Here is a 288,358-nt window from a genome sequence, read left to right as displayed (position 1 = left end):
ATATCCGTGCATGTAATTAAATACATTCATTTTTAGATTTTTATGCCCCCGAAGGGTGGCATATTAAAATCGAACCGTCCGTCTGTCTGTCAGTCGTCCGTCAGTCCGTCCGTCAGTCCGTCCCGCTTTATACATATAGAAAGTGGTGGTCGTGTCCGCTCTGAAACTTCAGTATGCATGAAAGGATTTAAAATTTTCTTTCATATATGAAATAAACATAGATGTATGGTGTGTCGCGAACAAGACTCAGGTTTCTACCACTAAGGTCAAGGTCACTGTGGGGGTTCAAACTTTGTCATTTTTATGTTATATAAATATAGAAGGTGGTGGTTGTGTCCGCTCTGAAACTTCAGTATGCATGGAAGGATTTTAATTTTTCTTTCATATATGAAATAACCATAGATGTATGGTGTGTCGCGAACAAGACTCAGGTTTCTACCACTAAGGTCAAGGTCACTGTGGGGTTCAAACTTTGTCATTTTTAATGTTATATGAATATAGAAGGTGGTGGTCGTGTCCGCTCTGAAACTTCAGTATGCATGGAAGGATTTTAATTTTCTTTCATATATGATATAACCATAGATGTATGGTGTGCCGCGTTCAAGACTTGGGTTTCTACCACTAAGGTCAAGGTCACTGTGGGGCTTTAAACTGTGTAATTTTTAATGTTATATAAATATAGAAGGTGGTGGTCGTGTCCGCTCTGAAACTTCTGTATGCATGGAAGTATTGTAATTTTTCTATCACATATGAAATAACCATAGATGTATGGTGTGTCGCGAACAAGACTTGGGTTTCTACCACTAAAGTCAAGGTCACTGTGGAGGTTAAAACTTTGTCATTTTTTATGTTATATAAATATAGATGGTGGTGGTCGTGTCCGCTCTGAAACTTCAGTATGCATGGAAGGATTGTAATTTTTCTTTCATATATGATATAACCATAGATGTATGGTGTGTCGCGATCAAGACTCAGGTTTCTACCACTAAGGACAAGGTCACTGTGGGGGTTGAAACATTGTCATTTTTAATGTTATATAAATATAGAAGGTGGTGGTCGTGTCCGCTCTGAAACTTCAGTATGCATAGAATGATTGTATTTTTTCTTTTATATATTAAATAACCATAGATGTATGATATGTCGCTAAGAAGACCTGGGTTTCTTTGATCAAGGTTAAGGTTATGTTATATAAATATAAAAGGTGGTGGTAATGTCCACTCTGAAACTTCAATATGCATGAAAGGATTTTAATTATTCTTTCACATATGAATTAACCATAGATGTATAGTGTCGTTAACAACATTCTGGTTTCTACAACTAAGGTCAAGGTCACTGTTGGGGTTCAAATTTTGTCATTTCATATGTTTTATAAATATAGAAGTTGGTGGTCCGGTTCCCTCTGAAACTTCAGTATGCATGAAAGGATTTTAATTTTTCTTTCACATATTAAATAACCATATATGGTGTGCCAGGAACAAGACTTTGGTTCCTACAACTAAGGTCAAGGTCACTGTAGAGGTTCAAACATGTTATATAGATGGTGGTGGTCGTGTCCGCTCTGAAACTTCAGTATGCAAGAAAGGATTTTAATTTTTCTTTCATATATGAAATAACCATAGATGTATGGTGTGTCGCGAACAAGACTCTGGTTTCTATGACTTAGGTCAAGGTCACTGTGGGGTTTCAAACTTTGTCAATTTTGATGTTAATATACATATAGGCAGAGATGGTCTTGTCTGCTCTGAAACTAATATGCAGGAAAGGATTTTATTTTTTTATTTCACATATATGAAATTATCATAAATGTATGATGTGTTGCCCTTAAGACCCGTGTTCCTACGCTTTAATTCAAGGTCACTGCTGGGATTGAAACTTTTTCAATATTCATGTTATATACATATAAAGGGTGGTTGTTGTGTCTGCTTTGCAACTTCCATATACATGAAAGTTTCAATTTTTATTTAAATAAATATAAAGTCACCATAGATGGACAATGTGTTTTGAACAAGACCGAGGTTTCTTTGTCTTAAAGGTCACTGCTGGAGTTCGAACTTTGTCAATTTTTACCACCACACATAGCATGAAATAGGCTGTTTATAACTAGAATCCTTCGGGGGCATTTGTCACTTTCTGTGAGCTCTGCTTTATCCGGTTTTAAGGGACATGGATGGTTGTTTTATTAACCATAGCTATCCAAGATCATACTTCATCAAACCGTGTCTTTTATTGGAGGATTTTAAAAGTTTTCATGTCTCGGCTTCCATATCTATGCGCTTAATCTTCTACAGAGCAAGTTCCTAAAATATACATCATTCTTTTGTTTGTTTGTTTGTTTGTTTGTTTGTTTGTTTGATTGATTGGGATTTACGTCACACCGGCACAGTATAGGTCATTTGGCGACGTTCCAGCTTTACTGGTGGAGGAAGACCTCGGGTGCCCTTCCGTGCATTATTTCAGGCACGAACAGGCACATGAGTAGAACCATCGACGTCCCGTAAGCTAGGTGGATATCTTCCTCACATGAAAGAATCCAAAGTCCCTGTCGGGATTCGAACCCACAGCGGTGAGGGGCAAGTGGTTTGAAGTCAACGACCTTAACCACTCGGTCACGGACGCCCCATACATCATTCTTGTATGAAACAAATTCACAAATAGTTCCATGTAAGCATAATAATACTGAGTTTAATTATATAATTATAATTACAAAATTATCCTGTCTTTGTTCACCAATGCAATCTTGGAGTATACATATAATAACTGGAACTGGTGTGTTTACGCAAAACAATATTAATAAATTATAACAACTTTGTTAATGTCATGTCCCGTTACATCAAACTGCTTTTCATTCATTTTTACATTAAGTTGGTTTTCTCTCGAATGACAAAATCAAGTGTTTTTTTTTTCAAATAGAATTATATAGTATTATCTTTTAAATGACTTTTACAATTTTGATGAGACTTACTACTTTTCCTTTGCTTTTGTTCCTCACTCCTGTATATGAATATTTCTGTAGATAGTTCTTCCTTATAACAGTTAAAGGCTATTTGACAATTTGCTTGCTTCTTACTCTAAATGATGAACCAAAATATTTGAGAAAATGTACAATTTATTTCAGAAAAGTATAAAGATTCAAGATTTTAAGTGATTTTAAGTTGTAATTTACATGTTATGAGTGATTTATTTGAGACTTTACAGTATTTATCACCGTATTTCTACTGTGTGACTAACTTAAAAGGTGGATTTTACATATTTTGACCTTTTTTTTGGTAATAAAAGTAGATTCTAAGTTCTGTTTGCAATGTTTGTAAATTGTTTCCCTTGTTCACTTCAGAATATTTTACTTTATGATACTAATGAAAATTTACATAAATGTGAAGGCATGCTGCTGTAACTGGCGTTATATAAGACACATGACCCAATACTTATATAATTTCTAATATCTCTAAATATGAAGAACAAATCTTACATCGTAACAGAACTTTACAAATCAATATTTCATCTATATATGATGTAAGGCGTTAACCAGAGGAAAAAAGTATTTTATCTTTCATAGTTTAATGTCATGTGACATATTTATTATATGTATAAGAAATAACCTTTGTCATTGTCATTTAATTAATACGAAAAAAAAAACACATAAAGAATTAATTTTCTATTTTTTAAAAAAAAAAGTTTATTAACCTCAAGTGATTCGAGTGGCTAAACCGCTCTTTATTTATTATATTTATAAGAAATAATCCCGAAATATTGACCTTTGCCATTGTATCTACAAAAATTGTTTAGATACGAATAAAACATATATTGAGTTGATTTTCTATTTCACAAAGTTTATCAATCTCCAACGTTTCGTGGGGCTAATCCCTCTTTATCAAGAAGTTTGCTGTTCATTTTATAAATATATTGTTTTGATAAAGAGGGGTTCAACCCATCGAAACGTTGGAGTCTAATAAACTTTGTGGAATAGATAATTATTGATTAATTGTTTCTAGGGTGATTTCTGAATTAAACTTGTGTTTAATAGATAAGTTAAAAATGTTGAAACAAATACTGAAATTTACAAGTCATATTTCATTAATAGTATGTAGCCATGGTTATTTTACTTATATAAATTGTTGATAATTGATAATACTTAAATAGACAACCATTCTCAAACTAATAATAATCTTTCTTCATGAAAATATAAGTGTTGTGTTGTTAGATCTTTCATTGCTTAAAAAAAATTTTGCATAAAAAACAGGAATTGTCCCACAGTCAACCCAAAATTGTGTTGTCTTTGGAAACTTTATTGCAATATTTATGTCAAAAAATATCATCAAAAACGTAATCGCATTTTAATGCTTATGCAATAAAAGTGTCAAAACAAAATGAGGATAATTTCATAATTATTTATTAATGCTACAATAACAGTTTTGCGGTAAGTAACGCCTATTCAAATATACATTTTGACATAAAAAATATTATTCAGAACAATAAAATGAGACTACTGTAGCTATGAATAAGCCGAGTGTCTGGAAGCGATTCGTTTTTCAAAACAGTTCCACTGAGGTCCAAATGTAGCATAGTATTCAGACGTTGATTTTTTTAATTTTTTTTGCTTTTTCATATCATTATCATTACTATTGCATGCTGGTCGTTTAGTTTACTTCAGACTGGAACATCGGCTAGCCCATTCAACTTAGCACATAAAATGGGGAAAACGCAAACGATAATAGAATTATTAGCAAAATTAGCTTGAAAGTAGATTTATGTAAGTGTAATTCTTTGCCGGATTTCATTGAAAAGCGTTTTAAAAACATTGTTCATTATTTTGTTCAATTTCCTTCTCAAAAATGATTATTTTGGAATAACGGAGTCAGGGAATGGTCCGAAGTTTTGCACACAAGTTATTGGTCCAGACCTACACAAAATCTCAACAACATGTGCCATCTTGTAGCAGCCCATCTTATCTTGTTACTGCTTCAAGAAACAGTTTTGTGTGACATTATTAAATGAGTTGGATCAAGTTATGGTCACACGATCTGTTTTGTTACAGTCATCTGAAAAGAAATGGTGTGAAAGAATAATTTCATAATTATTATAGAATATTGTTTGCTTGAAAAAATAATAGCTGCTCGCAGATATTATATTTTTCTCGATAATAATGCGTACCACTGCATTGTCTATATGACTCTTTGATAATCACGAGCCTGTGCAATACAGACAGCTCTTGCAAAGTATTCCTGCAGGTATTCTCAATAAGAAATGATAGATTTTTTGTAGTTTTATCAAATATTGTAACAATAACCAATCAGTTGTTTCAATGAAAAACACGGAAAACGAGAATATATCATTTAACATTATGGTAAGCCTCTTGAATATCATTTAATATTACGGTAAGCCTTTTGAACAGTGCCATCGCCTTAGTATGTTTGAACTTTCTAGATCTTGTTACCACATATTACATTCTTGAAAAGGGCAAACAGATTTAACTGTTAATATATCTTAAGTAATGGTAATACACGGAAACATGTAACACGTAGAGAAATTTAGTTGCATATAAGATACTGCTTTAACTGAATTTGTTATTGTCACTAAACTTTCTTTAAAAAGAATTTTTTTATTATTTAAGTAAAAAATCAAAATCATATTTTATGATGAGAAATTCATCATTGCATTTAATAATAATTGCTAGTTTGAATGACTAATTAGCCCTAATGACTAATGGGGCAAAAGCTCTCATTCTTTTAATATGAAAAGTGAGCATCATCAAGAAATCTGGAAACAAAGTCATCCCTCAGAAGCATTAATCACAACAAAATTACATAAGAATTGCAGACTCGGTTTGATTGAGTCTGTACATGAGGGATAATATATAAGTGCCACATCCCTCACGCTCTCTAGCAACGGCTTTCAAGAGCGGTACTCAATTCTCCACACTTAATAGTGCTGGCATCATTGACGGAAAGAAATAAAAAAGGGAAGGCACGTTGAAATTCAACAAATACATTTTGAAAAGTTACATTACACTTATGTAAAAGCCCTTCCAATACAATACAGCAGCCTATTTTGTTGCACTTAAATACGAAGTGACAATGGCAATATTTATGTTAAATTATAAAATTATAAGAGTGGAAAGGAAAAATATTTAGCAGGACAGGGAAATAAATATGTTGCTGCAAGTTCAAGTTTTTCTTCAATGAATGGCTCAGTCTTACCAAGACATTTATGCCGGCTCGCCACGGCGAGCCGGTATTACGATAGGATTTTACTGAGAAACAACCTAAAACTCCGAATCAATCCAAAAATTTAATCGAAGCTTAGCTTCCAGCTTTCTACAAAATTTATCTATCAGGGCTAGGATCCAAAATTATTTAGCCAATCAAATTTGATCTTATATAGCGTCAAAAAACCTTCAATTTTCACGCCATTTTTAAAAAGCAGCAAGTATTGTTTTGAGCGCAAAGATATATTGATGATTAAAATGTTTGTTTTCATGGATTCTTTTCAGTAAATCATATTTACACTGACTTTTGATTTAGCGATTTCACCAGTCCTGTTTACTCTGTAGTAAGTTTTCGTTTGTTTAATTAACATAAACGCCATCTGGTTCTGTGCATTTTTTTCTTTTTCCTTTTTTCCGGTCATTTTATCCTTTCCGGTATTTAGTGTATGTATTTACTGGCCGGGATCCGGGACGCCCGGGATCCGGGATCGTATACGATAATAAGGGAAAAAACTAATAAACTATATTTGTGTTGATTATTGTCGTAATGAAAGGCCATTAAACGTTAAGTTTTTTTATTGTATGTAATGAAAGTTAAATTGATTTAACTTAGGATATAGATATATTTACAGCTATTTATTAACAAAATCACAATACTTATAATTATATGCCTAATTAATTGGAAAAATCAAAGACTATATTCTTGAATTTGTCAAATCCCGGGATCCCTATATACGATCCCAGCTTTTCTGAAAACAATATTCTTGAACTGTCCAATTCCTTGGATCTCTTAATTTTTTAATATGATCCCGGCTTTTCTGAAAACTATATTCTTGAACTGGTCAATTTCCGGGATCCTATTTTTTTAATAGGATCCCGGCTTTTCTGGCTGAATTGATAGACAACTTGTGTTTACTTCAGGACTTGTATCTGTCACTTATTCCAATACTAAATAACATATTACAACTTAACTTCGTATAAAGAGACATTTTTATGAATTCTACTTCTCTATTTTTTTTTTCTGGTCAAGGTCAACAGGCCATTTAGTAAATGTGCATAGACATAGGGACTTCATTCTATCTGTTTACATCTTAATTCATATATACTCATATTCCTCTTTGTTAAACTGAGAGACTGAGAGAACTGGCTTCCTTACTTTTATATGTCACTTTTATTTTGATGTTCGCTGAAGTCTTTTCAGCTAACAGAACTGTCATTTTTACATTTAAACACGCCCCTGGAAAGAAATTACGAAGCGAGTCGCTACTAGCTTTTTTAAAAGCTAACCTTGTAAATATTTATACCAGTTATTTATACCAATCCAAAATGAAAGTAAAATGGCGCAGCATATTGTTTTCAAATGGAGTATTTTCATTGGTCAGATGAAAACCTCGGACCAATGAAAATACTTAAAGGGAAACAACTCTGCTGTGCCAATTTACTTTCATTTTGGATTGAGAATTTGACATATAGGAAAAAAGGTGCGTTATAGTTTCATATGCTGCTTTGATTGAACAATTATCATAAATAATAATTTAATTGTATCATATTTAAACACACAATACAAAGAAATATTCATTCACTGTGAATTTATTATGTTTCACTCGTGAGAGTTTTACCGAAACAGTGCAATCAGATCACAGGGGGCCCACACAGTGTTTGGATGGTATATACTGCTTGATAGTAACCTTAAAATGAGATTTTAGTCATAACTTTATAATATCTATATTTATATACATATTATAAAGTTATGACTAAAATCTCATTTTAAGGTCACTATCAAGCAGTATATACCATCCAAACACTGTGTGGGCCCCCTGTGAATCAGATCTCTTCCGAGTTTCATTTGTTGACAGTTTGGGCTTGAATATTTCTTGCTACGTATAATCAGCGAAGGTGCCAGTGTTGTTTTCTTAAAGAGTATTTATTTATCTAAGATTTAAGATTGGTGAAAAATTACTGAATATATGCGCTGATAATTGAGATGCTAGTGATATTTCTATGCAAAATAAAAGTAGAGTAAAATACCTTATATATAATTTTTTAGTCATAATTTTTTTTTTCATAAAATTAATTTTTGTCAATACTTATGATGTTTGGATGATGTTTTAAGGGTTTTGGGTTGTAGAGGGGGGACGGGGGTATGGTGTAAGTCATGGCCACGCGACGTTCACCTGTGGCTTCACCGGCTCGGTTTAAATTGGTATGTTAATAGACGAAATTGTTTGGTGCTAGCTTTCTGTTCAGAACAATCCTAATCCGGTATTTTGCCTTGCTATAGAATAGAATATGTAATCATTGGGAACTTTGCAATGTCCACAAATTGGTTTTAACACCGATGATCATGGATGGAATCCTAAATGCAACACTGTCGACGGTCCCTAATGAAACCAGGAAAAGAATGACCAAAACAAAATGGATATTTAATTATAAGAGGAGTAATAGGCCTGCTGTAAGAAGTCTTCAGATTTACAGCAGGGCAACCAATCTTGAATAAAATTGCTTTTTATCATCACGAATGTGTATTACTGTATTTAAAAAGTAATATCGGTTTAAGAGGTATGTAGCGGCTATTTCACACCTGTCTGGAGTTATAATGCGCACGAATTGATCACGAAGGCCGTTGCTCTAGATCTGGCGTATAAAGACGACAAAACCGGTGTTAACTCCGATAAACATGCGATGAAACCGATTTATTTCGATTATAAGAAGACAAAATAAGGAGGGTCACTAACGCTATTTTTTTCAAGCGGAGATTCTTTCCGCTGCCAATTTTCCTCAAATATAAAATGCAGTGTAAACTATTAGTATTTCTCATGAAATTGACTTAATTATTTCATTAGAGAACATAATAGATGCGAAAAGTTTCACAACTCGAGCGCTAGCTTAGAAAGTTTCCTATCTTGAACACTTAAAGATATTGGAATCAATGAATGATACCTAAAATGAGCTCGCAATATAATTATAGTATCAAAAAAAATACGTACATCTAATACATTCCGTTACATTTTTGCACTTAATTGTCTCTAAATACATCATTGAGGAATAACTGCGTATTAAACTTTGTCTATAGAAAAGAGACATACATCTCTTCAATTCAGGAAACCAGAATTCAATTATTAATTATCTAGCGTATTGGTTTATAACGGTATGAGTATAATGACCTTAGCGTGTTTTCCTCGAAGCAATTTATTCTTCTGTTAGAGAAATCTGAGTAATGTAGGTCTGCAGGACATAATTACGCTGTACTTGTTCCATATTAATGTACATAGAATTTCACTTCCTTGTATACTATAACATAATAAAATTCTCATACAATCATAAATGTTTTCTAAAAGCTTTTAATTTGCTATAAAGTTTCCACGTTTTTTGTTTGCAAAATATCCTCAAAGATTTCCTGTTTGAGTACAAGATGGAAAATGTAGATAACTAAAAAAATAAAATGTATGAAAATAGATTTTCAAGAGCAAGATTTAAAATTTTCCATGAGAGGACACGTTACACCAACGAGATCAAGCGTGTTATACTAAAATTTGAGCATTTCATTCTAGAAGAGAACAGAATAGAATAGAATTATTTGTATTTTTTTAAAGATTTTAATCGCTTTTACAAATGCATGAAATAAATATACATTCATTAAAGTGGTATAATATGATGGAAATAATAATCATCAGCTGCATTGTCATTATACCTATTATTATTAGTATTATATTTATTATTATTAGTAGTAGTAGTGGTGGTGGTAGTAGTGGTGGTAATAGTAGTGTGTGGTGGTAGTAGTGGTAGTAGTAGTAGTGGTGGTGGTAGTGGTGGTTGTTGTCGTGGTGGTGGTGGTAGTGGTAGTGGTGGTGGTAGTGGTTGTAGTGGTAGTAGTAGTGGTGGTGGCAGTAGTAGTAGTAGTGGTGGTGGTAGTGGTAGTGGTAGTGGAAGTGGTAGTGGTAGTGGTGGCGGTAGTGGTGGTTGTTGTTGTGGTGGTGGTGGAAGTGGCGGTAGTGGTTGTTGTTGTTGTGGGGGTGGTGGTGGTAGTGGTGGTGGTTGCGGTGGTGGTTTTAGTAGTAGTAGTGGTAGTGGTGGTGGTGTGTAGTTATAGTATTATTATTATTATTATTATTATTATTATCATTACCAACACGATCATCATCATTATTATTTGGTGGTGGTGGTAGTGGTAGAAGTAGATTTTTTATGATTATTATTATTATTTCTTTATTATTATTATCATTATTATCATTATTATTATTATTATTATTATAATTATTATGTATTATTATTATTATTATTATTATTATTATTATTATTATTATTATTAATATATAACAATCGTGTGTGTGTATAAGGGCAATTACCTTATACAATGTCTTCTTCAAGAAAATATACAAAGTTTAATACTTTCATTCTAGATACGACCTAATGATGTGTGATATAAATCAAAACCTACTGATAGTGTCCTTTCAGCCAGAATAAGATTAAAAAATAAATAAAAATGAGTTAAATATCTTTCCATTATATTATTCTTATTCTACAATTTTAATATTAAAATGTTTCCAGGATATTGACTTCACTTGTTTGCGAATTTATGATTTCAATACTGAAACATTATAATTATTAAGATAGCAAATCTTAATAAAAGATTATAATGTTTATAGAAAGTCTTTGTCTTGAGAATGTCTCCGCTTAATTTTACGTGAAATTTATCTGTAAAATGTAATTAAGGACTTCTTTATTTCTATGCTATAAAAATGCCAAAGAGAACATAATTTCTAGAAGTTTTATTGTTATTTTGTGCATTTATATCCAAATCTGTGGTTTGTTCATCGACACTTGTTGGTAGATTTTCTGAGAGTTTTAAATTGTAAAATAAATGAGAGACATTAAATAAAATGAACATTTTTATGAGAAAGTTAAAAGAGACAACATTTTGGTTTCATTTCCTCTTCCTCAAACTAAGCAGTACTGTTGTCAGGAATCAAGTTCGTTGCTATAGAAGGGCTCATACTCAAAACCCATTGGTTGAGAGACAGGCACCTTAACAACAAAGCCTCCGTTCCACTCAACATATGTTTGTACCGATTCCTATTTAAACTAGTACAATATGAGCTGCGTCATGACAAAACCAACGTAATTGGTTTGCGAACAGCATGAATCCAGACCAGCCTGCGCATCCGCGCAGTCTGATCAGGATCCATGCTGTTCGCTTACAAACTCTATAACAAGTTGAGAAACTGATAGCGAACAGCCTGGATCCTGATCAGACTGCGCGGATGCGCAGGCTGGTCTGGATCCATGCTGGTCGCAAACCCATTATGTTGGTTTTGTCGTGACGCGGCTCATATGATCTCAAGCTAACATGGCTAACTCAGGCTGACATATTTAACATATATCTCATAGATTTTTTTATAGCAATGAATTACAAATAAAAGCTATGTACATAAGACGACACAACATTAGGTCAGTCAATTTCAGCAGTGACCGGGACGATTTTTCAGCTTCAATGGTTAGATAAAAAGTGAAAATTGTTAAATCGTAAGCATGAAAAATTGATTTCAAAGAATTTATTTTTATTAAAATGATTTAACAATACTTTTTAAAAATATGAAATAAAAAGCACACGCGCGTCTCTCCCGTTCTAGAAAAAATTATCTAACCCTTCAGAAAATATATAACAAATAACAATTACTTTAATGTTTTTGTCAATAACAGTTATAAGTCCACAATTCTATTTTGACTCGTTAGCAATTTAAAAGAAAAGTGATGTCTTTATGACAGTAAGGTAATTTATATATAAGTTAGACTAACAAGCTTTTGTTGAGACAGTTTAAAAAATTCACCATTGAACAAACGACCTCGTCAAAAATCATACTGCAAAGATTACATTCATCCATGACCGGACAACGTAACACACTTACTCGAAGAATCATATGAGCCGTGAGACGAGGATGATGAGACAGGATGCAGATACAAGGTTGAGTGCAAGTCTCCGCCGGAAACCATAAATTCTGCTTGCCATTATTTCTTACAAAAAATGCAATTATATTATGGTTCCTTACAAATTTAATAGCACAAAAGATTTGTTAAATGATAATTGACTGAAAGATAATGCCAAAGTTTTATTTCTAATGTTTTTAAGCATGTCCTTTTCTACTAGAACTTTATTTTTATCTAGTTTAAAAAGGATTCCAGTGCTATCAATTTATTCAATTGATGCGCCATTCAGCAATTTGCTATAATACAATTCTGCAATAAACGTGCACCGGGTCAATGACCATTTGGCAATTATAATTCAATTATAATTTGTATTATAACGTCAATTTTGATTGGATAACATGGCGTTTATACTGCCCATTGCGGCAAATTTTATGAACTCAAAGAAAGCAATTATACAGCATACCGGTGCCTCATATTTCCGTGTCACTTAAATAACAAAAGTTAGGAGAAAAATGTTATGGAAAACACCATGAATATTGTACCATTTAATACCCATTTAATGTTTACATCTGCCGCCAAGTGTGTTAAAGTTGTTTACCCATATTTCCAAGGCAATTTCCTTTTAACAGTTTCAAAAGCAAAAACAATAGTTACCTTTATCTTTTAATATGTCTATATCTAACCTCATCTGCAGGAGATGATTTCCGCTATGACATTTATCAAATATTTCAACTGTTTTGTAACAAAAACAATTGTCTTAAAATGTATGAAAACTAAAAGTAAAATGGAAAAATATTTTTTTCAACTCTTCATCTGAATAAAATACATTTAAAAAGTTTTGTAAGTCGTATATGTAATACAATGATAAAAATGCAATACGAAAATGAAAGTAAAACTCCTGACAGCTGTGTGAAGTCTAGAATGCACTTGAGACTGTTTATGCCGAATACCTTAAATTGGAATTATGTGTAGGCTGCCGTTATATGCATGGTCGTTTAAAGTACTGCACGTTTGTAACGTCGCTTTCCATTGGATAATCGTGACGTATACGTACACTGCTGCTGTCAATTTTTGAAGAAATCTCTCTTTTTCTTCTTTAAAAAGGGAAGTTTGCTGTATTATAAATTCGTTATAAAGATTCCTGACAGGTTACATTGCATTATATAAACGGTTGTTTACAGTATATTTATACATACAAGTACCCGTTTATATAGGTCATAAAACATGTTCAAAACTCTATATGTTATAAATAATGATATAAATACAATGTAGTTGTTTGCAATATAAAGCTTGTCCATCGGGTCATATTATTTAAGCTTATTTAACATGTCAAAGGTCTTTAAAACTTACAATATAACAATTCTGGTTAAAGTTATTTGTGATATTTGACTCGATTGATACTTGTCCTGTTGTTTTTATTTAACTAATGTAAATGTCATCCTTTCATAAATGAGAAAATTTAAGAACAGATTTTCTAAAAAGAAATCCAAATTTATGGGTGTCTGTTCACAATATGTTCACACAAAAAAACACATATAATATAATACTTGTGGCTTTAACGGTGCTTGCGTTTTACATAGCAGAAAGCAAGAACAGTTATTTCTCATTCCAGCAGCCGCGAAACAAATTAACATTTGGTTATTATTAATTGATGCGATAAGCACTTTTGTATATATAAAAAACGAAGAAAACGTTTTGTTATTTCTATGAATCAGGTGCTTGCTGAGTGCAAACATATTTAACTGAAATCCAACCTGAAATAAAGAGATATTCAGATGTTGAACCACTTTTGATTATTTATTTGGATATGATTTTCTAGCTGATGTGGTTTTCTCATTAACTTTGTTACACTTCTGCATCAAGAATGATATGAAAACAGAAGCAATTTTTAACGAACATATGAAATAATAAGTAAACCAAAACCTATTACCTTTAAAACTTATTTCCATTATTCAGAATTGATTATCATAATGTTAAAATATGCACAATATCAAATATATTTTAAATGTTGACATGAATTCTAACATTTAGTTCGCATTAGTGCTGGGCTATAAGTATTATTATTCTTGAAAAACGGAGTGAGTTGAAATTTTGCACACAAGTTGTTGTTGTTGTTGTTGTGGTGGTGGTGGTGGTGGTGATTAAGACATGAAGCAACACCGACACAATGTAGGGATCGTTACTCATATAGCGAATTTCCAGTTTTACAGATAGAGAAACAAAGTTGATAAACGTGGAAGTTTGCAATATTGACCATCAATATTATCGATACACATGGTATATTGTCGTGTCTTTTGCTTTGACAATCTTTGACAATCTTAAAGGACAAAATGAAATTTCTGTACATTTATTCACGGCTTTTATTTGTAATTTGAGCCGTGATCTATGAGACCCTATAGTACTTTTTTTCACAATACTACTCGTGCTTAAACAAACATACATGTTAACTATTGAATAATAAGTAAAAACTGGAACTGGCTATTGGTCAGTTGGAGATATATGCGGGCCGTCAAATTGAAATTTCATAGGGTATATTTAAGTTTTTTCTATAAATACAGGGTTTATCTTGCGGGGTATGAAAAAAGATATTTGATAGTGGCGGTAGCTACATGTGAAATATAGTAATTTCCATACCACTCAATGAAAATAAATCTTGTATTTATAGAAAGAACTTGAATTTTCTGTTTATAATATACAGTAAACTCCGCTTATAACGAACTCACTGGGACATTGAAAATATGTTCCTTATATCCGGAGTTCCTTGTAAGCATGTAGCGAATTAGTTCCTTGTATCAGGAGTTTCTATAGCGAACAGATTTACATATAACGAACTGATTGTTAAACATCGTCCGCCATTTTGAAGAGCATTTGATTAAAAATAATTTGTCATTTATTTCTTTTTTTGACACAATACCCGAGAATTGTGGAATTTAAAAATCCTTTGCTATTTTAGTTTTAATCCCTTTCTCAATTTCTCATAAAATATCATATTTCGTTTCTTAAGTCAGTTCTTCTCGTTTTCTTTCCATGAATAAAAAAACCCAAAAATTTATTTATTTTTTTCTTCCTTTTATATTGAATATCTTCTATTATATTTTAAGATTGACTTTTACGTATAAAATATATAGAATTCTTTTTATTTCAATCAAGCATACTTTGTAGTTTTCTATTGATTTTGTTTGCAAGCATGCGTGATTATGTTGAAATATGATTACAAATGATCATAATTATTTTACTCGAGCAAAACTATTAAAGAAAAGAAATAATAGAATAAAAGGAATAACAGTTTTATCTTTGTGACAAGAACTCATGCTGAAAATATCCTAAATAGAAAAGAATTACATACTTCTATACAAATTCATTTTCATAGATATATTAAATTATATACAACAATATTCCGCTAGTTTTAATCCGTGCCAATGAAAACGAATGTTGAAAATGCGGGATATATTTACGAATAGCTGATATTTGGAGTTCGTTATAAAGGTGTAATTTTCTGCACTTTTAACTTAATCGGGACTAAGAAATTAGTTCCTTATAAGCGATAATTTCTTATAACCATGTTCGCTATAACCGTATATTTTTATATTAAATAAAGAAGGGAAAAATTCGGGCCAAAATAAATTGTTCCTTATAACCGGAAGTTCGCTATAACCGTGTTTGCTATAAGTGAAGTTTACTGTAGATTTTTTTATTTTTGACATTAACATTTGAAATACTTCCCCTTGGCTGAATTTAGAAGAATGTATAGCCCGGCAAGACATCAGGAAAATACGGAAAATATATTTCACTGTTGTGAAAAAAATAATTGTTTACAGTGAAAATACGAAAAATGTAAATGCGCATTTTATTTCATCAATATTTCTCAATATTTCATTTATAAGTATATGGATTTGTAGTCAAACAGCAAACCAAAAATGTGGTACAACGAATTAAAGCAATATCATGCATCATTTTTAGTCGCTGCATTAAAGCCTTTTAACACAAAGGTGTTCAGTGCGTTGATTGGCCACTACACAAATTTACCAGAACTCCTTAAGTAACTGGGTAGAACTGTAAAAGTAGCACATCTGTCCAAATTAACAAAATCCATGCAAACTTTGTTAAACCTTCGATAAAAACTTTTTGTGTAGAAGTTTTATACAGATTCCGCTAGCATGTTACGTATGCAGCTTTAACGTATTAGAGGAATATGTATATATGGAATATATCACTTGCCCTTCACATATTTAGTTCGAGTCCCACAACCGACTTTGAAGGTCTTACTCCATCAGTAAAGCTTGAAACTTGCCATATGACCATTTCAGTTTTGTTTTTTTTTCCACTATTTCTTCCTGAATGACGGGCAATTGCTCAATTCTTTGAGTTATACACTCATCCTTAGTCCAATGACAAAGTCACAATATAATTTTGTGTCCAAGTATTCCAAATTTTTCACAGTACTGCCTTTTACTGAATATGGACCATGAATTTCAGTAAGTCCATCACCACAACATGAACATGAAACAATGCCACTCGGCTAGCTCCTAGGTGTGAGTGGGCAGGATTAATAAATAGATCAGAGTTATCTACCTTAAAGTCATCATGAAGCGGACTTACTTCTCTTCTATACCTCAAAAGTGCCTCGCGCTCATGGGCTATTCCCCATTCTGTGGCTTTGTTTGTAAACCGACTTCCCGTCCCACAAATTGCCTTTACATTTGATAAAGCCGGTTTGTCCTCAGAACCTTGACAAACAAGTTTTACATTTGATGCTGTTATACGTCCATATCTGAAGGCGTGCCACTCCCTACATTTGAACTGTTGCTTAGTAATAATTTCAACATTTTTGGCCTGTTCGCAAGTAACATTCAATGACAGTTCCAGTTGAGCACATTCACTAATATTAATAAGTTCTTTTCTTGCCATATTCATGAACTTTTCATCATTAAGTAACTTCCCCTTTCGAAGAATATAAGAGATTTAGTTTTACTGAAAAGATTGCTGGTTTAGACTTGCACAACGATAACGCATGAGAAAAACGTTGCTCATCTTCCAAAGTTGGTTCTTCTACTTTTGGGAGTTGAACTGTTCGTTGGGGTGTCTTCTCACCACTACTTAACAAATTATTAAAGTCCTTAACCTCCTTTTATAGACGTTGAAATATGAACTTTTTTCAAAACGGCTTATATTAAGTTATATATATATATGATCAGTACATGTGCTGGAATTGACAAACATGCATTTTATTTGGATTTTAAAGGCGTTTTGAACTCCAAACCCCAAGTGTCAGTGATCTACATAAGACGGCACAGGCCAGTATGCTTTCTTCTGTGTGACAGTCAAGTTGGCATTTGCTCTGTGTGTTTTTTCTACCCAGAATAGTAAGGCACCTGTGTGACTGCACATTTCACCCAATCTCGCCCGCCATGCAGTTACAGTGAGCAGATTCGACAAATCCATCTGTCTTAACAATTGCCCATTGTGTCAATGGTGTGTCATTCATCGTACCTGCAAATAATGAACACACTGATAATTTTTAGCTCAAAGATATTAATCATAAAATATCACCAGTGATTGACACCTTATTGAGTTTAAAATAATTTATAAATATTATTTTAACATTTTAATTTCTGTCATGTAAATTACATAAATGAATTACATAACAATCATGTCAAGACAATTATAATCGCAAAGATTGCATGTCCCTTTATACCATGTCCTAGCACGAAAAAAATTTTATAAAAGTTTACAAAACATTGGTATATTCCCAGCCCAGGGTTTCTATTTGGTAGGGTTAAATGTGTATTTGCTATCTTTCCATTTTGGTAATAAAAAATTAAATTTTATTGTAACATCTGTAAAGTCTTCATTATTTGATAGTTCCTTTTTAGGGAGTCATAATCTTCTCGAAGGGGTAAATGCCCATGATCCATACTTGGGTTAAGTAACAATGTGCATTCAGTACATATATCTATCTATATGTCTCTAATTTTAAGTCAATTAAATTTTGTCTGCATTTATAATGAATTAGAATAATTCATAATAACAAAACGACGAAATGATGTGATGTAAATTTAGTGTCGTAAAACCTACTTACATGTATTTATTACGTGTTAAGTAATCTTACCGACACCGGCAAACCCGGCGAACTAAAATAAAATAATTTTATTTTCTGTTTTCATTCTCGTTTAAGGAATAAAATCACATTCAAGATTGTTAAGAAATTTATATTTAGGTTTTTACAGGTAATATACTTAGCTTTTTATTATAACTAATGCGACCAAGATTATGTTTTTAAGATATGTTATATATATTTCGGATACTTCAATTTCGGATGGTGGTCAAAGAATTCGTCCCATTAGATTCGTATTAAAAAAATTAAGTTACTTCTGATTTCTAGTTCGAACGACTATCATTTTAGGCATTATAGTAAGCGTTTTAATTAATAATAGAGTGGACAATTGTAATAATGAAGGTCAGTGTTAACGTGTCATACAAATGTAATGATGTATTTTCAAATTAAACTGTTTAACTTTAAGCCAGTTCTGTCTTCCAAAACTTTATAAGCTGCTCTTTAACATTTTTGTTTTTCGTCTGATGTGGCATGAAAGTTTTGGATCAGACCCATTACGAAACCTCAACAGAAATGAATAACATATGTTGATTTAACCTTATTTTTCATTTGCAAATACCCTTGTCGCAATTAATTCTTGTGCATTTTGTGATGAAACAATTATTTTAATATCGTTCTAGACCATTTAATTATACCCCCGGTTTTTCCTTGTCCGCCCAATAACTTAAGATACCTTTGACCCACAGTCTTCATATTTGGCATGGAGGTTAGTCATGGTAAGTAGATGACCCCTATTGATTTTTAGGTCACTGGGCCAAAGGTCAAGGTCACAGGGGCCTTGACTAGAAAAAGCTTGTCCTTCCAATAACGTAAGATCCCTTTGACCCACAGTCTTGAACTCTTCATATTTGGCATGGAGGTTAGTCATGATGAGTAGATGAACCCTATTGATTTTGAGGTCACTGGGTCAAAGGTCAAGGTCACAGGGACCTTTACTGAAAAAAGCTTGTCCCCATAATAACTTAAGATTCCTTTGGCCCACAGTCTTAATATTTGACATGGAGGTTAGTCATGATCAGTAGATGAATCCTATTGATTTTAAAGTCACTGGGTTAAAGGTCAAGGTCACAGGGGCCTTTACTGAAAAAAGCTTGTCCCCCTAAGAACTTAAGATTCCTTTGACCCACAGTCTTCATATTTGGCATGGAGGTTAGTCACAATGAGTTGATGACCCTTATTGATTTTGAGGTCACTGGGTCAAAGGTCAAGGTCAGACAGGCCTTGACTCAAAAAGCTTGTCTGCCTAATAACTTAATATTCCTTTGAACCACTGTCTTCATATATGGCATAGAGGTTAGTCATGATTATTAGATGATCCCTATCGATTTTGAGGTCAAAGGTCAAGGTCACATGGGCCTTCACCAAAAAAAGCCCTTCACAAAAAAAGCTTGTCCGCCCATTAACTTAAGAATCCTCTGACCCAGTTTTCATAGTTGGTATTGAGGTTGTTTATGATTATTAGATTACCCCTATTGATTTTGAGGTCACTGGGTCAAAGGTGACAGGGACCTTGACCTAACAAAGCTTGATGGCTCATTGCTTAAGAAGGCTTTGGTCAACAGTCTTCATATTTGGTATTGAGGTTGTTTATGACTAGTAGATGACCCCTATTGATTTTTAGGTGACTGTGTCAAAGGTCAAGGTCACAGGGGTTTTTACTACAATAAACTTGTCTGCTCAAATGCTTAAGGTCCTCAGTGTATTGATTTTGACATTTTCACATTTGAAGCATGTAGAATACATAACTTAGCAATCCACTGGCTTACTAACCTCAGATTCGGCAGGGAGGTTGTCCTTGAGCTCTAAATGGCCACTGTTGATTCTGACAAAGTGGTATGCGGGGGTATTCACGCCAAGACAGTGGCAGTTCTAGTTTAAAGTATCAAAATATTAATGCCGTCATTAAAATTGCCTATTTAACTGTGAAACTGTCTATTACTATCACTACAGTTAGCCGTTTCATTTCGTTCAAAGCCTTGATAATGGCCATGTTGTCACTCCGGTATATACAGCTAAACTCTGGTATTTTCGATTACGGTTAAAACTCTCATGTAGGGTTACAATTAATATGAAATAGAATCTACACAAGAAAAATAATAATTAAATAATAATCATGACATTTAGAAGCTATGCGAGACCTCGTATGAAGTAATTCACGGGAACCGATAAGAGTAGAGACATGTACTGTATTTAGAAAATCTTTGTCGACATGATTTCAATACTTAAAATTTGTTGCAAAATGCAAGGGTGCATATTTATAAACTTTAGACTTATTCACTTTACCTGTTGATAAATGTAAATATGTTCCTATGATATCAAGGGTTCTATGATATCAAGGTATTTAAATTTTCTGTGACTGCTAGTAAAAGCAACACATGATGATGCTAATATTTGTAAAACTTGCATACTAGATTCATTTTCATCTGCCAATAAATTTAATTTGGTGAATAATGAATGTATTTGGGGCAAGAAAACTATTTTATAAAACCTTAATATTTGACTACCATTTTCCTTAGTGATTTTTACACAGTCAATTAAAATATGTTATAAACACATATACTTACATATAGTCTGTTCATATAGTTTTAATTTTATAGCAAGTTAACTGATGGAAGTTTTTCACAACTTAACTTGAAAGTTTTGACCCATCAATCCTTCCATAATTGCTTTTTTTGGGGATTACCTTGATACCGTAGTAACCTCCTCTGAAATGACCCAAAATGGCAGGCATTGAAAATATTCTAAATAATGTCATTTTTATTGGTTCTTTTGAAAAAAAATTTTTAGAAACAGTTCTGGAAAAGGTTCATTTATAAGATGGAAGAAAAATCTCATTCATTTATGATATTTATATTTAAATATTTTCCGAAAAACATTAAGTACCTTGATATCATAGAACCCCGGGCTAAATATGTTTAGTATTCTTAGAAGAAAAAAACCGGAAACATCATTTTACTCAGTATTGCCCAAATTATCCAATTTAGGGAGTATTGCCCAGGCCAGGAAAATCCTGGTTAACTGGGTTTTACAAGGGCGGTCAATCAATACTTTGCCAACCCTGCTTTGGATGGGCGCAGTTCATTAATAAATGAAAACTAATAATTGCTTTTTACATTTTTTTTACATATTTTGCATTGTAGTACTTGTATATGTAAAAAGTGCAGTTTCATAGAGCATTCATTTCCTTTAGAGATACTTACATTGTATTACCTTTATGAAATTTGATCTGCAGTAATCCCAACCAAAGTAATTATTATTCTATGCCTAAATTATCAATATTGTTTGCTGCATTGTCGTGTATAGATTGTTTAATTGTTTTCTCTGCCTATTTTTAATTTCAGGATAGAAGAATACTTAAGTATTCAACATGAAGCCCACAGTTACTATGGTGATATCTGGACTTTTCCTGTCTTACATAGCATACTCTATGTACACTATAGCCCTGATATTCTTTCCAACACATTGTGTAGAGAAAGGAAAACACCAAAAATGTATCCAACCGTATATAGCAAAGCATAAAAAATTACAGGTATATAATTATATCTATGAATGTAAATAAAATTGATGGTAAAGTGTTATAAATTGTTAAATATGTAGCTAGTCACAATTCAGACATTAACAGGGCTTTTTTCACAGGTTGGGGAAGCAGCCCTGCCCTTCATTTTGGGGAAAAATTGCACAGTACATGTATATTTGCAAAAGGGAAAGAAGAAACTTAATGTAAATTCAATTTTTGGAAAATAATTTTTTTGAAGAATTTTTCTTTGGGGAAGCAGCCCTATACTGGCCACTACTCTAGAAGGAAAAAAGCCCTGATTAAATGGAATTATTGTATTGAAAAATGTGTACATTTTGTTTGAAATTAAATAATGCTTTCCAATGTTTTCAGTAAAACATTTTTGTATTATCTACTTAATCTAAAGTGTACAATTAATAGGTAGGTTTCTTCCACAAAGCATAATAGTTTACATGTGTTTATTCAAATTTGATGCTCATGATGAGCCAGTTAGAACATTTATCGTCTTACATTTTATTTTATCAATATTTCTAACAGTTAAATGACTTCTGGTAAAAAAACTTGAGATTTAAAAAAAGCAAATCTTCAAACTTTAAAAAATAATAATAATATTGCTGGTGATGTTTTGATAAAACTGAGGAAGTGACAGGTCTGTCTATTTATATAATTATGACATATATATTTTACTTTCTTTTACAAGTTTATTTAATAAGGCATTCATAAGTACATGTATATTTATTTTAAGATGTCAATTTACACATCACTGAAGTCGTCAAGGATTTCTTCAAATGATCTCACATTGATTTGGCATTACAGTAATTTTACAATACATGATGTTGTTGAAAAGTAAGTATTACTAATATATTCTGGTCTTATTTCTACCCAATATTTAAATTTTGTTTTTTTTACCTTAATATATTTATTTGTTTACTATAGTAGATCTTCCCTGAAATAACAATATATTTGATTAACTATGGCCATTAAAACATAATATTTCATCATATTGTTTAGAGCTCTATTTCAGTTTGAAACTGTTTGATTTTTCGTATACATGTTATATTCAAGAGCAATATACTTTTAGCAGATTGAACAAATTTATATGTACATGTAATTTATCTAAAACTGCTATGTTACAGTCATATGATTTTTATGTCCAATAAAATTTCTGCTGACATAAACAGTAATTTTTTCTAAATTTTTTCCGCAACAACCCATACCCCTGAAATTGTGAATTTTTAGCGTGATAATCTGTCAAATTGTGAAAACAAGAATAAATCATCACCTGTAGTCACTTTATTCATACATTTTAATAGTTATATTCAAAGTTTCAACTTTCTTCTTTTTATTCCCTTAAATATATACATGTAAATCAAATTCTCAAGATTGTCATTTGTCAGTTCATTATTTTGTTGGTACTGAAAAGCAATCCTGGCAATTGTGAATTTTTTTATGTTTTTGGCATTGTGAAGAGGCCTTATTTCGGGGTCAAAATCAACCAAAAAAATCACTGATAAATATTATTCTTATATCATGCCTAGTCTCTTGTTATCTATACTGGGTTTTCAAACTCTATCACAAGTAGCGAAACTGATAGCGAACAGCATGGATCCTGATCAGACTGCGCGGATGCGCAGGCTGGTCTGGATCCATGCTGGTCGCAAACAAACTATGTTGGTTTTGTCATGGCGCGGCTCATTTATGTTATTCATGGCCTCTGTGGATAAGTGATTATGGTCCTTGACTTGACATCACTTGCTCCTAACTGCTGTGGATTAGATTCCAGTTCAGGCTAGATTAAGGAAAGTTGGTGTTCTACTCAGGTGCCCACTCATGTCTGAAATAATGAAAGAAGGAGCACCTGGAGTCTGCCTCCACCAGTAAAGCTGAAAAGTTACTGAATGTCCTCTACATTGCTTGTGTAACTTAAAATCCAACAAACATTTATGTTATACACGTTCATCTTTCATGTTATCATTGCTTATATCTCATGTTATTTATTCAGAGAATTCAATGTGAGTATTCCATCTAAAACAAGAAGAAATGGAACTCTTTATTTGCATGTGTTTGTGTATCCACGGAAACAGGACCCATTTACAAGCCAGTACACATCAAATGACCAGTCTGCCATAACCACATACATGGTACCACAGTCAGGTGTCTTCAACTTACTTGGTGATACTGCCAAAGAGGTATGCTGAACATATATCATTTAACAAAAATCTTTCTTGTAATATACTTCTCACATACCCGTGCTGCTTTTGTGACTCCTTAAAAATGGTATTGCACGGCCGTGCATATATTTTGATGTGACATAATTGGTGTGATATATATATGGTGTAAAGACATGCCAAATGCTAGCGTTACACTATAGGCAGGTCAATGAAAAACGATTCTTTTTCACTTTAAACTTTCTATATTTTGGGTAAATTTTTGATATTGGTATTTTGATAAACAGAATATTATATTCAGGTAGGTTCATTACCGAATTAATTGAACGCGTTGAATAAAATAATACGAGTATTATGCTACCCAAAGGCTTGCATATTATAATTGTATCCAACTTGTTCAGTAAATTCAGTATTGAACTTACACTCATTCAATATTCTCTATTTATGATTCTTGTCATAATACAAACAAATGTCCTACTTATTAATATCAATTACAGTCAGCCCAAAAAAGGTATTGCATGCTTGATACTTATTAGCTGCATGTTTTGCTTTAATTAAAGGATAGTAAACCAAAAACTGCTGGTAGAAAAGCAGTGACTCATTGGAGGTCAAAGGTCACTGTAACTGTAATGGAGGATGAGATTGCATTTGATAGACAAGGAATTCCTGGGGAGATCATGAAATATTTAAGGTTTGTTTGTTTTTCTGGATTTTTTTTTCTGCTGATATTAGCACATTTTAGGTCATATCTTGATGGTTTATCCACCTAAATGGCTTTTCTATTTATTTAGTAAGTAATTACCAATGACCAACTACTTATTCCGCCTGATTCTGAATCTGTCGTGACAACTGATCATTAGACTCAGTGTACAAGATTAATTAATTTTTGGAAATTTATAAAGTTATACTGATTTAGTATTTTGCATGGACATCAAAATACTAGTTTACATTTCGCTACTTTTATGACTGATTATTTCACATTCAACACTACCATTACTTGAGGCAATAAGCATCCAAAGTGCTCTAAAGCCATTATAATATAAAAAATACATAAACTCATGTTTTTCAATTATAAAAAAAAGAGAAAATTATTTGTTTATGTGACATAATGTGGCTTTAACATTCTACTGTATTAGAACTTACTTTTCTCTGCTAGATATTCTGCGAATTTAGTTAAATAATTTTTTTTAAATTGCTTCATACATGTATATTATTTTTGCAGTGACATCAGCCTAACATTGGCATGTTTCATTATTGCTTTTCTATGTTCATTGTTTAAGGAAATGATTTACACATCAATGAGTTTACTGACTTTTTATCTGACAGTTTGTTGACTTCTTGTTTCAAAGTAAACTGAAGACCAACATATGAACTGTTAACATAGCATTAATTGCTTTTTACTTATACAGTTTGTTGTACATTATTAATTAATGACCCTTACACCGAGAAATTAATTCTAAAATACTTATAGGGAGTTGACTTAAATGTGTGTATATAAGAATGTGGACTTTGAATTATTTTACAGGATTTCACCAGAAGGAGAATATCTTCCACTAGTTTATATTGATCAGCTAGGCTTTCGAACCAAAGATCTAGTGGTAAGTTTATATTTGTAAATGTAAATGGCATCAGACCAAATATTTTATTTGTATTATTTATATCTTATAAACATTTCCTATAGTTTCTTTATTTTTTGTACAGATAGAGAAAGAAAATTTAAACTAGAAAACAGAATTTTCTTAAACTATGCTTGGTTAAAGAGAATAATGATTGAAACAAATATCAGGCCCTATCCAACATTTCGAGTTATCTTCCCCTAAAAATGAAAAACCATCTCTACTTTTTAGCTCACCTGAGCATGCTCAGGGTGAGCTTTTAGGATCGATGATTGTCCGTCGTCCGTCGTCCGTCGTCCGTCCGTCCGTCGTCCGTTCACATTTAGTTGTTAACACTCTAGCGGTCACATTTTTGCCTCAATCATCATCAAACTTGGTCAGGATGCTTATCTAGTTGATAGCTCGGATGAGTTCGAACATGGGTCATCTCGGATTAGAAACTAGGTCACAAGAGCTAAAAATAGAAAAACCTTGTTAACACTCTAGAGGTCACATTTTTGCCTCAATCATCATCAAACTTGGTCAGGATGTTTGTCTAGGTGATAGCTCGGATGAGTTCGAACATGGGTCATCTCGGATGAAAAAGTAGGTCACCGGAGCTAAAAATAGAAAAACCTTGTTAACACTCTAGCGGTCACATTTTTGCATCAATCATCATCAAACTTGGTCAAGATGCTTGTCTAGGTGATAGCTCGGATGAGTTCGAACATGGTCATCTCGGATGAAAAAGTAGGTCACCGGAGCTAAAAATAGAAAAACCTTGTTAACACTCTAGCGGTCACATTTTTGCATCAATCATCATCAAAACTTGGTCAGGATGCTTATCTAGTTGATAGCTCGGATGAGTGTGAACATGGGTCATCTCGGATGAAAAAGTAGGTCACCGGAGCTAAAAATAGAAAAACCTTGTTAACACTCTAGTGGTCACATTTTTGCATCAATCATCATCAAACTTGATCAAGATGCTTGTCTAGGTGATAGCTCGGATGAGTTCGAACATGGGTCATCTCGGATGAAAAAACTAGGTCACAGGAGCTAAAAATAGAAAAACCTTGTTAACACTCTAGTGGTCACAATTTTGACTCAATTGTCATCAAACTTGGTCAGGAAACTTGTCTAGGTCATTGCTGGGAAGAAATTGAACATGGGTCATCTCGGATGAAAAAGTAGGTCACCGGAGCTAAAAATAGAAAAATCTTGTTAACACTCTAGTGGCTACTGTTGTGATCCAAATATTCTGTTAATTGGTCTGAAAGTTTGTTTTGATGATTTCTAAGTCAAGTTCGAACATTGGTCATCTTGGATGAAAAAAACTAGGTCACACCGCCCAAATATGGAAAAACCTTGTTAACATTCTAGTGGTCACATTTTCGACTCAATTATCATCAAACTTGGTCAGGATGCTTGTATAGGTAATTGCTTGGATGAGTTCGAAATCGCATGTGGAACTAGGTCACCGAAGCTAAAAATAGAAAAATCTTGTTAACACTCTAGTTGCTACTGTTTTGATCCAAGTATCCTTGAAATTGGTCTAAAAGTTTGTTTTGATGATTTCTAGGTCAAGTTTGAATATGTGTCACCTGGGTAAAAAACTAGGTCGCACTGCTCAAATATGGATAATCCTTGTTAACACTGTAGTGGTCACATTTTTGACTCACCTGTCATGAGACTTGGTCAGAATGCTTGTCTAGGTAATTGTTTGGATGAGTTTGATAAATCAGGTGAGCGATCTAGGGCCATCATGGCCCTCTTGTTTGAGTTATGGTCCTTTGTTAATTTTCATACTTTATTTTTGTCCAGGCCATTTCTCCTAATGTATAAAAGCCATGGACTTGAAACTTCATAGGATGATAGGTCTCATTAAGAAGAAGTGCAGTGAACAAGAACAGGTACTCTGCATTTCTTATTTTTTGAGTTATTGCCCTTTGTTTATTTTCATACTTTAATTTTGTCCGGGCCATTTCTCCTTAAGTATAACAGCTATGGACTTGAAACTTCCTAGGATGATAGATCTCATTAAGAAGAAGTGCAGTGCACAAGAACCGGTACTCTGCATTTCTTATTTTTTGAGTTATGGTCCTTTGTTAATTTTCATACTTAATTTTTGTCCAGGCCATTTCTCTTCAACTAAAAAAGCTATGGACTTGAAACTTCATAGGATGATAGATCTCATTAAGAAGAAGTGCAGTGCATAAGAACCAGTACTCTGCACTTCCTAATTTTTGAGTTATTGCCCTTTGTTAATTTTCATACTTTATTTTTGTCCAGGCCATTTCTCCTAATGTATAAAAGCCATGGACTTGAAACTTCATAGGATGATAGGTCTCATTAAGAAGAAGTGCAGTGAACAAGAACAGGTACTCTGCATTTCTTATTTTTTGAGTTATTGCCCTTTGTTTATTTTCATACTTTAATTTTGTCCGGGCCATTTCTCCTTAAGTATAACAGCTATGGACTTGAAACTTCCTAGGATGATAGATCTCATTAAAAAGAAGTGCAGTGCACAAGAATCGGTACTCTGCATTTCTTATTTTTTGAGTTATGGTCCTTTGTTAATTTTCATACTTAATTTTTGTCCAGGCCATTTCTCCGAAAGTATAAAAGTTATGGACTTGAAACTTCATAGGATGATAGATCTCATTAAGAAAAAGTGCAGTGCATAAGAATTGATACTCTGCATTTCTTATTTTTTGAGTTATTGCCCTTTGTTGATTTTCTTACTTTATTTTTGTCCTGGTCATTTCTCCTCAAGTATGAAAGCTATGGACTTGAAACATCATAGAATGATAGATCTTATTGATAAGAAGTGCAGTGCACAGAAACTGCTGCTCTGCACTTATTATTTTTTTCGTTATTGCCCTTTGTTATTTTTCATACTTCATTTTTGTCCGGGCCATTTCTCCTAAACTACATTGTTCACAAGGCGACACATCCGACTCGCGGAGTTCTAGTTTCCACAAAAATTAGTTGATTAAGATAAAAGTTTAATTTACCGTACGGATATTTTGTATCCTTCCGGTTTGCGGGAAAAATCATATAGCTACACCGCACCTACTGATGAACGAATTATGTCATATTATTTCATTCTGAGATACGATTCGAATCATTAAATAACGCATACCAGCTGTCAGTCTATAAAAAAATTGCCTCAGAAAACATCTGTATCAACCTGACCTCGAGTTGAGATTATAAATTATACTAAACCGGAAGTACATGAAGAAACGTCCGCCAATCAAGAAAATTGAAAAATTTTTTAACATAAACTCATATTTCATAACAAAGAAGTGAAGATGAATACAATTATCGGTGTGCTTCGTTGAAACAGGTATTTCGTTAACTATTTGTTAAGTAGTAAGGCATGACATTCTGTATTTATGTAAATATCACCTCCCGACGTCCCGTGTTATGATTTATAAAATTATACATGTACACATGTGTTATTGACCTCAATAAATGTAAGTGAAAATGGAAAAATAATTCTGGCAATTATCCATGGTGCTAGTAATACTTAATTATCTTTATCATTTTGTTAACTTAGCAAGAAAAATACGTAATTTTAAAATAACTAAACCTCACAATATTATCAATTTATACTTAAAAATCTTCTCAAACAGTAATTTTTTAATTCATTATTGAGACATGAAGATGGTTCATGTAGAGATTAAAAGAGAAGAAAAAACTGAAATGACTCATGAAAATTTTGGTCAAACAGTCTGCCACGTGAAATTCTTACCTTCCTGAGATCCCTGCTGTTTGTTGTTGTTCTTTTTTTTAGAAAGGGTTTTCTAAATTATGATAAACCACAGATGCTTGGGCCAACATGATACCCATGAGTAAACACTTTCAAAAAATATTTTGATATTAAAACACTAATGGGATATCTGTTATAACTATAATACTGGTTTTCGAAAAAAAAAAATCATATATGAAAAAAAAATACTGTTTACCTGTATTGAGGCTTGATTCCGGGCAGGCAGGCGAATTGGTTGGGCTATTTTTCGTAACAGTTTTCTCAACAACTACTTACCAGAGCCTCATGATATTTAGTATGCAGCATTAACACATTGTCCCATACCATGGGATTCGATTTTAGGTCTGTCTCTCATCCACTTCATGTTTACTGACTAAGTTAAATTCATAATAATGGTCAATGGTACGAATTTTTCGTAACAATTTTTTCATTAGTTTAATTCATAATAATGGTCAATGGTACGAATTTTTTGTAACAATTTTCTCAGCAACTACTTATTACAGCCTCTTGATGTTTGGTATACAACATTGATATGATTTCAGGTATGTTGCTCATTCACTTTCAGTTTTCTGACCTAGTGAAATTTTCGGCATTAATTGTAAATGGAAGGAAATTTCCGTAACAGTTTTCTTAGCAACTACATCTCACAGCCTCTTGAAATTTGGTATTGTGACTGCAAAGTTCAGGTCTATCGCTTATCCTCTTCCTGTTTACTGATTTAGTTAAAAGTTCGATATGAATGGTCAATGGTAGGAAATTTTTGTAACATCACAGCCTCATGAGTCATGTTATTTGGTATACAAATGCAACCCGGCCATTTTTGTCTTTGACCAATTTTTATTGAAGTATTATCCAAATTTGTACTTCGTCTTGTTAATTATGATGTCATTGTTAAAATTTTCATTATGTAAACACGCCACAGGGAGTGTATTTTTTAGCAACCTGTACTTTAAAGAAAAGAAAAAAGAGGTATTTCTATACACTTGTTTGCATTCCTGTTGCTGTCGGCCAAAAATACATTACATTTGACACTAACCTTTAAATGACATTAAAGAAATTTATAAACCTGTTGTTTTTTTTTTAAAAAAGAAAAATACTTTATAAGATCTATTCCTTAAGGTGAGCGATATAGAGCCATCATGGCCCTCTTGTTTACTATGACATTTTCAGTTTTAAAGGTATCTACCTCAAACTTCAAATACTTATTCCTTATCATCAATTACATTTTATGTGACAATGTTCATAACTCTTGAAGCAATATTTACAGATTTATCTCTCATTGAACTTAGGATTTTCTATACAAGATATTATAACTTCTTTACTTTTTAAGGTATCTACTTCAAACTTCAAATATTTATATCTTATCATTACACACATGTTGTGTGACAAGGTTCATAACTCTAGCGAGACTATTTCTAGAATTATTCCCTTTAATCTTGGAATTTATGTTAACAATGTTATTTTTTTACTATAAATTAAAACATAATTATACATAATTGATTTTTCTTTCATAGTTTTGTCTTCCTTACTGCGTCCAGTATTTTATTAGTCGAGCTTTGCTGTCTCCTGTGACAGCTCTTGTTCTTTTTTGAATACACTGTTTAACTTTCTCCTCCCTGGCCAAACATTTGCCTAATATCGCATTGAGACATTTTAAAATATTTTGTGAACAAATTTTTGTATAATCTAAAGATCGTTGTTTGTGGAACATACAGGAATCGACACACAAGCTTTTAGTATATTTAACAAAATAGAATCAGACAGAATTTAGCGTTGTATTCAACAAATCAACATCCGTTTTGCCCATCAAACACAAGGGAATTATTTCGTGCTCTGTTTTACTAGTGAAACTTGAAAAAGGGTTTCAAAAGAATTGAATTGAAATTTGATTATTTTCTGCTAGAAATTTCACAAGTCCTGCAGGACGAGCATTTCTGGGAGATTAACTCGTCCGGAGTCAATTTTTACTCGGATTTGTCGAGCCCTGTGTGCCTTCCCATCGATTTGTGACTTAAATAAATGTCTGATGTAAATACTTCTGCAATGACATACACCATCCAAATACTACACAAGTTTTATTAGACACTCAATTTGACAATTCTATCCAATCAAAATGCATAATTGAATAGGTGTAAATGTGCTTACCCTACAATCAGCTGATGACCTAATTACTTTAAAATATTCGATATTGATGTTATAATTTATCAAACACACTTACAATTAAGCCAAAAAAAAATTTTATTATGCTGTTAGAATTTACTTAAGACTTTGAAACATATATTGATCAGATTGGACTGGAAATAATCATGCGAACATTTAGTGGTGTGAGCACCTATATTTTGATGCCGTCACAGGGCGAATCAGATGGTTGACATGTTCAGATGCTCTAATCTTTGAGCGATTGTTTTTAGAAGTAATTTAAAGTTTTTGAACTTTTAGATAATGAATTTATTTAACAAATGCACTAATTGCACTGTATGTATATCTGATATTTGTTGTGCAAGTGCAATTTTTCAAAATAAGAGTCTCGAATCGATGAGAGAAAAGCATAGGTATTTCCTGATGTATGGCATTAGGAAACAGCAATATATTCAGTCAAAGTCAATTTTAATGGACCAAACGTAGACCATATGTCGGCCATTTTGAAAACAATATGTCATCATTTAAATTGCGGTAATGGTGTTAAATTTCAGTTTTTTCATGTTTTAGTTATAATTTCTACATGTTATTTTGCTTGATTTTAAATATTTAAATTATCCTTACTTTGTAACTCAAAATTTATTTCTTCAACAATCTAGAACATTTAGAAAATGATGATTGTTTCAGACATACGCACAAATTTAATGGACTATTATTGCCTTTTGCAGAAATTTGTAGAATGTTCTGTTTTACCTAAAAATCTAGAGATTTAAAATATTTTGCGCAAAACTTTGTTGCATAGGTGTATGAATATAATATGTCAATTCTGACCAATTTTGACACTGGTCACATGGAAATATGCCATTATCGTGAAATAAGTGATGACACGGAATTAGTGATGTTGAGTATATGACATGACGTGAGCGCTGAAGACAGACCTGAAGGGAAAGTCCACCAATAATCGTGCCAGGAATCTTGACACGCTCGTATTCATTCATCGAACAATCCATGAAGTACAGTGAAGCATACTGTCACCGAAGCTAAAAATAGAAAAACCTTGTTAACACTCTAGCGGTCATATTTTTGACTCAATCATCATCAAATTTAGTCAGGATGCTTGTCTAGGTGATAGCTTAGATGAGTTCGAACATGGGTCATCTCGGATGAAAAAGTAGGTCACAGAAGCTAAAAATAGAAAAACCTTGTTAACACTCTAGCGGTCACATTTTTGACTCAAGTGTCATCAAACTTGGTCAGGATGCTTGTCTAGGTAATTGCACGGATGAGTTCGAACGGTAGAAAAACTAGGTCACAGGAGTTAAAAATAGAAAAATCTTGTTAACACTCTAGTGGTCACATTTTTGCCTCAATCATCATCAAACTTGGTCAGGATGCTTATCTAGGTAATTGCTCAGATAAGTTTGAACATGGGTCATCTCGGATGAAAAACTAGGTCACAGGAGCTAAAAATAGAAAAATCTTGTTAACACTCTAGTGGCTACTGTTTTGATCCAAATATCCTGTAAATTGGTCTGAAAGTTTGTTTTGATGATTTCTAGGTCAAGTTCGAACATGGGTCACCTGGGGTCAAAAACTAGGCCACATTGCCCAAATATGGAAAAACCTTGTTAACACTCTAGTGGTCACATTTTTGACTTGATTATCATCAAACTTGAATGAGTTCGAAAATGGGTCATCTCGGATGAAAAACTAGGCCACCAGAGCTAAAAATAGAAAATTTTTGTTAACACTCTAGTGGCTACTGTTTTGATCCAAGTATTCTTGAAATTGGTCTGAAAGTTTGTTTTGATGATTTCTAGGTCAAGTTCGAATATGGGTCACCTGGGTAAAAAACTAGGTCACACTGCTCAAATATGGATAATCTTTGTTAACACTCTAGTGGTCACATTTTTGACTCACCTGTCATGAAACTTGGTCAGAATGCTTGTCTAGGTAATTGTTCGGATGAGTTTGATGGGTCAGGTGAGCGATCTAGGGCCATCATGGCCCTCTTGTTGAGTTATCTGACCCTAAAAATGGAAACTTTCCCTACCTTTTGAGTTATCTGCCCCTTAAAAAGGAAACCATCTCTACTTTTTGAGCTATTTGCCCGTGAAAAATGGCAATCCTCCCTACTTTTTTAGTTTTCTGCCCCTGAAAATGGAAACCATCCCTACTTTTTGAGTTATCTGTCCCTATAAATGGAAACCATCCCTACTTTTGAGTTATTTGCCTTTAAAAAATGGCAACCATCCCTATTTTTGAGTGATCTGCCCCTGAAAGGCAATTATGAAACATCTTTTAATACTGAAGCAGCTGTAGGTTGTATATATACAAAGTTTCAGGATATTTGTTTGGCCCCTTGACATTGTGGGTTCCAATATAGACATTTACTTTTGATTCTTTCATGTCAGGAAGCTATCCACTTAGCTTAAGGTACATCAGTGGTTCTACTCAGGTGCCCTTTCGTGCCTGGAATATTGCATACAGAAGGTCACCTTAAATCTTTCCCCACCACTAAATCTGAAAGTGGACATATGACCTATACCATGTTGTTATGAAGTAAAACAACAAACAAATATTACTGAGTTAAACAACAATACCAAATGGTTGTCCCTTTTTGTTTTCCAATGTTTTGACATAAGATAAAGTTTGTGACTAGAATTACTGTAAAATCATTATTTGTGGGGCACGAATTTTCGTGGTTTTCGTGGGAAGGTCAATCCACGAATTTAAGACCCAACAAAATTAATCCCAACAAATATTTCTTGCCATGTCTCTATTATTCTATATATTACAAACATGCATCGGCGCTTTTCTGCCAATTTTTGTGTAATGAATGTCCAGAGGCAAGGATTAAATCTATTGACAAGCGCTGTGTGATACTTAAAGATATGTACATCCGGTAAGTAAAATGTGAGGCGATTAAGTGTAAGATTACTTTGCATAAGGTTATTTATTTTATTTTTTTACAAGAAATTGAAAATCCATGTATTTAAGAACCCACGAAAATGCCTGCTTTGATAATACCACGAAATTTCATGCCCAAGAATATAAGTGAATTCGCAGTGCTCTAAAACTTTTTCCTTTCTGAGTTTGTGTAATAGAGCTGTTATAATTTTAATTGGAACTGTTTGTTTTTTTGATCTGGAAATGTCTGTTCTTTGAATTGGAACTGTTTGTTTTTTTTGATCTGGAAATGTCTGTTCTTTGAATTGGAACTGTTTGTTTTTTGATCTGGAAATGTCTGTTCTTTGAATTGGAACTGTTTGTTTTTTTGATCTGGAAATGTAAGTTCTTTGAATTGGAACTGTTTGTTTTTAGCTCACCTGTCACAAAGTGACAGCGTGAGCTTTTGTGATCGCTTTTCGTCCGGCGTCCGTCCGTCCATCGTCCGTCCGTCCGTAAACTTTTGCTTTAAATGACATCTCCTCATAAACCACTGAGCCAATTTCATCCAAACTTCACAGGAATGTTCCTTTGGTGGTCACCTTTAAAAATTGTTTAAAGAATTTAATTCCATGCAGAACTCTGGTTGCCATGGCAACCGAAAGAAAAAACTTTAAATATCTTCTTTTAAACAACCCTAAGAGCTAGAGCTTAGATATTTGGCATGAAACATCTTCTAGTGAGTGTCTACCAAGTTTGTTCAAATAAAATCCCTGGGGTCAAAATTGGCCCCGCCCCAGGGGGTCATTGATTTTCCCTATAAGCATATAGTAAAAACTTAAAAAATCTTCTTTTAAAGAACCCAAAGAGCTAGAGCTAAGATATTTAACATGAAACATCTTCTAGTGAGTGTCTACCAAGTTTGTTCAAATAAAAGCCCTGGGGTCAAAATTGGCCCCGCCCCGGGGGGTCATTGATTTTCCCTATATGCATATCTTAAAAAATCTTCTTTTAAAGAACCGTAAGAGCTAGAGCTTAGATATTTAGCATGAAACATCTTCTAGTGAATGTCTACCAAGTTTGTTCAAATAAAAGCCCTGGGGTCAAAATTGGCCCCGCCCCAGGGGGTCATTGATTTTCCCTATATGCATATACAGTAGAACTTCTATGAGTCGAACTTCGATTAGTCGATTTTCTCGATGTGTCGAATTAAAATGAAAGTCCCCACTTTCCCCCCTATATATTCCTTATAAAAACCTATTTATGAGTCGAAATTTTATGTGTCGAATTTTTCGATGTGTCGAGGTTTTTTCGTGGTCCGTATAAAGTAAATCTAGTGCAATTTACCACAAATAAGTCGAAGTCGTTGGATTGTTTTGACACCTTTGACCTTGAGACATTTTTCACACCTTATCTGGCTGCGAAGACGATTTCCAATCAACTTGTGTGATAGGTGTTAATAACACAGCCGTGTGTTCAAACAGCCTTTGTTTGCGATAAAATGTGTGATAAAATGCTTTAATCGTAACTTTTTTAATTGCCGTAGTGGTATTTGAAAGTAAACAGTAAGAACTACTTCACTACTTTCATTTGAAAAACATCCTTGACCCGGTGTCGCGTGAGAATAACACGCGAAATATTTACTATAAGCTGGTTTAGTTATCGCCCTTTCGTATTCATACGCCTTTTGTAACTCTTTGGGTAGTCGTGAAAAACGTAATTTGACATGCTATATTTATCATTGTAAAATTTAAAGATAAGATTAATGATGGAAAAACATGAAATATGTTTCGTTATAGAGCTTATAATTAGGACTAGTCACGGGTCGAAATTTTGTCATGGAATTGAGAGCGATTCATGAGTCGAAGTCCCGATGTGTCGAAGTTTTTATGCAAGTCCCTTCAACTTCGACTTACCGAAGTTCTACTGTAGTAAAAACTTAAAAAATCTTCTTTTAAAGAACCCAAAGAGCTAGAGCTAAGATACACTGTAGCCTCGATAACTCGCTCTTCACTATAACGCTAATTTCAGTAGAGCGCTCATAGACCTTGGCTCCCCAAAAAAAACTTCCAAAAAAAAAACTTCCAAAAAAAAAAAATTTTTTTTTTAAGTAGACTTAGATTTATAGCGCGCTATAACGCTTGCTCAATTTGACTGTCAAGTACAATAAACAATTGTTATTAGGACATTTATGAGCGCCAAAGGTGTGAAAAACATGCCTAGGTAAGTGTTTATTTGCTCTTTTCACGACTTTTTGTTGTTTTACATGTCGTCAAATTGTTTCCAAAATCTCAAATTCATATCATAACTGTGACATTGGCAACCGGGGATGAGTATAAATAAACTAAAATTCACACACATATCTTTGACATGTAAACCTCGCTGAATTAAATAACCCACAAGCCCAAAATCAATTTAAAATCCTGCACTGTAAATAGAGCGGCCATGACAGGAAGTAATTGGCGTCTGATTTACTAGGGGACACAACTAAAGCTGGACTGTATTACAGTGTTATTTACAGTCCAGCTTTAGTTGTGTCCCCTAGTTAATCCAACGTCATTACAGTATACTAATGGCTAACGGTTAGTGTTTACACTACATTCATGATTTATAATTTTCTTTCGAAAGTTTTTCGTTTCTTTTAAATATAATTAGTATTATTGTGAATATATTACATGTTTACATCATTGAATGGCTTTAGAAAAAGATAATGTCGATTTTCATTGAACAGTAAGTAAAAAAAATCAGCGTTATATATAATATGTGGTGGGTGGGGTAATGCGGTAATTTCGCAATGAGCGTTCTAATGAGAGCCTCGTTAGAACGCGGTGGTGAGACATTGGACCCCAACATGAGCGTTTTAATGAGGCTGAAGTGTATTAAGCATGAAACATCTTCTAGTGAGTGTCTACCAAGTTTGTTCAAATTAAAGCCCTGGGGTCAAAATTGGCCCCACCCCGGGGGGTCATTGACTTTCCCTATATGCATATAGTAAAAACTTAAAAAATCTTCTTTTAAAGAACCGTAAGAGCTAGAGCTTAGATATTTAGCATGAAACATCTTCTAGTGAATGTCTACCAAGTTTGTTCAAATTAAAGCCCTGGGGTCAAAATTGGCCCCGCCGCAGGGGGTCATTGATTTTCCCTATATGCATATAGTAAAAACTTAAAAAATCTTCTTTTAAAGAACACAAAGAGCTAGAGCAAAGATATTAAGCATGAAACATCTTCTAGTGAGTGTCTACCAAGTTTGTTCAAATTAAAGCCCTGGGGTCAAAATTGGCCCCGGTCCGGGGGGTCATTGACTTTCCCTATATGCATAAAGTAAAAACTTAAAAAATCTTCTTTTAAAGAACCATAAGAGCTAGAGCTTAGATATTTGGCATGAAACATCTTCTAGTGAATGTCTACCAAGTTTGTTCAAATAAAAGCCCTAGGGTCATAATTGACCCCGCCCCAGGGGGTCATAGATTTTCCCTATATGCATATAGTAAAAACTTAAAAAATCTTATTTTAAAGAACCCAAAGAGCTAGAGCTAAGATATTTAGCATGAAACATCTTCTAATGAGTGTTTACTAAGTTTGTTTAAATAAAAGCCCTGGGGTCAAAATTGGCCCCGCCCCAGGGGGTCATTGATTTTCCCTATATGCATATAGTAAAAACTTAAAAAATCTTCTTTTAAAGAACTCAAAGAGCTAGAGCTAAGATATTTAGCATGAAACATGTTCTAATGGGTGTCTACCAAGTATGTTCAAATAAAAGCCCTGGGGTCAAAACTGGCCCCGCCCGGGGGGGTCATTGATTTTCCTTATATGTGTATAGCAAAAACTTAAAAATCTTCTTTGAAAAAACCCAAATAGCTAGAGTTTAGATATTAAGCATGAAACATCTTTAAGTAAATATCTACAAAGTTTGTTCAAATAAAAGCCCGGGGTCAAAACTGGCCCTGCCCCAGGGGTGTCATTGTTTTTAACTATATGTGTATAGTAAAAACCTTAAAAAATCTTCTTTTAAAAAACCCAATGAGCTAGAACTTAAATGTTTAGCATGAAACATCTTCTTATGGGTGTCTACCAAGTCTGTTCAAATAAACAAATAAAAGCCCTTGGGTAAAAATTGGCCCGGGGTGGGGGGGGGGCCTATATACAGGTGAGCGACCTCAGGGCCATCATGGCCCTCTTGTTTGATCTGGAAATGTCTGTTCTTTGAATTGGAACTGTTTGTTTTTGATCTGGAAATGTCTGTTCTTTGAATTGGAATTGTTTGTTTTTTGATCTGGAAATGTCTGTTCTTTGAATTGTAACTGTTTGTTTTTTGATCTGGAAATGTCTGTTCTTTGAATTGGAACTGTTTGTTTTTTGATCTGGAAATGTCTATTCTTTGAATTGGAACTGTTTGTTTTTTGATCTGGAAATGTCTGTTCTTTGAATTGGAACTGTTGGTTTTTTGATCTGGAAATGTCTGTTCTTTGAATTGGAACTGTTTGTTTTTTTTTATCTGGAAATGTCTGTTCTTTGAATTGGAACTGTTTGTTTTATGATCAAGAAATGTCTGTTCTTTGAATTGGAACTGCTTGTTCTGAATTTCAAGAGTTTTGATATGAACATAACACAGTCGATTAGCTAACATTATAAAGTTCGATTGGACAACACAACGCATGGATTAAATTAAATTACAAATTATACACTTGTTGTAATAGTTAGTACTTACTTCTTCTGTTGATGGGTTTAATGAAAATGCTTATTTGTTAGTTGAAGTTAGCCTAATGTTTCTTTTGTTGTTTTTTCAGGAAGTAAACAAGAGTGTTGACACATTACCATTAGTTATAACATACAGCCCTATATCTGTGGGTAAACTACGGATGTGGAGTAATATGTTACAGTCCATACAAATGCTTCATGGTTTAGGTATAGTACAACGAAAAAATCAGCTTAAAGCAGTATGCCTTCAGATGAACATAAAATCAGACTTGAAAACTAAAATGTACTAAGATTTTAGGAAAAGTAAAAAGATTTAAGATTCAAGTAATAATTTACTTGTAATGTGCGTTATATGACTGATTTTTCGGTATTTATAACTATATTTCTATGTTACTGAAGTAGTTATGGCTATTATTGCATAATTTTCCCTCTTTTTGGTAATTAACGCGGGTTGTAAGTGCCATTGATAATTTGTAAATTGCTTCCTTTTGGTTATTTCACATTATTATACTTTTAAATACATTTTCAAAATTTTCATGGTAAATTAGCATGAATCTGGAAGTGTGCTGCTTTAATGTCACTTTTAATTTTACACTTAACTTATTGTATAGCATCAATTATTCTTGCATAAAAACTGTGCATTCATTAATGGAAAAGAAAACATGCATTAACATGAAAAGTCACATGATCACACGGTGTTATTGGAGGGTGTTATTTTTTTAATGTATGTTACCCAGGACACAATGTGAAATAGCTTAATGCAATGACAGCTGCTGTAGTTTCATTATCAAAACATAACTGTCAAACAACATGGTACCAGGTAACATTCCAATATTCATCTTTAAAACTACTGATGTTATTCACTTGAAACGTTATTCATGCCTTAAAGGGACTCTACTGCGATTTTTGACATGACAGGACTGGAAATAATTTTTCAAGAATAATTTTCCATTTGATGTTGAGACCAATAACTTTTGTACATAATTTCAGATCATTGGCTCACTCTTAATTATTATAATTGTGAAAAATAACCCTAAATTGAAAAGCATTGCTGCACTTTTCACTCAAATTGGACTTAGAAAAGCACAAAATAAGATTTTCAATTTATTTTTGATTATATTTCTTAATTATCTTTTGCATATGTTTCTGTTCCAAGTGCCAAATCTCATTTATAGTAGACATTCAAATTTTGTGTTTTATGCTTTTGTACCTTGGAGTTCCTTTAAGAAATATTATTGAAGTTTAATTTCCAAGACCCATAACTCATGCATAGATTTTGAATGACATATGACCTTTTGTGAACTTAGAAAATTCTTTGCTTAATATCCAGACTTATTACAATGTCATGTTATTGAAATGAAATCTTTCTCTCTGTTAATTCTTACATTGTGCAGGCACTTCGTATTTTGCTATGAAGCACTGGAAATAGTCGAGTGCACTGTTCTACCAACAGCTTTATTTTTTTGTAACAGTTGTTAAAGAGAAAAAAATGAAGATTTAAACTGCTGTACAATATTCCAGTGAAGGGTATACATTTTGATGATATGTAGATGATAACTGTGAGACAGACAGGAAAACCTGTTGTGCTGGCAGCAGAAAGCCAAACCCTGCTGGGAACCAAATACACTGTAGCCTCGATAACTCGCTCTTCACTATAACGCTAATCTCAGTAGAGCGCTCATAGACCTTGGCTCCCCAAAAAAAAAAAAAAAAATTTTTTTTAAGTAGACTTAGATTTATAGCACGCTATAACGCTTGCTCAATTTGATAGCCAAGTACAATAATACAAATTGTTATTGATCGCCAAAGGTGTGAAAAACATGCCCAGGTAAGCGTTTATCCGCTCTTTTGTTGTTTTACCTGTCTTCAAATTGTTTCCAAAATCTCAATGTATTATTAGCCTATGTTGCCAGCATAGAGCCAGGACAGTCTGCCTATCTGGATCAGGTCTTATACTGTTAGCAGACTAACTTGATACCATCTTGATATCTCCATAAATTCAATTCCAATAATAGAAACTGGATATGTTCATGTAAAAACAATCAACAGGGTTAAATGACAATTACAGAACATGCAAAATTAGTTTACAATGTTTTTTGTTTTATTTCTGTTTTGTTTTTCAGATACAATGTATTTTGTTTATTTTTGTTTTGTTTTTCAGGTTTTACAGAAAAAGATACAGATGAAATTAAAGGCATTTTCTCTGACACAAATTTTGTGTTTTTAATGCTTACTTTTGCTGTGGCTGCATTTCATGTAAGTTTGAAAAAGATATTTGTTTCTGCCATTGATTTGGTTGTATTTAATATCTCAAAGTCTTTTATTACTTGTACATGACTTTGGTCATTATTTAGTTGTTTTTAATATAACTTGTACATAAATTGATGTCTTTAGATATTGATGCCAGTCTGACTCAGTCATTTGTTCCATATTTGATTTTTTTCGTACATATTTGACATAACAAAGTAACAGTTTTCAAGAAAGGATTGCCCTACCTCATAAACAACCATTAACAACCAGGCTTTATATGAAAACCACTAATATATGTGGGCATTGAGACGTTCCTAAAGTTCATATTTAGTCAAAAGTACAAAAATTCAAACGTTTCAGTAATATTTGTTTAATCCAAGTGTGTTTGAAGGTTGCCAAGGTAATAAAAAAGTATACGAAAAATTTTAATCAGTCAACCAATTTTCGTAATGAGTAGTTTACAATGTTGTTGAAATACATATGTAGATAAATTGATTGAAGAAATGTTGTTCCAAATGTTTCATTGTTTCTGTGAATCATTTTGAAACTGATGTGTAAAGTGACATTGTCCAGGAACATAGACGTCCCATGTATGTAAATATATACTAGGGTTGTTCAAAAAGTAATAGGACTGAAGTTCTACTGTTCACATTTTTTAGCTCACCTGTCACAAAGTGACAGGGTGAGCTTTTGAGATTGCTTTTCGTCCGGTGTCCGGCCGTCCGGTGTCCGTAAACTTTTACTGTAAATGACATCTCCTTATAAACCACTAAGCCAATTTCATCGAAACTTCACAGGAATGTTCCTTTGGTGGTCACATTTAAAAATTCTTCAAAGAATTTAATTTCATGAAGAACTCTGCAGGAAAAACTTTAAATACCCTCTTTTAAAAAACCCAAAGAGCTAAAGCTTAGATATTTGGCATGAAATATCTTCTAGTGAGTGTCTACCAAGTTTTTTTCAAATAAAAGCCCTGGTGTCAAAATTGGCCCTGCCTCAGGGGGTCATTGATTTTCCCTATATCCATATAGCAAAAACTTAAAAAATCTTCTTTGAAAGAACCCAAATAGCTAGAGCTAAGATATCTAGCATGAACATGTTCTAATGGGTGTCTACCAAGTTTGTTCAAATAAAAGCCCTTGGGTTCAAAATTGGCCCTGCTGGGGGGGGGGGGGAGGTTGTGGAGACATTGATTTCCTTTCATATGTGTATAGTAAAAATCTTCTTTTAAAAAACCCAAGAGCTCGAGTTTAGATACTAATAATGAAACATCATCAAGTGAATGTCTACCAAGTTAGTTCAAATAAAATCCCTGGGGTAAGGGGTAAAAATTGGACCCACCCTGAAAGGGGGGGGGTTATTTTTTCTCCCTATATGTGTGTAGATCTAGTAAAAACTTTAAATCTTCTTTTAAAAAACTCAAAGAGCTAGAGCTTTGATATTTAGCATGAAACATCTTCTAATGGGTGTCTACCAAGTTTGTTCAAATAAAGTAAATAAAATAAGCCACATATTAAATTGGCCCAGCCCCAGGGGCCTATATACAGGTGAGGGACTTCAGGGCGATCATGGTCCTCATGTTAAATTACATTGTACAATTTTACAAGAGAAAACTATCAGAACATATTCTATGAATACAGTGAAAAAAATCAATAAAATAAGTTTTATGCTTTAATAACTTTGTTGATGTGCTGCGCCGGATGCGTGTTACCATGGTTATTAGATCACGGGGGACACACATTAAGCACAAGAATGTAATAAACTTATGCTTAAATTGAAGAAAACATTTTACGATCGCCATACATATAAAAATATTCTAAATTTAATGGAATATGATGATGCAAGACTCTTAGTCCGATTACTTTTTGAACAGCCCGCGTATTTGAAATGCATGTTTGGGAGCAAATTTGTAACATTTGTTCAAATTGTATATATATAAGTTGACCATCCATTCTTTTTATAAAGCCACGTAATTTTGAATGCTACATAAAGAAATAATCATTTTAATCCCTGATAATTATTAGAAATGTATTTTGTTCGTATTTCAGTTACTGTTTGATTTCCTAGCATTTAAGAATGATATAAGTTACTGGAAGAATAGAGACACTATGGTGGGTTTATCAACAAGGGCGGTGGTATGGAGATGTGTCTCTCAGGCCGTTATATTCTTTTACCTTATGGATGAAGAAACAAGTTTATTGGTGTTGATACCAGCTGGCATAAGTACAATCATTGAGGTTTGTTTTCAACCTTGTTTTCTTCTATACAAGTTATTATTACATGTATCTTTTTAGCTCGACTATTCAAAGAATAGGGATAATATTGTACTAGCCCTGGTGTCAGAGTCGCTGTTGCCATAACACTTTGGTTAAATTTTTGCTTACAAGTTGTTATCTCCAAAACTACTGAAGGGAATGGATTGAAATTTCACAAACTTATTCTCTGTGATTATCTAACATGATAGGCACAGGTCCCATGACTCTGAGTGACCTTTCTTTGAAAAGTTATGCCCCTTTTCTTACTGTCAAGCACTTAGAATGGTTGAGTGTGCTGCCTTACAGACAGATCTTCTAAATTATCATTATTGTAAGACTATACTGCTCTTTGTATTTTTAGTCACCTCATGAACCTATATGTTTATCTTCCTTTTAACTCTCCTGATTCTCTCTATTTAACTCACTCTTTTTGGCGGGGGATATAGAAATAGTCTCCGTTCGTCCTTTCGCACTCACAGGAGAGTAATTATGTGGCTAGAGGGACAATAGGTAACTGTTCTTTCTCTTTGATGTCATTCATTCCGTAATGCTTTTATGTGGCTATTTTCTTTTGTGTGGCTAAAAAGAACAATAGAGAGAACAATAGAGTAGCCACATAATTACTCTCCTGTTAGAACGTCCGTCCTTCCGTCCGTCCGTCCACATTTTTGTCCGGAGCATATCTCAAAAAGTATTTGAGATATCAACATGAAACTTCATAGGTGCATAGATCTCATTCAGGAGGTTTGCAATGCACAAGAATGATAACTCTACCTTTCATAATTTTTGAGTTATTGCCCTTTGTTATTTTTCATACTTAATTTTTCACCTGAGTGGAGCATAACTCATAAAGTGTTTGAGATGTCAGCATGAAATGTCATAGGTGGATAGATCTTATTGAAGAGGAATGCTGTGGGCAAGAATGATAACTCTTCCCTATATAATTTTTGAGTTATTGCCCTTTGTTCTTTTTCATACTATTTTGTCCGGAGCTTATCTCAAAAAGTATTTGAGATATCAACATGAAACTTCATAGGTGGATGGATCTCATTGAGGAGGAGTGCAGTGCTCAAGAATGATAACTCTACCTTTCATAATTTTTGAGTTATTGCCCTTTGTTATTTTCCAAACTTAATTTTTCACCCGAGTGGAGCATAACTCAAAAGTGTTTGAGATGTCAACATGAAATGTCATAGGTGGATAGATCTTATTGAGGAGGAATGCTGTGCACAAGAAAAATAACTGTTCCCTATACAATTTTTGAGTTATTGCCCTTTGTTCTTTTTCATACTATTTTGTCCGGCGCTTATCTCAAAAAGTATTTGAGGTATCAACATGAAACTTCGTAGGTGCATAGATCTCACTCAGGAGGTGTGCAGTGCACAAGAATGATAACTACCTTTCATAAGTTTTAAGTTAGTGCCCTTTGTTATTTTTCATACTTAATTTTTCACCTGAGTGGAGCATAACTCAAAAGTGTTTGAGATGTCAACATGAAATGTCATAGGTGGATAGATCTTGATATTTTTATGCCCCCCTTCGAAGAAGAGGGGGTATATTGTTTTGCTAATGTCGGTCTGTCTGTGGGTCTGTCTGTCGGTCCGTTGGTCTGTCCGTCGGTAGACCACATGGTTTCGGCTGATTATCTTGAAAAGTATTTGTCACAAAGTCTTCATATTTCACATAGTGATTGGTCATAACTAGTAGATGACCCCTATTGATTTTGAGGTCACTAGGTCAAAGGTCAAGGTCACAGGGACCTTAAATGTCAAAATGGTTTCCACTGATTATCTTGAAAAGTGTGGATCACAAAGTCTTCATATTTCGCACAGTGATTGGTCATAACTAGTAGATGACCCCTAGTGATTTTGGGGTCACTAGGTCAAAGGTCAAGGTCACAGGGGCCTTAAATGTCAAAATGGTTTCTGCTGATTATCTTGAAAAGTATGCATCACAAAGTCTTCATATTTCACATAATGATTGGTCATCACTATTAGATGACCCCTATTGATTTTGGGGTCACTAGGTCAAAGCTCAAGGTCACAGGGACCTTAAAATGTCAAAATGGTTTCTGCTGATTATCTTGAAATGTATTCATCACAAAGTCTTCATATTTCACATAGTGATTGGTCATAAGTAGTAGATGACCTCTATTGATTTTGGGGTCACTAGGTCAAAGGTCACATGAACCTTAAATGTCAAAATGGTTTCCGCTGATTATCTTGAAATTAATGTATCACAAAGTCTTCATATTTCACACAGTGACTGGTCATAACTAGTAGATGACCCCTATTGATTTTGGGGTCACTAGGTCATAGGTCAAAGTCAAAGGGGCCTTAAATGTTAAAATGGTTTCCGCTGATTATCTTGAGAAGTATGTATCACAAAGTCTTCATATTTCACATAGTGATTGGTCATAAGTAGTAGATGACCTCTATTGATTGAGGGGTCATTAGGTCAAAGGTCAAGGTCACAGGGACCTTAAAATGTCAAAATGGTTTCCGCTGATTATCTTGAAAAGTATTCATCACATAGTCTTCATATTTCACATAGTGATTGGTCATAAGTAGTAGATGACCTCTATTGATTGAGGGGTCATTAGGTCAAAGGTCAAGGTCACAGGGACCTTAAAATGTCAAAATGGTTTCCGCTGATTATCTTGAAAAGTATTCATCACAAAGTCTTCATATTTCACATAGTGATTGGTCATAACTAGTAGATGACCCCTCTTGATTTTGGGGTCACTAGGTCAAAGCTCAAGGTCAAAGGGGCCTTAAATGTCAAAATGGTTTCCGCTGATTATCTTGAAAAGTATTCATCACAAAGTCTTCATATTTCACATTGTGATTGGTCATTACTAGTAGATGACCTCTATTGATTTTGGGGTCATTAGGTCAAAGGTCAATGTCACATGGGCCTTAAATGTCAAAATGGTTTCCGTTGATTTTTCCATAATTGAACACTTCCATGTACCCATTTTTGGCAAGTTTCTGTAATAAAATTACCAATTATGTGAGTTAATGGCTAGAAAGGGGGGTATATGTGTCGTTCGACATTCTTGTTCAGTTATTGCGCTTTGTTATTTTCAGCCATCAGTACTCACATAGGTTTCAAATCTGTATTCACTTGAGCCATCAGTTTTCATTACCTAGAGGCCTCTTAAAATGGAATTATTCTGCTCTACTACATATACATTCTTCTAATGAGCAAAACATTCGGCGGGGGATGGCCATGTTGACATGACTCTTGTTAAGCTTTATATGCCAAAAAAAAAGACTGCTTCAAAACATTTACCAACAATATGAATTTTCATATCTTTTAGGGATATTGAATTCATTCATATGAGAAATAGTTAGCTTTCAGGAATTTATGGTTCTATTTAGATGCTCTCTTTTTACCTGTAAAAAAATCTATGGAGAGTTACTTGATGACCTCTGTCGGTAAAGCTACAAAGTTATCGCATGACCGTAACTGTAAAGCTATAATTCAAATACATGTACTTTCCTGAAAAAGTATGTTTTATGCATTGTATTCATACTAAGAAAAGCAAGGGCATGATTGAACTTAGAGCTTATAGATAAATTACAAAACAGGAGAAACACACAAGGCCATACAGTATTGTCAGAAAAAAACAAAACACTTCAATAGAAAAACACTGATCTCTTTTTTGTCAGTTTTACACCTATGATGAAAAAGACAGTATTTGTATTTGTTAAGGTATTTTGCTACATTATACAAGTTGATTTTTTTCAGGCGTGGAAAGTAAAAAAAGCTTTCAAGATTGCATTGTCATGGAAGGGAATTATACCAAAATTAAGTGTAAGTTATAATACTGGTATATTTAAATCTTACAAAATATTCAATAATTTGGTGTGTTAGATTCTGATATTACCTTAGTAAAGTTGGTAAGATTGGTTAGAGAAATTTCAGACAGAAATAAAATATTCTGAAGAAATTCTGTCGATGTATAAGCATTGCAAATCAATTGATATTGAAATCTTGACCATACTAAATGTGTAATTGAAAAGTGTTATATTCATAATTAATGTTATTTAACTTAAATGCTGACCATGCTAAATATTTTGAATGGACTGGTCCATTTTTCAGTTTGGACAAAACCATTTATCATTTTAAGGGGGAAAATTTCAATAGTAATTGCTGACAGAATAGCAAACAGTGCATAATTATGATCAAATGGCATAGCTGTGTTGGCTAATCTTGCACTGGTCATATGGGTAAAGTCAGTTTGCGTCAGCATGCTACAAAGTTAATCTGTAATTCCTGGTACATTTACAAAAGTCAGCAGTTTATAGTATATGCATGTATTTTTTTTATTTCAGTTTGGATCTAGTAGTGATAAAGAGCTTGAGACTGCAGAGTTTGACTCCCAGGTTGGCTTTCTTGACATTCATATCAACAGACTTCAAATAATTAAATGAGCCGTGCCATGACAAAACCAACATAATGCGTTTGCCACCAGCATGGATCCAGACCAGTCTGCTCATCCGCACAGTCTGATCAGTATCCATTCTGTTCGCTATCAGTTTCTCTACTTGTAATAGAGTTGGTAAGCGAACAGTATGGATCCTGATCAGACTGCACGGATGCGCAGGCTGGTCTGGATCCATGCTGGTCGCAAACCCACTATGTTGGTTTTGTCATGGCACGGCTCAAATGTACAATTTATATAAACACATGAGAATGTCTCTGTTAATGATCAGAGATCTAGCTAGGAGTTCCTATGTTATATTGTTAAGAATTTTAAAGGGGGATGCTGATATTCTAGACATTCCAATTTATGGCAAATCAAAAGTGAAAAGATGCTGCAAATCAAGAGAAAATAGAAGTTTTATCAAACAGTTACTTAGTTTCGAAGAACACACAGCAGAATCTTTGGTCCTCAACTGCTTTTTTACACCAAGAGGACAGGAAACCTGTGTCGTTAATCACACTTTTACAATGAGTTATTGGAAAACTTAGTTGTTAGAATTAATTTTACATAAAAATTGATATTATATGTTTAATAGATATGCCTAAAGGGATCAAATTTTTACTATGAATAATAAAAATTTGTTTTGTTTATTTTTCAGGCAATGAAGTACCTATCATATATATTATATCCATTGTGTCTAGGAGGGGCAGGTTACTCACTGATGTATGTTGAACATAAAAGCTGGTACTCCTGGTGTATTCAAAGTCTTGTAAATGGTAATGAATTTTCTAAAATTGAAATAAGCTTTAAAAGCAGATAAGCAGTTAGTGCATGAGCCTATTTGTCTAGTGATTTAGCCAACCTTGTAGATCACTTGTCCCTAACTATTGTAGATAAGAATAGTATAAGAACTTACTATTCTTTCTTGTGAGGAGGATATATTATTAGTTATAAAGATTGTTGACAGGTTATATGGCCCTATATAAACGGCTGTTTGTAAATACAACCCGAGCCGCTAGGCGAGGGTTATAAGGCAAACAGCCATTTATATACGGCCATATAACCTGTCAACAATCTTTATAACGAATTTATAATACAGCAAACATCATTTTTAAGAGAATACTAGTAAGATTTCTTCATGAATCGACAACAGCTGTGTATATAAAACTATATAAACGTCACGATTATCCAATGAAAAGCGACATTACAAACGTGCAGTATTATAATACTGGCTATGAGAGATTGGTGGTTCTATTTTTCAACCAAAACAAACAGTTGCTATGCTTACCTTTATTTGTGTATGTATATGTACTAACTACTTGTATATGTATGTAGTGGATGGGGGTGCTGCCATCCTCCCCAAAAATGTTGATCCCTACTGGTTTGTGTATATGTTAACTCCTTAACATGTTGGAAACAAAAATGATCAGCCTTTGCCATTCTCTAGTTTAGAGCCAGGCCAGTCTGCACATCCATGCAGTCTGGTCAGGTTCAAGGCCGTTGGTTGCTCAATCTGTGTATTCAATATTGGAGTCAGACTAAAAAAAAAAGTGTTGAGCACCACATTAAATACCATATTTCAGTATATACCAAACAAGGTGCTTGCATCATTAAATGCTAAAATCTCGTCTTTTCACCTGTCGAAATGCACTTAAAGACGTCTAATTCATCTCCTGACACTGATTTATATACGATCATGAATGAAAAATGTAAGAATCTGTGAAAAAAGCGATATTTTTCTAGTTTATGATCAATACTTCTGTATGTATCTAGAGGTGCTGCTCCAACACTAGTGAGTTAAATCTTTAATATTAGAAACCTGTTTTACTTTGAATGGACTGTTCTAGATTTTAAGTTTGACAAATCCATTACACAAATACAGCAGGATAAAAGTCATACATTTTTCTTTATTTCTTACATTGGTACAGCAATTTGAGTTTGGTCAGATTTGATTTTGTCAATGATTTGAAATTAAGCGTGTCTTATATTCAGGGAAACCCAGTCTGTGCCCATAACTCTTAAGGTTTTCTACCTAGCCACCAATGATTAGAATATATAATTATACATACAAGTTGGTTTTATGAGTGCATTAAGACTCTTAAAAAAATTGACTTTTGACTATTTTGATAATAACTACCTTACAAAATGTAATATTTACATCATTAAGGAATTTTTACAAGTTATTTTTTTTTTCAGTAATATGCATACAATTCCTGAACATTAAAAAATAACTTGTAAAATTCCTATGATAATATAAATGACATTTTGTAAGGTAATTATCATCAAAATATTGCCATTTTGAAATTATAGAATTGTTTCAAATTTAAATTTGGAACGTTTTAAAAGATCATAGTCAATTTTTGCTTTAAAATTTAAAAAAGAAAAAGAAAATGCCATTAAGATCATATTAATGGAAATTACTAATATTCGTCTTTTTAATACCTTTAATATTAACATGGGGGTTAAAAAACAGAAAACCCTATAAGATTTTTCTCAAATTTAAAAAACGGGAAAAAGGGAACCATTCGGATAAGCGATATTGCTTAATAAATTTTATGTTGTGTTTTGTTGTTTATTTCAGGTGTTTATGCTTTTGGATTCTTGTTTATGTTACCACAGCTATTTGTGAACTATAAGGTTTGTGATAAAGAATTATTGCATGAGTTTCCATAAATAAGATAATTAAAATATTAGATTTAGTATTTGATGTTGAAGCTCAGGGATTCAGCCTGTCTTTCCTTAACTATTACACAATTATTTGGTTTAGACATATTTATTCCCAATATTATATATAATGTACATACAAATAAACAACAAACAAAATATTTTAACAATATGGAAAAGGATGAGAATGATAGACAAGTCTTTTAGAATTCTTCTCTCCTTTATTTTAACACAACAAAAGTACCTTTATATTAAGGTGTAAGTTTTGCTATAAAAAAGCGTGGTTGTTATGGCTGTAAGGAAATTAAATTCTTCCCTAGTATATAACCAGGAACAAACATCTTTTCAAGATTGTCTTGTAAGGTGGATAGAAAATATTATGCAAACTTTGCATTTATATTATTTTTTATAGACATTAAAATTTTGAATTTCACAATGTTGTTGAGTATTTTGAACAACATATCCCCAGTTAGCTTAACAATGGTATACCTGCAGTAAGCTTAACTATGATATACCTCTAGTAAGCTCAACTATGGAATACCTCCATCCAGTTAGCTTAACTATGATATACCTCCAGTTAGCTTAACTATGATATACCTCAATAAGTATGATATACCTTAATTGGTATACCTCAAGTTAGCTCCACTATGGTATACCTCAAGTTAGCTATACTATGGTATACTTCAAGTAAGCTCAACTATGGTATACCTCCAGTTAGCTAAACTATGGTTTACCTCAAGTTAGCTCAACTATGGTTTACCTCAAGTTAGCTCACTATGGTATATTCAAACATTTACAAGTTGAGAGACAGAGAGCTTATCTTCTGGCCTAATTTGATGACCAATATTGGGTCATGTTTCCAATGCCATAAAGTATTTTCCCCAATTTTAAGGAAAAAATTCCAAATTTAAGGAACAAGAAAAAGGTAAAATTGTTGTCATTTTGTGACATTTATTTGCACTATGCCATAGAAAATTGTAATCTTGCATTCTAAACTGTAATATGTGCTTATGAGTGAAATATAAAAGGAATTTAATTAACCAAATATTTGATTTCATTGTCTTATTTGATGTATACAATATGTTCTCAGCATTCCTTATTTGTATAAAACATTGTAGAAATTCCCAATTATGGATGGTTGAGTCATGTTCCAAAATTGCTGAGAAAAAACCATGAAGTAAATGTATATAATAACAATACTAAACAAAATGCATGTGAACAATTTGAGAATTGATTAATAATAATTTGATATATTTGTAAATTTAAATGATTAAAATCTGCAATGGTTTTCTATTTCAGTTGAAGTCTGTAGCACATTTGCCATGGAGAGCTTTTATGTACAAGGTATGTACATGATAATTTGACAATAACCAAACATTGTTTAATTTTGCAATACATCACAGCAAAATGAAGAGAAAAAAAATTCTCTGTTGACAAATTTTAATAACATTCTTGTTTTTTTTTTTCTCTAAAAAGCAATTATTTCAGTTGATAAATTTTTTTATCACATACATTTGTACCTTGTATTTACTCGCAATGTTAATGAAAAACAAGTTGTTGATTGTGAAGTCTATCCCATCATAGCTTATACTGGATTCAGATATAAAATATTCATCAATAATTAACAGACGTTTTATGAGTGAATTCTTCATGCAAATTGGTACGATGTGTCTCTGAAACTTTTGAAAGAAATGGGTTTAAACTTCACACACTTATTTTAGGACATAATAGGAGGTCACTGTATGGGGTTCATAATTCTAACATGAATTTTAACTGATTTATGGCCCTTTTGAATTTAGAAATTTTACATTATTCAGGCTCATGTTTTACTTTCAGGCACTGAAAAAAGTTGAGCACACTAACCTTGCACAGTTCTCGTTTTATTGCTAATCTGACATGAATTTATCTATATTTTCAGGCATTTAATACATTTATAGATGACATTTTTGCATTTATTATCACCATGCCAACTGCACACAGACTGGCTTGTTTTAGAGACGATCTTGTTTTCCTTGTTTACCTCTACCAAAGATGGTAAGTCAAAACTTACGGGTTCTATTTTGCTAGTATTTCATTAAAATTGAACAGATTTTTTATAAAAAATAAATGCTTGAAGCATATTATGTTACTATTTCTTTTTCTATTGATAATATTCTAATGATTAAACAAACTAACATTGAAATGATCGATTAAAAAAAGCTTAAATTACAAAAGTTATTACAAAATCAGTACTTTTAGTGCTTTGATAAAAATCCATGGCCAATTGAGTTATTAGTCCCCTACCGGTTTACCGGAGGGGACTTTAGGTTTACCCTCCGTCCGTCTGTCTGTCCGTCCGTCAGTCCGTCCGTCCACAAAACTGGATCCCGCGATAACGCAAAAAGTACTGAAAATATTTTAATGAAACTTGGTATATGGATAGATGGCAGTATGGAGATTATGCACGTCTTTTTCTTTTCTTCCTATGTTGAAAATTCTGGTTGCTATGGCAACAAATAGACTGAAAATATGGCAAATTTTACACATAACCTGGATCCCGCGATAACGCGAAAAGTACTGAATTTTTTTTATAAAACTTGATATATGGATAGATGGCAGTATGGAGATTATGCACGTCTTTTTCTTTTTTTCCTATGCTGCAAATTCTGGTTGCTATGGCAACAAATAGACTGAAAATATGGCAGATTTTACACATAACCTGGATCCAGTGATAACGCAAAAAGTATTGAAAATATTTTTATGAAACTTGACATATGGGTAGATGGCAGTATGGAAATTATGCACATCCTTTTCTTATCTTCCTGTGTTGAAAATTCTGGTTGCTATGGCAACAAATAGACTGAATTTCAAGATTTCTGATTCTAGTTTTTAAGTTTTTTTCACTATAAATTCTTTATTTCTTAAGGTATTTTCCTTTAAACTTTAAAAATAAGTTGCTAGTCATCAACCACATCATATGTGACAAAGTTTACCACTCTAGCACAAAATTTATCAGAATTACCTCCCTTGAACTTAAAATTTTCATGAAAAAAAACATTGTTTTTTTAGCTCACCTGTCACAAAGTGACAGGGTGAGCTTTTGTGATCGCTTTTCGTCCGGCGTCCGTCGTCCTTCCGTCGTCCGTCGTCCGTAAACTTTTACTTTAAATGACATCTCCTCATAAACCACAAGGCCAATTTCATCCAAACTTCACAGGAATGTTCCTTTGGTGGTCACCTTTAAAAATTGTTCAAAGAATTTAATTCCATGCAGAACTCTGGTTGCCATGGCAACCGAAAGAAAAAACTTTAAATATCTTCTTTTAAAAAACCATAAGAGCTAGAGCTTAGATATTTGGCATGAAACATCTTCTAGTGAGTGTCTACCAAGTTTGTTCAAATAAAAGCCCTGGGGTCAAAATTGGCCCCGCCCCGGGGGGTCATTGATTTTCCCTATATGCATATAGTGAAAACTTAAAAAATCTTCTTTTAAAGAACTCAAAGAGCTATGGCTAAGATATTGAGCATCAAACATGTTCTAATAGGTGTCTATCAAGTTTGTTCAAAGAAAAGCCCTGGGGTCAAAATTGGCCCCGCCCCAGGGGGTCATTGATTTTCCCTATATGCATATAGTAAAAACTTAAAAAATCTTCATTAAAGAATCAAAAGAGTAAGAGCTAAGATATTTAGCATGAAACATGTTCTAATAAGTGTCTACCAAGTTTGTTCAAATAAAAGCCCTGGGGTCAAAATTGACCCCGCCCGGGGGGGTCATTGATTTTTCCCTATATATGCATATAGTAAAAACTTAAAAATCTTCTTTTAAAGAACTCAAAGAGCTATGGTTAAGATATTTAGCATCAAACATGTTCTAATAGGTGTCTACCAAGTTTGTTCAAATAAAAGCCCTGGGGTCAAAATTGGCCCTGCCCCGGGGTCATTGATTTTCCTTATATGTGTATAGCAAAAACTTAAAAAATCTTTTTTGAAAAAACCCAAATAGCTAGAGTTAAGATATTAAGCATGAAACATCTTTTAGTGAGTGTCTACAAAGTTTGTTCAAATAAAAGACCTGGGGTCAAAATTGGCCCTGCCCCGGGGTCATTGATTTTCCTTATATGTGTATAGCAAAAACTTAAAATCTTCTTTGAAAAAACCCAAATAGCTAGAGTTTAGATATTAAGCATGAAACATATTCTAGTAAGTGTCTACAAAGTTTGTTCAAATAAAAACCCTGGGGTCATAACTGGCCCGGCCCCAGGCGTGTCATTGTTTTTAACTATATGTGTATAGTAAAAACTTTAAAAAAATCTTCTTTTAAATAGCCCAATGAGCTAGAGCTTAGATGTTTAGCATGAAACATTTTCTTATGGGTGTCTACCAAGTTTGTGCAAATAAAAGCCCTTTGGTTAAATTGGCCCTGCAATGTTTGGGGGGGGGGGGGGGGGGCGGCCTATATACAGGTGAGCGACCTCAGGGCCATCATGGCCCTCTTGTTTAATAACTTCTTTTTTTCTGAACGTATCTACTTCAAACTTCATATAAATGTTTCTTATTATCACTCAACATTTGTGAGTGTTCAATACTCTAGCAAGACTATTTTCAGAATTATGCCCCTTTTGAACTTAGACTATTTTTTGAGAAATTGGTAATTTTTACTCCAACTTCATCAATCATGATAGAATTTTCTTCAAACTCCCACATCATTATAGTATGACAAGGTTTATAAATCTAGCATCCATATTTCCAGAATTATCTCCTCCTTAAACTTTTAATTTTTCCTATTTGTTCTTTTAACTTTCATTTACTTCAATTTCAAAATAAATATTCAATATTCATACCTTCATTACTAATTTTTTTTTGTTACACTCACATCATGTATGACATCGTTATTTCCTTTTTTATTAAATTTTGCTTTTAAAATGTTATATTTTGATAACAGGGATGTTTAAAAAATAAGTTTAGACTGTCCTTCAGTCCGTCTGTCTGTCTGTTCACTGTGATCACTTTTAAAGAACTTATTCAACAAATTTACTTAAAATAAAAACATAAGTGAATGGCCAATGGCCCTTCAGAATGTTGCTTGGGCTCTTACCGGTAGGGGACTTATGGATTGCTTGCAATACTATGATAATTGCTTTTTGTCATTGGCTTCATACCTTTCACAGCTTTAGGTTAAAATCCCGAGGACATTGGATTCGTTTATGTTAGGAAGCTTTCCATTTAGCTTAAGGAACATTGGTGGTCCTACTTGGGTGCATGTTCGTGCCCCGAAAAAAATGCATGGAGAGACACCTCATGCTTCCTCATCCAGTAAAGCTCAAAAGTTGCCACATGACCTTTACTGTGTTGGTGCAACGTAAAACCCTACAAAAAAGAAAAACAACAAATCACCATGAAAATAGATGGTTCTATGGGTTATGGCTGTATCATGCTGAACATAGATATTTGAATATTTGAGCTGCTTCATGTCAAAACCAACATAAACAGTTTGCCACCAGCATAGATCCAGACCAGCCTGCGCATCCGCCCAGTCTGATCAGGATCCATTCTGTTCGCAATCAGTTTCTCCACTTGTAATAGGGTTTGTAAGTGAACAGCATGGATCCTGATCAGACTGTACTGATGCGCAGGCTGGTCTGGATCCATGCAGGTCGCAAACCCATTATGTTGGTTTTGTCATGACGCCGCTCATTTGTATATAATTCCAGGTTATATCCAGTTGACAAGAAGAGAGTGAATGAATATGGCCAGTCATTTGATGATGCAGTGACTGAGAAACCAAAGAAAGAATAATCCGTAATTTATTATACACCTGCTTTAAGTTGATGATGTAGTACTCCTTTTGTCATGATGCTGTTTTTGACATAAAATCATTAATTGCTGTCAAGCTAGACTTTAAGCAGCACACCATTCCAGATTTTTCTTGTTGTTGTTTTTATTTTTAATTGTTCTTATTGTAAAATATTTAATCAGTAACAGAGTTAATTATTTACTTATAAAAATGAAATATTTATGAAATAAAATGCATATTTTTATTTTCTGTCTTTTCACTGTAAAACTATTTTTTACTTCAGTGAAACATATTTTCCATATTTTTACTTGTGCTTGCTACTTTCTTCTAAATTTAGCAAAGACACAAAACTGAAAAGGAAAACTTGACTATAAAAGAGAAAAAAATATAATGTAAAGAAAATTCAAGTTTTTACTATTATAAAAACACGATTTGTTTTCATCTTATGATATGGAAATTATCATATTTCACTCGTGGCTACTGCAACTTGTGAAGTATTTATTTTTTAAACCACTAGATGAAATTGAATCATGTATTTATAGAGAAAAACTTACAAATCCTCTTTAGATTTTTGTTGATAAAACTAGAAAAATCTGTCATAGCTTTCATAGTACATTCAAAGTATTACCTTAACTTTACATATTTCATGAAATATACATTAAATTTCTTAAAGCAGCATGCCTCCAGATTTGTAATAATTTTCATGAAAATTTTATAATGTATTTGAAAATATAATATTGTGCAGTGAAGAATGTAATTAACACATTGCAAACAGCACTCACAACCCAATAAATTGCAAAAATGAGGTCAAAATATGCAAAATAGCTCTTACTGTGTTAGTCACGCAGTAGAAATATGATGATGAATTCTGCAAAAGATGTCATTATTCACACATAATATCAAAATTATTACTTGAATCTTTTTCTAAAAAAATTTTTTTTACTAAAATCTACATTTTTCTCAAGTTGAGTTTCTTGAAATACTGTGGCTTATCTGGAGTCAAGCATCTTTAATTTGATTTTGTTTTATAAATTTCTTTATTAGTATTATTTTATGATAGCTTGGAAGAAATTTCATTGTATATTAAATAATCTTTTTGCTAATAGACCATATGGTATAATCTTGTTGGTCTGTGTGATTCCAAGCTTAGATTTCAAATCAACCAATGAAATAATTGCATTGTGATAAAGGTTCATATATTGAAAGAAAAAAAGTTTCGCATAATGATGTAATAAAGATTCACATTATCAGAAAAAAAGAACTTTGTCTATTCTTCAAATCTAAAGAAAATGTTTTAATATTTATATATTTATTGTTAATTGCCAGTATATTTCATCTTGGGGACCATATTAACTGATATTATGTATAGAAAACTAGAAATATGTTGGATGCCTTCACTTTATTTGTTAAGGCACCTTTGACCTCTTAGTGTGACCTTGACCTATGAGCTAGTGGTATTGGTCGTGTGCATGACACACCAACTCATCATGCTTCACTTGCATGCCATATTGTTGATGCATAAAAGACATATGGGACTGACAAGATTTTTGATCTACTGACCTTTGAGCTCTAAGTGTGACCTTGACCTGGGAGCTAGGCATCAAGGTCTTGCTCATGACACACTGTCTTATCAATCTTAACATTAATACTAAATTGTTTAAAACCCTTGATGCATGACAGAGTTACAGCAGGACAAGACTGCCTCCCTGGTCGAGGGGTTTCAGTCGATGACTTCTAATCCAGTTACCTCTCTGGCGTGGGTTCTATCCACGGGAGATGCTTTGGTAGTTTAGAGCGGAGGAAGGTAGTCTAGTACTCGTGTAACTCTCCAGGAACAATGGTTAGGAAACTACCTGCCTATATGACTGAAATACTGTTGGAAAAAGGTGTAAAATGAAACTAACAAACAATAACAAACAGCAGGACAAGATTTTCAAACTTCTGACCTTTGACTTCTTAGGGTGACCTTGACCTTGGAGCTAGTGACTATGTCTTTCACATTGCACAGTCTGTCATAATGCTTCAAATTTGTGCTAAATTATTTCAAAATTTCTTGATGCATGACAAAGAGTTGAGAGTCAGACAGCAGTTGACTCTGAACATCTAAGTGTGACCTTGACCTGGGTCTTAAGATCTAGTTCTTGTACTTGATGCGCCATCTCATTGTGCTTAACATTTGTACCAATTTTTTTTAAAATCCCCTAATGCTTGACAGAGTTACTGGCTTAACAAGATTTTCTAAAGGTTGACCTTTGACTTCTAAGTGTGACCTTGACCTTGGAGCTAGGGTTCGACTTCTTTTGCATGACACACTCACTCAGTATGCTTTACATTTATGCAAGGTTATTTCAAAATCCTTTGATTGCATGACAGAGTTATGGGCAAGACAAGCTTTTCAAATGCACACCTGGACTGAAAGGCCAGGGATAAAACTATGGCCTCTTGTCATTATCAAGGGATGAGATATCAGATGACAAATATTGATTTTACATACAACTACTGAGTATAACTTATCTATATTTTTACTTTCATTAGAATACATGCTCTTTGCATACAATTATGATTTGTATTGTTTATAAGTAACCACTGCATGTTGTTATTTTTTTTCTAATCATTTTTTGTCATCACTGTGATGGAGTATGCCCATTTACATAACAACAGCACAGTTTTAAACATCCTTTTGACTGGGCGTGTTCTATGATTATGCTTTTGGTAAATTTTCATTATTTCTAAATATTTTCATTAATTTGTTGTTGTTGTTTGTTTTAGATATTTTATTAATTTGTCATAATTATTGATTTTTTTTTTCAAATCTTTATAGGTTATTAAATGACTGAATAAAATTGTTGATAAATCAATATCATTTCTATTGGTATAAATATTCAACATGAATTGATACTTGCCTGAAGTTGTGAAATTTTAATCAGATTGAAAGTAGTCATTTTTATAGTGAAATAAAAAAAACTAGTCCGTGCTAATTTTACATCACAAAATTTAATTTATCAGATTTGTTGGCCTTTTAATTTTTATATGAGAGCATGTTACAGCCACTTGTTATTTTCACAAGGGAAGTAAATTGTAACAGCCCTATATTATTGCAGATCTTTGTATATATTGTTTTGTTCTATATGTTGATTTTGTCAAAATTCTTGCTGATGGTGTCTGGTTATTGATTATTTCAGGATGTTTCGATTTTTAATGAATTTGGTTATTTGTAGTTTTTTTTCTGGAACTTACATTATATTTAAGTCCCAGTTTGTTTGTTTTTTGTTGTTGTTGTTCTTTTTTGTCCGTTTTTTGTTGTTGTTTGTTTTTTATATAGTCAATGTCAAATCCATTTAAGAATTTTTAGCATGATAAGGGTTAAATCAAAATGATGATGGTTTTCATTTCCATATTTTCACTACAGTCAATACATTTCTTTTTTAAGGGCATTTGTATTTTCAACCTACCTGACTTAATATGAGATTAGTTTATTATCTCCTATCAAGTAGTATAGAAGAAATTGAAATGTTTTACATGTGCTGTGAAAATTTGACAATATACTTGTATATTTCTTGTTTCCTGTAAAATCTGTGTCTACATTTGCTATATTTTTATTGCAATTAATCATTTATATATTATGTGACTTTCCACAGTAAATCTTTGGAATTGTTATATATTTTTCAAAGTTATTTGTATATATATTTAATAACAGATATTAATATATAATGTATATTAAAATTATTTAAGATCATTTTCTAATTATAGATGCATACAAATTTTTTCCTATTTTGTTTGGATTTTAAGTAAGGCATAGTGTTTTCGTATTATATTTACAATTCTTGTTTTTATTTCACCTGTAATGGGTCTGTGAAATCCCCTTCAATTGTATTATTCACTAGATAGTTAATAAAGAAATATGGGGCTATCCTTCTAACCCCAGCATTGTTGAATACAGCTGTATACCAAAACTGCCATTTTGTTACTTCATATACATGTTCATATATATATGTAATTGTTTTACGGTGAATGTAATTCTTTATTTACCTTTCTTGAATTTTAATAGTATATTGACATACATGTATATATTGAGCTGTTTTAATGGATATATATTTGTTTTTATGTTGTTAAAAAATCATGTTAAAGTCAACTAACAGAATGAAATGTAGGTTACCCATGAAGCAGGTTGCACATTTGTGAAATCTTTGTAAAAACTTTTATATAACCTAGGCACATTTTGTTAGTTTGACTATTCAAAGAACAGGGAAAGCTCTTGTAGTCAGCAAGGGCTGTGAACATTGATTTTGACAGAATAATGACCCTTTTTGAACTTAAAAAAAAAATTCTACATTATCCAGGCTCTAGTTTTCATTTCAAGCCTTGAGAATAGTGGAGCACAGCTTTTGTTCAAATTCTTTTCAGATCATATTATTTAAAGTTATTGTACAATTTTTATAATTATCTTAATCGTACTGAAGATAAATTTGAAAGTATATTACACTAATTGATGCTTAACACTTCAACTTCCCTTTCTTTCTTTATTGAATAGAACATGCATGTATTAAGTGAGAAAAAAACATTGGGAGTTTGGGAGGAAAAGTATATGATAATGAACAAACTCTCCTTAATAACCTTTTGAATAAAAGGGACTCCACTTAAGTTTTTTTGGCATGACAAGACTAGAAATATTTTTGTTTACCATTTGATGTAGGTTAGGACTAATCACTTGTGTGCAAGTTTTCAGATCATTGTCTAGAATCATCATTTATATAGTGAAGAATGACCCAAAAATGAAAAACTTTTTTCACTGAAATTGTGCTAAGAATCACACAAAAAATTTGATTTTCCATTTAATTTTGAGCATATTTCTTCATTATCCTTGTAGAGTTTTCCATTTTAAGAGATTCACTTGACCTAGGCAAAATCTTACGTTTTAAGACTTTTCAACATCCTTTAATATATTCGAAATGACTTGGAGCATAGCCTGCATTTTCATTGGCTATAGTAACTTATTGCTTTAATAACACATAATTATGTAACTTGTTATATCTAATAAAGTTACAATAAACAAATAGCAGTATGGCCTTTTTCGATAATAAATTATTGGCATGTTTATTCCAATATATTAGTGGCTCATGAATTGAGAAGGTAAAATTAGGTTCTTAACATTAAGTTCTTCAGTTTGTATTTCAGAGGAGAAAGTTGTGAAAAACAGTGAAAAACATAGCAATCATTGAAACAAGTCTCTATCCAAGCCTTTGAACTAAATTAAACATTTGAAATTAGGATTTGCATGTCAGAAAATATGTACTGTAAATCCTTTTATTAAAACATTTTTTTAAAGGTTACCATAATTTGAAAATGAAAGAAAGAATGAAATAAATAAAGAGAGAAAGAAAGAAAGAAAGAAAGAAAGAAAGAAAGAAAGAAAGAAAGAAAGAAAGAAAGAAAGAAAGAAATATATTCTAGTCCTGGATTATAATATTAAGACTTATTACTTTTATGTATTTATATTGTATATTTGTTTTCAGCATGCTTTGTATCTGAGTATAGACTATTTATTAAGTGCCTTAAGTTATAAGATTCATTTTTCAATGTCATATGTTTCTAATGGGAAATTTTCAGTTTATAACTTGTGGTCAAAAAGTCTACTTCTGAAACCAAGGGTTGTGGTTTTTGTCCTACTTTTACAACCACAAAACTTTCAAAGTATAGTTGTCAGCATATGAACTAACCCAGAGTATGACTGCTACACACCAATAACTATATGTGATTATTATGACAGTAAAATATGGGGGCATCTTTGACCTTTAAACCACTTGCCCTTTACTGCTATGGGTTCAAATCCCAACAGGGATGTTGGGCTCTTTCATGTGAGGAAGCTATCCAGTTAGCTTATGGTACATCGGTGTTTCTACTCAGGTGCCAGTTAGTGCTTGAAATAATGCACCAAAGGGCACCTTAACTCTTCCTCCACCTGTAAAGCTTGAAAGTCGCATACACTGTATTAGTGCAACTTTAAAACCAATCCCCCCAAAAAAATCCATATAGGTCTGCCATGATAATTGTAATTTATTATTCTAAAGGCAGGAAATAATAAATTTATTCTTAACCTTCCCAATTACTTAATTGGACTTGTTGAACTTTTATTTTTGAACTGTCCATTATCAGTTTCGGGGATATCAAGATGAAAATTTAAGGTAGTTGGCAACAGTAGCCTGGCCAGTCTGCATGGTTGTGCAGGCTGGCCTTGCTCTGTACTGGGGACACAGTAACAAATTGTTTAAATGATTTGGAGTTAAATTTCTTGTCTGTTTTTATCTGACTCATATTACATGATATTCTCTTTTAATATATAAATACATTTATTTCATCTCCTTTCTATTTTTTTTTTTTTTTTGCACATGTACAGATTGGTATTTTGTTATACATGATTCTGTAACGAGTTTACAAAGCATGTGATTGTATTTAATTACATTTTTCGAAAGTTAAAGTTTATGGAAAAAATGGATAAAATTGCCTCTTTCAACAATATAATTACATCTTAAATGTGTACTGACAGCACTGTGATGTTTTAATTAATGTTTGCAATGTTACTGACTTGATCCATTTTACTGTTGTCAGTTAAAGTATATTGTGCAATTCACCATTCAACTTTCATGTCATGGTTTTGAATTCTAACACTTTTTGCATCTATTGGGACAAAATTGATCATAAGTACAGGACTTGAGTAAAGTAGAGTGTAGAAATTGCTCCTTGACAGTAGTTGAACTTAAAACAGAGACATTTTAGTAGTGAAAAAGTCCAATTGGCTGAAATCAAGTCACATTTGCCTCATCTACAGTATATGTATGGATGTCTGAGTTATTTATTGTTAGGAATCTGACAGAAGGTCAATGTTTTTTACCAGTAAACCACTTGCCTCTCACCATTGTTGGTTCAAATCCTGTCAGGTACTTTTGTTTTTGTTTTTTTTATGTGAGGAACTATACATCTAGCTGACATAACATTGCTTATTCTACTCAGGAACCTGTTCATGATGGAAAAATAAAAGGAATGGCACCTGAGCTCTTCCTCCACCAGTAAAGCTCGAATGTTGCAATATGATCTTTATTGTGTTGGTTCATTATAAAACTCAAGGAAAATAAAAAAAATCTTTACTGGCCATGTTGGAAAGTAAAAAAGAATAATTTGATATAAGAAAAGAGTTCTTCACAGGTCCCTGTTTGTGCATTTTATTATGTGCATGCTTCCTCCACCAATATGACTGCTTCCTCCACCAGTATGACTAGACCTTTTTTCATGTGATACCCTTTAATTCTTCTACAGAAGCGGGTTATGATTGATTTGACCTTTACCCTGAAAAAAAATCAGTGGGACCTTACTTACTTCCTGGCGTTCACAATTACACGACTAGGCCAGTATCAGTGGGACGTTGAACTTAATCATTTCCTTACTCCCAAGAAATTAAAAAATTTCAATCATTATATATATCTGAACTTTAAAGATATTTTTTATAACTTACACACATACTTATGTATGGAGACATTATTTTAAGAAATATAAAGGAAATTTCAAAGAAATTCTGAGTTATTTTACAATAGCATTTCAAAAAGCTGTATTTAGTAGGCCTATTATTATGTTGATTAAATAAACCTGTTATTTGTACCTATAAAACCAATCATTGTTTTATTAACAATTGTGTTACATTTTATTGTTGTTCTCGTGCAAATCCAGAGGGGTGGGGTGGGTTGGGATATAGGGGGTTATTACCCATCTGGGATAAGGTTTATAAGTGGAATCTCTCTGAGATTTGGATATATATATTGTTCATTAAGTACAATCATGCAAATCTAGTGAAAATCAGCAATATTTACTGCAGACAGCCTTTTAACTGAAAACAAGTAAATGTTGACCCTTTTGTGGAATATGCAGTAACCCATTGTCAAACCTGCAAGGCCCCCCTCGGGATCCGCATCAGATTCTGTTAGTATACAAGTGTATGTTATATATTGTAGCTGAAGATTTTTAAATGTATAACGTTGTAATTTATATGTGTGCAATGAAATAAAAACAGGAGATAAAATTCAGATGTTATTTATTTCTTATTGTTTTCTTTTTCTAGCATTCTTTGAGTTAAAAAGTAAGTCAATTTACCCATGACTTATTTGAACATGTTTAGGTGAAGGTCTGTATATGAGTTATTACAGTGTTGTAGACATCACATAACTATCAACAAACTATTTAACATTAAAAAAATTGTTTTATGAGATCATTAGGAAAAATTCGCACTACAGTATTAATAATTTAGATTATATTCCTTAGTTATAATGATAACTTGCAAATTGTTTCTATATAATATGAATAAATACAGAAGTTTAATGATCATATTTGATTTACAATATTGTTATGATTTTTGCTGAAAAACTGATCAGTAAAATCACCTGAGAACCTGTCATAAGATCATTATGATATATAGACATAGAATAGAGGAAGCTGTAACCTATCTTGTTTATACAGAATATATATGTTTTGGGGAGATGATATATGATATATTTATTTTTGTAGAAAAGATTTCCTGACTTTGCAGAAATATACTGTAGTTACTGGAATAAAGATAAATAGCAGTGTCTTAACATTTTACTACTGAATGTGCGTATTAAAATTACATTTGCCCTGTATTGAATTTGGAACAGTCCAAAGTTTTTGTGTAGCCTCTACAGAGTTATGGCCCTTTTATACCCGGGCACAACAAAGTTATAAGGTGGTACACTGGAATTAGCTTCTTCGTTTGGACGTCTCCCTGTCTGGCAGTTTTTCCTTTTCCACCCAATAACTTAAGATTCCTTTGACCCACAGTCTTCATATTTGGTATTTAGATTGGTCATGATTAGTAGATGACCCCTCTTGATTGAGGTCACTGGGTCAAAGGTCAAGGTCACGGGCCTTGCAAAAAAAAAAACTTGTCCGACCAATAACTGAAGATTCCTTTGACCCCACAGTCTTCATATTTGGCATGAAGGTTGGCCATGACTATAAGATGACTCCTATTGATTTTGAGGTCACTGAAGGTCCAGGTCACAGGAGCATTGACTAAAAAATGTTTGTCCGCCCAGTCACTTAAGATTCCTTTGACCCTCCGTCTTCATATTTGGCATGGAGGTTAGTCATGATTAGTAAATGACCACTACAGATTTTGAGGTCACTTGGACAAAGGTCAAGGTCACAGGGACTTTTTGACTAAAAAAAACTTCCGCTCAATTGCTTGTCAATGGTCTTCATATTTGGTATTGAGGTTGTTGATTACTAGTAGATTACCCCTATTGCTTTTTAGGTGACTGTGTCAAAGGTCAAGGTCTCAGGAATTTTTACTATAATAAGCTTGTCTTCTCAAATGCTTAAGAATGCCTGTCTGCAGCGTATTGATTTTCACATTTTCACATTTGAAGTATGTAGAATACATAACTTAGCAATGCTATGGCTTAGTGACCACAAATTTGGCAGGGAGGTTGTCCTTGAGCTCTAAATGGCCACTGTTGATTCTGACAAAGTGGTATGTGGGGGTATTCACGCCATGACTGAGTGGCAGTTCTAGTTAAAATTTACTTTGCTACTCTTCGTATACCACTAATGCAATTTCAATGAAACTTCAGAGGATTGGTTGGTAGCTCAAGTTCTTGTTCATGATACACAAGTTTTCTACTTGAATGATTTTTGGCCAAGTTTAGGCCCTTGAATAAAAAGGAGATGTTTTTGTGTAATAATGCCAGCCACACAGTAGCTTGTGTGTCAAGTCAAGTCAAGTCAAAAAACATTTTATTCTCTCATTCCATGTACAAACATGACATAATGGAGTAATAAACATGAATAAAGTATAATGAGGCTCAAATAGCAGTTAATTAACATACTAGCGAAAAAAACAATAGAATTGTGCTTCCAGTTTTTAAGTACGTGGAGAGCCAAAACTGTTGTGTATATATATTACTAAAACATATTAAATAAGAAAGAAAGCTAGTATTACATTCAAAGGTATTGTTTCATTTTTCTCGTCACACGCACACACACACACAGACACACACATATTATGTATGCTTTCTATTTCAACAATGTGTAGTATTAAATTGACGATTACTGCTCAAAAGACGTAACCACAATATTTTTAACGTATATGAATATACTACAAAAATTTAAGTAACCATACGAATCATTTTTAAGGTTACATAATAAATGGAAAAGTCTAAAAAGGTATGGTATAGAGATGCGAATAGTAGATGAGGGGAGATAACAAAAATAGCTTTGTACGTAGATGTTGTTGCATTTACTTCCCTTTAGTTAAAGTGTTAGGTAATATTCAAGTGTTTAGTGATGCAGAGTGAATTTGAATATGATCTAGAAAAAAATTCTGATCAGCGGGAACTGGGGTCCCCGTCTACTCTATCGTGGACCTGAACTCAATCAGAGCACTACCTGGGGCATGGAAGCTCCAATAAGGTCTTCCTGCGATGAAATGCGCCCCAGGCCGTGCCAGGTGCACTCCTGTCCCTCGACTTCCCAATTAGATATTGAGATACGAAAGTGGAGTTGATTAGTACTTTTAAACCTAGACAACTTCTTCTGACCTTTCCTTTAGAAAAAACAAAGATCTGTGGTCTAGTTGAAATGCGGGATAATATAAATGTGTGCCACTATATGTCTCCCAAAACGATCGAAACAGAGACTTTGCAGCACTTTTGATATTCGGAGAAAATAAATTTAGTTCTATTTTAATTATTGATATATAATAAGTGGTCAATGCCTTAAATTCTAATAAGTATACACTTAACAAATTTACCTAATTTGAAATATTCTTGTTTATTGTTAGTATTCATTAATTCAGATGTTTTGATTATATTTGGTCTTCTAAAATAATAAGGTTTTAAGAAGCGTTTACGCTCATTTTCAAAGATTACTACTCCTCAGAAACTACATTGTGAACGAATTTTTGCCAGGCAAGTGGGTTTCTTTGTTATTTTGAAGTTCATTAGTATGTTTATTCCATAATGCAATATATATGCCACACTCGGTTTAAGGTTTCAGCATCCTAGATTCTGTTTTGACGAAGTTATTGAAGATATAAACTGATCATGTAGATATTTTAAAATTTGACATGTGACTGTTCTGGTCGGTTTTTCTCCTAATTTATTCGAATTTGTAAGTTTTGAACTGCATTTAACAATAACAAAATATGTTTCTGTCAATGCAGTACAACTGGTTTAGTTCGCAAGTCCGAAGATAACATTCAATACACAAAAATATCTTGTTCAAGCACATTTTGGTTGCAGACTTATACTTCAAGCGTTTTTGGTTGCAAACTTATTCTTATTCTATTGAAATCCATAGTAAAACTTTGCAAAAGGATTGTAGTAGTTTATATTTATTAATCTATTTTCAATGGCAATTATTGACATTTATGTTCTTTTACTTGTTTTTGTTATAAATGTTATTTATACTTTCTTCTTTTACAACAAGTATGCACTTTATGTTTCAAATTACATGGTTCTCAGTTCAATACTATAATCATCAGTAAAAGCCTGCAAACAAAATAAAAGCACATAGAAGAAAAATATTTATTGTGGACATGTTCGTGTCCAACTTTCTGTCATCCTTTGTGATATTATGACACAATTTTCTAGTCTTATAGTGTCTAGTCATTTTGATTAACTTAGTTTATTTACCTTTTTATAAAATAAAGTCGTCTGGCACATTTGTGCCAGACATTTTCAATCCACTTTTTGTCAGACTTTTCTTTACACTTTCCCCTTCCTGTGATGACAGAAATAAAACTTCAAAGGCGTTCAGGCAAAGCAAATATAAAAATATTTATTGATACTTTAATTCTAAAATATGTCATCATATGTAAAATGCAAATGAAAACTACATACAAAACAAACGTATGTGAGAGTACTGCTGTATGTAAGTGAATTATATTCATCATAAACAAAAGGATATGTGCACACATACGATGTTACTCGGCAAAATTTCCAAAGTTTATCAAAACCACAATAAATGTTATTTTGTTTGTTTCGTATGTAAAGATCAGCAGTTGCTTTAGACATAAAGTATGTAAATGTACTTATAAACCAAAAGTTAAAATGACATGCTTGTTTACAATATATCGGATTTGATGTACATATCATATATGTCAATTGGTATTCTAAAAATTATTTTGACTATAAGATCATAATATAACTGATATACGATTGGTAATTTACATTGACTGATTCGTGACAAAACTACTTAAAGTCATTGTTCGAGTTAGGGAATTTGGAAGATGTTTCGATTGGTCAATAATAAGGAACAATTTAAAGAAACATGTGAATAATGCCCTTGTGTCAATGTTAATATAGTTTGTATCTACTATATAATCAAATTTATTTCAAATCTCAAAAAAAGAACAATAATGAAAGCTGTTTGTTGCTATTTTTCTCTTCTTTTCCTTTACTGTTAGTCATGCCAAGATAAAAAAAGTCCTAAGGCTATATAAAAAGAAAAGAAGTATATCGAGAAGAAAAAATGATGAAGATAAACACAACTGAACTTCAATTTAGCATATTGTGTTTTATATCTATTTGAAAGACCCTGTGTTAGGATATATCTGCACGCATGCACAATTTGTATATATATTTCTTATTAGATGAACGGGTATAATTGCATTAATATTGCTAATTATTTAAAAAAAAAAAAAAAAAAAGAGATAAGTTATTCCTCGCTAAAAATATGCATGCCACATTATTGACACAAAAGTTTGCAACCAAAAATGCTTGAAGTATAAGTCTGCAACCAAAATGTGCTTGAACAATCTATTTTTGTGTATTGAACGTTATCTTCGGACTTGCGAACTAAACCATTTGTACTGCATTGACAGAAACATATTTTGTTATTGTTAAATGCAGTTCAAAACTTACAAATTCGAATAAATTAGGAGAAAAACCGACCAGAACAGTCACATGTCAAATTTTAAAATATCTACATGATCAGTTTATATCTTCAATAACTTCGTCAAAACAGAATCTAGGATGCTGAAACCTTAAACCGAGTGTGGCATATATATTGCATTATGGAATAGACATACTAATGAACTTCAAAATAACGTGTTTTATATCTATTTGAAAGACCCTGTGCTAGGATATATCTGCACGCATGCACAATTTGTATATATATTTCTTATTAGATGAACGGGTATAATTGCATTAATATTGCTAATTATTTAAAAAAAAAAAAAAAAGAGATAAGTTATTCCTCGCTAAAAATATGCAAGCCACATTATTGACACAAAAGTTTGCAACCAAAAATGCTTGAAGTATAAGTCTGCAACCAAAATGTGCTTGAACAATATATTTTTGTGTATTGAACGTTATCTTCGGACTTGCGAACTAAACCATTTGTACTGCATTGACAGAAACATATTTTGTTATTGTTAAATGCAGTTCAAAACTTACAAATTCGAATAAATTAGGAGAAAAACCGACCAGAACAGTCACATGTCAAATTTTAAAATATCTACATGATCAGTTTATATCTTCAATAACTTCGTCAAAACAGAATCTAGGATGCTGAAACCTTAAACCGAGTGTGGCATATATATTGCATTATGGAATAGACATACTAATGAACTTCAAAATAACAAAGAAACCCACTTGCCTGGCAAAAATTCGTTCACCCGTTTCAAAAAATCACGCCGTGTTTGCCATTTTGTCAAGTTTGCAACCAATTCGCTCGCTTGAACCAAGTGTGCAACCACTTCACGTCCTGCCCCTTGTACAGTAGGTACACGAAACAACATGGTTTAAACTAAATTAAAAATAATAAGTATCTTTTTAAGTACTTAGTTGGAGAGTTTTGTTAGAATTTCTTTGAATTATAATATGTAAAAGTGATTTATTTCTTGCACTTGTAACTGATTATTTTATTTTTTTTTAATTTCAGAAAGAGTGATGAGATCTCAGGTTGGAGACGGTAATGATACGCTTAAAGTATGCCCCAGATCGACATAGTGGAGGAGGACGAAAGAAGAATACTAATTAAGATACATGAACATTGCTGTTTATAGTAATAACAAAATATTCAGAATATTGTTCCATTTAACATTCAGATCTAGATTCAGTTATAAAATACAAAGACAAATATACAATCAGTGAGTTGGATAGATGATTGAAAAATCCCAAACTCAGAGTGATCAGTTCAGTGGTGATATAAGAAAAAACACATGCATGGATGTTTGCTATATAAAATGTCAGTGTTAATATGCAAGAAGGATTTTGTTTATCTTATTTCTAAAACATGCTTAATTAATACATGAAGCATTATAAAAGTACATACCGTCAAGTTTAATAGTTTCAAAAAATATTATGTAAATATTTGTTATAGTACCACATTTCTTTTTTTGTACTTGTGATTCCGAGTATAAAATAAATTGCTAAAATCATAAGAATGCTTATTTATTAACCCTATTAAAGAGCTTTAAAATGAAAAAAAAAATCATATTCCAAAAGTTTTGAATGAGGTTAATTCATGGTCAGAAAATTTGGTCAGATAAGGTTGGCATATGGTCAGATAATGGTCAGAAAAGGTTGGATTATGGTCAGAAAAAGGTTGGATTATGTCCAAATAATGGTCAGAAAAGGTTGGATTATGGTCAGATAATGGTCAGAAAAGGTTGGATTATGGTCAGAAAAGGTTGGATAAAGGTCATTTTATGACGTTGTATAGACGTCGGTTTCTGACGTCTAATAAACTTTCAAATCCAACCTTCTCCCAACGTTTACCCAACGTCAGGGTCTAACGTCAGTACAACGTTGGTACAACGTCTTTTGTTTGCTGGGCATGGATTTGCAGGATGACATAGCTCTTAGATAAACCTAAGTTACAAAGGGTAATCACTGGGTTTAAATTCAGCATGTTACAGATTATAAAAATTGCATAAAAATGATAATGCACATGTTTAAGTCAGTGTTATTTTTTTAAAGTTTATTCTTAATCTGAAGTATATAGGGAACATGTATATCACGAACATACAACACAGTGTATAGCAGCCAAAATTTGACCGGTCATTACTGATAAGGGCAGATAAACTCCTTTCCTTTCATTTATTATTTCTCTTTTGTGAAAGTCTCACTATTAAAGCTTATAATGTTAAATTTATGCCCTGGGTATATCTAGAACACTTTTATAAGTACATCATTAAAATTAACTGAACCACTTAGAATTGTTAAAATTTCTCGGAATTATAATATAACAATACATGTACAATTAAGCGACTAAATGACAAAGAGATAGTCCAAGTCTTTTGTTCGGGTGTCAAATTGACAATTAATGCATTGATTGATTGTGTTTAATTCATATATTAATATTGTTATTATAAAAGAATTAAATGACTTTCCATTGCACCATAAGAAGATCATTTTAATAAATAATATAAAAGGTCTGTTCAAATCTTACACCAATTGGTTTATATTTACTATTCATAATTTACACAATTTATAATGGACAAAAATACATTTTTTTCACAACGATCAACGTGTGTAAATCGCAGCATGAAACTTGACACCATGTAATGCTAAGTTTTAACTGTAACTACACCACTTTAATAATTATGTCCCAGGCCTAATGATATACCAGACAGATATAATTATATTTTTTAGAAAGATGATATCTTTTTGCAGAGGGGAAAAATAGGCTGGGTCAATTTACCATTCAAATGAATTTAATAATGCCAAAAAGAATGTCAAAATACGAAAATTTGAAGCAGACAAGGTTTTTGAATCTTTAAATTTTACCTTTATTTTAATGAAGTAAGTATAGGAGGATTATAGACTTATATATTGCATAATAAATTAAGCTGACTGAGATAGTCTTTCAATAAGAAAGATCCAAGGAAAATCATTATTTTGTTTTATTGTCATAAGTTTTATTGGTTGACGTTTGAATGAAAACCTGGAGATTTATAAAGTTAACAAGATTTTCTATTGAAATTCATTATTTTATTGTGGCCCACAGGTCTAACTTTGGGTAAGTATTTAGTAGTCTTATACCCCCCACGAAATTGGTGGTGTGGTAGACATTTGTTCGCAAAACTCACAACTTTACTTTCTTACGGACATACACGGGAGCTAACTCGTTATTTTTTTACGAAATATTTGACAGTACAAAAACTGGAACACACATATTGTTGTTTTTGATAATTACCCCATTTCGTGATTCTCTTTGCCGCAGGTATTATTATCATTGTTATCTCATTAAACGATATATTGCTATGCGTCCGTTCAAAGTTCCGAATCATTTATCTTTTTCCTTGATTCTTCATTTTTTATTTCATAAACTTTTTTTTCAGTTACAGTACACAGTACAGCTCTAGTTTTAAATTATGTAATGAGTGAAATGTTGTTTTTTTTTTTTGCGAAATTATTATTGATGTTGCTCTGGCTTCTTTATTAAAATGTTCAGCTGTATTAAATGTACATTTATTTTTAGGTTATTACATCATACATGTAGCATGCCATTACCTGATTACTGGCATTAGTTAAATAGGGAACACGTCTTGTTTAGCCTGGTTTAGCAGACCCAAAAAAATAAATGTCACGTTTCAGAACTGTTCAATATTTAGGGGAGAAGATGTATAAGCATCCAGTAGAACCCTGGGAATGGTATTCCGAGGGTCCCTGGTTCCAGACGCGTTCTGGCTGCACATTTTTCTCACCCTGTGACATAACCCATGTCTAAGCACACTTGCTTATTGACCTTTTCGAAAACCTAGCTAAACACCGTTTTCCGGTACGTTACCGTTTTAGCTCTGGGGAATTACACCAAATGAAGTACATAGCATAACACAGTTACGTGATATTTCTATTTTTCTATCATTATTTAACCGTTTAAGGTGAAAAAAATTGATGTTTTGAAAATTATCAATATTCCTTTCATATCTATTGCAAAGTATTCAAAAAAATAAATTATTTATGATGAAAATCAATAAAATTCAAACAGACGTAGTGGAATCTTCCATAATAAATAAGGTTATTTTCTGCATAAACTTGTGTATTTACTTTATTTTTTGTATGGAATTATTCATACAATGATATTTAATTATTTTCTTATAAAGATATAACTGTTTTATTTCAATTTAAATTGAAAAAAGGCCGAAAACAACGAGTTCGCTATTACACTCCATTAGGTGAATTCCCCAGATCTATGTACAGAAAGTACCGGAAAACGGCGTTTAGCTAGGTTTTCGAATTCGTGAATTGTGGTCTGCTGTCTGCATACCCTAACTTATTGGTTATATCATGGAAAAGAGCCTGGGGTCTCAACCATGAGTATATATAAGGTTTATTCAGTTTTCTTTTGTTTATTACATACAAGTTTTACTCCTCATATTTACAGAGGGTTCTGACACAAAAACGCATGCACTAAAATGATCAAGTTGTGGCCACACAGAGGGGCTTGCTTAACTAGATCCTATCTGATTTTTTGATAATTGTATTCTTACTAAAAGTATTTACTTCATGTATACTGCCAGGTTTTTGAATTGTGACACCCATTGAGTATTGTTTTTTTTCTATATCCACTTGGATGCAAGAGTTGAAGAATTGTGTATCCAAATAAGCTTTTTGGGGGTTTATTGATGAAGGATCCTTTGTGTGTTATATCCCAGTATGGGTTTAGGCAATTATCTCCCTCTAGAAGTAAGATTCTAGAGGCATACCAAAAATATGCAAGTATCTACATTAGATCTTTAGAGCTTTTAGATGTCTTTCATATTATAATAGTAATGCACAAGTTTAAAATAGCAAAATGTGTTGGACTAGCATGTAACGTGCATACAAGTACACATTTAACTTAGTTGTTTCAATTTGAACAATCATGAATGTATATGCAAGTGGCCTGCTAATCATGTAAACAGGTAGTCAGCATCTGTGTATTACCTAGTGTAAAGCAATTTCCCAATTGATGCACCAGGAGAGATTTATGATGTAATACACCACGGTAGATATTTAAGGCACCCCACAGGGTATTTAAGTGCCATGGGAGGTCAGATTTTTTAATTAAAGCCCAGCAGCAGGGTGGTGCCTTTTGATGCCAGAGATGTTTTTGCTAATATTTCACTAAAAGCAATTTTTGTATGTGTTTTTGCGTTGTTGTTTGCAAGAACCCATACATCTCAAATTACTTCATCATCATCAGTCATTGAATTTAGTACTGGCCCAGTAGCCCATGGCCAGTGAAAATTAGTTTGGGCCAGTGTTAATTATAAGAAAATTTAATTAAATATATAGTAGAATTCAAAACTGGAATTCGGGCCAGTAAATTCAAAATCTTAAATTCAATGATTGCATCATAGTCATATATAAAAACAAATAGAAAAGGTTACTTTTTTTTGGAAAAAAATCTTGACTCCTTGATAGAGTGGCATCACAGTACATGCAGCAGTATTCATTTATTTCATGATCTTAATTACAGCACCACCTGCAGATTGTTAACATTTTCATCCGCTAGTAACATTTGTATAAAACCTCAAGGTGTAGAAACATGTTTTCTGAACTGAAGACATTTCTGATGAGAATTTTTCATCTCATCTGATCAATCCTTATTTTAATAGTATAAATTTGCTGTCCTTAATATCCATTATAGCATAATTACAAATGCAGGTAGTGATGAAACATTTGTTTAGATGATTTGTATTGAATTTTCAGTTTGTTCATATATAACAAAGATTGTTTTTAAGTTTTAAAATAGTCCAAAATGCATTTTTGTCAGTCATTTTCATCTACCACCAGCTGCGACTTCAACATGACATTGCTGTAATGGTGTTCTATATCATTTAACTCTGCATATTTCCAAGTATGAAATCTGAAAGTTTCTCACATCACACATCGGTTTTTATTGTTTTATAATAGGATTAAATGTTAATAAAGCTGTTTATTTCTTCTTTTTCATCAGTCTTCAGATAAATGATATTTATCTTTATAAGTTGTATACTGTAACCATGGAAACCCTGGCTAAATTTTAACATAGATTTGACATACAATGGATATAAATGTTTTTTGTTTTTTTTTCAATTAAAAGCCATATAAAATAATGCATAAACTTGAGCTTGTTTATAGACTTTGTGTTTGTCTTCTTAATTTTAGGGAAATTTAAAGGTTGATTAGGTATCTCTAAAAGTTTTGTTAAGTGATAAAAAGGCCTATATTCAATTAAATTTATAGTAATACCCAAAAAACACTTATAAAATAAGTTCTTTGTTGTTTTTTAAAAATGTGTATTGATCAGTCATGATTTCAGCCAATGAAAAGTGGTGACTTTGACTTGAAAATCATTACTTTTATCTCCGAGTCTGACTCCCTAATCATTATTGGATACATAGTTTCTAAATACCTCAGTTTGACTTTGTTTTTTACATTCCATTCACAAAGAAAAAAAATCATATTAAAACTATTTGGGATAATTATGGCATTTTTACACAAATAAACTTGACTTTTTAAGCTATTGACCTATATTTTTACAAACTAAAAATTTCCTAAATGGGATTTATGTGAACTTTTCAAATATGTACTCATTAAAGATGTACATTGCTAAAACCCATTTTTTAATTCCCAGTTTTATTATTATTTACACGACAATAAGATCTTATCATTCAAAGTTTGTAGGTAAAATAGAAGCATCATTACCCTTTATTACGATTTTTTTATTACCCTCGCTAAATGGACATATACTAGTACATCTTTCAACCAGGACAAAACCATTCATCATTTATAGGGATTTATTTTTTCAAAAATATACTGACAGAAAATGGAACAATCTAGATCTGTGCTGTTTGATCTTGGTCTGCAATGGAAAAGGTTGCATGATGCGAAGATTCAGTTGCTGCCGGCAGACTATAGGTTAAACTTCTTAACCTCAGTCCAGTTAATGCGTAATAACATGAAACCATAGTTCAAATTTGATATGCTCTCAATTGTGTTACCATAAACTGACCTTGTTTATTATATTTGCAATTAGCAACCGAATATATATGTTAAAATGTGTTTACCTTGTGGATGCTTATAATATGACAGTGTTTCAAAGGTCAATATTGCTGTCAGTAGAGAACGTCTTAAACAAGGCCAGTTTCAAAGGTAAAATATGCTGCTGGTACTCTGAGAACCAGGTCAGTTTATGAGGCCTGGAGTATGCTTTTGATAGGGAACCAGGTCAGTTTCACAGGCCGATATTCTGCTTGTAGAGAAGCAGGCAATTTACACAAATATTCATAGAATCTGACGAGACTATAGAATGTAAGCTGATATTTTAGACAACTTGACGTATAGTAACAATAGCTACACATAGATTGAAATTAAAGCAGGATAATCCCATCACATAGATTCAACAGGAAAAGAGATAAAAAAATATTTATACATGTATTTTGTTATTCTATGAACAAAAAAACCCCTAACATTGAACACAAAATGCTGGACCGTGATTCATGATTTACTAAGGTTTTTGAATTGCAAGAGATTATTTTAAGATATTCTGATATATTGTTTAAGAAGTTTCAAATTCTGATTTTAGGTGCTCTACCTGTTTATTGTTTTTTTCTACATTAAGCTTTGAATCACATGAAACTATAATAAAATTTGTCATTTGACTTTGAAATTTATATTAAGTTTTATTAGCTCAAAGGGAGCTTACTCATGAGATATCTAAGTGTTTTGTAATAATGACCCTTTGATTGTAAATTTACTGCTCAGCAGATGGTTATTATATTATTATTTGTTCACACTTATGCCCTCAAGGTCCATGAGTTTTGTTAATAAATAAATATTTTTTAAAGAATACCAGTATGTTCTTATACATTTAATTGCAGTTATTTGGCAGATATTATTATTTTACGTGAGTCTTTTCTTGATCAATGTCAAAAAATCTGTCTTATAAGTTTTTAGACAATAATTCCCAAATATGAATCACTAAAAAATAAAATTCATACTGAATATTTTTCTGATCTATGGGATGTAAAATATGAAAAATAAGATCAACAAGAAAGGGCATCATTCAGTGAACTCATCCCTCAAACCACTTACACGTTTCATTTTTAGGGGAAAATTTCTAAATATTGTTTGACTGAATAGCAAATAGTGCAGACATTTAATGACTGAATACCAAATAGTGCAGACATTTAATGACTGAATAGCAAATAGTGCAGACATTTAATGACTGAATAGCAAATAGTGCAGGAATTTAATGACTGAATAGCAAATAGTGCAGACATTTAATGACTGAATAGCAAATAAATTGCAGACCATGAGGATTTGGCAGCACTGATGTTCTGGATGATCTTGGTCTGCACTGGTTGTATTGGTAGAATATGCTGGTACCAGCAGGCTATAAAGGTTTATTGTATACTTTAAGAAATGGATTTAATTCTGAAAAGTTCAATATATTTTTGCTCTATGATACATATTTTGAAGCTTCGCTGGGAACTAAAATTACATCAGGAGGTGGGCCTATAGATTTGATGTTGTCAGTCTGTCACTGTCAGGAGACTGGTAAACAGTACAATGTTGGGGCATTCTGTGTTTATATGGACATATTTCTACTTAATAGGCTGTTAATTGCTGCTAATTGATGTAATTATCTAATGTGGTTGGTGTGCTACATACTTTTTACATTGTTATCAGATATGCAATATACTGTTTTACATTTAAAAAAACTAGCATGAATCAGTTAATAAGAAAGACAGTCCTAATTTTTCACCACTTGGTCAAGGTCACCTGTAACCAGGTAAAGTTACATTGCTTTGTATACCAATATAAAAGGTATCATACATATCTGGTGAAATGTAATTTGATAGACTGTTCTTTTTGCTCTATATAACAGAACAATTGAAAAAGGGTTTACATTTTGTAGAATCAGTTAATTGAATGTCAAACCTTGGATCAATTAAACTTGCAGTAAACTTGATATGTGATTGGAGTAATGATTAGGTAGGTTTAAGACACCTTGTAAACCTGTTTAGCTCTCTTACAACAAATATAAATATGGAGTTGTCAGTGTAAGAAATTAGGATTTGAATCAACTAGGCTGGTCGGACTACCAGATTGGAATATTCGCTAGCCCAAAAGACATTTCACTAGCACGACTCATTTGTTTATATTGCCTCTGAAAATACAGTAGCCTGGTTGGGCTTGTTACTGTGAAAAGTTGGCAGCCCCAAGGAGAAAATAAGTAGTCTGGGGCTATAGGACTACTGCTAATTTTGAACACTGAGTTGTTAAAGGAACTGACCACTTGAGTCCAAAAACCTTAAAGCATAAAATCTGAATTAATTACATAGATCAGCTGGGGCACTTAAAACATAGATATACATCATATGATTACCGGTAAGAAATATACTCTAAAATAAACTGAAAATCATATTTTTGTGCAATTCTCAGCCAGATTTCTGTTCAAAGCATTCCAAGGCTTTTAAATTTTGTGTCGTTTTTCACAGTAGAATATTTTTTCTGGAAAAATGGCGTGAATAAACGATTTGAAATTTTGCACACATATTATTTGTCTAGACCAACATCAAATGGAACATGAATCTCGATAAGTTATCTTCAGTCCCTTCATGTAAAAACATGTCAATGGTGTCCCTTTAATTTTCAATATAATGTTCTATGATAATGTCTAATATTGTGATGTGTAAAATTTACATTAAAATCTAAGTATGATTTAAGGTTTTTAGATTTATAATAAGGTCACCAGAACCATTGTATAGTTTATTGGCCTTCTGTCAAATATGAACTCGACCATTTTTGGCTCAAATTAGAATTTGGTGTGAACTTTGTGTATAATTAGCTAAGCACTACCTGTCCTATATATGATAAGTTAAGAATTGAACAATTAGTCATAGACACAGACACTTGAGGTTATTTGTGTCCATGTGCACTTGTTGTATACAATTGTACATGTAAATCACGGCTTAATTTAATTTGCAAATTTTTTTGCATATTATAAGGACCTGGTCACATGCCTTGAACATAAAACTTGTTATTTTTTGCTATTTGGCAACTCCATAATATATCACAATTTCAAAGGAAATTGAAGTGTGGGTAAAAAGATCACTTACATGTTAGACAGTAGAGCATGTCATAACAATATGTTAAGGCAGGTACTTGCAAAAAATAATGGTTTCAATTTTTGATATTCAGGGGCGAAGATGGGCTGGGGCTACAATTCAAGTATCTGTGGTCATACTTTTAGGTGCTTGACTATTGGTCGAATGTCCTTACATGTACAGGTACACATATAGCTTAGTTATTTGAAATAGATTAAAGTTAAATCTAACTTAAACTAGTAATCAAGTGTGAAGGAACTCAGTTTGATAAAACCGTTACCAAAATATCAGTCTGCATGTTAAGTGAATCACCTTTAATATCTTTGTGCACAGTTAATACACTCAGATCACAGATAATGTACGTATATGTGCAAAGTTTAGAGAGGAAAAGGTTAAGATGTCAAGTTAAAGAACATCTTATTTAAACAGAGACATTATATTTGGCCCACATTATCAAATTATAAATGTTAAATAAATATTACTTTGGGTTCAGGTATTCTAAGATTCTGATATGTAAGAAAAGTAGAAAAGGTCAGGAAAGGGAGCTGGATCTGTTTGGGGGTGGGGGGGTTCTTCAGAAAAAAGACAGTGATATTATATGAAAATTTCAGACTCTGAATTTGATTGAGTCTGTTTTCATGAGAAATAATTATATAAAAGTCCACACCCTCTGCCTCTTTTTTCCTGTATGTATATTCATAATTATGTAAGACATTGGAATGTTATGGGTAATGTAAAAGAAGTCAAGGTTGTTATGATACAGGACGTGAATTTATGATAAAATAAGGATGTTAAAGATAATAAACGGGTATTAATTGTTTAGACACATTAGTCCAACTATCTTATTATCAATATCACATATCTGATTTGAAATATTGATTATTTAAATTAATTACAAGTTAAGTTGTACATAATACTTTATATCAATGTCCCTTACAACTTGACACAGATTAATTTCTTGTTAATATTTTCATTGCAATTATTTTTGGTAATTTTTACATACATCTGTTCTATTTTATCTTTTGCTTTATATTTATTGCTGTACATGCTGTAAAATTGAATTCGGAAAAAAAGAGAGAGAAAAAACAACAACAGAAATTTAAAATTGATAGTTAAAAATATTATCCATAGATATAGAACAAGGTAACCTAAAATTTCACAGCCCATGAAACATGTGCAATTCTCCACTGACTTTATATAATGAACTTGTCCTGTTTTGATTTTGGAATTGTCCATTGTTAGACATAGGTATATCAGGATGAAAAAAACAAAACTAAGGTATTGCATTTGTTTTTGTCACATCGAGCTTGTATTCTATACTGGCCAAGTGGCAGTCAGTTAATACTGCGCGAATGACCGAATTTATTCTGGGCGAGTGACCGAGTGAGTGGCAGCTTTTTCTAGTTCAAGCGTTGTAAGCCATCAAGGCATTTACAGCACAAATATACATGTATAATAGCTTAAATGTTTATTTTTAGACATAAAAACAGAACACAATGTTGATATATAGAACACTGATATCTTTCCACTGGTGATACTATTTCTTTGTTAGTTTATGTGCAAATAAAACCTGCAGTACATGTACCTAAATCTTTGATATTAAAGTTGTAGCTGCCTTTATAACATTTTGAACAAATTGCGAATTTGAAAAAAAAAAGGAATGAGGATATTTAAATTTTCTTTTTGAGTTTGTTTAAAAAGTGGTTGTGTTATTTGGATTCATAGATACATGTGGAATAGTGTTGTTTAAGGAAAAGAAAAAAAAAATGCAATATATTGATTAAGTCAGTCAGTTGATTTTAAAAATGAATTGAATTGATTTTTTATACGTTTTTGCAATATATACATGTATGGTATTTTAAGACATATTGTATTTTATGGTATGACACTGTTGTCGGTCAAAAACATCAAATATAAATCTTTCAAACAAAAGAGTTATTAATATTCCACATTGCTCTAGATTTGTGATCTCATATGAAGGAAGATTAGTGTAGAGAAAAAACAAATTTACAAGTCATTATTTCGTTTCATTGTAACCATTATACTGGCAGATAATATTAAATAGAACATGGATACATTATAGAAAATGGAAAACAGTGGTAGGGGTTGTTTTATTTTTCTCGTTTCATAATTTATTTTTCTCGCTTCATAATCTATTCATCAGTGAAATCTCTCTCTTAACTTAATAAGTCTGTTGAAAACTGGATAAATGTTTTATAGAACTTTTCGTTATCCGTGGGCCATGTAAAACCTGAGCAATTTACCAGTTTGCAATAGATATGAAGTCTTGAATTGAAATACAATGTAGAAAAGTTTAAATATGTTGGGGGTGTAGAAAATTCTTTAGAAAGAAACATTAATATTTGTGTTATTTAATTTGTACACAGGCATGTATTTTGTAAATTATTAGTTATTTCTGACTATAATGATTACCTTTTATTTGTACATCTGAAAAATGTACATATGATGGGACGACTTTGTTACCAATTCGTATAGATGACTTACTTAAGACTCTTACTTTCTTTAATTTGAATATTATCTCATTCTGGGACTGCCTTTAACTGCCTTTAAATAAAACTTTGCAACCAACATATTTCTTTACATAATTGTAATATAATCGTAAACTTTTATGATAACAATAATTTATAACATCTATGAATAGTTTGTTATATTGAAGGAACATAACAGGAAAAGTTTTGTCATCATGATTTCAAATTTTTTTTTTATTTTGGGTTATTTATCAGGTATTTTTTTAAAATTTGCTGCTAGTCTCAGGACATGAAATATAAATACTAGCATTAATAATGCTTGCATTAATTATGTATTTATTGGCTTCAGTAAGTCATAAGTAGCATAAAGTAAGCAATTACACATATGCTGGCATATAATATATAAAGTATTACTTGCATTATGTAAGCTATTAAGTACATTTATACTGGTATTGAAAAATTAATGGTTTAAGTAAGTCATTACTGGCATTAAGGTAGTTTGTAAATTACCATTATATTGTTAACCTACACTAGTAACTTGATTGAAGAACATTATATGGTTTCAGTCCAAAGTATTTGATTGCTTACCAGTACAAATAAGTTAATAAATTCAGCATGAAATTTACAACTATCATTTTACATGTGTACAGAAAAGAAGTGAAATATTAGAAAAAATGTATTACTAAGAAAAAAACTTGTTAATGGCACAGTTTGGAAGGCACAACTTTAACATTTTCAGTTTAAACTATTAACATGAATTAGATAAACTATTTGCATATAAAAATTGGGGGGAAAAAAGTGTGAAGATTATTTTCTAGTTGGTCTGATTAAAACTCTAGAAAAATAAAAATGGTTGGTAATTTTACCATACACAGATACAGGTCAAAATATAGCAACAACCTGCTTTGCATGGTTTGTTTATATCACTTAACCAGAAGTCATTTACCGTTTAAAGTGGATTTGCCTACAATGGACACATTATTCATGCATGAATGGATAAAAAAATATAGAAAAAAATCATTTTGCTAATCATATAAAATATCTAATGTAAAATGTTCTAAGTGATTTAGTATGCAGCTATGCTTGGAATATTATTTTGTGATTCATGAATAATAATATTATGTTCTAGAATATTTTATTATTTGCTAAATAGGTATAATATAGATACATGGGTATGTCATATGTGATCACGTTTCTCACACTTACATGTACCAGCAACATCCATGTAAATTTTTTTGTGTGGTTTGTTGTTACGTAAATACTTAAAATCAACATAACTATTAACCTGTCGATCTGCCATTATGGTCTAATTCACTAACTATTTGAAAAGTAATTTAAAGTATACAACATTAAACAACAGTATTCTAGTAATTAGAATTATATGAGTTGATTTTATGATTATTTACAGATCATACCTGTTTTGAGCTGAATTGTGTATATAAACAACAATGGTTTCATGGGTTCGATTAATTCCTCACACCGACGGCGTAGAATGAGCAGTTCTCTTGACGTCAGCTCATCGCAGCGTGAAGATCTAGGTACACATCAAGAGGGGGCAGAGGGTGGCAATGGAGAAGAAGTTGCAGATAGACACGTAGAAGAGGATCAAGCTGACAGCGATCACCACGATTTATCTTCCATCCTGGCGTATCTCATTAGAAGGTAGTTGTATAATTATGATAGATATCGCCCACTGAATTTTAACGAGTTAATATATCTATTATAAAAACACACGTTATCATGATATCAAATTTAATATCAATTTATTTGATGTGTATAACTGGTACAAGCCAAAAGGTTATTTTTTTCTGAGTTCTTTTTCAAATCTGAGGGTTTCCATTGGTCAATAAATATTCAATGGTAGTTTTTAACCAAGAAATACCTAAGATCTGAGATCAATTTAGAGATTTATTTTTTTTAAAACCTTGACCCAGGAATACAAAATGACCAGATAACTGACATAATTATAGTATTATTTCGAGAGGGTAAGAGATTTAACGGTTATTTAAGAGTGTTTCTTATTAGACATTTCTATCTTAAACAGACTTCGTAAACAGACTTCTTAATACGGAATAAATTGGGGGATTTTCTCAAAACATAAATGTGTGGAAAATAAGATGAAAAGATACAAAAATCCAATTACAATGATGAATCCAAAGATACAAATTTTGATACAAAAATTACAAACATTAAAATCTGACATCAAGATTAGATCAATATTAAAGGAAAGTGTTTTATGTAATGTCGAAAGAAAGGTGTTAAAATGGACTCATTTGAAATAGCATGAAATAAAAAGAAAATTTGTTTTGATAATTGTAATTTCACTTTTTAGCACCAGTTCTTACATTTTCACTTAGGGCTATGCCAATCATGAAAACAGTACATGTACATCTCAGATCTGATTAAATCACAGCAATCTCAATTTTTATATTGGCAATATGATTGCAAAGTTACTAGATCTAAAGCATTATTAAAAAGTTTTCACCATCACACTTTTCATAATTTCATGAAAAATTATGTTAATTTTGAACAACACATATGGAGCGCTTAAAATAAATTAATTTGAAGAATATTCTATTCTTTGTAATTTCTAATTTAAATGTATATCCATGATTTTGTTTTTTATATGATTATAAATTTAACGAAAGGTTAAATTTTCACACCTCTTAAAGTCTGACTTTATTGACCTGTCAATTATGAATACATTATAGCACTTACTTAAATAAGTCTTTGATCTCACTTCTGTTCTATCTGTGTATAGTTTACGAGAATTTATGTGAAGAGTATAACAAATGTTTTGAAAAAAAACACACTAGTTTAATGTACAGGTCGTCGCTACATCTGCAATAGCATAGTTGGTTGAGTGATTGCCTAATAAACAAGAGGTCTGTGGTTCGATCCATAGTGTTGACATTGTTTTATGAGGAAATCTGTTTTGTGTCAATTTGTACTGTGTTTAACGGCATTGAAATGGCATTTATTGATTTTAATTCAGATGAATTTTAAATATATGAATTTTAAATATCAATTCTTAATTAAACCAAGTTATTCAAAAAGAGCATAGACTTTACCAAAATAAGTGCAAAACATATTAAAACAAAATGGACAACATACAAAACAATCATAGTTTCAATAATGTTGAAAATATAAATAAGAGAAAAAAAAGCATGGACCTACTCGGTTTCAATCTTACAACAATTATAGAAGATTAAGAAATTATAAACCCATAGTTTATCCTATTTAAGAAATAATATATCCCAAACTGTGATTTTATTGCTCAATAACATCACTCTTTGGAGTTTGGATGCGGGAATTACATCACGAGGGCGTAGCCCGAGTGATGTAATGATGCGCATCCGAACGACAAACAGTGATGTTATCAAGCAATAAAATCACCGATTTGGATATATTATTTCGATTCTAACATGACATCAACAAATAAATGCTGCCGTACATGATAATTAGCTAAATTGCGCCTGATTTGTTTCCGTACTTATTGTCAGCGCATCACATTATTATAATTTTAGTGGTTACGTCACGTGTATAATGATTACGTCTAGAGGTGCGCGGTTTAACCGGTATACCGGTAAACCCTGGTCCGAGACATCTGTGGTACGTACCGCGGTACAGACCTGGAAAACCGGTACTATTAGCTCTAATTTAAAGCAATGACAGATCCGTAAAATGTACTAAATTAAAAAACTTTTTCTGTTGTATATGTTAATGTTTCTTTGAGTTAACCTTTTTACAAACAACTTTCGCTGACTATTATCATTCTTCGATAGTTCTTAGTGAAAATTGAATGCTTTATCGATTACCGCATGTAAGCCAGAATTGTCGACTTGCATGATCTCAGTTGAAGAAGCAAGAATTGTCGACTTACATTTACTTGTCCAAATATCGTTTATTTGATACGAAAACTAATCGTAAAGATTGATAATTCATGAGGGCATTCCTTTCACCCATTCCTTGCATAAAATTAGGGTGTTACTATTTTAAGTATTTATATAAATAGCGACCAATCAGGCTTAGGGGTTTTCCTTACGTCACGCACTTACTGCATGCGCATGGCAATTAACTAATTATAGAACGGCGTAGAAACTGGATTAAAAGTAATGTTCGTTCAACTAATGAATATTAATAAAGCAGTAACATGGTCAGCTGTTTTCTATGTGATAATTTTAATTTGCTTTTGGGGTACATGTTTGTTTTGGTTTTTGACACAGATTAATTAAATACTTAGCCCTTGCAATAAAAAAATTACAATAGCAGCTGGGACTCTGTTATAAAATTAACCGACAAATAAATATTTGTCATCGGCTAACGTGCATTTGACCTATTATTTTATTAATCAATAAGCAATAAAAACATTTTATTTTTCCATTTTAACTATGCAATTTATATAACAGTTGTTAAATGTTGAAAGAGACCAATAGGCCTATGTAATAAAAAGAAACAACAAGAACTGATCCATGACCCAATTAATTTATGATTGTCAACATGCAAAAGTACCTGATTGAAAAAAGTTAAATGATGCTTTGATTAATCTGTATTTTATAGATCTGCTTAAATTTAATATTTGAAATTCTATACCAGCCTACCTTGATACTTATTTTAGGGATAAAAATTAACATAAAGCATACAATGAAAATCCGTGGTATACCGCGGTTTATACCGTGGTTTTTAGGAAAAAACCGTGGTATACCGTGGTATTTTCTTTCTGGCGGTACCCAACTCTAATTACGTCACATGTCTAAATATAGAACGTCAAACAGTGATTTCATAGCATAATAACTCACACTTTCGGTTCTTCTATGTTGAATAGGGAAAAATGCGGGTCGTGTTAGAATGTGGTATAATGCTCAGTATAATTATTTCATAGACACAAATTAAATTAAATCCTATCTTACTTTGTATATGTATATGTCACGGAACTTAATATATTGTGTGCATTGGCAGTATAATCAGTATGCAATTGACAGGTTAATAAAATCTAACAAAGCCTGTGATGATTTTGGTTTCATGTTATTTTTGTATTACATGTATATTAGTTATAACTGTGGTATATTTAATTTACATAAAGAAAAGCTAATGTTGTATGTCTGATCACTTACAATTAATTTACGATACTCATAATACTCATAATTTATAATTAGGTCGTAAGATTTCTTTTTATTGCCTTGAAACTTTACATTCTGTTACCATGATGTAAATGTAAAGTAAATTATATTCCTACATAGTTGATTTATCACCTGTAACAACCTAGAACATTGGCTTTTATCTAGTACAAACCACAATAGTGCTTATAAAATTCTATATATTGACCTTCCTACTTTAGTTTAAACCAATGAAAGTTTCATGTGACGTGCATGAGATAGTTCTGTGATTTAAATCACTATAGATTGTAACCAAGTGGATTTTAAATAAAAAATGGTTAATTTCAGCCACACCTATTAAAGATAAGAGATTGGCAAGCGTTTGCATAAAATGTTCCTAGTTACATCAAATATGCCAAAACACTTGTACATGTTTACCAGTATATATACAGTGTATGTGGTTGTATGAACTTTGTCTAATAAATCTATCATATATTTACAAAACATTAATGTAGTGTTTGCATTGCTTAAAATCTAAGATTGCTTTTGTAATTGTGATGTAATATGCAAATTGAAATATAATGCGTTTTAAAAGTACAAATATAGGAAGCAAGCTTACTGGTATTTAAAAATAAAAATTCAGTTTTGGCTCAACTATTTGGTAAATAGGAAGGTCTGTTGTGCTCACAAAGATGTTGGTGTCCACATTAATATAACAGGTCGCCTTTATTGATATTTGTTTGTGCCCCCCCCCCCCCTCAAATAAGTAGGGGTATATTGCTATATTGCTTTGCATTTTTTTGTACTAACTACTTTTTAATGAATTTTGAATTTTGAAACAGTCATGTGAAAATTATTTATGAGAATGTGAAAATTATTTATGAGAATTAATCATGCATGTAGTTATACAGACAAAGGTCATAACTCAAGTCAGATTTTGACACAATTATACCCCTAATTATATTCTGCGAAAGGCAGTGACTTGCTGATTTAGTATTGTTCCTCAGTGGATGTTCATCATTTTGTCTGTCCGTCTGACATCCGGTGGTCACAACTTGATTAGATCATAAAACTTAAAATATTTCTTGGTAGAAACCTTAAACTTAAATATGTTGTTATATTTTATTGACAAGCAATGCAATGCTTTCTTTCGCAAAATTTAAGAGTAATAAGCCCTTTGAAATTTTCATTCTTAATTTTAGTCTGGGGCATAACTCGAAAAGAATTGGAGATTTCAATTTGAAACTTCATAAATAGTTAGATCATATTAAGGAGAAGAGAAGTTGATGAGCTTTAACTCACAGAGGTATAATCTCGGAGTTATTGTCCCTTGCATGATTTTCATTCTTGATTTTAGTGCAGGGTATATATAACTTGAAAAGTATTGCAAACATTAACTTTTTTTAGTGAAATATCAAATTTTTCAGTTTCATAGATCAATTAACGCAAAGCACACTGTTTTTGAACCATTAATCTTTCATAATTTTAGAATTATTGACCTCAGTAAACTATTTTGGCATTAAATTCTAGAACAAAATTGAAGAAATATAAGAAATTAACTTAAAGGAATATGGATCTCATAAAGGAAATTTATATTTCCAATAACATAATTCTTTGTTTTTACATAATTTTGGTGTTATATATTAAATTATATCAAATTTAGTCAGAAATCTATCAAATAATTGGGTCGCAATGGGTAAACTTAACATGACCTTCAAAATAGGTACAAATATAGTAAAATCTAGAACAAACGATGTGAAAATAAGAAATAGAACACTGTTTTGTAATATTGTAAAACTTCAAATTGCATTGGGCAGATAAACTTGAGGAAGTTAGGTCATACTTATGATAACAGTATTTTAGTAAATTTTTGCACTTGTTATATCTTAATGTTTACTTTTCCTCCTATAAAGTATGTCCCACAGTCAATTATACCAGTCACATAATGTTGTTATGGAAAGTCAATGAATGCATTTATAGAGTAAACAAAATAAATAATTCTGCTTGCAATTAAACATGACTATATATCTGTTGAGTGGTCTTAATACCAAACCATTGATAATTGCATGTACATGTAACAGGTTCTTTCTTATATTATAATATAGAACATGTTTGATGCGAAAGTTTGGCTTTAAGATGTGAGATAAACATTCTGTTATTAATCTCATTCAAACCTCAAATCATGCTTACCTCACTTTATTCCAACCTCACTTCATACTAACCTCACCTTATTTTATCTTCATGTCATTCTAACCTCACTTCATGCTAACCTCAATTTATTCTAGCCTCCCTTCTTTCGAATATTCAATTTATTCTAGCCTCCCTTCTTTCGAATAAATTAGAGAAAATAAGAATCCCTAAAGAAAGTCCAACACAACATAATTGAAAATGTTGCAGGCTCGGTTTGATTCGAAACTTTACTTCATTCTAACTTCACTTCATTCTAACCTCGCTCTATTCTAACCTCAGTTTATTCTAACCTCTTTGATTTCTAACCTCACTTCATACTTATAAACCTCATTTCTTTCTAATCTCACTTCATTTTTTAATTGTTAACAGTTAACTATCACTGATATCATAACTATCCTTCCCATTACCAACTATTCCCGTAATTAACTTATCCTGTTACCAAATTCAACGCCAGTATTTCTACTTGAACTCATCACTTCCATCAATCAGCAAAACCTTATTTCATCCTTATTTCCTCCCTTTCTGCCTGCCTGCCTTTCCCATTGCCTGTCTGCCTTTCCCCTGCCTGTCTGCCTTTCCTGTGCCTGCCTGCCTTTCCCCTGCCTACCTGTCTTTCCCACTGCCTGCCTACCTTTCGCACTGCCTGCCTGCCTTTCCCCTGCCTGCCTTTCTCCGGCCTGCCTTCCTTTCCCAATGCCTGCCTTAATCCCTTGTCTGCTTGCCTGCCTTACCCTTCAATGCTCATGTTACTCTTACACAGATCCTTATTGATTGTCTTCTTTTACCAACATAAAGCTAACAGATCATATTGAACAAAAATAGATGTGCGCGTTGTGTTTGCAGTGGCCAGGTGCGGATCTTGAGGTCGGACGATAGAGGGGACAGTTACTCTGATGACGAGGAATTTTGTGAGGAACAGAGACTCCCTGCTGGTGAGTACATTATCTTCTCTACTGGTTTCCTAGCAGTTTCCTGCCACAAACCACACTTTTTAACAAATAAAATAAAAATCAGTCTAAGGTGGGGTACAAAACTTTGGCATAACAAAGTTAGGTACGGTACCTGTCCAGCATTGCCATGTGTTTAATGTTGCACTTTCATTTTACTTTTTAATTTGAATATAAGCCTGAACTGTGTGATATTCAGTCGATACATGTACATGTATTCAAAGTAAAAAAAGGTCCGAAAAACTGCTATGAATTTTTTAATAAAAGTGAAAAAAGGTGTTACATTTCAGGCTTATATTCAAATTAAAAAGTAAAATGAAAGTGCAACATTAAACACATGGCAATGCTGGACAGGTACCGTACCTAACTTTGTTATGTCAAAGTTTTGTATTGATTGATGAAGTAATGTTGATGCCTCACTGGTAAAAATAGACTGTACATTGGACGAAAATGATAAACCGCCGGAAAACTGCTAGGGGACAGAAACTGCTAGGAAACCAGTAATTTTCCTTATTTTACTTACAACAATTGATACTATCTCAATTGTTTTGAAATTTAATAGGTTTATTCCAAAAAAAAAAAAAAATGGAATTTCAATTTTTTTTTTATAGTGTACCATTTGGCATAGTTTATAATTTAGTGCATTAGTTTGTTAAATTGTTGCAGAATGAATTTATTTCCAATTGAAACAGAGTGAATTCAGTTACAGTTTTTGTTTAATTGCTACAAAGTGAACTGCAATGTAGTTTACATAGTTGAATTTTAACAAATTGAACTTGTTTACATTTTTTTTTTTTTGAATTGTAACAATGTGAACTTGTTTACACTGTTTTGTGTATTGTAACAAAGCAAACTTTTTTACACTGTTTGTTGAATTCTATGAAAAATAAATTAGTTTGCACTGTTGAATTGCAGCAAAGTGAACTGGTTTTTCACAGTTTGTTGAATTGTAACAAAATGAACTAGTTGATATTTGAATTGTAACAAAGTGAACTGGTTTACACTTTTGCTGATTTTTGTAATAAAGACAAAAAGTGAACTCATTTACACTTTTAAACTGCTACAAAGTGAACTTGTTTACATTCTCTCCTCAGTTGCAACAGATTTTTATCAAACATTTGACAAATTCTTTTTTTCGGACATTAAATTTTATAAAAAGCAATGAAAGCTATGCAGTGAAATGAATTGTCATGATTTTATTCAATTTCAGTGGACCCAAATCCAGACACTACAAGAATTATGGTAAGAATTTTATTAATATAAGTTACCTGATGTTATTTGGACTGGAAATGTTTTGTTTTAAAATTAAGTAAAGGTGCACACTTAAAAATTTATTCTGTAGTTGACTTCTATATTCATGTTTACATTAACAAATGAGCCAGGTCATGACAAAACCAACGTTATGCGTTTGTGACCAGCATGGATCCAGACCAGCCTACTGCGCGGATGCGCAGTCTGATCAGGATCCATGCTGTTCGCTTACAAACCGTATAACAAGTATAGAAACTAATAGCGAACAGCATGGATCCTGATCAGACTGCTCGGATGCGCAGGCTGGTCTGGATCCATGCTGGTCGCAAACGCATTATGTTGGTTTTATCATGACACGGCTCAAATGTTTCTAATACATACCAAGCAAAAGACATGTTTCAAGTTATAGAAAGTATAGCACAGTGGTAAAGATTTTGTTAGGATTGTTTCCTTAACATAACAAAAAGGTTATTGAACTTCTCTTAAATTTACTGTTTCTGCTGAAATGCATGTTTCAAGTTAGTTTTGTTACCTTAATTTCCTGTTTAAGAAACATAAAGAAAAGGTTCTTGAACTTCTTAAACTTTCTATAATAACATGATAGTTATATTAACATTTTTTTGCAAATTAATGGGATGATACTGAATTTAGCACACCTGAGTTCATCTTTCTCATAGGTGAGGTTTTGTGACAGTCATTCATTGGTTGTGACCTACATATCTTAAAACAATGTTTTCTAAACCACAAAGTGGATTTTGACCAAACTTCACAGGAATGTTCATTATAAAATATAATATTGATACAGTCGACTCCGGTTATAACGAACTCAATGGGACATTAAAATATCGTTCGTTATATCCGAAGTTCGCTAAAAGCGAAGTAGCAGCAACTTGCTGACTTGTTTGGATGGGGAAATTTGCCGTGAAAAAGCCATACTCTTCACTGGTTACCGATGTAACCGGTATTTTACTTCAGCGGTTATTTAATGCGGGGCATTTTATTGAGCAATATATCATGTACATGGTACAAGTATTTATTCATGTATTAATTGTCTATAAAGTTCTTACCATTTGTTTTCTTTGTTTATTATCGTTTGGTTAATATTGCAAACAAAAAAATTGATTATTTGGCAATTATCGGGTATTTACAGCAATCAACTGAGGGTGTGAAATACAAATTTTCCGTAACAAGTAGGAAATTATATAGTGTGAACATCTTATCAAAATCTTTATTCCCTGAAGCCATAACTAACTTGTGCAATCATTCGATTGTTTAATTATCGGATAGCGTTATTCATGTACTGATCCTAATCGAGCGCATCCCGATATTTCAAGCATAACAGTTTGTTATAACCGAGGAAATTTAAATGTTTTCTGTCAATTGGGGCTTGAAAAAATAGTTCGTTATAGCCGAAAATTCATTATAAGCGAGTTCGTATTAAGCGATGTGATTTAATATAAAATAAAGAAGGAATCGGCCGGGGCTGTCAGATTTAGTTCGCTATTAACGATAATTCGTTATAAGCGAGTTCGTTATAAGTGGAGTCGACTGTAGTTTTAGCTGTATGTCACAAGAGCAAAGACAGACTCAAAAAATGGAATATTTTTATAATATTCATTACGGAAATTATAATGCCCTGGTCATAGATATTTTGGAATTGTGGCATCACATTATTATAGTCTTCTGCAAAAGTTTTATAAATCATGCTCCGCGGATCAAAATTGGCCCAACCCCTGGGGTCACTTAACTTATATATAGACTTACATAGGAAATCACAAATAAGTCTTTTTTATGTAAAAATACAGTGCTTAGAGGATTGATATTTAAGTCTTATCATTGCCTTGTGAACCTTTACCAAAGTTGTGTAATTCATGCCCCTTGATTTGAAAAGGGTCCTCCCCAAAGGGTCACTTAGTTTAAACTAGTATATAGATTTTTTTTAATAAAAAACATACCCGTCATAAAATCCTTTTCATCTGAAACTACAATACACAGGCATAGATATATAGCATAAAAATCACTTAGTAGACAAACACAAAAATTATATAAAAGATTACTTAGTTTATGTAGAATTATATACATGTATAGGAAAACACATTAAGGTTGACTCTAGTGTGAAACTACAATGCCCAGAACTCAAATATTTGGCTTGTAGCTTTTTCTAATGGACCTCTTCAAATATTTTTTATTATAAATCACGCAGCTGGGGTAAAAAAAATGACAATGTGTGAAGTAGTTACTTACTTGCAATGTATTTCAGGTGAGAAATATAGGGCCATGATGGTCCTCTTGTTGAAGTTGAATAACCTGATCATGTCTTTCCTTTGACGTATGAACTAATAATTTAAAATAAAGGAATGACACTTTTTAATAAATCTACATTAATAACTTACATACCATCCTGCAAATGAAGTGAAGGTTGGTTAATTTATTTACATATTATTTCATAGAACAATGACATCTATGAGGAAATCATGCTCCGGTCAGGTAGAAGCAATGCCTTTGATAAATCCCATCCCACAGTGGCACATATGCTGTATAAGGTAAATATCATATCTTAAGATTTCCTAGTTAAATCATAATTCAGTCTTTAATTTGATTCAAGTTAAATTTCATATCTGCCATAGTTAACCTGTAACCTGCCAGCTACTGTAGATTTAAAGAGACTCCACCGATCCTTTTATATCATTGCCTCCCCCTTTTTTTTGAGAATAATCTGACATCTTTATTGTGCAAAATTACCCAATAATGAAGTGTTTGCAATGCTTAACACAAAAATGGTTAAAAAACATACAAAAATCGATATGCAATTTAATTATTGTCATATTTCTATATTATATTTTGAATATTTTTCTGTTTTAAGTCCTTCACTTGATCTATGTGAGAAAATTTTTAATTTAATGTTTTTAAGCTGTTTGACCTCAGCAGAGCTCATAACAGAGCGCGTTTAACAATGCAACCTGTATAATCAGAGATCATCTAGCACAGAACATGCCATTTGATCATTGTCTGCACTGTTTGTTATTCAATTGATAACATGTTTTAAAATTTTCTCTAAAAATTGATGAATGGTTTTGTCCCGACTGGAGATGGGCAAGTCCATTTTACATTTTTTAGATTGGTTAGGGTTAGTGGTTGCTAAAATTCTTAATGGTCTTTTGATGATTAAAGTTAAATCTTGTATCTTACATATTGCTACATTTAACAAGAGCTGTCTGTAGGACAGCACGCTCGACTATTCTAAGTGCATGATAGTAAAAGAGCCTTGATATTGTTTAATTTTTTAAGTTCACAAAAGGGCTAATTTTTTTTTATAAATTCATGTTATAGGCCTAAGAGAGAGTCTAATTATACAGTATTGGCTTGACTATTCGGAAGGTAATGTCACAAGGGTGTTTTATTGAGTATAATAATACTAATTACCTATGAATAAATAAATTTGACAGAAAAGGTACAAAGGCTTGTTATTAAGATGTTTTATCAAGTAAATCACTGCTTTATTATTATGAATGCATAAAATTGTCCCGAAAAAGGCACAAACCCTTCAGTAGTTATTGAGATAACAACTTACAAGAAAAACTTAACCATGAATTTCTAAGTTGAAAAAGGGGAGAAAAATCAGCCTAAATGCAAGATAGAATTATGGATCTTTGTCAGTGACCTACAATGATGGACAGTAGTGAATAACCTCCCCTGAGTACTCCCTATAAATAGATAGGTCCTAAGCTATTGGATTACTCGGACTTTATCGCCTATTTCTTTGTAGCAAACTGAATTAATTAGGGCTAATTATGATCATTTGTAATATTCAGATTAGATATTGCGATAAGATGTAGAATCTGTTGACATAAATTAATCATTTTTTCCTTAAGGTTTACATATTTGTTGATGCATGTGTAAATAATTGATTAAGACATACAGTACGCTCACCGCGGGTTTTGCTTTTTCCGCGATACCACCGCGGACGATTTTTTTTTATCGCGGACAAAACGGGGGTTCGTCCGCGATGAGAAGCCTAATTTCCCCGCGATCCCCGGTGTTCAGTTGTTTCCACCGCGGACAAAATTCTGACGACCGTTCTTCGTTTATCGATAAAATCAGTCACCCGTTTCCCGCGGGGGAACGCCATGGTCAGTTGGTCAGTATAAATTAACCTCCAAAAATAATAGACGTTTTATCATTTTTTTAACGTCATCTTTTTTACACAATGACTTGAAAATTGACCGAAATCGTCTCCTAAATGTTATTATACGTTAAATTATTTGAACGGAATTTGAAATAAAAATAATTACAGCTGTACCTGTTTTTGTTGTTGTTTTTAATACTTCCGTTATAAACGTCCACAAAACTATTGGTCCACATACCAATATTTTTACATTCAACTGAAATCGTCATTTATCACTGTCATCTTTACTTGTTCATTCCTTGTGGTTCTATAAGTATTATTGCCGTTAAACTATATGGGAGCCATATAAATATGATACTTAGTAAAAAAAAAGGACATTTGTGCTGATTTCTCAATGATGACTGACGCTACAGTACATGTCCTGTAAGAGGTCGATGAGTGTGAATACAAGACAGGACATAAATAAAATACATGTACATATATTAGAAATAAAAGAAAAAGATATTTAAACCATCTTTAAGAATTATTTGTATGCAATTATATTCTTTAAAAACGAGTAGACTTGTTTTTTGTGTTTTTTTTTACAGTAAAAATCCCGTCGAAAATGGACATGAGAAATATGCATGACACTTGCCAAAAAGTTTATGTATACTGTACATATATTTGACTCAAATTCAAAAAGATTCTCTTTGCCATCATGTCAGATATTGTCGGATATTGTATATTGTCAGATATTGTATATTGTCATATTTTTTATGATCAACATGCAAATAAACAGAAACAGTAAAACGCATCTGACAATTGAAAGAGACGTCCTGGAATATTGCCTGAATAAAATTGTTGAGGGTTACGTTTTCAAAGTTTTTAAATAAGAAACAAAAGCTGGCATATAAATTGTTGTAGTATCTTTTTCATAAATGTCATATGCCGAATTTTTCATTATTTGACTTCAAGTTTCTCAGTACCATGAAGTTGCGACGACAATGATTTATCTTGATGTCGAATACATATTATACATTACCCAACACAATAACAAGAAGAAGAACAAGAAAAACACTGCATTTGTACATGTACTTTTATTACAACAAAAAAGAAAGAAAACAAATTTTACATATAGTTACATGTATATGTACAGTACATGTTACAGTACATGTACGTACGTATACTGATGTTGAAATACAGTAATTAATTTTTAAAATTTAAGGTTTCCACCGCGTTGACCGGTGTTTGACCGCCGCGTTCCTCCGCAATTTACCACTGCGTTCCGCGGGGGAAACGGTTTCAGCCGCCGATATATGTCCGCAGTGGTGAAAATTTTCTGTCCGCGGGGTCAGGCGGACAATATCTGAGCAAATTTTCGTCCGCGGTAAACCTCATCCGCGGGGTCACGCGGTTTTTGAAAAAGTCGCGCTGAGCGTACTGTATCAACCTGTCTTATATAAAACTCAACGATAAAAGCAAAGGATTCCAAATATTTGGACCTACTTACATTTTGGTTAACCTCGGTTTTTATCAAGGGAAGATAATCCACTACTGTCCCCCATTATGACCCTAAATGCATATGTGAAGTTTTTAATAAATATCTTTAATAGTTATTGAGATATGTAAAACTTGCATGTAAACATTAACCAAGAGACTAAGTAGAAAAGGGGATATGAATCAGCCTTAATGCAAGATAGAGTTATTGAACTTGGTCAGTGACATACAATTATGACCCTCCAATTATGACCCTAAGTGCATGTGTAAAGTTTCAAGTAAATATCTTTGAAGACCTTTAATCTTTAACCAAAATTTCTAAGTTTCAAAGGGGCGAATAATTCTGCAAATGTTGCAGGCAGAGTTATGCAATTTTGCAAACTGATGTACATTGTTACTATAAAACAGTATTTTAAATTTCAATTGAATATCTCAAGCAATAATTGAGATATTTGACTTTACAAAAAAACTTTAACCAAAATTTCTAAGTTCCAAAGGGGCATTATTCTGTTAATATTGTAGGCAGAGTTATCCAACTTGTCAATCTGATGTACCGTGTTACTATAAATAAGTATTGTAAGTCTCAATTGAATATCTCAAGCATTGATTGAGATATTTGACTTTACAAAAAACTTTAACCAAAATTTCTAAGTTAAAAAGGGGCATAATTCTGTCAATATTGTAGGCAGAGTTATCCAACTTGTCAATCTGATGTGCATTGTTACTATAAATAAGTATTGTAAGTTTCAATTGAATATCTCAAGTAATAATTGAGATATTTGACTTTACAAAAAACTTTAACCAACGCAGACGCCGACGCGGACGCTGACGCCGACGCGGGGGCGACTACAATAGCTCTCATATTCTTCGAATAGTCGAGCTAAAAACAGAATATCTCATATACATTTTATGTCTATTATCTCGATTTTTAAAATCTGAAAAGTTATACCCATTGGTTACTGAAAGATTATTTTTTTAGATTTTTATATACCTATATTTTGGTATTCCCTTTATTACACATAGTGTATTATGTATATATTTGTATATTTATTAGCTCGACTATTCGAAGAATATGAGAGCTATTGTAGTCGCTTCAGCGTCCGCGTTGGTTAAAGTTTTTTGTAAAGTCAAATATCTCAATTATTACTTGAGATATTCAATTGAAACTTACAATACTTATTTATAGTTACAAGGTACATCAGATTGACAAGTTGGATAACTGTGCATACAATATTGACAGAATTATGCCCCTTTTTAACTTAGAAATTTTGGTTAAAGTTTTTTGTAAAGTCAAATATCTCAATTATTGCTTGAGATATTCAATTGAAACTTACAATACTTATTTATAGTATCAAGGTACATCAGATTGACAAGTTGGATAACTCTGCCTACAATATTGACAGAATAATGCCCCTTTTTAACTTAAAAATTTTGGTTTAAGTTTTTTGTAAAGTCAAATATCTCAATTATTGCTTGAGATATTCAATTGAAACTTACAATACTTATTTATAGTAACAAGGTACATCAGATTGACAAGTTGGATAACTCTGCCTACAATATTGACAGAATTATGCCCCTTTGGAACTTATAAATTTTGGTTAAAGTTTTTTTGTAAAGTCAAATATCTCAATTATTGCTTGAGATATTCAATTGAAATTTAAAATACTTTTTTATAGTAACAATGTACATCAGTTTGCAAAATTGCATAACTCTGCCTGCAATATTTGCAGAATTATTTGCCCCTTTGAAACTTAGAAATTTTGGTTAAAAGTTAAAGGTCTTCAAAGATATTTACTTGAAACTTTACACATGCACTTAGGGTCATAATTGGAGGGTCATAATTGTATGTCACTGACCAAGTTCCATAACTCTATCTTGCATAAAGGCTGATTCATATCCCCTTTTCCACTTAGTCTCTTGGTTAATGTTTACATGCAAGTTTTACATATCTGAATAACTATTAAAGATATTTATTTAAAACTTCAAATATGCATTTAGGGTCATAATTGTAGGTCACTGACAAAGATCCATAATTCTATCTTGCATTTAGGCTGATTTTTCTCCCCTTTTCAACTTAGAAATTCATGGTAGGGTTTTGCTTGTAAGCTGTTATCTCAATAACTACTGAAGGGTTTGTGCCTTTTTTGGGACACTTTTATGCATTCATGATAATATAATAAATCAGTGATTTACTTGATAAAACATCTTAATAACAAGCCTTTGTACCTTTTCTGTCAAATTTATGTATTCATAGGTAATTAGTATTATTATACTCAATAAAACACCCTTGTGACATTACCTTCCGAATAGTCAAGCCAATACTGTAGACTCTCTCTAAGGCCTATAACATGAATTTATAAAAAAAAATAGCCCTTTTGTGAACTTAAAAAATTTAACATTATCAAGGCTCCTTTACTATCAAGCACTAAGAATAGTCGAGCGTGCTGTCCTACCGACAGCTCTTGTTAAATTTGTTTTTACTATAGAGACAGATTGGGATGAGAAAACAGATTAAATTTGCAGCAAGTGATAGAAGAGTAATAAGCACACCGTAAGTGATGTCAAACTTTATTATCTCTGGGGGTTTATATAAGAAAAAGCTGGTTATCATGTTGATGAATAGCTGGGCATGAAAGCAGCACAACTCCTAATTCATGTGAATTTTCATGAAAAGGTTTTTAAAAAATGTATTGAAAAGCAAAATATTGTCAAGTGAACAAAGAAAATAATTTGCTAAAATTATTCGCAAAGGCGCTAAAAATCGACAAAAGTTGGTCAGAATATGTAAAAATGCACAAGTCACAAAGTAAAAATATGTTGGAAAATACTGCAAAATCAGTCATTAATTGCATTATTTCTTGTATTGTGAATAGTTTTACTTTTCATAAAGTTTTAGTACATTTTTCTCAAGGTTGATTTTCTTCAAACATTTTAGCTCAACTGGAGACATGCAGTTTTAATTAATTCTTCCAAGCACAGCTCCTATATTTTTCATGGGCTTCTAATTTTTGAAAAATCTGGTTTGCAATAATTTCCTAAAATTTGGCTATATAGTTTTATCAATGAGTTTCTGCTCTTCATGAAACTCCTAGACATATGTAACTTCCACATAATTTATATAAATCTGAAGTACTAGTAATAATGATTTACTGAAATATTTCTTAACAATTTAAACATTTTACATTTTCAGATACCTTCCTAACTACTGTGATTCTGTTGCTAACTACAGACAGAAGGCCTTCTGTGGTACTTATTCTGTAGATGGCAATATCTTCCTATCTGCTTCCCAGGGTCAGTATGTCTGTTTGGTTATTTATTTTTGAACGCCAATTTAAAAATACTTTTGGTCATATCTGGATGGTTGAGCCACCTAACCGGCTTTCTTTGATAACAACCCAGTTATTACCAATTTCTCCCCAAGTGACTGACTACTTGACACATGATTTCTGAATTATGGGTGAGAAGGAAATGACCATTAGAGTCAATGTTCATGATCCATTGTCACAGGGAATTTAACTTCGCATGAAGGTCAAACCAGTGACCCGTTGATAACAAATTTGATGCCTGCCCAATTCAGCTAAGTTGATGGACTTAATTTCATGTAATTCTCTGCTGTTGAATGCTAATTCAATTTGAATTATAAATTGATAGATTTGAAGGTTTGCAACCAGCAAGTTAAGTGAACAATAAGAGTCAGGTGATGTTTTAATATGTATAATTTTGTAAGTATCTTTGAGCTCTGTTATATGGATATATGGTTGCATTTTATAACATATGTTCTGTTTATATGGATTTTCATTTGTGATTTTAGATCAAAATATCCGAATATATGATACAACAGAGGATAGGTTTGAGCTTATGAAGTCTATAAGGGCCAAGGATGTCGGCTGGAGTGTCCTTGATACAGCTTTCAGGTATGTATTAAATGGTTGCCAATGGTAACAAAATTCTCACTTAATTTGCATACTTATTGATACATTTCAACTGATCTGAAGAAGGAAAGATTTGTTTTCAAGCTATTTTAAAGTCTTTATTTTGGTTTTCATTTATATCCATATTATGAATGCATGATTGCAAAGCATTTTGAATACAGCTTTTTGATTGTAAATTACGTACTGCTGTACTAATAGGTGTTAAGATAAACACTTTATGTTCTCTAAATCATGGGCAGTATATTGATGAGAAATTGTTACTTAAATAATTGAAACTATATTATTATCGTGTACTTATTGTTTAGTATTTTCTGAGTTAATTCATTCTTGTTGCATGAAAATAATGTGTTTAGATGGCTTGTTAAGATTTGTATCTGTATCAAAAATGACAACATCATTTGACAAACACATCATATTGTAGATGATATTACATTTGTATAATACCAGTTTTGATGTATTTATTGCAGTTGACTTTTCAACATGCTAGTACATTTTTGTTAGATAAAAATATACATTTGGATGATATTGTACATGTAAATAAATTCTTTTGATTTTATGCTAGAAAGAAACTTAATTGAAACATTTATGAGTTCAAACAATTTTAAAATACATGTACTAAAATTATGAAATGGGCAATATTGAATTCAAATAAATTAATCAACATGAAGGTCAAGTTGAACACACAGCCAACAGCTGTATTTGTATGTCTCCACATACAAAGTTGTCCTTTATCCCTCTATAGATTGACAACATAATGGAAATGTTAGGGCATCATCGTGTTATGCACACATTTCTAATTGTTACATAATTCTGTAAGTTACAACCATATGTTAGGGTATGGTCTTTATCAAGAATACAACTGTATTGAATGATGTTAGATAGCAGTGATGACAAGACTGGTTTAGCTCATGCACTAGTGGCTTATGCTTGTCATGATGTAGTAACAAGAGCAAGATACGGTAATTTATGTGATTTTATTAATGAACACTTTGTATATTACAGCCCTGATGGAAACTATATGATATATTCCAGTTGGTCAGATTGCAGTAAGTAAATGTGTTATATATTATTTAAGATGAGTTTATTTTGTTGTCTAGGAAGAATAAATATACTGTAGAAATATACTATAGAACCTCGATAAAGGGGCATATACATGTATGTTCATAGGGAAAGGTAGGGTTATAATTATTTTCGTAACCAATATATTGCATCAGAATATAAGCCAAATGGTTTATGTATCTTACAAGTAATCAATAGATCATTATCCTTGAGGGACAAGCTATTGTTTCCTTGAGCAAAAAACTTTACACTCATAGCTCTGTACTGGTTGATTCCAGGAACAAATAGAGATTGTGTTAATAAGATTATAGCTGTCTACGCAATCAAACTAAATAAATTCAATACAAACTAAATTGCTTTTTTATTATGTTATTTTGTATCGCAAACATTGAAGAGATTTTCAATATGTCACAATGCATGAAAGCTTCAGTAAATCATTTATAAGCATAAAGATTACCCTTATTTTCAAGGAAAAATTCTTGTCTATGCTATAAAAGAAACCATACAACTTACAGATTTATGTCTTAGTTTTGGTGTCAATAAAATTAAGGAGATTTGTTAGTGCATGTATTTGTAATTATCATAGAAAGTACAAAATTATTATTTAACATTGTTAAGAAACTCAATTTAATTAAGCATAAAAAGACATAGAAATTGAACTTATTTCATTACAAATAATGTTTATTTTAACAAGATTCGACTTGAGATAATGGTGAAATTGACATGTAGTGTTTATTTTTTTACAGTTCATCTATGTAATGTACACGGAGATCAAGATGTACATCAGGCGTTACATTTGTTTCCTACAGAAAACAGTTTCTGTATTTTCTCTCTGACGTTCTCGTCAGATAATAGAGAAATTCTTGGAGGGTGAGTAGTACAATGTACTAGTCAAAACAATAAATCTACAAATTTATTAAATTTATGACTGAATAAGATTTAAAGGACCTTCACTGAGGTCCAAAAGCCTTAAAAATATCCGTTGAATTTCTTACGTAGATCAACTGGGGCACAAAAAATGAAAAGATATGCAAAATGATTACATAATATACTAAAAAAATTAAGTGTTAAACATATTTTTGTGCTAATTTTAGTCCAAATTGAAAAGAGTTGCAACGCTTTTCAGTTTTGGGTAATTTTTCACAATTATGATAATTTTTCTGGAAAAAACAAAGTGAGCGAATGATCTGAAATTTTGCACACAAGTTAATTTTTTTTTTTGACTTACTAAAATAAAAGTGGTTAAAGTTACAGTACATCTCTTTGATCATTAATCTTCACCACTTCACTGCTTATATAAAGACTCCAATAAAAGCTAAAAAGGCCTCTTCCCAATTGAAACTTACTGTACAATCATGCAGTCTTCGCAAAAATCACAACTTAAACCTGCTTTATTTACTTCCCAAATTAGCAGTTTTAGCGATAATTTTCCCTAAAATCAAGAGGCCAAGGCCTCTTCCCAATTAATTGAGAAAAATCCTGAAGCCACTCTCTTACAATCTTAAGATATAGCCTAATTATATTGATCCCTAAAATTAAGCTTTAATATTGTTAATTGCACAAGTTAAAGCCATAGATGTTTTGTGTAATATATAAATATCTTAATAGATTAGTAAAAATGTGAGGGGAGAACAACACATTATAAACTGAAGTTTCGTAACTCATATGAAACAAAAACTATTTGACAATACAATATATTCTATATATATATATATATATATTTTCAGAGCCAATGATGGTCATTTGTATGTATTTGACAGGGATAGCAACCAACGATCACTAAAAGTAAGTCATGCTAGTCTGTGAAATCTGGTTTTTAAGTTATCAAAGGGAAGTAATCCAAATTTATTCTTTACAAATGAAGACATTTCAGTTGTGCTTAATGAAACTAGTTTTCAAGGGAGGTAATTTAACATTTATCCGGCTTGCAGCAACTGTATCTACTCCTGCTACTAGCATAGACATAGATCAGCTAGCACATCTGTGCTGTATTATCATGGTCTCCATTGTTTGCTATTCAGTCAATACATATTTTAAAATTTTCCTGAAAAAAGAAAGGATCAGTGGTTTTGTCCAGGGTTAAATATATATTTTAGATATTATATTATGGTAAAGAGTTAGAATATTATAATAGCATGGACGTTTTGTTTAAACAGATAGATGCTCATGATGATGATGTTAATGCTGTAGCATTTGCTGATACTACATCACAGATATTGTTTAGTGGAGGAGATGATGGCCTATGCAAGGTTAGTATGATTAGTACTTTAGTTCTTTCATTATAGAAAGATGTTCTTATAGAAAGAAGCCAATAAATGCTTTTTAAGTAGTAATAGAGTCTATATTGGCAGGCAGTTAAAAATTTTTTAGCACAAAGTGTTGAGAGGTGAGCTTTTAAGCTTGGTAAGCTATTGGTCGTCCGTCCTACTGACTGGACTGGTGCATTTAAGAATTTTGACATTTTCTAGTAAAGAAAATTGAGCAATCCAGGGCCATCATGGCACTCTTGTTATATTATAAGTATGTAAATCAATCAATTTATGCTTTATTCATAAAAAAATTGATGAATATGTTTTTTTATGCATAAGTAAAACAGATACCTATGTATAAATAATAAAGGTAACATTGTGTTGATTTGATCATGTTGATAGGTATGGGACAGACGGACACTAAAGGAAGATCACCCAGTACCTGTTGGTGTTTTAGCTGGCCACTATGATGGCATTACATATATTGATCCTAAAGTAAGTATGATGTTGTACATATATGTTTTTAGCTCACCTGTCACACAGTGACAGGGTGAGCTTTTGTGATCGCTTTTAGTCCGCCGTCCGTAAACTTTTACTTTAAATGACATCTCCTCATAAACCACTGAGCCAATTTCATCCAAACTTCACAGGAATGTTCCTTTGGTGGTCACCTTTAAATATTGTTCAAAGAATTTAATTCCATGCAGAACTCTGGTTGCCATGGCAAGCGAAAGAAAAAACTTTAAATATCTTCTTTTAAAAAACCATAAGAGCTAGAGCTTAGATATTTGGCATGAAACATCTTCTAGTGAGTGTCTACCAAGTTTGTTCAAATAAAAGCCCTGGGGTCAAAATTGGCCCCGCCCCGGGGGGGTCATTGATTTTCCCTATATGCATATAGTAAAAACTTAAAAAATCTTCTTTTAAAGAACTCAAAGAGCTATGGCTAAGATATTGAGCATGAAATATGTTCTTATGGGTGTCTACCAAGTTTGTTCAAATAAAAGCCCTGGGGTCAAAATTGGCCCCGCCCCAGGGGGTCATTGATTTTCCCTATATTCATATAGTAAAAACTTAAAAAATCTTCTTTTAAAGAACCAAAAGAGTTAGAGCTAAGATATTTAGCATGAAACATGTTCTAATAAGTGTCTGCCAAGTTTGTTCAAATAAAAGCCCTGGGGTCAAAATTGGCCCCGCCCCGGGGGGTCATTGATTTTCCCTATATGCATATAGTAAAAACTTAAAAAATCTTCTTTTAAATAACTCAAAGAGCTATGGCTAAGATATTTAGCATCAAACATGTTCTAATAGGTGTCTACCAAGTTTGTTCAAATAAAAGCCCTGGGGTCAACTGTATATACAGGTGAGCGACCTCAGGGCCATCATGGCCCTCTTGTTATATACATTCTCTTGCCTAGACATTGTAACTACAATCTTAAAGGAACTTCACTCCGATCCAAAAGCTTAAAAACACAAAATTTGAAATGTTTTCATAGATCAAGTGAAGCACAGTGAAGCACTTAAAATGTAAAAACCCGCAAAGTATAATATAGAAGTATACTCAAAATTAAATTGATAATCAATAGTTAGTGCAATTTCTTAGTCCGTTTTTGGGTGAAAAGATTTGCTATGCATTTCATTCTTGGGTCATTTTACTCAATGATAACATTATTCTGGGGAAAAAAACTGTTGAGGGAATGATCTGAAAATATGTACACAAGTTAAAAGTATCTACATATATATCAAATGTTACACTAATCTCAGACAAATATTCCTAGTCCCATCATGTCAAAAAGCCTGAGTTGAGTCCCTTTAACTGATTTAATGTGCATGCCGACTTATATGTGCATGCTGGCCTAGCTCTATAGTCATGGTTATAAAGTTAATGCAGCTTACTTGAGAGAATTAATTTTCTCAGAACTGTCAAATTATGGATTGTGAGGTACCTTCAGAATTTCTGTTTCCAAATAAATTGTTTAATTTCTCTAATTTCTCTTTGTTTTTCTCACTTAATGTTACATTTGTTGTACAGCTGCATTTCAAATAATCCCAGCAAAATGTGAATGATGTATGAAGTAAAAGAAACAAGTTTATCTTAAACTTTCCTTTTCCGTATTAATAAGTATTTCAAAGCCATTTTTAAATTTAATTTTTCATGGAAGATACCTTCTTACTTATCTAAATTAAAGTGAACTTATACCCATTTGCAAATGTTTAGCACACACCTGATCTTAGATGAACTTATGAAAAAAAAAAAGTTTGTTTATTTCTGTCTTTATTCATGATTTCCAAAACCTTGTTTATAACATAACTAAATTAGTTATAAAAGGTTTTCTTTAATTAACATGCTTATATATGATTCTATTTTCTTATTACAGTTATTTCCCTTTGTCCAGTAAAATTCTTTTATTTTATATGTGTAATACATAATTGTTATATTTTATAAACTGTTTTGATTAAATCATTACTTGAATTCAGATTCAAATGATTTTTCATTAAATTTTAGTTGAACTTTATTATATATGACCCATATTGTCATTACACACAAATTCAGCTGGTTAAGAGACAAAATACCAATTGTCATTTATTCTCCATCGTTGATTCAAGTGCTATATTATGTCTTAGTGCAAGAACAAGTTGAAACAGTTACATAGTCTAGGAACATATCTCAGCTCATCTCTATATAAATAAGAACGCTACTGGGGCATCTGTGGCAGGCTGGTTAATGCCGGTTAAGGCCGCTGACTTCAAACCACCCTCATCACTGTGGGATTGAATCCCGGGAGGGATTTTGGATCCTTTCATGTGAGGAGGCTATGCAGCTGTCTTACGGAACATCTTTGGTTCTACTCAGGTGCCCATTTGTGTCTGAAATAATGCAAGGAGGGACACCTGAGTTCTGCCACTCCCTGTAATGCTGAAAAGTCGCCATATGACCTATACAGTGTTGGTGCAATGTAAAACCCAGCCAAAAAAAATAACAACAACAAAAAACACCAAAAAAGCTAAGAATTCTTTTGTAAGCTTTTATATCCATCCATATGATTTATTCCAGTAAACTATAAGAAACTATTTGTCAAATGTGTTTGTAGGGAGATGCAAGATATTTGTTGTCAAATTCTAAGGATCAGACAATGAAGCTATGGGACATAAGAATGTTTTCATCTTCCACTGCTATAGAACAAACAAAGAAAGCTGTTTCCAAGCAACGTTGGGACTACAGGTGGCAGCAAGTGCCCAAGAAAAGTAAGAGAATTTTCAATATCATGTCTTTTTATTGTCATCACAACATTGGGTTTTATTTTGATTGATATTTGATGATGATGACTTGTTCAAATCTAATGCATTGCTTAATTTATTTTTAAGCCCGAAAAATTCTGGCATATATTTTTATGCACCTAGTAGTCTGTCCGTCTGTTGGAAATTTCTTGTTCTTTTGAACTGATGGTAGGATATTGAAACTATTTGGCGGAAATGTTGACCATAATGAGACAATGTACAGAGTACAGAGTGGAGGTTTGACCTTTCTCAGGTCAAGGTCACTCTAAGTCATATGAATTTCAACTCTCTTTCTACCTTTTGAACCGGTAGTAAGGAATAAAAATTATTTGACAGAAATGTTACTTATAATGAGAGGATGTGCAGAAAGTAGGCTAGGGATTCCTTGGATAAAAATTAGCCCTGCTCTTTGCCTTAACTTAAGGTAGCTCGCTACTTTCCGACCGAAATATGACAACATCTCAGATCTTGATGATTTTTGGTATGCAAACATATAAATATGTGAGCTTTACTTCTGCAGTATTATTTTATAAATAAACAGCGTTACTATGACGTCAAAGCGCCCTCTCTCGGTCGCGGTGAAATTGCGTCTTTTTTATCAATAAACCGGTCTGTTCTTATCAATTTTCATCCGATTTCCTTCATTTTAATATCATAATGTTCAGTAAATGTATGTCTTTGTAATGATGTCTTTCTTTAACATTTACTTAATAGTCTGCGATTTTACGTCATTTTTCTCTACTTTCTGACGTCCATATTTGATGCAAATATCGCGCGATATCGCATTAAAGATTGTGTAATAAAAAAAATTCAACACGGTGAATTTTGCTATTATTTTCCGAGCGTGTAGTGAGATAGTGACGGAAAATATTTATGCAATAAAAATATAGGGTCAACGCGTAAGATATTTTGCTATTACTGTTTTAAAATAAAATAAGGGTGAGTGAAACGTTATGATTTTGGTGACGTTAATAGTTGTTGGAGTTCAAAGAATAATACCAAATAACAATTTTCTTACGTCAAACATTACGATAGTAAGTATAAACAACACAGGGACTTGATGAAATGTATATTTTTTAAATTGTTGATTATTTTCTGATTGAAAGCATGCGCTAGATGAGCATATTTACAATGTTTAATCCGACAATCCCTTTTTAAATACTTTTTTAATTTGCAGGACACAGTCTCATACATCTTTTAATTCTAATTTTATAATGTGATGTTGTTAAAGTGTTATATTATTATATGAATTAACTAGTTTCAGCGCAAAAAATAAGATTCACATATTGCTGTATGAATGTAGTAAGAATATAAGGTCGCTTACCCGTAGAATATTTATTTTACGTTACATTCAGTCTTTAAACACTTTCCTAAAATCAGATAAAGGCAGACGAGCCTCGGTGTCAAAACATATCGTAAAAATACAATTCAAATAGATATGCATACAAATGTGCCGAAATAAGTGATAAATAAAATTCAGAAATAATATTCAAATATGTTAAAGGGACTGAGGTATTTTGACATGATGGAACTGAAAATATTTTTTCCAGATAAATGTACCATTTGATGTAGGTTTACACCACGAATCTTTGTGCAAAATTTCAGAGCATTCGCGCACTTCGTTTTTCCAGAATAATTAATTATTCAAAATGAAAAGTGTTTAAACGCTTTTCACCCAAATCGGGCTAACAAAAACATAAAAATACGATTTTCAATTTATTTCAAAGTATATTTCTTAACTATCTTCGCATATATTTCTGTTTAAAGTGCCCAGCTCATTTATGTAAGAAATTCAAATGTTATGTGTTTAGCTTTTCAACCTCATTGGAGTCCCTTTAAGAATATTTAAAAACAAACTGTACAAGAAACAAAAACCTTTATTTTGTTTTTATTTTTGCTAACCATTTCTAAGTCTGTGCAATACATAGATTATATAATTATAATCTAATTAAAATGTCATGATAATTAGAAAATGAGCACTTATTTGACAAACTATAAACTATTTTGGAAGCAAAATCATACTGAATAAAAAAATATATATGCATATTCGCAACTGCAGACTCGAATGTACACTCAATATAACCATTACTCAACTCGGATTCATTACCGTTTTTTCATAACTGTACAGTATAACATAGCGGCCATTAAAGTATTATTTATTTCTAAAGAGTTCCGCTACATTTTACCTCTGTAGAGCAACCACTCTAGGCAACAAAGGGCATTTCTCTGTAGAGGTTATACTGTATATTTTAGTTAAATACAAAATATAATTATTAACTAACTTGTGCAACTTTTGTTACCACTGAATACGAATAATGTATTATGTTGACGTTATCTTGTTCATTTTTTAATACAATACAGTTTGCTTAAAAACAAAAATAAAAAAAAAAACAAGAAAAAAAAAACAACCTCAAACACACACCAACAACACGTGTTTATGATGTTAGCAATAAAATGGACTTCTCCCTTATCAACGGAGATCATAATCAGGTTTTTTTTTACTTTGAATATTCTTCTGTTGCCACGTTGTAATCGGTAAAGTGGTCTTACGCTGAATTCGGAAGGCATGGATTCGAGACACGATTGCTTATTGTACTAATAGATTATATTTTAGAATTGTTTACTGTCTATGAAATGTTTCAAGGTCCACCTCGGACTCCTGTCATTCATTTCCAAAGAGAAGTTGATACTGTGAGAAACACTGGTACCGTTAAATTCCCTCCGCTTTAATTGAAATACTGTTGTAAGCGGCGTTAAACCCAATATTAAAAAATAAGAAAATATAAAACATAAAATGCATAGTTCATTATTTTCATAGGCTCTACATAGCACTGCATTATGTGCAGACAAAAAAACGAGCTTCTCCCACAACCATATTCTCAAAAATTGAGGATCCTACATGGTCTTCAATACAAGGGAATCTGTATTTAATATGCAAAATTCTCCGCTTCTGAACATACAAAATAAATCAACGGAACTTTCGCCTTTAATCGAGAAATGATCGCGGCTTCAGGTCGCCTCAAAGATGCGCTAGTAAACGCATACCGCGAGTCAGCTAGTTTAAAATAAATAATGTGATCTGTAATTATGTGAAATACGTGAGAAATTAAAGCCATAGCATGAGAGCGTGATTCCTGCTTTAAATGTGAGTCTCACGCTTAGTGCAGGGTATTTAGCTGCGAGAGAAAATAGAATATCTGATGGCTGTTAATAAATAAAATACGTGTAGAAAATTTTTGAATTAAATGTCTGCTAGATTTTATAATATAATTAAGACTACCAGTGAATCATGGCTTACGTACAAATCGTTGCTACTTCCAGTTGATCATATATTTTTGAAACGTAAATTTGATTTATTTCCTACCACAGACATAGATGTTATCTATGTCTCTGTTCCTACTAACTGATATATACAATTCAAAATTATTACATATGATAACATGGAAGTTTATGTTGTACCGAGATATACATAACATGATGACATTGCGACTGCATCAGCCTTTTCATTCTTTTTTTCTGACATTCTTTGCAAAATTTATGTTTTTATAATTTCCACTTAGGTGGCCCTTTAATTATATCTTTCAATATTCTGAATTGTCTTTCAGTCCTCGAGGTATTTATATCCATTCATTGCAGTTTTTCAGCGATTGATACCAACTTTTGCAGACAGTTATACCCTGATTTGTTGTACATGTATATAATTGAAGATATTCATCGAAATGCAGGCATCTGCCAGGACTTTTAAAAGAACATTTTTACGGAACATGTCTACAAACTATTGTTGTTGATGGTTTTCACACATTTTTATTCCTGTCAGTATGTTATTTATCGAAAAAGTCGTGAAAATTTCCTTGAGAAAAATATTTGACGTCACCAAAATCATTACGTTTTACTCACCCTTTATTTTATATTCAAATAGTAATAGCAAAATATCTTACGCGTTGACCCTATATTTTTATTGCATAAATATTTTCTTTTATGACTTCACTACATGCTAAAAAAATTAAAGCAAAATTCACCGTGTTGATTTTTTATTATTTCACAATCTTTATTGCGATATCGCGCGATATTTGCATCAAATATGGACGTCAGAACGAGAAGGAAAATAACTTAGAATCGAAGAGTATTAAGCAAATGTTCAAGAAAGACATCATTACAAAGACATACATTTACTGAACATTATAAAATTAAAATGAAGGAAATCGGATGAAAATTGATAATAACAGACATGTTTATTGATGAAAAAGACGCAATTTCGCCGCCACCGATAGAGGGCGCTTTGACGTCATAGTAACGCTGTTTATTTATAAAATAATGCAGCAGAAGTAAAGCTTACATATCTACATGTCTGTATACCAGAAATCATCAAGATCTGAAATATTGTCAAATTTCGGTCGGAAAGTAGCGAGCTACCTTAATATATAGACTTTATATAGGAAAACACATTTAAGTCTTATTGAATTTAATATGAATCAGTTGTTACACATACATGTAGTTTTGTAAACTTTAGAACATGTCTTAAAACATAATATTTAAGAAATATCTGACAAATGTTTTAGATAGATTCAGGTATTTCAACAACCAAAGTCTTTTGGTCAGTTCTGATTACATGGACATACATGTATATGCTGTCCTTGCTTCATCCTGGTAGTAATGACCTCTCTGTTACCTTTAAGTTTCTGAGGATTAGAATAATCATTTATTTAATTGCTAGTATTGTAATTTACAGTGGATAAACATCGACGTTTACCAGGGGACACATCTGTAATGACTTACAAAGGTCACTCTGTACTTCATACCTTAATACGGTGTCACTTTTCCCCGGAATTTACTACAGGGCAAAGATACGTGTATACAGGATGTGCTATGGGTAATTTGATAAGTAAGTACAGAAAACGGTCATCATTTCATAACAATTATTACACATCATTAAACAATTTTACACTGAAAAATTGGTATTGGAATTTTTATAGTAGTTGTCTCCCTTTAATTGCAATTTTATTTCAATACAGTGAAATTTGCTCTGTTGATATGTTTAAAATGGCCATTCTATAAAAAATGCAATGATTTTTATGCCATATAAATGTACAATGTATATTACATTTATTTTTTAATAATTTTACAATATACTTAACATATTTCCTTGAAATTTATGAAATATTAAGACTTATGTTGTGTTTATATTTCAGTTTACGATACTTTGACTGGTCAGATAGTGAGAAAATTGGAAGGTCACAGACAGTGTGTAAGAGATGTGTCCTGGCATCCATACGAAAACAACATAGTAACAACTTCAGTAAGTACATTATCTAAACAAAAACCTAGTAAAGTAGACTACGATATCTAAGTTTTGTGCCATTTCATTGAATTTGAAGTTGAGTTTGAAGGTGTTTTGTTTATCTTGGTCTCTATAGTAACCTATAATCTGTTAAATGTTATTCTACAGTCTGTCAGCAGTTAATATTTGTAAGCTGTGCTCATGTATCTTCAGACAGAAATACATAGTTGACATTTAGAATCACTGTTGATTTTAATATCTGTTGATTATAATACTTACTTACTTCTTACTATTACTTGGTATATATCAGAGTAGAGTGGTCACTTTTTTATCAACATTTCTCAAACAAAAACTGTGTTTGGGGTCTAAATAGGGCATTTTTTCACTGTTTGAGGCCTCAAAAAGGTGTGGGGGGTCGAAAACCCCTCAAAACACGTCTGTATGAGGTAAAGGGTTAAAACAGAAATATATGCAAAACATAAATAAGAAATATACTCAGGAATGAATTGAAAATCGTATTTTGTGCTATTCTTAGCCCAGTTTGAGTGAAAAAGCATTGCATGCTTTCAATTTTTGGTCATTTTTCACCATGAGAAGAATTATTCCGGAAAAACAGAGTGAACCAATGATGGGAAATTTAGCATACAAGTTATTGAGCTATATCTAATGGAACATTTATCTCGAATGATTATTTTCAGCCCTGTCATGTCAAATAACTTCGGTGGAGTTCCTTTAAGCTTATTTGTTAAACATGAAAATATAGTATCAGATCATGAAAGTGATGTAAGACATAGATGTAAAAACGAAACTAAAGTAGCACAATTTACTTAGATATCTATTCTATAATCATTCTTAAAACATGTATACCAATCTATTAATTTTTGTGGTATTTTGATTTTTTTCAGTGGGACGGATCATTACGTAAATGGGAGTATAAATCTGTGGACAGATTGGCGGAGGTAGAAGATGAAGAAAGTAGTTCGTCAGATGAAGAATATCACTTGTTTAGTCGAAGTAGACGCTTGCAACAAAGAGCAAAATGTAATAAAAGACAGAGACAAGAAAGTTGGTGTCAGAATGCTGATAAGAAATTTCGAGGTCTCTTTGACTGAAATTAAACTGTTCTGCTTAGCTTTGCTAGAATATTTATATACGGTATATAAAAAACCTTGAAAGAGGCAAAAAATAACTAAATAGTGAGAAAAAAAATCATATTTGAAGTAAAATCTAATTTTTAAGAAAGTGAAGTATTATGAATCCCTCTTTCCAGAACAACAAGTGATTGAAAGCTTGAATTAAGACAAGAATTTGATTTTTATTCTCAACTTTTGGTACTAAGAAGAATTTTGATGTGGGAAATTCATAATGGGAAACTTATTATTATCATGTTAATGACTTCGAAATGTGCAAAAAAAAGTGAAAATATTGAAATTCAGAGTATGTTAGCAAACTGAATATGTAAGAGAACTAAAAAAAAGGAAATTTTGTTTCTAGTGAATCAGGAAGACATATTTTCTGTCTGGAATTGAATCACACCCATGATGATTCCTTGATTCCTTGAAGAAAATTAGAAATGTGACATGTGACATCACTGTTAAAATAACACATTACACATGGTGTGAGATGTAACTATGATTGTATCAAATAATTCAAATTTACAAAAAAATAGAGAGAAAATGATACAGAATAATGTGTGACAAATTGAAGCAAAATTAATGTGTTTAAATAATCAGAAAATTTTAAAAACTTGTGAAAAAGAAAATTTTCAAAACCCTTGAAAATGAGACAAGGAGCGGAGAAAAAATGTGAATGTGATTTAAAAAAAGGACTAGACTTATGAATCATATTATTATTGATGTAAATATTGAATGTGTTTGAAAATAGGGGAAAAAATAGTAGAAAAAAATGCATGCCAACTGGTTTATATGCATAGGTGAATGAAAACTGTACATTTGAGCATCCAGATCCATGCTGGTCGCAAACCCATTATGTTGGTTTTGTCATGACGCGGCTCATTTGTTTTTATGTATGGTCAATATAGAAATAAAGATATATTTTTTAGCATGGATAAGTATTATAATTGGCAACAGTCATTCAGGAAAAAGACATGAGAAAAACTGTAAAAAAGGTATTGCGCCTTATATGATTTGACATGATAGAAAAATGGAATGACATTTTCATGTGAGCCCTTTACCTCATATATCAGTACAGAATGAAAAGATGTCACTTTAGTAACAACATTAATGTTGTTATATGCTATGCACCTGCAATAATAGACTGTGTGTTAATGTGTTAATACATGTATATGTTGACTTGATAACACAAACAAGCCCTCAACTGTGTTAACATGTTTAATATAAGAAAGGTTTATACACATATCGACACATATACAAACATGTTGTGTGGTCTTTATGATATTGAAGGAATATTAACAAGTTTTCCACAACACTTGTGTATAAACTGCAACAGATTGTGTTATATATGTAAATGTGGGAAAAAAAAGTTAGATAGCTACACAAGTAACCTGTATGTGTTCTGTGTAAATCTGAAGACAAAAAAGTAAGGGGTATACTTAAAACAATTAATGAATATATTTGTGTTTTAAGAAAAATATGTGTAAGAAACATGTTATGTTGTGTGACATACACAAAAAGAACATGTTTTATTTAAACATAAAGTACAATCATGTGTTGATACATACACATAAAATCACATGTGTTGATATGTTATGTAATGTACATATAAAGCATGTGTGTTTACAGCCTGTGTAATCTACACATTTTACACACAAAGCATTTTGTGTTGATTTATTGTATAATCTACACATTAAGCTGCTAGCATATGTGTTTTTATGTTGTGTAATGTACACATTGTTGTGTAATGTACACATACAGCATACTTGTTGATATGTCGTGTAATAGACACCAAAACCACATGTGTAATCAGGTAATTATCACAGTGCTTTGCTCAGTAGTTTAAAATATGTACATATATTGTTGTGTTATCATGATGGACATGTGTTCATTACACCTTTATCTTATATTATGTATAATGATATTTTTATGTGCAAATTACAACTAAGTTTAATTTTAGCAACCTGCAATGGGAAAGGTTTATGACTTTCGATTCCTGTAGATAAACAGTTAAATAGACATTAATTTACATAAGATTGTTCAAACAAATTTTTGTTAACCACTGTTATGTACAACAGGAATTAAAATCTATAAAAAAACCTTGGTCATTTTGTTAACTTAAGAATTAACACCCAACATAATTTATGCCGTATATGAAATGTTAAAATGTCAGTGGAGTTAAGATTTCTTTCTTGTAATATTTATCCTGGTGTTCAGTGAAATTCTGTCCTCTGTATTTATTATTTCAGGCACAATTTTGGAAAGTTATATATTTTTTGAAACTACATGCATATTTTATTTGAAAATGAAATTTAATACATTGTTGCATTTTGTAAAACAATAATTTCTGTGTATCTATATGTGATAAAGTACTAAGTAATGGGGGCATTAAGTTTCGAGCAGGAAATCAGGTGTCCCATGATGCTCTTATAATAGCTGTATTATATATTAATTAAACCTCCCTTCTCATCTTGTATTAAAGTTTGCTATAACTTGCCATAGGGTTTAGTTTTTTTGAAAATCGAAAGCCAAGTGTATGTACTTTAATGAAACAAGCCAGTACAAACACAACATATTGTATTCACATTAAAAAAGTATATGTAATAATATCTTAAACAGTACATATAGGGGCCCTTCTGAATGGCCAATAAGCAGTGATGTCATGAGTCGTCTAAAGGGCATGTACGGTAGACCCCTAAAAGACATGTAGACTCAATGGTTTTAGTATGATGTGATATTCTTTAAAACTTTATAGTTTCTTTTAGTATATTACTTTAAAATATTAATTAAAGTGGACCAAACAACCCACACAGGATAAAGTTTTAAGATACATGTATGTAAATTAAATTGGATAAAATACCAGATACAGTTGTTTTTTTTTGTATCACTTTATTTTGCATTTTGAAATCAAGTATAGAAATTGGAGATTTGTTCACAATAACAGTTGAATAACTTGCTATGAAGGAAAGAAGTTTTGTATTTTATGATAATATTTCTTAATGATAATTAATTGTTTGTATATACCTTGATGTGCAGTATATTCTTACAAAAAGTTTAATAAAAAAGTGTTTACAATCTTTGCTATTATTTTATGTTTGATCTTTATTGACACTATCATGAGGTCATGAAATTTGTTTTTTTGTTTTTGGACAATCAGCACATACATGTAGGGTTTAGAAAATTATAAATTTTTGCTGACCAGTTAAAAATGGACGAGTTATTTTCAATAAATCAGCCGCGTCACAACAAAACCAACATAATGGGTTTGCGACCAGCATGGATCCAGACCAGCCTGCACATCCGCGCAGTCTGATCAGGATCCATGCTGTTCGCTTACAAACCCTATAACAAGTAGTGAAACTGATAGCGAACAGCATGGATCCAGATCAGACTGCGCGGATGCGCAGGCTGGTCTGGACCCATGCTGGTCGCAAACCCACTGTGTTGGTTTTGTAATGACACAGCTCAAATTATGTTTTAGGAAGGTGATATATGAACATTTCAGATTTTGTTTTTTTTCCTTGATGTGTTTTATATTATTGTACATTATATATAATAGAATATGTTTTGGAATTAATAATAAATACAACATGTCATGTAGAAATTTCCTCTACCTGAAGATGGGTCATAATTTATCTTAATTTCAACACTTCTAACACTTTGACTTAAGACCACCAGTGATTGTAGACCACCTGTTTTGAAGGGCACGGAATTTAATATTTACATGCCACAGAGATGATGATTTTTTTATTTGTCTTGTGTCATGTTATGTTAAGTTTAATGTAAAATATCACAGTGTCATCAACCTATTGGTGTGATAATCCATTAAATGAGCCGCGTCATGACAAAACCAACATAATGTGTTTGTGACAAGCATGGATCCAGACCAGCCTGCACATCCGCGCAGTCTGATCAGGATCCATGCTGTTCGCTTACAAACCCTATAACAAGTAGAGAAACTGATAGCGAACAGCATGGATCCAGATCAGACTGCGCGAATGCACAGGCTGATCGGGATCCATGCTGGTCGCAAACGCATTACGTTGGTTTTGTCATGGCGCGGCTCAAATATCACAGTGTCATCAACCTTATGGTATGATAACCCTGATCCTGCTGGAACTGGAAGTGATTAACCTTTGCCATCCGGTATATATCCAGGCCCAACCTGCGGTATATATCCAGGCCCAACCTGCGGTATATATCCAGGCCCAACATGCGGTATATATCCAGGCCCAACCTGCGGTATATATCCAGGCCCAACCTGTGCACTCACACCAGGCTCTGTTCTGTTTGTACCTCTTCTTTTTTTTGTATTTTGATATTGTAGTCTCTTAAACTTAAAATGGACTGTTCCAAATTAAAACCAGGGCAAATCTATAACTCAGATTCCGTAGGTGAAGGGTTAAAAATCCAACCAAAATTCAACTTTATACTGATAAATCCGTTATTTTTCTTTATACTGACTAAAGAGACTAAGGTCAGGCTGATCATTCTTTGTTTCATAATTGGTATAAATGTAACTGTAGTCTGACCAGGTTTTACACTAACAAATGCTTCTTTTTCTTCTTTTTTTCCCCTCTTTTTTTTTTGATAATTGCAGAACCTGCAATTTAGAATAGACTGTACCAAAATCCAAGTAATTAAAAAATATCAGTTCAGTATAGGTTAAAAAATTCAGTTAAATATAGGTTAAGATATTCATTTTGATTAAACCAGAATCATATGAATGATATTTTTTTTATAATCATTTTAAAAGTGGCAGATGATATTTTATATTCATAATATACATGTATAGTAAAGAAAACTGATCAAATTCTTTTCACTAAAGCTTGGATTCCGTTGTATTGAATTTATGCCCTATATTCTGATATGATATTTGATTTATTTTGTTGTTGTGGTTTATTTATTTTTGTTTTTGCTTGTATGTGTTTTATTGTTAAGTTTGTTGATTTTCTCCACGTTTTAACAGTGATTTCATGGTTTGTTACTGATTCTGAATTTTGTATACAGTGTTAGGTCGAGAATTTTGTATACTGTGTTAGGTCAAGAATTTTGTATACTGTGTTAGGTCAAGAATTTTGTATACTGTGTTAGGACAAGAATTTTGTATACTGTGTTAGGTCAAGAATTTTGTATACTGTGTTAGGTCAAGAATTTTGTATACTGTGTTAGGACAAGAATTTTGTATACTGTGTTAGGTCAAGAATTCTATGTACTGTGTTAGGACAATTGTTAAATTTAATGACTTTAATACGAAGTATCTTTTAACAATTCGTTAATACTTACTGACCTATTGTATTGTACAAATATATAAAATTTGAATATTTAAAGAAAACAATAAAATTTTAAGCAACTGAATTATAGCAGATAAATTTTGTGTTTTATCCAAAATGAAATATGGAGTTCTATTTATGAAAGAAAAACCAAGTAAGTTAACAAGGGAGGAATATAGAACAGCATATCAAGAAATGTTCAGAATAGGTTTAAGCTATTCTGTTTATCAACGATGATACTAATAAAGAAAAAAAAATCAAAGAAAGAATAGAGAGAGAGGAAGAAATTAGATCTAAAAAAATTATGATAAATTCATAAAAAAGAACTTTTATTAGGGACGAACAGGCATTCATGTGTTCAACTAATTATGTGTACTTCATTTCAGTACCAAAACTGTACTATTATAGTATTGTGCTCTTTAATAACCAATGATGATCTAGGGAAATGGCAGATAAAAAATTAAGATGTCTTTAAAGGCACATTATACTTCAGAAAACCAATAAATGTTTATTTTTATTTCTTTAGAAAGGGCAAACATGAGTTTTATTACATATAAATATCGGTATTACAGCATGCTAAATCATCATAACATGCTTGTTACCTGAAGAAAGTTGTGAAAAAATGTGAAATTATCCATCATAAAAGTAGCAAAATGTAAACAAAGTAATATTTTTACTTACTTACAATATACTAAATCACTAAAACTGTACTATTTGCCAAAAGCAACAGAAGGAAAAGATGGTTTGCTGGTAATTGGCCAATAAATAACTATTGGAATCTATAATAGTATACCAAAAATTAAAGGCTTTTGAAAAATAAAATATAAGCATATCTGGGACATAATGGGCCTTTAAACCAGAGATTGCAGTTTTGAGTCTTACTGGGTCTGTTGCTCAGCAAATTTTTTTTAAAGAAATGTTGCTATCAGTTATGAAATGAGCTGCGTCATGACAAAACCAACATACTGGGTTTGAGACCAGCATGGATCCAGACCAGCCTGCGCATCCGCGCAGTCTGATCAGGATCCATGCTGTTCGCTATCAGTTTCTCTACTTGTAGTAGAGTTGGTAAGCGAACAGCATGGATCCTGATCAGACAGCGCGGATGCGCAGGCTGGTCTGTATCCATGCTGATCGCAAACCCATTATGTTGGTTTTGTTGTGACACGGCTCAAATCTGTTTACAACAATCAAATTTGACTTGTATTATAAATTCACAATATTAAAAAAAAAAAAAAATCTTATCTCCCTACAATTTAAGTGAACTACAAAGTATTCAGGTTTTATATACCTTATCATTGAGTTACATATACAAATTTTTGGACAGGACGGGAAGAACTGATTAAACTTTCCATATATCATCTTGGTCTATTTGAAAGACCCTGATATCATAAAGTATGGTTTAGAATCTGTAAACAAACCCTATATTATAAGATAATATATATTATTTTATAGAAACCATTTTAACAGCAATTCTACTAACAAATGTTAAAACAAAAATTCTGATACATGATTGATTACAAATTATAAATGAGATACACTTGGGTTTTACAATTGATGATAATGATAAAATATGAAACTTTTTTTATTTTTAATAAACTACAGTGGTACCTGTAATACTGACACTTTTTTTGTTTGTCAAAAGTGAAATATTTTTTGGATTTCAAAAATTTTAAAACTTACTTTTTTTTTTGTGGGCCTACTATGTTCCATGGGTTTTAAGCCAGCCCACCCCACAATGAACTACATGTATCTATACTGCTTTAAAGCTGTTTGGATTGATAACTTAAAATTACTTTAAAAAATGTAATTACATTGTAATTGTAATTGATTACCATTACATTTTTAATTACAAGAGATTATATTATATACAATGATTAATGGTCCCTATTATCTTGCCAGTAATTAAAATAGTCATGTGTTATAATGAATGCAAAAGAAAAAAAATCTATTGTAAAGAATTTACACTATTTTAAGATGTTTTATGCCCCTTACACTTTTGTGGGAGGTGGGGTTGGAGGTTGGCTATATAGTTTAGTCCTTGTAAGCCTATTTTAACCCCAAATGTTGGTCTATCTGTCCATGCATCCCCCTGTCCATGCATAGACTATAGTTGTCGATTTACTATAAAAAAAACCCAAAACAATTTAATATAGAAACTTTCTATGATATAATGTCAGCATGCGAACATATACACCTGGGTACTTTGATGAACTTTGTTTCAAGATTGGCAAAGTTATGCCCCAATATTATGAAATAAATAGTAAAGAACAAGTTTGGTTAGGCTGCCAGTACAGGCAAGCTAGCCAACACCTTGATGTAATCTGACCATAATATACTTCATAATGTTCCCTGGTCTATTTTGATACATTAATTTCCTCAAATTTCTCCCCCTCAAGCCTACTCAGGGGACAACAGTTTCTACCAATGTGAATACTGTTCAGAGTTGAAGATCAGACAACAGTTCCAATTTTCCCAAAGTGATGAATGGTTTTGTTTATATTGAAAGATTGAAAAATATTTCTTTTAATCTGGTCTCTAGGTTATAAAACTTTTTCTGAGTTCTGTCTGAAATCTCAGGATTTTCATTGGTCAGTGTTTATTCTGTGTCAGTTTCTGACCAATCAATTTCATGAGATTTGATTTTGAGCTAAGAAATTGTTTTTTTAACTTCGGATCGATCCTGATCTTGGTTAACTGATATCCTTCACAGGCTATTATGCTTCCCAAAAGACATCTGACATAATAAGGTGACATTGGAACTACTTTTATTCACATGGCGACCTCCATGTGCCACCTTTGTGGCAAAAGCAGTAGAGATAGTTTTCTTTAAAACAGTGGTAGAAAGAATAACTTTGAAATTGATAACAGTCAATTTTCAATCTAAATCAGACATACACAAATGTTGCAGAAGTTGTAGGAGTTGTGTTACTTTCTTGTGAACGAACACTGCCTTACAACCTGGGCAAATTTGTGTTGGTGTTATGATTTAAGATATGGGTTGAATTACCTTAGATCAAGATACATGACTCTTTAATAACTCCAACTGTAAATGTTTAACATTAATGTCATTTTATTTTTCAAATAATTTTTCTCTGTTGTGTATACATGAATGACTACTTGAGAAGTGGTGTGCAAAGTTTTTTCATGGCCAGTACATGTACATTATGGTGATAATGTTACACATTAAAGTTATAATGTAAAGTTAGTTTTGTATAAAAGTACATATTTTGTATCATTTCAATAGTATTTTACAGTTTACCCTATATTATTATAACATTTTATCTTACTTCAAAAATTGCAGGGTCAGAAGTAGGAGTGTTTTATGATTTTAGTGGGTGGTCTTAAGAAATAGAGGCGTAAACCTGACAGTATCCAATCAAAATGCTTGTTTCATAATTGCTTTGAAGCAAAGTGAGTGGCAGATAATATATCTCAATATGTTACTGACAGTTTGATTAAAGATTTCTTGAAATAATGATTAATGTTGAGTGTTTTATAAAAAGTAATTATTCTAGATCAATATTCTCAATTAACAGTGTAGCGATAGACAAGTTTTTTATGTTTGAGATTTGTCTGTACATGATGTTAAGCATAGCACACTATACATTGTTTCACTGCTGTTACAAAAGTTCAAATAATATATAAAATTTCATGTTACTATCATGTAAATATGGAACAAATAGATCTAGAGAGAAAAATAAAAATTATTTAAAAGAAAAGTGTTACTTGTATTTTCATGGAATCATATTTTCTCAGTATCATTTTTTTTTCAATATCCTAAGCTTTTATCAGGATATTATGTTACAATATTATATTTAGTTACCATTATATTGAGATACCAGCAGTATATTGAGATACCAGTATGTTGAGTTACCAGTATGTTGAGTTACCAGTATGTCGAGTTACTAGTATGTTGAGTTACTAGTATATTGTGTTACTAATATGTTGAGTTACTAGTATGTTGAGTTACCAGTATATTGAGTTACCAGTATGTTGAGTTACCAGTATGTTGAGTTACCAGTTTGTTGAGTTACCAGTATTTTGAGTTACCAGTATGTTGAGTTGCCAATATATTGTGTTACCAGTATGTTGAGTTGCCAATATATTGTGTTACCAGTTTGTTGAGTTACCAGTATTTTGAGTTACCAGTATGTTGAGTTGCCAATATATTGTGTTACCAGTATGTTGAGTTGCCAATATATTGTGTTACCAGTTTGTTGAGTTACCAGTATTTTGAGTTACCAGTATATTGATATACCAGTATGTTGAGTTACCAGTATGTTGAGTTACCAGTATATTGATATACCAGTATGTTGAGTTACCAGTATGTTGAGTTACCAGTATGTTGAGTTACCAGTATGTCGAGTTACCAGTATGTTGAGGTATCAGTATCTTACATTACCAATATCCTTAGTAAACACTATCTTAAGGTACCAAAATCATGTTATCAGTAACATAAGCTACCACTATCCTAAGGTATCAACATGCAAAGTTACTAGTATGTTAAGTTACTTATATCCTATGTTATGAGTATCCTAAGATACTAATATTCTAAGTTACCAGGGTACAAAGGTACCAATATTCTGAGAAATCTTTATGCTAAAGTACGCATATGCTAAGTGATCAATATTTAAAAGCAGCACACCTCCAGATTCATAATAATTTTCATGAAATTTATGAAAATGTATTTGTATGTGTAATATTTTGAAGTAACCAAAAGGAAGCAATTTACACATTATCAATGGCACTTACAAACCACATAAATTACCACAAAGTGGTTCAAAATGTGCATGAATAGCCTTTACTGCGATAGTAATGCAGTAGAAATATAGTTGGAAATACTTAAAAAATCAGTAATTAATCACACATAATATGTAAAATATTATTTGAATCTTGAAACTTTTTACTTTTCCTTACATCTTAGTACATTTTTCTCAAGTTCGATTTTTTAAAACATATTTTGACTCAATATCATGTATTACAGATATTAGATACCAACATACTAAAGTTCTTAAGATAACAATATACTTTATTCCTATGTTATCTCTAACTATGATAAAAAATACCTATGTCAACAGAATGGTTACTCTGAGTATGATTGTATCTTAAAGTACCAAGGTTTATATAAGTATTATCCTAAGTTACCAATAGGTGAAGTTTCTTATATCCTTAGAACTTCCAAGTATCCAAAGGAACCAATATTATAAGATACCATTATGATAAGTTTAAATATACTGAGTAGCCTATAGAATCAATGTTTATATTAGTAGTATTCTAACTTATCTAGTTACTTATATCCTTAAATTTCCCTATCTAAAATACAAATATCCTATGTTTACAATATCTAAAGTTATTTACATCCTCATGCAAGCAAGAGGGCTCCTCATGCAAGATGGGGAGGATCAGGCAAAGGTGAATCCCCCTGCAAGCAATATAAGATTCTCAAGCAAGCAAGGGAACATTCTCCTGCATGTAAAGGAACATCTTTGTGCAAGCAAGGGAACATCCTTGTATAAGCAAGGGAGGATTGTCATCGAAGCAAGGGAACATCCTTTTGCAAGTAAGGGAGAATCTTTTTGCAAACAAGGGAAGTTCTTTATGCAAACAAGACAGAATTGCCATGCATGCAAGGGCACATCTTCCTGTAAGCATGGGGAACATCCTTGATCAATAAAGGATCCTCATGAATGCAAGGGATTATCCTCATGTGGGGTTAAGAGCATCATAAGATAAGGACCATCCTGATACAAGCTAAGGGAGCTTAAAAGTACAATTAAGTCATTAAACACATTTTGTGTTTATTTAACTTGCTAGAGTTGTTCCCCTTGAAGTAGAGAGCTAGAGAGAAACAGTTTAGCCAGAACAGTCTAAATTGTATTTAAGTTCAAAATGGATCAGAGAATAAATGTGATTGTAATAAATGGTTTGTGAAATACAGCATTTGTTACCCAGTTTTAGGATAAATTATCAGACCTTATGAATATTGTTAAGCTGCATAAGAAACCGATTATGTATGAATAAACTTCAAACTTCATTAGATGAATTTTCTTAATTTAGAAGAATGCTAGATTACCATGAAAGTTGTGTGTAGGAACAGTTTTAAATGCAATCTGTCTGAAATATTTAAGAACCTTTCTCCTCCATTAATGATATGTATGTGCAACTTGACCATCAACCTTCATGTTACATTTTTTAGAGGAGATGTCTGTTTTCACTATAGTATCCACAATTACTTAAGCAAACATGTCCTAAACAAATAAGTAGATTTTGACCAAATCTCCAAACAATCACCTTGAAAAATGAAACAAATAACTTAGCTCAATAAAATATGAGCCGCGTCATTTCAAAACCAACATAATGGGTTTGCGACCAGCATGGATCTAGACCAGCCTGTGCATCCTTGCAGTCTGATCAGGATCCATGCTGTTCGCTACTTGTTATAGAGTTTGTAAGTGAAAAACATGGATCCTGATCAGACTGCGCGGATGCACAGGCTGGTCTGGATCCATGATGGTCGCAAACGCATTATGTTGCTTTTGTCATGGTGCTGCTCATATATACTTTAAAATGGGTTTCAAGTGACATTATCTCGTTGTCAGAAACAACAAGGCTAGGGTCTTTTAAATCTAAGAATTAATTGTTGCATTGTCTGGCGTTCCTCTATAAATATCATAAAAGTTAAATCTAGAATTCTAAATGATTCATTGATATTAATCCACATATCAAATCAATGGACCATTGGTCAATTTTAACATATATAATTTACAGTTATAGTTTCGAAAAAAGGGCAACATTCTGGTTGACAAATCTATTGTGAACAGTAGTGCTGTGTGAATATATAATATATATATAAATATAAATTATATTAATTCATAATTTAACAGCATTGACCCATCCTAATTTTAATGTAAAATTTCTACAAGGCTGACAGAGCTATTTGATATGCGATTAAATCATTAGACCTTTACTAAAGTTATATGAGCCTCGCCATGACAAAAACCAACGTTATGCGTTTGCAACCAGCATGGATCCAGACTAGCCTGTGCATCAGTGCAGTCTGATCAGGATCCATGCTGTTCGCTTACAAACATAGCAAATAGCGAACAGCATGGATCCTGATCAGACTGTGCGGATGCGCAGGCTGGTCTGGATCCATGCTGGTCGCAACCCATTATGTTGGTTTTGTCATGACGTGGCTCATATATCGTCAAACTGTTCATAAAATATATGTCACTATTGTTAGCTATAGACTAGAACTTGTCACTTGTTTTGAAATCTGCATTTTTAGGTCAGATCAAAATTTGAAGTTTTTGTGGCATTTCAAATACATGTATTAATTATTTTTACTCTTTCATTGACAAACAAAAAGATTGGCACATGTGAAACAAAAAATTTTGCAGTGCCTTTTTTCTTAGTTTTTGAATAGTAATGATCAAATAATATAGTCTTCTGAATGTAAACATAGTTTTCAAATAACAGCGTATTATCTAAAATAATTAAACCTGGAATTGACTTAAAAGAAAAAGCTACTGGGGGGGGGGGGGGTAGTTAAGCTAAGGGGGTTAGTTGATGCGCTGCTTTAAGCTTCATATTGTAAATATGGCTCCATGGCCTCGTAATTTCATATACAAATCTTTGTGTTCTGGTTATCATGAAATACAGGTCCCTATTCTCGGTACAGACAAATGTAAAAATATATTTTCACACTCAGTTCTTTCAACTTCTAGATTTTCTTTGCTAATTTGCACATTAAAGCTACATGCCTCCAGTAGATTTTCTTTGCTAATTTGCAGCTTAAAGCTTAATGCCTCCAGTAGATTTTCTTTGCTTATTTGCAGCTTAAAGCTACATGCCTCCAGTAGATTTTCTTTGCTAATTTGCACATTAAAGCTACATGCCTCCAGTAGATTTTCTTTGCTAATTTGCAGCTTAAAGCTAAATGCCTCCAGTAGATTTTCTTTGCTAATTTGCAGCTTAAAGCTGCATGCCTCCAGTAGATTTCCTTTGCTAATTTGCAGCTTAAAGCTACATGCCTCTAGATTGTTAAGCCAAAATATTATAAGAAGATCAAACTTAAGAAATATGTACTTAGATTTTCAGAAAAGTAAAAAGATATAAGTAATAATTTCAAAGTTATGTGCGATTTAAGACTGATTTTGCAGTATTTATTATCATATTTCTACTGTGTGACTAATGCAGTAAGGGCTATTTTTGCATATTTTGACCTATTTTTGGTAATCTAAGTTGATTCATTTTCAATGTGTGAATTACTTTCTTTGTTCACTTCTATACATACATGTACATGTATATGACTTTGAATTAATAGATGTTACACAGAACTCAGCAAATGTGGGTTTTTCTAAGTTTATCCCCCAGTACAATTATAGATTCACACAGCACTTATGATCACAATAAATTAGTCAACCTGTTGCCCTTATTTTCGAAACTATAACTGTTAACTGTAAAAATTTGTTTGTAACCCCGGGTTAGCTGGGGAAAAACCCAAAATATTTTTAATTCTAGAGTATATAGTCTGATGGCAAGAACATTGCACTGTGTCCGGTCAATACTTATCAACATCAAATAATGAAAAATTAGGAATCAGAAAAAACATAAAAATGATTTGATATGTTAATACAATTTACTTTTATTAAAATCAAATTCATTCATAAATATAAAGCATTTTATAAATATCAGGTAATGTTAAGAATTTACATTGTCTGATTTTATTTAAACATAACTGTATCCTGGATATTGGTCCTTGTATGCCTTTGGAATGTTGATAATGACACCACTTGGGCACTTAGGTTGTTGGCAGCAGAGTGGTGGGGCTGGGTCCTCCAAGTGACAGATGCTAGGTAAGTTATTCCAGTTCAAACATCTGAAATACCAAATCAATGCGTTAACTTTTGGTGCAAAACAAAACATCCTTTTAATCAAAGTGTCAATTTCCTTACTTTAAGTTAAGTCAAATCTGATTCTTGAGTTTAATAAATAGATCTAATTGCATTGCAGATATGCCATTATCATTTCTTGTTATTATTTTTATCCAAATAATAGTAATTATTAAGTTGTAATTCATATGAAAACAGTAGTTTAATCACAGTTTTATGTAAGTTTTCTTAATTTATAACAAGCATTTGAATTGCTTCTTAGATTAAGTATAGTACTTGTGTCATATCAGGAATGATTGTGGCCCAATAAAGGGGCTTGAAGTTATGATACAAAGGTTAAAAGGCAATGCATTTGCCACTAAAACATCTTGCAAACTTGAGGACATAAGATGACCACAAGATCATATTAATATCTCAACCAGATACTAGGTGGATACTGTATATAATATAATGTAAGAATATGAGGTGATAACTCAAGGTGATAACTCAAGGAGGTGATAACTCAAGAACATGATAAAGAAACACTTAAAGACTCACTCACAGCTGATGTCAGATGTGAGGGCAACAATTAACATTATTAAAGGAGATCCACTAAGGTCAAAAGTGGAGGTCAAATAACATTAAATTTGAAATTATAACATAGATCAAATGAAACACTTAAAACGGAAAATTCTACGAGGGATTATAAAGAAAAATTCTAAGAATGAAATTTAAAATCAACTTCTGACCTCTATTTGAGCGAAAAGATTTTCGAACGCTTTTAATTTTTTTGGGGATTTAGCACATTTAAATTTTGATTATTTTGAAAAAATGGGGCAAAGGAATGATCTGTAAATTTGCACACTTATTATTGGTCTAGACCTGCATCAAATTGTAGACACAAATCTCTGAAAAGTATTTATTCCAGTACAGTTATGTCAAAAAACCTTAATGGAGTCCATTAACATGACAAGTTTATATGTTTATATATGTAATATCACACTTGAGGATATGTTAAACCTCTATGTAATTGAGGGCAGCAGAAGACAACCTAAAACTAATATAGAGCACACTTACACAGCTCTGCAAGAGTACATTCCTCTATCAGCATCTGTACAGGTACATGACTGACTGCAACCATCATTCCATGTCTGAGCCTGAGTGTAATATTGTCCCTTGTATGTACAGAATGCTGTTAAATGAGAAAAAGTAAACATACCTTTTTAATATTTATACTTTTTAGAAAATACGCCAAATATGTTAACTAAGTAAACAACCTATCACCCGCATTTAATTAAAACATACACTTTACATGTACTAACCATAAAATCTGTATTAAAACAACTAAGTGTTTAATGTTTTCCTAGACATGAGTAGTGGTCTATTACAGCATTAACTACATTCATTCATGGTATTATGTGCAACAGAGTTACACATAGACTAGAATTCTAGTGTTTATAGTGATACTTTGTATTTATATATATATATAGTGTCCGTTTTTGAACCTCCCCATTTCTGCCCAGTAATTCTATGGTCAGGATTCACACAGTATCTATTTTATGTCTACTTAAAGAACAGAACACTGACATCAAATAAAGTAATTTCTGGTGATTCTCTTTCAAAAATTAGGAATTTTCAAGACAATATGTGACCATTCTACATGTATTACATTAAACGTAATAAAGAAATTGACCTTCAAATATATTAAATTGCAAAAAAAGCTACAAAAAATGACATTAATTGTCATAATGTTTGAGTCTAGAGATTATTACTTAAAATCTTCCCTAATGGTGGCTGATTTGTGCCATGTCGTATTTTCACTCCAAGGGGCGCGAGGCAAAAACACAAAGTGACCATGTTATACTTTCGTTCTGCCGGGTGCAAGACAAATACATGATAATAAGACAAAATCACCACTTTGTTGAATTTTTTGTTTTCCCCTGCCCTGGCGCCCTGTGGAGTGAAAATAGGACACAGCACAAATCAGCCACCATTATAAAATAAGTGCTCTAAGCGAAGATTTTAGGTAAGATAAACATACATTATAACAATTAAGATCTACATCTCTCAAAATGCATGTGACATCATGATAATCTATTTATAAAACCAAAGACAAGAAATCTGGTTAGGCAACAATGTTAATGACTCCAGTAGTGTAAAAAAATGAGTGCACAAAGGCTAATTTTTGTATCGGCCAGTCGATTATCATCATCTTTATCAAGATTTTATTCAACTCAAACTTTAAATCATGCTTAGAAGAATATTTTCTTATGCCATGCAGACCCTACAGTAGTAGCATAATCAGAAGACGGGTCTAAAATTACAACAATGCTGTTTGTTTTTCAGTCAAATGCACAAGCTACTCCAGAACATCCCTAGATCAATACTACACTGTACTTATGAACTTAACATTTTAAATAAAATAAATGTAAGCTGTGATCTGTAAATGAAGCTTTTAGGTGTTAGTTAGCAACATGCCTCCAGATTCATGATAATTTTCATAATTTTTTTGAAAATGTATTAAAAAGTAAAATATTGAAAAGTGAACAAGGAAAATAATTTTACATTGCAAACAGCACTTACAACCAATGTAAATTACCAAAAAATGAGATCAAAGTATGCAAAATTAGCCCTTACTGCATTAGTAACTAAGTAATCTTAAATCTTTTTACTTTTCTGTACTTTTTTCGCAAGTTTGATTTTCTTGAAATATTTAGATTCATCTGCAGACATTCAGCTTAAAGTTAGACTATATCTCCTTATTAATCAAACATTTTTTTATCTATCTCTAACATTGTGAAATGGGACTTCACAAAAAGTAAGAGACAAATCTGCAGGGGAGTATTTTGTTTAAAATAACGAAAAACAAACAGCATCTTAGTCAAAAGCCAGAATAGTGTGCATAAGAAGAGTGAAAGCTTTGTGCAATATCATTTTGAGCAATATGCTAACAGTGAAAGCTTTATGCAATATTTTTTGAGCATGGTACTAACAGTGAAAGCTTTTTGCAATAATATATTTTTTTGTGCAATATACTAACAATAAAAGATTTTTGCACTAATATATTTTCTTTGTGCAATATACTTACAAGGAAAGCTTTTTGCAATAATATTTTTTTTGGTGCAATATACTAACAACGAAAGCTTTTTGCAATCAAATTTTGTGCAATGTAAAAATTGTGCATTCAAATGTGCATTAAATTCAAGGGAGGTAAACTTCTTTAGAACTATAATGTGCGTAAGGAAATTGGTAAATGTGTCTTTGTGGGGTCAGCGTGCAGTGTTTAAGGAGATGTGAAATTATCACATAAGCCTTAAGGTCTATTATTATCACAGTACCCTTATAATTCCAAGTTATAGTTATAGGAGGTTGTTGTGTTGAAAATGGACAGTCAATAGTAGGACAGCAATGTCCTTGAACAAGTTTACAACCAGGAGGAATCTGTGAGTATACAGGACACCTGAAAAAAAAAATGTAATGTTGAAACAACGTCTATTAATGTTTTTTTTTGTCACAAATATATTAACAATGACTCACTTGTTCCGCCAACTACAATCTGGGGTTTCATTGTAGACAGGGTAAGTGTACCACAATCTGGTTTAGCACAACATTCACCGGGATTGGTCACAAGTTTACAACCTGGTGGAATGTTTAAGTACTGTGGACATCTAAATAAAATTCAGAAATAAATATACAGAATAATATAAAATGAATAATCACAAAATTGCAAAGATACTGACTTTTTTTTTAGAATAGAAACCAGATACGGTACATTAATAACTGAAAAAACATTCAATATGTATCTACAAACCCATCACTTATGTTAGTTCACTTTAATTAATATTAACCCAATATAAGACATAAGCAAGTCTTAAACTTTCTATTCAGTTAAATTAAGCAAATTCAAAAATGTACAGGCCCATGTGGCCTTAATCTGGTTGTATTTCCTTGCAGTGATCACTGCCGACAAATATCACCGGACTTACAGCAGTGATCACTGCCTACAAATATCACCCGACTTACAGCAGTGATCACTGCCGACAAATATCACCGGACTTACAGGTTTCTACATCTGTAGTAGCCTATGGCAGCATCCTCGCAGCTGCAGTTATACTGGCAACCATCAGTCCAGTGCTGGCCTTGAGTGTATTGTTTATTCTTATATTCACATACTGTAAAATAGTTTTTTTTATAAATCAATACAAAGGAATAATGCATACCAATTCCCATAATTCATGAAATCATTTATAAATCAATACAAAAGTCCATAATTCATTGAAGCGTTTTCAAATTAAGATTATACATTTCATATAGTCTGACAGACTGACAGACAGACAGACAGACAGACAGACAGACAACCTACCTGCTGCTTGCGTTGGGCCGGTTCCGGATGCGGGACCTTGGGTAATTACGCTTCCTGGTGGACCTAAAATAAAACACATATTTTAAAGGACATGCTTCTTAGACAGACTTCAATTTATAATTTTATAACTTATATAATTTTATATGTTATGATATACACATATTTGATAAATATTTCAGTGATTATGGTGATCTTGAGGGGATGGTAAGCACATGGAAAAATGTATATGTTAAATTCCAATGAACTGTAAAAGTCTATAAGATTTCCATTCACAAGATCTCAACAATTTTCTCCTCATAAAAATACATGTATGTTTATTTCAACTATAAAAAAGCCAGCATACATGTGGGCATATCAACAAGCATGCAAAAGTTGTCTCTTTTTTCAATCCATATACATATAAGCATTGTTCATATCAATGGCAGTTTGTAATTGTCAATTGTACCTTGTTTTTTTTTACAGACAATATATGAATGACACTCAATTTTTTAAAAAAAAAAACTGTGTATTTTATGATACAATGAAGTTGAAGAAATAGAATAACTTACATTGAGAATGGGCCTGGATAGCAAATACATCACCAGTACCAGGATTGGCTGGAAAAATAAAACAATATTTCATTATGTTTCATCAAGAATCAGTCCCAAAAAAACAGAACAATCAACCCTTAACCTGCTTTGAATCTGATTTCAATATCAAAATAAAAAATGAGCTACCAATGGGTAAGAGCCTAAGTCAGGCTTCATGGTTGAGCTAGTTTTAGTACAACATAATAATAATTACAGTCACTACACCTAAACTGCAACCTTGTACATTTATCTTTTATCTTAAATGAGCTAACCATACAGGCATTTCATAAACAAAACTAAACTTTCATATCCTGTAAAAAACTACCAGGTATACTTTTTCTAGAATAGCAACAAGAAATTGTGTTGCTAAGAAAATACTTACTGAATCCCCAATGAGCCTGGCTGGTTCCAGGAGCATAGTAGAAAGTTGGTTTCTTGTCACCGGCTTCATAGAAGCAAGAGGATTTGGTTGAGACCATGATCCAGCCGAAAGAGTCACAATTGTCTGTCTTTGATGACTGACCACTAACATAGAACTCTCTGCCAGTATTTGCATCACTAAAGAAAATAAAAGGTAAAATTTTTTAAATTTTGTATCTTCTTTCCATATTTTCATTCCAATTGTAGATCATCACAGACTTTGGTTTTCAGAAATCCTATATAAACAATTTAGTAACCCAAGAAGCTTATTAAGTTTTTTAATAGTTCTTTGTTTCACTTTTACAGTGTTGTTATTTTTATCTGAGGCAAAAACAACAAATTTGGCCCAGGGTCAAAGAGGGATATTTTAACCTTCAGGCTGAAAAAACAAAAAACAAACTGATTTACCAGCATATTAACAGATGTTACGGATCGCCAATCTGTTAGAGATGAAAATACTTAACTTAATACTGAATGGACTTAAAAAAGATAAGCTTTGGCAACCAGAAAACAGTCCATTCCTGGATCCAAACAGAACTATTAGCAATGAATGTAAAGTTTCTTGCTCAAGGAAACAACAGAAGATGTAAAAAAATATGGAATGAATTGCGAAATACCCTGCAAGACTGAAGATTTCTTTCTGGGCTGTCTTAATATCTGTCCATGTTGAGGAAATAATCCTGTCAGAAGTGAACCAGCTGTTCTTGTCAGCACCAACTGCATTGAAAATAATATTTGCCTTCTCGACACCATTATTGTAGATTGCTACCTTGACCTGCACGAGATACATAAAATAAATTTCTTTTCAATTCTGAGTATATATCGTAATACTGTTAAGTGGTTAAGTTAGCGATGCGGAATTATTGCAAAATTTTGCGAATTGAGGAAATATACATAATTATCAATTAATGATTTACATAATTATCCATTAATGATTTACATAATTATCCATTAATGATTTACATAATTATCCATTAATGATTTACATAATGATCCATTAATGATTTACAAAATTATCCATTAATGATTTACAAAATTATCCATTAATGATTTGTAGGATTAAATACAAATGTAATAACATTGATAATTCAACGGTATGATTCTTGAGAGAAAGGTTCACAAAATAAAATCTACAATAAAACAAATGTTACCTTGTCAATGCAGAGATCCTTCCAGTGGTTAGAATAGTCTGGTTTGTAATGGCCCTTGAATTCAGAGGTAAGGGTTTGGGCCTGTGGTACATTCGGGTTCATTGTCTGGCTTGAGTGCCACAACTGGTAAAGATCTGGACCAGTTGCCCCAGCAACACCCTTAAGGAAGAGCATCCATTCTGATAAAAAATAAATTTCAAATATCAAAGTTAGTTGAGCATGCATTTGCTTAAAAATTTTCTCAAAGTTAACTTCAAACTAACCTACAACCAACCTTCTCTTCTTTCATTTTCTTTGGAACAATAAATTCCGGAAAATCTAATTTCTACCAATTTGTATCTGTTAATAAAAATATAAAAAACTTACTAGATGCATCAGCAGTGACTGGTGCAGGAACAGTTGTTGTTGTCACTGAAAAAAACAAAACAAACAAAAATGTTTTTGCAAAGAGACAAAAGACAAAATCACTTACAGAACAAAATCAAATATTATCAAAAATTTTACTTTTCATCCATTTTCCCTCTCATGAAAAAAAAATGGTTTCAAAGTTTAGTTTAATAACAAAAGAAAAAAGTGAAACGTAAAAGAACCTGTCCCACACCCTGAAAGATAACAAATATCTTTCAAAAAATTGTAATTGTTAGAACAAACAAAAAATGGTTTGAATGATCAAGTGTAGCAGTGGGCTCAACTGAAGGGTTGATTGTTCCTGCCCTAACACTATGTGACGGTTAATAGTTCCTGCCCTACAACCATGTGACGGTTAATAGTTCCTGTCCTACAACCATGTGATGGTTAATAGTTCCTGTCCTACAACCATGTGATGGTTAATAGTTCCTGTCCTACAACCATGTGATGGTTAATAGTTCCTGTCCTACAACCATGTGACGGTTAATAGTTCCTGTCCTACAACCATGTGATGGTTAATAGTTCCTGTCCTACAACCATGTGACGGTTAATAGTTCCTGTCCTACAACCATGTGACGGTTAATAGTTCCTGTCCTACAACCATGTGATGGTTAATAGTTCCTGTCCTACAACCATAACAGTTGATGGTTTTTGTCCTACAAGTTACAACCATGTGACAACCTTGTTTTCACATATGACACTAGTACCAGCTAGTTCCAGGAAGTACGCTTTATAGAAATTGGTTCAAATAAACTTCAAGTTTTCATTACAAAAAAGGGTAAATTAAAATAAATAGATTTTAACTTAAGTGGTTAAGGTTGCTGAATTTCCAACACTTTGCCAACATTGCTTGAGATCATGCTCAACTAGAAAAATGGTGAAAAATGGCCCAATGATTTTGAAAGTAACAGGGTTTCATATATAAGTAAAAGAGATTAAATAAAAATATGGTAAATAAACAAAAAAATCTTACATGTTTCATTACACAGGTTACATGTCTTCCTACAATTCTGAAGAGCATAGCCATAATATTCCCCACTACAATAGAAGCTTGTGTCAAGTAGTTTACACGATGGTAGGTTATCCACACATGGACCAGATGGAGATGGCGTTGTTATAACTGGCTGTCCAGAGAATGCTTAAATATACACAAATATACACAAATATATGCATATATACACAAATATACACAAATATATGCATATATACACAAATATACACAAATATATGCAAATATACACAATGACCTTGTATTATATCAGAATTGTTTTCCCACACAACTATTGAAAAGAACTTATACCAGTGTTTCCAAATGAACTACATTTTTTTTTCGTTTTAGCATCTATTTAGATTTATATTGGAGAATTATAATTATTATACATATACAGTATAGAAATGAAGTTGGAAACAAAGGAAAGATATCATAAATATATTTTGACTTTTTCTCATACTTTGTCTTAAGAGACCGATGTATTAAGCAACCATTATTGGTGTTACCCCTACATGTTTGTTAATACAAGTTCAACTGTATATCATATTATTTTTAACTATTGTTTTATCAAAGTGGATTTTAAAATAAAGAAAAGAAAGCAACAATGTGATGTTTAAAAAATTGCTTCAATAAGGGGTATGATAAACAGGAAACAAATGTACCATTAATTATACATATGAACATGTTTAAAGTAAATGAAGTTCTATTCATATATTTTCCACAACAAGTACTTTAGTTCAGTTAAGTTTATTTAGCAAATCAGCATAATATCATGCCTTTGGCCAATTTAACATTTACAAAGAGAAGAATATGGCTAAGACAACATGAACATATAAAAGTAGTGCTTGCAAAAACTATATATACATGTACATATCACCTTCACAAATTGTCACAGACATACAGTATAATGAAGTACATTTATATTATGCAAATTAAGAAGTAGCTTTGACATCGATAAATCTTTTCCTTCTTTAAAATGCCTCATACAATTATTTTGCAGATTAACATAACTTATTCTTACTCTTACAATGCATAATGTTTGAAATTTTATGACTAACTAGGCCATGAACAATTACCTAAAATATTTTGTTCTAATTTCAGAATATAGTGTGCTTACGTGGTGCTGTGGTTGCACAGAGACCGCAGAACTTCCTGCAGTTATCTTGTGCCCATGGTTCGTAGATGCCAGAACATGCCTGTAAGCCATAGTCCTTACAGTCGGACAGTTTGTCAATACACTGTGGCTGTGGTGTTGTGAAACTTGGGTCTGTTAGAATTAGGATACAATTTTTCATATTATCAAAAGTTTAACAAGAATACTTTCGTGACCAGACTAATTTATTAAGAAGGTCATAAATAAATATTCTATTGAAATATAAATGGAACTATTTTTTGTATTAACTAAAATCTTTTTTGTGCTGAAAGACATTGTAAGAGTCTCTTGAATTTTGTGTAATGGATTTTTTTGTGTTAATTGTTTGACAAGGTTACATTTTGGAAGAGTTTCTTGTATTTTGTTAAGGATTTTAAGGTGTTAAGTATTTGACAATGTTGAGGATTTTTAAGATACAGTTTTTTTTATACAAAATAATAATTATACATTTATACAAAATAATAATTATACAATTACAGCAAATTTGGCATGTCATTGGACAGTTTCTTGTCGCCCAGTCCTTGTAAATGGAGCCACAAGCGTCCTTTCCATAATCCTTACAGTTGTTTATATTGTCATGGCAAAGTGGGTCGACTATAGGCTGTGCTGTGGTTGGTGGGTTTGGTGTTAGTCCAGGTGGTCTGGTAACGCCAGGGTTTGTGTTACATACCACTCTCTTACAGCAGCTTCCAGTCTGAGCCTCTAGTCTACATACTGGTGGAATGTTGGTATACACTGGACATCTATTAATAGTAACAATATCTATAAATAGACTATGTTGTCTATATATAGACTAGGACATCTTAAAATAACCTAGGATATCTATAAATTATACTGTCTAAAAGAAAACTGGACTCAACAAAAACCTAAACATAAATCTGACATTATATGAATTTGACAATGTATGAAAATCTCAGTATCAAAATCTTTGTTTAAGTCACATTTCTTTACAATCATTTTCAATTTTTTTATGATACAATTTTATTCAAGAATGTTTTATTCTAAGATAAGTTTGGTTTGCTAACTGTTATGGGATCATTCATATTATCATCAAGATATCAAAACAAGTGACTTACTTGGCAGAGCATGAGTACATTCCTTGTTTTTCATCTAAGCAAGTACATGTAAAGTCGCACCCATCATCCCATTTAGCATTTTGACCGTAAACAGTACCCTTGTAGACACAAGCATCTATAGAAACAAAATTAAAGTTTACATATAAAGATGATTATAACATGTCATTTTTAGATAAGATGACAGAAAATTTATAAAGTTGATAATGTATTCCAAATGAAAGTTCTCTTTTTATAATTATTTTGGAAGGGGAGGATAAGCATTTGGTTTAAATATTGCTGGACTTTGTAGTTTTTCACTAAAACTTGTATTTTTTTACATTAAAATTCATTAATGAAACTAAGAATGTTTAAAGTTAAAGTGTAAATTCTTACTGCTTTGTCCACTTGTTTGTCCAGGTGATGAGTATGGTCTGAAGCCAGTGAAGCCACCAGTATAGGTGCCCACAACTGGGAACACTGAGCTACTGGTCAGTGGATTAACAACTTCCTTCTTGTTTGGATCATAACACATTGGCTGAGAACAACATTGACCGTCTGCCTTCACCAAGTAGCACTGGTTAGACGGTAAATTGTTGTAAACTGGGCAACTGAAATATTTATAGATTGAAATAAATAAACATTTATAAACAATTTTCATTCTACCAAAATAATTATAAGGGTTATTTCTTTTACCAGTTTAAATCTTTTATAAAAAAAACTTGTCTCACTACTTTTAATACATTCAACAGAACCATAAAATATGAAAAAGTAGGAAAACAAATATGGATATGTCTAACAGAGACATTTACTACTTATATTCACATATAATTCTTATGATCTAATTTAGGCAACTTAGTACTAATCCAAAATTGCACATAAGTAATTTGCAACACTGAATGTCATATTGATATATAGGCAACTATGTAATGAATTATGGATTTTTTTTATGTTGGGTTTTAATATCGCACCAACATTGTCAATGTTAGTGTGGTATAGCTTTACTAGTGGAGGAAGATATTAGGTACATCTGTGTGCATTATTTTTACACACAAGCAAGCACCTGAGCAGAACCACTGACGTTCTGCAAGATAGCTGGATAGCTTCCTCACATGAAAGAATCCAAAGATTCTGGCAGTACTCAAACCCAAATCTATGAGGGGCTAGTGATTTGCAATCAAATATCTTAACCACTTGGCCACAGATGCCCCTCATGGATTATGGTGATTCTTATATTTGAACGTAGGAGATAGAGAAAAGTGATCACTTACAGTGGGTTACAAACATAGTATCCTGTCCTACTATCCATACACTGACATTTATAATCACAACCATCATTCCATGTCTCTCCTTGGTTGTATAGTTGATTCTTGTACACGCATTTGTCTCTGATAGAACCGGTTACATCTGGTCTTGTGGCATTAGGTAGGTAATATCCGCCTCCTGGATAGTGACCTCCGCTTACTACATTGTACAATTTTTAACGTTATTTCAAAGAGGCATATGAATGATGTTTACTTTTGCAAAGACCACAAATTGTAATTATGAAAAGGTTAAATATGCTAATTTATTAGTACAACTAACAGTAAGATGCTATTTCCTAACCAGTGTCACATTAAATATTAAATGACAAACAGCATATAACTGATTAAAATTGCTTGTTCGTCAGAACTCGATTTCTATAAGTATGAAACAATAAGAGTAAAAAAACCGAATTTGTAAAAAACATCTGGATTTTGTGGCAAAACAGTATGGGAAAGAAAACCGAATTTGTAAAACATACCTGGATTTTGTGGCATTACAATGATCTGTGGATCTGGTGTGGAGCCTGATGGAGAATTGGATGGTCGTGGTGTGGGTACCAGCTGTGGTACTGGGTTGTATGTGCCGTAGCCTGGAATATCACATGTCAGTGTTGGGCAACACTGACCTGGTACTGTCACAGATTTACAGTAGTTTGGTAGCTGTGGATATTCTGGACACCTGTTGTAAAAAATGATGGCATTGATAGGATGGTAAAAAGTGTGGAATAAAGGGAGACAAGCATCATAGAGCAGTGAGATACTATTAAAGGGAGACAACCACCATAGAGTAGTGAGATTCTATTGAAGGGAGACAACCAATATAAAGCATTGATATTCTATTAAAGGGAGGCAACCATCGAGCAGTGAGATTCTATTAAAGGGAGACAACCAACATAGAGCGATAAGATTCTACCACATTATAAAGAGATATTAAAAATTGCATAACTTATGAGAAGTGAAGGATAATAACCAGTACATTTCAAGCATGATATTTTCTTAAATTTAAGTACTAGTATACTATAAAATTATAGTTTTGTTATATAATTTTCATCTAGAAAACTGGAATGTTTAGTTTAGCCAGAGTCAGATTGTATTTAGGTGTGTATATCTGTAGACTGATATATGTAGTGATTTTTAAAAAAAACAAAAAACAACAAAACAACAACAACAGTTTACTTACTTGGAGGTACATCTGTACATTCCTGTTTTACCATTCTCGCAGGTACATATAAATTTACAGCCATCTTCCCATGATGTTCCCTGAGTGTGCAGAGAGCCCTTGTATACACACTGGTCTAAAAACACATTGTTAAATATTTATACATGTATATATATGACATGTATGTCTGAAGATCTCTTTTAAAATAGCATAACATAGACAAGAAATCTTCAAGTCAAATTATAATTTCTTATGCCAAATCATTATAAAGTTTAGAAAATGGCTAAAAAAAAATGGTAGAGAGTCCTGGAAACATAATCTGATGATGTATCAAACACCATACCTCTACCACCGGAGATCATTTGTCCTGGTTGTGGTTTGCTGTAGCCGTTGATGACAACATGAGTGCCAACAGGAAGGACCTGGAGTGAGTGTGGTGGTGGGGTGGCAGTTCCAGATACTGGTGACAATGTCTGGCCACTTGGTAATGTACAGAGTGGTTTCTTACAGCAAGTGTTGCTTGGATCAGGAATCAAAGTACAGAATGATGGCAGACTAGAGTAAACTGGGCATCTGTAAAACAACATAGCTTCATGTTAGATTTTTTAAAAATGATTTTATTCAATTCATACATTATTATACAGTATTAGAGTAAAAGATCAATGTAAGTGTTAAATCAATAAGATTTATAACACAAATTTGTAACATGTTCAGTTTTTACTTTGAAAATTCAAAGAATGTCATTATAAGATTTTTAACTCCAAAGTTGGTATTGTTTTTTTTGGTTAAAGTTTTTAGTTAAAGTTTTAGGTTAAAGTTCCTTACTTCTCTGTACATTCAAAGATGTTCTTTGCAGCATCAGTGCATCTGCAGTCCTTGTCACAACCATCTTGCCATGTGGCTCCCTGAGCATATTGCATGCCATTTGTGAATACACACACAGCTAAAAATAGTAACACAGTAAACATATAACTTTCTCTTAATTTACATATTATCTAAAACTTAGGCAATACAAAAAGTGATACATTTTTATTATATACTAAGTCTTATAAATGAAATATTGAGACATATTGATGAAAAAAATGTATAATTCTATTTTCTGTATTTTCACTGTGAAAATTTATGTTTTTACTGAAGTGAAACTTATTTTCCATATTTTCACCTGTGTCGTGCCAGACTACTTTCTTCTAAATTCAGCCATGATACACACAATTACGAATTGTAAGGTCAACAAAGAAAAAAAGTATATGATAAACAAACACATTCAAGTTTTTCCTATAAATACAGAATTTATCTTAATCTTATCATAATTCAATTTCACTTGTGGCTACCACACTCGTGAAATATTTATTTTCATACCATTTGATGAAAAAAAACAACTTGATTTTCACAATCAACAACATCACTAAATATTGACTGTTAAAAGTCTTCATAATGAAACTCCTTATAATTTTCTCATTGAACAACATGGACAAATAATTTAAGTATAGCAATAAAAATCTCTAAAATTCTTACTTGATGGTTTAATAGTTGGACCAGTTCCACTTGGACCTACACCGGTTCCCGGTTGTACAGTGATTACAGGAGCTTGAGTTGATGGTTGAATATAAGTGTTACATTCTGGTTCCTGGCAGCAAGCATCAGTGGTGGACTGTTTGTAGTGGCATTGTGGTGGTAGGTAAGGATATTTTGGACATCTAGTAATTAAAGAAAATAACAAGTGAGAAAATATAACTTAACTTGCTGAATGCCGTAATGGATTTGCCCACCTTTATATTTGGAACAATTCATCCGAAGTTTATGGGATTTGAACATCAAAGTACATAAAATGACCTGGGAACAATTTGCAGTTGCAGAGCCTGGCCTTGGGATCTATACTATTTGCAAATGCTCAATGCTTTTGGTTCCTGGGCAAGCGTAAGAGTTGAACTTTTGCTAAAAACCAAATACAACTTGTCTTTCAATGATAACAGAGTTTACTGTGAAAGTTTTTTTTTGTATGTAATTATTCATGCAAATATATTTCAACATTACATCTGAATGGCATAACGCTTTATAAACAAATTTTTTCCAGGTAATTTCTAAGTGGTTTACATCATCTGAACAGTATTTCAACCATATATAGTAGTCCTTGAAATTTATTTAAATAGTTTAACTCTATTTTATAAAAGTACTATTGAAATTCTATAACAGTAACAACCTATTTCTTAGGAAGAAACTTCCAGCTTCACAACATTTATTACTGAACATATTGCTATGCTTGTATTTGTTTATTTAAGAAGAATACAGTGTTATACGAAATGTTTGTATACAAAATGTACATACAAATGTAGCTTGTATTTATGTGTGTTGTATTTCAAGATCTATATATGTACAAGTTTTGTATGTATTGGCAAAGGCAATGTTTTGCCGATTTTCAAATAAAATTTCAACTTGAACTTTTTAATTAAAAACTGTAGTGCAGTTCATATGTGATAAGGGTTTGAGTGTAAATGTGTGTCTTAGTAGTAAACTAATTATGCACAATAGATAGATTAGAACAGTGGTTCACCTGTCATTGCATTTGTATTGTCCTCGTGAGGCGTCCACACATTCACAGACATAGCTACATCCATCATTCCATTGTTGTCCTTGTGTGTAGATCATACCCTTGTATACACACGCAGCTGCAAGTATAACAATAATTCATGAACAATAAGTCACTAAACACTATCATGAACAATTAGTCACTAAACAGTTTCATGAACTAGCAATTTTCAGTAACTCAATAGCATAGAAGAAATTAAAAAATAATCTGTAACTTGACCTATAACTAAAAAAAAAATTAATAAATAAAATCAGTTAATGGAATACACCAAGAAACTTTAGTCACTAGCAGTATAATACTAATATTATAACACAAGAAAGAAATAAAAGCACGTTAAATTTCTAATTCATCGTTTTGCAAACAGATAAAATTAATAGCTAAATATGAAATCTTCACATGTAAATTACTTCATAATTATCCCCGTATATACATTGACAATTAAAACTACACATAATGTAAAACAGCCATAAGCTTAGTATTAGGTTAAAAGTTTTATTCACAACATAATACTGAATTGTTTAGGAGGGTATAACTTACGTGAAGACCCGGTACTTCCGGTTCCTGGTTGGAATGGAACAACAACAGGGTTTCCACCACTGTTTCCAGTGAATGATCCAGAGATTGGTTTAGGTGTGATGAAAGGATTGATGGTAGACTGACCGGGACCTGGTGTTGGCATTGGTGTTGGAATCTTGCCAGTGTTGCAGTCAGGAATCAAACAACAGGAGTCAGCTGGGTCGGCCTTCAATGGGCATGATGAAACTGGGTAGGACGCACATCTTATTAATAAAGAAAAGAATATTTCAATAAGTAAATAAGCAAAATATTAATTCAACATGCATGATAAGTACACTGATGTGAAAATATTCTTCTCCATTTTTAATTACTGTACATTCCATTAATTTACATTTTTTCCCAAAAGAATAGAAAAAATCTGGAAAGATGGTCCCTTAAAGAAGCATTATTTAAAATAAAATTACAGGAAAATTGCAAATTCAGTTTGATTGAGTCTGTAATATAAATATACAACAGCTACAAGATACTGTACTGTACTGGCATTTCAAACACACACAAGCTACAGATATTTATAATGTGATTGCTGCAGTGAGATGAGAGGATTTCATAGTGAGATATAGAATATATCACCTTTGGTTGCATGTGTAGTAGCCCTTCATTACATCTTCACATCTACATCTCTTATCACAACCATCGTCCCATGTCTGTCCTTGTGTGTAGTATACACCCTTGTATACACAGTAACCTGCATAAAATCAATAACAATTGTTTTCAATATGCAGCAAAATTTCTTATTTACACAGTTACTTTCATAAAATCAAAAACACATCTTTATAATTTGCGGCAAAAATCATTGTTTACAGAGTTACTTTCATAAACTCGTGTGTTTACAATATGCAGCATAAATTGTTATTTAATATTTACACAGTAATATGCATAAAATCAAACATAAGTCTTTATACAATATGGAAACGAAATATGCAAGAATAACTGTAAATATGCCTAGAATCAATTTAATATTTAGGTAAAGAGTTTAAAGGTTATTAACTCTAAGAACTAGTCTGACATATCTTATAGGCAGGAATAATCTTAATAAATACATATGTGTATACTATGTGCATTTAAGGACACAGAACATTTCAATTACATAGCAAAGTATATATTGTCTACATATAATGTATATAGAATGATAGTTACCTTGTGGTTTGGCAGTTGTAAATGTTGGACCTGGAGTTGGTGAGGGGTTCACACCTGGTCTTGGTGTATTGGTCACACCAGGTATAATGTATGGTGCTACCGTGATTACACCTGGTTTAGGTGATGGTGTTTGGGCGGGGGCAGGGGTTGGTACACCTCCTGGGAATGGTGTTGGGTTGGTGAAGTCACAGAATGGTACCTGGCAGCAAGGTTTCTTGGGATCTTGTACAAGAACACACTCATTTGGTATAGAGGAATATTTCTGGCATCTGTAAAAAAAAACATTTACCCAATTAAAAACTTTTTCAAAACATTCACAACTATAAAAAGTGTTTTTTTCCAATATAATCTATTTATATAGCCAAAATTAATTAGTAAAGAACAGCAGAGTTTCATTTTCATGAATAGAAAATTGGAATATTAATAAAAAAAAAAGAAATTCTATCATTATTAAGTGTTGTACCTATACAATAACATTTAGATCTTATTAAGGTGATGTCATGCTGAACAGAGAAGCAACATCATTGTAATGTAGTTATACTTACTTCTCAACACATTTGTATTGTCCAGTATTTTCATCAAGACATTCACATTCATAATCACAACCGTCATCAAACTTGTCTCCTTGATGGAACACTTGACCCTTATAGACACATCCTGTAATTCGATCAAATCCCTTACAGTAACTATTATATCATTCACAGCCAATTCAGTCAATTAGAGAAAGTTCTGTAAACCAATTCAGACACATGGAGCAAATGGTACACACTTTAATTGATTTCACAATTAATCGAAAATGATATAGAAGTGTAGTGTAACAAAACAATAATAAGAAACAAGAAGCAATTACCCTTTCTTGTTCCTGGATTGGTACTTCCTGGGCTTGGTGTGGGGTTGACACCTGAAATGTAAACAAGATTTTACTTTACTATAGTAAAATCACATAAAGGCAACATTCTTCAGTGAAGAAAACTTTTGGATATTACCATTCATTCAGCAAGAAGGGAAACAACTCTTTAATGCTTATTAATAATTGCATATATCTAGACTTGTAACTAAATAATTTTTATATATTTTTACATATAAAAAACTTTTAATAAACTGTTACGAATTCAAAGTAGGGCAAAACCATTACACAAATGAGTGGGTTAATGAGAAATTGTAACAATGAAACAGATTTGTGACTCACCTGTGATAACACCACCAGGTTGTGGGGCAGCAGTGATAATTCCGGGGGTTGGATTTGGTCCTGTGGGTGGCAAGAGTGGACAGCTTGGTCTCTGGCAACATGTTGGATCTTTCTGGTCGGGTACAAGTGTGCAACCTGGCTGAATGCTGTCAAACTTGGCACATCTAAAGTAATGAAACATTGGGCTTTAATTACTGTCTTAATTAACATTATAATTATACACTACATGTCTGAATACTATACATTGAAACAGACATATATTGCCAATTATAAATATTTCTTTAACTATTAGAATGAAATGTGAAAAATATGATCTGGCCAAAACACTATTTTAGGCAATACCACACTTTATCACATTCATATATGTATAAAAAAGCTGGTGAAATACATGGAGGTAAGACAGTAAAGAAACAGCATATTATACAGTGGTAATGAAATTTGAGATGAAAATATTTATGTACAATACCTTTGCTTGCAGTTGTGGAAGTTCTTGCCTGAATCTTCACATCTGCAAATATAGTCACAACCATCATACCATTGTTGACCTTGTTGATAGGTGCTTCCCTTGTATACACACACATCTGAAATAGTCATACAATATCACTGTACATGTACATGTTATAAATTACCCAGTCAAACACAGATAATCCTGTACCTGCAGACAACTTTTAAAATCAGTATTGATAAATATACCTTTTGCAGAGAAAGTATCAGTCTATACAGGTTTTTTTTTAGAAAAAGGCAAAAAACAAGGCAAAAAAAAAATAACAAAACATGGTTCCTTTACAGAAATAAAATGCTAGATCAATGACATAGTTTTTATGCATAGTTTCTGTTTTCTTCTAGTCAAGTGAAAAAGATCACTTAATATATTATTCTTCATTCTCTTGTTAATTGTATCATAACTGGGACGGACATGAATGCATGTAATGATCATAAGATGAACCAATGATTTTCAGAGGGACAGATGTTCAGGTTAAATATATGTGATTTTGTACTTTAATGTTTTGTTAGATGATGACAACGGGAGCTTATTTTATGATGAAACAGCTGTTCCATTGACATTTACCATGAATCATGTATAAAGATGATGAAATAATGTTGACCATCTTCAAAAAGAGATGGGGTGTGGGTCACGTACATTTGGCGGAGGGGGGCATCTGGAATAAAAATTGCTGGTGAAATTGTCTTCCAATTTATTAATGAGATTGTGGGTATAAACCAATCTGTGTTACCCAAAACTATAAGTGAACAAACACAGTATTCAAAATGAACCCAAAAGTGATCAATGCTATTTGAAACAGTTACTTTCAACATTGAGCTTATACCAATATGATTAAACTAATTAGGTTTAAAACGATGATGACTTACTTTGTGGTGGGGCAGGTGTTGCTGATGGATTGGGTACACTGCTGGGTGATGGTGGCACAGTGGGTGGTTGACAGAATGGTTTCTGGCAACACTTGTTCATTGGGTCCTGGGTCAAAGTACAGAAGGATGGTAGAGGTGGATTCCTTGGACACCTGTTGTGAAAAAATTAAACAATTTTTAAAAATCTTTAACATTGACAAATGAAACAGTTTTTAAAATCTTTAATAATTTAATCATTTATTTACAGTAGAGCTTGATAAATAATAAATCAACAGATTTTACTTTTCAAAATATTACAAACCTGTATCAACTTGTGATACTTTTAGGTTTACTTTAATTAAGTAACTTGTTAATACATGACTATACCTAAATCAAGCAAAAATAGTAAGCATTTGATGATTAATTATTATTCTAAAAATAAATTCAATTATAATAAATTCCAAAGTCATTTTCTTCAATGTAACTTTAAATTTGCCCATATACATCATGGGTTTGTAAATATTGTGTTTTTTGATGATTCACACATCATGGGTTTGCAAATAATGGGTTTGCTGATATTTCACACATCATGAGTTTGTAAATATTTGGTTCACATATACATGTATTTGACATATAATGTATTTGCCACACTTTATAGGTTTGCCCATATTGGGTTTGCCAATGTGCCAAACATCATGGCTCAGCCCATATTTAACACACATGGGTTTGCCAATTATTGAAGCAATTGTCTTGCCCATTTTTAACACATCATGGGTTTGACCATATTTCACACATCATGGGTTTGCCCATCATCATGGGTTTGCCCATATTTAACACATCACAAGGGTTTGCCCGTATTTAACACATCACGAGGGTTTGCCCGTATTTAACACATCAAGCAGGTTTGCCCATATTTCAAACATCATGGGTTTGCCCATATGTCAAACATCATAGGTTTGCCCATATTTCATACACCACAAACTTGCCCATATTTCCTATAATATCCCTTAAACTTCAATACTAACTTTTCAGTACATCTGTATCTACCAGTTGATGCATCGAGACATTCACATGTGTACGTACATCCATCATCCCATGTCTGACCTTGTGTGTACACGTTTCCACCATACACACAGCCATCTACATATACACAATTGTTTACAATATGTTCAAACATATTTAAAGACACATTATGCCTCAGAAACAAATAAACTTTTACTTCTTTAGAAACGGCAAGTACAAGTTTTGTAATGTTTAAATAACATTTCTATAACATGTTATGAACAGAGTAGCACTAAAATTGAAATTATTTGTTATGACTCATAGTAGCAAAATGTCAACAAAGTATTATTATGACTTCATACAAAATACTATATAACTATAACTGTATCAATTCCCAAAAAACAACAGGAGAAAAACACAATTCAGGTAACTGACTAATGAGTAACTTTTTGTATTCTATCAAAGGTCACTAAAAATAAAAAAGCTTTTGAGAAATAAAAATCAGAACATTACTAGGGCAAAATGGGCCTTTAAACTTGTTGCTTAAAATTACATTAACTTTTATATAGATTGCCATATAATCTACATAATCTTTCTAAACTTTTTGAAAAAATGAAAAACTTGCAAGCTTTATCAAAATCAAACTGTAAAAACTGTATCACAATGTATTTTTATACTCATACAGGTGTTTTCAAGAACAGTTTAAAGCTTACTAAAATATCTAAAATATTTTTTCCTTACTAAAGTTTGAGTCAGACTTATTTCATACTCACTTCTGTTACCGGTAGTTCCTGGGTTGTATGGGTTGTTTGTTGGTAGGTTTGAGCCGGAGATGACACCTGGCACACCTACGACACCTGTCTTTGTGGTGCATTGTGGGATCTGGCAACACTGGTCATTGGGATCAGTGGTCAATGTGCAGTTAGGTGTCAGTGCTGGGTAAGTTGGACATCTATATAAAACATTACAACCCATAGAGTTTTATCATATGTAAAAAATATCAAACTATAAGTTTAACTTCTAGGTTATTTTTATCTCTTAGAAATTTTGAGATATGTGTAATACTATGAATTATTCTTTTTCGTCTGGCATGTTACATTTTATAAATAGCATAATGACTTCCATCTATTTTCTTTATATTAAACATTATGCTCTTTTGCATATATCTATTTTTAATTTTTTTGTTTGATAGAATTTAATCTAGTGCATCATTGAAATAATTTAACACTTATAGCCTATGACCTGCTGGAAGAGACTATGAGAATCTATGGCCAGGCAAGCTTGAACATCCATACAGTCTGACCAGGTTCGATACCATAAGTAGCTTAATATTAGTATTTTTACTTGAAACCCCTTTTATTACATGCTTTTCGGTGGTTTATAGAAATATATCAGTGATTTAAAACTGGTAATTTCACTGTTTGAAACAGTGAAATTACCACTTTGATAATTTCACTGTTTTGAATTTAAGCCCCTTACGTTGTTTCAGTTAAATACCAGCGTGCACAGAACTGGTTACCAACTTAATGACGTGACGTCATAAATGACGTCACGTTGTATTATTATTTGGCGCGCTTTTCATTCAGTATTAGGTTTAATGTCTTTTTAAAACGTTTCTTTGCATATAATAAAAAGAAAATTTATTTAGTTTAGTGTAAGATCGAAATATATTTCACCTTGTGAACACCAAAAGTTCATATTTCACTCGTGGCTGCGCCACTCGTGAAATATACCTTTTGGTGCTCACTCGGTGAAATATATTCCGATCTTACACTGAACTAAACAAATATCCTCTATATACTTAGATACTTTGAATACAATGTTTCCAGTTCATTATCTTGGCAAATCAATCATATAATTTCAGCAGGTGAAGGGTGAACATTATTGAATGTACATGTATATAACATTACCTATCATCACATGTAATCTTTCCTGTCATAGCATCTTCACATTTACAGACCTTGTCACAACCCTGGTTGAATGTCTGACCCTGTCTCAATGGCACACCTTGGTACACACAGAACTGTGTAGCTGGTGTGGGGTTTGGATTTGGCGTTGGCGACTGACCTGGCATAGGTACTGGGGTAGTGGGGCATTCAGGTTTCTTGCAACATGGGTTAATAGGATCATACACAAGAGTGCATGAAGATGGCAGGCTCGGGTATCGTGGACATCTAAAATAAAAATATCCTTTAGAAATGAAATGCATCTTACTCTACAGACCTATAAAACAAATTTCGAGGAAGCACAATTCATAATGTTCTAACACCATGTATATGACCCATTAGTTATCTTGCCAAAATGTTTTCTCAATTTAAAGACTTTGCAATAATATAACTTACACAAAATTAGAACTTTGTATGGAAACTTGAATGAACTGACACATATTTCTACTTAAAGGAATGAAAAAGATATTCTTCTGTGCTCATTTTTGAGGGAGACAATTCAAGCTGAGTTTAAATAAGCAAATAAAAGATTAAGTGAAGAGTTATGTCACCTGTCAGTACAGTGGTAATGACCAGACATGGCATCATCACAAACACATTCAAACTGGCAACCATCTTGCCATTTCTGTCCTTGAGTGTACATTGTACCCTTGTATACGCACACCTCTGCAATAACATATACATCAGTCAATATCAAATAACAGTATAAGGTTTTGTGACTCAAAATATGAAAATGACAGATAATAATCAAAATATCAATATTATGAAATTTTAACAACATTTCTCATACACATGCTAGTAAAAGTTCTTATAATATATTTTTATAATATATCAAGTACTGTGAATTTATTTGGCAATATATCAATGAAAAATAAGGACATACTTGGTGGCTGGGAAGGAGGAACAAATGTGGATCCTGGAAAAAATAGAGAAAGTTTACAGTTCAATTATTCAAATCAATTTTAAAAGAAGCTCAAATATAATTATTAATCTGTTACAAGTAAGGCTTTGGCATTAACATTTTCATAGCTAGTATAAAATCTGTCTAAATTGTGGAATAACTTGTATAAAATCTGTCTAAATTGTGGAATAACTTGTATAAAATCTGTCTAAATTGTGGAATAATTTACCTGAATTAAGCAGATTCATGTGAGTAAGCAAAATTAGCATCAATTATGTAATAATAAATTGGCTGTTTTCACAGACCAATACAATAAAGGCTATATGGCAATTTTTCAGCCTGTATGTTAGAGGAAGACCTCATCTCTATCTGTGCATTATTCCAGGCACATGAGAGCACCTCAAAAGAATCACTGGCTATCTGAAATGTACCTAGATATTTCTTTTCATGAAAAAAATCAAAATTCCTCCCTTGACAACTTCAAACCCAGAGCAATGCACATCAACTTATTTTTTTCTTTGTCAACAAATTTAAACATTAGGCTATAGAGACCCCTGCTGAATAAATGTCCTTCCCACAATGAACAATACAACAAAATATAATTGAGCTGCGCCATATCAAAACAATCATAGTGTGTTTGCGACCAGCATGGATCCAGACCAGCCTGCGCATCCATACTGATCACTATCAGTTTCTCTACTTGTAGTAGGGTTTGTAAATGAACAGCATGGATCCTGATCAGACTGTGTGGATGCGCAGGCTGGTCTGGATCCATGCTGCTCGCAAACGCATTATGTTAGTTTTGTCATGGCTCGGCTCATATTATGATGATACATACCTGGTTGTGGGCTTGGAATCATCTGTGGAGCTGGTGTTCCTGAACCATTAACCTGTCCAAACACTCCTGTGTTGCCTGGGCAACTGGGAGTCAAACAGCAGACGGGATCTCTTGGATCAGGTACCATGGTGCAACCAGGTTGTTGTGGATAACTTGGACATCTGAACATAAATAATGTTGTTTTTATATATATATATTTATATCTATGTATTTTACCTATAAATAGCAACTATTATTACAGAGCATGTTTGTTACTTGGTAATACTTAGTAAAACATGATAGTTTGTCTTTTTTTAGTCATACTTGAAATAATCCAAAACACAGATTGCAGAAAGATAACTTTTCATGAATACAATGATAGAAACATTACATGTTATACACTAAACATTAAATAAAATGTAATAATATTCAAAATGTACATTTTTTTCCAAATGCTATTTTACTAAAATCAAGCATTTATTTTGTATCTTGCAAGAGAAAAAAAAAAAAAATGTATTTTTGTGTTGGATATGTACAAGTAATTATAAAAAAGTACCAGAAGTCATAAAAAAAAATGAATATAAAGTGTCACAGTAAAAGATATGAAACAAATTGCTAAGCACCTGTCATTACAGCTAATTGCGCCAGTCTTTCCGTCGTCACAGACGCAGTATTTGTCGCAACCGACGTACCATTTCTGTCCAGTTGTATACTGTTTACCATTCATAACACAAACTTCTACAACATACATACACCAAATATTTAAATAAATCATTTCCTGGATAGATTTTAAACATAAGAGAAGCTTTAACAGTTAATTTTATATATTAAGGTATTTGTTTCTATATTATTACATTCTGTATTTACTTCTGCGACTCATATTGACATTTTGATATTTTTGTAGTACTTTTCTAATGTAATGTAAATATGTTATATCTGCAATGGTAACTTGGCGATGAATGTGTATTTGTTTTTGCAAATAAAATATTCGACTCAACTTGTAACTGGTCTATTCCATGTATCAGCAACTTCTTAGTTTATAATAGGCTTTTATGGTTTCTAATGAATATATTACACAGAATAAATCTAGAAAAGGCTAAAGAAAAATAAATTACCTTTAGGTGCTGGTGTTGAAAGAGGAGCTGGGCCACCTGAAATACAGTCATGTGATCTCTATAAAAAATTGTATGATTATTGACAGAACATATTGTCAACCTTAGTGCAGTAACCTGTTACCTCACTAAGGTGACAATATAATTTCAAAATGGTATTTTAGTCATTGTCAAATGAGCTTCGTTACAGTGTTGTCAACTTGTCATTAAGAGGCTGCAGTTCACAATAATGGTCTCAAATACATCTTAATAGCCACCTTAAAAACTTATAAAATTTCTTCAATATACAAAAAAAAAAATATTGGATAAAACCAGAAAAGACCACATCTCAGTTTCAAAATGGACAGTCTCAGAAATGTTCTAATGAAACTCCTGACTAATTGAAGTTTGTTTAATTCCCATTGAAAACAAGTATACTATGTTGACAATAATATTTGTTTTGCTATATCTCTGAATAGTTTCCAATGATGCCTTTGTCAAATTACAAATATAATGAATTAAAACTGTGTGGTTTAAAATTTTTGCCTCCAAGTTAAAATTGAATGTTTTTTCACATTTAATTCTATAGAAAATATGCATGAACCTAGAGGCATGATTTGTCTAGAGGCATGCTTTTTAAATCAAAGTATATAAAGAACATAGACAAATACCAGTAACAGGTGCTGGGGTGTGTGGGCAAACATTGCAGGCTGGTTTTGTACAACATTTGTTGTTTGGATCCTGGGCCATTGTACAGTAGGATGGTAGGCCAACATAGCGTGGACATCTGAAACATGATCAGATATATACTATCCCTATATACACAACAAATTGTGAGAAATCTGGTAATACAAACATCATTTGTGACATACATGCATTACAGTCTAAGGACAAGATATGGCATTTCATGAAAAAAATTATTGATGGCCTTATTTTAATGATTTTAGAAATAAAGTCATCAGTTAAATTTTAATAAATACTAAGGCTCCTAAATTGAAACTATGTTTTCCATTTCTTGGTTGGGAAAAACTGACATACAAAAGGAAATTCTTTGAAACTTGAAACATCTCCTGCCCACATACCATTTCCTCTAAATTTTAATGTATGATTAATATGTTAAGTGTAATGATATGTAAAAGATTTTTTTGAAATATTGAACAGCTTACTTCTCAGTACATTGGTATTGTCCGCTGCTAGAATCTATACATGAACAAACAAATGAGCAACCATCATCCCAGCTCTGTCCTTGTCTGTATTGGGTTCCCTTGTACTCACAATATCCTGATGATTAATGATCAGACATTATCATTTACATATGAAATGCTATAGGAATAAGTGGCCAAGTGTTAACATGTCAGACTCGTAATCTAAGGATTACTGACCACATGGGTTCAAACCCCATCAAGTCCTTGTTTCCATCAGCAAGAAACTTTACAGTCATTACTAAGTACTGGTTTGTTCCAGGAACATATTCGAGAGTGTCTCAATAAGCTTATAGCTTCCAATACAATCAAACTAAAATAAATTAGTATATTATCATAAAGGCATAAGAATCTTACACCGCCTGCCAGTATAAAACAGCATATATGGCTAGATTGAAACTAAAAAAAATTAGAGCTGTCATTGCGCTCTGTCAAGTAACTGCATTTCTTTTACTAAATTACAGATTTAAAACTTTATGACTCATCTTAAACCAACAGACTAAGATTGCATTTTTCAGCCCTGGCAAATCTACTGGTGATTTGCAAGAATATTTTACCTTTAACATTTTATCATTAAAATAAGTAATCAAGAACAAAGTAATTAATTTTTGTCATGACAAAGGAAAGTATATGATATGAAAATATTGAATATAAACTACTGACCAACATTTGATGGTAAGACTCCAGTGACGGGGTCTGGTTGTGGACCTCCGCTGATTACACCTGGTACCGCTGTTGGCATTGGGTATGGGCAGACGGTTGGTGGATTGACAGTGGTTCCTGGTTGTGGAGCTGGTGTAGGAATGTATGTACATCTTGGTACCTGGCAGCAGGCATCAGTTGGATCAATAACCATTGTACAGCCTGTGCCCAGGTTGTTGTAGGACTTGCATCTATAATTATTAAATCATATTTCTTTCATTTAATTCTTGACCAAAAGTGACCAACCTTTGAAAGAAGAAATTAGAGCCAGGTCAGCAGTGCACAACTATGCAATGTGACCAGTCTCTTCACTATTGTCAGCTAAATTACTGTTCATGTTTATTTTGAAATTCCTAAAAGGAACTCCACTGTGGTAAAAAAGCCTAAATACATAAAATTTTAATTTTGAAATCTGCGCTGAGGGGAAGATTTACAGCATGGTACAGTAAAAAATCTACTTGTCAAAAGGAAGTGTAGTGCAGTAACAGGTTAACTCCTATAAAATCATATAAGGAGTTAACCTGTTACTGCACTAAGGTGACAATTTACTGCATGGTACGGTAAAAAATTCTACCTGTCAAAGCAAGTATAGATATTGTTGTCAGCATCATCACAACGACATTTCTTTTGGCATCCATCATCCCAAGTTTGTCCCTGACTATATGGTACTCCCTTGTATACACAGAATGCTGCAGATGACAATAAAGAATAACTCTAGCTTTCAAAATTTGAATAAAACTGAAAGATCAATGAAAATTAAATCTGTTTCATGAAACTTTATTGCTTTATTAAGTCTTAAAGCAGCACGCCTCCAGATTCCTGCTAATTTTCACGAAAATTTTGAAAATGTATTAAAAAGTTAACTTACAACCCATATATATTACCAAAAAGGTCAAAATATGGTAAATTAATCCTTACTGCGAATAATCCTTACTGCAGTACTTAATATATATCATGAAAAATACTACAAAAATGGCCATAAATGCACATAACATGGAAATTTTATCCTTTTATTCTGGATCTTTTTACTTTTCTTAAGATCTTAGTAAGTTTGATTTTTCTTGAAATATTTTGGCCATCTGGAGGCATGTAGCTTTTAAATAACAAATCTTACTGAAAATTATGATAGTAAATGAAAAATACATTTTTATTGTAATTCAAAGGTAACTAACTTCTGTTATATTTATTGCAATTCAGAGATCATATACCACTTAATGAATACTTTCTATACAAACCCAAAAAATGCTGTTAGTATATCTTAAAGGAATAAGTGTTTTTCAAACATTATATCAAACATGTATGCTACAATTTTATACTCTGTAATTATCTAAAGAAAATAAACGAGTAAACCAGTCTTACATTGTGGTAGGGGAGGTAACTGTGTGGATACTCCTGGAGAAACTGGTGCTGGTAGTGTTGGTGATGTCTGGTTGTAGTCACAGACTGGTACAAAACAGCAGACGTCATTTGGATCTCTCTGTAACTTGCACTCTGGTGGAACCAATGGGAAGGCAGCACATCTGAAAATAGAAACAAAACTTATTTAAGATTCTCAACAAATATATGAAATATGGGTACTTCCTTACAACCCTCAAATATAAACACAGCTTTTCCCCCATGAATTATAAAAGATTTATTTTCCTTAAGGGTCTAACATTTGTTGCAAATTTCAGTCACATAAAATGTTAAAACTATTTTATCATTGAATACAATGTACATGTATGTGTATATAAAACTAATTTTCTTGAGTGTCTATCCACGCTTTAAGGCACTGTGAGAGTAACGACAAATATACACGTATACAAACCTTTCGGTACATTCATATTGAGAGTAACGACAAATATACACGTATACAAACCTTTCGGTACATTCATATTTGCCGGTCATACCATCTGTACAGATACAGTCGTACTTGCATCCGTCTTGCCATTTCTGTCCTTGTGTGTACATTCTACCTTGATACACGCATACATCTGTAGAGATTAATCATAATTAGTTTCAAATTGCACAAGATGGTTATTAAAGGACAAAAACAAATATATGTTTTTCATATCCACATACTGCTAGTTTTCAATCACAACCACTTTTCAATCATCCCTAGAAATTTTTTATTTTTGACCTTATTTGTCATGTAACCAAATTGTAAGCACATCTTGCATTTACCTTGACTACATTTATCAGCAGCAATGTCAATTATGGCGATAAAAAAGAAAATACCAGTATTTTAGTTCAAAATATGTAAAATGTGTGTTTTCCACTAATCCTTTATTTACCCAGTTACAAATCGCAATAATTTTCTAAAAATAATTGACTTACAGACTCAGTTTTTTGTCAGTCTGCAGAAATGGATATTTCGTTTGACAACTGTTTCAATATCATTAAGTCATAATGTATACTGCACTTCAAAAGCTATAATTTTGATATGTACATATTTTACCATACAATTCTTAATTGGAAGGTAATACATCAGTAAAGTAACAGTCACTTAACCAAGGAAAAACATTCTCTCTGATAACTTTTCAGAAAGCTGTCACTAGAATGGGGTCATATAGACCCTAAGATCCTAAAAATTTCACAAGAACAGGCTTTTTCTGTTATGCACATTGAGATGTACATCCATACCCCAATTGTGACAGCTTTACTACTGCAAATAGATATCAAGATTGAAAAAATGGCAATATAAATAGGTTAAAATTGTTTATTACCATTTATCTGAAGTTGAGTTTGTCAAAATTTCTTCAAAATACATAACTGGTTATATTTTAACATTGTATGACAATTTCTATGTGGTACAGTTTATATTTTGTTAACTGATTGAAAAGTGGTTGTGAAATTTTGAAGAACAAGAAAATGGGTCAGTAATGATTTGTCCTCGATTCATAATAATAATTCAGGTAAAATTTTATAAAGTTATTGCATTTATTAGCTGAAATGATAATATTTGCAGAATTGTAAGAGAAATTTTATTTTTATAATTTCACTGTCAGTTATTATAGAAAAATCTGTTAGCTGATCGGAAAGAGGCAGTACTGGGATATATGAAATATATTAAATGCAGATCTGTATTTTAGAAGAAATAAAACAATATGACTTTAAATAAAATTTCAGCATAATAAAATCACAATCAAGTTTGTTTCTTGAACTTTAAACAAGTACTACTGTTACATGATGAAACATGCTCATGATATTGAAGAAACCAGGAACATATGACCCCTGAGTTAAGAGGTAATTTGTTGTGCAATCTTTTCTAAGTTTGATGCATGCAGATGCAGCCATGATTTTAAGATCAATGTTCTTAACAAATGAACTTGGTAGATATTCAAGAGAAAGTTATCTCACTCTTGGGAGCCGAGGTGAAGCCATTGACATCTGGGGTTGGTGCTGGTGGAGTTCCTGAGCCTGAGATCACGCCTGGTACTCCGGTAATAGTCTGTGGACCTCCTGTTGGGAGAGTCTTTCCTGGTCCTGGGATTGGTATACATTGTGGAACCTCACAGCAGGTTGGATCCTTCGGGTCTGGTACCATTTTACAGCCAGTTGGTATTGTTGGGAACTTGGCACATCTGAAAATATGACAAATTTTATACATTGAAACACAATTATAGCCATAAATGTATACATTTTCTCAACAAGATAGAGATCAATATTTGACTTCACTCACACAGAAATTACATAACACCAATATAAAAATGATGAAAAAAAAAACAACACAACAAAAGTCTAACAAGAAAATAGCTTAAAATAAAAAATCTATTATGAAAAAAACAATCCATATACATGTACCCAAGACATGTAACTTTTGTTAGTTTATCTTCTTTCCAGGCATATGTATACTATCTACCAGGTGCGAAGTTGAAAAAAACTAGTAATTGTATCACATGCACAACATTAAAATAAGTTTGTCATATTTTCAAAACCAAAAAATCAGACCTGTCATAACATCTGTAGAAATGAGTCTTTCCATCTTCGCACACACATTTCTGGTCACAGCCGTTGTACCAACTCTGACCAGCTACATAGTGTACACCATTCATCACACAGCCCTCTGTTGATATAAATATATATATACATATAATATTAGTGACAAAAATGAGTGGTAGTCTCCCTTTTGTAAGAATCATGTAAAATTGGGTACAAGTTATTCCCCCTTACTTACTCAACTCCATTTAGAACTGATGACTGCTATACTAGTATAGCATGAAACTGTCAAGTAGTACAATAAAAACATGAAACATTGATTCCTTTATTTATAGAAAACATTATGTAATTTGATGGGCAAGCTTTTAGCTATCTGCTTTTTTTCCTTCTCTTATTTTAATTATATTAAACATAAATGTTGAACATATATAAAGGGCAACCTGATATTTTTATCTTTTACTTCATCACAGGTTGTAACTCTCAAATTATTCAGTGAATAATAGAATACACTACTCTGATTGGTAACTATTAGTGAAACAATTCAGATAAAACATGAACCTTTTGAAGTTTTTTTTTGTGTTTCAGAGCATAAAAAACCTGTAAAAAAAGACACCTATGCATTTTTTCTAAACAATGTTATCAACAATGAAAGACAGCTTCAAACTTACCACTTGGTTTAGAGGTGAAACTGCCAATCTTTGGTGTAGGTTGAGTGCCTGAGCCTGAAATGACACCTGGCACGCCTGAGACAGACTGTGGTTGTGGTGTTGATACTCCAGGTACAGGTGCTGGTGTTGGCTGAGGTTGTGGGGATGGGGTTGGAACAGGAGCTGGTGTTGGTTTCTGGCACACTGGTATCTTACAGCAAGCATCATTTGGATCAACTACCAATCGGCAATAAGATGGGATGTTCAAGAACAATGGACATCTGTTATGGAAGACATAAATTAAATATTAATGGCCTTTCTATTACAAGTATTGTCAATAACTGAATTTATTTAATGAGTTGAATTAATCATATATTATGCTAGCCTTTGGCTATTTAATTTTTGACATACCCAAAATAATCTTCAAATAATGTTTTAAAATTGCTATAACAAACACAGTATTACCTTTCTTTGCATTCGTATCTACCAGTATGGTCATCTAAACATTCACAATCATATTTACAGCCATCCTTCCATGTTTGACCAGCATTATATACAACACCATAATGTACACATCCAGCTAAAATAAGAAAAAGCAACATCACTTTAGTAAGTAATACATGTACGATACCAGTACATTGATACATGTTTAAGGAAAAATTCATTTCATTGACAGTAAAAAGTTGAATTCATTTTTATGGAACTTTGTGCTTTATTTTATTAAAAATTACTTTCATTCCTGCGCACATATATTGAAAATAGCACACTCTTAACTGAATTGTGATAACAAATTGGTTTTGACTGTACATTCCTTTATATTACTTACAATTTATATGTTTCAGTTCAGATGATTGCATTATTTTATCAAATTCTTTTCAACCATGTGAAAAAAAAACAACAAAAATATATTTTAAAATTGCACTGTATTTACCTTTTCAGCCAATTTTGATTATGTTGCTATTAGAAAACACTTTACAATTTGTTGAGATGTTAAGAACAATAAACAAATTAGAACTTACATTTGTTTCCATTGACACCAGATCCCTGGAATGTTCCTGGAAGAGCAGTTGGTACTGGATAAGGATTTGGTGCTGGTGTTGGGAACTTTCCTGGAGCATATGTTGCTCCTGGAGCTGAAAATAAAGCAATAAAACAGAATTTTATGACAAAAATATCTTTTTCTTGTCCAAACACCTCTTATTTGGAGGTTAAACAAAGACCAACAATTATGGAGAGTATAAATTATTTATGTAAAGTTGAACATGTTGAACAAAGATAACTGATTTATAAACCTTGCAAAGCATATAAATCAAAATAAAGTGGATTACTACTGAGTAATATCAGAAAAACATAGAGAATCAGGAGTGTTGTAATATACTTACCAGGTGTTGGTACTTTGTCAGGAGAATATGTGTAGCCTGGTGCGGGTGTGGGAACCATTCCTGGAACCCATGTCGGGTATTTGCCTGGTGCATATGTGTATCCAGGAGCTGGTGTTGGAATCATGTTTGGTGCATAGGTAAACCCTGGTGCTGGAGTTGGTACCATAAGGCCTGGAATATATGTAGGGAATTTTCCTGGTGCATATGTGAATCCAGGTGCTGGTGTTGGTATCATGTTAGGAGCAAAGGTACGGCCTGGTGCTGGTGTTGGTACCATGCCTGGTACATATGTTGGGTATTTGCCTGGAGCATATGTATATCCTGGAGCTGGAGTTGGAATCATGTTGGGTGCATAAGTAACACCTGGTGCTGGTGTAGGAATCATACCTGGAACCCATGTTGGGAATTTCCCTGGAGCATATGTGCTGTGTGGAGCTGGTGTTGGAACATACCAAGGTGCAAAAGTAACACCTGGTGCTGGAGTAGGAATCATTCCTGGTACCCATGTTGGGTATTTTCCTGGAGCATATGTCATTCCTGGTGCTGGAGTAGGTATCATGTTAGGAGCATATGTGTAACCTGGAGCTGGTGTTGGTACCATGCCTGGAACATATGTTGGGAATTTGCCTGGAGCATATGTATATCCTGGAGCTGGAGTTGGAATCATGTTAGGAGCATATGTCACACCAGGAGCTGGTGTGGGCACCATACCTGGTACCCATGTTGGGTATTTCAATGGAGCATATGTGCCGCCACCACCTGGTGTAGGAATCATATTTGGTGCATAAGTTACACCTGGTGCTGGTGTTGGAACCATGCCTGGAACCCATGTTGGGAATTTACCTGGAGCATAAGTACTTCCAGGTGCTGGAGTTGGTATTTTATTTGGAGCAAAAGTTTGTCCTGGCATTGGTGTTGGAACCATTCCTGGTACCCAGGTTGGGTAGAACCCTGGTGCATATGTTTGTCCTGGTGCTGGAGTTGGAATCTTTCCTGGAGCATATGTGACACCTGGTGCTGGTGTTGGGATCATTCCTGGTACCCATGTTGGGTACTTGAATGGTGGATAGGTAGATCCTGGTGCTGGGGTGAATCCTGGTATCAACCATGGTGCAAATGTTTGTCCTGGGGCTGGTGTTGGTACCATTCCTGGAATATATGTTGGGAACTGGTTAGGAGCATATGTTATTCCTGGAGCTGGTGTTGGAATTAAGTTTGGTGCATAGGTCTGTCCTGGTTTGGGAGTTGGAACCATACCTGGATGCCATGTTGGGAATGTCTGGCCTGGTGCTGGTGTTGGGTATGCACTTGGAGTGATCACTGGGAATTTACCCGGAGCATATGTCATACCTGGTGCTGGTGTAGGTACCAAGAATGGAGGATAAGTATATCCTGGAGCTGGAGTTGGTACCATACCTGGAACCCATGTTGGGAACTTGCCTGGTGCATAAGTGGATCCTGGAGCTGGTGTTGGTATCATGTTTGGTGCATATGTCACACCTGGTGCTGGTGTTGGTACCATGCCTGGTACATATGTAGGGTATTTTCCAGGGGCATAAGTTCTTCCTGGTGCAGGAGTTGGTATCATGTTTGGTGCATATGTTACACCTGGAGCTGGTGTTGGTACCATGCCTGGTACATATGTAGGGTATTGTCCTGGGGCATAGGTTCTTCCTGGTGCAGGTGTTGGTATCATATTAGGTGCATATGTAACTCCTGGTGCAGGTGTTGGCACCATGCCTGGAACATATGTAGGGAACATTCCTGGTGGATATGTACTTCCGGGGGCTGGTGTTGGTATCATGTTTGGTGCATATGTAACTCCTGGTGCTGGTGTTGGAACCATGAGTCCTGGAATGTATGTTGGGAATTTTCCTGGAGCATATGTGAATCCAGGTGCTGGTGTTGGTATCATATTAGGTGCATATGTCATGCCTGGAGCTGGAGTTGGGACCATGCCTGGAACATATGTTGGGAATTTGCCTGGAGCATATGTATAGCCTGGGTGTGGAGTTGGAATCTTTTCTGGAGAATATGTTACTCCTGGTGCTGGTGTGGGCACCATACCTGGTACCCATGTTGGGTATTTCAATGGAGCATATGTGCCGCCACCACCTGGTGTAGGAATCATATTTGGTGCATAAGTTACACCTGGTGCTGGTGTTGGAACCATGCCTGGAACCCATGTTGGGAATTTACCTGGAGCATAAGTACTTCCAGGTGCTGGAGTTGGTATTTTTATTTGGAGCAAAAGTTTGTCCTGGCATTGGTGTTGGAACCATTCCTGGTACCCAGGTTGGGTAGAACCCTGGTGCATATGTTTGTCCTGGTGCTGGAGTTGGAATCTTTCCTGGAGCATATGTGACACCTGGTGCTGGTGTTGGGATCATTCCTGGTACCCATGTTGGGTACTTGAATGGTGGATAGGTAGATCCTGGTGCTGGGGTGAATCCTGGTATCAACCATGGTGCAAATGTTTGTCCTGGGGCTGGTGTTGGTACCATTCCTGGAATATATGTTGGGAACTGGTTAGGAGCATATGTTATTCCTGGAGCTGGTGTTGGAATTAAGTTTGGTGCATAGGTCTGTCCTGGTTTGGGAGTTGGAACCATACCTGGATGCCATGTTGGGAATGTCTGGCCTGGTGCTGGTGTTGGGTATGCACTTGGAGTGATCACTGGAATTTACCCGGAGCATATGTCATACCTGGTGCTGGTGTAGGTACCAAGAATGGAGGATAAGTATATCCTGGAGCTGGGAGTTGGTTGACCATACCTGGAACCCATGTTGGGAACTTGCCTGGTGCATAAGTGGATCCTGGAGCTGGTGTTGGTATCATGTTTGGTGCATATGTCACACCTGGTGCTGGTGTTGGTACCATGCCTGGTACATATGTAGGGTATTTTCCAGGGGCATAAGTTCTTCCTGGTGCAGGAGTTGGTATCATGTTTGGTGCATATGTTACACCTGGAGGCTGGTGTTGGTACCATGCCTGGTACATATGTAGGGTATTGTCCTGGGGCATAGGTTCTTCCTGGTGCAGGTGTTGGTATCATATTAGGTGCATATGTAACTCCTGGTGCAGGTGTTGGCACCATGCCTGGAAACATATGTAGGGAACATTCCTGGTGGATATGTACTTCCGGGGGCTGGTGTTGGTATCATGTTTGGTGCATATGTAACTCCTGGTGCTGGTGTTGGAACCATGAGTCCTGGAATGTATGTTGGGAATTTTCCTGGAGCATATGTGAATCCAGGTGCTGGTGTTGGTATCATATTAGGTGCATATGTCATGCCTGGAGCTGGAGTTGGGACCATGCCTGGAACATATGTTGGGAATTTGCCTGGAGCATATGTATAGCCTGGGTGTGGAGTTGGAATCTTTTCTGGAGAATATGTTACTCCTGGTGCTGGTGTGGGCACCATACCTGGTACCCATGTTGGGTATTTCAATGGAGCATATGTGCCGCCACCACCTGGTGTAGGAATCATATTTGGTGCATAAGTTACACCTGGTGCTGGTGTTGGAACCATGCCTGGAACCCATGTTGGGAATTTACCTGGAGCATAAGTACTTCCAGGTGCTGGAGTTGGTATTTTATTTGGAGCAAAAGTTTGTCCTGGCATTGGTGTTGGAACCATTCCTGGTACCCAGGTTGGGTAGAACCCTGGTGCATATGTTTGTCCTGGTGCTGGAGTTGGAATCTTTCCTGGAGCATATGTGACACCTGGTGCTGGTGTTGGGATCATTCCTGGTACCCATGTTGGATACTTGAATGGTGGATAGGTACTTCCTGGTGCTGGGGTGAATCCAGGTACTAACCATGGTGCAAAAGTCTGACCTGGAGCTGGTGTTGGTACCATTCCTGGAATATATGTTGGGAACTGGTTAGGAGCATATGTTATTCCTGGAGCTGGTGTTGGAATTAAGTTTGGTGCATAGGTCTGTCCTGGTTTGGGAGTTGGAACCATACCTGGATGCCATGTTGGGAATGTCTGGCCTGGTGCTGGTGTTGGGTATGCACTTGGTAACACTGTTGGAAATTTTCCTGGAGCATATGTCATACCTGGTGCTGGTGTAGGAACCAAGAAAGAAGGATATGTGTAGCCTGGGGCTGGTGTTGGAACCATGCCAGGAACCCATGTTGGGAACTTGCCTGGTGCATATGTACTGCCTGGAGCTGGTGTTGGTATTTTATTTGGAGCATATGTCACACCTGGTGCTGGTGTTGGAACCATACCTGGAACCCATGTAGGGAAATAGCCTGGTCTATATGTGCTTCCTGGGGCTGGTGTCGGTATCTTGTTTGGAGCATATGTTACACCTGGGGCTGGAGTGGGAACCATTCCTGGCACCCATGTTGGGAACATACCTGGTGGATATGTGCTTCCTGGAGCTGGTGTTGGTATTTTCCATGGTGCATATGTAACACCCGGTGCTGGTGTTGGTACCATGCCTGGTACATAAGTTGGGAACTGGCCTGGTGGATATGTGAATCCAGGAGCTGGTGTAGGTATCTTGTTTGGAGCAAATGTCACACCTGGAGCTGGTGTTGGTACCATACCTGGAACCCATGTTGGGAACTTGCCTGGTGCATATGTATATCCTGGTGCAGGTGTTGGTATCAAGTTGGGAGCATATGTAACACCAGGTGCTGGTGTTGGTACCATGCCAGGGATCCATGTTGGATATTTACCTGGTGCATATGTACTGCCCGGAGCTGGTGTTGGAATTAAGTTAGGTGCATATGTAAAACCTGGAGCTGGTGTAGGTACCATGACACCTGGAATGTATGTTGGGAATTTTCCAGGAGCATATGTACTTCCAGGTGCTGGTGTTGGTATCATATTAGGTGCATATGTCATGCCTGGTGCTGGTGTTGGTACCATACCCGGTACATATGTAGGGAATTGACCTGGAGCAAATGTATAGCCTGGTGCTGGTGTTGGTATCATATTTGGAGCATATGTAACACCTGGTGCTGGGGTAGGAACCATACCTGGAACCCATGTAGGGTATTTGAGAGGTGCATATGTGCTGCCTGGTGCTGGTGTAGGTATTTTCCATGGAGCATAAGTTACACCAGGTGCTGGTGTTGGAACCATGCCTGGAACCCATGTTGGGAATTTACCAGGTGCATAAGTACTTCCAGGTGCTGGAGTTGGTATTTTATTTGGTGCGAATGTCATTCCTGGCATTGGTGTTGGAACCATTCCTGGTACCCAGGTTGGGAAGAATCCTGGTGCATAAGTTTGTCCTGGTGCTGGGGTTGGAATCTTTCCTGGAGCATAGGTTACACCTGGTGCTGGTGTTGGGATCATTCCTGGTACCCATGTTGGGTACTGGAATGGTGCATATGTAGATCCTGGTGCTGGAGTAAATCCTGGTACCAACCATGGTGCAAAAGTTTTTCCTGGTGCTGGTGTTGGAACCATTCCGGGAACATATGTCGGGAACTGGTTAGGAGCATATGTTCTTCCTGGAGCTGGTGTTGGAATAAGGTTTGGTGCATAGGTCTGTCCTGGGGCTGGAGTTGGAACCATACCTGGATGCCATGTTGGGAATGTCTGGCCTGGTGCTGGTGTTGGGTATGCACTTGGAGTGATCACTGGGAATTTTCCTGGAGCATATGTCATACCTGGTGCTGGTGTAGGTACCAAGAATGGAGGATAAGTATATCCAGGAGCTGGAGTTGGTACCATACCTGGAACCCATGTTGGGAACTTGCCTGGTGCATAAGTGGATCCTGGAGCTGGTGTTGGTATTTTATTTGGAGCATATGTAAAACCTGGTGCTGGTGTTGGTACCATACCTGGTACGTAAGTTGGGAAATAACCTGGTTTGTATGTGCTTCCAGGAGCTGGTGTAGGTATCTTGTTTGGAGCATATGTCACACCTGGGGCTGGTGTTGGAACCATGCCAGGTATCCATGTTGGGAACATGCCTGGTGCATATGTTCTTCCTGGAGCTGGTGTTGGTATTTTCCATGGTGCATATGTAACACCTGGTGCTGGTGTTGGAACCATGCCTGGTACATATGTTGGGAACTGGCCTGGCGGATATGTGAATCCTGGAGCAGGTGTTGGTATCTTATTTGGAGCGTAAGTATAACCTGGGGCTGGTGTTGGTACCATTCCAGGTACCCATGTTGGGTACATTCCTGGAGGGTATGTGCTTCCTGGTGCTGGCGTTGGTATTTTATCTGGAGCATAGGTAATTCCAGGTGCTGGAGTTGGTACCATGCCTGGTACCCAGGTTGGGAATTTGCCTGGTGGATATGTAAACCCTGGTGCTGGTGTAGGTATCTTGTTTGGAGCATACGTAAAACCTGGTGCTGGTGTGGGTTGCATTCCTGGAACCCATGTAGGATAAAGACCAGGAGCATATGTTAACCCTGGTGCAGGTGTTGGTAGCTTGTTAGGTGCATATGTGTAACCTGGTGCTGGTGTTGGAACCATACCTGGAACCCATGTTGGGAACATGCCTGGTGCATAGGTAAGACCTGGTGCTGGTGTTGGTTCTTTACCAGGTGCATATGTGAATCCAGGAGCTGGTGTTGGTACCATTCCTGGATACCAAGGTTTAGGTGTGGTAGGTGTTGGGCAGTATGGAACTTTACAGCAAGCATCTCGTGGATCTGTTACCAAGGTACATTCTTCTGGTGCATCATAATTTCTACATCTGTAAGAAAATAATGATCATACTGCATGACACTAAATCAACTATGCACATGACTTTTAATGAGTACTCAAATGCCTACCTAAATATCAAACAAATGTTAATCAAACAAATATTTATCAAACAAATATTTAAGATAAATTTGGTGTAGTATAGTTGCTTCAACATCAATAACTTCTGATAGTCTCCCAATAAGCTGATCTTATGTTCAATTATGAATTTGTGTCTGAATGCTCCAAACTTTATTACATTTTAATTCAGAATTTGTTATAAATGACTTTGTGCATACATAATGCCCTAAAATCTTGTCCCTTGATGTCAACATTACTTTTTAAAACAATCCAATTTAGGGCCACCCCACTATTAAGACCTTTTTCCTCCAGATTCCCAAGCTGTCTCGTAAGTAGGGTTTTAAAGTACATTACTTATTAATAGTTTACCTCTCATATAATGTCAGGAAAAGGAAATATTGTGTTAGGAAAAGGAACAATAATAACTGACCTGTCATTACATCTGTAGAATCCGGTCATTTCATCTTCACATACACACTGTAAGTCACAACCATCATTCCAGTGTTCTCCCACACTAAACCTCACACCATTATACATACAGCCAGCTATAAAAATCACAATTATAACCCCTAAAAATGCTGAATTTCTGAAACAGACTTTTCTAATTTCTATTACTTTGGAATTACCTATTATCAAATTTGGTGACATCAGGATGAAAAATTAAATTCAATCCGTCAGCAGTATAGAGAATGGACAGAATGCACGGACCTATAGTTTTTACTGGCTCTTTAATGGTAGCAAAGGATTATCCCTTTTGGTTCTAGCTAAGTTAGACCAAACAAAATCACAGAAACTTTCATTCAAGGTTTTACCAAATAAAGTACTTCATTTCTTTTTACATTTCTACAAAATATTTAGGATATAGACATGAACTATTTTTCAACATAATTTCTTGGGAATAACAGTTCCAGTATATCCAAACTGAAACTAAAACTGCATCAAGAATTTATCCTAGATATTCATTGATGATCCTTCAGTTTTTCAATAATTTATTTAACTATGAAATTTTATATTTCATGAAAAACTTTCATGATTTATAAATATGCATGAAAAATGGTCACTATACAAATTTAAGCTGCAAATTCTCATTTCATCTTTTTTATAATCAATTCAGCTATAACCTGAATGTGTTTATATATATTAAAGAAACAATACAATTGAACAACAAAGTACTCATATGTGTTGATTCAAAATTCGGCTTAGTTCAGAAATAACATTGGTAACACAAGTGTAGTACACAACTATTTAGAAATAATATATTCTTTGACTCACTTTTTGGTGCTGGTGTAGGAGCCATTGTGGAGACACCTGGTGGAGCTGGTGTGGGGACATTAATGGCTGGGCAGTATGGTTTTTTACAACAAGGATTGTATGGGTCAGTGATCATTCTACAGCCAGCTGGAAGGTCATCATATTTGGCACAGCTGTAATATACAATGTTTGTATACATAAGTTGTTCAAGCCCCATCATGGCCCAGAATATTGCTTTTACTTTATTTCTCAAAAGCACTTTTATTTTCAGTATACTTTTATAGTTTTTCGAAAGTTACTCATTGACCTTTTACCTGAACCATCTATTTCTTCTATCGCTTTTTTGGCAATTTGTACAATTATAATGATTTATTATAATGTACGGAAGTCAATTTAAGGATTTCCATATATCATATCAAAGGCATATATTAAGTACTTCTTTACTTTTTGAAATAATCCAAAATAAAACCTAGTTCAAAACATTTCTCAGTCCTCAGAATGTTTAATTTGAAAAGCATTCTTCAGTCTAATTGAGATTTCTCTTTAATAAAAGGAATATAAGCTTGATTATGATACAGTGGACAGAACAGTTTGTATAGTGAATATGTCTGGAAAAAAATGACAAAAACTGGTAATACTTACACTTCTGTACATTTGTATTGTCCTGACATGGCATCAATACATTCACAGTTGTAGTTGCAGCCATCTTGCCATTGTTGTCCCTGTTGGTACATGTTTCCTTTGTAGATGCAAACTTTTGCTGTAATTAATAAAATATTCTTTTTTATATCAGCATGCTTTCAAAATGACTTAAGGTGTATATTTTCTTGTTATAACGGGATGATAGTGTAATAATGGATTACTTAGAATGTTGGGTTCAGTTAACATTTTGAAAACTAAAATTTCATCAAATGCTTGCTACATGCATTTTATTAACTACACCAAATAATTTGCCAAACCAGGTTTTTTTTGTATTTTAAGGTTAACCTAAGTTAATGAATGACAAAACTAATAGGTTTCTAATTTTTTTTTTGATTAATGCAAAAATGTTTTACTTGAAGTTAAAAACTAAAACTTCATGACATAGACTGTATTAAGGGAATATATAATACAAACATTTGACAAGAGTATATATATAGCAAGGGTTCGGGCATTAGTGAACCATCTGCTATTGTGTTAAATCATATAAAAATGGTTTGATAGTAATATTTTGATGGTACAATACTTACGTGCAGCTGTGGTTGAAGGTCCGGGTGTTGGGGAGTATCCTGGGGGTGCCATTGTTTGGCCATTGGGGTTGGTAGCACACCACCAATATAAACACCTTGGTGGTGGTTGGTTTTTGGTGGGGTGAGGTAAGGGGGGCCCTTTTGGTTTGATTTCTTTTTTGGGTTTTTTTTTGTTTTTTTTTTTTTTCTGGAAAAAAAAAAAAACAACCCCCAAAAAAACCAATTTTGGGGTTTTTTTTTTTTTGTTCCCTTACAAAATTAATGGATCCTGGAAACTCTGTACAAGTGTACATTGGGCAGGTAGGGCACCATAGGCTGGGCATTGTGAAAGAGGAAAAAATGATACCAAAAAAAAACCCATTTAAAAAAAAATTTTAAAAAAGATTTTTAACTAAATTTTTGAAAATTCCCAAAAATTTTCTAAAAAGCAACCCTAAATAAAAGTTTTTTAAAAAAAAGGTTTTTTTGGGGAACCCCCTTCCCTAAAATTTTAAAAGGAAAGAAAAATCAAACCGGGAAATTTAAAAAAAATATTTTTGAATACTACTTTCTAAAAAAAAAAACTGAAAAAATTAAAATTTTAAATTTTCTTTTTAAACAAAACAAAAAAAAAAAACTTCCCACAAAACAACAGTATAATGGAAAAAAGAAAATTATTTTTTTACTCATTTTAAATTTTTTAAAAAAAAAGGGGGCCCAAGCCCCCCTGACAGAATAAAAAGAAAAGTAAAGAAGAAATAAAATCAAATATATATCTGACCTTTCATTACATGTGTAAACTCCTGCCATAGCATCTTCACAAGTACAAACATAGTCACAACCATCGTACCATTGTTGTCCCTGTGTGTAGGTGTTACTCTTGTATACACACACATCTGGGGACATAAACCATTATTATAATATGTACGGTATATAATATTTCTTAGCATATAAACGTGATAATTGTACCTTGTGCAATGAATATATGCTAAGAAAGCATTGAAAACTCTACCAAAAATATTGAAAATATGGAGTTTGTTATTTCTTAAATTTTACAATTTTATATATTACTTATAATATATTTATTTTGTCCAGAACATTTTTTATAGTTTTAAATTGTTTTTACATCATTTACTTTTTCTTAAAAAAAAAAAATTTATGTTTAAAAACTCACGGGAATTTTTTTTTTTTTTTGGGGGTTTTTTTTTTGGGGGGGGTTTTTTTTGGGGTTTTTTTTGGGGGAAAAAAAAAAAAAAAAGGGGGGGGTTTGTTTTAAAAAAAAAAATTTTTTTTAAGGGGGGTAAAAAAAAAAAAAAAAATTTTTGGGTTTTTAAAAATTTAAAAAAATTTTTAACTTTTTTTAAAAATTTTTTAAAATTTTAAAAAATTTAAAAAAAAAAAAATTTTTAATTTTTTTTTTTTAAAAAAAATTTTTAAAAAATTTAAAAAAATTAAAAAATTTTTTTTTAAAAAAAATTTAAAAAAATTTTTTTTTTTTTTAAAAATTCCCAAAAGGAAAAAAAAGTTTTTTTTTTTAAAAAGAAATTTTTTTAAAAATTTAAAACCAAAGGGGGGGGGGTTTTTTTTCCCCCCCTTTTTTTTTTTAAAGAAAAAAATTTAAAAAAATTTTTTTTAAAAAAATTTTTCCCCCAAAATTTTTTTTAAAATTTTAAAGGGGGGAAAAAAAAACCCCCCCCCAAAATTTTCCCCTTTAACCCCAAAAATTTCCCCCAAAAAAAAAAAAAATTTTTTTGGGAAAAAACCCCCAAAAAAAAAAAAAAAAAATTTTTTTTTGGGGGGAAAAGAAAAATTTAAAAAAAAGGGAAAAATTTTAAAAAAAAAATTTTTTTTTTAAAAAAAAAGGGGTTTTTTTTAAAAAAATTCAGGGAATCAAAATGAAAATTTTTTAAAAACAATTTTGAAAAAAAAATGTAGGAATTTACAAACAAAGTTTAACTAAAAACAAACTAAGCAGACTGTACATAGACTGATAAACAAACATTCTTTTAGTTAAACAAACACACACATGAATTAAACAATTATAAGAACATACTCAATGGTGGTGGGGTCTGTCCTGTTTTTGGTGTTGGAACGTTGGCGGAGCCTGTCACTTGTCCTGGGGGTGCTGTAGGTACGTGGTATGGGGTTGGGGCAGGTGTTGAGACCCCTGGGACAGGAGCTACAGTTGACACTGGTGTGGGTGCGCAGGATGGTACCAGACAGCAAGAATCTGCTGGGTCAGTGACCATCTTACATGTTTTAGGTACATTGTCGTAAGAGGCGCATCTGGAAACAAGAATTTAAACTGATGTGTAAACTATAATTTACTACCCTTAACCTACTGAATTTTATAAATGGACTTGTCCAGCTTTTATTTTTGGAACTGTCCATTACCAATGTTAGGAATGTCAATATCAGCCAACAGAATAGAGGCTAGTCAGACTGAATATACGTGCTTCCTAGCCTGGTTTTTTCTATTCTTTTAGCTTAACACTATTTACTTTTGGTTCCAGAAGATGAAAGGTTTGTATTTGTAAAACATAATTGTTTCTTATAGCCACATGTTTTTCATGGATGCAATGAAATAACTTGAAGTACATTCTTAATATCCACTTCTACTTTATCAATTTACACAAATTTCAACTGAGCATTGAGAAAATCTCAACATTTTGTAAGGAATGTGAAATAAATACCAAGAATTACATGTGAACTAGAGCTGAAAGTGTTTTCCTTTTTGTGTTTTACACAACTTATACGATAATTAATTACCTTTCATTACAAGTATAGAGACCCTTGTCAGCATTGTCACAACGGCATCTGTATTGGCAGCCATCTTCCCAGATCTCACCCTGGTTGTATTGTACACCCTTGTACACACAGAATTCTACAATAATGATACAAAATTTAAAGAAAAACAAAAGGCAAAAATCTACCAGATATTCAAATCACCGCTTTACAATTTAGCTTTACATGTTTATATCATAATTCTATCTAATCTTAAAAATTATACATTATAATGGTATGGCATACAGTAGTCTCCTATAACAATGATTCATCTAAGGAAAATGATTTCATCTTAAAAGAATTATATACTAATGTTATTAAACTTAACAAGTTCTAAATCATTTCTTCTGCACCATTAAAATTGAATTTATTATAGTTCAAAATTATTTTTCTTCAGTACTATATGATTGGATTTATATAGTTCTATATTGTTTCTTTTGTACTATATGATTGGATCAATGTAGATCTATATTGTTTCTTCTATACTATATGATTGGATTTATACATTTTGTAATTCTTTCTTCAGTAACTGTACGATTGGATTTATAAAGTTCTAAATTCTTTCTCCTGCAGTTTTTGATTGGACTAAAAATACAACGATTTAACAAAGGATTACTTTCTAGTAGAGAATTGAATATATCAGTTATCAACTTAAATGGAATATTTTCAAAGTTTAAAAAGAATCAATGGAAGATAAACAAGTATTTACTGTAGTGTGGAGCTAGAGTTGTTCCAGTCTGGGGTAGTGGGCTCTGTCCTGGTGGTCTTGGGGTAGGTGCAAGTGTGGATGGGGTGTTAGCCCCTGTTACTGCCTGTGTTACAGCAGGGAAGTTACACCTGGGTTTCTTACAACATGGGTTGGTGAAGTCGGTAACAAGTGTGCAATATTCAGGCAGGTTGTTATATCTCTGGCAACTGTTTTATAGAAAATAAATTCACAACTCATCAAATTATGCACAATATAAATTCTTAATTTTTGGGATGTGATACACATGTATTTTTAACAAAATGCTTGTAACACATCATTTCATGAAGTAGAAATCTACCCTTTTTGTAAATACTAACTAGAGAAAATAAGCAAGGGTATTCTGTTGTTGAAATATTTATGTCTAAGACTAACTCAAAAATTTAAGCTCTAAATTATATTTTTTTCAGTCATACAAAATCAGACATAAACAGGGTATAGAATAATACATACACTTCTGTACATCTGTAGAGACCAGATTCTGCATCAGTACAGACACAGGTCAAGTCACAGCCATCTTGCCAAGACTGACCCTGGTTGTAGTGGACACCCTTGTACTCACAGTAACCTGAAAAATATCAAAATTTATTAGATCCTATTATATCCCAACTATATTATAACACCAAACATGCCTATTATAGAAATTATCACAATGAAAGTAGATCAAGGTCTTGGTATAAAATTGTTTGTAAGCTTTAAAACATTCTTGGTTATAATTCAGAGGTTAATTTTAGCAGTTAATTTAAACAAAGATAAAACTGCCCTCTAAGGCACTGATCACACTGACACTTTTCTGCAATACTAATGACCTCTGAAACCATCTTAAAAATCATATATTGTTTAAATGTTTACTAACACTTAAATAAATGAAGAAGGTCAACACTTATCAAGGGAATAAGATTCATCAACAAAAAAGTCATTTTATCAGAATTGAGAGCTTTAAAAGCAAACTTCTCACAAATATTCAAAGGTAGACTTAGCAGAAACTCAAACTTACCAGTTCCAGTTCCTTGTCCAATGAATGAACCAGTTGAAGCTGGTAATGGTAGCTGAGTGGGTCCAGCTGTAGGACCTTTGTTTGGACATTTTGGCATGACACAGCAGCTAGGGTCCTTGGGATCGGGGAGGAAATCGCAAGTCTCATCTACATCTTCATATTCTGGGCATCTAAATGATACAGAATAACAGGTAATTAAAATACAGTAAATCCTCCTGGATTATATCCAAAGAAACCTCTTTCGAAATAAAACTGTCCTGAAACTTAATAAGGACATGTCATTTGACGCATTGTTCTTTTTAGAGGTACATGTATTTTTTTTCTTCAGATATCATTTCATTATGTACATGTTTTCAATAAAAAATTACAAGAATGTCAAGTAGGTCTGTAACTTTAACATTTTGTGACAATATTTCTCCAGATTAAGATATACTGCTTAAGATCATAGATTCTAGCTTAATTAAACCTTTGTTTACAGCTGACTTTGTGTTACAGACCATGTTGTGTCCTAATTACTATAGAAATTTGATATTGTCATTCTCAACTAAATAATTATCACCATTAGCACAGTAACTGATCAAACAGTGTTGGTTAAGATATCAGGGATATGCCTGCTGTATTTCAGACCAGACCATGTGCTGGTCACCGGCAAGGAAAAAAGAGATTAGTCTTCAATTTGCATTGACAACAGCCTTGTATATAAAACTATATAAATATCATGATTATCCAATGAAAAGTGACATAACAAACATGCAGTATTATAAGTAATAATATAACTGTGTAACTGCCGGAGGTCAGAAAGATAATACATGTATCTATACATGTAGTTTATACGTACCTTGTGAGACACCTGTAGTTATTTTCGGAAGCATCCTCACATGTACATTTGAAGCTACAGCCATCGTACCATGTCTGACCTTGCTGGTATTGTTGTCCCTCATATATACAATATTCTATAACATGGTACAAAAAACATTTTTACATAAAGGTTTCTTTAGTGAAAAAAAAAAATAAAAGCACAAGAACCAGCTAGACATGCCAGAAAATGTGACTGGTATGGACAACTTGGACAAAAGTGTTTGAGTTCCAAAGATTTAATTTTCAATCTTTTGTTGTTATTTTTTTTTAAATGTGTTTAAGAAACAACTTACTACGTAACTTAATATATATCTATTAAAATAATATTTTTCTTTTCATTCTGAATTTTTCTTCATTTTTGGAACTTGAACAACAAATTAAAGGGACACCACTGAGGTTTTTTGACATGACAAGACTGAAAATAACTTTTTGAGATTCATGTATTATTTAATGTAGGTCCAGACCATAACTTGTGATCATTCACTTTCTCAATTTTTCTAGAATCATTACTCTATTCTAATTGTGAGAAATGTTCCAAATTTGAAAAGAGTTGCAATTTATTTTATATTTCTCAATCATATTTTGCATTTCTTTCAGTTTGTTTTACCTGCCCCAGCTCATCTATGTGAGAAATTGAATTTTTTTTATATTTTAGGCTTTTAGACCTCAGTGGAGTTCCTTTAATATACATATATAAACAGCATTAATCAACTTTTGAACCACATGCTTATACAAATTGAAGATAAATGGGGAAAAAACAACATTCAGTGAATCATATACCTCCATGTGGCCTTGAGGTTGTAGTTTTCACTTCACCTACGTGGGTTACAAAGTTAACTTGGAAGTTACACTTTGGAATGTCACAACAGGGGTTCACTGGATCTTTAATCAGGTAGCACTGTTTGGGTAGTATGCCATAATGTACACATCTGTAAAACAAAATGCCCAAGGTATTTATGGTGCGATCATAATTTTTAATAATTTTATAGTAATTTCAATACTTGCAAAGAATTGTATTCATGGGCTCAAATGCTATAATTCACTAAATTTTTATCTTATCCTCTATGATGTGCTGGTTATCACAATCAGTTCCTGAATGCCTATTACATTTTGTTTATTATTAGTCTCTGGTCAACCATTACTATAGGTAATGCAAGATCAGATATTGTTAGCTATCATAAAGGGAGGTAATAAAGCACACAAAAGAAGGAAGCTAACTTTTCAGTACACTGGTAGTGTCCCCTGCTTGCATCATCACATACACAGTTAAAGTCACATCCATCTTCCCATACCTGTCCTTGTTTGTAAGTTTGTCCTCTGTATGTACAATGACCTGGAATATCTACTTTAATACATCCCATTTTTCAGAAAATATTGTTACAATAATCAGAATTGACATGCCAGTTTTTAAACCATATTCTTATATCAAAATAAAAAGTTTAAATACAATAAAATATGGATTCTGACATTGTTGCTTTAAAAAAAAGGGAACAATTTTTTCTTATCTTAACGACTGGCACACAAATCTCTTTGTTTGTATATAACATGAAAACAGCCTTACTTTATGGAAAGAATTCATGAAATCTTGAAGCTATAAAAATGAAATCAGCCTTTGAAACAAAATGTTAATTAAGGTAATTCATTATTTTATTCATGGACTGATGTTTTTTTCTTTCTTAGTTTCTTATATGTCCAGGTGAGTGGAAACAATAATCACTCATTGGGTTAGAAACCCTGGGGCATGATCAATTAATGATAGTTTCTATTATTCTCTTTTTATTATTATCAGTCAGTGATAAATGACGTGAGAACCAAATACTCATTTGATCAGTTATCTTTAAGTAAATAGATATCATTAAATCTACTTTAAGTCTAAAACTTCATGCAGTAACACATGTTCTATTCACATACATATATGATAATCTTATCATCTGCCTATCTCTTAAAATAGCCACACTTTCTCCTATCTCTACTTAAATTTCACTTTAGATTACGGTAGTTATAAAAAATTTTGACAGGTTATATATATGGGCCCTATATATAAAGGGTTGTTTGTAAATATAACCTGAGCTGTTAGGCTGTCAGGAATCTTTATAACAAATTTATTATACTTCAATCTTCCCTTTTTTTAGATATAAATATGAAATTACATAAGTGGTGTTACATAATTATCACTGTATATATCATGTTTTGTTTATCCAATGAAAAGACACCTACAAATGTGCTGTATTATAAGATATTTCAGACATTTAGAAAAGAAACTTACCAATTCCCCCGGTACCGACACCAGATGTTGGTACAGTTGGTGGGGCTGGTGTGAATCCTGTCGGGTACAAGGTCACTGATGAAGTGAATGGGTGGTAACTGTCTGTCCTAGGTGGTTCCACTAAACTGTGAATCTGTGTGGCTGGTAGGAACACTGGGAGGGGAACTGGAATCTTGTGGGTTACTGGATCTGGGTTACATTTTGGTGCCTGGCAGCATTCATCATTGGGATCAGTTTCCATATGACATGAGGGAGCCAGAGCTGGGTAGTTTGGACATCTGTTGAATTAAACAACAACAATACATATATTACTTGGTAAAATAGTGAAAAAAAATCTTTGTGGACAATAAAGATTCTAGATTTACCTAATTTATTGTTATATTTCAAACAAGCAATGATAAAATTGAAGTTGTGACATTAACAGGCAGTGGATCAATTTGGTCAGTGTTCATAAAACACTTGTATCTTAATAACAACAACAGTCTAAAATGTCATTTAATTAATACATTAGAAACCCACAAAGTTTTTACTGTAGTCTCAAATTTTTTTTTATTTAAGTGGGCTACATCTTATGAAAATTTCCTTTACTCCTTTTTTTTAAAATCACCCACATATCTAGAGAAGAAAAAAGGTTTCTTACTTTTGCTTGCAGGAGTAGAGGCCAGTGCCTGCTTCCTTACAGATACAAGAGAAATCACAACCATCTTCCCATGCTTGATTCTGTACATAAATCTGTCCCTTGTATAAACAACCGCCTGTGTAAAATAACCAAAATTTTTCAATTTACAAAACAACAATGAAACATTGTGAGTAATTAAACATTAGTTCAATGTCAGCATTAGAGAAAATGAAATTCCGAGGAAAGGCAAACATATTTCCGTAATATTTTATTCTACATTTTATTCTGCTTATGTACAATATTCATGTGTGTTTTATACCAGAGACATTTTATGTTACAATTTTTTTGATATTCCAGCAAAAGATTATGGAAGCAAAAAATATTTACTGCTGTAAAATTCTATAAAAATATTTTGTAACATATTTTTACCCTTGAACACTAAAATTTCATTTATAAAGACATCTGACAGTCTGTTTGTGTCAGGGTTCAATGCAACATATATAAGTTACTGCCAAAATTCCTAAAATTGTTAAATAGATTAAAGAAATTATTACTTACTGACAGAAGGAGCAAAGAATCCGGTGCCGCCGGTTCCTGGTTGCAAAGCTCCTCCAGTTGATGATTTTGGTGGAACATATGTTATGCCTGAAGTTACAATTATTCTATGCACTAATGAATATTTCTATAATGAAAGTTTTACTAAATATCGAAAATGAAACACAATAGTGTGTAATATTAGTAGAGAACACATATACATTAAGCATTCAATATAGTACTAGTTTTACAGAACACACAGTTTTACAGAACACACAGTTTTAGAGAACACATATACATTAAGCATTCAATATAGTATTAGTTTTACAAAACACACATTTTTAGAGAACACACAGTTTTAGTAGAGAACACACATACATTAAGCATTTTATATAGTATCAGTTTTACAGAACACACAGTTTTAGAGAACACAGATACATTAAGCCTAATAAATATACTATCAGTTTTAGAAAACAAACAATTTAAGTAGAGGACACGCAATTTTAGAGAGAACACAGGGATATGTAGAACAAAAAAAGGGTCCTTTACTGAACTAATCTCTGAAAACACCTTTATACTATTGCTTCAGCCATTATACTATTGCTTTAGCCACTAATAAGAAAATTTATTTGGACTTCCATTTCTATGAAATGTTTAATTTACCTGGTTGTGGGTTGGTGACATTGATGGCACCACCATTACCGATGCTGCCTGGCGTAAGAGAGGTGGACAAGAAGAAACCATTAACACACTGCGCTACTGGACAACACTCTCCAGCCTTCTTCTGCATGCTACATTCCTTTGGTAAATTGTTATATGTTGGACATCTACAAACATATCAAAATTTAGCTATATTTTTCACAATAAGCGTATGTGTAATACATTAACATAATAACACATAGACTGTTCAATTAAATTCAAACAATATAGAATAATCTAAAATGTAATGAAAGTCTGGGTTCACTACAATTTATTCACCCAGTAATACATATATAGATTCTAATACATGCTAAATGTAGTTATGAAAATTCAGGCTATATCCCCTAAGATATCTCATTCTTATATTTGTGAAGTATTTACCCAGCTTTGAATTGGGAGTTTCCATTCAAAATTTAAGGGATTTAAAAAATATATAAGTGAATACAAAAATTGAGTTTCCAAGACAAACAGTAAATAGACAGATGTCGATTCTGGCAAAGCAGAGTCTAATATTATAACTGGGTTTCATTAGGTAATGGGTTCAAGTTATTGAACCAGCTATGATGTTCTTTTACATTTTTTTACAAGCAATAAAAATTATTTCATACACAAGAAGAGATCTGGGTTCAAACATCTTTTTGTTTTATTCTATAAAAAAGGCATAAATCGTCACCTTAAAGCAATAACTGGCTAACTCTGAAAACATTTAGAAGTACTTAACTCTTTATTGCACTAAGGTGACAATATGTGTGTAGTTGAAAGGAAGCGTTACTTACGTGTTTACGCATCTGTAGTAACCATAGATAGCATTTTCACAAGTACATTGTGTATCACAGCTTGTATTCCATGTTTCTCCCTGTTTGTACAGTTTACCAGAATACACACATCGATCTGTAAATGTATCAAAATTTACATATAATTTCATTAAAACAAAAAAACAACGATGTACTCCCCACCCTGGGAACCTTGTCTGCGCTGATATCAGAACATATTCTAATTAACAAAAATAGTCACAACTAAACATGATTTACTTTAATGTTATTGTCTTTGAACACTCACCAGACTAAAAATTTGATAGCCATATGTACTTAAAATTAAATAAGCAATGACACAGTCAATTCTAAGATTTTGAAGTTGCAGACAGTTGAATTCTATAATTCAAAGAAAGTCAAAACACTAGTATTATTCTAAATAAAGTAGCTTTTTAAGTATATATATTACATTGTATGTAGTTTAGAATAATGATATATGACAATAAATGGATACTTACCATTTGGTCCCGGCTGTGGAAGTCCATCAGCTAGAAAAATAAATAAATATTAGTTACACAAATAATATTTAAATAATATCAGACTTGTATGGGAATCTGGCACTTAATAAGAAAAACATTCTTTTCCTTTTATTCTATGAATGAATGCTTAATTTGTTATGTCAAAATCTGTCATTGCTTAAAAGATTTTTTATTAGCCCATAATTTGATAAATTTTTGTCTTGATTTTTTTCCCTCCTTTGAACTTTGCACAGTCCATGTAAAGTATAAGGGATTTTTAATATCAAAATGTAGAAAGTAAGCTACCAGTCCAGTATAAAGCCTGTTCAGAAGACTGGCCTGGCTCTATACTAGTGGCAAAGGTAGTTCCTTTCAATTCTAGCAGGGTAATTGATTTAACACCTCTTATTTTTATATCCAAAATAGAACTATACATGATATTAGAATCTTATATTAATTTTGATATAGATCTGTGATGAAATATACAAAGATATGATAAAGATTATACTCACGGCACATGTTACAGTATTTTCTACAGTTAACAGCGGCCCATCCTCTGTAGCTGACACATACATCCTTGCCATACATGTTACATGAAGAGATAGCATCCAAACATGGTGGATGCTCTGTTGGTTTAGCTCCTAATAAATGTACAATTTATATCATCTTTATCAACTCATTTATATCCTATGAAGTGCTGTGTATTTCAACAATTATATCTTTTCATAATTATGTAAATTAGACATCATAAGAACTTATAGATTTGATCAGAACCCTTAATTTTAATATCTTAAGGACAAAATAACTCTGTTCATCCGAAATCATTCTGATGTTAACATGTGGTAACTAAAATCATTTTATTACAATATTCTTAAAATGATTCTTGATCTCAGCAGAACATTAAAATCTGTATTAAAATACTAAAATATCATTTGCCGAGAACTAATAACACCAGCACAATTTCTAACAAAGTTAATCAAGTTATGATTGTAGTTAACACAAACAAAACATGATGCTGATAAATAAACATAATAACAGTCATGTTCTATAGATAAGTAAAATGTTCACTGGTATTACTTACCAACTCCATAACCACTGATTGATCCTGAACCTTGGAAACTTCCTGTTTGGGAGTCGAACTCACACACTGGTTTCTTACAGCACTCTCCGGCTTTCTGTTCAAGATGGCAGTATGGAGGAATACTGCTGTATGATGGACACCTAAACAATAGAATAAAGCATATGCTTATTTGTTGACAAAAGAAATATGAAACTTTAAGTTAAATAGCCAACTTTTTTCCTACAAAAACAAAAAAAACCCATAAAAATGCGTTTAAGGCTAAATAACTGGGGTCAGTATTTACATATGAAAATAATGAAAATAAATTAAAACATATTTCTCAAACACAGCAAAACATGTGCTACAGTTTCTAGGGATACAAAATAATTAATCTTTTTTTTTTTTGAAATATGAAATTTCAAATACATTTAGATGAACAGCTACAAATACAGAAAAAATAACATTTTGTATTCTTATTTAAATTGATAATGTTAATTAATTAGAGTTAAAAATCTTTGGAGTTTCGTATTTATTAAAATAGAAAAATCACATTTTTAAAATTATGACAAAACTGCAGTGTCCTTTATGTGACCCTGATGTTGAAAGGTTAAATGAGACAGAAATAGGATTGCTCTTACAGGTCCTCGCATCTGTAGAGTCCAGATTTAGCATCAGTACATGTACATTGGTAATCACATCCATCTCTCCAGCTTTGTCTCTGGTAATACTGCTTGCCCTTGTATACACACACATCTGTAACAACATGTACAACTAACATTAGTTATTTTGTTTTATAACCACATAGAGGCATGACTGTGTATGTCATCTGTTGGGTTTTAAGTCACACTTATACACTGTACTTGTCATCAAGCAACCATTCAGCTTATCTGGTTTGGGAAGTTCTCATGTGCCGATTATTTTCGGGATGAGAATCATATGTCTTAACTTGCTCAGGCACATAAACTGCTATTAACAACAGATCAAAAACATCATTTCAAATTAAAGTACAGGTAGTGATACCTTTTATACTAAAAAAAACAAAAAAACAAATATGTTCTGCTGGGTATATTTTTTTCTTCTTACATGTAGTTCACTGAGCTATTTGTATATATTTGAATAACTGTACACTAATTTATTAATATTTTTCTGCATATATATTACCGATTCCATTTGCTGTGACAGCATGGCCACTAGATTGTTGCACATTGACTGTTGGGTTAAAGTTGCAAACAGGCTCGAGGCAGCAACTACCTGGCTGGGCAATCAGGGTGCAGTCGGCGGGAAGGTTGTGATAAACTGGACATCTGTAAATCAATGATAGCAATTCATAAGTGGAAACTATCTCATTTTTTAACAAAAGCTCAAGATATTTAAAATAATAATAAAAAAATAGAAACCTGCACCTTTTGAATGAAAATATTTTTATCAGGCTTGATTTTTTGCAAGTCGGAATGGATTTTCTACAATTCCTCTGATTAAACATGTATTTCAATTTACACTAGTCAACAACTAATGTAAACAGTGTTATATACATTTAGCAAGGGTACTTCAATGCTAAAATTGTCAAACACAGAACATGTTTTTAAACCATCTAATTACATATAACAATAGAATGTGTAGCCTACAAGGAAATTTTTCAAGGGAGGTAACTTAAGTTAAGAAATAACACTAATAAATACCTGTTGCTACATTTGTATTTTCCTGTATTTCCATCCTCACAGATACATTCATAGTCACAGCCATCATACCATTTCTCCCCAGTTTTGTAATTCTTACTCTTGTAGGAGCATTTACCGTAGTATCCAGATGAACTAGTGTTGGCAGAACAGAATCCGCAGAAGAGCTGGCAATTTTGGGCAACATATGATCCTGGCTGGGCGCAGTAATCTCTGCCGTAATTAGAGCAGTCTGGCAAGTTGTCTTCACATTTTGGTGGGGCATTTGTGAAAAGTGCTGAAGTATATGATTACAACAAACATGTATGCTCTATTGCATAAAATACTAATATGCATTAGTTCTATAAAAAGAAAAGTATACCAGCCTAAAAGGTCTTCCATCTCCTGAACTATTTTTAGTCGTTTCCATCACGGATTTATATGTAATATTAGAAATCCGTGTTTCCATTAAAGATTATTATGAATTATTTCAGGATTTTGTTAATTTAAAATTACAGAATCAAAATAGAATGATATTCTTTTTTATCTTAATTGACTTTAAATGCCCATTTTCGCGTTATTATCATGATAAACGAGTTGGAACTATTGGTAGATGTTTTCCAGGAAAGAGAAACAAATGGCGACAATTGAAGAAAGGGAAACAACTGTGTTAAAACTATTGGAATGAGAAGCAAATGGCGACAATAGAAGCAAGGGAAACAACCGTGTGAAAACAGTAACTAAATTTGGAATATTTTTTGTAGAATATATGTAGGATTTGAACTTACGTGTACAGAATCCACAGAATTTAGCACAGTTTTGTTGAGCCCATGAACCGTAGTTGGTACAGACATCATTTCCATATTGAGCACAATTGGCTAGTGTATCTTTACATGGATCCGGAGGTAGAGTGACGCCAGTAAGTGAAGGTTGGGTAGCCTTAACTGTTTATGGACATAGACATAATCTTATTAACTAACTCATTCAGGAATATTGTTACTTCATTCATGTTTTAAACTTCCATCAATTGTGTAAATTTTCCAAGATTCCAAAATATTACATGAAAATACAGGTTTCTTTCTCAGAGAGTATGAACCTACTTTGTTTTATTTTCTTTACTTTCCATTGATATTTATCTTTTGAAATAAAAAAAATGAAATATGAACAGAACAGGAAAGAACTTCTACTTTTTCTAGACTTATACAAATGAACATCGTCTTGTTAACATGCAATTAATACATATATGCAACATAATCACATGAAATCGCAATTAGTTGCGATCCGATTCCACCATTTAATATACAAGTGTATATAAAAAAACTGTCTAGTGAATTTTGTTTATGTATTTACCTTTGCACATTTGGGCAATAAGTTTGTCTGTTATAGCATCAAGATCGTTGTAGCTGTTAACATGGAAGGCATTTTCTGATGATGGGCTGTCAGCTATTTTATTCAATTCGGCATTATTTACTCTATTCCCAACACCGATTGCGAGCATTCCAATGTTTTCAGTACGGGCTTTGTCAGCGGCAGCTACAGCAGCTTGAGGATTGGAGGACCCTCCGTCGGTGATGAGAACGGCAATTCTTGGGACATTTCCTCGAGCTCCGCTGTATTGGCTCATTACCTGTTGTCCGGTGTAAGTAATAGCATCGGCATCGTGAGTGCCACCACCAAGGTATGTCATACCTTCAATGGCTTTCATTACCTATGTAAATGAAGGTAAAGTTTGTTGGAATTACAAAATGAATCATGAACAAAAAGTGCAGTAAACCCAATCAATGTCTATTTATAGCATTTTTCTGTTTGTCTTAAAGTATGTTATTTAAAATGTATCAACTAATCAGTTTCTCTATTACGTACTGTCCAGATAAGCGCTTTTATTTTTTTTATACAAATTATTGTAGGTGATTTTAATCTAAGGAAAACAATCCTATCTTATCAGCGTTAAAGTGTTATATGCGATGTATACAATTCATACATGCAACTTAAGGTGATTTTCTTGATTTTACTTTGAAACTAAATTGCCCGAATAACATATAAAATACACACAAAACACCAGCTAACTTTACCTCTGGTCGCGTTTGGTATTGTCCAAGAGGGAACTCTACCGACGGGTAGTTGGCGTATTTAACAACTCCAACCTGTACTTTATTTGCTCCAACATCGACTTTTGATACAACATCCTGTACAGAAAACAAAATGTTCTCATATTCTCTAAAACTTGCAACAATGTCTTGCTTTTTAAGTAACACCATAGCAGTCCGACCCAGCTATGTACATACATTGTTGGTTATTGGGATTCTGAAGTTTCTGATATTAACAATACACGAGAAAAAACTAAAAATGACTGTCAATTTCTCGAATTTATCAAGGTTAGTGTTCATTCTCATCTCCCAGGAATATCATACATGTAATTTAACTATTTAGCTAAATACTAGTAGTAAATGAAGCAATTTGGAAAGAGAAGATGAAACACAAATAACAAAAATACCTAACGATAACAGAATCCAAAAAGCTAATAAATACCTTTAGGAAATGTTCAAGTTTCTGGAAGTTGGTGTTTCCAACACTGCTTGAAGAATCTACCATAAATACTACATCGGCTTTCTGTAGACATCCTGTTTGAAAGGACATTTATTGTCAAATTATATATGCTAAAATGTACAATGTTAACATTCCAAAGAAATGAACGAAAGTATGAGAAACTCTGAATATTAAAATCAGATCTTTATTTAATGAATGAGTTACAAGATTCTGGTTTCAAGCATGAATATACATTTATTATAATACTTTAAAAAGATAATCAAAACATACCTGTTGGCTTTGGAATCATTGTCGGATCAGGTGGTAATTCTGCAATGAATAAATTCATTAAAACTATTATTGTTGTTTACTTCTTCAGAAGTCTTCTATGATGTGTTTTTGTGGTTATGTTTAGTACTGTTACAATGGCATTTTTTTTACAGTTAAGAACAAAAAATGTGAGATAAAGTCACATATAAGTTATTTTACAACACAGAAAACAGCTGTAAATAATGTTATTACATAAATACATGCACTATTTTTTTTGAAGGCAACATATCAGCGTATTTTTTTATCTAAGAGCGATTATTATAAAAAATCATACCATTGCAAATTTTTGTTGCCAACAGATCGGAAAGAGATCCTAAAGCATCAAAGTTCTGTGACGAAAACATGTGTCTGGAATCTGGGTCAGATGCAATGGTCTGCAATTCGCTCTGGTCTACCTTGTTTCCAACACCAACCGTGTAGAGAATAAGACCATTGTCACGCGCAGTTTGTGACTCGAGTTTGATCTGGTCTATTGTCCCTGAGGGTTGATTGGTTAAAAGCACTGCCACGTGAGGAGCGTCAGCACGCCCGCCGTGGATAGGGCTAAAAGAGGTACCCGTTGCAAATCGGATGGCGTTTGCCATTTTGGCTTGTCCACCTTTATACGGGATATTCATAATCGCTTGCTGAAGCTGATTATTATCCGTATATTGATTAAGGTAGAACTGATTTGTAACGCCAGTTCCAAATGTCAACGCACTGACCTGAACCTTGTCAGGTGCCACTTGCATGTTGTTCGAAACATCTTTTATAAAGTTTAATTGTTTCTGAAAGTTTTGAGTGCCTACATTGTTAGATGAGTCTATCATAAACGTAACATCCGCTTTGGTATCACATCCTGCAATAGACAATAATCATAATATTATTTGTTGTTTATCGTGTTATTTGTTGTTTTGTCATGTTATTTGTTGTTTGTTTATCATGTTTTTATTAATCATGTTATTTACTGTACTGTTTGTTGTCTATCATGTTATTTGTTTTTGTTCACTTACAATGCTATTCGTTAATTTCCGTACTATTCGTTGTTTTTCATGTTATTTGTTGTTTGTTTATGCATTTAATGTTATTTGCCGTTTCCCGTCTTATTTGTTGTTTGTTTTATGTATGCTTTCATTACAAGCATTTATTTATACCTCGTATGTAAATATGGAGATAAAATTAAACGTCTTTTTCAATACATTGCACAAGGAATGCATATGGGTATCACATATGCAAATGTGCGCACGCGCAATCGTAACGTAACTGTGTCACAATGCAACTGTAATATCTTTGTACATGGCATATCTATTTCACATAAAATATTTGTTATAATAGGCTAATATCTACTTAAAATATAAAAATGGGTGCCTTAAGTTTTTATATTATTCATAATTCAGGCATGTACACTGATGTGAAATTGAAATGGTTTTATATTAATAAAACCATATACAAATAAATGTAGTGAATACAATTTTTAGAAAATTGTTTGATCTTATTTTTGTGAATATCACAGTCATGAATTGACCTACAGATAAGCATTGTTGGGATTGTATGAGATAACATCAGCTCTGTCTTCATTTTGGAACGAAAAGAGAAACTATATACATGTTAAACTCTTATCGTTGGAATATATGTGTCGAGTTCACTTATATATACGAACATATCTCTTATCTATTACTGTCCTAATTTAAAAAATTGGGTTATATTGACTATCTGACAATTATAAATCGTGTTTGGGATGAGTGAAATTGTTTCAAATAAAATCAAATCTACTTTTTTTCTCAGTGGTGTATAAGTATTTAATAGAACATTATACGGTATATTAATTAGAAAGAAATTGATAAAAAAAATACAGTATAGTAACTTCATACCTTTAGATTATTATACATGTCATATATTCCTTACTGTATATTAATTATTGTATATTATTATAAATATGTATTATTATAACTGTATAGTATTATAAATATGTTTTATAATTACTGTATATTATTATTCCCAAAGACTGTTCATAATCTGTATTTCTGCTGTGCTATGTTTATTTATGTTTGTCAAATCGTTCCAAAGCAGAAAGGCAATAATAAGTAAATGCAAATATATGACAAAATTTTGACACCAAATTTCATCATTTTTCTTTATATCCTCCTCTTAATTAAGTTCTATAAACTATTTATGTCTTCTATCGAATAAGTTGGAACGTTCGTTTTTTTTTGTTTTTTTTTTGTTGTTTTTTTAATGATAAAAAACAGCTTCAATAAAAAAAAACATTCAAGTTATATATATATGTATTAAGTCCTATAACATTATCACAAAACAGCTTAACTTAAATTATTAATATGTTACACATTGTTTACAATGTTCTTATTTTGCAGCCATTTTTATATGATTTTGCAATGTAATTGTGCTTTCATTTTTCCAGCAACATATTTTTTACCAAAACAAGAAAGAAAAACCAAAACAAACTGAGACTGAAATACAAAAACAAAATAACAATTACAAAGGATCGAGTCTATGGCTTAATTAAAAAAAAAAAAGAAGATAACTTACCCATTTGGGCCCTTACCGCCCCGCAGGTAACGGTAAGAGCAAGAATGATAGACCATATCATTCTGCCGAAAGTCGAAATGCTTTCCCAGAGGTTAGCCGTCTCTTTTATATAAGGGCCACAGCTCCTGGTCACATGGTTCAACATTAAGGATCCATTTTTATCAATGAAAGGATTGGCAAAGAAACGGCGAAGGCCTTTAGTGGGGTTTACGTGAATTCATAAACTTGGTGAATGGTTGAGATGGAAAATCTTATGTAAAAATGCTTTCATTTATATAATAAAGATAAAAGTGTCCTTACAGGAGCCTCAATATGTTCAGCAAAGATAAGACAATAGGTTATGTCGCAGATCACATACGGATTTGTGACCTTAAAAGTAGGATTTCCGTTGAAAAATACAATTATTTTGCACAACTAAGCAGCAATTTAGCAAAACTAACGGGATTGGCAGTATTTTTGAATCAGCATATATTTCAATAGGCTGGGTGATACCAAAAAAGGGAAAATGATTTTATTCAAATGTGTTGCAGAATCGTGTCATAAGGTTTATGAATCTATCAACATATCCTATTATTATACAAGACGAAATAATGTCAATACGATTAGATGCTTGTACCCCTAAACCATTTGCAGTATACCATGTGTATCTTACAGAACAAGATAGTAGTTTAAAGGCACATTATGCCTCAGAAAAGAACAATTTTTTACTTCTTTAGAAAGGGCAAACATGAGTTTTACAACATTCAAAAAATGCTTTTAGCGCATGTAAGATGCTTGTTACATGAAGAAAGTCTCGGTGCATGTGAAATTATTTGTCATAAAAGTAGCAAAAACAATTGCCAAAAAGCAACAGAATAGAAAGTACGTTCAAGAAATTGGCCTACGCGTACCTATTATAAGCTATAAAAGTACAACGTAAATAAATGACTTTTATAGAAATAATTATAAAAGCTCTTCTGGAGCATAATATCGGCCTTAAAAGTAGGATAAAGTAAACAATTGAGATCTTTGTTAGATACTGGTTTATATAGTTGAGGCATAGTTCATGCTGTCACTTGATCGCGCAATAATATATTATAGTATAAACATCAAGATTCCTTTCAGAAATAATAAAAAACTATTGCAATTTCAAATAATTGCACCACTTAGAATAGAGCAATAAAAAAACCCAAAGAAAGCCCAACACGGCAAAATTGAAAATGTTGCAGGCTCGGTTTGTTTGAGCCTGTTCATGGACGGTAATGAAAAATTGCAAGTTACCGTGCACGCCCCCCCCCCCCCCCCAGCACCGAATTAAGCAGAATTCAACATCAATTGATATTTAAGATAGTTTCTTCTTATAGAAAAGGAGCATACTTTCCATTTATTGTTGTCTTTTTAAAGTAAGGTTTGGCATTTCTTTTTATCACAAACATTAACACAGAGGTCAATTTGAGGATACAATACTAATGTTTATAATTGTAGACAATTTGTATTTTTACAAATTTAGTCATTTTTACAAATTTAGCCATTTTTACAAATTTAGCCATTTTTACAAATTTAGCCATTTCTTTATGTCAGTCAAAATATCATCCAACGTCTGCATTTTAAACATGTTTAAAAGTAGTGATGGCAAAAAAATACGTTTATTTTATTTTTATTTTATTTAGTCACTAACTGAGTTCTAATTGACAGCATTAAGGTCATGGGATTGGCGGTATATGATAACGTGTTACTTTATATAGAATAAAACACTATGAAACCGGTTTATGATTTCCGAAAAAAAGAGAGAAACCATGTGCGTCTCCAAATGTTCTTACTTATCATGTGAAATTACGAGATTATTTCCACTAATTTATTTAAAAATTTTAAATTTAATTAAAGCTGAAACCAGAGCTGTTGAAACAACAAAGAACTAAAATAAAAATAAAAATCTTATCGACAAAGTTGACTTTAAGTATTAGCAAAAGGACACCATGGAAACAAAACATGTTCTTAAATAATTAAAGCGTTCTAGAAAGATTTAATGTGCACAATTTCATTCCACTTCGATATAAGATAAAGGACGGATACTGGGACCTCATAAAGAGTGTTTCCTATATCCGAGTGTACGTTGTATCCGAGTTCGCTATAAGTGAGGATCACTGTATATTGTATTTGGTTTGTTTTGATTTTTTTTGTCACATCAAACTGAAACCTGTACATGTATATGTCATATGGCGATTTTCAAGGTTTTCTGGTGAAAGAAGATCTCGTGTGCCTCTTCGCGCATTACTTCAGGCACAAGCAGGCATACTCTATTTTGGCTTAAATGGTTCAAATAGTTTGGTTGAAATGACAGGTCATGACACAAAATACTTGCCTGATAAGATTTTGTTTGTTTGATTGGGTTTTACGTCACACCGACACAGTATAGGTCAAATGGCGACGTTCCAGATTTACTGGTGAAGGAAGACCTCAGGTTCCCTTCCGTGCATTATTTCAGGCAAGAACGGGCACCTGAGTAGAACCACCGACGTTCTGTAAGCTAGCTGGATAGCTTCCTCACATGAAAGAATCCAAAGTCCTTGTCGGGATTCGAACCCACAGCGGTGAGGGGCAAGTTGTTTGAAGTCAACGACCTTAATCACTCGACCACGGACGCCCCTACCTGATCAGACGTTTGTCATAATGATTATACAATCATGTAGTAGGTATACAGATTCGTTGATTAAGGTTGCTTCCTTAACGATTGTTGTTGAAAACAATATATTTAATTAAATAGGAGATTGTTTTACCATTCTAGTCATTGTCGTGATAGTAAAATGGGCAGGATTTTTTTGAATGAGAATTACCTTAAACTAATGATGAAACAACTTTTGATATCAGCACCTGCGATAATAATTACAAATGCACCAAATCTGGACCAATGTGCAGCACTCTTAGGGTTTGAGTATTTCATACCGCTTTGTGCGCATGCGAGGGGTTGCACATTTCATCATCACTCAATAAAACCAGACCTGTAATTGTCAACATTCTTATTCATTTCGGAGAGATCTCTCCTTTCGTTAAATTTTATAAAAGTAAAGGCTGTCACAGAGTTGTTTCTTACATTAAATGGTGACGTATTAGTTATCTCTGAGTCTCTGTAATTAAAGGCCCAATATGCCTTAGAAATGCTACAGTTTTATTTCTAAAAAAAAACTTTTTTTTTTTTGGTGTCTTGTTTACAGTTTCTAAAAAATACACATCTGCCATATAGATGAACTAAACTAACTTTTACTTTTTTTGCTCTGTAATCATCTGTTAAAATTATAGCGAATTTCTATTTTGTATGGAAGTCAAAATACTACTTTGTTTACATTTTGCTATCTTTACAACACATTACTGCAAATTGTGATACGTTCTTCAGTTGATGCTCTAAGTAAAATAATAAATCATTTTAGCACATGTTTCACATTTCTAAAGAATAAAAAAAATATGGATAATGTGCCTTTAAACAACATTCATAGTTATGGTGTTACAAATGATTGCTTGTATACACCGATTAAAGTCAAAATTAATTTTAATACGAGAACGTATATTATGCAAGGACCCGATTTTTTTGATCGGTGGTACTTAACTTTGCGTTTATTTGTTTGTAAACCGAAAGTCTAACAGTGCTGGGTTTTTACTGATGCATCAGCACTGAAATGTTAAAATTTCAGATATCTTCGCATATTATACCATTTTACAAGAGACGAATTCCTTTAAAATATTAAGTTGAAATTTTCACATAATTTTGCGGTCACAGTAGTGAATAATTCAAACATTCTGAAGTTCTATAAAAATGAATATGAAATCTTTATAAAATTGGACTGAAACAACAGAACACAATATGATACAGAATAATGACAAATCATTTAAAAAAATAACATATATTTAATCTAGCACAATAGTTACAATTTATTAATAAATATGACCAAATAACACACTGGTACATTGAAAGACAAATTTTCTGGATTATAAACAATATTTACATTATACTGATGTATGACGTCAACGTTACAACAATGACAAACACGTCATGTATTAAATATACATGTATATACAATATCCCAACCTCCCGCGCAGTGTTCTCCTCTTAAAGGTTAATACTGGCCGTAGCGGAGTTTGAAAATAATAATGTATGCCGGTATAAATCAGTGACCGCCGACAAAAAAGTTGCAAGCAAAGATGCATTCTTTTCGTATTTGCATTTCTTAAACAAGAAAATGTACAGTATTCAAGTTGTATTAACGTTTAAAACGAACTAATAAATGAGCCGCGTCACGACAAAACCAACATAATGGGTTTGCGACCAGCATGGATCCAGACCAGCCTGCGCATCCGCGCAGTCTGATCAGGATCCATGCTGTTCGCTTACAATAGAGAAACTGATAGCGAACAGCATGGATCCTGATTTCATTTGACGTTGTGTCAACCGTCATTGTGTAACCTTTGTTGATTAACACTTTACACAATTAGAGGACATTAATTAATCACCGACATCAAATATATCATACTTATAATCCACATTTCTGGTTGTTTTATAATATGCAGACTGAGAGAAACTTCGTCCGTCATATTAAATGAATATAGGCTACCAAGCCTTTACAACATGTTGCCTTGGTAACACAAAAATAAAAAATATAGTGTAGTTATATTTTGATGATTTCAATATAATCTTTTCAACAATTTATCTTTAAAATATATGACGAGACTGACCATATATCCTAGTTATATAATAGCAAACATTTTTCAACTCATTTCATACCATACCAATGCAAGGAATATTTTTTCTCTAGCAAAGAAGGACTAATGTGTTCATAGTAATAATATGGATATGCTGAGCAATTGTATTCAGCTTGTACCAAAGGGAATGTCAATCAGTGGTGTTAGAATCCATTTTACTGTCCTCGGTCTCTTTATAAGCCGGAGGTGGTTCGGAAGGAATAACGTTAGGTTCTAGGTCTGAATACTTAGGTGGATTTTCTGGATTTATGCACGGGCTTGTACTTTGTAGAATTTGACCGCTTTGCACTTCTCTTCCATCAACGGTTAATTGTACGGCACTCGGGGTGTATGGTGGTGGTGTTGGGGGCTCGAACCCATAATTTGTAAATCCAGCGCAGCCAGAATGCATATACGGATAATTATTTTGATTATTTATTTGACGCTGCATGTCAATGCTTTGTATGGTTTCACGTCTGACGTCACCAGGATAGCCCATATAACGTAGGTGTCTATCACGTCTAGTCATGATCTGTAAACCGAAAGCTTCCCCATATTTCCGAATCAGCGCGATTCCAATGGCAGACGTGATAAGGCCTACACAACCTAGTACAAACACAATTATGGCGATAGTTTTGTTTATTTGAAAGTGTTCGCTATAAGAGCAGGATGTATCGTTCACCAAGCAGAGACCGTACATCCAGATAATTGCCAGTCCGATCACACATGCGAAGAACATCAGGAACGATATTCCACGATGCATGTTTAACTGAAATCGAAAACAATAAAAAAAAAAATAAAAAAAAGATCCCGTTTAAAAGCAGTATTCGTTGTACAGGATTCAACAGCGTGGATACACATATAAATAAATCAAATGGAATGAATATTAATAAAGGAAATGAAGTATCAGTGACCATTTTAATAAATACTGACAATATATCAAGCTTAACAATTGTGTCATTAAAAATATGGTCAAAAACCAGTACATTATATAACCCTGTATTAATACAGTTGAGTGAAAGTAATTCGATCATATTTACTATTTTCCAATGCTATGCCCCAATTCATTAAACTCGGGCCTACTTTATATCGGTATCTGTCACAAAACTGTGAAATATTGTCAAGGCTATATAAAAATTGACATTCACTTTTTAAAAGAAGCTGGCGCCAGTGATGAATGGGATCGAGGCGGAGCCCAAAGTCAGTTATTAAAGTATGTTCAAGAGAAGCAAGACATTACATCAAAATTAACAGTGACCCTGACAATATTATAACTCTAAATTTCAATTAGTTTTGTACCGCCTGAATCTAATTTTCGGTAGAATGTCCAATGATCAACGTTATAATAATGTCCACGTTTATATATAACGAAGTGACCCTATGTTTATAACAGAATAGATTTATAGGTCTGATTGCAGTGCATGAATTGTTTAAGCTTTATTATTATTATCATATACATGCAGGTCAAGTGTGCAAGATAACAAAACTTCCATAACAGTGCCTAATATATACAATACTTAAATAGTTAAAATTTGAACCGAAATAAGGCCTTTATGTATACAATTACTTTATTAATATAAATTTGAACATAGGCATTTATTTATACAATTACACTTGGTGCTGTGTTTATGAAATGGATAAGAATTATAATAAATCAGGAAAATTCCATCGTTATTTTAAAATTGCTGAGAAGTGTCTGAACAAATTTGCGTAACTGATAGCTGTCTTTTCTGTCATTTGAATATCAAATCCCTGAATATTCCGATTGAAATTTTATTAAGTAGTTTATCACGTCAGACAATTTCTCATTCTCAAACTGTAAGTATCGGGGATTTTCTTAGCTTCTGTATAAGATACTGGTAGTAATTTGAAGTTAATCAGCCAGCAGTATAAAAAATTGTAACATGATGGATCCGTGGAAACTAACCCTTAATGGCATAACGGGTGACATGCCCGGGGTTCATATCAAACAGCGAATACTGCTATGATTTAGTGCGCTTGACTGGCTCTCAATAAGCATATATTTTTTATCATCATCGGATGTAAACATGGCATGGCTCTATACTGCTAGAAAAAAACTGACGGCTTTCATTTCCGCAGCTTTCTTACGGTAAAAAACATGGGAAGACGAACATTTCTACCAAACCAATTTTAAAGCATCATAATTATATATAATAATTAATGCCAAACGATGTGTTTGAGAATAATATATTATTATAAACACACATACCGCACACAGCACCTCCTTGCGTGACACTTCACATAACGTAAATAGTGGTCCCTTATTATACACCCTGAACGCTACCATACTTGATATCAGAAGCTATAAACAGAGAAAATCATCATTTACAAACATGTTACATTATGTTGTCACAACATTTAATGAATCAGTACACGTGCAACATGAAATATTATGATGAAAAAGTAAATGTGCATTAAGTCATATCAAGATGAACAGTACTCGTGCATCGTGTCATAAATAATGAAATAGCACACATGCATCATGTTATTTAATAATAACACATTACACTTCCATCATGTCATATAATACTGAAAAAATACACGTGCATTATGTCATATAATGATGAAACATTACACGTGCATTGTGTCATATAATACTGAAAAAAATACACGTGCATTATGTCATATAATGATGAAACATTACACGTGCATTGTGTCATATAATGATGAAACATTACACGTGCATCGTGTCATATAATGATGAAACATTACACGTGCATTGTGTCATATAATGATGAAACATTACACGTGCATCAATGTCATATAATGATGAAACATTACATGTGCATCATGTCATATAATGATGAAAGATTACACGTGCATCATGTCATATAATGATGAAACATTACACGTGCATCAATGTCATATAATGATGAAACATTACACGTGCATCATGTCATATAATGATGAAAGATAACACGTGCATCGTGTCATATAATGATGAAACATTACACGTGCATCAATGTCATATAATGATGAAACATTACACGTGCATCAATGTCATATAATGATGAAACATTACACGTGCATCATGTCATATAATGATGAAACATTACACGTGCATCATGTCATATAATGACGAAACATTACACGTGCATCATGTCATATAATGATGAAAGATTACACGTGCATCGTGTCATATAATGATGAATCATGTCATGTAATGATGAAACATATCACGTGCATCATGTCATATAATGATGAAACATTACACGTGCATCATGTCATATAATGATGAAAGAATACACGTGCATCATGTCATAATTATAATGATGAAACATTACACATTCATTGGTCATATAATGATGAAACATTACACATGCATCATGTCATATAATGATGAAACATTACACATGCATCATGTCATATAATGATGAAACATTACACATGCATCATGTCATATAATGATGAAACATTACACATGCATCATGTCATAATTATAATGATGAAACATTACACATTCATTAGTCATATAATGATGAAACATTACACATGCATCATGTCATATAATGATGAAACATTACACATGCATCATGTCATATAATGATGAAACATTACACATGCATCATGTCATATAATGATGAAACATTACACATGCATCATGTCATATAATGATGAAACATTACACATGCATCATGTCATAATTATAATGATGAAACATTACACATTCATTAGTCATATAATGATGAAACATTACACATGCATCATGTCATATAATGATGAAACATTACACATGCATCATGTCATATAATGATGAAACATTACACGTGCATCATGTCATATAATGATGAAACATTACACGTGCATCATGTCATATAATGATGAAACATTACACATGCATCATGTCATATAATGATGAAACATTACACATTCATTAGTCATATAATGATGAAACATTACACGTGCATCATGTCATATAATGATTATAATACTTCAAGTGAAATAATGACCATGTAATAACAATAAAAATTTTTTGACAATATATGAAGACCCTCAACAATATATATACAATAGTCGGTCACTTATGTAATTACTGGTTTGTTATCAAAGAAGCCGGTTAAGTTGACCAACCAGACCAAAATGTGTTGTAATCGGCGTAAACCTAGAACAAAATACCGTTCTCAATTTGGTAACATACCTATTACCTAAGGCAGATACCATGATGTCAGCTCTGCAAGTTTATAAATAAATCTTTAGAAATAACATTTTATAATATCACAGATTTGCTTTGAAAATTTAGTATAGTCTCATATGGCGATTTACCCACCATGCAGCCGATGACAAAACTTCCGGTGTAATATGGAAATCCCCCTCCAGAGTGATAATGCACGGAAATTGAGGAGGAGACAACAGTCACAAGGCCGCAGACGACTTGCAAAACGGAAAGACCGAGATAGACACGAATAGCCTTCTTTCTAGAAAGGTCCTCTCTCTCGGAATCCGTAATACCTCTGTTGTTTCCATCTGAAATAAAACAAAAAGAGAAAATAAACCTCGGCGTACAAAGATTCCATCAGTTATGTGCAAAAAATTCTGCAATACAACTGAAGTAATTTGGTATCAATTAAATGAAATAAAAAAGACACGCACATTAATTCATACGGAATCTGTATTTCATTTCTTGCCTTGTCATGCAATATTCTAATTAGCGAGACAAAATAGGAATCCGTGTATAATTGCTTGGTGCTTAGAGATTTATTTGAATTTACAAATTGAAACCGAAGAGTTAAAAAGGGAATACTTTCCCCAGCAATTAGTAAATTACTTTATTTTATTTTTATTTCTTTATTTACATGTGGTATATCGTTTACCTGCATCATGTAATCTGAATGTTTAGATGGAAAGCAGAACAATATAATTAAGTGGAGATCTGGAAAAAAATATCTGTTACTGAAACAGACTTAGCTTTTAGAGACTAGTTTAGAATAATGAAAATAATGAGTGCTTCGATGAATTTAACGAAAACAACTCTGTGAAGGCCGCATATATTAGCTGGACATGTCCGGGTTTCTAAACATAATTTATTTGTCGTTTTCAAATAATGACACGGCTGTTGTCATCATATATTGATGTATTTATATGAGCCGCGTCATGACAAAACCAACATAGTGCGTTTGCGACCAGCATGGATCCAGACCAGCCTGCGCATCTGCGCAGTCTGATCAAAATCAATGCTGTTCGCTGTCAGTTTCTCTACTTGTAATAGAGTTGGTAAGCGAACAGCTTGGATCCTGATCAGACTTCGCGGGTGCGCAGGCTGGTCTGGATCCATGCTGGTCGAAAACTCACTTTGTTGGTTTTGTCGTGACGCGGCTCATATATCAGTTCTGATATATTTTCTTCTGGGTCAGAAGTTCAGAACCTCGTTTCTAGAGTCGTAGGTCCATGCCCGTACGCACAAAAATAGCAAATATTTCAACGCGCTGTATGGTGTTGTTTCATTATCTACTAGGCCTCTATTATCTATTTATCAAATTCATTTTTGTCATTTAAAACTAGGAACGGCGCAAATGATTAAAAGATACATGTACAGTTAAGACGTGGTTCACAGTAACTATGTAGAAAAAAATCACACAATAAGGTTGAAAAACAAATATAACAAAGTTAAATACTTTTGTAACAGTGTGTATATGTGAGAGAGTGAGATAAAAACATGCCCCTAGGTAGAAATCTTATCTGAGATTGGAATTTATATTCACGACCTTTTTCGATCTTGTATAATATCTAATGTAATGTTTGATGAAAAATGATAAAAAAAATGAAAGTGTATTTTAGTTTCAAATTATATATCTATACAGTTTGCATGCCTCTATTTTGCTCTAGTAATAATGAAAGTCGGACAGGGTAAATCGATCTCTGCAAAAATTAAAAACAAAATACGTCCATATACGAGAAGGTATATAATGTAAAGTTATCTTTACTTACCTGTCTCGGATAACGTTTCCGGTAATACACACAACATAAACACACCCTGAGCCGACATCACATTTCACAAATTTTAGAAATCTTGTTTAGTTTTGTTTACTAATTAATCCAATGTACACAGGTGTCCGATTTTATGGTACCCCTTCATTTAAGTCGGGGCTATTTTTATGGTATGGTATGCCGGGTGCAAATTTACAAAAGCGAAACAGGTGTATATTTCACTGTTTGTAGTGTGTTACGCGGTCAATTACTGTGTTAACGTAACTGCCCATCTTTAATAAATATATCATAATTAAGATATTTCTCGCGCATTCGCATACTGCGTAGGGCAAAATAAAATCAATAAGATAAAATCAATATAATTAAAATGAAACACCTTTAAATAATTCTGATCTAATTCACAGAATATAATATCTGTGTAGGAACTATATTTTGTTAGACAGTGAGTATTCATCTATGACAGTGCATTCGGTTCTGACGTAAAACATTCGTCTGAAGTAAAATGTACAAAAGCATTTAATGAAACCACTTATACGTGTTAATACAAAAACCGGATATTTCTTCCTAAAAAAATAATGGTCAGAAAGAAAAAAAATACGTATGCCGTGAAGACATTACGTCAGTTGCAGTCCTATAAGCGTTCAAATCAGCGCTAACTCAATCTTTTTAAAACTAATAAGACTTTTTTGTAAGAAGTTCATAGCCGGGTTCATAAAATAATTTTAAAAAACAATTTCGTTTAGATAACAAGTTTATTCAATCAATAATATTTCGTTTCAAAAAATAACTTCCATATACATGTATAAGCACATTAATCTGCAAAAGCATACAACACAAGGCATAGATCTATCATTCTGGTTGTGACAAACACAATATACGAGACACCGGTTGTTCAAATTCATATGTATCCATGGTTATGCACGGACTATATGCACGGACTATAATTATGTAAAATCAACGTTATAACAAATAAACATATTTTAGCCGCTTTGTTGTTGTCGTTTTTATGGTAAGATCCCCCAATGCACTACATGCTTTGAAGAGTATTCAAGTAAGCTATATCGCAACTTTTCGGTCCTTTCCGTCAGTCCGACGAATCTCCCAAGTGTACACTGAATGCATCATTTCAAGCACGGACAGATACCTGGGTAATGTCATGACCTTACACAATTTAATTTGATAGTTGTTGTTTTTTTTTTTCTTCACACGAGACAATTCAGTGTCCCTGGGTGGGACGCACACCAACAGCGAGGATAGTGCTGGTGATTAGAAATAGACAACGCTAACTGTTCTATATATAAATGAGCCGTGTCACGACAAAACCAACATAGTGCGTTTGCGACCAGCATGGATCCAGACCAGCCTGCGCATCCGCGCAGTCTGATCAGGATCCATGCTGTTCGCTATCGGTTTCTCTACTTGTTATATAGAGTTGGTAAGCGAACAGCATGGATCCTGATCAGACTGCGCGGATGCGCAGGCTGGTCTGGATCCATGCTGGTCGCAAACGCACTATGTTGGTTTTTTCGTGACGCGGCTCAAATCATAACTTCATATAAAATATCTGAACAAACTAAATATCTGAATCATCATATACATACACATTTCATCTAACACAATATATATTATATGGCACATATTTAAAGGGAAACAAATCAGACAATCTTCTTTCTGGCAATATTTCTTATTTATGGTATATCCCAAATGCACTACATGCTTTGAAGAGTATTCAAGTAAGCTATATCGCAACTTTTCGGTCCTTTCCGTCAGTCCGACGAATCTCCCAAGTATACACTGACTGCATCATTTCAAGCACGGACAGATAACTGGGTAATGTCATGACCTTACACAATTTAATTTGATAGTTGTTTTTTTTTCTTCACACGAGACAATTCAGTGTCCCTGGGTGGGACGCACACCAACTGCGAGAAGAGGGCTGGTGATTAGAAATAGACAACGCTAATTGTTCTATATATAAATGAGCCGTGTCACGACAAAACCAACATAGTGCGTTTGCGACCAGCATGGATCCAGACCAGCCTGCGCATCCGCGCAGTCTGATCAGGATCCATGCTGTTCTCTATCGTTTCTCTACTTGTTATAGAGTTGGTAAGCGAACATCATGGATCCTGATCAGACTGCGCGGATGCGCAGGCTGGTCTGGATCCATGCTGGTCGCAAACGCACTATGTTGGTTTTTTCGTGACGCGGCTCAAATCATAACTTCATATAAAATATCTGAACAAACTAAATATCTGAATCATCATATACATACACATTTCATCTAACACAGTACATATATTATATGGCACATATTTAAAGGGAAACAAATCAGACAGTCTTCTTTCTGGCAATATTTCTTATATATGAGCAATACTTCATGTACATTATCATGTAAAAGTCGGCTACTATTATTTATAGCTATTCTATATTTCACTTCCATGAAAAAAAATCTGACAATGATCGCAACAGTGATTATTTAAGAGACGCTTGCAAATATAACAGGTTTAACCATAACTATTCTATATCTTATTTGAGAACGAGTTAGAACAGTAAGAAATAAATATCTATTGACTTAGGCGTACAATTTAGCCAAATAGATACTTAGCCGAATAAATGCTGGGCCTGCAAGTGACTTCGCAAACATTCGCTCGTAAAAATCCGACTAAATTCACAAATTTCTGTTCTTGTATTCTCTGTCCATATTTAGAGGACAAGGGACATATTCAAATTATGACCCCGTTGAGATCTATTAACAATAAAGACAGGTGTTTATGAGGGTGTTGAGCACTGTTCATATTTCTTTCTTGATGTAATTCTTTGTAATTTGTATCTTGGAAATTAGCAACACAAAATAGTGTAGAATTAGGTTTCTGGATAGCCATTAACTCTAAACCTTCTGAATGTGTGTAATAAATTTACCCTGCTTTAAATTTGGAACAGTCCAATCAAAGTCTAAGAGAATACAAAAAAAAATAATAATAAAAATACACCAGTGTAGCCAGACAACACAGATGTGCAGGTTGGCCTGGCTACTAGTGATGAAGGTTAATCGCTTTGGATTGCAGCGCATTAAGGCTTAAAGGTCCATTATGCCCAAGGAATACTTTATTTTTTATTTCTCAAAAGTCTTTTATTTTTGGTGTACTTTTATAGTTTTCAAAAAGTTACTCATTGGCCAATTACCCCTTACCATTTTTTCTAATGTTTCCTTTTGACATTTAGTATGGTTAAAGTAACTGAGTATTTTGTATGGAATATGCTACTTTGATTACATTTGGCAACATTATTGCACATTATTTAACATTTACCGCTACATTCTCAGGTGACAAGCATCTAACAACTCTAAACCAATTATATAAACATTATAAAATTCATATTTGCCCATTCTAAAGATGTAAAAATGAGCCACGTCACGACAAAACCAACATAATGCGTTTGCGACCAGCATGGATCCAGACCAGCCTGCGTATCCGCGCAGTCTGATCTGGATCCATGCTGTTCGCTTACAAACCCTATAACAAGTAGAGAAAGTGATAGCGAACAGCATGGATCCTGATCAGACTGCGCGCATGCGCAGGCTGGTCTGGATCCATGCTGGTCGCAAACGCACTATGTTGGTTTTGTCGTGACGCGGCTCAAATGTACATAATATACCTTAAGAGAGGTAATAAGCTGCTAGTAAATGTGTTACAAACGGAAAGCTACGAAGATTGCCGAATTTAAACGAGCCAAAATTTGGTGACATACCTTACAATTGTATGTCTACCATTATTAAATGCATGTTCAATACAAAAACAACGTCATCTAAACATAATGAAATAATGTCGTCAAGGAACGAAACTCATCACATATAATCAAATATAAATATACATGTATCTATGGCACATATCATTTTTACACAAATAAATAAACAAACAAACATACAAACTAAAATACAATGTATATGTTGTTAAAAAAAATGTTATGACACTATCGTGAAGATGAGCAAGTACTTTCAAACATATTTAAAACTTAATATAAGCTGATAACATTAACAATTAGGAAACATAAAAAAATGATTATCGCAAATATATCACAAAATGCCGAATGTAATTTATGCGAATTTCTGGCATTTATTTTTACATCTAAACTGTAAAAAAGAAATATAAAGTATATGTATAGTTCTTGTAGGATATCATATAAAGTGAAATGTTTGTTTTACAGTTTTTTGTTTACTGTTCTTGTAGTAAAGTGTATGTATCAAAGTTTTAACTAAAGTTGTAAATTTCAGCATCGCGTTGAAATAATTCAACTCATATCGGAGTGATCGGTAATAGAAAGTGCATCGAAACACCAGGCTATCTGATTTGTACGAGGGCTTGTAGTTCCCGAGTATTAATCAGATTGCCGAGTGGTTTGATGTTCTTTCTCCTTTATATCATAGGCTAAAATGAAAACACGTTCCTGGTCGTCACAATATGAAACCCCAGAATAAATGAATTTGTACGAGCATCTGTACAGGATTTTTCTATCAAAATCACATTCCCTGTTGTCATTATAAGTAAACCCCCCTAAAAATGTAGCGAGCCAACGGGGATGCTCTATTTTGACCCCCTTCATCACTATTAGTTAACGCACAATGCCTTCATGGTTATACGATGTAAAACTCTGGCACATTTTCTATAGAAAGGACTCCTAACTATTATACAATTTTACATTAGAAAGCTGGAAAACCAAGAAACAAAGCTGCCTTTACTACACAAAGTAAAATACGTATATACATCATAACATAGCTAAGTTAACACTAAATAAAGTTGGGAATGCAAAGTATAATTAGTGTTACAAAATCAGTGCTGCCAACATAACAACAAATAAATAATCATGTAGTCATTAAAAGCTCGAGGTATAATATACATTAGCCTGGGTTCCAGTCTGTCGATTTTTTTTTATGTGCTTCTGTTCGGCAAATCGACAGCCTGGCTGGGTTCCAGTCTGTCGATTTTTTTTATGTGCTTCTGTTCGGCAAATCGACATTGATACGATGTTGTGATCGAGTATGAAATAGCGCGTAAGTTATGAATAAGCAAAAAAAAATATCAACGCCTGAATCCCAGGCTAAATATACATGTATATAACTGCAAAATGTTACTGCAATGAAATAACTCATCTGGAACTTTTTAACACTCAACTATGGAGGAATACGTGAGACACCCAGAGAAATAAATTACGATCAAGTTGCCCCCTACACCTTAACACTTCAGTGTTAAACGCAGTGGTACATTTTTGTATAAAAAAGCTAGCGCAGGGGATTTTACTAGGATTTAACAAGCTGCTTGTACCTGCAAGGCGGATTATATAAGTAAGTCTTTTACGATAAAATGTACCCTAGTATTCTCAGGGATTAAGGGAGACGGGGTTTGATGACTGATGTATGAAAGCAGATTCTAATCACACTGCTATGTAATGGAAACATGAACAGAGACATATATTCAACTAATAATATTTAGTGGGAATTTCTTTGAAGGATGGTGGTAAAAGCGGCCGGATAGCTCATCGGTAGAGCCGCGGTACGGGTATTCCGAGGGTCCCGGGTTCGAGTCCCGGTCAGGGCTGCACATTTTTCTCACCCTGTGACATTTTGGCGCCCAACGGGGGACCGTGACTGATATAGGCTCAGAGTTTAATTTACATTGCTCTGTAACTCTGTGAAATTCGAGGACGAATTTCAATATTTGTGGTGAAGTATGTCACGGTTCAGAACTGTTCACTATTTAGGGGAGAAGATGTGTAAGCGGCCGGATAGCTCAGTCGGTAGAGCCGCGGAACGGTATTCCGAAGGTCCCGGGTTCGAGTCCCGGTCAGGCTGCACATTTTTCTCACCCTGTGACATTTGGCGCCCAACGGGGGACCGTGACTGATATAGCTCAGAGTTTAATTTACATTGCTCTGTAACTCTGTGAAATTCGAGGACGAATTTCAATATAACAGGGGAGTATGTCACGGTTCAGAACTGTTCACTATTTAGGGGAGAAGATGTGTAAGCGGCCGGATAGCTCAGTCGGTAGAGCCGCGGTACGGTATTCCGAGGGTCCCGGGTTCGAGTCCCGGTCAGGCTGCACATTTTTCTCACCCTGTGACATTTTTTTTTTTTTTTTTGGTTTGCGCCAGAAATTGTTGTCTTGTTTATTTATTTATTTATCAAGGCGTATGTTTATGTCCTTACAGGCATAAACAGACCATTCCTGCATTTGAAAAAGGACCATACGACATAATGGAAACACGAACAGAGACATATGTTCAACTAATAATATTATAAGGATATTTCTTTGTAACATTTCTATGGCAACGAAGATCACAAGCCAGGACTTTATTTTTATATAAAGTGGGCCTGGAAAAAAAAACATTTGGCAGTACTCTTTTCTAAAGCCTACAAAATGATAAGGAAAACAATGAAAATACTTTAAGTAGTTCCACTGACGTCCCAAAGCCTAAAACATTTACTTTAGCATTGTACATTAATCAACTGGGGCACTTAAATAGTAAAATATGCAAAAAATAATTAAGAATATACTCAAATTTAATTAAAAACTGATGTTATATGTGATTCTGAGTCTGATTTTAGATAAAAGCGTTGTTTAAAACACTTTTCCTTTTTAGATCAATTTGCACAATAAAAACATTTTACTGATAAAAAAAGCAGTGAAAGAATGATCTTAAAATTTGCACACAAGTTATTGGTATAGACCTACATAAATAATATAAAACCTCACAATCAAATATGACATGTGTATTCAAATACCTCAATAAGAATTTATAGATTCTAGGCTAATAAAACAATAACTGGCCAAATATCCATTCATACAGGAAACTTTAAATACCCTGTCCAAATAATCTACATCTTGTTTATGAGCAACAAGTTTACTTTAATTTCTTAAAGTGCTATCAGAAAACGAGGACTAATGAAATAAAAGCACTATAATCATGGTTCTAACGTTATCAACATTTGTATGCTTTTGTTATAAAACAATTAAAATCAACATATTAAACGCTTTTTTTTAATGTGAACACACTACAAGGATAATGATATAAAATTTATGAAAAAATAAATATTACATTTTTATAGATATGATATACATGTTTATGAATTCATTGTGGAACTCATTGATCCTGCAGTCGACTGTTTCGTTCTTTTAACTTCTTTTTCATTGCAGGGTCATTCAGTACAGCAACGTAAGATGGCGGCTGTTGGCCTGTCACGTGCTTCCTCGTATGGCTGTGCTGATCTTCGTTGCTGCTCTCTGAAAGATGGCGTCCATCGTGCGTTTGTTTAAACGACGATGTTGATTTGTAATTGTTTGCAGTCGGTCCCTCATCCGGCGTTTGAACATTTTCTTCAATATCAAACATTGGCAATGGTTGAAATGTAGAGTTTGGTCGACTAGCGCTACGTTCTTCGCCATTTTGTTTCCGGCTGCGCGTTTGAACTGCGCATGCTTCAAAATCAAATACCCATCCGTGGATACACGACATTAAAGATGCATATATTGAAAGTATCGTACATGAACACAGAAATATTGTAATAAACACTGCCAATGCTCGATGTTCTGTTTTGTTTGCTTTGAAACTACACTTTGAAAACCACATATCTGTGTCACAGGGGCCGACGGCGAATACAACACACACAAACAATCCAAGAATACAACCCAGTAATGAAAGAATAGAGGAAACAGTATTTCCGGTGACCTGTCAACGGAAGAAAATATAATTATAAAGATGACAATAGCTTTTGATTGCATGTGCTGCTGCTTGTAATATGTTGTTTTCATCAGATAATCCATATTGATTTTGAATTTCTGTGAATTGTCGTAAATTCCAAGTCTTGAATAAAACTTTTCTTTCGATCATAGAATCAGTGTCTTTTTATTTCTCATTTAAAGAATTTCTGATGAATTAGGTCACTGATCTAAGTATTCAACGAATTTATTTACTTAAAAAGAAGAGGAGCAAGTGGTTTGAAATAAACGAACCTTACCACTCGGTCATGGGCGCCCCAAAAAAGTTTCTCAACTTACATAAAGTTCTATAAGGAAACTTTTATTTTCTATACTTACAGCTCTCTGTATACGCCTAGCTGCCGTCATTTCTAGGAAATAATAGTCTCTTAGTGGAGCTTTTGTGGCGTAAACATAAAGTGAGCAGATACCTGCACTTACGACCTACAAAATATATTATAATTATATACACCAGTAATCAGTTTATAAGAAACTTTTATGCTATGATCGTGTGATACAATCTGCATTTTTACCTACAATTTCCTTTTATTTAATATTAAACACAAAAGAAATTGTAAAATGCCACATCATGTCTCAATTGTAAAATGCCACATCATGTCTTTTACATTGAAATTTGAACACGTTGACTTGCCATGGTATCGAATTACTTTATTCTCATTTTATACAATGTATCAAATGAATTGATACTAATAATATCATAACAATCCGTAAATTAAACAGTCAATAGAAAAATATCGATTTATGCCAAAAGTCAAATCCCGGCTCATCATTTTCATTATGGAATTCATAATTCAGCCCGTAATGCATTTAAAAAGCATTTCAAATGATTTTTCTGTATTATGAATGATTCTCTAAAGTGAGTTTACCGTATTGTGAATGATTCTTAAAGATTTCTTTTTGTATTATGAATGGTTCTTTCAAATGATTTTATCGTATAATGAATGAATGATTCTTAAAGGATTTTACCGTATTATGAATGATTCCTGAGGATTTTTCCGTATTATGAATGATTCTCTAAAGTGATTTTAGCATATCATGAATGATTCGAAAAGCATTTACCGTATTATGAATGATTCTCACAAGGGATTTGACCATATTATGAATGATTCTTAATGGATTTGACCGTATTATGAATGATTCTTAATGGATTTGACCGTAAAATGAATGATTCTCACAAGGGATTTGACCATATTATGAATGTTTCCGAATAGATTTTACCGTAGTTTTAATGATTCTAAATAAAGATTACCGTATTATAGATGATTCTCAAAAGGGAATTACCATATTATTAATGATTTTCATGAGGGATTTTAACATATTATCTATGGTTCTCACCAGGGATTTTACCTTGTCATGAATGATTCTCAAATACAAAACAGGAAAAAACATACCAAAGCCCCGACAAGGAAAGCACCAATGAAATATGGAGGCGTTGATATGTGGAATTCATCTTCTGTAAACTGCAAGGCTAAAAGCCCAGATACAATGAGCAATATTCCCAAACATATCTGTAACAATGAGACGATACCATACGCCTGTCTTACAAACTTTCTGGACGCTACTGAAAATAGAAATACATGTGTATATTAATGTATACTGCTTTTTTTAATTATGCATTTTTTCTGAAAAGAAAAACAACAACAAACAAAAAACAACAACAACAACAACAACAAAAACAACAACAAAACAAGAGCTATTTCCATTTTTTAATGACACTCATTTTTTTTAACTTGGACCACAATGCTTCAGTCTTAAAACAAATGACAGCTAGCCTCGGTGTTGTCATATTTATATGACGACGGAATCATTTTTTCAAATGGTATATAGAGTTAAAGTGTAAACGTTAAAATGTAAGCACTATATAGGCCGGTGCTAGAGAGGGTATTGTGGATACGTGAGAGTCGAGACTTTTTATTATCTATCATGAACAGGCTCAAAAACAAACTGAGTCTGCAATCTTATCTAAATACTAATACCCTGAAACAATACAATCTGGTTTTTTTGTGTACTTAAATAGTGCTGATGGCTTATATTTTCCCGGCATTAATGTAACTATAGTTTGAAATATAAACACTACAAAGTAAAATTAATTCTGCAATGGACAAGGTGATCTTTTAAATAATGTTTAATTCAACTTGTATAATTATTTGTAAACGCGTCGGCCACCACTGTGCTGTCACTTCCTTCGTTTCTGACCTTTTGAAATGAAGTGGATACATATACAACGTAGTTTTGGAAGGGCCTTGGTGCGGTGTTGCTGTTGTATAAGCTATATTAAGACATAAGAACTAAAATAAGCAAGAATAAACTACAACATGTACATTATTTGTGAAAACAGTTAATTTCCTTTCATGTCTTAATAAGACCTGAGCAATGGAATGCTTATTTAATGTTGCTCCCTGTTTAAAAGGATCACGTCAATACCAAATGGTATTTTTGTAATAAATAAAGAACAAATATACATAAAAAATTCGGAGTCTTGAATGATCTCTTTTCATTACAAGTGTGTCTTGGAAGTATGATTACCGATTTACCATATAGTTTTCGGCCTAAGCCTACTTCAAAGATACCAGTATGTAACTTTGTTAATTCATGAAAATGTTTTTGTAAGGTGGAAATGAAAGGAACAAGATTGCAAAGGGAAAACTCCCCGGGAGAAGTAATTATCTCTTGTCTGTTTTTCATTTAGCCGCTGCAGGGAGTAACTCGTGCTTTTATTGATTGAAGGATCCATGTATAAACGCATTTACGTGTGTTATAAATATGTAATTAAATAAAAACGATTGTAGTTAATGATTTAAGTGAAGCTTCAGACTTACGCGTGAACTTTAACTTTAACTTTATTTTCGGTGTCTGCAAGTATGTACAACATGTGTAAAGTATGCAATAATTATGCCGGTAGATCTTCATTTGGCAACTTCCGTAATATCAATTTCTTTATTTATAAATGATGATTGAAGCACAAGGTGGTAAGAATTTACCTCTTTGAAGTTGAAAGGAAGAATGACTTAACAAGCCGAAAAGTAGGTCACTGTAATGTAGCTCATTGAGAGCAACCGAATGATGGAAGTAGTCATACTTCGATATCCTTGGAGTTTTATATTTACTCTATAATGTATGTGTAATTACGTTAACAACCGAAGAATACCGAAGTATGATGAATCAGAAATTACAAACAGTCACAAAAATACGCTGCTTACTTGTGAAAAGTATAATAATTATACAAGACTTCTTAAAAGTGTAACCAGATTACAATTTTTAAGAAAGCCGGGAGCATTATGCACATACATCTTTTAAGAAAGCGGGTAGCATCATGCGCATTATTTCAATCCTTTCTAGACAAGTTACATGAATATTTGTAAAAACCTTAAACTATGTTTGTAAAATAGCATTAAGATATAACCTGACTGATTGGCTTTTTTACTAACAATCTTAAGCAAATGTTTAAATAGATATACACCAGCCATTATCAGTCATTTGTAAGAAAACTTACATCTCTTGGGAAATCTTTCAGACAAATAATGATCGATCAAACACACTGTTTTACAAAAAACAGTAATTCTTCGACAAACCTCCAAAAGTGTTCTTAATAAATAATCCCAATAGTTGCTTGTTTTTCTTTTATCCAAAGGAAAAGCGACAAAACATTTGATCTTTATTTAAGAGGGATTCGACAATAATCACAATCAACACTAAAGAGAGAAAGCAAGAACATTCATGGATTGCAAGAGCAGTAGGAGAAACACAACATTCTTTATTCTAATAAAAACATGTATCAGTAATCTTGAACATATACAATGTGAATGAGGCAACAATCTTTATCTTCACTGAAGAAACATGTGACGAAAATACTAATAGTTTAATAGTTTGCACAGAGAACATCGCAATAATTTTCAACATAATAAATTTATTAGCGGTAACAATTTTTATCTTATTTTAAGTCACTATGACGATAAGACAAATAACATGTCGATAATTTTCGTAAATTGTCATGAAATTATATTTTTTCAATGAAAGATGTGATATTTAAAAAATATGAAATGCTCGTCATTCAACATCGATATTGAAACCAAAGACCTGTATATTATTTAAAAAAAATACTGATTGCCAGCAAATAGAAAAGTCTGACTAATAATTGAAGAAAAATGTTTTCATTGGACGAGTAAGTTTTACAACGGATGATAGTTCTATTTGAGCCGTGTCATGACAAAACCAACATAATGGCTTTGCACAGATGGATCAGACACTGCCATCGCCGTGATCAGGATCATGTTCGTCCAACTCTATTACAGTAGGAATCTGATAGGAACAGCATGATCCTGATAGACTGCGATGCGAGGCTGTTGATCATGCTGGTGAACCCTTAAGTTGTTTTTCGTGACACGGTCTTTAGTTTACTTATTTGAGAAAGTTCATTTATCATAAAACCACATACAATTGTATTTCTATTTTGTAATTTTGAACATGTCCGCAGCACTGATTGCTTTCCAAACTGACACGGTGAAACCTAAAAGCTGCACTACGTTCGATGAAATGAAGGGGAGCGGTAGCCTAGCGATTAAGGTGTCTGCCTCTCAACCCAGGGATCATTGGTTCGAGCACTAATCGAATCACGACAATGTTTCTTCATATGACAACCGTATTAGTTGGTTCCAGGAAGCGTACCCGAAAGTGATTAATATAAGTTGCAAGAGCTTGTTTCGCAGTCGAGTTTAAATAAATATGTTTTAAATTGTTGATTCGATTCAGAAGATACAGTATAGAAGAAATGTTTTAATGCTGACTTTACGAAATAATTGTACACGGATATAAATATTACTTTGAGATACAAAGAAACCGAATAGATATGATCGTATTGGTATGTGGTCTGATATATATAATAATATTTTATAGAGATAAAAAGCTATAAAAATATCATAGTATAGTAACACTTGTGTTTACCTGTAAATTTTGAACAAAAACAAAATTGCTGAAGATTAAGGTGGGAGAAATAAAGTTTGTAGACAAACTCGACGGGTGGAACGATTATCAGAAGTCTGCTAAGTGTAATGTTGTTTGTTACGCAAGAAAAAATGTACGTTCATATTTATTGCTTGCTTAATTCTACAGACTAACAAAGTTAACGCCTTAAAGTAGGTATAGATAGAAAATGATAAAATGTCGTGGGTGTATAAAAACAGAGAATTATTCTATATATTCGAGATGAATTTTACATTCGTATTTGAATAAGTAAAAAAAATGTAACACTGTATGATTTATTTATATACATGTAAATGGTCGTCTATGCGTTCTACATACGTGTATATCTACATTTCAGTTGTACATAGCAGCATGTCGTTTACTTAATAAAATATAGCTATGTAAGTATGATGGTGTATAATTTGTAATCCTTAAAATATGAAAATTGAAACTTGCTTCACTGACGTACACGATTTTACTATTGTTATTGACAAGTGTGTGACTGAACTATACGGTTTCCCTATTGTTTTAACAAGTAAATGACTGAACTATACGGTTTCCCTATTGTTTTAACAAGTAAATGACTGAACTATACGGTTTTACTATTGTTTATGACAAGCTTGTGACTGAAGTACACGGTTTCACAATTTTTTTATTGAGACTAGCATGAACTCGAAATAAGAATGTTATAAGTGTAGATGGCCCTGGTTAGTAGCCGCACGACTCGGATTGTGTAGATGGGCCTAGTTAGTAGCTGCACGACTCGGATTGTGTAGATGGCCCTAGTTAGTAGCTGCACGACTCGGATTGTGTAGATGGCCCTAGTTAGTAGCTGCACGACTCGGATTGTGTAGATGGCCCTAGTTAGTAGCTGCACGACTCGGCTTGTGTAGATGGCCCTAGTTAGTAGCTGCACGACTCGGATTGTGTAGATGGCCCTAGTTAGTAGCTGCACGACTCGGCTTGTGTAGATGGCCCTCGTTAGCAGCTGCACGACTCGGATTGTGTAGATGGCCCCCGTTAGCAGCTGCACGACTCGGATTGTGTAGATGGCCCTCGTTAGCAGCTGCACGACTCGGCTTGTGTAGATGGCCCTAGTTAGTAGCTGCACGACTGGATTGTGTAGATGGCCCTCGTTAGCAGCTGCACGACTCGGCTTTGTGTAGATGGTCCTAGTTAGTAGCTGCACGACTCGGCTTGTGTAGATGGCCCTCGTTAGCAGCTGCACGACTCGGATTGTGTAGATGGCCCCCGTTAGCAGCTGCACGACTCGGATTATGCCAAAGAGTGTTAGAAGACACATACTAAAAAATATGATGAACGGAAACGAATGATCATGTTGGAATCCTAAATTCAACAGAACAGTGTTAAATTGAATCACTGTTTCGTGATATATCAAAGAGGAAAAATCGTAAATTTAAAATGACATTGTAGGCAGCAAATATTAAACAGGAACATAATTGCTGAAGATTGAGGTGTGATAAATAAAGGTTGTAGACTAACTCGACAGGAGGGACGATTATCAGAACTTTGCTTAGTGTAATATTGTTACAAGATGAAACACCCGGTCATATTGATATCTTTATTAAAAGAATATCATGTAATAAAAATAATGCTGTTGTTGAAAATTTAGATCATGTTCTACTGCTCTTATATTTGCAATTCTTTATACAACATAAGATTTTTTTTATACTGGAAAGCTGAGTGGTGTTACGTTACTGTTATTTGTCATAAGAAATAGGTACTATAAGTTTGTTATTGGGGTTGTTTCTATGCCATATTTTTCATATTGTTATACTTGTAATAATTTAATTTTACATGTTTTTTTTGTTATAAAGGCCTAATATAACTACATCAGATCAAATTGATGTCTATAGAAAGTTGGAAACGCACAATTTTGGCAGAAATATGCGTTTAAAAGCACAGTAATAAGCTACTGAAAGCTTTATTTGTGTAACGCGTGGTGTGATGTCTGGAAATTAGCATTTTATTATTGTATTGTCTTCTTAATCATTCTTATTCATGAGTCCCCTCAAGTCCTTCCCTCTTAGTGGCCAGGTATTGTTAGCTGTATTCGTTTTCATACTTCAAAAGTAGTTAACGACAGTAGTTTACGATAATAGTACAAGAAAATAACTGAAGATAACTAAAAATAATGAAGGGGAGCGGTGGCCTAGTGGTTAAGGTGTCTGCCTCTCAACCCAAAGATCATGGGTTCGAGCCTTACGCGGGTCACGACCGTGTTTCTTCATATGACACCAGTACTGGTTGGTTCCAGGAAGCGGACTCGAAAGTGATTAATATAAGTTGCAAGAACTTGTTTCGCAATCGAGCTTAAATAAATATGTTGAAACCAAGAAAATAACTAATAATACTTCACAACAAACTAACTTATGTCTGTCAATTTTCAGATATCACACCATGCGTTACATAAATCAAGCTTTCAGTAGCTCATTACTGATCTTATAAACGGCTATTTCTGCCAAAATTGTGCGTTTCCAACTTTTTATAGTCATCAATTTTCCATTTAATTCACGGTGAATTTTATGAGAATATAAACACATTTTTGCTGTCTTTGTGAATTCTAGCAGTTGCTTGTCACAGTAAGCTGGATAATTGTCAGTGATTAGTATTTGACAGGTAATGCACGCGATTGTTGCAGATAAATGTCAGCATGCTAAAACAACATTGGGGGGGGATGCACATTCGATATACAGATATATGAATAATAACATCATTACCTAGACTTTTTGTACAAGTTACTAATGTTGATGTTTATCATAAAACATCATAGTATCATAGTCTCGAAATTAAATTGAACATGACTTTTATATCTTAAATATCTTTACAAACCTTATTTTCATATCCAAGTGAAACGTCAAAACATATAATTTAAAACCAATGTCAGTTAAAAAACCCAAATAATTCAGACAGTTTTAAAGCTGCATGCCTCCAGATAAGACAAACTATTTCAAGAAAATCAAACTTGATAAAAATGTACTAAGATTTTAAGAAAAGTATAACGATTCAAGATTCAAGTAATAATGTAAATATTATGTGCGATTATTGACTTATTTTGCAATACACGTATTTATCAAATTATCATCATATTTCTACTGCGTGACTAACGCGATAGGGCTTATTTTGCATAGTTTTACCTGTTTTAAATATAATACGTGGACCGACCGTTAGTGCCGTTTTGAAATGTGTAAATTACTTTCTTTGTTCACTTCACAATATTTTACTTTTGAATACTTTTTCAAATTTTCATAAAAATAAGTATGAATCTGGACGCATGCCTCTTTAACGGAAGCTTTAGATTGCTTCATATATTTGGCTTTATTGTCGTAGACTTCATTATGATAGAAGAAAACTGATTCTTCAGAATTGACAATAAGGCAATATTAGGTTTAATATATTTTCCAAACAAGGTATAAAAATCTGTTAAAGTGTGTAATAGAATAAATATAATACAGTTGTCCGGTCAAGAGACGTGTTTATCTAAACAAACAGATATAAAATCAATATCTAACATTCTCAGACATTCAATGACATTTCGAGAGACTGCCCATTATCTCGAAATAGAGAGTGTCCGAATGTTTGCCCAAAGGTAGTTAATAGTTGCCAGAATAATTCTCACATTTCCACACAATTTCCTGACCAAATATAACGTTTCGTCACAAATGATTTATAAAATGTTATATAAAAGAAGTGTGCCAAGGTATTACCGGATAATCGGTTTGCCGGTATGGGGTTATAACATATAAAATATCTAACACAATAAAAACGTTTTATCATTACATACTCCGATTTTTTCCAGAATAATTATTCCATTTGTGAAATATCACCAAACGATTTTCACCCTTATCGGACTGAGAATAGAAAAAATACGATTTTCAATGTATCTTTGAATATATTTCTTAAATATCTTTTGCTTGAGCTTTTTGGCTTTCGAACCTCAGTGGAGTTCCTCAAAGATATTTAGCGTGTTAAAGATTAAGAATAAGAAATGTGTCCGGAAAATAATCCTGTGACATTTCTAATGAAAACTTCAGACAGACGTTGATCGATCTGACACAATCTCTAACAAACAGAAGAAATTCTCCAAATGTGCAACGTGCTATTTTACAGAGATAGTCGTAGTAACAACTCGAATAGCTCTCTCAAGCATTATTAAATATTCATCATTTGTTTCGTAAAAATGTTTGTCCATGCGGTATTTGTGTAGTTATTTTGTAGAAATATGAATTTTGCATTAGACACTCCTTAACCTTTAGTTTTATAAATTACTATTATTATTCATCTAAATACATGTACTATTTACGGTCTCTGATTATCTAATTAAATTTAGTTAATATCAAACATAGTTTTTGTATTAATCTTTTGTTGTATTTAGAAACACAATGTGTTCTTACGTCCACTCTGCGCGCGATTGTCCCTACATTCGTTTGTTATCAAATTTAAGCACTTCTTTGAATAAGGGGCCTTTGAGTAAGTGTTTCGTAAGTATCATCGTAACGTCACGCTTACGTTAAAACTGACGCAAATCTTAAGCGTAATTACGTCAGTCAAACAGTTCACAAGTCTTTAAACAAGTTTTATTTGAAAGACCTGTTTGAATGTATGACACTAGTGGAGCAATACGGGGTTAATATAACCGCGTTAAACAATGTTATGTTCAACATTTATTTTGAATAAAGCTGCACAGTACTAATTAAATTCCATCAATTGCCACTTCTGGCGTTAGCAAGATTAATGGAAATAAACAATTGACATTTGTTTTTGATTGATTCATTTCGTTACGCATTAAGTGAGAGAATTCAGATAATCAATCATCGATTGCAGTAAATCTGGGATAAATTGTTTTGCTCGCACCTACTGAAAAGTACGTTTCATTCGAAATAGCACGTCAGGGATTTCAATATCACAATTCAAACATTGGAACAGCTTGTTCAGTCTGTATGGACATGCCTGCTGACCTGGCTATATACTGGAAGCAAAGGCTTATCACATTTAGTTGCGGCAGGATTTGTGTTTAGGACGTTCAGGAATAACTTCTTATAATATCCAAGAACCAAATTAAGCATATAAAACAAACGTAGGCTGAAAACTTGCCAAATCAATTTCCTCTCTCAATATTTGTCTGAGTGTATATGTTCAATACCAATTTAATAAATGGTAAAAGTCGGCTGCAAATACGTGTCTGGATATGTGTCGTTCTGCATTCATTTGTAAACTGATTTCATTTACAACAAGTCCATGTTGTAATTAGCTTTAAAGTAAAAAATGGCGGCGTGACCGAGTGGTTAACACGTCGGACAAATAATCTGTGGGTTGCTGGGCGCGTGGGTCCAAACCTCATCAGGGGCAAGCCGTTGTTTTCTTGAGCTAGAAATTTCACACTCATTGCTTAGTATTGGTTGATAATAGGAACTGATTGAGAATATTTCAGTAAGCTTATAGCTTCCAACACAATTAATATAACTTATGTATAAACTAAAAAGCTATTTTCTTTCTTTTGCTGACTTTTTAAAATAAAATATTACAATTTTTCTGTCTTAAGTTGATAGTGTAAATACGAAGGACAGATTTCATCAATGCCACTGCAATTTTTGACGACGTAAATGACTCTGATCGTAAAAGTCACAATAATTCTCTAGAAATAAGCAGTAATTGCATTTTGATAGATATTTCTTGGTAGGAGAATTAATGATAAGGGACAGTTTATCACGCAATCGCAATGTTATACTTTAAAATCATATAGGAGGATTTCGTTTACAGAATGTTTAAGACATTAGCTAAAAATGGTACTTTATGCTATTTTTGTGGCACAGACAACCAAGGTGGGCACCGACCTCCTAGGAAGTCTCTCTCTCTCGTCTCTCTTCTCCATTTATGTTATATTGCTTTTCTATTCGACAATGTATAAATAGTATAAATAAATATTGTTAAATTGTACTTATATAATTACGTATATATAATATTTACGCATATATGTATGATTCTGGTGCGTTTTGTGCTCTTCTTAAACGATATCTATATTTATATATGCTTAAATGTTGCTTTTCTTTTTCTTTACCATTTTGCTGAAGCTCGATTTAAATTTTGATATAAGTTTGTTTTTATCTTTGTATGTCGATAGTTTAGTTTCATACAATATAATTGAGCCGTGTCATGACAAAACCAACATAGTGCGTTTGCGCTCAGCATGGATCCAGACCAGCCTGCGCATCCGCGCAGTCTGATCAGGATCCATGCTGTTCGCTTACAAACTGTATAACAAGTAGAGAGACTGATAGCGAACATGACACGGCTCAAATTTAAGTTATTTTCACAAATTTCATATTTCATATAATGACCTTAGTGTAATGTATAATTCAATCTAGCATAATGAGTAAAGGATGTATTACAAATAAATAAATACACTGTATATATATATTTGAGAAATAGGAAACATCTTTAAAAACAATACATGCACCAAACATGACAATGTTATATCTGGTCGGAGAGGAACTGTGTTATGTTTAGGTCAAAGATAAGACTCCAAACTGAATCGTTTATCAACACTTTCATGAATGAATGACGTCATAGTACTAGAATGTAAATGTTTAACTTGATCTATGTCTCTTGCAAATATTTTTCTCACAGTCAAGGTTATATAATTATAACAGTGACAATCGTTTGCCTGTCAGTAAATTTTACCGCAAGGAATAGATTAACAGCTTATTGACTATATATCCTCAAGCCAGACTGAATGTAATATGTAATGAATCACAAAGCGTTTTGGACAAAGTGCATACACAAATGGATAGCTGTATATATTAAATACAGTTTTGATTGATAAATATACACTAAAATGGACTAGAGATAATGTTTCCCGTTTTATATATTTTTTTAACCCTGCATCTAAAGTCGTTGTCGAATTCCGCTTTGCGCTGTCGAAAGTCCTTGTCGAATATCCCTTTGCGCTGTCGAAAGTCCTTGTCGAACACCGCTTTGCGCTGTCGAAAGTCTTTGTCGAATACCCCTTTGTGCTGTCGAAAGTCTTTGTCGAATGCCCCTTTGCGCTGTCGAAAGTCTGTGTCGAATGCCCCTTTGCGCTGTCGAAAGTCTGTGTCGAATACCCCTTTGCGCTGTCGAAAGTCATTGTCGAATACCCCTTTGCACTGTCAAAAGTCTTTGTCGAATGCCCCTTTGCGCTGTCGAAAGACCTTGTCGAATGCCCCTTTGCGCTGTCGAAAGTCTTTGTCAAATACCCATGTGCGCTGTCGAAAGTCTTTGTCGAATGCCCCTTTGCGCTGTCGAAAGTCCTTGTCGAATGCCCCTTTGCGCTGTCGAAAGTCTTTGTCAAATACCCCTGTGCGCTGTCGAAAGTCTTTGTCGAATACCCCTTTGCGCTGTCGAAAGACCTTGTCCGATACCGGTTTGCGCTGTCGAAAGTCTTTGTCGAATACCCATGTGCGCTGTCGAAAGTCTTTGTCTAATACCCCTGTGCGCTGTCGAAAGTCTTTGTCGAATACCCCTTTGCGCTGTCGAAACTCTTTTTCGAATACCCCTTTAAGCTGTCGAAAGTCTTTGTCGAATACCCCTGTGCTCTGTCGAAAGTCTTCGTCGAATAACCCTGTGCGCTGTCGAAAGTCTTCTTTGAACACCCCTGTGCGCTGTCGAAAGACTTCGTCGAATACCCCTGTGCGTTGTCGAAAGTCTTGACCTGTTACATATATTTATGTTTAATCTGTTATGAAATTGCGACATCTATTCCGCTGCGCTTTGACATAATTATGTCGACATTAAATTGACACGATAAGAACATCGCACTTATCAAATGATCAAGTACGGATAAAGTCAAATGAATGTATTGAGAGGCCTTTAACTGAATAATGACTTTTGATTACATTTAATTCCCAAATATTGTATTCCGTTCTTGATAAATATAAACGACAACATTCCATACTGAGGAAAATACGACTTCCTGATGCAAATTTCTATACCCTAGTGACTTTACATTCATTATAATGATTTGTTTGATCTATACATCTACAGGTACAATGGGAAATAATGTACCACACATGTAAAACCTCTACTTCCTTTTCCTTGAAATCATTGCAATAACATACTATGCTATCACCATTACTCGTAAAAACATGATCACTCGAGAAATATTGTTATAACATCTGCATTATGCAATGTTGCTTCGAGGTAGAAAACTCGTGTTTTTATTGATTTTAAGTATTATATAATCCAGGAACGAGTGCGCATCAAATTTATAATTAATGAAATCTTTATAAGAGAGATTGTATGTAATCGGAGAGATATTGTTTATACTTTTCTTTGCTCAAGGATAAACATTGACTATGTACAGCGATTCGCTTTTCACTATACATGTTGTTTCAATTGCAAGTTTCTGAATTGCAAGTTTCTTAAGATGAAATAACAATATCACGTGTCCTTGATTAATCAAATAGAGGATATAATTTTGTAACAGGAAAATAGATGTGAATGTATCAATCATTAGATATAGAATATCATGATTGATTATTCCTATGTACTATTAATATTTAACATTTTGTTAAAATTGACGATAAATTGTCGTACTGTTACCATGTTCGTAACCTGAATTATAAAGAGTATTGTTGTTGTTGTTGTTGTTGTTGTTGTTGTAGTAGTAGTAGTAATAAAACAATAAAAATAGTCATTTTATCTGATTAAGATTTATCGTAAGCAAAAGTATTCAACTCAAGAAATGATATGATTTAAAAAAGTTAATTCTACAAAACTTTTACAGTAAAGCGCATCAGGTTGGCTTATCTATTGTGACGGGCAGTTCGTATAACGGTAAAGGTTTGTTTGTACCCCACATTTGTCAAGTTGCGGGTAACATATATTGTATCAAATTTGATATACTAGTACATGTATTCTTACAATGGTTGATTACAGTGTATTTCATTTAATCTTAACAGCAGTTGAAATTTATAATGACATAAAGAACTGCTGAAATGCCGTACATACACTAGTATCAGTTGTTACATGTATCCTTAGACAACATTAATCTTAGACAACATTTATCTTAGACTTCACAGAATCTTGACAAATATCTGTCCCAAACGTCAATTAAGTTATGCTCGGAAAAAAACTATGGAAAAACTAAAAGCCACTGGCAGCCCTGTAAATCTCAAGATCTGATTGTCATTAAGTCATCAGGAAACACGAAATATCTGAGAATTATAATGATAAAATGACATGTCGTCGGCTTAGAAAATGGTTTATTTTCTGCAATTTCTTTACAGTTATTTTGATGACATTTCGAAGAAGAAATACAATTGTTTTACGGAACTAGGAAGTTAGCACGAGACAAATAAGAGTGGGTATCTCATGAATGTCCAGGAAAACTGAATTCAATGTATATTTATGACATGGGACAATTCAAGCAATAAAAGTAGTATGCAAACGTTTACTTTAGGCAGAGTGCTAACGAATGTACCTACATATGAGCTGCCTATGAGCGGGTTCTCGTTGTTGTGGAGGTAAAAGTTGTGTCAGTGAACTGTCGTCATAAAGTGGAGTGATATTTTGAAATTATTGATTGCTATGTTTATGTCGTACAATTTGCATGGTCTTCTTTTTAATTTAGTGATGCTTGTACATTTAATTTAGGCAATGTGCTAACAAAATGAAAATTTAGATAAGTATATATCAATGTAGATATTTATATTTCTGTTCAAGAAGACAGTCAGCATGTACCCTTACACTTTAATATCAATACAATTGCGTGGATGCAGTTTGGTACCATTATGATGCATGATTGCTTTACGAACATACATCATGATAGTTAAATAATCTGAAACGTTTTATTACTTTATCTTAAACCATTTCAATTATTTAACAGATAATTGTCATAGTAAGAAACAGACAGATGCACGTCAGTACACCTATTGTCAAGACACTGTTTTCCTATAGAAAGGAAAACCAATTAATTCCAGTTGTTCGTTACATCATGCACATTGACACAGGAAATCTACAGGGACTTTTGCAGATGGCATATTTTCTGAGAATAATGTTTTTTTCGTTCCCCTGACATCCGTTATATAAAACAGTATTATCAATTTCAGTAGTAATTACCAAATTTCAGTAGCAATTACCAAATTTCAGTAGCAACAGTCAAAAGTTTAAGCCAACTCATTACCAAAATCAATCAATCAATCAATCAATCAATCAATCAATCAATCCCAATAACAAAAATAATAGCCAATTTTAATATCAATTATCAAATTTAATTACAAATTACTATACCAATTAAAAAATTTCTGTTCCGTTACCATTTCAATACAAGTAACAAAATATCATTATAAAGTTTTAATTCTATAACCATTGAACGTAACGTATGTTTAAAACTGTTCAACACACAACAGAGTCAGTGCATTAAATACAAAATGAAAAGAGAATTTATAATATGTATAAGCAATATGCATCATACATTTTGACAAAAAGCTTGAAATGCCAAACGCTATTTTTATAAGTCTCCATAGTTTATTTTATGAATTATAGTAAAAAAGATATTTTAAAGTATCCAATTCAAGATTTCCACTTGTTATGTCTATTTATGTACGCCAGATATGTGTGTAGCCAAAACAACTTCATACATTGTACATGTATATTATATATAGTAGGCGCTTAATGGAAAATGGATATGTATGTATGTTTGGGTATCACGTTAAATTATAACACACTGATAGTTAAGATAAATGTATTACTAGTAAAAATATTGGCCAGCACTCACAAAATGAATCAAATTCCAACGAAACAAATTTATTAACCGGGGAGATACGATGGGTATCATAAACGCATCTTGATTTGGATCTTGCCTTTGACTCGATGAACTTTGATCAAACTCCGTGGTAACCCAATACAAGCGCTAAATCTTTTTTTTTATTTTTGTTAGGTTGTTCGTAGCACCAACACTGTATTATGTCATAATTTTATGTCGACTTTTCAGCTTTACTGGTGGAGGTGCACCTCAGGTGTTTATTATCAGACACGAGAGTCCATCTGAGTAGAACCACCGTTGTTTCGTAAAATTGCTGGATATCTTCCTCACATGAAAGAAACTTAAATCCTGGTCCAGATTCGAACTCACAGTGGTTGGGACAATTAGTTTGAAGTCACCGACCTTAACCACTCGGCCACTAAAGTGCTAGATCAAGTGCAAAAAGGCATTGCTGACCATACTCGTATAGTTTCTGTCAGATCGTATTTATGAATGTCATACATGCACACAGGAAGTATAGAAACTATGTACAGGTATATGATATATCTATATTTATCATGACAACTTCTCATGTAATAGTTTCAGAAAAATCATCGATCGGTGCAAGAGAGAGAGGAAGAGAGAGAGAGAGAGAGAGAGGAATTAAGACTCAATTTAATGGCATCTCATTTAAGTCTTACAAGTGTGAAGTAACGTAGAGCTTCTTGAATTATACTTTGAATTAAATTATTGAGTTGCAAAATACAGAAAAATGATCGAATTTTGTTCTCATTGAAAGAAATAAAGAGTATTATTCTTCACAAACGTATATATATAATATGAATCAATGCTACATTGTTTTAGACTGATTACGTTTTACTTTATATATACTATATTCGCGGTGGTTTGATATCATATAAATACATAATCAATGAGTAACTTAAACTAGAATCAATAATTTACAAGAGGACTGTCAGATCAATCATTATATCCACCATGGCTATTTTGATGAACCATAAAATGTTTTTCAGATCTCGAATTGAAACAGCTTGTTCTAATACGTTTGTCAATTGTATTTCATATGTATTATATATCACCAATTTTAAGAATTACGTATTTCAAGTCAAACAAAATTAATCAACAGAAGAACACAGAATGCCTGGATGTTATTTGTAATTTCTGTGCGTGATTACCACCATAGTTGTCAATCTTAATATGTGAAACAATATGTGTTATCCGGAACTCGGTAATTTAGGTTTTTCCAAGAAAACGCACTTTTACCATTATATTTTCACTGTCACATTTAACTTGTAAGGCTGTTGCCCTTATTTTCGTAGTTTTAAAACTGTTAAACTTTGTAACTAAACCCTGAATTCGTCGGGAAAACAAAAAAAAATCTTAATTTCATGTGTATAGTTATTTAGTTACATACATGTATATTTACACAAAATTATGTTATTATTTTAACAAAAATTGTCAAAAGCTGCTCAATTTGATTTCAAGTGTCAATATATAAATACAATTAATTTTATATACAAAGCGTTTGAGAAAATATGCTTTGATAATTTACAAAGTATCTTACATATAGTAACGATATGCTAAACTATTATGCTCAACATCTTTGTTTGGACTGTTATATTTTTTCCGTGAAGGTCGGATGAACAAAAATTTAGCACTATCAAGGAGAAGCACCTGCATCCCGCTATTCCACAACAATTTAATACATAGTATACATGCTAAAATAACTACTAATTGCATCTTTTAAAATTGCAGAGTTTATCAATAGTATATCACTTGCAACACGACACTTTAAGTCTGGCGTTACTGTAAACTATTCTGAGTGTATTGATTATAAAGAGAAATTAAAATCTTCTGATAACGGAAGTGTCTGTTAGAGTGACACAGAGATAACACAAAACATTGGCATTTATTTGTGAGAGCTTAATTTCATTAGACGACAGTGCCTTCACCGAGACTTTCCGTTGTTATAAATCAAATGAGCCGCGTCATGACAAAACCAACGTAATGCGTTTGCGACCAGCATGGATCCAGACCAGCCTGCGCATCCGCGCAGTCTGATCAGGATCCATGCTGTTCGCTTACCAACTCTATTACAAGTAGAGAAACTGATAGCGAACAGCATGGATCCTGATCAGACTGCGCGGATGCGCAGGCTGGTCTGGATCCATGCTGGTCGCAAACGCACTATGTTGGTTTTGTAATGACGCGGCTCAAATGTTTTTTGAAAGCCTTCAAGGCGGAAAATTAACTCGTAAAATCAAACTTTCGTACTCCCTACACTGCAAACAGACCTATACACTGCTTCTTTCAATAAAATACTCTTTTGTATATGGTCCTGATAAAGGCATGTGGGATGTTTTTGTCGACAACTTCTCAAACCGCCATGTTTGTACATGTATGTAATTACTGTATTTCAGAACATCTAATTGTGTATTGTAAAGTAAAAATAATACCAGTGAAAACTTATTTACAACTGTACTTTAAAGCAGGATGAATCATGAATCATGCTGAATTTCATGAAATTTACAAGTAAAATACTGCGAATTGACCAAAGAAAGTAATTTACATATAGCAAACGGCACTTTTAATCCGCGTAAATTAGAAAACAGAGGTCAAAATATGCAAAAAGCCCTTACAGCGTCAGTCACGCAGTAGAAATAAGGTAATAAATACTGCAAAATCGGTAATCAATCGCACATAGCATGTACATTGAATCTTTTTACTTTTCTTAAAATCTTAGTACATTTTTTTCCAGTTTGATTTGCTTGAAATATTTTGGCTCATCTGGAGACATACAGCTTTAAAGAGATCATTACAGCAATTTATAACAGATGTGCTGGGTAAATGAAGGAGACTTAATAATAATACTTCATTTTGTGAGTAGAATGTGAAGAGTCTTAATGTTGAGAATTACTAAAATCATGACAGTATGGGAATGCAAAGGATTACCATAGCACGCACGTTTATATGAAGAGTTGGAAATGTATCAAATTATATCAATCTCCCTGGAAATTAGCAAACAATAACTAAAACAAAAGAAAAAGAAAAGAAAAAAGTAAAAATGTTGGCCGATGTCAAAACGATTATATGATTTTATTATTTTATTGTGTGATTATGGTTTTCTGTTACAGTTATCAGTTGACTCCTAGTATATAGCTGTTTTGGCTTCTTTTGCGTTCTGGAAATTAGTATTGTGATAGTGATTTAGTATTTTGTATTGAAGGCAAAAGACCACTTTGTTTACTTTTTATAACCTTAATGATAAAATATTCCACATTCTGCGCTATTTTCTTCAGATGATTTGCATTTCACATGTTACAATATTATAAAACACATGTTTGCTCATACAACAGGCTGAACAATTGATACGTTTCTAGGGCTTAATGTGCCTCACATCATACATTTCTAAATGGTAAACTTCACCCCCAGTCTGATTAATTTGAAACATCAAGAATTACTAAATGCGTTGAACTTAAAGAAAGGTATTATATTAGTGTGTGATATGTATAGCATTTTAATACTAAAGGCTTTTTTTGCGTAATAGCATTTTAACACTAAATGGTTTTTGCGTAATAGCATTTAAACACTAAATGCTTTTTGCGTAATAGCATTTTAACACTAAATGCTTATTTTGCGTAATAGCATTTAACATAAAACGGTTTTTGCGTAACTGTTTACTGTATATTCTGTATGATCATCTCGTGGTTTTCGTTATAACTAAAAATATATAAAAATTGATATAAAGTGAAGATGTTAATGTAATTAAGTTTTTTTTATATTAAACAACACGAGGTAAGTATGCACACTATCTATAGTTTAGATAAGTAATAAGCGTGACATGTACATTGTCTATTATGTACATTGCCTATTTACATTCATATACTAATATGCAAGTTTGCTGTTATGCATATTACATAATTATTCCTTGGTTTATGCGGAATTTATTATAATTTGACTGTGTAGGAAGCTTAAAGCTTATGGACACACTCGCAAACCAACCAGTACAGAGGAATAAATGTTATGTTTCTTGCTCAAGGAAACGACGACTTGCCCCCAATGGGACTTGAACCTACGCGGATAGCGATCCTAAGATTTACGCGTTTACCAACCAGCCATCTCGCAACTTATAGTACAATATCACAATAATTATTCTTTAAGAATAGCATTCTGTTGATTAAGATTTTATACTTAATTTGCTTTTTACAGTTGAAAATGAGAATAGCTCTATTTATTTCATAATGCTAAATAGATAATATACATGTACAATTAAATGTCGCTTTAGAAATTAAAGTGCATTAAATTTAGCCATTGAATATAAAATGTGAAAATGTAGAAATTCAACAATCATATTCACCTTAATGAAATAAATGTAACACCTTTAAGTTTATTTTCTCAATTGTTTGATACTATTATAAACCATATTAATGTTTGCACTTCCATTTAAAAACAAGGAAGAAGCCATTTTTTGCCAAAAATGATCAATATTGTGCAATCATGGCGATTCGAGGATTTGTCTTTGGTACAGAGTATAGGTCATATGGCGACGTTTCAGCTTTACTGGTGCAGGAAGACATAAGGTGCCCTTCTGTGCATAAATAAAGGACTATGTAGCTTTATACCATACGCTTATCTAGACACCGAACAACACTTCATTTACTTTTACAATTTCAAATTTCTTAAAAAAACAACATATTTTGGCGGAAGTCAATGACGCATTTTTGGCGGGAAATCTAGACTTCCGGTCTAGTGTTAGCAGAATAAAATTGAACTGTCTGCGGCGTTCTATTCACCTTGTCGATTCTTATTGATATTTCCCTGCATCTGTAGTGAAGCATCCACAGGAATGAATATATAAATGTATATAAATGAATACCTAGCATTGATTTTCTCGTTTCATACTGCTCATGGCACATTAACTCGGTACACAGCTGTTTTACTAATCCACAGGCAGCTTGTGCAATATGTATCTAAAACGTATACATGTATAGCAGCTATGACGTATTGAAATAAACATATGTTGTTTGCGACTAATGTTGTTCACTTTCCTATTTCTGTTGTTTACTTTACCTTTCTTGCATAATTTGAATCTAATCAAATAACGGAGGTAAAGGTCAACACTTGTTTATGTCTGTAACAACTTCTCAACATGAACCGCTTGTGGCAGTGGTGGGGAATGTATGATCACCTTAAAATATATGATTTTCATCTAAATATACTCATGCGCGGGGTCTACATTATGCGAAAGACACAGTATCGTTTAATACATGTATTATAATAAAATATGATGTAGTTGCAAAGTTATGATGCTTATATTTGGGCCAGACCTTAAAATCGATTAGTCTATAATTGGCACATTTTCCATAAGTATGTAAAATGTTGATAAAAGCATTAGGATACTCTCGTGAAATAAATCTGCAAAACAAAATTTTGATATATAGTTCTAAAGTGATTTAGTATGAACATATATATGATGAATATTGATATTTGGTTCTAGAACACTTCATATTTTCTACTCTATATTGATATGTGATATCGGATAATATACATGTATCTAACAACTACTTATAATTATTTCGTGGTTTGTTTTCACGTATGTTACTAAATACTATCAACATAATTATTACTTGTTTTACAGACCATCCATTAAAGACCATCCACAACTTTACAGCCACAAACAAATATAATTATTAAAATCAAAACCCCTGTGCATACTCATACATAATAAAATGTAGATTGATTCCGAAGAAAATTTCTTCGGTATATTGTATTTCAACTCAAGTAAGTGCAAATATGTATTAAATCAACAACATATTGAATATACATAGTTTCTTTTTAATGAATTATATTTTCAACCAGCTATGATCTTATGTTCATTAGGAACATATAATTAAGACTGAAAGCAGAGTATAGATGTTGTTGTTTTGTGTACGTGTATTGGAAAATGCAAAATATCATATAAATATATCAGCTGTTTTCTCAGGTGACTAACACGAACGGAATGTTTATTAAGTATTTTCTTTTCCTCAGGTATACAACAGTAATTATGATTTTAAGATAATTAAGATGATATGTATATCAACGATCTATGCTGGTAAAGATCGAAATTGTAATATCTTAGGGTACTAAGTGCACGTGCTTGCTCGGGTTTCACGTGATTTGATACTTTAATGAGGTAATACCATCTATTCGTAAATCGTGTATCTTCGTAATATTTCGTATGTAATATCTTATCAAGAAACAGATTTTTGATGTTCCAGTTTATATTATATAAACGTCCTTCATGAATCACGGTAAATGACGAAACCTGCCGAATATTCACGAAACAATGATGGATGCTATCTTTAAAGTTTTTTTTAGTTAATGTTATTACATACAATATATAGATGATGTATGATTTTATGTTACACCCATCTATACAAACATTGAGCGGATTTTATCGCTTTATACAATTATCAAACTTAAGTTAAAATCACAGCAATGTGTATTTAAAAGACAAAGAATTACTTTAATGTTATGTAGAGTGTTTAATACGCGTTTCACATTTTATCCCTATTTCTCAATAAATGAAAATAAATAGAAAAATCTTGAAATTCAGCCGGAGAAGTAACATCCGTATAAATTTGCACTTGTCATATGATAAAATTTACTTTGAATTGCATCCTAACTCAGTGATCACTCGAGCTTTCTTTTCTTTCAAATATACAAGCATGCACCTTACGTAAAAATTGCAATTGATTACCATTCTTAACAACAGTAGATTAATCATAAAGAAATCAAGAAAGATTTCCGTGATACAACACTGAATCTATCTTAACTAGTTGGAAAATAAAAATTGCCAAATTACCAGCTAAAATCATCTGTAATCAGTGCTAATATTAGCATTGTCTTTCTTTCTGAGATAAAATTAATGAGACAAACACTGGCAGGAAGACAATTACTAGCTAGTTCACTGATTTACCATCTCTTATATCAGAGGAAAAATACGTTAACTTCAGAAATACCGACACATCGGGTGGGTGAGAATCCTTTCTCGGGAACGACAGACATTGATTTTCCACTGGAATCTTCTGAGAAAAACTCAGCGTTGCGTCTGATAATTAACGTCTAGTCTGAAAAGCATGTACGAAAGAATAAAGAACTATAATATTACAATTTCATTACCTTCTCGTGTATCCATTTTATACATCTATGAAAATCCAATAGAAATAACACATTTGATATATCACACTTAAGTAACCATATTTAATTCTTGTATCATTGTTGTTCGGAAAGTGTAACCGGTGTCACAGTGAAGATTGCACAACATGCATTTCCGTTACATTTTCTTCAGGTACACCACAATGGATCTCGTTGCCATAGCAACCAAAATACGGAATGCCGCATAACGTTGAAAACTTATATTTTGCGCAATTATTATCTTGAAACATTATAAAGTATGTGTTTCCACTTACGCACGTACAATATTATGAATTGATCTTACGGTTGTAACCGCTAGCAAGCAGATATCGACTTCCAGAGACGCTGAGCTGTCAGCGGGAAAAAGTCTCTGCTTTCTTTTAAATTATGCAAATAAGTTTCCAAAAATAAACTGAAGAACTGTTAGTAATTAAAAATAAATAAACATTTGACTTTGTGAAGGAATATTATACAACATTTCAGATGGCATTAAGTACTGTTGAATTCCATTATTTCAAAATATCTTTTTTGTTCTGGAACTTCTAATCTATTCGTATTATAACAGTTATCATAAATCTACTCTAATTTTTCTTTTAACTCCATTGTCGTCTGCTGTAAAAGTTAAAAATTCTAAACCTGCTGAATTTGTATAATGGATAAAAAAACAACAAAGAACAACCTGCCGACAGAAGGTGCATGTGTAGGTTGTCCTGGGTCTATTTTGGCGGCACAGAGAAGCCGTTATCGGTTAAAGTATAAGCACGTGACTAATATCAATTTAACTACTTCATTTCGTCTTTGTTATGTTGCAAGAAACATAAAAGGTTTGGACCGACGGAGACCAATTAAATTATAAATGTATGTACACACAATTTATATTATGTACTATATATCACAAGACATTCACATTATAACTGATGAATTCACGAGCGTTTTAATGCTAAAAGTGCTCGTAACGGTCTATTCCATCTCTTTAAGCGTGTTTTAAACAGTGAAAATGTGGTAAAGTATTCGAAACATCTTGTTTTAATTCCATTCATGTGTTTACAAAATATTTTTCAGAATCATATTATTGCCAGAACAATTAAGATTCTCCAGCTTGTTTTTAATTTATCCAACCAATCCATCGTTTTATAAGTTGTAATACTAAATGCTATGAAAATAATGGTTTAAAATTAATTGTGCATAACATACATGTTTTACATCATAACAAAGTTTATAAACCTGTGAAATATGTTTAAAATTATATGTGTTACGCACCATGAAACGAGATCAATCATAAAATTTACTATTTTCTCACGTGACACATGATATCGTGCCTGGTACCCGGCAGGATTTTGCCAGTTATGGTTTAGTGTTAAGAATGCTGGTAATCGAAATAAAACTTGGTTTCTTTTGGATACCGTGTAATAATAATAAGATGATAATAATAATAATAAAAATGACGATGACGACGACGACGACAACAACAACAACAGCAACAACAAAAATATCTTTATTTAAAGAAGGTAACACACAATGAATTTCATAGGAAGAAAAAAGAATAAATATATTTTTTCTATTGTTCATCGAATTGTTATAAACATTTATAGACATGTTAAATGCACATCATAAACGTCACAGTTAACCGGTTTATACCGGTGATTCATATAACATCGACATAAAATAACTATTTTGATGTTAATACTTGGAAAAGAGCATAGGAATGGGCTTCTTTTTATGTTAGATACAAATAATAAATATCTTAATATGCAGAATAAGAAATGAATGAACTTTTATCACTCTTCAAATGGAAATAGTATAATTATATGTTGTACAATTACAATGAAAATTACACATATTACACTCGTATGTTCTTAAAACACTAATTTGTAATAAAGCGTGCAAATATTATACATGTAAATGTAGTTGTAAATTATGTACAGCATATGTGAACTTTTGAATGGCGCTCAAGTCAAAAAGTTCTTAGTTTTTACTTTTTTTTTTTATAAATTGCAATAATCCATAAAGCGCAGGAAATATTACATGACACGAACTAACTAAAAGACTTCATATGAAGTTGTTTCTTTTATGTCATATCAAATATTTTTGAGGGTTGACTTTTCTGGTGAAATTTTAGCAAGATTAATAATTTATTCGTGCACATTGGCATATTATAAAAAATAAAGGTACGTTTCGTTTTACTGGCTGCGCGGCTGTAAAGTTGCCTTGTTATTTAAGACTGACCCAAACAGTATATGATGACAGTGAATAATTTTACGAAGTAATTGATGAAACATTGAATGTTGCAGAAGCTTCAACTTTGTCATATCTACATGTTTCGCAATTTCATGACAAAAAGGGACATGGTGTAAATCAGCCACTACACAAAACAGTTAGTTTGAACCTCCTCCACTTTATGTATCGTCCGAATTTTATTTACATTTGAATTAAGCAAACTCTTCATGAAAGTAATTTAAATATAAGTATAAAAAATAATGGAAAAACGAAGACAAAGATTTGTTCATTACATATTGAGTTGATTTCTGTGTGGAAGAAATACTTATTGTCCATCTAGTTCCGGGAAACCCGAATAATAAAAAATAGTCAGTGTACCGAAGACCAAAGATAGTACGAACTTCTAGCAATATTAAATTAACCCTTTACTTCATATAGACGTGTTTTGACGGCTTCCCCCCTTTTTTGAGGCCTTAAACAGTGAAAAATTAACCTATTTAGGCCCAAAACATTGTTTTTCGTTTGGGAAATGTTGCTAAAAAAAGTGATCACTTTTTCGGCGCCGCCCCCTATAGAAAAGGTACATCAGGGGGTTGCCAGAAGGGGAATGTGCCCTGTAACACCGCACTTTGGGGTCAAACGCACTATGGGGTCGGACCCCAAAGTGCGTTACGCACTTTGGGGTCCAATTTCGACCCCAAAGTGCGTTAAACAGGTACATATACATTTTTTAACATCAGGCAAACGACCGCACTTTGGGGTCAGAGAAAATTTATGTTCATTATGTTTTAAATAATATAGTGTAGTCAAAACCAATGGTAAACAAAAATCAAGGTATTAAATAGACACAAAACATGTTCCCTGAATCAATAGGGATTTAAATGGTCTTGATACGTAAGTGAAGAACTTTCACTAAATAAATCACCAAATAAAGAATTTGTATCAATTACATTTGTATTAAGCTTAAAATATGTTTTTCTCGAATTTTCCATTTATTTTAAAAGAATGTACACCTTTCATTAACTCCATTGTTTTTAGCTAAATGCATCAATTTCCCGTTTGTTATTTACACTTTTTACAGAAATATGATAGTCTTAGTATAGACAAAGGTATAAATTCTGGGTAATCTTAGTAAGACATTTCAGTAAAAAATTTGCCTGATAATATGTTGAAAAAGCCATTTATTTAGCTAAATATGACACATAAGAAACTTGACGGCTTTAAGTAGTAGTCCGTACAGGCAGTACTAAAATATCAACTATTTAAGTAGTCGCACATTAAGAGCCGAGCTTCAGAATAATGTAAAATTCTCACTGGGGTATAGAGGGGAGTGTGGGATATCGATCCCCCCCCCCACGAGGGTTAAAAATAACTTTTTAAGGCCCATTATGCTTTAATTTGTTTTTCTTAAAAGCTTTTTCATTTTGATGTACTGTAATATTATCAAAAAATACACATTGGTCAATAGCCTGAACCATCCTTTTCATCTGTTGCTTTTTGACAATGATGAGTACAGTTATAGTGAATAAGTATTTTATATGGAAATACTACATTGTTTTGACTACTTTTATGAAAAGTAATTTCACATTTATCGCTATTTTATTCAGGTAACCAGCATCTTACATTTCTCTGATACCATTATTTTAACATTATAAAATTCATGTTTGAAATATAAATATACTCTATTTATAATATAAATCCGTGGTCGTACACATTTTTTTTTTTAGTTTTGAATACATACTTTTTTTTAGTTTTGCATACATATTCTTTTTTAGTTTTGCATACATATTCTTTTTAGTTTTGCATACATATTTTATTTTAGTTTTGCATACATATTTTATTTGAGTTTTTGTACATATCTTATTTTTTGTTTTGTTTTTTACTTTTTTCGTACATATTTTTACATGACGCCATTTGCAAAGTAGAGGTTTGGATAATTACGCCATTTGTAAAACACCATTTTCAAACCCTTCGCCATCTGTAAATTACAGTACCCTATTGCAAACGCCATTTGCAAATACCAACATTTTCATTTTTGGAGGTATCAAAAAGATAACAACACTTAATAGTATATATATACATGTATATACATGTATATATATTTTTTCTAAATCAGTGGAATATAAGGACCTATTTAGATCTTTTATTGTGCATTATTGTAATACACCAGTCATTTGTAACCACTTCCCTTGACCCAGGGGGAGTGCGGGTTAAAAAAGAATCGTGTTTTGATGTCTGCACTGTTCCGGGGCAAAGGCAAGAACGTTATTATCTGAATATCCCTCGCAGGGCGAAGATTTTACCAGTGGTCGGCTTGGTTTAAAGTCAATGCCCCCCCTTCTCAGGGGGTGGGGTTGAGTGGTGAGTCATGGAATAATAACTGATCACCAATCAACAGCCCTTTCCAAATAGACACTACTATAATAGTATATAATAATAAAAAAAACAATAATTATATAAAATACATATGATTTAAAAAATGGGCCGAAAAAGGTCGGCCGAAACCAGACTTGCGCGGCCAAAAACGACTGGACCGATTCCAAAAATGGGCCGAAATGTGACCAAACCACTGTGCTAGTTTTATACTCAACTATGGGCTGTTATGAGATGTGAAGGCTGTTTTGTTGGCTAAAATATGTACAAAAAATATGTACGAAAAACTACAATAAAATGTGAATGCAAAACTCAAAAAAAAATATGTATGCAAAACTTTAATAAAATATGTATGCAAAACTTAAATGCAAATGTCACTTTTATGCCACCGTAATTTTGTTAAATTAACACAATTTTTGGATATTTCAAGTGGTAAAATTAATGAAACTTTTATAACTTAAGCATCATCAAAGTATTGACCGCCATCTTGAACTCCACCTCAAATATTTCAATGTCGCAGATCGAAAATAAGTCAGTACTCAGTATTTAAGCAGAACTCGGATTACACCTTTAGACCTCTGGAACCCAAAGAGCGTTGATATGTAGCATATTAACGCACTTTGGGGTCAATTTCTCGATTTTGACCCCAAAGTGCGTTTGACCCCAAAGTGCGGTGCGAAGTTTAACGCACTTTGGGGTCGGACCCCAAAGTGCGTTTGACCCCAAAGTGCGGTGTTACAGTGCCCCCCTTCTGTTTAGGGGTTTAAAGGGGGCGGTAGTCCCCCTCATCGCCAAGAAAAAAATGGACTTGTAAGAGGCTAAAAATAACCCCAGGTCGATCGTAAGGTAATGTGTCACCAACGCTGAAAAGCCTTTGACTCTATCTCAATCCACTGAGAAGTTGCAGCACTTTGAAATCAAGTTAGATGGAAAAATCTACGCAAAATAGTGATTTCTTGCAATTTTGAGATGATCCCTCGATGCCATAGTAACAGGAAATTTTAGAACTAGCATGTCATTACAAAGGCAATTGTCCAGTCAACATTTGTGCCAAGTTTCATTAGTATTGAAACATTTTTCATGGTTTCATAGCAGTTTGAACTTGTAACAGGAGGCTTTTAAATGAAAACGGCCATTTTTCACAATATGCTTATGAGGGAAAGATATTCAAAAAAGATGTTAACCCGTACATATGCTGTTATTTCAGTCTTTACATCCCATCGTCTTTATTCTTAAGGACAAACAAATCCCCCAATCAGTTATAAATTACATGTATATGAATGTAGAATAAAACCATGACTTTATTGTATTAGAATGAAGGCCAGGCTTAATACCAATATTAATTTATTTACCTATATATTTGTTGATAAATTATGTGATAAATGACTTGAATGTACTTTCTTTTTAAAGTTTTTTTAATGGAGACTGAATTGGACATGACATAAATGGCATGGAGTCATTTTCATTTTAAATTCTTTAATCATTATTATCTACTTGAGCATGTGAACAAAAACAGCCCTTAAATGTCTAAATAAGCAAGTGGACAAAACAGATCTTAAAATGTTATATATCTTTTATATTCATCGAATAAAATAAGGATCACCAAAGAACAAAACAACAGAAATAATTATTTTCATATAATATACTAGGGCGTATTTAGCACAACATCAGGGTAATAATTGATTTCACTACACTTAGGGCTATGTGAAGACACTTGTAATCTGTGTCTGCACTGACATATAATTAGGCTATGAAATCATCTTCCTGATACAGAGTAGACACAAGGCAGCTTGTTACTGACTCAGTTTTTATGCTCCCCGAAAAATTTCGGGGGAGCATATAGTCGTCGGGTTGTCCGTCCGTCCGTCCGTCAGTCCGCCCTTACGTACGTCCCGAATTCGTGTCCGGCCCATAACTTTGTTATTTGAAGTCGGATTTTAAAACTATTTCACAGAAATGATCACCATATTAAGACGACGTGTCGCGCGCAACATTTGGGTCGCTACCTTGAAGGTCAAGGTCACAGCATGACCTTGCAGCAAAATCGTGTCCGGTCCATAACTTCATTATTTGAAGTCGGATTTTAAAACTATTTCACAGAAATAATCACCATATTGAGACGACCTGTCGCGCGCAACATTTGGGTTGCTACCTTGAAGGTCAAGGTCACAGCATGAACTTGCAGCAAAATCGTGTCCGGCCCATAACTTCGTTATTTGAAATCGGATTTTAAAACTATTTTACAGAAATGATCACCAAATTGAGACGACGTGTCGCGCGCAACATTTGGGTCGCTACCTTGAATGTCAAGGTCACAGCATGCCCTTGCAGCAAAATCGTGTCTGGCCCATAACTTCGTTATTTGAAGTCGGTTTTTACAACTATTTCACAGAAATGATCACCATATTGAGACAATGCGTCATGCACAACATTCGGGTTGCTTTTACACTTTGAACTTTGTCTGTGACATAACTCTGACACTACAAGATGCATACCGTCCTGTGTCCAAAATCTATTCGGGGAGCATCACCCGGTTCAACCGGCTCTTGTTTTATAACAATAAGCTTTATTCAATAAGCAAATTAACAAGAGTACAATATCCTTAATTCAATTTATGTCAATGCAGATTAAAGATCAGAATATGTGACCTTTCTGTCATTGTGTACGTCTTTGTTTTTAGGCTTCAACAGGTAAAATATTAGACGAGTTATCACTTAAGCGTATCTCACGCTTAGTTACCACGCGAGCAACATTTTCAGCAGCAGCAGCAGCAGCAAGCAGAAGAAGAAACAACAACAATAACAAAAACAACAAAAAGGAGCTTCGACAAGAAGGAGCTACAACAAAAACCTATAACAATGAGCAGCAGTAACAAAACACAACAGCAACATTTACTTGTTTATATTGTTTTTACAATAAATAAATAAATAAGTAAGTAAATAAAATTATGGTGGCTGATTTTGTACATTTTGTGCGTTGCGATGTGGATAGCGACAACACAACCTATATAGTTATCGCCTTTTCGTCTTGTCGTCTTGTCACTAGAGAAACGCACCAAACGGTGCCTTTTCGCACTGCTGTTTTGTCGTCCTGTCACTAGCGAAGGACGCTAAACGTCACGTTGTCGTGATGTCGCCCTGTCGCTTGGTTTATAAGCCAATCCTTCGATTTGAGCCGAGTGACAATTTGACATCGAGACAACACGCCGTTTAGCATGCATCGTTAGGAACAGAACGACAAGACGAAAGTTCGACAAATCGCTGTTTGGCGCTTTGTCGTGCTGTTCGGGGAACATCATCCGGTTCAACCAGTGTCTTTTAAATAGAATGGTCTAGAGTCGGACCAATTTTACGAAAAAAGATGTCTCGGTTGAATCACATGATTAGGTTATTTACCAACCGTGATCTGACATAGTACATCACCATTCAAAAATTAAATTGCAAGATAATGTTTTGTTGAATTGATAAAAAAAATACTGAAACTAATTCTGGCTACATTACATTATTAGTTTTTACTTTAAAAGGTAACAATTTATGAGATTTGCAATGAAATAAGGAATTTTTCGTTTCCGGTGTCAAATCGGTGAAAAATATTCCCATCTTACACTGAACTAAACAAATATCCTCTATTTAAATAGTATCATGTGAAAAGTTTATAATATTTCACGGTGTTATTTACAAATATTTGATGTTTTAATTTGGTGCATTATCAAAATAGCGCCGTTTATCGACAAATTTTCTTAACAAGCAATCTATGTTTATTTCAACAGATATGGCTTTAATTACTTTTTATATGAATATTCAACTAAATCCAAAAAAAAGTTGGTCATGTTTTGGAATCTGGTGCAATAGAGACAGATATTACTCCAATCGACAAGAAACAGCTAGCTCTTTAACATTTAAAATGTGAGAGAGCACCATTACATTAAATCTCGTGTTTTTTTTTCTTCTAATAATCTTGTAAAGGTTCGTGAGAATAGTAGTCCAGCGCGTTACCTGTAGTCCAGCGCGTTACCTGTAGTCCAGCGCATTACCGGTAGTCCAGCGCATTACCGGTAGTCCAGCGCGTTACCTCTAGTCCAGCGCGTTACCTGTAGTCCAGCGCATTACCTGTAGTCCAGCGCGTTACCTCTAGTCCAGCGCGTTACCTCTAGTCCAGCGCGTTACCTGTAGTCCAGCACGTTAACTCTGGTCCAGTACGTTACCTCTAGACCAGCGCGTTACCTCCAGTGCAGGGTGTTACCTCTAGTCTAGCGAGTTACCTCTATTCCAGCACGTTTCCTCAAGTCCAGCCGATAACTCTAGTCCAGTACGTTACCTATAGTCCAGCGCGTTACCCCTAGTCCAGCGTGTTACTTCTAGTCTAGCGCGTTACCTCTAGTCCAGCACGTTATCTGTAGTCCAGTACGTTACCTGTAGTCCAGCGTGTTACCTGTAGTCCAGCGTGTTACCTATAGTCCAGCGCGTAACCTGTTGTCCAACGCGTTACCTGTAGTCCAGCGCGTTACCTGTAGTCCAGCCAGCGCTTACCTCTAGTCCAGCGCGTTATCTCTAGTCCAACGCGTTACCTCTAGTCCAGCGCGTTACCTCTAGTCCAGCACGTTACCTCTAGTCCAGCGCGTTACCTCTAGTCCAGCACGTTACCTCTAGTCCAGCACGTTACCTCTAGTCCAGCACGTTATCTGTAGTCCAGCGCGTTACCTGTAGTCCAGCGTGTTACCTGTTGTCCAGCGTGTTACCTGTAGTCCAGGGCGTTACCTGTAGTCCGGCGTGTTACCTGTAGTCCAGCGCGTTACCTGTTGTCCAGCACGTTACCTCTAGTCCAGCGCGTTACCTCTAGTCCAAAGAGTTACCTCTTGTTCAGCGCGTTACCTCTAGTCCAGCACGTTATCTGTAGTCCAGCACGTTACGTCTAGTCCAGCGCGTTACCTGAAGTCCAGCGTGTTACCTGTTGTCCAGCGCGTTACCTCTAGTCCAGCACGTTACCTCTAGTCCAGCGCGTTACCTCTAGTCCAGCACGTTACCTCTAGTCCAGAACTTTATCTGTAGTCCAGCGTGTTTCCTCTAGTCCAGCACGTTACCTCTAGTCCAGCACGTTACCTCTAGTCCAGCACGTTATCTGTAGTCCAGCATGTTACCTGTAGTCCAGCGCGTTACCTCTAGTCCAGCGCATTACCTCTAGTCCAGCACGTTACCTCTAGTCTAGCGCATTATCTCTAGTCCAGCACGTAACCTGTAGTCCAGCGTGTTACCTGTAGTCCAGCGCGTTACCTCTAGTCCAGCGCGTTACTCTAGTCCAGCACATTACCTCTAGTCCAGCGCGTTACCTCTAGTCCAGCATGTTATCTGTAGTCCAGCGTGTTACCTCTAGTCCAGCGGGTTACCTCTAGTCCAGCACGTTATCTGTAGTCCAGCCTGTTACCTCTAGTCCAGCCTGTTACCTCTAGTCCAGCCCGTTACCTCTAGTCCAGTGCGTTACCTCTAGTCCAGCGCGTTACCTCTAGTCCAGCGTGTTACCTCTAGTCCAGCGCGTTACCTGTAGTCCAGCGCGTTACCTGTAGTCCAGTGCGTTACCTCTAGTCCAGCCCGTTACCTGTAGTCCAGCGCGTTACCTATAGTCCAGCACGTTACCTCTAGTCCAGCGCGTTACCTCTAGTCCAGCCCGTTACCTCTGGTCCAGCGCGTTACCTCTAGTCCAGCGCGTTACCTCTAGTCCAGCGCGTTACCTCTAGTCCAGCGCGTTACCTGTAGTCCAACGCGTTACCTGTAGTCCAGCGCGTTACCTGTAGTCCAGCGCGTTACCTCTAGTCCAGCGCGTTACCTCTAGTCCAGCGCGTTATCTGTAGTCCAGCGCGTTACCTGTAGTCCAGCGAGTTACCTGTAGTCCAGCGCGTTACCTGTAGTCAAGCATGTTACCCGTAGTCCAGCGCGTTACCTCTAGTCCAGCGCGTTACCTCTAGTCCAGCGCGTTACCTGTAGTCCAGCGCGTTACCTGTAGTGCAGCGCGTTACCTCTAGTCCAGCACGTTACCTCTAGTCAAGCACGTTACCTCTAGTCCAGCACGTTACCTCTAGATCACGGAACCGCTCCCCTGGCATGATTATTGGCTGAAGCGGCATTTGTTATGACCTGTTGACATGTACGTGTTATCTGTAAACTGGTATTAACAGGTTCCGTGGATACATTTTAAGAGTCGAATGAGTACCGCTCAAGCCGAGCTAGTGGGCGTGAGGAATGTCGAATTTTCTTCATTATCCTTCATGTACAATCTGCAGTTTTAATGCTTACGAGGAATCACCCTTTTTTTATCATATTATACCTTGCTTGTTAATTAATTATATTCATAAATACTAAATCATATATGAGGTCAAAGGGAGATAACTTCAAATCTGTTTCAGCGACATGCTTGTATGTTGTCATCTGTTTATATCCTTGTTAAATAGTAGAAACAATTGCTATCTAAATAAGCCAGTTTTTCATCATGTTGTAGTAGTGACCAAGATGCCATGTAATGTATAGATAAAATTAAATCAATTAATTAGTCTGAAACCACCGGAACTTGAAATTCTATCAAGTAACCAATATTAATGATAATATCCAAAAATTCCCCTATATGGTATATATAAACGTGCTTTTTATACTATATAGGGGTTATATTTTGGATATTATCGTTAATATTGATAGAAAAGATCCTTTGCTCAAACTATGTGAGAAACAAGATACTTTTTTGAGACACAATTGCGCATGCTATATCACTAAGTACTCTTTCAGCATTCTTTTCCTGAAATATTTTATAAAAATATCAAAAGAGTACATTTCTATTGAATTTATCAACATTTGAAATATTTATTGAGTCTATTAAATGACTCATTGCTTTATAATTTCATTATTTTACATCATTTATTTACATGTACTTACCATTGTACTAACGCGTATTTTTGTTTGATAACTCATTTTTTGAAAATAATCATATTTCTGTAATAAATGTTGTTTTATTCTCTAAACAAGTATTTAGTTATTATTCTACGATGCCATAAAACGTGTTACAGAATGTTCTTCTAATCTTAAAGGGACTTCACTGAATTTCTTAGTAATATTTTATTTATAGTTCTGATTTAAGTGACATAGTTGATCTATGTGAGAAATCAAAATTTTATGTTTTTAGGTTTATAAACCTCAGTTGGGTTCCTTTAAATACCCTTGTTATATATAGAGCCGTGTCACGACAAAACCAACAAAGTGGGTTTGCGACCAGCAATGAGCCAGACCAGCCTGCGCATCCACGCAGTCTGATCAGGATCCATGCTGTTCGCTATCAGTTTCTCTGCTTGTTATAGGGTTTGCAAGCGAACAGCATGGATCCTGATCAGACTGCGCGGATGCGCAAGCTGGTCTGGATCCATGCTGGTCGCAAACGCATTACGTTGGTTTTGTCGTGACACGGCTCATATATATGTGGAGATTTTATATAACTTATTGGTCAAGGTGGGTCAACTTTTAAATAAAAAACGTTTTACTAATGATCGGATAAATCAAAAATAAGAAAACTTGCCATTTTATACATTATGATAAAAAACGTGTTACAAAATCATCCCATCAGTATATATATATGATAAAAAATATGTTGCCATATAAACGTCACTAAGAAAATCACGTTATGTATAAATGATACATTATAGATAATAATTTATAAGTTACCCTCCACCGTGGCTTCCGCAATTCAAAGTTTAAAGAACTCAGTTACACAAAATAGTTTAAAGTCACTGTAATTAAAAATTAGAGTTTATGAATGTAGAATTCAGAACAGAACAGAACAGAACATAGTTAATTTCATAACTAGTACACACATGCTTACATCGTTATAACAAGTTGAAATAAATTTTTAGGTCACATAATGTGTAAAAACAACAACAATAACACCCTTCCCCCCTCCCCCCAAAAAACGACAAAAAAATAAATAAAAAATAAACATAGTAGCAACAAAAAAATCAATACAACACAGAGCTATAGGATATTTAATACATGCAATGCAATATATCACATATACACACCATACAAAATGTTCGCTATAACATATAAATACATGTATATCAAAATATGCTCTTTGTGGCAGAAGATTTCCTTCTACTGGTTCAGGCATCAGAATTACAGTCACCATTTAACCCTTCGTGAGTGTAGGGTACTAAATTGGTGTTACTGGAGTCAATGCATATCTTTGCTCCAAAAAAGAGGTGCTTTTCAATTTGTAGCACCCGAGGTTAAGCAAAGTCATCAAACTATAACTATATTTATTTGCGATTAAGACATTGTAAGTAAAATTTTGTTCTAAATGATAATGAAATGTTACTTTACATCCACTTATCTTAAATATTGGTATCAAAACAAAACTAATAAAAATCGTGCAGTTTTTAAAAGGAGAAGTCGCCAATTGGGGTAACTGGTAATGGCTGCTGGTATACCCAAACCGTTGAGAAATGTTTTGATTGAAACAGCTACTGTCGAGTTCGTTCGAACTTGGAAAATTCCGCACATTTTGTTGAATAGATTAACACACTTCTATTATTTCTGTTCCAAGATATTCATACATTAACATATTTTCACATAAAAAACAACATATGGAGGACTAGATAAATGATTAAAATCAATGTCATATAGTATAGTATTGGCTCATTATGCGACCGCATTCCTGTATTAAAATCGGATATTTCATATAAATGTATGAAATGTCCAATTGTAAACTATTCCTTAACTGTTTTTTGATAATAAAATCTTCTTTCTTGTAAAAGAATACTTATTTTTATATATTCTTCACGGATTTGACCCTTCTATTTTCTAATACATTAATGTAAATTTTTAAAACCACCAAACATTGATGGTTAATATTTGCCAATAGTCAAACACATTTTCATTGTCAGTCAAGTTTTTTGTTGGTAAGATAAATAACACTGATGAATATCTGATTAACAAGATACATATTCATGTAAAACAAAAATAAATAAATAAATAAATAAATAAATAAATAATACCAAAATGTTTTTTACTGTATAACATTGTATATTATGATTATGTATATCACTTTATTGTGGAATTAAAAAAAGTATATATAAGATGAAGTACGCATGATGTGTTTTTTTAACTTCAATTCATTTAAAACTTGAACGACTTCGAACAAACCAATCAGAAATCATTCAGCCTTTGGTAACAGATTGTTATGCACGTGACAAAACTGCGACTCGCAACCTTGATTAAAAAGGTATACAAGAACAAAGTGACATAAGCGCATGCATACATGCACGTCGCCACGAATTGGCACCTGAAGTCTTCCCCCACCAGTAAAGCTGGAACGTCGCCATATAGGTATACTGCGTCGGTATGACGTAAAACCCAAACAAACAAACAAACAAACAAACAAACATGCGCGTGGCACATACTGACTAAATGATAATTACGTTATCATCAGCGGCAATATCATACACGTGCATTTTTATCAATCCAAAATTATTTTTTAAGCACATTGACCAAAGAACACCTTGCGTTCTTTCAAACCAACACCAAAACAACAATAATATATAGGCAATCAAAATTTTGTTTCATGTCCGGTATATATAAGTTACACAGACATTTTTTAAAAACATTACATTTTCTTTATAGTCTACTTAACGAAAACAAGAAAGCGTAACATTTATTTTATATATTTTTCTTTTTTTATTAATTCTACATATATGTAAATTAAGCAAGCATCTGTTGCGACTGATTATTGAGCCGACCTCTTGTCATGATTTCATACATGTTGAATGAAACTTCTAACATATAAATCAGTCATAGCAATTTATTATAACATGTCTTACTTACATCTCAATCAATACGTAAAAATTGAATGTGAAAGTTGACATTTCCTTATCAATCAATCAATCAATCAATCAATCAATCAATCAATCAATCAATCAATCAATCAATCAATCAATCAATCAATCAATCAATCAATCAATCAATCAATCAATCAATCAATCAATCAATCAATCAATCAATCAATCAATCAATCAATCAATCTTTCCAATCCAAACTAATTAAATCAAATCAAATTAAATCAAATCATAAGTTAAAAGAAGAATTACTCTTAAGAATAAGGAAGACAAACTATCATAATTATTAGTAGAAAAATTTCCGTGTATATATACCACTCTTAGTGCAAGAGGCTTTACCATTAAAAATACGTATAGATATAATTATTATACTACAAAAAAAAAATTACGCTTATTCTTTAAATTCATGTCCGTTTACTGGGACTAGTTGGATTGGAGGAAGCACGGTTGTGACTCAAAGAGGACTCATACCTACTACCATTTGCCGGTTTATGTTAAAAGGGAGAACACTTTACTATAAAATTGTCTCTATGTATTAGATATAGTTTGTTTTGAGTTTCTTGTTAAGTTAGATGGATGCACAATGTACGTTAGATTATTTTACCCCAAGATACCTAATTCCATTATCAATTGCAAGGACAGTTTGACAATGTCACGACCACAATATGAGAACATTGGTATGTACGAAAGCCTTATAAAAACGGAGGGCTTTGAATTATTTCTTGGAAAGTCGGTCATAAGTATTTTAGAAAACTGTCCGATCAAGTTAATTGCGCTGTTGTGATCCGTGCTACAAAATATGGGACTTCATAGATTTATGAATGTAATAATCAAGGGTGGGCTAAATAATGAATAATATGAAAAAATATTGATGGAAATTGTGAAAACGTAACATGTGTGAGGGGCAGAACTACGATTGATATAAATTGTATATTATTATAAAATATAACAAATCAAAATCATCGTTACATACTCACAACTTTTTCTAATTAAAGTAAAGTATAAATAATTGGAGAGCTTTAAGTGAGATTTTAAGCACACATAAGAAAGGAGGGTGTTGATACAGGCAAGTCGGTGATTGTGAATTTTTATTTATTTTATTTTAGAAAGGATATATTGTAAATTAATTATTTACGGATGTTATTAACTAGGTAGATACAAGTTTATTCTTTTACGTTTTAATTCGCTTTCTTTGCAAATACAAATACAAATACTGCTATATAAGAATACGAAGTTTATTAAGCATAAAACATAGTACAATTTTTATTTAGCAACAAAAATAAAATAAATAAAATTAACATAAATACATTCAACGAAAAACAGAACTATTTTCCAAAGAGTTTAAAAATTTACCGGAATAAACAATCGTAGATTTTCATACAACATAGATTTCTATGTGTTGTCTATATTGCCACGTGGTGTCAAAAATGCGTTTTTAATTTGCGAAATACAAAGATCCTCAGTTATTTAAATGGATATTAAAAAAAACAACAACAAAAAAAACCAATGACATATGAATGATAATTCAAGATTAATAGTTCAAATCGCAGAAGATTTTTTTTCATACTTGTGAAGACTATACATCGAAATATTTTCATGAACTTTCTTGGAAAACAAATGAAATAATTGCAAAACATCGTCTACATAAATGATAAGAATTTACATACCAAATTAAACGTTTACCAAACATGATTTCAGAACAGTTTTTATTTAATCGATAGAAATTTTATCTCGATGTTTTATTTCATGAAAATAACGTATTTGCTATGGAAACTAGTTAAAGCGGTCCGTGCTTTACGTCAAATATATACTCGTCACGTCAACCACTTTAACACTTTGTAATTGTAAATTTTTTTGAAGTTGTTTTCTTTACCTTAGAGATCTACATATGAGCCGCGTCACGACAAAACCAACATAATGCGTTTGCGATTAGCATGGATCCAGACCAGACTGCGCATCCGCGCAGTCTGATCGTGATCCATGCTGTTCGCTTTCCAAGTCTATTACAAGTAGAGAAACTGATAGCGAACAGCATGGATCCTAACCAGACGGCGCGGGTGCGCAGACTGGTCTGGATCCATGCTGGCCGCAAATGCATTATGTTGGTTTTGTCGTGACGCAGCTCATAACTATATGCATGTAATAAAAAAGATGCTTTAAGTTAAAAAAGGTAAAGGCTTAAAGCACAAGCTGTCGTGCATGTGTCATGCAGACACAAGAAACTTTACTTTAATTAAAAATGAACAAGAAATAGTCAATTAATGAAAACAAAAATGAAGCAAAAAAGCCTTTTAATTTGATTTTTTTCGTTACTCCAGGACATTTCACGGGCAGATGCTTTGAAATGTTCTGGAATAACGAAAAAATAAATCAAATTAAAAGGCTGGTACGGTGATGATTTTTTTTGGAAATGGCTCAGCTTTATCTCTATATGAAATCATAGCGCATGCCTTTATTTTAATCCTAGTAGGACTTAAAGTGTTGTCTTAAAAAATGGTTTTCTTACAAACCTAAGTTTGGCCTTAGTTTATGTTAATCATTTTATATTGGTCACTATACATAATTTCATGTAATTCCACTAAATATTTGCCTAAAAGTAGTTCCGAGATGTAACAAAATCTCCCTAAAAATACCATTCTTTTCTTACTTTGAACGACCGTTTTTATTATTTATCACATAAACCGCGGCGCGGGAGTGTAATAAATAGAGGATATTGAATGAGTGTAAGTTAAATACTGAATTTATTGAACGAGTTGAATAAAATTTATATTATGCGAGCCACTGGCGAGCATAATATTATTTTATTTAACGAGTTCAATAAATTCAGTAATGAACTTACACGAATTTAATATTCTATTTATCACATATAAAAAATAAAGACTGTTTAAAGTGAAAAAGAGTCATTTTTCATTGACGCGCCTACAGTATAAACGCTAACATTTAGCGCGCCTTTACACTTTGTTTGTATAACGCAAATGACGTCACGTCAAATACTCGTATTTATTTAATTTTACCCATGAAATATGGTGCTATATCAGTCAAATATATTTCATATTTTTAAAAAAATAAATATGAAATATAAATATGTAAGTGGGCGGAGTCAAAACTCATATTTATTTTAAGGGACTTCTTTCGCCGTTTTGTTTGAAAAATCTGATAAATACAAAACAACTTTTTCTTGTATATTGTTTTGAAAACTATCGAGCATGATAGAAAATGGTCTAACTAAGAAAATTAACCCGAACACCAATATCTTTAATTCAGTAACTAACGCTGTACAGACGTTTAAAGAGTTGTTTACATGACGTCACAATGTAGCGCCAAACAGCGCGTGCTTACGCATAAATTACTGCGCGCTGTACATTTGCAGTTGGTAGCAAGCAAGGGGATTCGTTACCATTTTCTTTGATAATGAAATTAAATAAATGATACCGTACCGGCTCGTGAAAATATGTGGCATTTTATCATGTTTCGTGAAAATATATTCCATATTTCACGCAAACGAAAAAATATCCTCTTAATATTCATGGCTGTGCAATACAATTTTTACGGAGTCGCAAAATCTGCACGGGTATGTGATAAAAAACATAACGTTAAAGCGCGCTAATGTTAGCGTTCCACTAAAGGCGTATCAATGAAAAATGATTCTTTATATTTATATTATATTCGTGTAGATTCAATACTAAATTTATTGAACTCGTTGAATAAAACAGAGGCTCGCATAATATGATTTTATGCAACACGTTCAATAAATTTAGTATTAGACCTACGCTCATCCAATATCCTCTATATATGTATTTTTTATACTGCCTTATTACAAATGACAAATTAACTAGTAAAAGTATTTTTTGTTCAAGCGAAGACATATGAGCCGCGTCACGACAAAACCAATATAGTGGGTTTGCGACCAGCATGGATCCAGACCAGCCTGCGCATCCGCTCAGTCTGATCAGGATCCATGCTGTTCGCTTACCAACTCTATTACAAGTGGAGAAACTGATAGCGAACAGCATGGATCCTGATCAGACTGCGCGGATGCGCAGGCTGGTCTGTATCTATTCTGGTCGCAAACGCACTATGTTGGTTTTGTCGTGACGCGCCTCAATTATTATGTTCCAAACTTATACATGCTGATGTTACTTTGGACCACATGAGACCAGGTAAATGTCCGGAATAATTGCTTCGCCAGCTTTGTGGTCAGCACTTTGATTCTACTTACCAACTGTTTAATATGAATATTTCATTAAACAGTCTTTGAAGGCTACAATTCCATACGCAGAACTGAGCGAAAAAGCAATTTCACTATTTACTGTCGTCTGTTTTACTGTCGTCTGTTTTACTGTCGTCTGTTTCGGATGAGTCGGTAAATCTAAGTATCCAATATGTACAAAAATTAGAGAAAAGAAAACAACATCAGCAACAACAACAACAACAACAACAACAAAAAGCACACTTACAATAACAACAACAACAACACTAAAATCCAAATCTGTCTTTGAATCTGGTATTAATTAATCTGAAGATTTCATATACACATACATATGTCAACATATTGTACACATACATATGTCAACATATTGTACACATACATATGTCAACATATTGTACACATACATATGTCAACATATTGTACACATACATATGTCAACATATTGTACACATACATTTGTCAACATATTGTACACATACATTTGTCAACATATTGTACACATACATTTGTCAACATATTGTACACATACATATGTCAACATATTGTACACATACATTTGTCAACATATTGTACACATACATATGTCAACATATTGTACACATACATATGTCAACATATTGTACACATACATATGTCAACATATTGTACACATACATATGTCAACATATTGTACACATACATATGTCAACATATTGTACACATACATATGTCAACATATTGTACACATACAGATGTCAACATATTGTACACATACATATGTCAACATATTGTACACATACATATGTCAACATATTGTACACATACATATGTCAACATATTGTACACATAGATATGTCAACATATTGTACACATACATATGTCAACATATTGTACTGTTACATTTGTCAACATATTGTACTGTTACATTTGTCAACATATTGTACACATACATATGTCAACATATTGTACACATACATAATATTTTGTCAACATATTGTACTCTTACATATGTCAACATATTATACACATACATATGTCAACATATTGTACACATACATATGTCAACATATTGTACACATACATATGTCAACATATTGTACACATACATATGTCAACATATTGTACACATACATATGTCAACATATTGTACACATACATATGTCAACATATTGTACACATACATATGTCAACATATTGTACACATACATATGTCAACATATTGTACACATACATATGTCAACATATTGTACACATACATATGTCAACATATTGTACTCTTACATATGTCAACATATTGTACACATACATATGTCAACATATTGTACACATACATATGTCAACATATTGTACACATACATATGTCAACATATTGTACTCTTACATATGTCAACATATTGTACACATACATATGTCAACATATTGTACACATACATATGTCAACATATTGTACTCTTACATATGTCAACATATTGTACACATACATATGTCAACATATTACACATACATATGTCAACATATTGTACACATACATATGTCAACATATTGTACTCTTACATATGTCAACATATTGTACACATACATATGTCAACATATTGTACTATTGTACTCTTACATATGTCAACATATTGTACATTTACATTTATCACTACATGTATATTGTGTTCTTACATATGATAATATAATGAACAGTTACAAATGTCAACATATTTTACATTAACATAATTATGTTATCAAAATATTGAATATTTTTCAGACAATGAGGTTTATTTGTCTATCAACAAAGAGCTATTGCATCATTTTGATTTTGGCACTTCTTTGGGGTACGTTTTTCAGCCATAGTTTTTTTGTTTTTATCTAGAAAGTGAAAACATTTACTAATATTAGTAATATACTTTAGTCTTTAGGTCTTTGAAAACACAGAGGGATTCTATAAAATACATATCATTATCTACTTAATTTAACTTAACATTTAAAAGTATCAGAATTTCTTTTAAACAAGACCGTCAAGGTACTTCAGATACAAATTCACAAATTAATTTTGGACGATCAGCCTTTAATGTTCTTCAAATGACACTAGCTTTGATCGTCTGCGGAAACTATCTAGCTTAGCGTCGGTGGTTTTACTTTCGTGAAATAATGCACGAAAGAGCACCTGGTGTCTTCCTCCTCAAGCCGCAAATTGCTATACGACATTTACAGTATCGACGTGGTTTAACACTCAGCAAACGGCATGGTTATTACTACTACTATTGCCAATTCTTAATTCATGATCAGGTTGATTAGGATTATCAAGGATAGTTAACATTGTAGCAAAACAAATAAGCTCTTGTAATAAGTAGATTGATTCTGTCTTATTCTGTTTTAGTTTTTCAATGTTGTCTTAAATTCATACAGGTACTACAGCAGCAGCAAAATGGGCAAAACATCCAAATAAAATCAAACATTCTTCTCGAGAATCAGATGGAAACTCTTTTGAAATAGAAAATGCTCCTGACGGAACAGGCTCTATAGCTTCAGGTTTGTAATAATTGTGCGTGAGGTATTGTTCAGATTTCAAACAGCATATTCCTAGTTCAGCATGTCACAATAACCACGGCTCTTTATAAGCTGACGACATGACATCTATTCATTCCCGTAAATCGTTATGTAACAATAAATACAACAGTTCCATGCAATCTGACAAAAATAGTAAATCGGGACCCTTCGGAATGTAAAATAGGTACTATAAGACTAACAGAAACTTTTCCTAGCAACAGGTTTCTACAAATGTAGATCCGTATGCATCTGAAATACGATCAAGTTACTTACAAATCATAAAGCGCATCCACAGATGATTCTTTGCAACACAAGTAAAAATATGGATTTTTTTCCTTTATAATTCTCATCTTCAATTTAGAAGCTTTAATTGAGTTATAATCATATAAGTGGAATATTAATAGATAATGATTTGCACTGAATAAATCACAATTAAAAGGTTGCATAGAATTAAAGTACACATCAAAGATAATTGAGAAAAATGTAAGAAAGACTATTGTCCAGGACGGAAACAGATTTTATATTTCCTAACAGTTATAATGACCTTTTATTTCAGCTACACGATCAATATCATTAGACACTCCTGTTACAGAGCCCGATGGAAATTCATCAGTGGCAAATACAACCTTGCCTGAAACGGATCCAGTCAATGCTAATGTAATAGAAGACATCGGTATGTATACAGCAAGACTTATAAATATATAAACTTTTATTTAGCCAAGATATTTATATTGTATTTTTCCAATTAATAAACACGGGTCTCTTCTCTAATTTAACGGTTATTTTTAAGTACTTAAACCGATTTGCACGTTCACTCTAACTTTTACATGCATCATGTATGCTTTGGAACGGTTTAAAAAAGTTAAACTTACTGCTATTGCATTTTAGTTCCATGCAATATTAATAGATTGATGAAATAAATTTTCTGAAGCATGTAATTCAAAGAAGTATTTTATCAACCGTATAACTGTTAACTTATTCAAAATCATCATCTATCTTATCAAACACAGTTTAGAGAATTTGAATATATTTAAACAAATTTAAAACCTTAAAGAAAAATAATTTACACAAGTCGTCGAATTTGTTTAGATGTCTTTTAAAATTGCTTAATTAACCAGGCCAATATTCTACAAATCGTCATTCATCTTTTGTAAATAACATACATTTTACAAAACAATCTTATACTATGTATAAATTAATGTACTTTGTTTTATTTTATTCATCAACTTCAGAGTCCTTGTCTGACTCTTCCTCAAGCTCATCATCCTCAGGTATGTTTAACTTGACATTAGTAAAATATTATTGATGTTATATTTAAATCTGATTCCAAAAATTTGTCTTTGATATTTTAACATACATCTTTTTGTTAAGGTATGCGTAAAGATTATTTACCCCTAAAAGCATGTAATAGCATTAAAAAAAGCATGTTATAGCATTTAAAAACTGGTTTGTTATTTTTACTCATGTTTTTTGTTTGCTTCAAAATATCATTACGTTATTTATCAACTTCAGATTCGTCCTCGTCTGATTCCTCCTCAAGCTCGTCATCAGGTATGTTAAACTTGACATTAGTTAAATATTACTGATGTCATATTAAAAATGTCTGATTGCTATAAACTTGTTTCGAATATTGCAACATAACTTTTTGTTGAGGTATTCATATAGATTATTAACCCCCCTAAAGCACATACATGACTTTTTAAAACTTGTCTTTGATTTGTATTCATGTTTTTCTTGAAAGTATCATTATGTTCTGTATAAACTTCAGATTCGTCCTCTTCTGATTCCTCCTCAAGCTCATCATCAGGTATGTTAAACTTGACATTAGTAAAATATCATTGATATTTTTTATCAAAAGTTATATAGTAATTACCCTGTTATTAATATTTCAGCAAACATACTTTTAGTATTGATTAATTACCATAAAAATATGTAAATGAGTTTTGGAAATATGCTTTTGCACTTCTTGATAACATCTTATTCTCAACTTCAGATTCATCATCGTCTGACTCTTCAAGCAGCACATCATCATCAGATATAGGTATGTATACGAAAATAAGAAAAAACATTCTTTTTCAAGTGAGTGTTCTTTCATGTTTTTAAGTGAGATAACGTATTTTAAAATCGTCAATAATATACAAATATGGACTTTTTAGCTGGTGAATATGATGTGATATGTACTGAAAAAATTTATATTGACCGAGGCGATAGCCGAGGTAAATAATAATTTTTCAGTACATATCACATCATATTCACCAGCTAAAAAGTACATATCTGTTTTATTATATAATTTATAAATTGCTTTTATATGGCTTATTAGATCTGCCATTGCCTACGTCGGAAGCTTGTCTTATTTTTCCAAAAAATATCTTTTTCATGAGCGCATTAGCAAGCTTATTCTTATAGTGTTCTTTAAAATGTAAAGACGGTTACTAAAATACATTAATTTGACTCTTATTTAAGAGTCATCCATTTTTTTATCAGAATAATATATAACAACAAACTTGGCGTGACATCACGTCATAGCCTTGTGGCTTTCAGGGAATTTCCAAAAAATCTATTTTTAAGAAGAAAAACCGGTGAATATACTCTGAAAATCTATTTTTAGGGAAAAAAAACAGTGAATATACTCTGATATTGACCTGTTATTTTTTACAAAAAGTTGCTTGTTAGCCAATCATGGAAAGGCATTTCAAAGCTATTTATAGATTATATAATAAGTATTTATATCTAACGTTCATAAATTCAGAGCAGTTATTTTACTCAAACAAATAAAATGAAGTATCTTACCAAATTTTAAAATTGATATCAACATTTTCTCCGTTACACTTCTATTTTCCCCTGTACAATATGGTTTGTGTCGGCTTGATAACAAAGTACATAAAATATGAAATATCATCTTAACAGGGGAGACAAATTCAACAGCTTTAAATGGCAATTCAACAAATTTAAATTCGTCCTCGTCTGATTCCTCCTCAAGCTCATCATCCTCAGGTATGTTATTTTTGACATTAGTAAAATATTATTAATATCATATTAAAAAATATCTGATTGCTATCAACTTGATTTTGACACATTAACACACACCTTTTTGTTATGGTATTCACATAGATTATTTACCCCCTTAAAAGTATGAAATGACTTTTTATAGACTCATGTTTTGTCTTGAAAAAATTATTATCTTGTTCATCAACTACAGATTCGTCCTCGTCTGATTCCTCCTCAAGCTCGTCATCAGGTATGTTAAGCTTGACATTAGTAAAATATTATTAATGTTATATTACCAAAAAATATAAAATAATAATCCTGTAATATATATTTCAGCAAGTGTTGATTATTTACCATAAAATATGTACTTGAGCTTTGCAAGTATGTTTTTTTAAAAACTTTTTGAGAATATCTAATTCATCAACTTCAGATTCTTCATCGTCCGACTCAAGCAGCACATCATCTTCAGATATAGGTATGTAAAACTAAACAGGAAAAACATCCATGATTCTTTTTCTAATATGCACATTAAAGTGAGATAATGCCTTTTAAAGTTGCTTGTGTTGTGCACTTTTAAAATTCAAATTGTCAATAAGTATTTGTATCTAAAATTCATAAATTTAGAACCGGTATTTTACTCAAACAAGTAAAATGGACTATCTTACCGAATTTTAAAACTGATATAAACATAGTCTCCGTTACACTTCTCTTTTCTCCTGTACAATATGGTTTGTATCGGCTTGATAACAAACTAAATAAATACATGACATATCATTTTAACAGGGGAGACAAATTCAACAGCTTTAAACGGCAATTCAACAAATTCAAATTCGTCCTCGTCTGATTCCTCCTCAAGCTCATCATCCTCAGGTATGTTAAACGTGACATTAGTAAAATATTATTGATGTTATATTCAAAAATATCTGATTGCTCTTTACTTGTTTTTGATTTTTTTACACACGCACTTTTGTTAAGGTATTCAAAATGTTCATTTCCCCCTTTTAATATGTTAATGACTTTTTAAAACTTGTCTTTGAATTGTATTCATGTTTTTCTTGAAAATATTATTAATTGTTATATTAAAAATATCTGATTGCTATAAACTTGTTTTTGATACTTTAACGCACACCTTATTGTTAAGGTATTCAAATAATTATTTATCCCCTAAAAGCATGGGAATGGCTTTTTAAAGATCATGCAACACAATTTTAATGGTTTTATATCATAAATATGATACTCAAATTAAGATTTATCAATTTTGTTAATTACAAAAATCATTATTTATAAAGATATTACCTAATTTAACATTTCATGTAAATAAAGGGAGATAATAAAAATTATTTTCTATAAAGACTAAGTCAAATTTTTCAATAAGAAATGAATGCATATATTTTAATGATTACATAATTATAATATGTACAAATATTTGCAGTACATATTTTACATATTCTTCCATGTTTGAAAATTGTTTTATAAGCATAATTATATACATATATATAATTTCAATTAAGTGTGTTATACAACCTCAATTACAACATACAGGATCTTTAAAACATGTCTGTGATTTGTAAATGTTAATGTTATTATCTTGTTCATCAACTTCAGATTCGTCCTCGTCTGACTCAAGCTCGTCATCAGGTATGTTAAGCTTGGCTTAAGTAAAATATCATTGATGTTATATTGCCAAAAATTATAAAGTAATAATCCTGTAATTAAACTTGCAGAAAAAATACTTTAAGTTAAGGTAAGGATTTCGTTTTTTTCCATAAAAGTTTAAAAATGACTTTTAAAATTATGTTTATGTTTACTTCTTGAGAACGTCTTATTCATCAACGTCAGATTCATCATCGTCCCACTTGCTTGGGTATAATATCACGGATGTCATATGTAATAAATTCTGTTGATATACAGATTCTGTGCCTGTCACAAATTTCTTTCTCTCATAAAATACCTAATTAACGTCTCCCAATTCAGTAAAACTCTATTTCACAGGAAGTTTTTGGTTTTGTGCGAACTTTTATATGAACTTTAATTTCTTCAATATCCTCAACCTGTTTCCCACCCATTGTTACAACACTAGCTTTTAAAATTGCAATAAGTATAAAGCTGTGTTTAGCTGTCTACCTTTAGAAATTTATTGAATAGAGCTATTCAGGCCCATCAACGTCCACTAAATTGTCCAAAGCGTTATTGCACTTTGGTACAATTCACATCACCTCTCAAGCAACCCTAGTATATTGAGAGGTATTATTCATTTAAAAACACACAGTCTGGATACTTTTTAAATACTATTCTTTCATTTTAATTTTTCTACTTAAAATTTTCCGCGACCATTTCCTGCCTGCACCAGTTAAACATTCACTTTGTTGTTACATCAAACTTCGGTTTTAAATTCTATTTGAAGAATAAAAGATAAAACAATTTAAACAATTATTTTTTATGGTGAATCAGATTCATTATCCTCAGACGATATTTCATTAACTTCAGATTCTTCCTCGTCTGACTCCTCCAGCTCATCTTCAGACACAGGTATGTTAAGAAAGACACACGTTACAGATTTTGGATGATTTCATTCCTTACTGTGTATTGTTTTTATTCCTACTGTTTTGCTTCTTAAACTCATGTTTCTTAAAAATATGGCATTGCATAAAGGAAACCATAAGATACAGGGGCAAACATTTAGCTATACAAAATCAAATTTAAACAGAGGTTGTTTGAGCAATTATCCTTTTAGATAAAGTCAAGTTCTTATTAAAAACAGATTCATCAAGCGGTACGAGAGGCTGCAAAAAGGACAGGCACTGCAAAGACCGTTTACGTATATGTGTAAATAGTACATGCGTATGCATTTCAACCCACGTAGATATAAACGGGACTTGCACTCCATGTAAGTATTCTTCTTTTCTCTTATAAATTATCAGAAAACCCAGCTAACTTTCTTCGTTATAGCTTTGGATTATAACTGGTTATAAAGAAGACCATTGTGAAATGTATCAACCGATTATCATATTGTTACAAATTTTGAGAGCAGCAATCATTAATGTTACAGAAGAGATGAATTCATATAAACTCTAGCCCTGCCGCGGACAACAATCTGCATAGTATAATTAAAGCAAAGAAAAGTGTGACTTTGTTCTATAAAATTATCTGTACACTTTTATATGATAGTGAACAAGTACTCTACGTATGAACTGAAAATCGTTGTGACAGTTTTGAAAAAAAGGTAGATAAAATAAAAATAAAATTATCAAGCAAAGAATGAATTTCAACGTTATATGCCCATTAGAAATACATTTAATTTTATAAGTGAACAAGCGGTTATTCCAAGGTTGAAATTTGAAGTGAACACCTTTTATAGATTTTGATAAAAATAACTGTAACAAAGGTTAGGCAAGGCACGTATCTAGGTCAACTCTAGCAAGAGGTAGTTTAAGGACTATTTTCTCTCTTGATATATGTCACATTTTGATTGCAATAATGTGTTTCAGTTGAAAATACATCTATTTAAAGTTAAAGCAATGTAAGTTCATATGTTTTTTGAAAAATAGTTCAAAAGTATTTAGATGCGATAAGGTTGTGTTCAACTGATTGTTCTTTTCATTTAATAAGACATAACTATGTTCATCATAGTATATTTATCTAAATATATTCTAATGTTATCTATGAACTCTTCCATTATCAGTATCCTGTATTGGTGAGGAATGCAACGTAACAGAGCAGTGTAAAGGCGAAAATGTTCGATGTGACGAACAGACTAACACATGTCTGTGCGATGAAGGGTATTTACTAACTCAAAATGGAAAATGTGTAAATTGTTCATCAGGTAAATCAAATTTTATACAGTATCATTTAAACAATAATTAGAATTTTGTTGAAATGAATTTGTTTCGTAGCTATAAATTAATATTAAGGAGTATTTAGATTATTTTCATCCTGTTTATTATTAGAAATAATGTAACTTGATTACTTGTCAGATGCATAATATAAGGAAACAGATATCAATTTCGTTCAAATGCTTTGTAATTAAGCAACCAGGCCTATTTGCCTTCGTGATTAAAGTCCTGCTCATTTGAACTCTAACAGTGCATTATCTTACAAAAATGCAAGAAATAATTATATATCTATTTCCATTCTAAAGAGAAGTGATTATCTCTTTGAAGGTGTAAAGACCGTTACAATATAAAACAAATCATTGTATAATAAAACAGAACGCGCTCTTTATATGGAATAAAAATATCTAGATCGACATTGTTGGAATTTGGTAGAATGATGTCGTACATGTTAAATGTTGCCGTACTACATACATGTATTATACATTTAATTGATTTACAGGGTAAAACACAAATTGTTAAATGATTTTGACCGATATAATTAAATAAAGTCACTTTGAATGAATCATAATGTATTATATGCAAGTCATTTGTCGTCATTGCGTCAATATTTTAAGTTTCAATATCTGTCTTTGCAGTTGATTTCAAAAACTACACACTGCCATGTCCAGGCGCGGAGTTATGCCAAGAAGGATTTGTGCGGATAGGTGATAAATGCTGTAAGTCTAAACATTTATTCTTCTCTGTAGGTTTAACTTCAATTTAACTTCAATGTATGTAGCACCTGAGTCTGTATTTAAATTTGCATGTACCTGGCAACGTTTTTTTTACAGTTTAAAATACCGGTATTAAACTTCCTGATGTGAACAATCTCATTTACACTGCCAAACCTTTGTTCATGTTGTTAGCTTGTAATATCAATAACAGATACTTTTATACAATTAGTTACATTTACAGTTCCTGGCTACTTAGGAAAAACTACATATATATATCCATCGAACTTTCCGTAAACTGTTAGCAATTTACAAACTCTTCTATAACCTCATTATGTATAAGGTAATAAATGGAAAAACAAGGGATACGTCTGAAGTATTCCGCTATATCTAGGAACTGAAAAATTATCTAAATATACAAGCAATTATTAGATCATACTAGTTTACCAACACAAAATATGTAGATGAAAGATAGATATACTGTATTTTATTTAAATGGTAAATTGTTGCAGTAAAGGACACTTTTATTGATTTTGGAAGTAAGGTAATAATTCGCGACTCGTGATGAAATTGATTCATAAAAATATACATTTAGTTTTTCTCATAATTTCTTTTATTTATCTCATCAACACGAACAATAACTATTAACGTGATAAATAAGTATGCATCAAACTATTGACAGAAATAGTTACGTCATCGTTTTTCATATTTGATTAAGTGTCAACATTGACCTATATGTCATTTACTCACATCATTAAGAAATGATGCAATGTTTTCCAATTCATACCATATGAGTTATTGTCCTTCCTTCAATTTTCTATTTCTTATTTTTTTGTTTTCTCAAGTTTGTTCAGAAATAAAGTAAAAGTAAAAAGATCTCAACTTGAAACTATAAAGTACAAAGATGTCGTTGAAGGATACAGATAGTATGTTTTCCATCGGGAAGTTTCAAGTTATGCAAAACATTGCACAAAATTACAAGGTTAATGAACAAATATCCTTAAAATTTGATTGCAGTTGCAATATAGATAGACGCGATTATTTCTGACTCAAATATTATTGAACGTTTGGTATGACCGAGTGAATAATCACTCGGACTAGCGCCGGACTAGTAATCTGATCGCCGGCCGTATGGATGCAGAAATCCGTTGTTTCCTGGAACAAGAAATGTTAAACCATTCGAGAGATTCACCATTCGTTTAAAACTTCCTTGATACTCCAACTTAAATAATTTCTGTATAATTTAACATATAATTCTTCACCTGCCCCCATTTAAGGATACCATTGTACATTGAAGTAGTCACTTTATATGAAAATTGTACGAAATATCGATGCAGAAAATGTTACTTCACAGTTTCAATTTCAAGAATTCCCACTTAACGAATTCAAGTTTCCAACTTTATAAAGTCATGATTTCAATTTTATACATCTACAAACAAGAATACGTGAAACAGACAGCTTGTATTGACGCGCGCGCGCGCTAAAATTTTAGTGGAATTGAAATTGTTTATCGCGATAGATAGAGTCTATGATATTGATTCTAAATACATGAATGTCCGATATTGTTACAATTTTAAACGTTGAATTCGTGGATAAGTTGTAGTTGAAACATCTTGAATATTGCATCTCAATCAAAGAATAACTATATAAACATAATGTAACCTCTCCACTCTCTCCTCCGCTCTCCTTCAGTACAAATATAAAACAAATTGGGGTGACCTCCTCAAAATTATTTAGAAATATGAAAAAATAAACACAAAAATCTCTCGATCTCCCCGAAACGGCTATTAAGGAAAGCATGTAACATATCGTAAAAAAGAAAAAATTTAAACGATGTCCAAGGCATAATGACGAATCTGATAAAAAAACTCGTATAAATGCCGCCTTAAACACGCATAAAAATTTCTATGTAATCATTTTATTACGATTTCTAACGAAAAATATCAGATATTGCACCAGCCAAACATTTTAAGTAAAAACATCACGAGGAAAATAAAAAAAATAAAACCTTCAGCAACATGAACCCTATCTTGAGCATATTATGACGTATTTGTATATCCAGTGAAATATCTAAAGATAAAACAAATTTTAGAAGTTTACTTGATAAATCTAAAAATATATTTGTCAACCAAAATCATGATTTAATTATGCAATTCGTTTATTCAAACAAAAACATTACATAAAATCTGCAATTTGTTTAGATGGAACCAGGGTGACTGAAAAGTGTACGATACATTAGATAGAGATATCAGAGATATATAGACATTGTAATGGAACCGAGTCTGCGTATTGCTCTCAAATGGCTATTATTGGCTCTATCTCATGTGTATTTTTATATTTTTGTGTAATATGTAATGAATATTAAAAGAGAGAAAGCTAAGATTAATCAGTGCTGTGTAATACGTACTATCAATTTCTAGTTTTAAAATCCCTCACTTAATATCGAGCGGAATATTCCATTAAAAAAGTTGCTTAGCTCCCATCATTTGTTTTCTACGTTTTAACAGTTGGGTCAGAATTATGTGAACAGTGCGGATACTCTCCTGATTCATGTGCACCCGATTTAGTGTGTGGTGCTGAATCCGGCAGATGTGAATGTCCACCTGACTCTCTCTCACAGATTTACGAATAGAGAGGAGATTGCTGTACTCTCTATACGTATACAAATTAACCTGTCCTCCTGTAACCATGCGAGCGTGTGGAGAGCGCGAGATCCGCTGCAAAATTAGATATATAATTATGTTCACCTTAAGCCTTCCTTTAAATAGGATTGGATCTGTATACTCTTTTTTTTTGTAAATTATCAGATCAAAGTTTGTCATAGTTGTGTAAGACGTCATTTCATTTCCTCAGAACCTATGTTTAGAGTGAGATTTATATTAACATCATTTTCTTCACATACTACAGATGGAAGAAAAGTCACAGAAAAGTGCACGACTGCATTGAATACATGTATAGATTGCCATGCATCTTGCAACGGAACAGTTTGCGATTGTGTTGATGGTTATTATTGGAACGGAACTCATTGCGGTATTCTGATCTTCATTTTATATTTGCAGTCTCATTATATCTTGTTGCGAAAAAATTAACAACCTATGGTTTATTTGTCCCACTCTAACATTAAGGCTTTTACAAGAGTAAGATGTTTAAATTCAACTGCTGGGGATATATCATGTAATAGTTAGGTCAAATGTTTAAACTTGTGATGGTAACTTTATCCAATACAGCTATATAACGTTTAATTGCTGGTAATTAATATTTTTGTAATACGTTTAAACAGTTGGGTCTGAATTGTGTGAAGAATGCAGTTATTCTCCTGACTCATGTGCACCCGACTTAGTGTGTGGCGCTGACTCCGGCAGATGTGAATGTCCACCTAATCTTCCTATACAGTACGATGGAGATTGCTGTAAGTAATTCCATACGTATTACATAAGGCCATAACTTTACCATGCAGCAACAATATGAACAGCATTCGCTGCCAAAATAGATATATATGTTCACATGAATCCTTCTCTTAAATAGGTTTGGATCTGTATTCTCTTTTTGTAAATTATCAGATCAAAGTTAGTCATAGTTGTGTAAGACGTCATTTCATTTTCTCAAAACCTATGTTTAAAGTGAAATCTTATATTAATATCATTTTCTTCACATACTACAGATGGAAGAAAAGTCACAGAAAAGTGCACGACTGCATTGAATACATGTATAGATTGCCATGCATCTTGCAACGGAACAGTTTGCGATTGTGATGATGGTTATTATTGGAACGGAACTCATTGCGGTATTCTGATTTGCAGTCTCATTATATCTTCTTGCGAAAAAATTAACAACCTATGGTTTATTTGTCCCACTCTAACATTAAGGCTTTTACAAGAGTAAGATGTTTAAATTCAACTGCTGGGGATATATCATGTAATAGTTAGGTCAAATGTTTAAACTTGTGATGGTAACTTTATCCAATACAGCTATATAACGTTTAATTGCTGGTAATTAATATTTTTGTAATACGTTTAAACAGTTGGGTCTGAATTGTGTGAAGAATGCAGTTATTCTCCTGACTCATGTGCACCCGACTTAGTGTGTGGCGCTGACTCCGGCAGATGTGAATGTCCACCTAATCTTCCTATACAGTACGATGGAGATTGCTGTAAGTAATTCCATACGTATTACATAAGGCCATAACTTTACCATGCAGCAACAATATGAACAGCATTCGCTGCCAAAATAGATATATATGTTCACATGAATCCTTCTCTTAAATAGGTTTGGATCTGTATTCTCTTTTTGTAAATTATCAGATCAAAGTTAGTCATAGTTGTGTAAGACGTCATTTCATTTTCTCAAAACCTATGTTTAAAGTGAAATCTTATATTAATATCATTTTCTTCACATACTACAGATGGAAGAAAAGTCACAGAAAAGTGCACGACTGCATTGAATACATGTATAGATTGCCATGCATCTTGCAACGGAACAGTTTGCGATTGTGATGATGGTTATTATTGGAACGGAACTCATTGCGGTATTCTGATTTGCAGTCTCATTATATCTTCTTGCGAAAAAATTAACAACCTATGGTTTATTTGTCCCACTCTAACATTAAGGCTTTTACAAGAGTAAGATGTTTAAATTCAACTGCTGGGGATATATCATGTAATAGTTAGGTCAAATGTTTAAACTTGTGATGGTAACTTTATCCAATACAGCTATATAACGTTTAATTGCTGGTAATTAATATTTTTGTAATACGTTTAAACAGTTGGGTCTGAATTGTGTGAAGAATGCAGTTATTCTCCTGACTCATGTGCACCCGACTTAGTGTGTGGCGCTGACTCCGGCAGATGTGAATGTCCACCTAATCTTCCTATACAGTACGATGGAGATTGCTGTAAGTAATTCCATACGTATTACATAAGGCCATAACTTTACCATGCAGCAACAATATGAACAGCATTCGCTGCCAAAATAGATATATATATGTTCACATGAATCCTTCTCTTAAATAGGTTTGGATCTGTATTCTCTTTTTGTAAATTATCAGATCAAAGTTAGTCATAGTTGTGTAAGACGTCATTTCATTTTCTCAAAACCTATGTTTAAAGTGAAATCTTATATTAATATCATTTTCTTCACATACTACAGATGGAAGAAAAGTCACAGAAAAGTGCACGACTGCATTGAATACATGTATAGATTGCCATGCATCTTGCAACGGAACAGTTTGCGATTGTGATGATGGTTATTATTGGAACGGAACTCATTGCGGTATTCTGATTTGCAGTCTCATTATATCTTCTTGCGAAAAAATTAACAACCTATGGTTTATTTGTCCCACTCTAACATTAAGGCTTTTACAAGAGTAAGATGTTTAAATTCAACTGCTGGGGATATATCATGTAATAGTTAGGTCAAATGTTTAAACTTGTGATGGTAACTTTATCCAATACAGCTATATAACGTTTAATTGCTGGTAATTAATATTTTTGTAATACGTTTAAACAGTTGGGTCTGAATTGTGTGAAGAATGCAGTTATTCTCCTGACTCATGTGCACCCGACTTAGTGTGTGGCGCTGACTCCGGCAGATGTGAATGTCCACCTAATCTTCCTATACAGTACGATGGAGATTGCTGTAAGTAATTCCATACGTATTACATAAGGCCATAACTTTACCATGCAGCAACAATATGAACAGCATTCGCTGCCAAAATAGATATATATGTTCACATGAATCCTTCTCTTAAATAGGTTTGGATCTGTATTCTCTTTTTGTAAATTATCAGATCAAAGTTAGTCATAGTTGTGTAAGACGTCATTTCATTTTCTCAAAACCTATGTTTAAAGTGAAATCTTATATTAATATCATTTTCTTCACATACTACAGATGGAAGAAAAGTCACAGAAAAGTGCACGACTGCATTGAATACATGTATAGATTGCCATGCATCTTGCAACGGAACAGTTTGCGATTGTGATGATGGTTATTATTGGAACGGAACTCATTGCGGTATTCTGATTTGCAGTCTCATTATATCTTCTTGCGAAAAAATTAACAACCTATGGTTTATTTGTCCCACTCTAACATTAAGGCTTTTACAAGAGTAAGATGTTTAAATTCAACTGCTGGGGATATATCATGTAATAGTTAGGTCAAATGTTTAAACTTGTGATGGTAACTTTATCCAATACAGCTATATAACGTTTAATTGCTGGTAATTAATATTTTTGTAATACGTTTAAACAGTTGGGTCTGAATTGTGTGAAGAATGCAGTTATTCTCCTGACTCATGTGCACCCGACTTAGTGTGTGGCGCTGACTCCGGCAGATGTGAATGTCCACCTAATCTTCCTATACAGTACGATGGAGATTGCTGTAAGTAATTCCATACGTATTACATAAGGCCATAACTTTACCATGCAGCAACAATATGAACAGCATTCGCTGCCAAAATAGATATATATGTTCACATGAATCCTTCTCTTAAATAGGTTTGGATCTGTATTCTCTTTTTGTAAATTATCAGATCAAAGTTAGTCATAGTTGTGTAAGACGTCATTTCATTTTCTCAAAACCTATGTTTAAAGTGAAATCTTATATTAATATCATTTTCTTCACATACTACAGATGGAAGAAAAGTCACAGAAAAGTGCACGACTGCATTGAATACATGTATAGATTGCCATGCATCTTGCAACGGAACAGTTTGCGATTGTGATGATGGTTATTATTGGAACGGAACTCATTGCGGTATTCTGATTTGCAGTCTCATTATATCTTCTTGCGAAAAAATTAACAACCTATGGTTTATTTGTCCCACTCTAACATTAAGGCTTTTACAAGAGTAAGATGTTTAAATTCAACTGCTGGGGATATATCATGTAATAGTTAGGTCAAATGTTTAAACTTGTGATGGTAACTTTATCCAATACAGCTATATAACGTTTAATTGCTGGTAATTAATATTTTTGTAATACGTTTAAACAGTTGGGTCTGAATTGTGTGAAGAATGCAGTTATTCTCCTGACTCATGTGCACCCGACTTAGTGTGTGGCGCTGACTCCGGCAGATGTGAATGTCCACCTAATCTTCCTATACAGTACGATGGAGATTGCTGTAAGTAATTCCATACGTATTACATAAGGCCATAACTTTACCATGCAGCAACAATATGAACAGCATTCGCTGCCAAAATAGATATATATGTTCACATGAATCCTTCTCTTAAATAGGTTTGGATCTGTATTCTCTTTTTGTAAATTATCAGATCAAAGTTAGTCATAGTTGTGTAAGACGTCATTTCATTTTCTCAAAACCTATGTTTAAAGTGAAATCTTATATTAATATCATTTTCTTCACATACTACAGATGGAAGAAAAGTCACAGAAAAGTGCACGACTGCATTGAATACATGTATAGATTGCCATGCATCTTGCAACGGAACAGTTTGCGATTGTGATGATGGTTATTATTGGAACGGAACTCATTGCGGTATTCTGATTTGCAGTCTCATTATATCTTCTTGCGAAAAAATTAACAACCTATGGTTTATTTGTCCCACTCTAACATTAAGGCTTTTACAAGAGTAAGATGTTTAAATTCAACTGCTGGGGATATATCATGTAATAGTTAGGTCAAATGTTTAAACTTGTGATGGTAACTTTATCCAATACAGCTATATAACGTTTAATTGCTGGTAATTAATATTTTTGTAATACGTTTAAACAGTTGGGTCTGAATTGTGTGAAGAATGCAGTTATTCTCCTGACTCATGTGCACCCGACTTAGTGTGTGGCGCTGACTCCGGCAGATGTGAATGTCCACCTGATCTTCCTATACAGTACGATGGAGATTGCTGTAAGTAATTTCATACGTATAAAACAAGGCAATTACTTAACCATGCATTAACAATATGAACAGCAATCGCTGCCAAAATAGATATATATGTTCACATTAATCCTTCTCTTAAATAGGTTTGGATCTGTATTCTCTTTTTGTAAATTATCAGATCAAAGTTAGTCATAGTTGTGTAAGACGTCATTTCATTTTCTCAAAACCTATGTTTAAAGTGAAATCTTATATTAATATCATTTTCTTCACATACTACAGATGGAAGAAGAGTCACAGAAAAGTGCACGACTGCATTGAATACATGTATAGATTGCCATGCATCTTGCAACGGAACAGTTTGCGATTGTGATGATGGTTATTATTGGAACGGAACTCATTGCGGTATTCTGATTTGCAGTCTCATTATATCTTCTTGCGAAAAAATTAACAACCTATGGTTTATTTGTCCCACTCTAACATTAAGGCTTTTACAAGAGTAAGATGTTTAAATTCAACTGCTGGGGATATATCATGTAATAGTTAGGTCAAATGTTTAAACTTGTGATGGTAACTTTATCCAATACAGCTATATAACGTTTAATTGCTGGTAATTAATATTTTTGTAATACGTTTAAACAGTTGGGTCTGAATTGTGTGAAGAATGCAGTTATTCTCCTGACTCATGTGCACCCGACTTAGTGTGTGGCGCTGACTCCGGCAGATGTGAATGTCCACCTAATCTTCCTATACAGTACGATGGAGATTGCTGTAAGTAATTCCATACGTATTACATAAGGCCATAACTTTACCATGCAGCAACAATATGAACAGCATTCGCTGCCAAAATAGATATATATGTTCACATGAATCCTTCTCTTAAATAGGTTTGGATCTGTATTCTCTTTTTGTAAATTATCAGATCAAAGTTAGTCATAGTTGTGTAAGACGTCATTTCATTTTCTCAAAACCTATGTTTAAAGTGAAATCTTATATTAATATCATTTTCTTCACATACTACAGATGGAAGAAAAGTCACAGAAAAGTGCACGACTGCATTGAATACATGTATAGATTGCCATGCATCTTGCAACGGAACAGTTTGCGATTGTGATGATGGTTATTATTGGAACGGAACTCATTGCGGTATTCTGATTTGCAGTCTCATTATATCTTCTTGCGAAAAAATTAACAACCTATGGTTTATTTGTCCCACTCTAACATTAAGGCTTTTACAAGAGTAAGATGTTTAAATTCAACTGCTGGGGATATATCATGTAATAGTTAGGTCAAATGTTTAAACTTGTGATGGTAACTTTATCCAATACAGCTATATAACGTTTAATTGCTGGTAATTAATATTTTTGTAATACGTTTAAACAGTTGGGTCTGAATTGTGTGAAGAATGCAGTTATTCTCCTGACTCATGTGCACCCGACTTAGTGTGTGGCGCTGACTCCGGCAGATGTGAATGTCCACCTAATCTTCCTATACAGTACGATGGAGATTGCTGTAAGTAATTCCATACGTATTACATAAGGCCATAACTTTACCATGCAGCAACAATATGAACAGCATTCGCTGCCAAAATAGATATATATGTTCACATGAATCCTTCTCTTAAATAGGTTTGGATCTGTATTCTCTTTTTGTAAATTATCAGATCAAAGTTAGTCATAGTTGTGTAAGACGTCATTTCATTTTCTCAAAACCTATGTTTAAAGTGAAATCTTATATTAATATCATTTTCTTCACATACTACAGATGGAAGAAGAGTCACAGAAAAGTGCACGACTGCATTGAATACATGTATAGATTGCCATGCATCTTGCAACGGAACAGTTTGCGATTGTGATGATGGTTATTATTGGAACGGAACTCTTTGCGGTATTGTGATATCTTATGTTTTACAAGAGTAAGATGTTTAAATTCAACTGCTGGGGATATATCATGTAATAGTTAGGTCAAATGTTTAAACTTGGAACGGAACTCTTTGCGGTATTGTGATATCTTATGTTCATCTATTTATAAACTGATGCGCGATAGACCTTAGATCAAATAATGATCATATGAAGCCGTTGTATAGTACCACGTAGTCCTGGTAAACATATTTCATAAACTAAACAACGTTGTATTATTTGTGATAATACTTACTTTGTGAAATTCTATAGATTGGCTTTTCCCCTAGGGCAAGTATTTCATTTTTGGCTTTTGCATGTATAGCCCGCCTACAAAGTGTTGGTACAGTATCATAATTGCATAGCCATTTTATGATTTAATTCTTATGTATTGCAGAATTTCTTTGTTGCATATCAATGTCGTTTTCCCTATTCCAACACCCTTTTCTGTTTATGGTGTTCAGAAAATGGCAATATATCCGTTAAACAGAAACTATTGTGTTAGCTGAAACTTACTACCTAATTTATAAAACTAAGGAAAATTTATCTTTCCTAATTCAATCATTTATTTGCAACAAAAAAATAGTTAATGGCTTTAAATTATCTTTTTTTTACTTTGATCAATTAAGTATTTCATTTCACAGTTGGCCAGCTTATTGACGAAATATGTGACAACTCACCTAACTCATGCAGTGCAAATGGTCTTGTTTGTGGTGATACTTGGAGGTGTGAATGTCCTCCAAATGAAGTTCAAATTAACAATTTGTGCTGTAAGCAAGATTTGTACTATTAGAAATTATGAGTATGCATTCTATTACACTTCAAGGTGATTAAGACGTTAAAGAAGTTGCCTTCATTCAATCGTTAAATTTTACTTTTACCTTTGATCTATTCTTTACACTAAATCTTTTTACTTTAAACATATCAAGCGATGGTTTTCTCTTATTGTTAACACATTTTTGCTAAATTTAAGTTTCCCTTCTTTGTGAATCGTGTACTGTGGATGGAGATTGCTTAGGAAAATACCAGCTCTGTATCGATAATATTTGTCAGTGTGATAACACAACATACTATACCGACTCATGTGGGTTGTGCAAATTAAGTGAGTTAATTAATTAATTATTAATTAATTGATTTATTCATTATTTATTTATATTCTTTCTTCCTTTCATTTTCATTCTTTAGTTATTATTATAATGTATATATAGATGTATAAGCTATGGATGCGAGGTATGGTGTTTCATGGCAGCAAAAAAGAAAGAAAATTTTTTTAGTACATTTTAAATTTTGCAAACATTTATTAGGAGTAAAGCCACAAACTCAAAATAACTTTATGTATGGAGAATTATGCAGGGAACAATTAATACAGCTAAGAAGATACGAATCTTAAAATTTTGGTTTAAAATATTGAAATCGGAACAACATTTGCTTATTCAATTAAACATTTACTTCAGAGACTAGGGTTTTATCATGTCTGGGTTAATCAGGGAGTGGGAAATGAAATTTTATTTTTGAATTCTGGAAAACAGAGACTTAAAGAATTAAGATAGCTACATACAAAACTGGACATAATCTGTACGCAATTCATCAAAAAATTCCCTTTACATTTTTTTCCACACTTTAATTTTAAATTGCATCTTGAACAAATTAACATTCAGAAATTAGGAATAGCACTTACAAGATTTAGAGTTTCGGCACACACTTCTTTACTAATCGAAACAGGGAGATGACATAAACCAAACAAAGAAACGACAGATTATGTAAAATATATAACAAACTCAAGGATGAATACCATTCATTATTAGAATGTACTTTATATTGTGAAATAAGAACTGAGTATTACCAAAGTACTACTGGAAAAGACCAATCAAACCTAAACTTATCGAATTAATGTTAAAATAATCGACTACTATGATTAGAAAACACTCCACTATTATTTATAAAGATTTTGAAATCCGTCTCTGATTTACTTTTTAAAAAAGTATTTTCATTTACACTTTTCTCCTGCAACGTCATTTTTACAAGGATGCATTTATAACTTATTTTGTTTCATCATTCAATACTTCAAAATATACATTTTATATGTAAGTGTAATGCACATGCGTATTGGATCATAAGTTCAGGTTAAGAAGAAATATATATTCAGAGTTTAACTGAAAATCGGATTTTTTGCACGATTTTAGCCACGTTTAGGTGAAAAACGTTGCAACACTATTCATCTTTGGCCATTTTGCACCATAAATATGAGTAGTCATGGAAAACGGAATGAGGGAATTATTTGAATTTTTGCACATAAGTTAGTAGTCGAGAGCTACAATAAATGATGCTCAAGCCACAAAAACATATTTCCTGTGCCTTCATGTAAAAAACTCTTTAATACATGAGAAAAAAGGGGCGTCCGTGGCCGAGTGGTTAATGTCGTTGACTTCAAACCACTTGCCCCTCACCGCTGTGGGATCGAATCCCGACAGGGACTTTGTATTCTTTCATGTGAGGAAGCTATCCAGCTAGCTTACGGAACGTCGGTGGTTCTACTTAGGTGCCCGTTCGTGTCTGAAATAATGCACGGAGGGGCATCTGAGGTCTTCTCCCACCAGTAAAGCTGAAACATCGCCACATGACCTATACTGTCGGTGTGACCCCAATCAAAACAAAACAAGAACAGGAAGAAAAAATGCATTAGCGATTTAATTCTTTGATTTGTTCCGTTATTTGTTTTTAGTATAAAAACTGGTTTGTTAATTGTTAAACGCGCATGTGTGATTAATTTTACAGTGAAATGACCAAGATTGTCAACTATATTACATAACACCCTGAGTCACACATATCTAAGGGTTTGCGTGATTTCCTAAGATGCATGTTTTCTTCTCCGTCACAACTGCTTGTGCAGTTTTGATGCAAAAGTCTATTATCTGACCCCTTACTAATTAGAATTCCTTGCAGAAAACACAGCGATTTAAAAACACATTATTCAAAATTAATGCTTTTATCTTTATTTCTCAAAAGCTTTTTTTATATATGTTGTCTTGTTATAGTTTCCAGGCCAACTACCTGTTGCTACAGATATATAGTTTTGCAACTTTTATGACAAATAATTACACATTCAGTACTCCTTTCTTTAGGTTATAAACATCTAGCATGCTCTAAAACCATTGAACTTAAAAGAACATATTTATTCTTTTCTGGGGCATTTTGTGTCTTTTAACAGTCTCTGGCAAAAATTCAAAAATACGTTGTTGAGTAAGGGGCCTCAACTCATCAAAATCTTAATTTCACATTTTGCCAAACAAATTGTATACAAAAAAGGAGAATGCCATGTAACAATAAAAACATAGCAATTTTACATTAAACAAGTTTTTATTGTGTTAAATGGAACAAAGAACTTCAGAACAATAACTTTGTAATTGCTACCAAATGTATAATTTAAAATTTCACCATCTTACTCTTATTTATTAAGTTTACACTTTGTCATCGGCCATAAAACTTGTAAATCCCTTTTTTATCTCAGAGTGTTTGACATTTAAAAACCCAGTAGTAGATAATTTATCGAAGTAGCCGATATAATGACTGTCACGGTAATTAAGAAACAGGAAAAACAGAAACTTCTATTGCAAATACAATTTGAACACAAAGCAAGAGTATTATATAAGACCATTCACTAACTTGTTAACCATATTATATGAAATACGCTAATAATGAATTATATGTATATGTATATGTATCTTATTTCTCAGAGGTGACTGATTATAGTGATTGCAGTTGCGACGAGGAATGTCTTTCCAACACTTGTCTATGTGACCTTTGCGTCCCGGAGAATACTGATGACTGTTGTGATGGTAGGTCGATCCATTAAATTGGGTTTTAGACATTTAATTGATATCTTTCTTATAAAAGTTGTAAAATATATGTTTATGATGACTTTTAATTGCTTTATATTATATAATAAAGAATAGAGAGTGTAATTAAATTTGCATTAGGCAATGCTGAACAACAAGTTCTGGGAATAGTTATCTGAAAATGTTGTTTTTACATTTTTCTCTTGTTTTCCATCTTGTTATATCATTGTAAAAATGTTCTAGTTCAATAAAAATTATTTTATTTTTACCTGGGATATACGCCATATTTCTTGGAATGTTGCTTGGTCATTGCCGGAAAAAATACATCTGCTTACGTGTGTAATATGTTATGTGAACTGTTAACTTTATGAATATGTATATGCTGACTGTACCATAACTGGGTTCTAGGGGCTGTCCATTATGATAAACAATTTTTAATCAACAGAAGGGAACTCTCTTGAGAGAAATAACAAAACATACATCAATATGTGAAAAATCTTAGAAATTGCATGACTGAGTCCATTCGTAAGTAACCATAAGCGCAGCTTAAAAAATATTTGATCTTAATGATGACTTAAAACCATGAAATCAATGATCATAAAGGACCAGACAAACTGTAACACCTTCATTGAAATACAAACCACCTATAGTTGTTACTATGAAAATGCTTGCGAATGACAGAATACAGTTAGCAGTGTTTTTAAAATGAGTTTTAATTTTAAAAGACTAAGAATAAGACTTGGATGAGACGGAGGTAGAAAAAGGCCTAAATGTCATATCAAGTAAACGATTTACTCTTCTTTCTCGGTATAACTTAAAAATTGAAGCCTTCACTTTACGTTTCACTACTTTATAAAAATGCAGTAATTATTGTGTTTTGTAAATTTTAGATTGCACAAGTACAATAGCTGACATTATTTTTGTAACGGATGCCTCTGGATCAGTCGGTTCATCTAATTACCAGACGCTCAAAGCTTTTGTTATAACATTAGTCAACGAGTTCACGATTGGAACAGATGATACAAGAGTTGGTATTGTCGATTATGCAACGGGTATCAACGAAGGCAATACCTTTAATCTAGACACAGCTGCCTACGATAATAACTTAGAAATAACCGAGGAAGTATGCGGTTTTCCGTAAGTGGCCATTGAATAACTCAAATAGAATAACCAATGAATTTAATTTAGATTCGCCAAATACATGAATGGCAACTAATAACATCATTTAATGAGGTGCAGATTAAATAATACATCTGATTATAACACTTGTCAAAAATGCCTAATAATCGCAAGAAAAACACTTCCGACTCATTACTTTTATTCGAAATTCTTTAAACGTCATGCTTTGACATTTATGAGTTATTTACCCTTCCTTTCGAAAATCTTTCTTAAAGGGCAGATAATTTAAGTCTGACAATCCTTATTTACATTATGTGTATATTTTAAACTGTATCATTTGTCATAATTCAAAATTGTGCTCCCGTTTAAAGTTTAAGAAAAGACACTGAAAAAAAAAAAAAAAAAAAAAACAAAAAAAAAAAAACAAAAACAGATTGCGTTTTAAGACAAAAATGGCATAGGTTTAAGTAAAAAGGAAAAAACTGCTCTTTACAGATTTTTAAAATGTTGCACAATCACTCGCAAGGACGTCAGTTTCATGAAAGCAGACGTACTTTCTTAGTTTTGATTATGAATTATATATCCTTATTATATATCCGTTGAACTTAGGAAAAGTTTGCAAACTCCCTCTCAGTCCTACGCATAAACCCAAGATTTCCAGTTTTCCCCCAAAATTTCCTATCTCTGGCCAGTGATGAGCATTTAATTATAATAACATGGCTTGTCACAGTATCACTGATAGCAGCACCCTAGAATGTTTTATGATCCTATCATGTTTCAAGAATGTATAGTTTAAGCTGGAGGATATAGAGAACATTTTAGATGTTAACGAAAAACTACGATTTAACTTTTTAGTGTAAAGAGATACATACAATTTTTAATAATAGTTTAAGACAAAAAAAATTGGATTACATTAAAAAAGGTTTTTAATCACTTACAACTCACAATGAAAATACCTGTGTAAATTACTTTCATATATTAAAGGCATATCATACCTCAGTGATTTACATTACTTTTCTTTTTTCAGGAGCAAAATAATGTTTAGTAATAATAATAATTGATTCAAAGCATTATTGAAGCTTATCATTCAATCTAGTAGGAAAAGAGATGAATTAAAGGTACCAAAACTATACATGTACAAGCAAAAAGTAAATAGCCTAAAGTTTTTAAAGAAAAATTCTAAGTTCAAAGAGGAAATATCATTTGAAATAAGGATGCTAGAGTTATAAACCTTGTCGTGCATGATGTAAGTAATGACAAAGGACAATTATCTTAAGTCTAGAGTTGATGTCATTTATAATAATAAAGATAAATCTTAGAAATATATTAATTTTCAATAAACCCATAGTTCAAAAATGAAATGGAGATAATTCTAGAAATACAGGACTTGAGTTATAAATCTAATCGCACCTGATATAGGTGTTAATAAGAAACATTTTTATGCCCGCCGAAGGGAGGCATATTAAAATCGCTACGTCCCTCTGTCTATCTGGACGTCCGTCTGTCTGTGTGTCCCCACTTCATTCCTGTCCGGACCTTAACTTTGTCATGCATGGAATGATATTAAACTAACTAGACACATCAAGACGACGTGTCGCGTCCAAGAATTACGTCCCTACCTCAGAGGTCAAGGTCACACTAACATTTTGAAGTTTCACTTTATCACAATAAAAGTTTATAGGTTCACACATTTGTGTCCGGAATGTAACTTTGTCATGCATGGAAGAATTTTAGAATAACTTGGCATAAATATCTACCACATCAAGACGATGTGTTGCGTCCACTTATCACGCCCCTACCTCAAAGGCCAAGGTCACACTACCATTTTGAATTTCACTATATAAAAATTAGAGTTTATAGTTACACACATTCGTGTCCAGACTGTCATGCATCGAAGGATTACAAAATAACCAGGCATAAATATCTTCCACATCAAGACGACATGTCGCGACTAAGACCCCTATCCCTACCTTCAAGGTCAAGGTCATACTTATAGTTTGAAGGTATTCATTCTCTCGAGAAGAGTTTGAAGATACACATAAATGTCTGGTCTATTAATTTGTCATGCATGAAAAGATTTTATAATAACTTGGCACAAATGTCTACCACATCTGGAGAATGTATCGCAGCTAAGGCAGGCTCATGTCCGTCTGTCCGTCCGTGTGTCCCCACTTACACAACAATCATGTCCTGTATGTAACTTTAAATGTCATGCATTGAGGGATTTTGAAATAAATTGGCACAAATGTCTATCTCATGACAACATTCTGTTGTGTCCAGGAACCACGTTCCTTCTTCAAAGGTCAAGGTCCGATTATATTTTAAAGGTTCACGCTCTCACAATTAGAGATTATAGGTACAATAATACAAAGAAAAATATTAAGCAATTAGTTTCTTTCATCCTCTTTTCTTTTCATACTACCAGTCCTGCATGCTTAAGAAACCTTTTCGGGGGCCAGTGATTTTTTATTACTTAATTGGGAAGAGGCCTTAGCCTCTTGATTTTTTGGGAAAAATTATCTCTAAAATTGCTGATTTGGGAAGTAAAAAAGCTGGTTTAAGTTCATATTTTTGGGAAAACTGCATGATTTTAAAGAAAATTTCAATTGGGAAGAGTCCTTTTCTCGGAGTCTGTTATATAAGTAGAAAAATCACTGGGTCATTTGTCACTTGTGTGACAGCTCTTGTTGAAGTCTGAATTTAATAAGGAAAATTCTAAGTATAAAGGGATAATGATTCTGAAAATATTGATGCTAGAGTTATGAAGCTTAACATGTTATTGTTTAAAGTTATAAAATATCAATTTTTATTTTAAAAAAAGTTTAATGGGGGAAATAATCCTGGAAATATTCATGTCACACATGATAAGGAAATACATTTGAAGTTAGAAGTAGATACCGTAAGAAATAAAAAAGAAAGTAAAAAGTTTTTGGTTTTTGTTTTTTAGCGGGCCGGGAGGGGGGTTCAGTCAGTAACATGTGTAACAGTGACACTTAACTATTGAACTTTATTTATTATTAATTTAAAAAATTATCGTATGTTATAAAGTATATTTACAAATAATTGCTAAGTTTCACAATTCAATTGGGCCACAGACTCATATACAAAAGAAAGGAGAAAAAAACATTGATAAATTTAAAATGAGTGTATCTTCTACAGAAATTTGATCCTTCAACGTTGGGGCTATTAGATAAGAATACAGAGGAGCAATTAATAATGACAAAACTCTCAACTCAGTGGACGTGTTAATGGGAGACATACAGTTAATAGTGATTTACTAGCTGATAAGCCCTTACTGAGATTCAGCAGGCTGGAAGGGTTTATGCGTAGAACTGCTCTGCAGCACTTACTGTTCTGCCATTATATACTATGATATCAAGCTTGAATAAATTCTACGGTTTCATTCTGTCACACCTATAATTTATACGTTAACTGTCCTTGTAAATACAAACCGATATGTAATATCGAGTTGTACATATAATAAGTCAAACTTCTTACTAAATACAAACCTACTGGTGGCATTTTTACATAACCTAACAAATAAGTCTTAATTATAAGTGTATTGTTATCTTTTCCAGCTATTCTGGAGGTTTTACACGAACAGACCTCGCACTTGATCGGGCTTTGGCTTATTTTACTTCCGCACAAGATAGACCATTAATCCCAGATTTTGCTATTGTTTTTACTGACGGAGTAACTAATAACGGGGGAGAAGATGAATTAGAAAATTCTGTACAGGCATTAAAGGACGAAGGAGTAACGGTAATAAGTTCTTGCTTTCAATAGTTTACAACAAGTTGTATCACTATTTTAAAGCCATAAAATCATACACAGGTAGATACCAGTATGTATAGCAGAAGGTGTCAAGTGTTGTGTGGCAGCCGAAAAGAATTGTTCCGTACTTCACTTCAATGTTGTAATATTATTTCTGGTCCTTCGGGATTATTGATTCTGTACTAGTACTCTACTTTCAAGCCTGCACTAGTGGACGTGAGGTATGTGGCACGTTTTCAATATCCTTCAAGTACATACTCAATCAAACCGAGTCTGCAATTTTCATATAATTTTTTTTTAATGTTTCCGAGGGATCACATTTTTCCGGATATTTATAAAAAAGTATTGTATAATGTGGTAAATAAATAGAGGAAATGTCATCGGAAGTGAAAAGTAACTCAGTGTGACGATATATTCTTCAGATTTTCGTAGTTGGTATTGGCAGCGGTATTGAACTTACTGAACTTCAACTCATTGCTTCCTCCGATGAATACGTGTTTCAAGCTACGTTCGATGCATTGAATACGATTACAGATGAGCTGTTGACTATCATATGTTGTAAGTACTTATCAATATGTAGTTATATTGATTTGTGACAAAAGTTCTAATGTCGCAGATGTATTAAATTAACACACTCTCTCTCTCTCTCTCTCTCTCTCCCCCTCTCTCTCTCTGAACTCTCTCTCTCTCTCTCTCCCCCTCTCTCTCTCTCTCAAAATATACCGGGGTAAGTCTTTAATACCTCGCTACAAACAAAACTATTTATTGATGTTATTCAAAAGTACCTTACTGTTTAATTTCTTCCATTCATTTGCAAGCGTCATCTTAAAAGTGTTTAAAGCTATATATATATGCTACAAAAAATGAATAGTTATGTCTTCTAAAATATCTGTATAAATATATGTTTGTATAATTTCTCTGCATTGGATGGCACATGCAGGAAATTTGTGCTAAAAAGCAACTCCCTTCATAATATTTTATTCCGAAACAGTTTATGATATTTACGTACAATGTACGTGTGTAATAAATAAGAGAGACATTTTATGTTACAATTTGCTTTAAGAGATCTACAATAATGTCATGGGAATAACATAACTTTGCTGTTTATAACGTGAACACAAATATTTTGTAAGATATAGCTTTAAACACTTTAAAATGTTTTATAGATACTTCTAATAAAATGGCAACTACATTATGAAATCACATGGATAATGGTAAACGCATCAATGCATCAATGTATAGCAGTAAATGCAATATCAATAACTTTTCACTTTCAATTTCTTAATATTTCTGTAAGAAATTTTGACCTTGTACAATTAATTCTTCGTTTATTAGCAAATTCAGACTAACAAAATACCTTTAGCTATATACAAAACACGACCATTACAACACATATAGAGGAAAGGCACATACTACATTACACACAGTTCATAATGTAAAGCACAAACTTTTCAGTACATGCAATTTGTATTGTAATAACCTAAGCACCAATCCTTTAAGGGTTATATTTCGTAACTTAAATCGCCTCATCTACGAATTTGGTAATTCTAAACAATAGTCTTTTTGTTCACAATTACTGCAAGTTAGGCCAAATAATGTTCTCAAGATACTTCTTACGAATATCCCTATATATAGCACAGCACAAAGGAAATGATACTCTGATTCAGTTACATTCAAATCACATGATTTACAAATTCGATGTTCTATTTCGATGCAAGTAAATCGTCCACCTTCAATTTCCAGGTCATGCGCTGATAATCAAAATTTAATATACCCGGTACTGCATTTACATTTTTATTTGACAATAAATCTAAGTATGGTGCAAATCTAAGATATAGTTTAAAATGTTTACAGAAGCTAAGTTTTGACAAGTTATCAATTATTTCCTGCCAGTCTTGAATATATATATCATGTATTATCTGTCTGAACTAAGAAAATTGATTGAAATTCTGGTTTGAACTGGAATCATTTTATTTGGCGGCGTCTGAACCTTCAATTTTTGTGCATGTTTTCTGATCATTCGCTCACATTTTTCCATGATAATCGTTTAATTATACAAAATGACCAAGAAAAAAAAAGAGTTTGAACGCTTTTAAGTCATATGTATTTTCATTTAAAGAGATATTATGCAAATTTGAAATTTGAAAAAAGATAATTACTATTGTCTATACAGTCTTTTTTTGAAATGTAAAATAAACATCATTTGAATACAAACAAAGAAAATAATTAGGTACCTTTTAAACTCTACACACTACAGGTAAACACATTTTTATTACATAGTGTCATTAAAAAATTGGCAACTTTTAAAAGAATGACCAGTAACCAGGAATGCAGTTTCCCAAACAAAGTTTATACACTTGCTTATTCAAATTGAACAATTGCAGAAAGAATAAACTTGATTTCAATACAGTTTTACAATAAAAAATATTTGCCAAAAGATCAGCATAGTTTATCTTTAAGATATGATTATAGTGCATCGTTATCTTTTACATTTTAAGAGATTGTAGTAATTTTATAATATTTTTGTTTATAGATTTAATCTCAGAGACGCTCCATTAACATATCTTAAGTTTAATTAAATATCTTTTTTCATTTCAGCGCTTGGAGGATGAGTGCATGCACGAAAACCATGAATGGAAAGGCCTATTGTAATTTTTGCATCGTGGGAACAGTTATGCTAATTAATAAACATTTTAGGTTGAACTATAATATATATTATTTATTTAAAAAAAGCATCTCAACGGGCTCAAGAATATAATTATTTTACTTTATTCTTTGTTTTAACAATCAAGAGTGTTTCGTGTGACTTTATCTTGCTTCAGTGTTAAAACATATATATTTGTCTAAATATTTTCTGTAAAATTAAACATTTACGAATTCAACAAAGTTCGTTTTTTAACAGTCCATGTAATACAAAGTTTAAAACCATTACAGGTAGAGTCAAACAAGAAATATCATAAAATATAACAGGTGGAGTCAAACAAGAAATATCATTAAGTATAACAGGCGGTGTCAAACAAGAAATATCATTAAGTATAACAGGGGGAGTCAAACACGAAATATCATTAAGTGTAACAGGCGAAAAAAGAAATCATTTAGTATAACAGTTGGAGTCAAACAAAGAATATCATTAAGTATAACAGTAGGAATCAAACAAAGAATATCATTTAATACAACAGGGGGAGTCAAACAAGAAAAATCATTTAGTTAAACAGGTAAAAAAGAAATATCATTTAGTATAACAGGCGAAGTCAAACAAAACTAACATTTAGCATAACAGGTGGAGTCAAACAAAAAATATCATTAAGTATAATGGGTGAAGTCAAACTAAAAATATCATTAAGTATAACGAGTTGAGTCAAACAAGAAATATCATTAAGTATAACTGGCGAAGTCAAACAAGGAATATCATTAAGTATAACAGGCGAAGTCAAACAAGAAATATCATTAAGTATAAAAGGCGGTGTCAAACAAGAAATATCATTAAGTATAACAGGGGGGGGGGGTCAAACTAGAAATATCATTAAGTATAACAGGGGGAGTCAAACAAAAAATATCATTAGGTATAACAGGTGGAGTCAAACAAGAAATATCGTTAAGTATCACAGATTGAGTCAAACAAGAAATATCATTAAGTATAACAGGTGGAGTCAGACAGGAAATATCATTAAGTATAACAGGCGGGGTCAAACAAGAAATATCATTAAGTAAAATGCGCGGAGTCAAACATGAAATATCATTAAGCATAATGGGTGGAGTTGGAGTCAGTTGGAGTCAAACAAAAAATGTCATTAAGTATAACAGGGGGAATCAAACATGAAATATCATTACGTATAACAGGTGGAGTCAAACACGAAATACCATTAAGTATAACAGGTGGAGTCAAACAAGAAATATCATTAAGTATAACAGGTGGAGTCAAACAAGAAACGTCATTAAGTATAACAGGTGGAGTCAAACAAGAAATTTCATTTAGTATAACAGGCGGTGTCAAACAAGAAATATCATTAAGTATAACAGGGGGAGTCAAACAAGAAATATCATTAAGTATAACAGGCGAAAAAAGAAATATCATTTAGTATAACAAGCGGAGTAAAACAAGAAATATCGTTAAGTATAACAGGCGAGGTCAAACCAGAAATATCATTAAGTATAATTGGTGGAGTCAAACAAAAATAACATTAAGTATAACAGGTGGAGTCAAACAAGAAATATCAATAAGTATAACGGGTTGAGTCAAACAAGAAATATCATTAAGTATAACAGGCAGAGTCAAACAAGAATTATCATTAAGTATAACTGGTGGAGTCAAACAAGAAATATCATTAAGTATCACAGATTGAGTCAAAAAAGAAATATCATTAAGTATAACAGGTGGAGTCAAACAAGAAATATTGTTAAGTATAACAGGCAGTGTCAACAAGAAATATCATAAAGTATAATAGGTGGAGTCAAACAGGAAATATCATTAAGTATAACAGGCGGGGTCAAACAAGAAATATCATTAAGTAAAATGGGCGGAGTCAAACATGAAATATCATTAAGTATAATGGGTGGAGTCAAACTAGAAATATCATTAAGTATTTCAGTTGGAGTCAAACAAAAAATGTCATTAAGTATAACAGGGGGAATCAAACATGAAATATCATTACGTATAACAGGTGGAGTCAAACAAGAAATACCATTAAGTATAACAGGTGGAGTCAAACAAGAAATATCATTAAGTATAACAGGTGGAGTCAAACAAGAAATGTCATTAAGTATAACAGGTGGAGTCAAACAAGAAATTTCTTTTAGTATAACAGGCGGTGTCAAACAAGAAATATCATTAAGTAAAACAGGGGGAGTTATACAAGAAATATCATTAAGTATTAGAGGGGGGAAAAAGAATTATCATTTAGTATAACAAGCGGAGTCAAACAAGAAATATCGTTAAGTATAACAGGCGAGGTCAAACCAGAAATATCATTAAGTATAATTGGTGGATTCAAACAAAAATAACATTTAGTATAACAGGTGGAGTCAAACAAGAAATATCATTAAGTATAACGTGTTGAGTCAAACAAGAAATATCATTAAGTATAACAGGCAGAGTCAAACAAGAAATTACATTAAGTATAACAGGCGGTGTCAAACAAGAATTATCATTAAGTATAATGGGCGGAGTCAAACACGAAATATCATTAAGTATAACAGGCGAAGTCAAACAAGAAATATCATTAAGTACAACAGGCGAAGTCAAACAAGAAATATCATTTAGTATAACAGATGGAGTCAAACACGAAATATCATTAAGTATAACAGGCAGAGTCAAACAAGAAATATCATTTAGTATAACAGATGGAGTCAAACAAGAAATATCATTAAGTATAACAGGCGAAGTCAAACAAGAAATATCATTAAGTACAACAGGCGAAGTCAAACAAGAAATATCATTTAGTATAACAGATGGAGTCAAACACGAAATATCATTAAGTATAACAGGCAGAGTCAAACAAGAAATATCATTTAGTATAACAGATGGAGTCAAACAAGAAATAACATTAAGTATAACAGGCAGAGTCAAACAAGAAATTACATTAAGTATAATGGGCGGAGTCAAACATGAAATATCATTAAGTATAAGAGATGGAGTCAAACAAGAAATATCATTAAGTATAACAGGCGAAGTCAAACAAGAAATATCATTAAGTACAACAGGTGGAGTCAAACAAGAAATATCATTTAGTATAACAGATGGAGTCAAACATGAAATAACATTAAGTATAACAGGCAGAGTCAAACATGAAATATCATTAAGTATAATGGGCGGAGTCAAACATGAAATATCATTAAGTATTTCAGTTGGAGTCAAACAAGAAATGTCATTAAGTATAACAGGGGGAATCAAACATGAAATATCATTGAGTATAGCAGGTGGAGTCAAACAAGAAATATCATTAAGTATAACAGGTGGAGTCAAACAAGAAATATCATTTAGTATAACAGATGGAGTCAAACAAGAAATAACATTAAGTATAACAGGCAGAGTCAAACAAGAAATTACATTAAGTATAATGGGCGGAGTCAAACATGAAATATCATTAAGTATAATGGGTGAAGTCAAACAAGAAATATCATTAAGTATTTCAGTTGGAGTCAAACAAGAAATGTCATTAAGTATAACAGGGGGAATCAAACATGAAATATCATTGAGTATAGCAGGTGGAGTCAGACAAGAAATATCATTAAGTATAACAGGCGAAGTCAAACAAGAAATATCATTAAGTATAACAGGCGAAGTCAAACAAGATGTTAATATACGAAAAGAAAAATGTGAAATGTATTTAAGTATACGTCCAAATAGGTTATTTAGCGTTTTGTTATTTGTATTAAGTATAAAGTAACCATTGCTTGTTCAATGTTTTCCACGTGCTAGTTGACGTCATTTGACGTTATGTTTTGATGATTAGACAATCAGGGCCATCATTACATTAAACTTTTTTTTATAATTGCGCCCCGAGTCACCCATATTAAAAAACGTGCATGTAACGTGAATATACCCGTTAATGTAATTTTGTCTTTCGTAAATGTATACCTACGTACGCAGTTTTTATGTAAAAATATACATATAGTTTTGAAAACAAAATGATATAGTATAACTTGTTATCACTGGACGTTTCGGAGCAAGTTATCGCTGTCTAGCGTTAAGACTCGTTTAACCTACGAGAACAATACATGTAATTCTTTTTGCAACATCGCTACGAAGCGTTAATCGACATAATTATTAATTACATTCACTAACAATTCAATTAAAAGTATATTAAAATGTCTCATAGAAAACATGCAGGCTGATGTACATAGTAATAGATTTTAAAGTTATAGAGGAAACATTTATTCGATCCTTAAGCTGGTCAAGGATATATAATTATAAAACCTGAGCTTAAATATTTGGTATTTGTAGTATACATTATGCCCCTGGGATCAAAATTAGGTCTGTCCTGTGGTTCACTTAATAGTCAATCATAAATAAATGCTGATAGTCTGTATGGGTATCTTTTTAGTGTTATTTAGTGTTATGGGTATCTTTTTAGTGTTATTTAGTGTTATGGGTATCTTTTTAGTGTTATTTAGTGTTATGGGTATCTTTTTAGTGTTATTTAGTGTTAATCAAATAAAGGGAGGTAATGAAACAGAACATATCTTATTACACATACACTGTATACTGTTTCTAACGTTCAACAAAGTATATCTCATAAGATATTTGAACGATACATACATTTATAAAGTTAAGAAAATACGAATGTATAATATAATAACTGAGGTTTTCATATGAAATTCATGAGCAAATAAAATAACAATATCATCAAATCGCATAACAAGTACAATGTCATTCCGCATTATCGATGTTGCTTTGTATTGTCAAGCGTCATATCGCATTATTACCATGTCAATTTGTATTGTCGTGTTGTCATTTCGCATTGTCGTGATGTCACTTCTCATTTTCGAGTGTCGTTGTATTTCTGACAACAACACACGACAATACGAAACGACATTATCAAATTTCGCGACTATTTTGTTTAATTCTTTTGTAATTAATACAACGGAAAGCGACGCTCGACAGATCAAATTAAGCGACGCTCGACCACAGGAAGTGACACCCTCGACAATTTGATAATTGTTTGGTGTCGTTCCTTAAGCGGGACATGTTATAACTGGCACGAAAAGGACACCGTAAAAAAACTATTTTACATAATTATTTTACATATTAGGCCTATGCGTTGCGTTTTCTTTATTTCCTCCCTACTATTTCCGTTAAACAATTCCTCCTCCTATTTCCGTTAATCCTATTCCTTCCTACTATTTCCGTTAAACATATTCATCCCTTTTATTTCAGTTAATCATACTCATTCCTGCTATTTGCGTAAATCATATTCATTCCTACTATTCCCGTTAATCATATTCCCCCCTGCTATTTCCGTTAATCATATTCAGCTTTTATTTCCGTTAATCATATACCTCACTGCTATTTCCGTTAATAAGATTCCTACCTACTATTTCCGTTAAATATATACCTCCTACTTTTTCCGTAAATCATATTCCTCCCATCTATTTCCGTTAATCATATTCCTCCCTTCTATTTCCGTTAATCAAATACCTCACTGCTATTTCCGTTAAAAAGATTCCTACTTATTATTTCCGTTAAATAGATACCTCCTACTTTTTCCGTAAATCATGTTCCTCCTTACTATTTCCGTTAATCATATTCCTCCCTGCTATTTCCGTTAATCAAATACCTGACTGCTATTTCCATTAATAAGATTCCTCACTACTATTTCCGTTAATCATATTCCTCCTACTTTTCCGTTAATCATATTCCTCACTGCTATTTCCGTTAATCAGATTCCTACTTACTATATTTCCGTTAATTATATTCCTCCTCTTATTTCCGTTAATCATATTCCTCCTACTACTTCTGTTAATCATATTCCTCATATTTTAGATTCCTCCCTGCTATTTCCGATAATCATATTCCTCCCTACTGTTTCCGTTAATCATATTCCTCCCTGATTTTTCCGTTAATCATATTTTTCCCTACTATTTCCGTTAATCATATTCCTCCCTACTGTTTCCATTAATCATATTCCACCTTGCTATTTCCGTTAATCTTATACCTCCTTGCTACTTCCGTTAATCATATTCCTCCCTGCTATTTCCCTTAATCATATCTGATGTCATGCTCATTCTAATTTTGTTTACTACTTTCTGTGCCATTTTTGTATTCCTTGATCAATGCTGACATCTCAATCTCAAATCTTGCACAACCACGAGCAAGCATACGAGGGGTGTTCCAAAATTACTGTTACTCCGATTCTATCTCGTGGAAATCGTGCTTTATGAACTCAAATCCTATACATGTCGATAGCGTGATACCTGTAGAGTAGTATTGGTCAATATCTCGCTAACAATTACACTAACCTTGGTACTGTGTGCATTGTTTTGCAGCGTACATTCAAACAAATATGGTTGAAAAGAGAGCTGAAAACGTGATTGAAATAAAGGCCTATATCAAAGGTGGGTCTCTGCTTGGCTTTAAGCCGAAGGATATTCATCGCGAGGTGTGAGTTATTTATGGGGAGGGTCAAATGTGGTAAATGACTGTTTGTACGTGGGTTGGTCGATTTAAGTCGGGACACCAGCAGCTGAAAGATGCTGCTCACACAGGCCGCCCTGCAACAACAACGACAAAACATAACATTGAAAGAATTCGACAAATCCTGAAGAAAGACGCAAGGTACACTGTCAGGCAGTTAGCTAGAATGACAAACTTGCTCATTGCATTTTGAAGAAACATCTTGGGCTTAGTAAGTAAATGCTCTTACCAAATCTGCGCCACCAAAACGCAAAGGGCCCTAACATTGCTAAAAGAATACAGACGGTGAGAGAGGTTTTGTATGTAACTTTCTTTGATAAAGAGGTCCCAGTCGTGCAAACTCCTGTGCCGAAAGGTAGAACTGGCACAGGCAATTACTATAGAGACGTTGTACTTCGCAAACGTAAGAAACACTATAAACGCCGCCGCCCACAAACAGGTTTGAAGTACCTCAGACTCTTGCATGACAATGCGCCAGACCTAGCCCCTGTGACTATTTCTTGTTCCTCAAACTAAAATTTCACCTGTCTGGAAAAAAAAATGCAAATCAAGAAATGCTCTGGGCTCTGTCATTTATCAGTATCTTATGAGTATACCCATTGAAGAGTACGGAAACTGTTTCAAAAAGTGGATTGATCGGCAGAAAACGTGCTTTAAAGTAAAGGGGAAGTACTTTGAGGGACAGGGGAAGTTAAAATGATCTTAACGACTTATATCAAAGAGAAAACATAAAAGTAACATTTATTTTGGAACAACCTTCGTACAAGACAAAGTAGTTCTCAAACATTGCTTAAAACAATGAACAATATTCTGTATATAAAAGTATCCAACACTTTCAAGATTTTAATGAAAATTATGAATTGTAAATAGTCGATTAAATATAAATAACTCGGATGAATACCCTTTGAGCTAAAAACAGCAATACAGTCTAGATTGTTGTTGTTGTTTTATCACTAACTATTGTTTTTTTTACAATTACTTCCTTTTTGTTATAAGACCTGTGTGTTATGGAAGATTTAATGTAGTTTCTAATTCTTATGGAAATATTTATAATGGGAAAAGCTCTTGAACACTGCTTACATTAATAATTATTTCAGGTGTATTAGAAGGTTTTTCTACAACCGTATGTTATGCATCTGGCCGTCCTTCGGTTTTTCAGCTCTGTATATTCTGAATCGATGGAAGGAAACTAAGCCAACTTAGAACCGTTAACAATAAGATGACGGTGTGCGGGTATGGGCTACTTCGGATCGATTTTAATCGAAAGGATAAACACCATAATCACTATAGGCCCTCAGTGTAAAAATATGCAGTAAGTTAGCATGAAATGTATAATTCCTTCTTTGCTGATGTTTTTAAGAGAATTTATCTACCTTTCGGAATCTTCCGGTTTTGCGGTATCTTTCGGTTTTTCAGTATATTTCGGTTTTTCGGTATCTTACCGTTATTCCATATTTAACAAATAAAACATGGCCTTGAGGGCAATATGCAAGTTT

At 32.9% G+C, this 288,358-nt stretch overlaps 8 protein-coding genes across 11 annotated transcripts; 4 read left to right on the top strand and 4 right to left on the bottom strand.

Annotated features, from left to right (window-relative positions):
• The first annotated feature begins 18,231 nt into the window (after positions 1–18,231).
• Positions 18,232–61,424, top strand: LOC132726473 (lipid scramblase CLPTM1L-like). Its single transcript, XM_060711789.1, has 16 exons — positions 18,232–18,354; positions 21,584–21,771; positions 22,505–22,605; positions 23,762–23,948; positions 24,488–24,618; positions 25,453–25,525; positions 39,112–39,229; positions 41,184–41,278; positions 43,321–43,509; positions 47,281–47,346; positions 47,868–47,918; positions 48,618–48,735; positions 50,541–50,596; positions 51,923–51,967; positions 52,542–52,657; positions 56,314–61,424. Exons 2-16 carry the CDS (start codon positions 21,610–21,612, stop codon positions 56,396–56,398), a joined length of 1,593 nt encoding a protein of 530 aa, XP_060567772.1. The 5' UTR covers positions 18,232–18,354; positions 21,584–21,609; the 3' UTR covers positions 56,399–61,424.
• An 11,088-nt stretch (positions 61,425–72,512) lies between these two features.
• Positions 72,513–119,351, top strand: LOC132726480 (DDB1- and CUL4-associated factor 11-like). Of its 3 annotated transcripts, none has more exons than XM_060711799.1 (17): positions 72,513–72,629; positions 83,386–83,639; positions 90,107–90,195; positions 91,421–91,452; positions 93,912–94,004; positions 99,550–99,614; positions 100,254–100,354; positions 100,875–100,977; positions 101,998–102,041; positions 102,801–102,924; positions 103,782–103,839; positions 104,211–104,303; positions 104,706–104,798; positions 107,396–107,549; positions 112,312–112,464; positions 112,772–112,878; positions 113,766–119,351. In XM_060711799.1, the coding sequence occupies exons 2-17, from the start codon at positions 83,434–83,436 to the stop codon at positions 113,970–113,972; spliced, it is 1,722 nt and encodes a 573-aa protein (XP_060567782.1). In that variant the 5' UTR covers positions 72,513–72,629; positions 83,386–83,433; the 3' UTR covers positions 113,973–119,351. The 3 variants fall into 3 exon arrangements, with proteins under 3 accessions (XP_060567782.1, XP_060567780.1, XP_060567781.1); XM_060711797.1 differs by having other exon boundaries at positions 90,086–90,195; XM_060711798.1 differs by lacking the exon at positions 72,513–72,629 and adding an exon at positions 81,414–81,587 and having other exon boundaries at positions 90,086–90,195.
• An 8,540-nt stretch (positions 119,352–127,891) lies between these two features.
• Positions 127,892–170,439, bottom strand: LOC132726485 (mucin-2-like). Of its 2 annotated transcripts, none has more exons than XM_060711805.1 (56): positions 170,390–170,439; positions 169,803–169,920; positions 169,182–169,333; positions 168,340–168,454; positions 164,672–167,841; positions 163,935–164,126; positions 161,160–163,334; positions 160,797–160,910; positions 160,243–160,357; positions 159,799–160,058; positions 159,143–159,257; positions 158,552–158,775; positions 157,071–157,185; positions 156,572–156,732; positions 155,787–155,901; positions 155,174–155,403; positions 154,475–154,589; positions 153,980–154,095; positions 153,333–153,368; positions 152,841–152,955; positions 152,239–152,399; positions 151,383–151,415; positions 151,051–151,165; positions 150,464–150,727; positions 149,327–149,505; positions 148,577–148,691; positions 147,573–147,724; positions 146,668–146,782; positions 146,202–146,365; positions 145,863–145,913; positions 145,558–145,669; positions 145,013–145,281; positions 144,446–144,560; positions 143,837–144,078; positions 143,264–143,378; positions 142,228–142,409; positions 141,538–141,655; positions 141,056–141,285; positions 140,734–140,848; positions 140,033–140,232; positions 139,521–139,713; positions 138,646–138,860; positions 138,274–138,388; positions 137,675–137,940; positions 137,162–137,311; positions 136,027–136,191; positions 135,012–135,056; positions 134,646–134,824; positions 134,112–134,269; positions 133,457–133,632; positions 133,054–133,101; positions 132,506–132,568; positions 132,203–132,314; positions 131,680–131,810; positions 129,220–129,334; positions 127,892–128,150 (listed from the first exon to the last, which is right to left on the bottom strand). In XM_060711805.1, exons 2-56 carry the CDS (start codon positions 169,892–169,894, stop codon positions 128,000–128,002), a joined length of 13,056 nt encoding a protein of 4,351 aa, XP_060567788.1. In that variant the 5' UTR covers positions 169,895–169,920; positions 170,390–170,439; the 3' UTR covers positions 127,892–127,999. The 2 variants fall into 2 exon arrangements, with proteins under 2 accessions (XP_060567788.1, XP_060567789.1); XM_060711806.1 differs by lacking the exon at positions 131,680–131,810 and adding an exon at positions 131,481–131,602.
• A 1,968-nt stretch (positions 170,440–172,407) lies between these two features.
• LOC132726483 (uncharacterized) lies at positions 172,408–189,355 on the bottom strand. Its single transcript, XM_060711803.1, has 26 exons — positions 189,238–189,355; positions 186,986–187,549; positions 186,673–186,711; positions 186,385–186,476; positions 185,928–186,041; positions 185,206–185,563; positions 184,644–184,799; positions 183,880–184,153; positions 183,362–183,504; positions 182,839–182,953; positions 182,222–182,361; positions 181,653–181,781; positions 181,141–181,170; positions 180,647–180,761; positions 179,835–179,998; positions 179,196–179,282; positions 178,659–178,773; positions 178,019–178,296; positions 176,971–177,085; positions 176,533–176,681; positions 175,733–175,847; positions 174,895–175,064; positions 174,351–174,465; positions 173,862–174,067; positions 173,138–173,252; positions 172,408–172,654 (listed from the first exon to the last, which is right to left on the bottom strand). The coding sequence occupies exons 1-26, from the start codon at positions 189,296–189,298 to the stop codon at positions 172,408–172,410; spliced, it is 4,206 nt and encodes a 1,401-aa protein (XP_060567786.1). The 5' UTR covers positions 189,299–189,355.
• A 3,741-nt stretch (positions 189,356–193,096) lies between these two features.
• On the bottom strand, positions 193,097–200,108 carry LOC132726468 (uncharacterized). Its single transcript, XM_060711784.1, has 4 exons — positions 199,894–200,108; positions 198,236–198,432; positions 196,178–196,270; positions 193,097–194,716 (listed from the first exon to the last, which is right to left on the bottom strand). The coding sequence occupies exons 1-4, from the start codon at positions 199,949–199,951 to the stop codon at positions 194,099–194,101; spliced, it is 966 nt and encodes a 321-aa protein (XP_060567767.1). The 5' UTR covers positions 199,952–200,108; the 3' UTR covers positions 193,097–194,098.
• A 6,137-nt stretch (positions 200,109–206,245) lies between these two features.
• LOC132726469 (uncharacterized) lies at positions 206,246–230,998 on the bottom strand. The gene is made up of 4 exons (XM_060711785.1): positions 230,554–230,998; positions 209,060–209,229; positions 207,987–208,091; positions 206,246–207,618 (listed from the first exon to the last, which is right to left on the bottom strand). The coding sequence occupies exons 1-4, from the start codon at positions 230,576–230,578 to the stop codon at positions 207,034–207,036; spliced, it is 885 nt and encodes a 294-aa protein (XP_060567768.1). The 5' UTR covers positions 230,579–230,998; the 3' UTR covers positions 206,246–207,033.
• Positions 230,999–250,965: 19,967 nt separating this feature from the next.
• On the top strand, positions 250,966–261,514 carry LOC132726482 (uncharacterized protein DDB_G0271670-like). Its single transcript, XM_060711802.1, has 17 exons — positions 250,966–251,029; positions 251,604–251,726; positions 252,301–252,417; positions 252,977–253,015; positions 253,257–253,295; positions 253,513–253,551; positions 253,738–253,785; positions 254,652–254,738; positions 254,944–254,982; positions 255,163–255,207; positions 255,516–255,602; positions 256,338–256,370; positions 257,220–257,261; positions 257,494–257,619; positions 258,415–258,555; positions 259,201–259,281; positions 261,477–261,514. Exons 1-17 carry the CDS (start codon positions 250,966–250,968, stop codon positions 261,512–261,514), a joined length of 1,188 nt encoding a protein of 395 aa, XP_060567785.1.
• A 115-nt stretch (positions 261,515–261,629) lies between these two features.
• Positions 261,630–280,615, top strand: LOC132726481 (cell death abnormality protein 1-like). The gene is made up of 27 exons (XM_060711800.1): positions 261,630–261,678; positions 262,183–262,305; positions 262,556–262,684; positions 262,937–263,059; positions 263,297–263,425; positions 263,678–263,800; positions 264,038–264,166; positions 264,421–264,543; positions 264,781–264,909; positions 265,162–265,284; positions 265,522–265,650; positions 265,903–266,025; positions 266,263–266,391; positions 266,644–266,766; positions 267,004–267,132; positions 267,385–267,507; positions 267,745–267,873; positions 268,126–268,248; positions 268,486–268,614; positions 268,867–268,989; positions 269,645–269,770; positions 269,974–270,102; positions 272,735–272,836; positions 273,727–273,973; positions 277,534–277,717; positions 278,152–278,287; positions 280,328–280,615. Exons 1-27 carry the CDS (start codon positions 261,630–261,632, stop codon positions 280,339–280,341), a joined length of 3,378 nt encoding a protein of 1,125 aa, XP_060567783.1. The 3' UTR covers positions 280,342–280,615.
• The last annotated feature ends 7,743 nt before the right edge of the window (positions 280,616–288,358 follow it).

The sequence above is a fragment of the Ruditapes philippinarum genome, unplaced genomic scaffold (assembly GCF_026571515.1).
Source record: "Ruditapes philippinarum isolate M1 unplaced genomic scaffold, ASM2657151v2 ctg33_1_1_1_1, whole genome shotgun sequence".
NCBI lineage: Eukaryota > Metazoa > Mollusca > Bivalvia > Venerida > Veneridae > Ruditapes > Ruditapes philippinarum.
Note: the sequence above shows the minus strand (reverse complement) of the source record. Positions and strands in the feature narration are given on the sequence as shown.

Excerpts from the sequence above, each read along its gene's own strand:
- LOC132726473 (XM_060711789.1), top strand. The coding sequence starts at position 21,610 with ATGAAGCCCACAGTTACTATGGTGATATCTGGACTTTTCCTGTCTTAC. Across the intron at positions 41,279-43,320 it reads TTGCTGTGGCTGCATTTCAT|TTACTGTTTGATTTCCTAGC; the intron begins GTAAGTTTGAAA and ends TTCGTATTTCAG. Across the intron at positions 48,736-50,540 it reads TATTCAAAGTCTTGTAAATG|GTGTTTATGCTTTTGGATTC; the intron begins GTAATGAATTTT and ends TGTTTATTTCAG.
- LOC132726480 (XM_060711797.1), top strand. The coding sequence starts at position 83,434 with ATGGGTTCGATTAATTCCTCACACCGACGGCGTAGAATGAGCAGTTCT. Across the intron at positions 91,453-93,911 it reads CAGACACTACAAGAATTATG|AACAATGACATCTATGAGGA; the intron begins GTAAGAATTTTA and ends ATTATTTCATAG. Across the intron at positions 102,042-102,800 it reads TTCCAGTTGGTCAGATTGCA|TTCATCTATGTAATGTACAC; the intron begins GTAAGTAAATGT and ends ATTTTTTTACAG.
- LOC132726485 (XM_060711805.1), bottom strand. The coding sequence starts at position 169,894 with ATGTACCAACAGGGACAACAATGGCAAGATGGCTGCAACTACAACTGT. Across the intron at positions 159,258-159,798 it reads TTTCACCTCTAAACCAAGTG|AGGGCTGTGTGATGAATGGT; the intron begins GTAAGTTTGAAG and ends TTATATCAACAG. Across the intron at positions 146,366-146,667 it reads TTCCACAACTGCAAGCAAAG|ATGTGCCAAGTTTGACAGCA; the intron begins GTATTGTACATA and ends TCATTACTTTAG.
- LOC132726483 (XM_060711803.1), bottom strand. The coding sequence starts at position 189,298 with ATGATATGGTCTATCATTCTTGCTCTTACCGTTACCTGCGGGGCGGTA. Across the intron at positions 176,682-176,970 it reads CACTACCAGTGTACTGAAAA|ATGTGTACATTATGGCATAC; the intron begins GTTAGCTTCCTT and ends TTTGTTTTACAG. Across the intron at positions 175,065-175,732 it reads AACTACAGGTGTCTCACAAG|ATGCCCAGAATATGAAGATG; the intron begins GTACGTATAAAC and ends TGTATCATTTAG.
- LOC132726468 (XM_060711784.1), bottom strand. The coding sequence starts at position 199,951 with ATGTCGGCTCAGGGTGTGTTTATGTTGTGTGTATTACCGGAAACGTTA. Across the intron at positions 196,271-198,235 it reads GTTTTGTCATCGGCTGCATG|CTTCTGATATCAAGTATGGT; the intron begins GTGGGTAAATCG and ends CTCTGTTTATAG. Across the intron at positions 194,717-196,177 it reads GCAAGGAGGTGCTGTGTGCG|TTAAACATGCATCGTGGAAT; the intron begins GTATGTGTGTTT and ends TTTCGATTTCAG.
- LOC132726469 (XM_060711785.1), bottom strand. The coding sequence starts at position 230,578 with ATGTATAAAATGGATACACGAGAAG. Across the intron at positions 208,092-209,059 it reads CTTTCCTTGTCGGGGCTTTG|GTCGTAAGTGCAGGTATCTG; the intron begins GTATGTTTTTTC and ends TATATTTTGTAG. Across the intron at positions 207,619-207,986 it reads CTAGGCGTATACAGAGAGCT|GTCACCGGAAATACTGTTTC; the intron begins GTAAGTATAGAA and ends TTCCGTTGACAG.
- LOC132726482 (XM_060711802.1), top strand. The coding sequence starts at position 250,966 with ATGAGGTTTATTTGTCTATCAACAAAGAGCTATTGCATCATTTTGATT. Across the intron at positions 251,727-252,300 it reads AACAGGCTCTATAGCTTCAG|CTACACGATCAATATCATTA; the intron begins GTTTGTAATAAT and ends CTTTTATTTCAG. Across the intron at positions 255,603-256,337 it reads CTCAAGCTCATCATCCTCAG|ATTCGTCCTCGTCTGACTCA; the intron begins GTATGTTAAACG and ends CATCAACTTCAG.
- LOC132726481 (XM_060711800.1), top strand. The coding sequence starts at position 261,630 with ATGAATATTAAAAGAGAGAAAGCTAAGATTAATCAGTGCTGTGTAATA. Across the intron at positions 264,910-265,161 it reads ACAGTACGATGGAGATTGCT|ATGGAAGAAAAGTCACAGAA; the intron begins GTAAGTAATTCC and ends CACATACTACAG. Across the intron at positions 267,508-267,744 it reads TTGGAACGGAACTCATTGCG|TTGGGTCTGAATTGTGTGAA; the intron begins GTATTCTGATTT and ends ACGTTTAAACAG.